Genomic DNA, 288,358 nt, shown 5'->3' on the forward strand with positions numbered 1-288,358 from the left:
TCTGTTCTGCAGTCAGACAGTCTGCTAAAACTACTCACTCCACTAAAGCATCCTCTTCAGTGGAGGAGAAGAGATCAGGGAGAGGGTCACTCTCTTCTTCCTGTCCTACATCTGTTGCCATGAGCAGGGTGAGATCAGCCCTGTCATAGTAGGGTTTTAGGCGGTTGACCTGAATCACCCTAAGGGGACTCCTGGCAGTGCCCAGGTCAACCAAGTAGGTGACCTCGCCCTTTTTTTCAACAATTAGATGGGGTCTACATTTGTCTTTGAGTGCTCTTGGGGCCACAGGCTACAATACCCACACTTTCTGTCCTGGTTGGTACTGGATCAGAACAGCCTTCTGGTCATGCCATTGCTTCTGGAGCTCTTGGCTGGCCTGAAGGTTTTTACTGGCCTTTTTCATGTTCTCAGCCATTCTGGATCTTAGGCCAAGTACATAGTCCACTATGTCCTGTTTGGGAGCTTTTAAAGGTTGTTCCCAACCCTCCTTCACAACTGTTAGTGGACCTCTTACAGGGTGTCCAAAGAGGAGTTCAAAGGGGCTGAAGCCCACTCCTTTCTGGGGTACCTCCCTGTAAGCAAAAAGGAGGCAAGGTAACAGGACATCCCATCTCCTCCTGAGTTTTTCAGTGAGTCCCATTATCATACCTTTGAGAGTTTTATTAAACCTCTCAACCAGTCCATTAGTCTGTGGATGATAAGGTGTGGTGAATTTGTAGGTTACACCACATTCCTTCCACATAGCTTTTAAGTATGCACACACAAAGTTGCTACCCCTGTCTGATACAACCTCTTTTGGGAAACCCACCCTGGAAAAAATTCCCAAGAGGGCTTTTGCCACTGCAGGTGCTGTAGTGGTCCTTAGAGGAATTGCTTCAGGATACCTTGTGGCATGGTCCACAACCACCAAGATAAGCCTATTGCCTGAAGCAGTAGGAGGGTCAAGGGGGCCAACTATGTCAACCCCTACCCTTTCAAAGGGAACCCCAACCACAGGTAGTGGAATAAGGGGAGCCTTTGGTGTGCCACCAGTCTTTCCACTGGCTTGGCAGGTCAAACAAGACTTACAAAAATCTTTTGTGTCCTCTGACATCCTAGGCCAGTGAAACAGGGGGACAAGCCTTTCCCATGTTTTGATCTGGCCCAAATGCCCAGCCAAAGGAATGTCATGTGCCAGAGTTAGGAGGAACTCTCTGTACTGCAGGGGAATGACCAATCTCCTGGCGGCTCCAGGTTTTGGGTCCCTTGCCTCTGTGTACAAGAGGTTGTCCTGCCAGTAAACTCTATGTGAGTCACTGACATCCCCATTTTGCTGCTTGACAGCTTGCTGTCTGAGACCCTCTAATGTGGGACAGGATTGCTGTGCCACACTCAGATCTTCCCTGGCAGGCCCCCCTCCACCCAAAAGCTCAGCAGTGTCTGCTGCCAGCTCATCTGGTGAAGGTTATGCACAGGGAGGAAATTCTTCTTCCTCAGAAGGACAATCATCTGCAGAGGGAGGGATAGTGGGTAGGGATTTACCCTCGCTACCCCTAGCTTTAGGGAGCACTTGGTTCATTGTTCCAGGATCCAAGTTACCCTGTCCTTTTTGCTTTTTGGCCTGAGCCCTTGTGTAAGGAAATGCCTCCTTGGCATGGTTACCCCCTGACTTTTTGCCTTTGCTGATGCTAAGTTTTGATTTGAAAGTGTGCTGAGGCCTGCTAACCAGGCCCCAGCACCAGTGTTCTTTCCCTAACCTGTACTTGTGTTTCCACAATTTGCACACCCTGGCATCCAGGTAAGTCCCTGGTAACTGGTACCCCTGGTACCAAGGGCCCTGATGCCAGGGAAGGTCTCTAAGGGATGCAGCATGTCTTATGCCACCCTGGGGACCCCTCACTCAGCACAGATACACTGCTTGCCAGCTTGTGTGTGCTAGTGAGGACAAAACGACTAAGTCGACATGGCACTCCCCTCAGGGTGCCATGCCAACCTCACACTGCCTCCAGGTATAGATAAGTCACCCCTCTAGCAGGCCTTACAGCCCTAAGGCAGGGTGCACTATACCATAGGTGAGGGCATAAGTGCCTGAGGACTGTGCCCCTACAGTGTTTAAGCAAAACCTTAGACATTGTAAGTGCAGGGTGGCCATAAGAGTAAATGGTCTGGGAGTCTGTCATGCACGAACTCCACAGCACCATAATGGCTACACTGAAAACTGTGAAGTTTGGTATCAAACTTCTCAGCACAATAAATGCACACTGATGCCAGTGTACATTTTATTGTAACATACACCCCAGAGGGCACCTTAGAGGTGCCCCCTGAAACCTTAACCGACTACCCGTGTAGGCTGACTGGTTTTAACAGCCTGCCACACACCAGACATGTTGCTGGCCACATGGGGAGAGTGCCTTTGTCACTCTGTGGCTAGTAACAAAGCCAGTACTGGGTGGAGGTGCTTCACACCTCCCCCTTGCAGGAACTCTAACACCTGGAGGTGAGCCTCAAAGGCTCACCCCCTTTGTTACAGCACCACAGGGCACTCCAGCTAGTGGAGTTGCCCGCCCCCTCCGGCCACGGCCCCACTTTTGCCAGCAAGGCCGGAGGAGATAATGAGAAAAACAAGGAGGAGTCACTGGCCAGTCAGGAGAGCCCCTAAGGTGTCCTGAGCTGAGGTGACTCTAACTTTTAGAAATCCTCCATCTTGCAGATGGAGGATTCCCCCAATAGGATTAGGGATGTGCCCCCCTCCCCTCAGGGAGGAGGCACAAAGAGGGTGTAGCCACCCTCAGGGCTAGTAGCCATTGGCTACTAACCCCCCAGACCTAAAACACACCCCTAAATTCAGTATTTAGGGGCTCCCCAGAACCTAGGAACTCAGGTTCCTGCAACCTAAGAAGAAGAGGACTGCTGAGCTGAAAAACCCTGCAGAGAAGACGGAGACACCAACTGCTTTGGCCCCAGCTTTACCAGCCTGTCTCCCCACTTCTAAAGACACTGCTCCAGCGACGCTGTCCACAGGGACCAGCGACCTCTGAAGCCTCAGAGGACTGCCCTGCATCTAGAAGGACCAAGAACTCCAGAGGACAGCGGCTCTGTTCACCCAAGACTGCGACTTTGCAACAAAGAAGCAACTTTGAAACAACTTGCGTTTCCCGCCGGAAGCGTGAGACTTGACACTCTGCACCCGACGCCCCCGGCTCGACTTGTGGAGAACAATCACTTCAGGGAGGACTCCCCGTCGACTACGAGACCGTGAGTAGCCAGAGTTGGCCCCCCTGAGCCCCCACAGCGACGCCTGCAGAGGGAATCCCGAGGCTCCCCCTGACCGCGACTGCCTGCTTCAAAGATCCGACGCCTGGTAAAGACTCTGCACCTGCAGCCCCCAGGGCCTGAAGGATCCGACCTCCAGTGCAGGAGTGACCCCCAGGTGGCCCTCTCCCTTGCCCAGGTGGTGGCTACCCCGAGGAGCACCCCCCCTTGCCTGCCTGCATCGCTGAAGAGACCCCTTGATCTCCCATTGATTCCTATTGAGAACCCGACACTTGTTTGCACACTGCACCCGGCCGCCCCCGTGCTGCTGAGGGTGTACTTTCTGTGTGGACTTGTGTCCCCCCCGGCGCCCTACAAAACCCCCCTGGTCTGCCCTCCGAAGACGCGGGTACTTACCTGCTGGCAGACTGGAACCGGGGCACCCCCTTCTCCATTGAAGCCTATGCGTTTTGGGCACCACTTTGACCTCTGCACCTGACCGGCCCTGAGCTGCTGGTGTGGTAACTTTGGGGTTGCTCTGAACCCCCAACGGTGGGCTTCAAACTCTTACTCCCCCCAGGAACTGTTGAAAATTGCACTGTCTAGTTTTAAAATAGCTATATGTGATTTATGTGAAAACTGTATATGCTATTTTGCTAATTCAAAGTTCCTAAAGTACCTACCTGCAATACCTTTCATTTGAAGTATTACATGTAAATCTTGAACCTATGTTTCTTAAAATAAACTAAGAAAATATATTTTTCTAAATAAAAACCTATTGGCCTGGAATTGTCTTTGAGTGTGTGTTTCTCATTTATTGCCTGTGTGTGTACAACAAATGCTTAACGCTACCCTCTGATAAGCCTACTGCTCGACCACACTACCACAAAATAGAGCATTAGAATTATCTCTTTTTGCCACTATCTTCCTCTAAGGGGAACCCTTGGACTCTGTGCATACTATTCCTTACTTTGAAATAGTGCATACAGAGCCAACTTCCTACACCTTGTCAAAGCAAAAATATGCCCAGGAATGCCCAGCATTGCTGCATGAGCCTCCAACTCCACTTCTGCCCAAGCTGATGCCTCTAAATCGTTCCCTAGTAGACAGTCTACAGGTAAATCTGAGGCAACCACAACTTTCTTTGGACCAGTAACCCCCCCCCCAGTTGAGATTCACAACAGCCATGGGGTGGCTAAGAGTGTTGTTATGAGCATCTGTCACTTGGTACCGTTCACGAAGTAGGTGTTGTTCAGGATGCACCAGTTTCTCTATTACCATGGTAACACTGGCACCTGTGTCCCTGTAGGCCTGAACCTCAACACCATTTATTAAGGGAAGTTGCTTGTACTTATCCATATTAAGGGGACAAGCAACCAAGGTGGCCAAATCAATGGCACCTTCAGAGACTAACACAGCCTCTGTGGTCTCCCTAACAAGACCAACCCCAACTAAATTACCAAAAGTGAGCCCAGCTACTCCCTTGGATTGGCTATTAGTAGGTTTGCTCCCACCACCAATGCTATTACTACGGGCACTAGAATTTGCAGTAGAGGTTGTGGTAGTGGGAGGTTTGATGTTTTTCTTTGGACAACTGGCATCAGTTGTCCAATGGCCTTTGACTTTACACAAATAACACCAAGGCTTTTTAACTTGATTTGAAGAGGATTTGGACCCACCACCCCCACCAGAGGTTTTTTGTCAGCCTGATGAAGACTCAGTTTTATTTTTGTCCCCACCCTTGTCAGAAGACTTACCATCCTTCTTCTTGCCATCCTTGTCACCCCCTGTATGAACTTTTCTGTTCACTCTTGTTCTGACCCATTTGTCTGCCTTCTTTCCCAATTCTTGGGGAGAGGTCAGATCTGAGTCCACTAGATATTGGTGTAACAAGTCAGACACACAGTTATTCAGAATATGCTCTCTCAGAATAAGATTATACAGGCTTTCATAGTCAGAAACTTTACTGCCATGTAATCACCCCTCCAAGGCCTTCAGTGAACAGTCAACAAAGTCTATCCAGTCTTGCGAGGACTCTTTTCTGGTATCTCTGAACTTAATCCTGTATTGTTCAGTGGTTAAGCCAAATCCATCCAAGAGTGCATCCTTCAAAACTGCAAAATTGTTAGCATCACTTTCTCTTACAGTAAGGAGCCTATCCCTACCCTTTCCATTGAAAGATAGCCACAGTATAGCAGCCCACTGCCTTTGAGGGACCCGCTGTACCATACAGGCCCTCTCAAGTGCAGCAAACCACTTGTTGATGTCATCCCCCTCCTTGTAAGGGGGGACTATCTTGTGCAGAATCCTGGAATCATGCTCTCAAACAGGATTATTATCAGGAATACTGCTGCTGCCACCATGGGGTCCTAACCCCAGTCTCTGTCTCTCCTTCTCCAGGCCTAGGGATTCCCTGTCTAGAGCCAGCTGTTGCTGTTTAAGCTTCAGTCTGGTCTCTTCCACTTTCAACATTTTGAGTTCCCTTTCTAACATTTTGTCTTCAGGGTGGGTGGGTTGGGAATGCTTGGACACAGAAGATAAATTGGAAACAACAGAGGGAGATCTGTCCCTAACTGACTGGACTCTAACAACCTGGCCTCCATGAATAAAAACACCCCTACTATGATGGGAGCTTCTATTACTACCAGCATTACTCGGTGGTCTGCTAGGGGGCAGATTTGGAACAGAACCCTCCCCACCTCCCTCAAGGTGATCCCCTGAGTCAGAATGGGAGCCATCTATTAACTTCTCATTTGAAGTGCCTGCTTGGGACTCATCATTCACAATAAGCATGTTATATAGAAACTCTTTTGTAGGGTTCTTTCCTATCACTAAACCTCTATCTAAGCAGAGACTCCTTAGGCTCTTGTAATTTAAATTGTGATAGGTAGTATTGACCATTTTAAGAGCAGACTCTACATCAGACATGATAGAAAAAGGTTTAGAGACAGTGAGAAGGAAGAAAAAGTATCAGAACTTTTTAAGGAACAGAGAAAAAATATTTTTCTAACTTTTAGAAACTTTTTGAAGTTTTAGAATACTTTTCAGCACTTAGTAGAAAGTATAAGAGGAAAAGCAAAACTTTTTGGTTAGGTGTACATACACTGAACTTGTTTTGTATATTATTCTCTTATGAATAGTACACAATGACAAAGTGGTAAGTAGTTACAAGTACTTATCCCACCGCTGCACAACCAATGTAGGAGGCTGGCCTGGCTTGCAGTGGGTACCAGAGGTACTTACACCTTGTGCCATGTCCAGTTATCCCTTATTAGTGTAGAAGAGGTGTTTCTAGCAGCTAAGGCTGATAGAAGGTAGCTATGGCAAAGCAGCTTAGGCTGAACTAGGAGACATGTAAAGCTCCTACTATACCACTGGTGTCATTTGCACAATATCATACGAAAACACAATACAGAGAAGTACTAAAAATAAAGGTACTTTATTTTGATGACAATATGCCAAAAGTATCTCAGTGAGTACCCTAAGTATGAGGATAAGATATATACACAAGATATATGTACACAAACCAAAATTATGCAGATAATAGCAAAAGGAAGTAATGCAAGCAATGTAAAGTTACAGTAGATTGCAATAGGAGCACATAGGTATAGGGGCAACACAAACCATATACTCCAAAAGTGGAATGCGAACAATGAATGGACCCCAAACCTATGTGAGCTTGTAGAGGGTCACTGGGACTGTAAGAAAACAGTGAGGGTTAGAAAAATAGCCCACCCCAAGACCCTTAAAGGTAGGTGTAAAGTGCACCTACTACCCCCAGAGAGCACAGAAGTCGTGATAGGGGGATTCTGCAGGAAGAACAAACACCAGCAATGCAACAACAGTGGATTTCTGGACCTGAGTACCTGTAAGACAAGGGGACCAAGTCCAATAGTCGCGGCAGTGTCAAGAGTGGGCCGGAGCCCAGGAAATGCCAGCTGAGGGTGCAAGGAAGCTGCCACCTGTTGGAAGAAGCTTAGAGTTCTGCAAGAAAGAAGAGGACTAGGAACTTCCCCTTTGAAGGATAGATTTCCCACGTCGCGATGAAGCTTGCAGAGGTGATCCCACGCAGAAAGACCGCAAACAAGCCTTGCTAGCTGCAAGGGTTGCGGTTAGGGTTTTTGGGAGCTGCTATGGCCCTGGAGGGACCAGGATATTGCTACTTGGAGGAGGAAACAGAGGGGGCGCCCAGCAACGTAGGGAGCCCTCACAGAAGCAGGCAGCACCTGCAGAAGTACCTGAACAGGCACTTAGAAGAAAAGTGAACTGGAGTCCACCCAAAGTCACAAAAGGGAGTCCCACGACGCCGGAGGACAACTCAGAAGGTTGTGCACTGCAGGAAGGAGTGTCAGGGACCCAGGCTTGGCTGTGCATGAAGGAAATCCTGGAAGAGTGCACAGGAGTTGGAGCAGCTGCAAATCATGCGGTACCCAGCAATGCAGTCTAGCATGGGGAGGCAAGGATTTACCTCCACCAAACTTGGACTGAAGAGTCACTGAACTGTGGGAGTCACTTGGCAGAGTTTTTGAGTTCCAGGGACCACGCTCGTCATGCTGAGAGGGGACCCAGAAGACCGGTGATACAGTCTTTTGTTGCCTGCGGTTGCAGGGGGAAGATGCCGTCGACCCACGGGAGATTTCTTCAGAGCTTCTGGTGCAGAGAGGAGGCAGGCTACCCCCAGAGCATGCACCACCTGGAAACAGTTGAGAAATCCGTCAGGATGAAGCGATACAAGGTTGCTAGTAGTCGTCTTGCTACTTTGTTGCAGTTTTGCAGGCGTCCTGAGCAGTCAGTGGTCGATCCTTTGGCAGAAGGTGAAGAGGGAGATGCAGAGGAACTCTGGTGAGCTCTTGCATTCGTTATTTGGTGAGATCCCCAAAGCAGAGACCCTAAATAGCCAGAAAAGGAGGTTTGGCTACCTAGGAAGGAGGATTGGCTACCAAGAGAGGTAAGAGCCTATCAAAAGGAGCCTCTGACGTCACCTGCTGGCACTGGCCACTCAGAGCAGTCCAGTGTGCCACAAACACCTCTGTTTCCAAGATGGCAGAGGTCGGGGACACACTGGAGGAGCTCTGGGCACCTCCCCTGGGAGGTGCAGGTCAGGGGAGTGGTCACTCCCCTTTCCTTTGTCCAGTTTCACGCCAGAGCAGGGCTGGGGGATCCCTGAACCGGTGTAGACTGGCTTATGCAGAGATGGGCACCATCTGTGCCCATCAAAGCATTTCCAGAGGCTGGGGGAGGCTACTCCTCCCCAGCCCTCACACCTATTTCCAAAGGGAGAGGGTGTTACACCCTCTCTCAGAGGAAGTCCTTTGTTCTGCCTTCCTGAGCCAGGGCTGCCTGGACCCCAGGAGGGCAGAAACCTGTCTGAGGGGTTGGCAGCAGCAGCAGCTGCAGTGGAGACCCCGGAAAGGCAGTTTGGCAGTACCTGGGTTCTGTGCTAGAGACCCAGGGGATCATGGAATTGTTCCCCCAATGCCAGAATGGCATTGGGGTGACAATTCCATGATCTTAGACATGTTGCATGGCCATGTTTGGAGTTACCATTGTGACGCTGTACATAGGTAGTGACCTATGTACAGTGCACGCGTGTAATGGTGTCCCCGCACTCACAAAGTCCGGGGAATTTGCCCTGAATGATGTGGGGGCACCTTGGCTAGTGTCAGGGTGCCCACACACTAAGTAACTTTGCACCCAACCTTCACCAGGTGAAGGTTAGACATATAGGTGACTTATAAGTTACTTAAGTGCAGTGGTAAATTGCTGTGAAGTAACATGGACAGTATTTCACTCAGGCTGCACTGGCATTAGTAAATTTAGTCACTAGCCTGTTAGTGACAAATTTGGAAACCAGAGAGAGCATAACCACTGAGGTTCTGGTTAGCAGAGCCTCAGTGAGACAGTTAGGCATCACACAGGGAACACATACAGGGCACATACTTATGAGCACTGGGGCCCTGCCTGGCAGGATCCCAGTGATGCATAGACTAAAACAACATATATACAGTGAAATATGGGGGTAACATGCCAGGCAAGATGGTACTTTCCTACAATATACACAAAGCTTCCCTACGTGTTGCGCATCTAAAGCTAATTTCCCTTGTGTTTTCATTTCCCTACAAGCAAAATCATTTCTATAAGTTCTCTTCTCTAAACCCTTTTCTAACTTCTCCTTCAATGCCTTTCTCCTGTTGTCTGTCTGATCTAAGAAGCTCTTTTCTAAAGGTGTAAGCGCGCATGTCAGATTGTTCTTGTGCACATAGGCTGTCCCAAAAGTTACTATAGGCTCAAAGAAACCCCTTACTAATGCTATGTCATTGTCCCTAGCTATTCTATTCAGACATCTAATTATGGGGACAAACAAAAACAAAACATCATGGTTTGAATAGAAATATTGAAAGTACTCCTGGTTATAGAATCTTGTTAGTGACAGACTACAACTTATCCTATACGTAAGGGGCAAACTATGATAGGTAACTCCTTCTTCGACTGTTGAAGGAATCTGCGTACACACGTAACAATTCCTCTCAGCCATCGTCTCAACATAATCACTCAATAAGCGATAGAAGACTTTAGAGGAAAGTTATCCTTGTGTGTTGTCTACGTGCAGATACTTCTCATCTAACCTAAACTTCCCTATCGCTGTTAATGCAGTAGTTGTCTCTAAAGCTGAAGTATGGTTGGCTTTACTCTTGTCAAAAACAGTCATCCCCACAATCAATATCACACACAATACCACACATACAATTGTCAAACTAATACTCATGTATTTACAGTACCTGTTCTTCCTATCCTGCTGGCTAATGTTACCTTTGATCTGTAAAGAATCAGAAAGCAGAAGAAAGCATTTTGAAAATTATGCAGCAAAATCAACAAAAAAAAAATCTTTCAGCAGTTATTTACAGCTCTCAGTCTCACCTCCAGGCCCTTTCCTCAAAATCGGTTTAGCAGCTTGTCAAATCTGGTTTTCAAAAGTCAAATCAGGTTATCAGTCTTTTCCAGGTTACTTTTCAACAGTTTCTGTTCTTTATACCTTTTCTCAATTTATCTCAACAGCTCAGTTCATCAACTTCTCTCAAGTGCCAACATATTGACCTGGAATGTCTTGATCAAAACAAAAAGACAAAAATTGTCTTTGGAATTCACTTGTTGTAGCATACGCTCATTTAGGACCTGATTACCGTCGACTTGCTATTCTCTTTCTTTTCAACTTTTGATCTTGATTCAATTCTCCTTCACTTAGGTCTTCTCTCCTTGTCGTATCTACTTCTTCCACGATTGTTGTCACAACAACTTCTTCCTTTCTCTTTGCTTGTGAGTCCGGCCATTTATCTCTTTTCAGAAGACCCTTGGTCAATGCTTTTTTCAGTGTTGAACTTGAAACTTCTTCTTGCTTTGCAGGATTTTTTCTTGATGGACCTGCAATTGAGTCAAGGGGGGGTCGGACCACATTGGCTTTGATCCTCCTCAACTCCTTCCCCCTTGGGGTCTGGTGTTTGCTCTATTTGTCTCTTGACTTCATCTGCTCTGACTAGGCTCTCCTGCTGCCTCAATCGATATTGGCTCACTGTCACTCTCCTGGAGGTCTTCTTAGTCGTCTCTCACAGGAGTGACTGAACCATTTTCAACTCGCTCAGATCCGGTCTCAGTTCCTCTTTCTTCTCTTTTCGGCTCTGAGGCTTGTCTGGTCGTTGTTGGTACTCTCAACAACTCCTCTTCATTGTCCAAAGGACATTCCACTTTTCTCCTGTGGCTGGTGTCGATCCAGTTCGGAACTCCAGTGCACTTTACAGCTGTGGTAGTGGTCAAAACTACCTGGAAAGGGCCTTTCCTCCGAGGTTCCAAACACGTCTTCCTCACATGTATTCGGACCACAATCCAGTTACCAGCTCTCAGGTTGTGTCCTTGATCTTGGGATGGTTGCAGTGTGGTGGCTCCCACCTGCTGAGAGAAAGAGCGAACCACATCAGCCAGACCTTTGCAGTAGTCTAACACCATATCATCTGCTATGGTCACAAGAACATTTGCAGGAACCGCTGGCAACCTCATTGCTCTGCCCATGAGGATCTTGTGTGGTGACAATCCTGTCTTCCTGTCGGGTGTGTTTCTCCTTCTAATCTGAACTAACGGCAGTGCGTCAGGTCATTTCAGATTCGTGGATGCACACATTTTCGCCATTCTTGATTTCAAGGTACCATTCATCTGTTCCACTAGTCCTGATGCTTCAGGGCTGTAACTACAATGCAACTTCTGTTCAATGTTTAAAGCTGCACAGAGTAATTTTACTACTTCATTGTTGAAGTGACTTCACCTATCTGATTCTAAAGAGATTGGAAACCCGATACATGTTATCAGTTCCCTAAGCAATAGCTTCCCTACTGAGAAGCTGTCATTTCTTCGTGTAGGTTATGCTTCGATCCAATGACTAAAGATGCAGACAATCACCAACGCATATCTCAAACCTCAACACATAAGCATCTGAATAAAATCCATTTGCATTCGGCTGAATGGACCTCCTGCTCTTCCAATGTGGCTCAAATAAAGCACGGTCCCTTTTCCCACATCCATTTGTTGACAAATGACGCTACAATGGCAAACTGCTTCAGCAACTTGTCTAAATCTCGGATTAAACCAATTCTGTTTAAACATGCAAATCATAGCATCCCACCCAACATGTGCTTGACCATGATAATACCTAGCCATTTGAGACAACAGACTGTTCGGCAAAACCAATTGACCCTCTTCTGAAACCCTCAATTCATCCTGTCGCTGTATACATTTCATTTTGCTCCATCATTGTTTGCCTCTCTGTCAACATTATTCTGCAGCGTTCTCAATTCTTCCAATGTATCTATCACATGTAATGCATAATTTGGACATGTTTCATTTTCTTCAGGTAACAATTCCCACTTATCCTTGAACAATATACAGTTCAATGCGCAAATCCTTGAGACTTGATCCGCATATCCATTTCTGATTGACACAAAATCTTGCGATTTCAGATGTGCACTGCATTTTTACCACGGAAATCCTTTCAGGCATCTGATTAGCTCACAACAAATCTCAAATTCTCTCACCATTTCTTACTGGTCAACCAGAAGAGGTCATGAAACCACTCTGAGACCACAACTGGCCAAAGTCATGGACTATTCCAAATCCATACTGGCTATCCCTATAGATGGTAACTTTAAGCCGTGCAGAAACATGACATGCTCTAGTAAGGGCTACCAGTTCCACTTCTTGTGCAGAATATACTCCTCGAAGCCAGGACGCTACCAGTATAACAGGAATTGTGCACACAGCATATCCTGCTCTCAGTACTCCTGTATTGTCTCTTAGAAAGGAACCATCAACAAAGATAATTTGGTCATTTTCTTCCAATCGGGTGTGTCTCTGATATCAGGTCTCAGTTTTGTGCACAGATCAGTTACTTCAAGACAATAATGGTCAGGCCCGTATTTATACTTTTTTTGCGCCGCATTTGCGTCGTTTTTTGACGCAAAAACGGCGCAAACTTGCAAAATACCATTGTATTTTGTAGGTTTGCACCGTTTTGCGTCAAAAAGCGGCGCAAATGCGGCGCTAAAAAAAGTATAAATACGGGCCTCAATGTCTTCCAACTTTTCAATTTTAATATTTTCATTTGGAAGCAATGTTGCCAGGTTAAGCACTGTACATCTTCTAAATGACACATTTGGTGACCATAAAATACTTGTCTCATAACGTGTCAATCTTGCACCTGTCAGGTACTGGGTTTTGGTTCGGGTAAGTAAAACTTCAACTGAGTGAGGGACCATTATGCTTAAAGGGTGTCCCATCACAATACCTTCACACTGTGTGAGGCTCTGTCCAACTTCTGCAACTTCACGCAAACAGCCTCGTAAAGCTGCTGCATCTGGGTCCAAAATAGCTGAAAAATATGCTTCTGGGAGGTTTACACCTCCATGGACCTGCGTCAGGACAGACAATGAACATGCATTACGTACATGAGAAAACAACATGAAGGACTTAGGGGGTTATTCTAACTTTGGAGGAGGTGTTAATCCGTCCCAAAAGTGACGGAAAAGTGACGGATTTACCACCAGCCGTATTACGAGTCCATTATATCCTATGGAACTCGTAATACGGCTGGTGGTATATCCGTGACTTTACCGTCACTTTTGGGACGGATTAACACTCCTCCAAAGTTAGAATAACCCCCTTAGTGTAGTCAGGAATACCCAAAGCCGGAGCTTTGCACAGACTTTCTCTCAAATCATCAAACGCTTTCATGCAAGCCTGATCTAACGCTCAGGATTGGTGACTTCTTTATGAGTCAGCTTCTGCAGTGGTTTGGAAATGACTGAAAAATTGGGGATCCATTGGTGACAGTAGCCTACCATCCTCCAAAACATCCTGACATGAGTGGTTGTGGGGACTCATCTGCAATATAACTGTGACCTTTTCTCTGGACGTTTTTCTTGATCCCTTCTCAATCTGGTGACCCAAGTATTTCACTTCTTTCTGACAGTATTGTAATTTAAGTGGAGACACTTCGTGACCATTCTCTCCTAAATGGTTCAGCAAGGCAATCGTGTCATACTTGCACTCTTCCCTCGTTTTGGATGCAGTCAACAAGTCATCAATGTACTGTATCAAGGTCGATTGGAAAGGAAATTCCAATGACTCCAAGATCGTTTTCAATATCTGATTGAATATGGAAGGTGACTCTGAAAACCCTTGAGTAATTCGACACCAACAGTAAACTTGGTTGAAAACTTTGAAACAAAAGAGAAATTGGCTATCCTCGTGAAAAGGCACAGAAAAGAAGGCTTGTGACAGGTCTATGACGGTGAACCATTTAGCATCATATGGAATCTGAAACAGAATCATAGCTTGATTTGGCACCACAGGGCAACATTTGATCACAACATAATTTATTTTTCTGAGGTCCTGGACAATTCAAACTTTCCCATAGGGCTTTTTCAATCCCATTATTGGTGAATTACATGGGCTGCTCAACACCTCTTTCAAAACCCCTTGGTTTACAAATTCTGCAATTATGTGAGCAACCTTCATAAGGATGTCTTGTGGCATGTGATACTGGGGAATCTGGGGAAAAATTGCGTTCGGCTTTACAGGAACTTTAACTGGCTCAACTCCCTTTATCAGGCCAATCTCTTTCCCTGACAGATCTCACACTTTCTCTTTAACCGTTCCCTGTAAATCAGAAGGAAGCTCCTTCACTGTGAATACTAGAAAGAAATTAATCAGGGGGTACTCCTCATTTATTGTCTCTGGAGCTAGGTCATCCTCACCATCACTATTCGTCTGTATCTCAATTCCATCATTTAAACAAGTAATTGAGCACCTAGTTTTACACAGCAAGGGTCAGATGTATGTACCATTTTTCTTGTCGCAAATGGCCCGATTTGCAGAATCAGGCCGTTTGTGACAAGAAAAAAGCATTTTGTTATGTACAGACCCTATTTTGCGATTCGCTAATCTATTTACCAAATTGCAAAATAGGTTTGTGAGTCGAAATTAAGAAGGGGTGTTCCCTTTCTAATTGCGAGTCACAGTGTGATGTAGGATTGTTTTGTGACCATGAATGCGGTCACAAAACAATCGCAGTTAGCACCAGTTTCATATCGGTGCTAACCCATTCGCAAACGGGAAGGGGTCCCCATGGGACCCTTTCCCCTTTGTGAATGGTAGCGAAAATATTTTTTCCAAGCAGGCAATGGTCTGACAAACCACTGCCTGCTCTTAAAAAAAATGAAAAGAAAACTTTTCATTTTTGTTTTTGAAATGCATCCCGTTTTCCTTTCAGGAAAACGGGCTGCATTTAAAAAAAAAAAAACTGCTTTATTTAAAAGCAGTCACAGACATGGCGGTCTGCTGTCCCCAGCAGGCCACCATCCCTGTGAGGGCGGCCATTCCCAATGGGGTCACAAATTGCAACCTTCCTCATGAATATTTATGAGGTAGGTCATTTGCAACCCCATTGGGAATCGCACAGTGTCATTGACACTGTAATACAACAGGTTTTGCAACTCGCAATTTGCGAGTCGCAAAACCTAATATTAGTACACGTGGCCCCAACTCTCATCCCAGTAGAGATACTGGACTTGACTCACAGTCTACGAATTTGTGTGGTCCTTTTAAGTTGCCAATTTTAACCTGAACTGGTTCTGTAATTGGGCTGGTCAAATACTGATTTGCTACTCCTACATTCTGGTTTGTCTTTCCTGAAAGGGGCAAGTTCGGAACTTCTGCAGTTCTTCCTGTAGAGCGTGTAGATCCTGTGTCCACCAAGAATGAAACTGTGTGACCCATTCCTTTTCCCTTCACAAATGGGCCTTTCTGATCTTTTAACGAAGCTGCAAGCACACATTCCTCTTCATCCGAACTCTTGCTCATCCAGTCATTGCTTATTCCATTCTCACTGTGTAACGGGAATTGGTGTACTGCGTTATTACTTTAGTTAGACCTCTGACCTGTAACCGGTTGACGAAGCATCACCTGCTGATGTTCCATTGGGGCTTCAGGTGTTTGAATTTGCTGTCTAGGTACCTTTTGAACCTGCTGTTGTAATGGCTGCAACTGTGGCATTTGTACATGTGGCATTTGTACCTGGTGCATGGGGTGAAAATTTGGATTCGATTCACATTGTTATAAAAATTTGGATTGTGACCTCTCATTCTTGGCCCTCTCATGTTTTGGAACAAGCTGATGTCACTTGTTTGCTGAACGACATCTTCCTGCACCATCATCGGACACTCCTGCTTCCAATGTCCGACTACTTCGCAAGCGTGACAAGGCAACAAACTCTTAATTTCCTGCACATCATTCTGGACCACTACAGTATTCAAGTATGGACTATGATTTCCATTACCAGTTGCTCTGCGACCTCTACCTCTCATCTGATTTTGATACAATACATTTCCCTGTTGCTACTGCTGTGGAAAATTTCCCTGCATTCCTATTTGTGCCGCTTTAATCTGCATCACCATCGCTTTTTCTTTCAACTTTCTCTGCTTCAACTCAATCTCGTCAGTTCAGTACTTGGCATACTGCAACACCTCATCAATCAGCTTTGCTTCCAGCAAATCAAATGACTTTTAATAATCTGGCTAATTTCAGTTCTCAATCCTTCCACACATTTAAACACAAAATGAATCATGCCTTTTAGCTGAATCGTTTCAGTACCACTGTAATGCTTAAAGGTCTGCAACAGTTTCTCATAATACGCATTTATTGACTTGTTGGCTTCCTGAGCTGTCCTGTCTATTCTCTGCCAGTCAATGTTTTGGGGCAAAATTCTCGTTTTCAAAAATTCAATCACTTTATAGTAATATTTCATTACTTCAAGAGATGGAGCCTCTGTAGTAGGGTCTCTCTGGTTCTTTTGTCAGCCAATCTACACTCCTCTTACACTCAATCCACAGATCAGCTTGAACTACTGTCTCTAATAGAGTGTTCAAGTCTTCCCACAGGCACCTCACAAGTTTCACAAACCTGTCTGTCTGCTATTACCATTCTACTGGCTTGTTTCTCAACCTGGGATAGTCATTTGTAAAGGACAGAATATCCCTTCTGCTCCAAGGGACATGTACAAAATTCCCTCCTGGAATCTCTCTCATTGGTAAGATTTTCACTGGCTCCTTGCCCTGCTGCACATTTGCAGTCAGCTCCGCAGAATCCCTCTTTCTTTTGTCTCTTTTCTTAGCCCATCTGCCTTCCCACTTGTCTAATGCTCCCCATGTTTGGACACTGTGGAGTAACTCCCTAAGATGTGCCTTCATTCCTGCATATCTCAAGTGCTCAAAGTATTTTGTGTCAAAATCTAACCTGTAACTCCTTTTCAAATGCTTTGTCTTCTCTTTTTCTATGCCGTGCTCCTCTGCCAGGCCTGCTAACCTTTGATGCACCTTGCTCACTTCCCTCATAATTGTTGGGCACAGATATCTCAGTTCTGCTTCTGTGTAGGACTCTGATCTGTTCACACCCATAGTTCCCTCAATGAGCTCACCTGCTTCCATTCCTAGTCTTGTATAGTTCAAGTACTCCTCTCCCCTAGGAGCACTCTGCAGGGTATTCAGCATGTCTAACCATTCAGTCAAATGTTGGGTAGTCAAACCTTGCAACAAAATATTGTTAGCCTGGGCATGTGGCACTTGTTGCACCACTGTATTCGGGGACTGCGGTGTCAGTAATTTCAAGGTCTGACTAACATTCGATCCCATGACAATATCTGGAGGAACTCCAAATGGACTAAGGTCCAGCAATGGTCTCGATCCGTCAAAGGCCTGTCCCATAGGAGAGACTATTCGGATATTCTCATTAAGTCCTCCCCTCATTGAATTCTGACTCAGGTCTCCCTGTCCATTTGCACTGTTATTCTCTTGTGCGAACAAAGGTACAACTGGACCAATAGTGACAGGTACAGAAACTGCATCTGGGCTTGGTCTAACACTCAAGTTCTGTGGATGCGTAGTTCCCCTATTCTGACTCATCAGCACGGACCTATCTGACTGCATCCCTATTATCGGTATGTATGTTAGCACGGCTTGTGACAGCACTTGAGGCAGTAAAAGTAGAGTTGGCTCTGTCTGAACAGACATCGGTTTCGGGAAAACCTGTCCTGTCGACACTATCAAGTTCGTGGCAGTTTCCAATATGGGAACATCAGGGTAAATTCTCCGGACATTCGACTGTGGCCCCTGATTTTGTGCTATCGGAGTAATAGGTGCCTTGAGACTGTTTGAGACTGCTCTGCATTGGGCTCTGCATCATGCTAGGATTAATCTGCACTGGACTCATTGTTACATTAAACTGTGTCGGTGCTGAAGTATGTACATTAGTGCTCGGACCACTCTTTTGCACTGCGTATGGTGGGGGATGATTTCTCAATGAATTCATCATCGTCTTCTTCAAGCGTAAAAGATCCTCTAGACTCCTTTAGTCTCTGCTCCCTACTCTCTGAAGGGCTTCTGTTGGTCTTTCTGGTAGCTTTCCTCCCTTCTCCTTCTCTGTCTTGAGTAATCGCTGGAAACAGTTTAATCCCCTGAAATGTCTCGGCTCTCCACAATTTCTGATCACTGTCGCATCTAGCCTCCGCTAGTGTCTTTTCGGCTTTTCTCATTCTCCTCTCAAATCTCTGTTGCTGTTGCTGTCTAGCTACTAACTGCCAGATTGCTAATGTCTCGAACTGTGCTGGTCTCGGAGGGGGCTCCAGGTCATAAACCACCCTCCTGAGGTTCTCTAAGCTTCTCAAATTAATGTTCCATGGGCAGTAAACGCTAAGCTCCCATTTTTCTCTGTCACTTTGCACCATTGTTTCAGCCAAAGACATGGCACAACACCCCGCTCTTCGATTACAATGTAAGCTGGTGTACCTTCTGGTGGTGCAATATCTCCTATTCTTGTTGCAATGTACGTATCTCCCCTGAAAGCACTCTTTAAAGCCTTTGAAAATTTTATTTTTTGCGACCTTTATGTTATTGTAAATCAAATCAATAAGTGGCTTTCAATCCCAGAATTCCCTTCACCACCTTCTCAACCAATTGCGCTTCACATACAGCTGCCAATCCATGCGCAACCCTTGTCACTAACCAACTTATCCCAGCACAGCTCCAATGACATCACACTCACACGCACTGCGGCTGACAAAGTCTTGCAGATTGCCCTCCTAAACTCATATTCACATGAAACTAATGCAAAATTATTGCGAACACTAAACAAAATTAAAACCCGATTTGTCCATTTACTACAGGTAAGATAACACAATCGCTTCAAAAAGATTATGGATTTTTCACTGCTGGCGTTTCGCTCTAACAGCTGCTCCTTCTTTCACAGTTTCCCTGACTCGCAAGAAAAATTCGATCCGCAAATTTCACTCTCAACTGATCAGTGGGGCTGTTCTGGTGCACATAGGACTCGCAAGATCTCAGTCGAAAATTCTATCACTCACTTTGAATCACACTTTGACTTGTCAACCCCGCCTCATCGACCTATGAAACCAGACAAATTACACAAAAACCAAGTGTCCCATCCACTTTTCAATATACTCCGGAGTCTTAGAACACGCATGGTCTGTATCCCAACAACCACGTAGACAATTTTTGAGCACAAAGCGTCACACACATGTGAAGTTCATAGACTTCCCTACTCTCATACTTTGGAGTGCGCACACTCCTTCTACAACTTCATTTGGAGAACGCAAACTCCCTAAACCCTCACAAACATCACAATTGACCTGTGATGTGCATAAGCTGTGCAAGGGCAAAACCTACTTCATTCACACTGTCACTATAGTGCCTGGTACATCCTCAAACAATCATTGGCAAGGTTCAAGATTTTAATAATGTCATTTTAGGTACTGAGGGGCACATTTTCTTTCCACTTTGTATCATCGAATTCCAGAAAAAAAACAAAATTTCACCAAGTCCACCCAATTTGTGAATTAGTTTGCTCCTTGTAGGATATTAACCCTTACCCTATTACCATCTCTGGGAACACCTGTTTTTCCTTGCTTACTATCTCTGGGGAGACAAACCATGTACTGGGCACCTATGATGGGCTCTTAAGGAGACAAACCATCCTCTGCTACCATCTCTGTTAGCGCATCAGATCTTATTAAGTAAACTTCAAGGGAGACGCGTATAGGCTGATGGACCTTTTACTGCGCTTCGAGTTGTTCCCACCATGTAACCTTGTATCAATACAAATCGATGGCAATAACAATCGATGACATCAATAATCAATAAGAGTCAGTAATTTCCAACCACCATAACCTTGCGGTCCTGAATAACCACACCTTTATGTAAAAGTTAGAATATTTATTTCCCAGTATTAACAATGCTAAGGTCACGCCACTGAATCTCAATATCAAATGATAAACATACAAAAACAATACAGGCTGTCCAAAGTCGTGAAAGAATCACAATCTAATCAAAGCTTGAGCTACCACACATTCTAAGGTTACAGTACAAATTAATTACACTCATAGCTGAGCAAACGAAATAGCCTACATTTAGATTCAGCAAAGAAAAGACTTCAACTGTTATTACATGTAGCAAACTTCATCAGTGTGAACCCTAACTAACATCAGTTTAGAATAGCATGTTTGGGCTTCATGCAAAACAATTTAGTCACACAAATTTGCAAAAACATCTAACTATGGCTCTGTCAAAATAGCGGTTGGTACCTCAAAACAAAAACGATTAGACATAACAATCAGTAACATCGTCTTACACCTGTCCTCAATATGGTTCAGTAAGCTGTGACAATCTTCATGAAGTTCATAAAAGGAATTGTAACTACACTCAAGACAGTTAAGAAGAATATTGTGGAATGGGCTCTCTCCTCCCGGTGCAGTCTGGCTAAGTTAGATTTCCTAAAACTATTTCTCATGTCCTTATTGGTCAAAGAATCGCATGTTTACATTTAGTCCAATGAAAATGAAACCCTAAATCTAAAGTTTTACTACTACATGGGTCACATGTCGTCAATTGGCTCCTCTTCTCATCGTTCGGCTTGTGAGGTATCAATATTTTTGCAACTTATACTCCAGTCAGCGCATCCATTGTCTTTTCCTGGGAAGGTAACTATTACACATAATACGATATACAATGTTTCTTTAGCTAGTACAGCATCTTCTAATAAGCAGTTTCTCATGAGAACGAACTTCAGCTATGAGCACATGGTCAGTACAGTGGAAAATCACAATTTAACTCTCTAAGCAATCATTTAATAAATCGCATAAGAAATGCAGCTTGACGTGAGGACGTACAACTAGGCCCAAGACCTCCCTAAAGCTAATACATGATACATAACCCTTAATATGACATATTACTACATTAATCAAACATAAGCTCAACATTTTATATTAATAAGTCATCAATACGTACACTTCATGAACATTGGCAGCCACTCAAGTGGGCGTGACAAAATGTGTGCACAGATTTTATCTAAGTTCATACATTTTCTATGCATATTCGACACTCAGAATACATGAATATTCATTAATAAAATTCAACGTTAACAAAGGCAGGAAGTGACCACAACTCCTGAAATAGTGCAGACAGTATAGACGGCTCGCAAACTTCCTCCATGGTCTCGTAAACACGACCCATCCACATATAGTGCAAAATCAGATTCAGGTAGTGGTTCATCTCGTATATCTGGTCTTAGTTCAGTGCATAGTTCAATGATATCGATACAGTCATGATCCACTTTACAGTCAGCATTTTCATTGTCTGGTATATGCAACAATGTAGCAGGATTTAGAACAGCACAGAGCTTGGCAGTCACATTCTCTGCCACGAGTATAACATGCTCATATTTAGTAAGGTGGCTACGTGTCAAATGCTGGGTTCTAATCCTTGTCAACAGTAAGTCCACGGAATGGGGAGCATAAACAGTCAATGGGTGACCCATAACAATGTTTTCACACCTCTCTATGTTGACACTGATGGCCGCAACCGCTTTACGGCAACCTGGCAACTCAGAAGCTACGGGATCAAGAGTAGCGTAGAAGGCCACATGCCTTCTGGGATTTATGGGTAACTGTGTAAGCACTGAGAGAGCACAGCTCTCCCTCTCACTGCAGAAACCTTTAATCAGGCACACCCAGTGTCAGGGAACGACTGATACTTTCTCTCAGCTCTAAGAAGACAATTAAGCAAGGTACTAGATCAGACATATCCTTATGTGTCAGCCTCTGTAAAGTCTTGACCACTAAGGAAAAGTTGGGTATCCACTGACAACTGTAGTCCACTGTTCCCAAAAAACATCCTGACTTCTCTCTCTATAGTTGACAGATTCATTTTCACAATTGCCGAAAGCCTCTCTTGTGACACTTTCCTTGCTCCTTGGCCGATGAGATGTCCAAAGTACTGATCCTCTTTCTGACTGTACTTCAGCTTGCCTGGCGACACTTTATTTCCATTCTCAGTGAAGTTGTTCAGTAACACAGAGGTATCTCATTTACAGGCTTCTTGAGTTTTTAATGCCACCAGTAGGTCATCAATATAATGGACCGAGATTGAGTTACAGGGCATAACCAAGGACTCCAGATTCTTCTTGAGAATCTGACTGAAAATGGAGGGGCTCTCAGTATACCCTTGTGGGACTCAGTACCATGCCAAAAAAGAAACTGAAATGCTAAAAGGAACTGACGGTCCTCCTGCAACGGTATCAGAAAGAAAGCCTGGCACAAGTCAATAACTGTGAACCACTGGGCCTCACATGGTATCTGAAACAAAATCACACCTGGATTTGGTACCACGGGACAACAGGGAACAACAATGTTGTTCACTTTTTTGCTCAGATCCTGGAAAATGCAATATTTCCTACTTGGCTTCCGTAAGTCCATAATGGGTTAACTAGCACAGACTTCTGAAGATCACATTCAAGATTCCTTGTTGGATAATGGACTTATTTACCGGTGTTGGGTAATTCAGCAAGGGTTCAGCACTTTTAATCAACCCGATGTCTTTTCCTGAAAAAATCCTAAGCTCACATCTGACTCCATCTTTAAGGTCTGGTGGTAAATCAACAAGGGTCAGCATGGTAAACAATGTAACATAAGAATCATCATTCAGCTCACAAGTCACCCATAACCACAATATCAAACAGAGTATTCAAATCAACCCACAGCACTTGTGAACTCTTCACAAATCTCTAAAATTGCTTGTACCATTCCGCTGGCTTTTCCCTCAGCTTTAGTAATTCCTTAGTGAATGACACAAGATCACTTCTACTACAAGGCACATTAACATACCCTCCACCAAGAACTTCTCTCAATGGGAAATTTGATGTGCTCAATGCTCCTTCTAAAAGAGGAGGTGATTATACTGTCTCTCTTTTTGGTTCTTTCTTTTTCTCCCTCCGGCTTTCACATTTACCTAGCTCATTCCATTTCCGTATGTTATGAATTAGTTCTTTAATTAGTACCTTCATCTATGACATTCTCATACAGGTTATAGCTTCTTCATTAAAGTGCACATGATACCTCCTTTGCAATGCTTTGTTTTTTTCAAATCCTTCTCATACTTTTGAGCCACCTCAGATACTTAGTCACTAACTTGTCCTGCATGCCTGGTAAAATCTTTGCACATTAATTCAAGCTCATTTTCATGATAAGTGTCTAAATGAGCCATTTCGAGAGCCTCCTAATTATCTCAACCAGCTCTAACTTCAGTTTAGCCACATCCACCAGGTTCTCTCTCATAGGTGGCTGAATCATTCCTTGACTCAACTCAGAACTCCCACTATCCCTCAAAGGAGTATCAGCATTAAATGTTCTTACCCCCTCATCCATAGCACTAAGAGTCCATGAAACTACAGAGACCTTAGATATTTTCCTACCTCAATGGGCACCAGCACTGGAATTTAAGGATGGTTCCCATAAGGGTCTACCAGAAGTCGCAATCTCTGTCATGTACCTATGGAACTGCACCCTGTAAGTTTCAAAGTCGAAACAGTACTCCCCACACATGTAGAGATTGTTTGTGTTGGGACTAGAGGAAAACATCCTTTGTATCTGGACTTATGACAGCAGTATCTCAAGTACCTGCTGCACCGGGGACACCCAAATTATAAGATGTCTTTCCTGGGATACCTGGTTTATACATAGAGATCACAGGACCAATAGTGAGTGGGACAGTAAGATCATCAACAGTGTTTGTGATAGAAGGGTCAATAGGAACACAAATTCCTGAACCTTCTCCTATTGGTTCGTGGGAAACCCCCGCTGGGCTAGGATTCCCATTTATTGGGACACTAGCTAAATCAATATTTCGACAACCAACTGTGACATTTCCACTCTCCACTTGAGTCTTATTGTACGAAGGTGGACGCTCTGACAATGATACATCTAGAAGACTATCTTCAGAGTCACTGTCACTGATCTCACTCATATCATCTGGCTCCTTTCACTTCCCCTCTTTAGGTTTCTTGTCCCTTTTCTTTTCCTTCTCTCTCTCAAATTCTTTTCTTCAACATCCCATCTAGCATCTGCATAGGTGTACTCTGCTCTTTGAGCTCTTCCTTTGGAATTTTTCTTTCTCTCTAGCATTAGCAGTACGTTCCCAATGCTCTACTTGATTATGAATGAACATGATTATATATAATTGTACCATAACACCATAATCAGAAATACATAAACAAACTACTGAAGTTAGACTTTTGATCTAGGTTCAGACTTTCAGTCTAAACCTAGACCAAAACTCTAAAGTTAGACCAAAAGACTAACTTCACTACGAGTAAAGTTATAATTTAGGTCTAAACGTAGACTTTTGATCTAAGTTTACCTTTGTGAATCAGGCCCTGAATTGATATTGCCATTGTTACGTATACGACACATACATATGACATACAATCATATGATCTACAGCATTGTACTCAAAACAACATCATGTCAGTGGGTTCTAAGCCAAAACCATGTTTGTATATTTGGCATGCTTCTATAGCATAGGTGCTTGCACAGGTCACCCGGTGACTGACCCATGAGGGTATTTAGGTTCTCTGGTTCACAGCTGCCTGATATGGCTGGAGCAGAGCACTTGTATTTAGAAGTCATAAGGAGGGATGTTGGAGTGTGTTGTAGTTTCTGCAGTGTTCGGAGCAGGTAGTGAGATCCCAAAGCCATTGGGGCTATCTAATGGAGGCCTGGGTGTTCCAGGTCATGCCTATTCTGCATTTCCCCAGCAGTAGAGTTAGAGCTACAAGTTTTTAGTAGGGTTTTGGAACATCTTTAATGCAACCAAGGAGTGCCACCACAGGTGTTATGTTTAAGTCTGAGGCAATCATTGTCTGCAGTTCGGTGGTAAGAGTTTGCCAGTAGGAGTTAATTCTGGGGTATGTCTAGCTCATGTGTCAGAAATTAACATCCATGGCTCCACACCACCAGCAGTTCATACACCCTGTGCAAGAATTTGAATTATATAAATCTAAACTTGCCATTGGAGGATACTTTTTGGGTCTGTTCACAACAGTATACCTATTGTACATCTCTCAAATCATACCCAAGTTTGTGTTCCTGGCTAGATTTGGTAGGTAGGGGTGTTGGTGAGGTCATGGATACAATTTTATCATACATCTGAATTATTCATTTAGTGGGTGTGGAGTTTGTGAAAGCATTTTTAACAACTGGTACTCTGGCAGTTCTTCGGGGAATGATGGGTGCAGTTCCCGCATGGAGCTGCAGAGTTGATGGCATGTCTGGTTATATAATGGAGTGCTTGCGGTGCCATGTAGGTAATCCACATAGGATATGTAACCTGTGTTTATCAGCAGAGCACGCACTGTATGTAATGCTTGTTCTTGTAGCTGTTATTCATGCTGCCTCCGTAGTGGGGATCAGTAGAGGGTTCTTATGTAGTAGGAGGTTTGAGGAATACCATTCCTCAACGCGTATGTCGCTGGCCAGCCTGGTCTATGCCCTTTACAGTCCCTTGACCGTGTGTATTTCATCTTGGAACACCGGACCTTCAGTGGTACTGCTTGGCACAGTGCAGTTGGCGGAATCAATCTTGCCACCATGTTCTGGAATGGAGGATGCCGCTTGTTGTGTATCCAGCAGTGCATGTATTGTGTCTGGGCAATTAGGTAGTTTTGAGCATGTAATTCTGGGGTGTTGACTTGCCAATACCAATCTTCACATTAAGGTTCTGAGTTGACTGAAGAATGCTTTGGTGTGTGGTATAGGTATATTTTGAAATAGGTAGAGCAATTTGGGGATGATCACCATTGTCACGAAGGCCACAGTTGCTGCTATTGATAGCAGAAGTGTGTTTCAACACTCTAACGTGTAAGTTATGCAGCATATGCATAGCAGATAGTTAGCCCAAATGAGGAGAGTAAGGTCAGCGTAATAGTGAATACCGAGATATCACACTGGGTCAGTTTGTCATTTGAGTGGGCATTTGAGCGTGGGCTTTTCAGTATTCAGTGTAAAAGTCCTTTAATATAGATTTCATTCAGTTTATTTGTAGGCCGGACTTTGTATCAAATTGTGTATATTTGTCTAGTATAGGTATTATATGTAAAGATGCTTGTTTCTCCATGAGTAGGATGTCATCAGCATAAATTGACAGTAATAGTGGTTACATTCATAATTGTATAGCCAGGTGATCATGGTACTATTAGAGGCTACAGGCTAGAGGTTTCATCGTCAGAGTGAAAATTATAGAAGAGAGGGAGCATCCCTCTCTGGAGTCTGGTCCCTCTGCCAAGAGGAATTGGTGTTAAATGTAGTGAGTTCACCCCGATCCTTGCCATTGGCTCTGTGTATAGTAATTTCATCCATTTCAAGAAATCTTTCCTGACTCATGTGCATTCAATCATGGTTAGCATATATTTCCATTCAAATTAGTCAAATGCTTTAGGTGCATCAAAGAATGCAGCAGCTACCAGCAGTGTCATGTCGATTCGGTGGGTAACCGAGAACAAAGTGCCAAAAATGTCCAAGGTAGATTGACCAGGGATAAAGCCTGATTAATCCGGCCAGACCATGTTGGGTAGAAGTGGGAGTAGATGATTAGCAAGTACTTTAGCCAACATTTTACTGTCAGCATTTATGAGGGAAAGGGACTGGTATAAATCATAACAATGTGGTGGGTTGCCTGGTTTCAGTAGAGTAGTGATTTCAGCTTTCTGAAATGTGGGTGGGAGTGAGCGTAGTGCAAAAGGCTTCGTTGAATACTTCAAGCAATGCACTTTTTCTATGTATCCTTAATAGAATTCTGTGGGGAGGCTGTCTCCACCGGGGGCAGAGCCATTCATCCTGGATCAGATTACTCTCTTGATTTCGTGAATGCTATTTGGTTGGGAGAGAGGTTGGCCTTATTTAGGTAGTCTGTAATGGATTGTGCAGAGTTGGTGGCCTGTGTTGCATAAAGCTGAGAGAAATGGCATTCAAAGAGGTCACATATGACTGGTGTGTTGTATTGTGGTGTGGCCTCATGTTAGTCTACCTTGATGATATATGAAGCAGCCAATGGGGTTGAAAAATGCTGACCAGCATTTTCCCAGGTTGGTCACCCTATTGTACAGGCAGGCTGTAGTGTATTTAGTGAGGATTTTCACCTCTCTTTCTACTTCTTCAAAGAACTTCAGATGTTTTAGGTTGTGCTCAGCCAATTTAGGAGGAGACAGGTCTGCCATTATCGTTCTGTTTGAGCTGATTCATTTCAATCTCTAATTTGTTAAGAGAGGCCCATATTGATTTAAGGATACAGGCCCTCATTATGACATTGGCGGTAAATCCCGCATACCACCGCAGCGACGGCCACCAACATACTGCCATGGAGGCGAACGTCCGTTTGCCAAATTATGACACACACACCAATCCGACAGAATGCTGCCAAATCCACAAATCCACCAGCCCAAAGGTCAGTGCTAAAGTGGTGGTACAAACACCCATACCGGCAGACATTCAATGGTGGTAAACCTTTGGCGATACACACCGGCGCGCACAGAATGTCCACCCATATGCTAAATTACACAACATTGACCAATACCAAAGCACACTCTTGACACTCCTACACACACCACTCCACCCAGCCACCCACCCACAGCACTATAAAACACACACCCACATCACCCACAATCCTTTATGAATACAATTATTGCCACCATACTGACACCAAGACCACTGTGACAACTAAACACACATACCACATACACCAACACATCTCTCATGCACCCCACTTCACACACCCAACCACAGTACCCAACACCCACACACTTACACACACCACACAACATCCATGTCCCCATATCGGCACCCTCGTTTCACAGATGAGGAGTTGCGGGTCATGGTGGAGGAAAAATTCAGGGTAGAGCCACAGCTGTTTGGAGCACAGGTACAGCAAATATCCATTGTCAGGAAGATGTAGCTATGGAGGAGAATCATGGACAGGGTGAACGCCGTGGGGCAGCATCCAAGAACAAGGGACGACATCAGGAAGAGATGGAACAACCTACAGGGGAAGTTATGTTCCATAGCAGCAAGGCACCAGCTCGCCATACAGAGGACTGGTGGTGGACCTCCACCTCCTCCCCCACAGCTCACAACATGGGAGGAGCAAGTCTTGGCATTACTGCATTCTGAGGGACTCACTGGAGTTGCCAGAGGACTGGACACTGATGAGTCAACATTTCCTATTTATCAACCCCACACCTGCACGCCATCTTACCCCTCACCCTCACTCCCATCACTCCACTCCACCCGACACACTGTACCTACACATATGACTAACCCCAATGCCAAGCCCTGCATGCTATACCAATGCATGGACAGCCCTCCGAGCCCGGCATGGACATCGATCACAAAAGTATGCACAGCATGGAGAACTAACAATCGCACAATACATCACCATACACAAGCAAGGGCAACAGCAACGATAGATGGGAAGATAGGGATGTACAATATGTCACAGATATGAAGCATAATACATCACTTACATCCTCACAGGTGCCCCAGCCAATCCCAGCGGAGAGGAGTTGCTATGACAAACCAGTCCCCCAAAAGAAGATGCCCCCAATGTGACAGTAACCCTGGACTTCAGGATCAGGATGAACTACCTGGCTCATCAGGGACCACTGGTCAGTCAGTCACCCCAGCCTACTCCCATTCTACCACATAGACTCCCCCATCAGTATCCAACACCACAACACCACCCAGAGTCCCCACACCTATGTCCCCAAGACATGTCAATCAGCAGTGTGACCATCGGTACAGGGACCCCAGTCCACACCTCGCCCCCAAGACAATCAGGGACCTGGGGTCAGTGGCAGTGGGCACACCGTTCAGGGGACAGAGGCACAGGGCTAAAGGGACACTGGGAGGACCGCTGTGCACCAGGGGGAGGACAGGCCCAGGGAACCGACTCTCCAGGAGGCACTCACTAATGTCATGAGGGCCTACCAACAATCCCAAGATCAATGGGCCAGATCCTTACCAACATGCAGGAGAAGAAGCGGCTGCAGGAGGAACACCATCAGGAGATCAAGGAGGACTTGCAGGCTCTCAACACCACCATCATCTCCATTGCAGGGGTGAGGGAATCGACAGCACACCAGTGGGCCCCTACCACTGGCCAGTCCATTGTCCAGCACTCTATTTCCACTGCAGCTAGTGGGCAGAAGGCCCCGCCACAGGACCCACAGGCCACCAGCAGCCCTCCCCCTGCAGAAGGTGAACCACCCTGCAAACATTCCCTGCGACCCAGACAGAAGCCAGAGACACTTGCCAAGACCAAGACCACCACCAGGAAATGAGACTCTACTGATTGTCCCCCTTGTGTCCCGCCCTGTTACCTTGTCCACTTTGAACTGCCTCTGCTCTCTTTCCTATGGCCCCTTAGACACTGGACCTGTGCTACAAACAAACTGGAACAAAACCCTGGACCTTCCTCTACTATCACCCCATTCCGTTGCACTTTTCAGTCAATTATTTGCACTACAATAAACACCCTTGAACACAACCTGAGTGACACCGGTTTATGTGTCAAAAATGAGCATTTATGGGAACAATCATATCTAGTGCAAATATCTGAACACTGTGATAGCATAAAAATAATGAACTGTAGCTGTCTGCAGTAAGCACACCGGGACACTTGTTATGTCACCAACATATGTAAAATGACAAGCCATAGGTAACAGTAAGTTGAGATGCAAAGGACGGGAATACCTTCATGATACAGCCACACAGAAAACATCAATAGTCAGAGTAATGGCAGTTCCACTGTCTCACCTGTGTGTCATTGGAAGTACTGTCATATAACTGATGTTCTGTTGTCCTCATCCTCATCCTCTGCCTCCTCATCCTCATGGCCTCAGGGTCCACTGCTGCCACAGGGTCATCTCCAGTCCCCTCCTCCTGCAGAAAAGGCACATGTCGTCTGAGGGCCAGGTTGTGCAATATGCAGCATGCCACTACTATCTGGCAGACACTCTTGGGTGAGTAGCACAGGGATCCACCTGTCAGATGCGGGCATCTGAACCTGGCTTTCAGGAGGCTAAATGTCCCCTCAATTATTCTCCTGGTTCGCCCATGTGCATCATTATAACGGTTCTCAGCCCTTGTCCTGGCATTCCTCACTGGGGTCAGGAGCCACAATAGGTTTGGGTAGCCAGAGTCACCTGCAAGTATTGAGGAACAAAATGTAGCCTTACACAATGCTATGGGGCTAACACCTGAAGGCATACACTGACATACAGTGGATGGGGAGTCAGGCTCATCTACTAGCCACCCCCTGTGGCTCTCTAGTTGGGCCATCACATTTGGGATGCTGCTATTCCTCAGAACAAAGGCGTCATGCACCGACCCTGGACACCTGGCAGTGATGTTAGAGATGTGCAGGTCCACCAAGCACACCATTTCCACATTCAGTGAGTGGAAACTCTTCCGATTCCTGAACACCTGTTCATTCTGGCTGGGGGGGGAACAGACCCAATATGTGTACTGTCAATCGCCCCACTAATATTGGGAATATGTCCCATTGCATAGAATCCCGCTTTCACAGTGGCCAAATCTTCCACCTGATGGAAAGAAATGTAGCTGCACACGTGTTTCACCAAGGCACTCAATACCCTTGTCAGGACAATTGAGAACATTGGCTGTGACATTCCTGCTGCCAAGCCCACTGTCACTTGGAAAGAACCAGTTACCAGAAAATGGAGCACTGATAGAACCTGCACAAGAGGGTGGATCCCAGTGGGATGACAGATAGTTGATATCAGGTCAGGCTCCATTGGGCACACAGATCTGTGATTGTGGCCCTGTCCATTCTATAGGTGAGTATTATGTGCCTGTCCTCCAGTGTAGCCACGTCCACAAGGGGTCTGTACACAGGGGTTTGTCTCCTCCTCCTATTCATCCGCAGAGGTAGGTATCTAAGGGACACAAGAGTGAGTAGGCTGTCACAATTTGAACAATGGAACCACCACCTCAGTGTGCATACAGCATTAATGTGATGGGATAGTGGGAATGGCAGTGTATGTGCAATTTTCAAAAATAACACAGTTATGGAAGATCGGTATGTAGTCCACCACCATGAAATGGCGACCGCCTCTCCTGTATCTAGGGACAGGTGGAAGTGAGGTCAACGTCAACTTTGGGTGTCGTGGTGGAAGGCGGTCTTGCACCACCGTGCAATTTCTCATTGGCTAATATGGGGCTCTATGGAGTACAATGGCCAATGGGGACCAGCGTTGGTGGTGACGGTGTACACCGCTGAGGACATGACCACCATTTCCTGTCTACAACCTCACTTGATTCCTAACTTTCCACATTGTGTGCTGCTGTGACCTGTGTCTGGAAACTACCATCACCTGTGTGACCAGGGAAAGGGCCCCTGCCTTCACTTCGATGGAGTTGGAGCGCTTGGTGGATGAGGTCCTGCCCTAGTATGGACAGCTGTATGGGCCTCCAGACCAACATGTGAGTACACCTTGGGCACGATATATGTGGGAGGGTTGCATGGAGCTGTGTGTACAGGCATCGTGTCAGATGTGGGGTGGTATGTCTGTTGGTAGTGTACATGGTGTGCGCCTGGCGATGTGTGTGCCAATGGATTTGGAATCAGATTTGGGAGCAGTATGTGTAATGCTGTCCTACTGTCTGTATTACCTCTGCCGGTCACCGCCCATCAAAAGAAGGGATTGTGGTGTGCCATCGCTAAGGACGTGCGGACCCTGGGGATCTACAGCAGGCACAGCACCCACTGCAGGAAATGGTGGGAGGACCTGAGACGCTGGGCTCGGAAGACTGCGGAGGCCCAGCAGGGGATGGCCTCCCAACGAGGAAGGGGTGCTCATCGGAACCTGATCCTCCTGATGGCACGCATACTGGTGGTGGCCTACCCAGAGCTGGCTGGGTGCTTGAGGGCATCACAGCAGCCACAAGGGGGTGAGTACAGAAGGCATTACTACGATCATTGGTAGATGGCATGAGATCCGGGTGGTGGTTGTGAGTTAGTGGGTGCCCTTTAATGCCAGGACAGACATTGCAGCGTGATCCAGCTCAAGGGTAATGGGTGTATGGCAAATGCAGGTAACCTAGCTCATTTGCATTCCTTGTCAGTCAGGGCTTTGTGGGTCCCAGGAGGTGTGCAGTTGGTGGTGTTTGGCCTTCATCATGCTTTGGTATCTAGCCAATTCAATGCCAGTGCAATGCATAGTGCTCAATCCTGATCCCTGTGTGTGGCAGTGCTGTGTATGTCAACTGTGGTGTTGGTGCTGTAATTGACCCTTTGCTCCCTTTCTATCCCTCCCCCTCCTTTCTCCTTCTGTCATATTGTCCATGTGTGCATTGCATCATCTGGCGGAGGAGCCGGGGCACCAGCGAGAGAGGGAGCTGCATCCCACAGGACCACAGAGGCAGAGTCCTCAGACGCGGTGGGTACCATTGGGATAGAGGGGAGCACCACGGCAGAGACAGGAGGTGACTACACTGACTCAGATACCTCCTCCCATGGAAGCTCCCTGGTGGTGGAGGACACCTCTGTGACCACCCCAGCTACAGGTACAGCTGCCACCCCTGTACCAGCACCGCCTTCCCAGTAGCCCCTTAGCGAGTTGTCTGTGCCCGCTCACCCAGGAGGGTGGGCATCTCCTTCGCTCCAGGCACCTGAGGTCCTGCCCCAGTGAGCCCTGCTGCCCTGAGTGAGGAGGCTATTGACCTCCTGAGATCCATCTCTGTAGGGTAGTCAGCCATTGTGAATGCCATCCAGAGGCTGGCATCCCAGATGCAGCAATGCAATGCATTCCTGGAGGGCATCCACGGCGGATTGATGGCACAATAGAGATCGATTCAGGCTCTGGCCTCCTCTTTCAAGGCAGCCATTGTACCTGTTCCTACACTTCTCCCTCCAACTACCACTTCCTAGTCCCAGTCTCCTCAACCCCAACCCATCCCATGCACACATACAGACGAGCATGCACACAAGACATCACACAAGAGTGGCACAGTCAAACACAGGTGCCACATTTCAGTCCACCAGCACTCACACAAACAACAGACAGTTGCAAACACATCCACATCCACTGCCTCCACTGTTTTCCCCCTCCTCCTCCTCCACCTCCCTCACAGTCACATCCACACTCACACCTGCCTGCACTGCTTTAACAGCCGCCACCAGCATCACCACACCAAGCAGCACGCACACCTCACTAGCAGACACCTCCACAACATCCATCCACACGTCCCATGTGTCCTCTCCCACCTTGCCTGTCCCCTCCTTCCTAAAGGACACAAACGCAAGCACTCAGACACCCAAAAGCCATCCACCTCACATCAGCACACTGCCCATGCTCCTGCACCCAAGTCCGTCAGACTTACTCCTCCAACAACCACTCCCTCAACCTCCACTCCCATCCCTCATCCCGCCCCACCATCCCTAATAAACGTTTCCTTGCCCAACTTGACCTTTTCCCTCCCCCTCCCCTGTCCTGCCCGTAAGAGCAGGGTCCCAATGACCCAACTCAGCACCTCAGTCAAACAGTCCACGGGGACAATGGAGGCACCTCCTAGTCGTGGAGGCAAGACAGTGAAGGATCCCACTCCACCAGCCAGGAAAGGTAAGGATCCCACTCCACCAGCCAGGAAAGGGAAGGATCCCACTCCACCAGCCAGGAGAGGTAAGGTTCCCACTCAACCACCAATGACAGAAGAGTTTCCCACTCAACCACCAATGGCAGAAAAGGTTCCCACTCAACCACCAATGACAGAAGAGGTTCCCACTCAACCACCAATGCCACTCCATCACCAATGTCGGAAAAGCCTCCCACTCAACCACCAATGTGAGAAAAGGTTCCCATTCAACCACCAATGACGGAAGAGGTTCCCACTCAACCACCAATGACAGAAGAGGTTCCCACTCAATCACCACATGACAGGAAAGAAGACCTCACTTCCAGCTGGGACACAGCAGCCCTCACCTCCAGAAGAGGCTGCCCAGGAGACACCTCTCCCAGCACAGACAATGAAGCCCTCACCTCCAGCAGAGGGCATGTAGGCTACCCTCCAGGGACTGTTGTACTAGGAGTCCCCTCCAATAGCAGTGGGCATGTTCCCCACCTCTGAGACTGTGTCCTTGTACTCCTCAGCATTGGGAAATGGGCATGGAACCCTCTCCACTAACAGTGAGTATGTTCCCCACCTCAGAGACTGTGACCTTGCACTCCCCAGCATTGGGAAATGGGCATGGAGCCCCCTCCAGTAGCAGTGGGTATTGTCCCCATCTCAGAGACTGTGACCTTGTACTCCCCAGCATTTGGAAATGGACATGGAGCAGTGGGCAAGTTCCTGACTTCAGCTGAGGTGCCCCCCAGCCCCTCTTGCCCCTGAGGTGCCTGTCCACTTCTGACAGTTTTGTGCAGAGTTAGTCAGGATCAAGTTGGGGCTTGGACTGTGCCCTGTGGCCGTGTGGGCCTTATGTACTTTGGACAGGGCATTGGCCCTTTCTCGACAATTGTTCATGTATCTTTGTTCTAAAATTGGTTCAGATGGTGGCCTTGCTTTTACAATTTCAGTACTGCTGACCTGTAGTCCTTGTATTATTATGCTGTGTGTCCTGTGCCATTGGTTTACATCTGCAACTGGTTGTGTGTATAGTGTGTGTGTGTCTGGTGTATATCGTGCATGTTTGTGTCACTCTCCTTTTCCTCCCTCCCTCCCTTGTGTGCTAGGAGGCTGTACTCACCGTCGTCATCTTCGTTGGCGTTGGTGTTCCAGGTGGAGCATGTCGTAGAAGCGCATCAGGAAGACTTGCAGTTCCGGTTCCATGGCGGCGTTGGTCTTCTCTGTGTCTCTGGTCTTCTGTGATGTGTTTCCGCCAGGCTTTTGATGGCATTTGTACCACCCCGGAAATCGTGACAGTTTGCAGTGTCAGTGGGAGGTACCTTGTCTTCCGCCTGGCTGTTGATGGCTACCGCCGTGGTCAGTAGTGTTAAGGCCCTGGCAGATGGTGTGGTACATTGGCTGTCTATTGAAGTTATCACCGCCATGGTCATAATTTGGCGGTAATTACCCTCAGCCTGTTGGCGGTATTACCGCCACTTTAGCAGTCACCGCCAATGTCATAATGACCACCACTGTGTGCCTTTGAGATGCATTCTCCACAGATCACCACCATAAAGTCTTCCCACAGAGGAGCCAAAGTGGAGACTGAGTTTTTGTTGAGTTTGAAGTATGAGAATATTGTAGTGCGGATTTCTGAGTCAAATACTGGATACCCCACAGTCAGTGTGGAAAAAGAGTCACAGGGATCATCAGTAATAATAGGGTCAGAAAGTGATCAGAAATAGTTCTAGGCAAGTATGTCAGCTAGCCCACAAATTCTCTGGTGCCAAACCAATAGTCTAGTCCAGAGCAAGAACCATGAAACATGGAATAAAAGAAAACATCTGTGGTGTCCAGACTGTATATGCGCTTTATAGGCCTGTGATTTGGAAATGGGAGAGAACATTTTTAAGTCTGTTATGTGTTGCCTTGTATCTGACCAGTGCATTGCCCAATAGACTAGATGTGGTTGTATTGTATGGCAACATTGAGGTCTCCTCCCCAAAGTATTGTGCATGAGTGGATTGGTGCAAGGTCTCATGCACCAGATGGGAAGCACTCAGGGTTATTCATGTTCAGCTTATAAGTTTACTAGTGTGGCTTGTATACTGTTCAGCTGGGCCTGCACTCTAATTCACTGGCCTGGTCATCTGCTATGTGGTTGAGGGATCTGAATTGTGTTCCCCTTTTTATTAGGATGGCTACACTACTAGAGTAAATGGAAAAGGAGGAGAAACATCTGTGTGCACTCCATTAGCTAGCAAAGTTGTTTCCATGGAACTTTCTCAAGTGTGTCTCTAGGATGAACCCAATACCAATGCATGTCATATTACCCATACCTATATGAGGCATGCTTTATGAGGGTTAGTGATTCCCCAAATGTTTCAGGAAATTAGTTTGATGGGTGTGTTTAGATTCCTGAAGGTGGCACAGGAGGAGCACGTGTAGTGTTAGAAACGTGAATAACACCAGTCATACTCAGTTGCTAAGCATTGCTTGCGATTGTCTTTGTGTCATGTGGTGAGTATATCCTCTGCCTGTTGTCCCACCCTTTCTCCCTCCTCTCATATCAATCCTGGACTTCTCAAATTCCTGGACCTCTCAAAATATCTATTGCCCCTTCAAACAGAACTGGTAAGTATAACACAGTAACATACTCACTCAGTCCAATGTAGAGTTGGTCACTGGTCAACACTCAAGTCTCTGATGTCGGCCAGAGGTATCTTTGACAAATAACTGGTCCCAAACATCAGGTAAGTAGAGATGCCCACCCCCTCACTGATGAAAAGGCCATCAGTACCATAGGTGCTTCCTGAAGTTTCACATCTGCCAGCCGCAGTTGTACTGGGCACTGCTGTGCCAGAAAGTGTCCAATTCAAGGTCATGTTGCCGCAGGCGGCAGATCTCCCTGCAGTTCCTCCACTGACTGCTGAATCCACTGGGGTGGTGGAGCAGGAGTATTGCCACCCAACAGCATCTTTTGTTATTGGATAGGGCATTCTTCATTCCACTTTGTCAAAAATGTTGCGTGAAAGGTTGACATGTTGCAAACTGGGCACATGGTGCTTTCCAGATAGCTGCTTAGCAAGTTTGTTCCTATCATCTGCAGAGTTCCAAATATGGGTTTTTCTATTTACAGTTATGCACAATCTGGATGGATGAGAAAGGCACAAAAGGGCATACTTACAAACCCCTAGAGCAACTGGAAAGTCTCTCTGTCATGCATCGGTGGGGCTGTGCACCGCGCTGTATTTAAAAGGTAGCATTAAGCCACTTTTTGTGGCTTAACGCCACCTGGTAAAAAGTGGCTTAACGCCACCTTGTAAATATGGCCCCTTCAAACGCAACACTTTGAGTGGCAGGGGCGTGCAATGGATGTTGCTGTGGGCGTTCCACAGCAACACCCATTGCATTTTGATGCTGCCCCAGATTTGAAAGAAATCGTAACTCTGTGGCAGCACTAAAATCTAACACCACTCCATGGGGGGCTTTAGCATGGTGCAACGAGGAGAAATGCTTTCATTTCTTCTCGTTTTTTGCTCTTTCTATGTGTGCTGCTTTTTGCAGCACGCATAGAATGAGCAAATTGCCAGTGAAGCTTGTTCTTGTGCAGGAAGGGCAGCTGTGAATCTGAGGCAGTGTGCTCTGTCTGGTCTCTGTGAGACTTGGCACCCAATGTCGCCACCCAGCTCAGAGGGCTCACTGGGGGCTTCCCAGCCATCTCTTCCTCTGCCACAATGTCTGGGCTTGAATGGGCTGCAACGGTTTTCTTGTCTAGGCCAAGCAACATTTTGTCATCTGACATATAGAATTGATAAGAACACATATGACATCGCAAATCACATAATTTGTGAGGACACAGTGCATAGTAAAGTGCTGAGTTATAGTTAATGTAGTGTTGCTACTGAGTTCACTACACTGCATTTGAAGGTCCACAAGCTATAATAACTTGAAGGTGGTGTGTCAATTAGCCTTTTAAGGTTTTTTAATGTTTGTATAATTACACATTTTTTTGTATAGAAAAGTTGTTAACCTTTGGTTTTCATTTAATTTTAATGGGTTTTAAATTTTGTTAAAAATGTTTTAAATCATATGTCTAGTAGGATCTTGTTAAGTGGAGTATTATAGAGTACAGTGGAGGATAGCGTTGTATAGGGAAGCGTTGTACAATAGGGAGTTGTAGAGTGGAGTAGAATGGAGTGGCATACAGAGAAGTGGCATAAAAAGGAAATGTGTATAGTGGAATAGAGTGGAGTGAAGCAGTATAGAGTGTAGTGGTGTACAGTAGAGTACCATAAAGTAGAGTAGTTTAGTGTTGAATACAGTAGAGTGGAGTGACATAAAGTGGAGCGGCATAAAGTTAAGCAATCTAGAGTGGAGTGGCATAGAGTGGAATGGTGTAAAGTGGAGTGGAGTACAGTGGAGTACAGTGAAATATTGTAGAGTGGAGTGGAGTAAAGTCAATTGGCAGAAAGTGGAATAGTGTACAGTGGAGTGGGGTACAGTAGAGTGGCATTAATTTGAGTGGTATAGAGTGGAGTGGCACAGGTTAGAATGACGTACAGAGGAATGGCATAAATTTGAGTGATGTTGAGTGGAATACTGTACATTGGAGTGACGTAGATTGGAATAGCGTAAAGTGCAGTGGAATGGAGCTGAGCTGGGTATAGTAGAGTGGCATAGAGTTAAGTGACATATAGAAGAGTAGCATAAAAATAAGTGAAGTACAGTAGAATAGCATAAAGTGGATTGGCATAATGTGGAGTAGAGTATAATGCAGTGTCGCACACTGGAGTGAGTACAGTAGAATAGCATGGAGTGGGGTACAGTGGAGTGAGATAGAGAAAAACAGAGCAAAGTGGAGTGACATAGAATGAAGAGGCGTACAAGGTAACATTAGACTGTAGTGTCATAGAGTGGAGTGGTGTAGAGTGAAATGGCATATAATGTAATAATGTAGAGTAGATTGACGTAGAGTGGAGTAGTATCGAGTAAAATACTGTGGATTACAGTGCTGTAGAGTATAGTGATGTACCATGAAATAGTGCACATTGGGCTGGCTCAGAGTGCCCTACAATTGAGTGGCTCATCATGCGCTGCTAATTTCCCCACATATTTCATCTGCCATGACATCTTATATGACATCATTGATAATATCACTGTAACATTTGCAATAAAGTAGTTGATGAGAAAACTGTGCATGGTGGGCTTGATTTATAGTTATCGTAGGGCATGAGTTATAGATTCTTGAAACAACTATAACTCTAACTGCTGAATTTTTTGTGGCCTAAGGTATCTATAATTTGCGCCCTCACCATGCACATTTTTTCTTCTATAATTTAATGTTTTATTGATATTTTATTGATGCTATAAAAGTTGTTATGAGTGCGGCCCCACTGCATGTATCCCTGAGAAGGTGGCAATCCCCAGGGTTAGGAGGGGTCCACAGGACCCCCCCTACTATAATTGAATGAAAGAGCCGAGGAGTGGTGGTGGCCCTCCGGTGTGGGGGGCTGCGCAGCCCCCTTACTATTGCAATTAAGCCCCAGGGAGGTGGCTGTCCCCAGGGCTGAGGGGAGGCCCCACATTAATTTCATGATTTCCCAAGGGAAGTGGTGGTCCCTTGGGCATAGAAATACTCTAGGAGGGGGGCACCATGCGTACCCTCCTTTATTTTGTATATGCCCTCAACTGGACCCCTTTCCTCATTTTTTATCTTTTTCTCTGGCCCTCGGTGACTCTAACATTAGAATTTGCCCTGGAAAGGTGGTGGATCTCGGGGGCCACAACAGACCTCAGAATCTTCTTCAAATTCAGCGCCAGGAGGTAACGGTCCCCGGGGCTGCGGGGGCCTGCATTCCATATTTGCCTTTGGGATGTGATGGTCCCTGGGCTGCGGGTGGGCTGTGCTGCCCCCCCACATTTCATTCAAAGATAGCCCGAGGGAGGTGGTAGTCCCCGGGGCTGCAGGGGGCTGCGTGTCTGTCCCTCCTGCATTTCATTGAATATTTGCCCCAGAAAGGTGGATGTCCCTGGGAATGTGGGAGGCTGCACGGTCCCCTCACACATTACTATATATTATAGACTCGGGGAGGTGGTGGTCACCGGGGCTAATCTAAGCCCTAGGAGGGTGGCCTCATGCATTCTTTTTTAATGCCCCCGGGACCGGGCCCACCGAGGGGCTTCATTAAAACCAGAACAGGAGGCTGTGGTTATTTTTTTTTAATTATCACCAGTTCCATGGATCCACCGCAACTCGCAGCAAAAATTTAAAAACAAAATGCTTTTTTGCTCTTGGAGGGGTCCCTCTGGGACCCCAGCACCAGAGCTAAGTGGTCAGGAGTTCCATACCCTGCCCCTTTTCTTATTTTTTACCTTTTTTCTGGGACTTGGCAGATGTCAAGTCTGAAGCTGGCTGCCAATACTTCCTTGTTGAAGAACTGGTAGCCAATCAGATCTCAGCACAAGATCGGAGGGACTGCAGGGCCTTCACAAATTAATATGGGGAAAACACATTTTGGGACTCCCGCTTTTTCTCAGCACCTTTTTGACGGATCACCTCAAACCTTTCTTGCTAGCAGATGACGTGAGCGTTTTGGGAAAATTTCTGGAAGTTTCATCAACCGGCCCCAAAGAAATACGCAAGTGAAAACATGTTTTTTCTATAGAAACTAGGTCCTAACTATAACTACCTAGTGGTGTGTGTGTATTTATCTATCTGTCTATCTATCTATCTAGCTATATATATATATATATATATATATATATATATATATATATATATATATATATATATATACCATAGAAATTTAGCTGTTATAGTTATAGCTATTTCAAGTAACTATAACTCATACCCTAAGGTAACTATAACTTGCACCCTCATCACGCTTTGCTAATTGCCCCAGACACTACATCACTCATTACATCTTCTATGACATCATGGATAATATTACTGTAACATTTGCAGTAAAATTTTGATGTGAAAACTGTGCATGGAGGGGATGCGAGATAGTTACCTTAGGTCACGAGTTATCGTTAATTGAAATAACTCTAAGTATAACAGCTGAATTTCTATGCTTTTGTACGGTTAGAATGTGAGCCTAACTATAACGTTACTTTAATCTTTTCTTTTCCAGTAGATATATATTTATATAACTAGTGGAAAAAGCAAAGATTAAAGTAACGTTATAGTTAGATGAAAGTTCCAGGTTATGGTACCAATGTAATGTTTTTAACAAAAAAACAGGCCTTTACCAGTTATAATTTTTGTTAAGTCAATGAACTATAAGCCATGCCTCAAGGTGACTATAACTTGTGCCCTCACCATGCGCAGTTTTCTCATCAATAAATTCATTGCTAATGTTGCAGAGATGTTGTCAATAATATCATAGAAAAAGTCTATAGTGATGTAATATGTGATGTAATTTTCAATCCCAGGCCCTGCTTCCTACCCAACCCCCCCATAGGCAGCTAACGCCACGGTCTGCACGGCCTTCGACAGGGAAGGGGGCTGTGCGACCTCCTTCCTCAAACATTCATAGGCCCTGGAGACCCCACCCCCCAGGTCTGCCTTAAATATAGATTGTGCCCTGGAACCCACCTGGGGCATTCACCAAGTACCACATTAAGGGCCGTGGAATAATCCGCTTGGCCCCTGTGGCTCTAGCCAACTCTCCTCAGAGTGTGCGAGCCGGCAATGCTCCCACCTGGAGGGAGAAGCTGTTTCCTGCATGCTCCCTCCGGGCGGGTCTTATACATGTTCTGTTTCCCTGCCTGCAGGAGTACAGGCAGGAAAATAGAAAAGAAGTCTGCTCCTAGCCAGCAGGAATATTTTTAGGTCTCCCACCGTCTGAGAGCAGACTACCATATTTGCCACCGTTTGGTGGGAAATTTTAAAATACTCCCACCAGGCGGGAGCAAACAAATGTTTCTCTGGCCATGCCCTGCAGCCATGGAAACTACTGTTTCCCAGGGGTGGGCTACTTTGGCCACAGTCACTGAGCCAGCACTGGGTAATTTGGTCCTCCCTATGGCCTTTGAAGGATCTGAGAGGGATTCTGCATGTCCCCACTCTCCGTTGATTTATATTTCAGCTCTGGGGATGTGGTTCTCTGGGCCTAACTGGGCTCAATAATGGAGCTGTGCGTCCCCCTCTATTTAATTCCTCTGCCCTGTGATATGGTGTCCGGGGGGCGTATTTAGAGTTGGAGAGAGGATCATGTGGGTCCCCTTGCCTCTTGAATGTATTTCGGCCATGAGGGATGGGGTTTCTTGGTCTAATTAGGCACTGGGAGGGGGGCTGTGAATCTCCTACCCTTTTTATTCACCTCTGCAGCAGAGGATGGGTTCTCCAGGGCCTCCTACAGGATCAGGGAGAGGAGCCATGCACCCCTTTCCCCAAAATTAAATCTTGCCCACCTTTGTTTTTTTAAATCTAAACAAGCACAGAGCCCACACTTTTTTGTCACAGATTTGAGGATTCTCAGCAAATTTGCAGCAACATTTAAAAAAATGTTTTGGGCCCCACCACCAGGCCTAGGGGGTCAGGGTATCCCTAACCTGCCCTCATCTTTTTTTTTTTTAGCTTTTATTGGGATTTGGGATTGAGTCCTGAGTCTTAAGATGGCTGCCACCACTTCTTGGTTGATGTGGTGGAAGCCAATCAGGTCTTTCAATGAGATCTTACAGCCCATGGATCCTTCTTGATCAGCAACTACTGAACACACAGAAAACAAATCACAAAAAGCACTCTTTATGGATCGAGATCTAGCTTTGTGGCAAATTTGGTGTAAATGTGTTCATTGGTTTGAGCTGTAGCTCTGTTTGAAGTTCCTATGGAAAACTTATTTTGGAACACCCCCTCCCCCTTTTCCTTGGCCCCTGCTTGATGGGTCACCTTGAAACTTTCCTTGTGCAAATGTGGCAAAAAGAAGCACTATTTTGGAAGGATTTATCGAGATTCACGAAACGATTCCAAAATTATTTGGAAAAGAAAAAAAGCATTTCCCCTGAAAACGCAATCCTAATAATAGCTACCCAGAATATATATGTTTGTGGTTTCTTAAAATTTGCAAGTGTGGTAGACGTCTGGTCAAGAGATACTACTGAGGCATGTCAGGGCTAGGAGTGGGCGAAAGTCACAGAACTTCTCTTGTTGAATTCCGTAGACTAACATAAAAACTCTGCTAGATTCTGCAGAGTTCCACCAACATGCATATCTCTCAGCTTGTGCTGTAATTTAGCACTAGTAGCCCAAGCAACACTGAGGAATCAGCGTGAACTTCTCCATGGGTTGCGCAAGATCGCTCTGCCACTCATGTTCATTTTGCTGCCGCTCGAGTAGAAAAAATACTCGAGCTGCAGCAAATCTACTCGAGAACCAGCCCTCTGACCACTGCCCTCAACCGCCCATGTTAAAAAGTGACACCTGGGGCACCAAATCTCCCTCGCATTTCTGGAGCCTCAGGGGAAAAAAATTAGCCCAATGGCGATTGGCAGAATTTGTACATAACTCAGTTTTACAAGAGTAACATAGAGTTTCCAAATTCTGCCAGTTCCACAGGTAGAATAAAACATTGGCCTAGATTTAAGAGGGCCTAGTACATCATTGCTCCACATTAGCTTAATTTTTTGTTTTTTACATTAGTGTGACCCAAAGAGGCCAAAATCGCCACGCCATATTTACAAAGTGGCACAATGCATGCATTGCACCACATTTCAACCCCTTGCACCACATTATGCCCACACCAGGCATAATGTATGCAAGGGGGGCATTCTCCCGTTCGGGGGTCCAAAAAAATGGCACAGAGAAATCTAAAAGATTTCTTTGCACCATTGTTGTGGCATTTTTAACGCCTGCACAGAGCAGGTGTTAAAGGGAGGCACACCATTATTTATAATGGGCCTCTATGTGCTTTGCAGGATTAACGTCAACATTTTTTATGCTAATCCTGCAAAGCAGCAAACTAGTGGCAAATGTTTTTGATGCTAGTTCCCTAACTACTACTATGGTGTGCCGTTTCTTATAATACGGCGCCCACATGGTGGCGTTAGGGGGGAGCTAAAGGTTGCAAGACAAGTGGACATTGGATGCAGCACCATTTTTCTCAAATCTGCCCCATTGTATCCACCCATAGTCAGGGCATGTCAGGAGGACTGGGTGTGACTGGCAAGTGAGTCATGCAGACCAGTATTGGGATCCTTCCTGTCTGCTCCACAATAAACCAGATGTGCATAGGGTTAGGCTGATGGACAGAAAGTTGGGACAGACAGGTCTCGAAGGTGCTCAGGTTCCTACGACTTTTCTATTTGCTGCACGGTCTCCATATCTGGCAGGTGCAGTACAAGATTGGTGAATTGAGCAGAGCTTTATTGTGACAATAAGAAAAATGTATGTAGCAGGGGGAGGAGCAATATCATTTGTAGATATTAATTTGTAGGAAAGGGAACTATTTTTAGGGAAAAGTTACAGGGTGGGTCGGATTGGTTACTCAAGTGGTAGATTTTTTGCCTGTTAACTAATATGTGTGCTTTAATATGAATCTAAAAACTACTACTAATAAGCATATTTTTTCCTTCTTCCATTCACGTCCACCAAAGAATAAGAGGAGCACCAACGCCAAAACGTCCTCCAGCAATGAGAGGTGAGTTGAAATCAGCAACCGCCACCACCTCTGAAGGCATTCTGTCTGCTGCTGTAAGTCATGTATATTTACACCTTCTTCGTACATTTAACAATTTACTCTCGCCCAATATGCAGCATGGCCTTCTGTATTTTACCTACATTTTTCCCAACACACCTCTTACAGTTTCCTTTTTGATTCAGCTCGGATTCCACAGCCTACATCCTGCCTCCTTTGTTTCTTCTTTCTTTTTCCCCTTTCATCTTACAGTGGTAGGAACTACTCCCTTACTCCTCTTTTATATTTCTTCTCTTTCATTTCCCCTTTCCTTCCTTAAATCATATCTCCTGCCTCTTACCCCATTATTACAACTTTATTTTATAGCGTCACATTTTTGATTCTTTAATTTGATTTAAGAAGTATACCTTTCAAAGTAAAACTTTGGCTAGTAGTAATTGCTTCTTAACTTGTGCAAATACAGTGGTTGGTGATGGTGATATTATTACTAAGTAAGTAGATTCTGTTTTTGTCTAGAAGTTCCTACCCAGGCCCACATCATGGAGCAGTGCAAGGTCCAGAACGGGCTTGACGAGTTGGCAGAAACAGGGGGATGTAGCGGCTGATGGAACAAGTGGTCATAAGTCTGCCTCCTTTCTCAATAGCCTGATCATTCAACAGACTGCAGTTATGTTTGGCTTGTATTCGCGGCTAATGTTAGCTGTCAGACAACACAGGGGAGCTAGTCTGATTGATGGAATAGGAACATGCTGGACTTCTGTACACCTGCTTATACGTATTTTCTTCGAAAAGGCACCAGGCCTGCATGCCAAGAGATGGTGAAACCCATTTGGGCTGTGATCTTCTGGTACTGAATGAAGGAAAAAAGAGGAATAAAAAAACTCAATCATCAAATCTACAGTCTGGATATTTCTCTCTTTTGTTGTATTTATTGGTTTGTTATGCAATTACTTAACTTGCCATCATATCCAAAATGGAAAAAAGTTTTTGGGGTGCAAGCACCCGCCTCTTATTCTTCATCCTTTCTCAATAACAATGCTGTAATTGTTAAGGTATTCCTTCTCTGCTTTCAAGCTCTGTACCCAATCGACTTTAAGGTATCCATCCTCCTATGTTTCTGTCTCTGCCTTGCTGCCATTTGCATTAATTGGTAAAGTACGTGTGTTGCGTATTACCCTGTGCCTAAGCCCACCCATACCTATCACAACTCCCACTCTGTTCCACCTCATCCCGGCACCTGCAAAATTTCTTCCACAACATCTTCGAAAGTTTATTTTTCTCTGAGGCAAATTCTTAGACTAGTCTGTCTTCTACCCTCCTTTAACTACATGGTACAAGACACATTAACCAAACTGTCCATACCCAAAAACTTGCATTTTTAGACCTTACCCCAATAATACATTGTATTATACTGAAATGCATGCCCTTTTTCCTTGCCTCAGACCATCCAGCTGTCTGTGCCGGAGGCCAGGCAGTGACTAATGGTAAAGGCTTGGACCATCAATGATGGAGGATAGCAGCTCAGCTGCACCTTTAAAAGATGGAGGCACTAGTGGTGGCCTTCCACTGACAAATAATTCTGGAAAAAGAGGAGGAGAATTCGGTGGCTGCTGCCTTCCGTGTCCAGCTGGTGGAACAAGGCCCAGACAACTGGGCCTGCTGCACCCCAGACCAGCATATTCCACTATCTCCTCCACTGGGGACTCCTCCGCCAAATTGTGTAAGACCTGTAGGAAGTAAAAAATAACCGGAGGAAGTTATTGAAATGACTTGACTATATAGGGCACATTTGTAGGAAGGAGTGGGTTTGGATAGTGAAGACAGGACAGATTGGGAGAGGGTAGGATTTTTAGGATAGTATTTGAGGAATTAGGGGTGTTATGGGCCAATTGAGGTTGGAATGGGTGGAATATTTATGTTAACGAAAATATTTTAGTTTTTTCCTACTTATTTTAAAGTATTTTTTATTTTATTGAAGCAAGAAGAACAAAAGTACAGGCATACAGTGCATTGACGGGGCATGCATCTACCGTCATACAACAGTAATATTGACGTAGTTATTCAAACTTTCAGGACAATATAGTTGGTAATTTCAGTCAATTTTACAACAAGATAAATTCTCAGCAAATTTTTAAAAGCTAACGTTATGATAATGATGTTAATGTGGCGGTGCCCTATTTGCCTGGGGGGAGGCTTCACAGGTTACAACCGGGTGTGAGGAGGGGGTCTGGTGATCAGAGGTTGCATTTGTGTTAATTTCTTCCTACTTACGGGTTTTCGGTTATTGAGGCTACTTATTTCTATGGTTAGTTTTTCCATCTTTCATGCTTTTTATTATAATATTTATAAAATACAATGCTTCCCCTACATGTCATCAAAGCAGACACTGAGCCCCATTCCTGGACCTTCAAAAATAAATTGTTCAATTGTCCTCCTCTTTGTCCTCTCTCTAGTCTACGTTTTCCTCCACTTGAGCTCTCTTACCACCAGGGCATCCCCAATGCATGCCTACAGGCCACCCTCATGCAATCAGTGCTGGAATACAAATGATGCCTTATCTTTGCCACATTCCTTCGTGGCCTGATGTTACCACCCACCTTCCCATCAGTCAGTAGTAGTAATATCAGTGTACAATCCTATCTGCCAAACCTAACTACCACCGAGGTGGAATATTTTTTGCAGTAGTCAGTGGAGTACAGGAAATGTGTTTGGATTATGCATACTGCAAAATCACATCAATCAAACTAGTCCCATAAATGTCTCTTACCGCTGCGGTGACGGCTGCAACATACCGCCGCAGTGGCGGATATCCGTTTGCCATATTATGACACACACACACCAATCCGACAGAATACTGGCACATACACAAATCTACCAGCCCAAAGGTTAGTGGTAAAGTGTCAGTACCAACACCCATACCATTACATCAACAAAACAACGCTCACCACATTATGACCCACGAATCACCACAGCGAACATTCAACGGCGGTAAACCATTGGCGGTACGCACCGGAGCGCTCAGAATGGACACCCAAATACAAAACAACACTACATTGGCCAAAACCAAAATCACACACCTGACACTCATACACACACCACACACACCCACACACACCACCATAAAACACACATCCACCTTACCCACAACCCTTTACAAACACCAATTATTGCCACCAGACTGAAACCAAAACCTCTTAGACAACTACACACACACACCACAAACACCCAGACATTCATCACGCACCCAGCATCCCACACACCACCACATTACTCAACACCCTCCCACCAACACACACCACACAACATCCATATCCCCACTAAGGCACCCCCATTTCACTGATGAGGAGTTGTGGGTCATGGTGGAGGAAATAGTCATGGTAGATCTACAGCTGTTTGGAGCACAGGTACAGCAAATATCCATTGCCAGGAAGATGGAGCTATGGCAGAGAATCGTGGATGGGGGAAAACCGTGGAACAGCATCCAAGAACAATGTACGACATAAGGAAGAGGTGGAATGACCTAAGGGGTTCCGTGGCAGCAAAGCACCAACTCGCCATCCAGAGGACTGGAGGTGGACCTCCACCTCCTCCCCCACAGCTCACAGCATGGGAGGAGCAAGTCTTGGCAATACTGCATCCTGGGGGACTCACTGGAGTTGCCGGAGGACTGGACACTGATGAGTCAAGATTTACTACTCATCACCCCCCCATAGCTGCATGCCATCACACCCGTCACCCTCACCCCTATCAATCCATTCCACATCCCACACACTGCACCTACACATATGACTAACGCCAATGCCTAGCCCTGCATGCTATACAAATACATGGACAGCCCTCCCTGCCCTGCATGGACACCCATCACAAAAGCATGCACAGCATGGACAAGTAACAAGCCCACAACACATCACCATACACAAACAAAGGCAGCAGAGCAACAGCAAGATAGAGGGGAAGCCAGGGATGTACAATTTGTCACAGACATGAGGCATAATACATCACTTTTATCCCCACAGGTGCACCAGCCAATCTCAGCGGAGAGGAGGTGCCACGTCTAACCAGTCCCCCAACAGAAGATACCCCCAGTGATGACAGCAACTCTGGACTTCAGGATCTGGATGAACTACCTGGCCCATCAGGGACCACTGGCCAGTCGGATACCACAGCCCACTCACAGTCCACCACAGAGCCTTCCCCATTAGTATCCAACACCAGAGCACCCACCCAACATCCCCACACCTCTTTCACCTGGGCACGTCAATCAGCAGTGTGACCACCGGTACAGGGACCCCAGTCCACACCTCACCCACAAGCCAATCATGGTCCTAGGGTCAGTGGCAGTAGGCACACCGTTCAGGGGACAGAGGCACAGGGCTACAGGGACACTGGGAGAACCGCTGTGCACCAGGGGGAGGACAGGCCCAGGGAACCGACTCTCCAGGAGGCACTCACTAATGTCATGAGGGCTTACCAACAATCCCAGGACAAGATGGGCCAGATCCTTACCAACATGCAGGAGAACAAGCAGCTGCAGGAGGTACACCATCAGGAGATCAGGGAGGATTTGCAGGCCTGCAACACCACCATGGTCTCCATAGTAGGGGTGCTGGCAGACATGGCCAACATCAATAGGGAATGGACAGCACACCAGCAGGCCCCTACCACTAGCCAGCCTACTGACCAGCCCTCCACTTCTGCTGCAGCTAATGGGCAGGAGGCCCTGCCACAGGACCCACAGGTCACCAGCACCCCTCCCCTGGCAGAATGTGAACCACCCCGCAAACGTTCCCTGTGACCCAGACAGAAGCCAGAGACACTTGCCAATACCAAGACCACCGCCAGGAAATAAGATCCTCCTGAATGTACTTGCAGATAAGGTACATGACATCTGAGGGCCAGGTTGTGCAACATGCAGCATGCCACTACTATCTGGCATACCTTCTCGGGTGAGTAGCACAGGGATCCACCTGTCAGATGCAGGTATCTGAACCTGGCCTTCAGGAAGGTCCTTCAGATAATTCTCCTGGTTCGCCCATGTGCATTCTCAGTTCCTGTCCTGGCATTCCTCACAGTGGTCAGGAGCCACGATAGAATTGGGTAGCCTGAGTCACCTGCAAGTATTGAGGGACAAACATTAGCCTCACACAATCGTTAACACCAAAAGGCATACACTGACATATATTGGCAGGGCACTCAGGCTCACCAATTAGCCACACTCTTTGCCTCTGTAGTTGTGCCATGAGCTGTGGGATGCTGCTATTCCTCAGAACAAGGGGTGTCATGCACTGACCCAGGATACTTGGCAGTGACGAGGGAGATGTACTGGTCCACCAGGCACACCATTTTCACATTGAGTGAGTGGAAACTCTTCCGATTCCTAAACACCTGCTCATTCGGGCAGGGGGGGGACAAAAGCAATGTGTGTTCCGTTGATCGCCCTAACAATATTTGGTTGCTGTCCTATTGCATAGAATCCTGCCTTCACAGTGGCCAAATCTTCAACCTGGGGGAAAGCGATGTAGCTGCACATATTTTTGACCAAGGCACACAGAACCCTTGCCAGCATGATTGAGAACATTGGTTGTGACATTCCTGGTGCCAAGCCCACTGTCACTTAGAAAGAACCAGTTGGCAGGAAATGGAGCACTGATAGGACTTGCACAAGAGGGGGGATCCCAGTGTGATGATGGATAGTTGATATCAGATCTCGCTCCAATTGAGCACACAGCTCTGTGATTGCGGCCCTGTCCAGTCTATAGGTGAGTGTTATGTGCCTCTCCTCCAGTGTAGCCAAGTCCACGAGGGGTCTGTACATGGGGGCTAGTTTCCTTCTCCTATTTATCCACAGTGGTAGGTATCTAAGGGAGACAAGAGTGAGTAGGCTGTCACAATTCGAACAATGGAACCACTACCACAGTGTTCAGAGAGCATTAATGTGATGGGACAGTGGAAATGGCAATGTAAATGCAATCATCGGCAATGATGCAGTTATGGACTATCTGAATGTTGTCCACCACCATTAAATGACGACCGCCTGTCCTGTATGTAGGGACCGGTGGAAGTGAGGTAACTCTGCCGACGTTGGGCGTTGTGGCGGAAGGTGGTCTTGCACCGCCATGCAATTCCTCATTGGCTAATATCGGGCTTTCTGGAGTACAGTGGCGAATTGGGATCAGTGATGGTGGTGACGGTGTACAATGTTGCGGATGTGACTGCCATTTTCTATCTAAATTCCTGACTTGATTCCTGACTTCCCATAGGACAACAACTACACTGCGTGTGCTGCTGTGACATGTGTCAAGGACCGTGTGCCCTGGGAAAGGGCCCCTGCCTTCACTTCGGAGGAGTTGGAGCGTTTGGTGGAAGGGATCTTACCCCAGTATGGACTTCTGTATGGGCCACCAGACCAACAGGTGAGTACACCTTGGGCATGATGTATGTCCCAAGGTTGCATGGAGATGTGTGTGCAAGCATCATGTAATTTGGGGGGGGTGGTATGTCTGTTGCCAGTGTACATGGTGGGCACCAGGTGATATGTGTGCCAATGGAGATGGAAAAGGGATTCGAGGGCCATATGAGTGATAGGCTAGATTGTATGTATAATGGTGTCCTTTCATCTGTAGTACCTCTACAGGTCAGCGCCCATCAGAAGAAGGGATTGTGGCGTGCCATCTCCAAGGACGTGCGGACTCTGGGGGTCTACAGGAGGCAAAGCACCCACTGTCGGAAAAGGTGGGAGGACCTGAGACGCTGGGCACGGAAAGCCGTGGAGGCCCAGCTGGGGATGGCCTCCCAACAAAGAAGGGGTGCCCATCGGAACCTGACCCCCCTGATGGCCCGCATACTGGCGGTGGCCTACCCAGATCTGGATGGACACTTGAGGGCATCACAGCAGCCACAAGGGGTGAGTACAGTGGGTGTAACTACAATCATTGGTAGGTGGCATGGGATCCGGGTGGTAGTTGTGAGTCAGTGGGTGCCCCTTAATGCCAGGTCACAAATTGCAGTGTGACACAGCTCAAGGGTAATGCAAATTCAGGAAACGTAGCTAGGTTGTATTCCATGTCAGACAGGGCTTAGGGTGACCCAGAAGGGCTGCAGTTGGCAGGGTTTGGCCCTCATCTTGCTGTGGCACCTAGCCAATTGATTTCCAGTATGGTGTACAGTGCTCAATCCTGAACCCTGTGTGTGATGGTAATGTGTATGCCAACTGTGGTGTTGGTGCTGTAATTGACCCAGTGTTCCCTTTCTCTCTCCCACCCCCTTTTTTCTTCTGTCATCCTATCCATGTGTGCATTAGCATCATCTGGTGGAGGAGGAGGGATACCGGTGACTGAGGGAACTGCATCCCACAGGACCCAGGAGGCAGAGTCCACCGACGCAGAGGGAACCAGTGGGACAGAGGGCGAGGGAAGCATAATGGCAGAGACAGCAGGTGACAACACTGACTCTGATTCCTCCTCCGTTGGGAGCTCCCTAGTGGTGGTGGACACCTCTAGAACCACCCCAGCTCCAGGTGCAGCCGCCACCCCCACACCAGCACTGCCCTCCCAGTAGCCCCTCACCGAGTTGCCCAAGATGGTGGGCATCTCCTTCACCCAGGCACCTCAGGCCCTGCCCCAGGGAGCCCTGCTGCCCTGATTGAGTAGGATATTGACCTCCTGAGAACCATCTCTGTAGGGCAGTCAACCATAGTGAATGCCATCCAGGGGCTGGCATCCCAGATGCAGCAATGCAGTGCTTTATTGGAGGGCATCCACGGTGGTTTGGCGGCCCAACAGAGATTGTTCCAGGCTCTGGCCTCCTCTCTGATAGCAGCCATTGTCCCTGTTCCTACCCTCCCCCCTCTAACTAACAACAGACAGTTGCACAGACAACAACCTCCACTGTCTCCACTGTCTCCCTTTCCTCCTCCTCCCTCACAGTCACATCTGCACTCACACCTGCATGCACTGCTTCAACAGCTAGCACCACCATCACCACACCAAGCAGCACACACACCTCACTAGCAGACACCTCCACAACATCCATCCACACGTCCCCTGTGTCCTCTTCCACCATGTCTGTCCCCTTCCTCCTAAGGGACACAGACGCAGGCACTCAGACACCCAACAGCCATCCACCTCACATCAGCACACTGCCCATGCACCTGCACCCAAGTCCAGCAGAAGTACTTCTCTAACAACCACTCCCTCAACCTCCTCTCCCATCCCTCCTCCCTCATGTGAAGGATCCCACTCTATCAGCCAGGAAAGGGAAGGATCGCACACCACCAGCCAGGAAAGGGAAGGATCCAACTCCATTCCACCAGCCAGGAAAATGAAGGATCCCACTCCACCAGCCAGGAAAGGGAAGGATCCCACTCCACCAGCACGAATGGGTAAGGTTCACACTTAACCACCAATGACAGCAGCAGTTCCCACTCAATCACCAATGACAGTAATGGTTCCCACTCAACAACCATTGAAAGGCAAGAAGCCCTTCCCTCCAGCTGAGACACAGCAGCCCTCACCTCCAGCAGAGGCTGCCCAGGAGACACCTCCCCCTGCAGAAACAATGCAACCCTCACCTCCAGCAGAGGCTGCACAGGAGACTACTCCCCGAGCAGAGACTATGCAGCCCTCACCTGCAGCAGAGGGAATGTAGGCCACCCTTCAGGGATTGTGGCACTAGGAGCCCTCTCCAGCAGCAGTGGGCAAGTTCCCCACTTCAGAGACTGTGACCTTGATCTCCCAGCATTTGGAAATGGGCATGGAGCCCCCTCCAGAAGCAGTGGTTGAGTTCCCCACCTCAGAGACTGTGACCTTGCACTCCCCAGCATTGGGAAATGGGCATGGAGCCGCCTCCAGAACTAGTGGGCAAGTTCCCCACTTCAGCTGAGGTGCCCCGGATCAAGTTGGGGTTTGGACACTGCCCTGTGGCCATGTGGGCCTTTTGTACTTTGGACTGGGCATTGGCCCTTTCTGGACAATGGTTCATGTATAATATTTGTCACTTCAGTACTAAGAGTGGTTGTTGTCATGCGGATACATTTTCAATTCTGCCTCACTGTTGTCTTTGCATTATTATGACGTGTGTCCTGTGACACTGTTTTTCGTCTGCAGCTGGTTTTGTGTATGGTGTGTTTGTGAATGGTGTGTGTTGTGCGTGTGTGTGTGTCACTCTCCTTTTCCTCCCTCCCCCCCTTGTGTGCTAGGTGGCTGTACTCACCATCGTCATTTTCATCGGCGTTGGTATTCCAGGTGGAGCATGGCGTAGAAAAGCATTGAGAAGACCTGCAGTTCCCGTTCCATGGCGGCGTTGATCTTCTCTGTGTCTCTAATAGTGAGTCTTTGGTCTTCTGTGATGTGTTTCCGCCAGGCTTTTGATGGCGTTAGTACCGCTGTGATGTGTCATAATATCGTGAGTGGTACCTTGTCTTCCTCCTGGCTGTTAATGGCTACTGCCGTGGTCAGTGGTGTTTACACCCTGGCGGTTGGTGTGGTACTTTGGCTGTCTATGGGAGTTATCACCGCCATGGTCATAATTTGGTGGTAATTGCCTCCAGCCAATGTATCACTCACCACCAACATCATAATGACCACCTATGTCTGTTCCAGACTGAGAGTAATAAGCAGCAGTCAGGAATTGGTCCCAGAGTTGGCCGTGTGTAATACACAAAATATGTCTGTCTATATGTATGGGGCAGAACCTACCAGTGAGGGTGCCTAGATTTCTCTAATAGAAATCAGGGTCCCACACCAGTGGCAACGGAGAAAGTCTTCCATGCTACATGGTTAGGGGTCACTGACAGCCTATTCCCTATCACCATGTGCTCCAGGGTTGTGGGTGACTGACAGCCCATTCCCTAGCAACAGAAGCAGAAATAGGTACCATAGACATTCTTCAACCTACCAGGAGGAGCTACCCCGGGCCTGCCTTGAGTGAAGTTGTAGACCAACTGCTGAGAAGGGGTGTTGGAGGTACCCCAGGATAAAGAAAACACCACCTAGAATAAAATGGCAAGGTGCTGAATGCATCCCACTGCAACCCAGGGAAGAAACTGCACTGCTAGACCTTGTATTAAGTCCCAGACACCCTGTAGCCCCTGTTGAAGACCAATACCAAGAAAATCAAGTTTGTTTCAGCTGGGCCCTCACGCATCATACATTCTGTGGTCTGATAATGAGAAAGGTGACTCTAATTGCATGAGGCATGAAGAATCAGGACCAGACTTTGACTGTAGCTTTAACAGAAACCAAGAGAGGTTTAGTACTGCACCAAACAGAATCCCTCAAGTTGCAGTTTTTACTAATTTTGGCTGGATCACCACTGAAACTTAGGCTAGCCTTTTCCCTTCATTTAATTAGTGCATTTGTGTTTGCATTGTAGGAAGAACCACCAATGAGGATTTTTGTGCTCCCTTAAATCACTGGCAGAGCATGTCTTTCTCTCCGTGCCTGTGCTATCCCACCTCCTTAGCTGCAGCACATGCCTGTGGACTGGAAACAAGACCAGAGACACCAACAGCATCAGCCATGCCAGGGCCGAGCCAGCACTCCTGTTCAAAGTGGACTGTGAGGGACACAAACTGCCTTTAGTTGTGAAATTCCTGCTCTCAGTTACCGAAGGAGACTGACCTACTGCAAACTGAACAGCAAGGAAGAGTAAAAGCTTATGATATTACCTATAGGGCTTGGAACTTTTGGAGACTAGTGCCCAGATTTAGCATTATGTGACGCAGCTCAAAGCAGCAAGACAACTTGCTGTGTTGTGTCAGATGGAGAGGGCTGGAATGCACCTTATCTGTCAAGATAAAACGCATTCTTGTTCTTGCCCTACACCGGTAAACTGTGTGCTGCCTAGCACCAATGCAGGCACCCTTGCTCCATGGTGTAAGGCCGCTTGCATTGCAGGCAGGATTGTTTTTGTGCAGGAAGAGACACCTGTCTGAAAAACATAATCCTTAGAGGTGTTTTCCTCTTTCTATGTGTGCTGTAGAATGCTGCATACTTAGAAAGGGGAAAAATGAGGCAAAATAAAGGTATTTCTCTTTGTTACACATCTATCGGAAAGGTGTACAATCTTGATTCATTTTTAGGTTAATCAGTCTGGGTAAATCTGGGACTGTGCCAAAAAGCAAGGATGGATGCGTGGGAACACTCATGCTCAATCAATGTAATGCCTTTTTGCCACCGAGGAATGCAAGGCAGTGGCGTGCTGCCTTGCATTACTCCAAATTTACAAAGCAACACAGGGTCATGCAAGGTGGCCTTGGTTGGCTTGGTGAATCTGACTTAAGGATTGTGTTGCCCTTGTGTTGTGTTGTGTGACATAAGGACAACGCATTCCTTCGGTAAATGTGGCCCCTTCTTTCTTTGCCACAAGAACATATTGAGCAGCAACTATGCAGAGGGGCATGTGGTAACCAATAAGACTCTTGGGATAGACAAACCATTCACAACTCATTAATCCCTTTAGTGAATTTGTTAGCCAATTGCCGAAACACGCACACCTTCCACTGTGCATCTGTCAGCCACTGGCCGACACCAGGGAGGGCTGAAAAGGATCCTCCGGTGCAAGCACTGGAGAATCCCTATTGCTTTTTAAAAAGGCTGGGGGAGACAATGAATCACTTCTGTGTCCCTCTATGCCTACCTGCTACGTCCGTCACAGTTTCCCATCAGTGACAGGTAAGACCTTTCTCCATCGTGAAGCGGCCACGATCCACAGACAGGAAACTCCACTAGGCCACTAGAGTTTTTATATGGGGCGTTGGCCTTCGTGGTATTGGGCTGACTCCCCAGGGGGGTAATTAAAAATAAAATTTAAAATAAGAAATTGATGAAATTATCAGGGGTTTGGCCCTCTTGACCACAGGCCGACCCCTTTTAGGCCCCATTTTTTTTTTTTTTTTAGAAATGGGTGGTTCCCTTTGGCGAGTTAGGGTCCAAAATCAACACCTAACCACATTGGAAGAAAAGGGTCAGTGTTGAGTGGAAAAATGTAATGCATCCATGTTGCATTTTTTGTCGCAGGAACTAGGCCTACCCACTTGTTGGGCTACTCACCTGGAGCACTTATTTACAGAGATGGATAATGGACTCCCACTCACTTCCAATGCAGCATCTGATCAAGGATGAGACCTAGCGTCAGGTATTGGCCCAGGAAGGAAGGGGGAATGGGACAAAATAATAAAAAGAGAGAGTGGCTTACGTTTCTCCTGTGGAGTCTGGTTCAGATTCACTAGACTTCCCGCCAGGGCTCAGGGATGTCCAATTGTAGGTGTGCTTCTTCTATGACACCTGATGGGTAACTAGGAATGAACAAACGCAGACATAGATTAATATAATTTTGCATGTTACATATCCAAAAGACTGTCTTTTGTATGCAACACACTTACTGCAATCTCTTCTCTCAATAAATCAGTTCAATTCACTGTTGTGTACAAGCACAGACTTTACATCACTTCAAAAATCTGTGAACACAAAATAACCAGTCACTACACATTAGTTTCATGTGTAGCGCGGCTGCTCTCAGCCAAGTTTGTGAAAGAGGAACTCCTTGTTTTCTTGTATAGATTGCCACAGTTTTTAAGTTTTAACTTTCTAATGCTGTTAGAAGTGTGCTTCTTGTAATTCCGACAATATTTGGGACAGCTGCCACAGAATCCTCATCAAGCATTTCTTTTGAGTCATAAGCATGAGTCATATTATTTCAGCAGCATAACTAAGCGTAAGTGTATGTTTATCAAAAACAAGGTAAAGCATTTCAGTTGACTCATAAGTTTGAGTCATTTACTACAGCAGCATGACTAAGCATAGTGCATGTTTATCGCTAGCACAACTGCATACAAGGTTCAATGTATTATAGTAAGCATACATGTGTACATAAACAGACATGTGACTGGGGAACAACACTCATCTTACAAAGCAGCCCAAGGGATGGGGATATGGTTGATGGTGTGCCACGCTGAAGCACATATGAGACGTGATTGTGCAGGAGCTTGTGGTCATGACACCACAAAAGAGACTTGGGGGAAAGTCAGGTGGATGGAAGCTTGCGGCTCCCCACAGATTCCAGAACTTTCCAGCACAGAAATGTGAGGAAAATGTGTTTGTTTAGCCAAAGTTTGAGGTTTGCAAGGGATTCTGGGTTAAAAAAAACCTGGTGAGACCCACACAAGTCATCCCACTTGGTATACACCTTGGTGTCTAGCTTTCAAAAATCTACAGATTGGCAAGGTTTCCCTCACTGCCGGCTGAAATAGGGTCCAAAATCTATAGCTATCCTCTTAGCAAAAAAGGGTCGCTTTTGAGTGGAAAAATGTGATGCACCTGTGTTGTGTTTTGAGCAGTTTCCTTTTACGAGCACTAGGTCTACCCACATAAGTAAGGTACCATTTTTACCAAGAGACTTGAGGGGCTGCCAGATGGAAAGAAGTTTGTGCCTCCCCTCAAATTCCAAAACTTTCCATCACAAAAATGTGAGGAAAATGCGTTTGTTTTTTTGTCAAAGTGTGAGAATTGCAAGGAATTCTGAGTTAAAAAACATGGTGAGAGCGACAAGAGTCACCCCACCCTGTATACTTATAGGTTTGCTAGGCTCCCTAGGTACTGGCTGATCTAGGCTCCAAACTATAGATCTACCCACATTGAAAAAAAGGGCCAGTTCTCAGTGGAAAAATGTGATGAGTTTATGTTGCATTTTGGGCCATTTCCTTTTTTTAATATTATTTTTATAAAGCTTCTGTTTATTTAGAATGGCAGTATACAATGCATCCAGTATTACCAGTGGACAAGAAAAAAACAAGAAAAAACGAAATCAACTTTCATATGTGCAGCATCAAATCATAAAAACACAATGCACTATAAGCTCCTATCCCCAATGCTTCAACCTTCCTCCATCAAACATAAACACAGTCAGGCAATAATTCAAAGACAAGTAAACGTAGCCTAAACCAGATCCCCTTAGTTGAATGAAGTGATCACACACACACAGAAAAACAGCTAAATGAAGCTATGAGCACTCCCCCGCAGGATCTAGTCTTAAGGATAAAGACTAGCTATCTTGTGCCTATATCCTTAAACTAGAGTTCAGAAATAACTAATTGTCTGCCCCCAAACCTCACCCCACGACCCCTAAGCAGGCCCCACACTATCCCATTTTTCCCAGCCAAATCCTCTGTCCCCTTTTTAGTGCTTCCACACCTTTACACGCATATAAACTCATTTCCAGAATATACACTGTTAAGAGACTAGATTTCCATTCTGAAAACATCGGGGTTCTGTACTAAGTCAGCCAGAAGCGAATCACATATGTGCAACTGCCAAAGCTATGAAAATAAAATATGCATCTTTCTTCACAACCTCCCCACCACCCCCAGCTTTAACAACTCCCAGTCGTATCATCACAGGGGTAATCTGTACCTGTTCTCCTATGATCCGACTAATAAACATGGCAACAGCTCCCAAAAATGGGACTAGAGTAGGATATAAGAAAAACATTTGGGCCCTCTCTGCCTGACTACCCCTGTAACAATGACAAGTGCTGTAGGACTCCTGTCCCATTTATAAAGCTTCAGTGGGGTATAAAATAGATCGAATATGGTTTTAAAATGTTGGCTCTCTTATCCTGCCGTCAACAAAGTTTTCCTCCCAATATCAAGCGACTGCTGTACTGATAAGAGGTACAAACCAATCAAAGATTGATTCTTGCATGAATTGATCATAAAATCCCTGATCTAGAGATACTTCTAAAAGTCAACCCTGGTTAACCTATGTCTTTCTTGACTCTCGCTAAAAGAGCACAGCGGATCTTCAAATAGATCCTCGAGCACTGTAATCTCATGCTGTGCCCATCTTCTGCTGACTGTGTCATGAAAAATAACAGGTAATGCCAGCGATCCCCATAAAAGTGTATAATAATTAAATGTAGCTGACTTTTTTCCACAAACGTTATTGCATTTTGACAGTAGCAGGTACATCTTATCACATATTGAAAATGTGGCACACAAGATACCACATCATAGAATACCAGGCTAAATGTAACTACCTTGACCACCCTCGTGATCTTACGCCACACCTTAAATGCTCCCCTTGCCATCTTGAATTTTTTCTTTTTTGTAATAGCCAGGCTCAATATTCCTCACCAGCCATCCCTTAGCATCAGTTCCTAACTCATAGATTGAGTGTGTTTCTGCTACCATTAACCGGGCTGTCCTATGGGTGATTAATATATCCACATGCTGTAATATTTAAGACTAGAAATAAAAAGTGAGGTTGGGGACTACCCAACCCCCTTGCATCCAGGAGAGCATCATATATTTTGACGCCCTCCTTGCCTTCTTAAACCCCCAAAGAAAACTGAAGCAAAAACTTTCAAATTTCCCCAACCAAAACTTGTTAACGTCCATGGGAATAGGCTGAAAAAGATGAAGTGATTTTGGCAGAATTTTCATTTTGAGTATGTTGCACCTCCCCACCAAAGATAGATGCAGATAGTTAAGTCTTCTCAATTCCCGACCCAAAGTATCCAACAGCAGGGCCATATTTAATTTGATGAGATTATCAAATCTAGACCCTTGGGTATCCTGTATAGCCTCTATCCACCTTTCAGCCTCCTTCTGCCTTCCCCGTGGAGCCAAAAGGCGCTCAGACTGTTCCCCAAACTCATAACAATCCAATTTATGGCTATAAAATTTAGCAGTGATTATCTTGTTGAAATGTTGTCATTTTCTGGCCTTTAAAACTGCCACCTTTGTGTGTATATCAGAGATCCGGTGGCACTGAGCTATTTCATGTCATATTGTTCCTCCAGTGCTGAAAGATCTTTATACATCACCTGGATCACATTGGATCTGACCTTTTGCTGATGTAGGACATAACGTAATGTTTCCCTTCTGATTCCAGCCTTCAAAGTATCCCATACCAATATTCCTGCAGCAATGCCCCTATTGAACTCCAGAAACCCAATCAGCCATTGATGCATATAAGCCACAAACTCTGAATACAGCAAAAGCTTCCAATTAGAGAGCGGATTCCCCAGTCCCGTGATCAGAACTTCTAGCACCAATGGATTGTGATCAAAGAGTGCATTTGAAAGGAAAAAAACAATCAAACTCTGCCAATTTATTATGTTGAGTAGAATCAAAAATGGCTACTTCCAAACTGGCAGGAGGGTGGTCCGATTGGGCCTCAGGCAGTGTTAGAAATGTGATTCCCGGTAGGCTAGGGTAGGCACCTCAACCCAGGTAGGGACCGCCCCTCTAGTCAGGGCAAGAGTGCTACACACCCAAGTTAACCACTTCTATCCCCCTTGGTAGCTTGGCACGAGCAGTCAGACTTATCCCAGAGGCAAAGTGTGAAGCATTTGCACAACACATACAACACTAGGAGCACAATAAATACACCACAAAAGAAACTCCACAAACACTTATATAAAAATAAACTGTATTGTATAAAAATCATTAGACCAAACACTGTAAATCAGTAATGCTTTTGCCAAACAGTCACCTGTCAGACGATCATAATGAGTGCAAGTATTTGAACCAGTAGCTTAAAGGGTTTCTAACGTCATAAAAACCAGTACTGTACACACTCTGTCAATCCTGAAAGGTTATTACCCTGGCAATGTCAGAACTAAAGTGACATACATCACAGCATTAGGCCAAGAAATGCAGCAGTAAGTTAAGAGGTAATCATGTGGAACATCATATTTTGTTATCAGCCATAATTACTTTGCAGGCAATGTCCTGGTTCCGAAGTAGCCCCTAAAATCTAAAACTAACCACAATATATAGGCCCGTATTTATACTTTTTTTGCGCCGTATTTGCTTCGTTTTTTGACGCAAAAACGGCGCAAACTTGCAAAATACCATTGTATTTTGTAGGTTTGCGCCGTTTTGCGTCAAAAAGCGGCGCAAATGCGGCGCTAAAAAAAGTATAAATACGGGCCATAGTATCCAAAGCCTCTGCACTCCTACTAGCAGTGTTACAGTAGATTTTGAGAACCTCTGTGAAACAAGGATAATTTGTCTGCCAAATCTCCGTGCAGCCTTCCTCCATTCCGGGAGGGCTGCTTCAAGTTCGCAGAGGGCCCTAAGCCCTCCAGGGCTTCTTGAACCACTGTCCTCACTTTCTTTGAGGTGGAGACAACAATGGGTGCCGGGGGGGACGGTCTGAAGCTGTTCCAAGACCCCAACGCGATCCGGTAATACAGAGGTAGATGCAGAGGTGGCGTCTGAGGCACCAGTGTGCTCCTCTATCAGAGGAACTATGGCCCGCCTACTGGCGACCCCAGACAGGATTCAACAAGCATTTGCAATGCAACGGGTCTCGCGTTTGCTCATGTTCGAGCTGATAGCGTTGTAAATTCCTAACCCGACTTTTCACCTATCGGCAAAAGTGCATTTATGTACGTAAGCCAAAAAAGTGCATTTAACTATGTAAAGCACTCGACTTCTGCCAAGCGAAATCGCGCTAGTAAATTAGAGAAAAAGTAGTCCACGAGCCAGACAGAAAACAGCGAGCCTCGCATGTTTTCTGTACTTGGCCGATGCGCTCGAGAAGGGCTAGCCACCGGAAAAGGCATGACGTATACATGCCTTCGACTAATGAAAGCAAGCAGATGTTAATAGGCAAGCCCACTAACCAATGAAAAACACTGACGTGACGTCGACAGGGCTCCGAGCCCTTTTCTAAACCATAAAGCGTCTCGCTGCGATACGCATGCGCGAGCGCATGCAACGCAGGCTCGACCCTAAAAAGCGGCCACTGCTTGTGAAAGTACAGCACAGTGGCTTTGAGGGCTTTGGCTCCTGTCTTCCTGGAGCGGCCCACGCTCTAGACACTGGACTCCTGCGGGGAGAGCTTTCCCGGTCCCCCACCGCCTCGGCTGCCAGGACTATAATGGACAAGCGGCTGCTCTGGCTCACAAACTCTCCCAGGGCTCATAGTGCAGCAGGCGTGACAGCTCTCTCGGTTCCTCCTTCGGCTGCAAAGTCAGCTGCAGCGCTGCGTCTCCGTGGTGGGGGACCCTTCCAGCTGGAGAAGGATCATGGCCCTTCTCAGGGAAGCACCTCACATGTCGGCAGAAGTCAAGACTGGGGGAGGAGTGATCAGCACTACTTCAAGGCAGTTCACAGTGAAGCACCTGACACATAAGGACAACCCCCAGGCCTACCAAGTACCGGCAGGCCGAGGGCAGTTTTTCACCACACGCCCACCTGATAAAATTGGGAGGATGTGATCAGCACTCCCCCACCTGAACCCATAAACACTCCTCATAAGGGCAGTGCGAAGGGGAGATAAGCTCACAAGCCCCTGGAGACCACTGGGGACATCAAGATAGAGTGCGGGCAGGCCAGCACAAAGGTCCCTGTGGCAGGCTAGTAGTCCTTTCCTCCACCTAGCAGGCAGCAGGACAACCATTCCAAGCAGTGAAAACCAGTAGTGGTTCCTTCCTGGCATACAGTCCCTTCCAACAGTATTTGGTGCTAGTCCACCCAGTGTCCAGGTGAACCAAAGTCAGGGAACAGCTGGCAGTAGGGCAACAAGCAAAAAAGCAATCCAGATGAGTCCTCTGTGACACCAAGCAGATACCACGCAGCAGGGAAACAAACAGTAATGCAGCTCAGATGATTCCTTTTGTGCAGTTCAGCAGTTCTTCTGACAGAGGTTCAGTCCCAGTTCCAAAAGCGCTCTCTCCATCAGGAGCAAGAGCCCTCTATTTATACTCATAAATGCCTTTGCTCAAGGTGAAACTTCCAAGGAGTCCTTTCAAATAAAGCACAACACCCTTTCAACCCATCGCTGTCTCTAAACATCAGTAGGGGGTAATCAGTCCATAGTGTGATGGCAGAACACATCCTATTCACATGTAAGGTGTGAACAACCCTCCCTCTCCCCAGCCTAGGAAGACTATCAATATGCAGATGTCTATTCTGTCACACCCAGTTTCTCCTGTGTGATGGCTGTCTGGAAAGTATGCACTAAGTGGAGCTGTCACTCTGCCCAAGGCATGGATTGGAGTCAGGCTGCAAAAACACTAGAGTTATAAGCACAGAGAAATGCCCACTTTCTAAAAGTACAATTTCTACAATAGTAAGAAACAATATACCTATGCAAATGAGACAGATTTCTCACTACCATTCCAAACATACTAAACATGCACATGTTATTCCTCGTAGATCAGAAGATACCAGGTAGACATATGTTAGGGCATTTCCAATGCTATCCTATGAGAGGAGAAGTGCTCAAAGCAGTGTGAAACTAAATAGGTTGTTTGTCACTACTAGGACATGTAGCACATTAAGACACAAGTCCTACCTTTTACATGCACAGGACCATACCCATAGGGTTATCTAAGGCCTACCTTAGGGGTGACCTCGGTGTAGTAAAAAAGAAGTTTAGGCCTAGGCAAGTAATTTGACTTCCCAAGTCAGTGTGGCATTAAACTGTGCATGCAGGCTCTGCAGTGGCAGGCCTGAGACAGGTTTGAAAGGCTACTTCTGTGGGTGGCGCAAACTGTGCTGCAGGCCCACTAGTAGCATTTAATTTACAGGCTCTGGGTATAGATAATCCACTGTAAAGGGAACTTATAGGTAAATTAAATGTGCCAATTGGGTGTAAGCCAATCATACCAATTTTAGAGGGGAGAGCACATACTGATCAGCAGTGATAAAGTGCTCAGAGTTCTGAAGCCAATAAAAAGATTTCAGAAAAATGGGAGGAGGAAGGCAAAGTGTTTGGGGATCACCAGCAAAAAGGGCTAGGTCCAACAGGCAGCAAGCCTATCTCCCTGAAAATGTCACCCGAGGTCTGGAATGAGCTCCAGTCAGGTCTTTTAAAAAATTCTGCTGTTGACACCCTTGTCACAGCTCCTGCAGTGGCAGCAGCGCCACTCAGCCCCGAGATCGCGGAAGCGGTCCAATCGCACTCCTGTTGCTGGGGGCCTGTTCTGCTGATACGGGCCCCACCCACCCCACACTTGTTTTGGTCCACTCCTGTCACAGGCTAACCCTACCCACAGAAGCTAGGTAACATTTTTTATCAGAAGACATGTAGGAGCATAGAATACTAGGACATTTGCTACATTTGTGTCTTTCAAATGTAACTAAGTGTATAAGAAAGAAGACATTTTCAAAAGCTAGTACTGGTACCCCCAAATTCAGAGGTGTACAAATAACCAATGTTACTAAGCTACAGATTTTATGAGCATTTCAGAAATACATAGGTTTCTTTGATACAAATGTTTCAGTACATAAATTGATCTATACTCAGTACTCAATGAAAAACCATTGCATGGTGCAGCTCAGTTGTTGGGTACCTTTGGTTCTTAGAGCACCTACAAACCTCATATAGCCCAAAAAACCAGAAGGGACTAGCTGACATAATGGTGTACTGTTTTTGCAAATTGGCCCTCTTGACAAAAAGTTACAAATGAAAATGTCATAACTGGCCATTTCTTCTTACTCATTTTCAAAATTTCTCTTTTTTTAACAGTTGTTTCCCTTGAGAAAACCTTGAGGGATCTACCCATATGACCCCTTGCTGAATTTGGACTTTTGTCTACTTTTCAGAAATCTTCAGCTTTCCTGGATCACCGATGGGTTTCACACCGGTTTCCACCACAAACTAAAAGTTGATTGACACACAAAAATAGGAAAAATGGGTTAACTCTTTGAAGAAGGACATTAGGTTTTTTAATTCAGCTCTGCATGTTCCTGAAAGCTGGAAAGATTGTGACTTTAGTGCAATTTTATCTGGAGCACTTTTCCCCTATTTGTTTTGAAAACTCTACATTTTGCTTTTGTTTTTTCCTATTTTCTTAGTCCCCTCCAATGGAATCCACAAACCTTGTGTACTTTTATAATCATAAGGATGTTGGAAGAAAAGGACACAAATATGGTGTAAATACCTTATGTGGGAAAACAAATATGGTGTAAATACCTTATGTGGGAAAAATGTTATATAGCCCTATGCAGGAAATACTCCAAATAGCTAAAAAAGGGATCAGCGCTTGGAGGAAGGTCCTGCAGCTAAGGGGTTAGGGCAGTCAAAACTATCTTGCAATGTTTATATTTTGCTTTTTCAAATCTGACCAATGGGGAGCAGTCTCCACTTCTACAGACTGGACCCTGCACACAGTGATAGTTTCTTTAACAACATATATCACATCTGCCCTTTGAAATTTATGTCTTCAGAGTTACGTTGTGCATTAGAAGTAAGTTACTTTTTTTAAGTGCTAAAGCACTGGATGAACATTATTAACCATTTTCACGTGTCACTCAATTTTATGCTTTTACTTTACATTGTTGCGTAGCCATTTTAGCTATAGTTTTATGCATTTTATTTTAGCAAACTAGGCCTGCCGCTGTGCACTTTAACCTAGATATATTTTATTATTATTTTAACATTAGCCACTTTTGCTGTCTTGTTTTATTTTTTCTGTCTAGCTGTTCTTTGCCTAGGCCAGCACTGTGTTATTAAACAAGACATTTCTTTCACTCTGTGCTTTTCCCAAGGCTGCAGTGAGATAGGTTGCCGGCAAAAGTGGTACGTTTTGTCTCCAGTGTTCACAGAAACATACATGCTCTTACGTGGGGATCCTTTCTTGGAACATCAGCTGTTTTATTATAAAAGCACTACTTTGACCCATGTACATTAGAGGGAGATTCCAGCCAGATAACCACGACTGTTTGCTGATTGCTGATTGCTTCGCTACAGCGGCTTATGTAGACTACAGGCCTCTTGTTCACGTACGAGGGGTGATGTCTCCCCAGGGGGAACCTGAAAGGCAGAATTAGAGCTGAACATGCTGTGCTCTAACATAGCTTAGGTGGGAACTCTCTATACAAACCTTAGTGACAGTATTGTAGCGTTATTCTTGTGTTTTACTCTCCTTGTCACAATTTTAATCATATTGTGCTCCATCGTCCTAGTTATTGCAATACATGCTTTATTATTTAAGATGTAGTTACTTCAATAAATCCTTACTGAACTATACTCTGCCTCTGATTGTCCTTGCATATGTGAGACTAATGTAACTGAGAGAAACGGATGAGATCTGAGTGACCACGATTCCCCTGAGGAGTCATGTATGTCATGCGCCCTGTTGCCTCAATCATCCCTGCTCTTGGGTGAAGATGTGGCACTGCTAGTTAGCGGGAACAAACCGATTGGGCCGACAGGTGCGGGATCAGACTCAGTCCCCCGCAGTACAGGTGATTCTGCCGCTAGAATCCAGTAGTCTCATTAGGATAACGAGAACCTATGCGACAACACCAATTTCATGAATAGGTTTGGACTGCTTGACTTTTCTGCCGCGAGGATCATGTGCTGAAGGGGTGTACTTTAATTCAATGGTACAGAAAAGCCCTGGGGCACTAGAGGTAAAATGTTCTGACCCCTGTCTGCTTTGGAAGTCCTGAAAAAGTTCCCACAGTTTAGAAGTACATTTAGGTTACTTCCCTCTTTTTCTTTTATGTTGGAAAATCTGACCAAAATTGGGTACAAATAGGCGTAGAATATGCCTCTAGTGTGGGTCCACATGCTCATCCTCATGATTCAAGCCTGAGAGAAGGTCATCCCTGGTTGAACATGTGAGTGTGTACAGTATGCCCATTTCACATAGTCACAAATGTCCTATTAAATGCTGAAGTTTAAGCTAGTGTGGGTCCACATGCTCATCCTCATGATTCAAGCCTGAGAGAAGGTCATCCCTGGTTGAACATGTGAGTGTGTATAGTATGCCATTTCACATAGTCACAAATGTCCTATTAAATGCTGAAGTTTAAGCTAGACTGAAGATGTTTTGACTTGGAAGAGGGGCGTCCAATGACTTCAGCCATCTTACCATCTCGGCAGAGACACTGACCCAGCTTACTGGGATGAGTCTTAGTTGAGTGTGACAAGGATGACCAATACTGCAACACCTAGTGCCCCTTCTACCTGAACTGAGAGCCTGCCTCACAGCTGGGTGATCCCACCAAAGAGGAGCCTTGGCTACTGTTAGTAGATCTACTACTTCAAATGGAGAAGAAGTAAGCAAGCAGGTAAAGTTAATGCCATGCCAGCATATGTTGTAGGCCCATGAGTTGGAAACCTTACTGCAGCCTTAAAGCATCTTGCATAGCTTATTGTACACATAACTGTGTTGACCACTGTTACTGTTGGGCTAATTGGTAGAGAAAAGTCTCCTCTGGGAACACTACGCAAGGATATTTTAGTGTGTGAAAATTAAAGGCCTGATTTATTTATTGGTAGTCGACACATTCTCCGCCAGCGCAGATGAGTAAATTACCCCGTCACCTTGATGGAGGTGGTGATTGCCAAATTTAGAAATGTTCGCCAGCCCCATGACAATTTCTAGCATTGACAGGAACTGTTGGCAGGGCAGTTCATGACAGTGCATTCTAATTGTGCCATACTGTTCGGTCAACAAGACAGTGCCATACAGCAAACGTTTTTTTTTTTTTTTTTTTTAAATAAATCCCAAAGCAGTTCCCATAGCAAGGGAGGCATCAAACTTTTTTCAGTACCCCTTGTTGTCAGTTTTTTCCTAGCGGTGACAGAGATTGAAAATGTCTATACGTCCACCCTTTTAAATTAGGTGAACTGACATATAGCCAAACCTCTGATGGCCCTTACTGAGTCAGGCCATCAGAGAAGTTTGACCACAGCACAGACTAAGTAGTCTCCTCCATCGTCAAAACTATGGTCTGTCCTTATTTAAATTGGGCGGGTGAACCATAGTCTGGACATGGAGGGAACGCTGCTTTCATTGTGACACATTTTCTTCTCCCCAAGATCTAGATTTGTGCCCTTAGTCTTGAAGAGGAATCACAAAAGTCCACACAACTGTTATTTACAGTGCAAATGTACCCAAGAGCCAAAAGAATGTGTCTTGGACACTTGCAGGGAAAATGTATCACACACAGTATAAAAATCTGGAAAGTGTAGGTGGAATGTAGTTTGATTTTAGAGGTCAGGAGTTTGGACCTTTAGAATTTGGACATTAATTCCTTTATATTATGCCTTTGCATAATAATTGTAATTCTTGCATAATGTGGACACACTTGGTGTTGTGATGAACACCCCTGGCATAATGGTAAAGCCATGTGATAGTAGTTCCTAACATGTGATGATGATACATGGTCATGCAAGTGAGAGAGCATAACTTGGCTGTGCCATTGCGTGTTCCAGAAGTGACACGGAAATGTAGCCAATGACATACAATGTGTAATCAAATGTGTATATGTTAATGTAGTTCATTGACAATCGTATTATTCAAGGTGCACTCATAAGTAGAAATGTAGAAAAGTTATATGCATGTTTTGTAAAGGCATTTATTGACTGGAAAATAATACATATATGCATTCCTATTCAATGTATTGGGATTATGGCACCATAGTTAATTGTTATCTCATTGAAGTTCTTATCACTTATTGTATTTATGAAGAGAATTGCACATATAGCTATGTATTCAAATGTGCATTGAATTCTCAATTAACTTAAGAAGGCCTGAAAGAAGGCCTGAAATATTTTTCCATGTTTATCCTTCAACATGGAGTTTTTCTTGCGTTGCATTTTCTATATTTGCTGGTGCATCTGCACAAGTCTACAGTTAATGAAAGGTCTGTTGTTGGTTTAAAATAAAGGAGCATGGGAGGGCATGTTGGCAAGAATAAGAAGCACTAATTAGAGGATATGAAGGCTAACTCTCCTCTGACCTCCTGGACATGGGAGGCATCCAAGGTCATCCTGATGTTCGGTTCGGGAGATGAGAGTCTATTGGGAGCTGCAGATTCCACACTGGGTGGAAGCTGAAAAGGTACTGGTGATGAGGACATCAACTCTCAAAAGTTCCTCAAGGTCTAAAGTGATGTTTAGTTAGTTAGGAAGGGCAGATTCCCTTTATCCTTTCACTAGACTGGATACTTAGACAGATATACATCTCTCTACTTTACTTTGGCTGAAGTGGCTTTATGCTATGCATATCTCTCTCTTGTAGAGCTTCTACTGAGGTTTCTCTTATGCTGACACTTTTGATTATAATCCTATTCCCTACCTTCCCAGAGAATCTTTAGGTTTTCCCTTAGCTTAATTAGCATATTTAGATTAAATTCATTTGAAATGATTCGGCAGGAGGATGTAATATGGACTCTGTTCATCAAGTACTTTTTCATATCTTTTGTTTGATGCACCTGAAATATTGGTCTGCCTTATGCTTTTACGATTCAACCTGATTAGACTCTTTAATTCTCCGTTGGTGATTCTGTACTTGTACAGTATGTTTCTGAGACTCATTGACATAAATCTGGCTTTGAACTTTCATTTCCGCCTCCGAGATTCAATGTGTGACCGGATGGGTTACTCTGTAATTTGTTTTGATGTATTATAGGTGTGTTTCTCCTTAACCTTTGGAACTCCTAAAAAGATTAATCAGAACTCGAAAAATTAGAAATTGGCCAGATGTGTTCTCACAAGGCAGCACCTCTCTGCATAAAGGTAGTAGTACAAGTGCACACTCAATTGGCAATGGCAAGACAATGCCTTGTGTCCAAACAAAAATATAAAATGATAAGCTGGTATTTTAGGACAGTTTTCTTTAATTACAAGTGCAAGTTTTGGTTTTGAGGGAAATAAGAATTTTGTATTTTGCAGCAAAAGATGTTTATTTTTGTAAACTGACAAGATCATTTATGGGAACACAATTGTTGCAGTTTGGAATATATGTTTGAAGCTGATGTTTGAGTGATACTTCTTGAGACTTTGAAATAAATGTTGATGTGGCTCAATGGTATTGGGGGCACTTGTTATTTCATCATGTTTATAGCTAAATCTTTTTGTTTATCGCTCCAGCTGTCTTAGACATAAGTGAGTAAGTTTGGTGTAATTGGTCACTATAATAACTTTTAAGGTCTCTGTAATCGAAGAGGGAGCAGTAGAACTGCTGTATGAGGTCTAGCTTTGAAGTCTATGAGCTCAGATTTCAAGACTTATTTATTTTTCCTCACTGCCCCTTTCAAGAAGATTCTCCATTTTAAAGTATGATTGAAAACTACTTTGGAGGGGCAGGATGGAAAAAGTTAAATGAAATATCAGGGGCATAGCTTTAGGGGGTGTTACATCCCCCCAATAAATGAATTATTAAATAAATATTTGGGTACAGGAGCTTTCAGTCGGTTATAGTAAGATGTCTGTTCGCTTTCACCTGGGATGTTTAAATACTCACTCAGATAAAAAATACACTCACTCTTGTCTCTCTTTTGAAGGTCTTCAAACATGGTTATTTTACAAAATACTGTGTTTTAAGTACTTCAGAATCTGCACTCTTTCCCCTGTCCAGCGGCTCTTAAGCACCCCACTTGCACTGCTTCCCATATAATGATTATGATCTGCTAGCGTGATTGTCAGAAAATCAGAATCTCACACTCCCCAAGTCTTACTGACCAAGCTATGCCCCTGTGCAGGAGCAGAAATTCCACAAAAAAATGATGCCATGTGAAATTCTACACCCAGGTTTCTTTTTATTGCATGCACGCTCACAAAGGTGTTTGCTACCAGTGTATTGTGACCCCAGGCAATCTGGGGCCAGGGCATGGAGAAAGGTGAATACTAAGCATCTTTAGGGATTGAAAACCTCTGTAGATATGTCCTATTTGAAAGTGGCCACCAGGTTTAAATACTGGACCTTTCATCCCAACTCTTCAGTACATTTCCTGACCTACATACCCTCCAGGAAGAACTGCTGTGCTGCTAAAAAGATGCCCACTCGGTTGGACTGCTGTCCGGAGGGACTACTATCCTGCTGCACTCTTTCTTGGGTGAGAAGGAATGGATCTGTGTCTCTAAACCCAGGACCCCAGGGTAACTCCCAGGGCTAGATGGCTCGCCCCCTTATCAGAAGCCTCAGGGAGAGAACAGGCCTCCAACAACCTTGAACCCAGCACCTGGACTCTGCCATTTGTGAGTCCTGCACTCTCAAGTGGTGTTATCAGTACTGGATCCTTGGAAATGAGTCTGAATGTGCTCTGCCAAGCCATCCGTGGAATCAGCAGAACCAACCCTCTGTTGCCTGGCATATTTCCCACAGCCCCAGGGCACTGCCTCTGCTGCTTGATGCATCGCTCTTTGAACCAATGAATTGCCTCTGCTGCCCAAACCTCCCAGAAGCAAGGACTCTGCATTGCCCATTGCAGCCCAGTGAATCCTCTTGTTATGCTGTGGGTGCCCTCACAGTCCGGTCCCAGGGCCGGGATGTGGTTGAAGGTCTGTTTTTCCGACCGCTGGGCCCACCACGGCCTATTTCTTCGGCCACATTGTGGGCAGTTGCCCGCGGTCAGGTTGGAGACCCTGCGCTGGACGTTGGGCCTCTCCACATTCAACATGTGGGAACGGACTGCAGTGTCATTCCCTTGTCAGCAGCACCATATCTACCGGACGGGGTCGCCCCTATCTTGGACAAACCATAACATACAAGAACTAAGGTCGCACTCCAACTTCATCTGACCAGGGCAGTAAGCGAAAGGCAGAACGTGACACCTCTGCTGTGAGAGTGCATTTCCAGTCAGGGACATCACCTCACCCAACGCAGTCAGTCAGCACCACTGTGGCATGTTGCATCTCCATGCAAGGACATTGCATCAGACTTCGCAGCTCTCTAGACCTTGCATCACCTTTGCTGGGTGACACGTCCTCAATGCAGGACTCCACAGCTCTTTGCAACCAGGATTAAGATAGTGCATACCTTAGTGAGTCCCTGTAGCCAGCCCACACTCCATCGTGGTCGCCTGAAATTGTGACTTTGTCCTGGTCCAGTGTGGCCAGATAACTACAGTTAGCACTTGGAACTTTTTGATGCTTTTGTGACTGTATTTGCACTAAAATCTTTAAACTTGCATAACTCTGGTTCTACTGATTGGATTTGAGTTGTTTCAGTCTTGATTTATTTAGTCAAATTAACCCAACTTTTCTAAATTGTTATGGGAATTTTCTTGTGTCATGTTTTAACTTTATTACTATTTGAAATGTTCCACAAGCACTTTACACATTGCCTCTAAGTTAAGCCAAACTCCTCTGTGCCGAGCTACCAGAGTGTTGAGCAAAGGTTAATCTTGGGTTTACCTGTGACTTCATCCTGGCAAATATTATGGTTGCTGCTTAGATAGGGTTTCACCTTTCTCAACCAGTAACCCAGTTTCTTACAGCCTTCTATCTTTCACACACACAAACACACACTTACACACACCCACTGGTTCCAGAAATGATGATTGTCACACATGGAGAATAAAATGGCCTCCTGTAACACATCCACACATATGGTCCATAAAATAGTGGTTGTCATCATGAAATAGCCAGGAAAGTAGGAAACATAAAGAACAAACACAACTGGGATGCCTCTAGAGGGCATGTATATATACACCTACACACTCACATGTAGACATACAGCCTCTAGGAAATGGTGGTGGCCCACATGGTCAGGAAAGGGGAAGGTATGGAAAACAAAAACAACATGTCTGCGCTACCCAGGGTGGAGCCGTTCCCTCAACCAATAAAAACTTGCAGCATTGTAGGGAAAGGATTCCACAAATAAATTACCAAAATTGTGCCTGGACCCACCCAAGGGACTGCCCTTTACTCACCGCCAATAACATGGCAAGTTCAGAAAAGAAAATAAGCTTGCAAAATTCCTAAATACAACCAGCACATGGTAACATGGTTACCCCTGCACAATACATTTAAAAGTTGCATTAAAAACACAATAATCAACCATTTCCCACATGTACAAACTCTCACACAAAATGATAGACAGGCGCATATTGAAGAAGACTTGATTAAAAAATGGCTACTATGGTCTGCACTATTTGACCCATTTGGATTCTAGCCACTAACAAGCACATGCGGGCAAAAAATTACCTACATTTGGCATGAATACAAGGCCTTCTACAAGTCCCTAAAATGATACAAAAATAGATGTAGCTAAGCTGCAGTGAGAACATGAAAATATGTTACAGAAAAATAGATTAAAAATACATGCAAGGAGTAGAACCACCGACTATGCCCCAAACAATAAACAACATCATGGTAAAATGGCAAATCTGAAAACAAATCATTATATATAATGGTGGTTGCCACTAGGTAGTTACAGTTAGGACCATGTTTCTATAGACTTGCCTATTTCTTTGGCATAGTTTGACTAATTTTCGCAAAATTGTCCAAATTAAGTGGCACAGTGGTTCTTGGTGTGCATGGAAAGTTTTGGGGTGATCTGTCATGTGGGGGCTGAGAAAAAGGCAGAGAAAAAGGGGGGCTCAAAAAACGTTACTTTTCCCAAGTTAATTCCCATAGGATCTGTCAACATGTCTACATCCCGAACCAACGGAATTACACTATATTTGGCAGAAATTTGTATATCTCTGACTGCAAAGTATTCATGAACAAAGACAAGCTCTTGCAGGAAAATGCACAGCTCTGATTGGCTGCAAACACTTCAAATCAGGAAGTGTTGGCAGCCATCTCGGGACCCGGCTTGAGTTGGGTCCCATAAAAAAAAAAAAAAAAAAAAGAAAAGGAGCAAGGGTGGAGACACCCTGACCCCTTAGCACTTGTAGAGGGGTCCAAGACAGACCACCCCCCCCCCCAGCAAAGAAACATTTTTTAAAAAAATTGCCACAAAATCACAATATCCATGAATTTGCGGCCAAAAAACAAGCGCGGGCTCCCGCCCTTGTTTTTTATAGCCCCTCGGGTGGACCAGGTTCTGGGGGCATTAAAAAAAAAGTATGTAGGTCAGGACCACCACTTCCCAGGAGCTTTCATTTTTTTAAATGCAGGTGCCCCACAACTCCCCCTGCTGCCCTGGGAACCACCACCTCTCCAGGGTTTGCATTTTTATATATGCGGTGGGCCGCAGCCCCCCCGCCAATGCCCCAGGTACCACGACCTCCCTGGGCCTTCACTTTTATATATATATACGGGGCCCATGGCCCCCGCTGCCCTAGGGACTGCCACCTCCCCAGGGCTGTCCTGATTATAGTATGCAGGGGGGGCCACGCATCCCCCTCCTGCTGTCCCTAAGACCACCACGTCTCAGGGACTTTTAAGTATTAATATGCGACCCAGGGACCACCAGCCCCTGGGGCAAAATGTAATTTATTTGGGGGGGCCCTGCAGCTGCAGCCAAGCCACAGCAAACACTTCAGGTTTTGACAGAGGGACCTGTAAAGCAGGTCTTGCCATCTCTGTCACCTCCACGTGTGCAGGGGGACAGAGAGGGAATGCTTCAGCAAGCATGGAGATGCTGTCAAAGCAGCTCTGTGCTTGCTGAAGCAATGGCACTGTTTCCCTCATGGTGCCAGGTAGCTCGTAAGGTCATTTTAATTTGTTTTGTTTTTAAAAAAGAAGAATAAATAGATACCTTTATAGGGACCACTCCTGGTCCTGGGTAGCCCAAAAAAGACTAAACAACATTTTTTTAAAGCCCGTTGCTCAGTGTGAAGGTAGCACACTTTGGGGGTTCAAGTCCAGCTGGACTCATTTCTATTTTTTTAATTCAAAAAATATTTTTAAAAAAACATGTTTTATTTTAAATTGGAGACAAATAACTCATTCTAAGTATATCAGAAATCAAAGTCTTAAAACAGTACCTTTCTCCCTCTCACTTTCTTTCTCTCTCTCTATCTCTCTTTCAATCACTTCTCCCACTCACACACCCACTCATTTACACACCCACTCACAGACCCACTCAGATACTCACGCACCCACACACAGACCCACTAAGGCACTCAGGCACCCACTCACAGTCCCTCTCAAATCCTCTTGCACCCACTCATACTCACCCAGACGGTTACACACCCACTCACACACCCATTCAGACAACACACACCCGCTCACAGACCCACTAACACCCTAATTCATCCACTCACAGACATGTGCAGATACTGACACACCCACTAAAACAGTGATGTACACACTCTTTCACCCAGGGAAACACTCTGACAGCCACTCTTACCCCCCAGATACAGCCTCTCACACCTATTCCCACACCCAGAGAGGTTGCAGTCAACTTCCGATTTGCATGCGCAAAGGGCCATGCGCAGAATTGGGTAGGGTGGTTAGGAAGGTTGCCAGCAGGGACTGGCTGCAGGCCAGCCCTTGCAGGCAACCCCTACTGCACAAGGTAGAAGGCCATGTATGGTGCAAGGTTGGCTGCTTATAGGGGGTTGGCCTCAGTGCCTGGCCGCAGCTAACTGCTGCCTCGACCGTGGTTCGATTGACGTATAGCAATGAAAATTACTATTCGTTAAAAAAACATAGAAATCACTGAAAAAAACAAAGGTGAGATGGACATTATAGTTAGCTTCCGCATGTACTTGTACAAAACCACACAAATTCAGCAGTTATAATTAGAGTTCTATCAAGTAACTAAAACTCGCACCCTAAGGTAACAAAACGTGCTCCTTTCGGTTCGAGAAAAAGTCTAAAAATCTGGAGCTATCATGCAGAAAAGGCAAATTTGCTGCAATTCTCAATTATATTCTAATTGAAGATCTACATGGACTTTCACATGAGAAAATAGATAGATTTGGAGATAGAATTTAAGGAGAGGCTTTAAATGCTTAAATGTTTTTTGAAAAATCATAAGAAAAACATTTTAAATTAATATTTATTTGGCCTTTCTCTAAAGTATATATCTTTCAGGAACTTTCTTAGAGAAGTGATGGTTTCAGTTGTTCTGCCTCGTCCCATATTCAAAAAACATTGTGCAGAGATGGTAAGGCTAAGATTCCATGTAGAGAAGGGTGCCAATTTGGTAGAGCTTGAACTATAATAGTGTCCCTTCTTACCTATCTGAAAAACCTATGACATTAATCCACTCATAGACAAACTATACTGTAAACCAATTCCGTAAGTGAAAAATCAGAATTTCAGGAGTAAGGGGAGGATTGCATATTTTGTACTCAGTGGGCGGGGGAGCCCATTTTCTCTTCTTGCATTAGGGTACTAGGCCATCTTGCTGCACCCCTGGCTCAAGTGCCATGCGAGAGGGACAGTGTCTATTTATATTTTGTTTAGGTAATTAGTGTATTACATATTTGTATGACTGAAGTGAAACTCAAAAAATCTAATTGCCAAGATGCTGACAAAGTAATATGTCTTTCCTTTCAGCTCAGTGATGTGACTTGTCACCTTACATATCCGTAGAGGCTGGTACCAACTATATGACGTCTTCATGCACATCTCCCATTCAGATTCGCTTTAGACAGAAGTATCACACCCATCAGGATCAGTCATGCTGTGCAAAGCTATTTGTGAAAAAGGAAGAACAGCTGGCAAAGAAAGCAAGTTAGTGCAGCTTTTCTGACAGCCATGAGCATTGGGAAAACACTCGGGGCATATTTATGAAAAATGACGGATAAGTGCGCTAGCTCAGTTGTGCGTCAACATTTTAAACAACTTTTCTTAGCTCCATGTGTGGGCCATATTTATAAAATGGCACATATGGCGTAAAGAAAAGGCTAGCGTAAAAAAATGAGGCTAACCTCTGCGACTGGTCATAAAGAAAAAGGACGCTAATGATAAGTCAACAGTGGGAGCGTGAAGAGGAGATGTTTAGAGTTTTTACGACACTAGCATTTCTACATAAAAACTCCTAAACTACAGACTAACCTACACTAATGTTACCTAAACTAACATCATAACTTATCCCTACTTAACTATTCTTACCTCAACCTGTATTATACATGTAATGCCACACAATAAACATCATCCCACCACCCTTAAGAGACATCAGTATGCAAGGACAACAATTACTCCAGCTAAACATTGATTAACTAAACATGTAACCTAAACAAATTTATATTTTTGTATTCTTCAAAATGTTTTATTTGTTAATGTATGTATTTATTAATTACTTAACACACATACCCAAAACCTAACCCACCCCTAAAAACACCCAACAATGGTTAAAACCCTAATCCCCACCCCCTAAGAATGAAAACTATGTCCTCAACACTACCCTACCCTAACTAAACTAAACTAACTAATACCCAGACCATCAAGCACCTTTTAAAACAAGGGGAAGGGAAGGTAACAAGAGCAAGGAGGGTCCAAAATCAGCTCCTTTTTACTATCCTTTTAATCTATCAGAGCATTTTGTACATTGTTTTAGTTTTTTCTTTCAATTTGTCCATCCTCAACTTAAAGTCTGCCATATCCTGGCTCATTTCCCGCTCAAATGATGGAGCTATGAGTGGAGGTCCTGGCTGGGGTCGTGATGGTGCTGGAGTCGGGCATCTTGAGGTAGAGGGTGTAGAACCTGCAGAGCCACCCCTGTCCCTTTTCATTGACTTTCCTGGTATGTGGGTGCTGGTTGCTGGCTGAATGGGGGGTCCTCCATGGGGAAATGCCCGCCAGGACCCAATGTTTTCTCACTGGTGTAAGGCCGGTCCATCCTCCGGTGTCCCTTTTCAACATCACAGATGGGGCGATACCTTTCCGCATGCTTCTCAAAAGCACGCTTCGGTTCTAGATTCATGGTGGCTGATGAAACATGAAGGAAACATGTCATCAAACTGTGCGTTGGGCAGAGGAAGAGCAGGCATGCAATAGAAACAGCATCTTCAGATCACACACTTTGGCAACCACAACTCAAAATACCATCTCAAGGCCAAGGTTAAAACACATCTGCATCACAACCATCTTCTACATATTGTTCATGTCCAAGGTGTCAAAGCTAACCAATGTTGCACACTACCAGTGCACAAGCTTGTAACACCTCCTCGTTACCAGGTAAACATTCCCCATGCTCATCCTGTACAGAAGTTATCTGACAATGGTTGGTCACACTCATCATGCTGCATAGCTCATGAATATCTCTCTGCGTATGTCATTTACCTGAGATCCGTTGACATGTATCACTCATCTGAACCAGGTCTGCAACTTAAATGTGGACTTAACAAACTATGGGGCTTCTGTACAAGCTGTTTGCCCCACCGGAGCGTCACTCTTTTCCATATAAAAAGTGATGCACCAGCCACCCAAGGGGCTTGTAAAGAAACCCCTATGTATCTGATATGGCAAGGACAGCTGCCTGCACACACTGGTACATTGAATCTACATGTGACATGTATTGTATGTGAGAATACAGGGTGGATTACTCACTCATGCGATACAGAGATGTATGAATCCACTCCAATATCCACTCAGCTCATTACATGATGGGCTGTGCCATGACAACATGCAGATCCCCCATGCAACTGAATGTGTCACATTATGCTGCCCAATGCATGTATATGTGTCAATAATTTCTGGTCATCGTGTGGCATAACAACACTCAGCACCGCCATCTCATATGGGTGCATGCATGCCCCACATCTTATCTGCACAGTGATCTAGCAACAGCACAGACTGATACTGTTCATTGTGCGGAGCTGTTTGCATAACATAATTGGACATTCTCAGGACCTGAGCTTTCTGAAAATGTAGTGAGTAAAGGCATATCATATGATAATGATGTATGGTCATCCCTCATGTCATATGCACATGTCAAGATCTATGAGAATGACATGAGTTGTCAATGTTGGCACATCCAACATGGAGTATGAGTATAAACAACACATGTGTGCAAATCAAATTCAGTGTTCACGTGTGGTATGATGAGCTTTGTCCTGACTATCTGAAGTGCTTATTTATGAGCCACTTTGCACAACCAGTGTGTCACTTTTCGTAGGACAAAAAGTGAAGCTCTGGGGGCACAAGAGGCTCTATGATATGCCCCTTAGTGACCTATTCACATGGCCCTTAATCCTAACATGCCCTGAGTTACTGTGTGCTACATGTGGCACCCAGAGCAGCAACATCTACAGTGACCACCATATTGCCACCCTCCATACATGTTTTCAACCCAGCACGTCTGGCATATGTCTTGACTTTCTTCAATGGGTTTGTCTACATATATACCTTTTCCAACAATCACAAGGCCTTTATAGCACACATTGCTACCAGTGCTTCACTTTGTTGTACTCCACATCCACGACATAACATCTAACATATTGTCAATATCCAAGGATGGATAATGGTGTCCAAATCGCCACAGATGCAATTTTTAGATGGCATCGAACACATCATACAACATCACACACGGCATGTGCACTACACATTAGACATACAGGATGACACTTGCTGATAGCACCGGAGTCCACAAACCTTGCCACCTCACCAATGGTGTAGAGGGCAGGTCCACCTGCAAGATATGACATGAGACATAGGCCCTCATTACAACCCTGGGGGTCGGTGATAAAGCGGCGGTAACACCGCCAAAAGGCCGGCGGGAAAAAAAACACATACAGCCACTTTAACACACCGACCGCCATGGCGGTAGCAACAAATAGCGCGTTTGTAACCGCCAACAGCCAGGCGGAAGACAATGTACCCCCTACAGCATTACAACAGGCCTATCCGGCAGCTTTCCCGTGACGGTACCAACGCCATCAAAAGCACGGCAGAAACAGAACACTGAAGGGAAACAACTCACTTCTTGACACTCAAGGAAGAACCACAACCCCATGAGCCGATGCTGCACTTTTTTCCAATGCTGGTGTACCTTCTCATACACCAGGAACATGAATGCCGGCGAAGCCGACCACGGTGAGTACTGCACCAAGCACACAAGGGAGGGGGGAGATAAAAGAGAGTGACACACACATGCAACACGCAACACCCCCACCTCCAACACCATACACACAAACAGATGCAACAAATTACATATACACCCCGTAACCCTTAGGAATAATGCAAGGACAAAAGGAGTGGAGTAAAATGAGTGTAATAGTACAGTTTTAGATATGTTCCTCCTTAAACAATAAACAGTATGTACAATATATACAAAAGGAGAGACAAAGCCCACTCCAAAATGTCCGTGGCCCACGGGGCCATAACACATAGGCCAAGGTCACACTTGACTCCTGCCTGAATACGGAGAGAACACTGCTGGGGAATCAGGTAAAAAAAACACAGGCACCTCAGGGGGACAGAGAATGGGGGGGGCACCTCAGCCGGAAGATGGTACAACGCCACTGGCCTGGAGGGGGCTCCATGCCCACTGCTTGGTCCTAGGGAGTGCAAAGCCACAGTCTCTCTAGCGGGTGGTTTGCCCACTGCCTGGCCTCTCAAGTGGGTAGTTTGCCCACTGCTTGGTCCTGGGTAGTGCAAAGCCACAGTCTCTCTAGTGGGTGGTTTGCCCACTGCTTGGTCCTGGGGAGTGCAAAGCCACAGTCTCTTTAGTGGGTGGTTTCCCCACTGCTTGGTCCTGGGGAGTGCAAAGCCACAGTCTTTCTAGTGGATGCCTTCTTCTGGAGGGGGCCTTGTGCCCAGTGTGCTTCATCCTGGCAAGGAGGGGCTAAGTGGATGCCTTCTTCCACTGGTTCTGGGGGGGCCTTGTGCCGAGTGTGCTTCATCCTGGCAAGGAGGGGCTGAGTGGATGCCTTCTTCCACTGGTTCTGGAGGGGGCCTTGTGCCCAGTGTGCTTCATCCTGGGAAGGAGGGGCTGAGTGGATGCCTTCTTCCACTGGGTCTGGAGGGGGCCCTGTGCCAAGTGTGCTGCATCGTGGCAAGGAAAGGCTGAGTGGATGCCTTCTTCTACTGGTTCTGGAGGGGGCCTTGTGCCCAGGATGCTTCATCCTGGATGGGGCAAGGTCACAGTCTCTCACCTGGGTGTCACACCCACAGGTGTTGCAGGGGCCAGGATGCACTGCAGTCCATGCAGTCACTACTGCACACTGCTCGCCGGCAGTGACAGATGCTCAGTGGATGCCAGTTGCGCTGCAGGTGGCAGTGCTGTCAGTGGTGGTGGTAGGCTCCAGTCCTTCAACTGCAGCCTCAGACGTCTGCCCACTGGGGCTGCTGCTGCTGGCAGTGGTGCAGCTTGCAGTGGGGCAGGTGGCGGTGCTGGCCGCGGAGCAGGTGGTGGTGCTGTCAGTGGTGGTGGCAGCCTCCAGGCCTTCACCTGCAGCCTCGGATGGCTGCCCACTGGGGCTGCTGATGCTGGCAGTGGTGCTGCTGGTGGTGAAGCAGATGGCAGTGCTGGCCACGGTGCAGGTGGCAGTGCTGGACGCGGTACAGGTAGCGGTGCTGTCAGTGGTGGTGGTAGCCTCCAGGCCTTCACCTTTAGCCTCGGACGGCTGCCCACTGGGGCTGCTGCTGCTGGCAGTGGTGCTGCTGGTGGTGTGGCAGGTGGCGGTGCTGGCTGCCGTGCAGGTGGTGGTACTGGCTGCGGTGCAGGTGGCGGTGCTGTCAGTGGGGGTGATAGCCCCCAGGTCTTCACCTGCAGCCTCGGACGGCTGAAGTGCCATGACTGGTGTTGTGTTCCCCTTCCTGCCCTTGGCAGATGGTGGTGCCTCCTTGCTTCTTCCAGCTGGTATCTTTTTCTTGCCCTTGCTGGCTGGTGGTGCCTCCTTCCCCTTGCTGGCTGGTGACCCCTTCTTGCCCTTGCTAGGCGGCGGACCCTTCTTGGCCTTGGCAGCTGGTGCTGGCACACTGGCTGGTCTGACGGGTGCCTCCTTGGAGCCTCTTACACCTGCAGTAGCTGCAGAAACCACAGTGGCCGTGGAATGGGTGTCACAACTTACACGTTGCTTGAGCCTGGAGTCCGCTGAACGAGGGATAAGGTTCTTGTATGTTCTTCCTTGGCCCAGATAGGGGCGACTCTTTCTGGTAGCCACGGTGCTGCAGGCGATAGGAACGCCAAGGGCAGTCTGTGTCCTTCAGAAGTAGTGCCAGAGGGAAAAAAAAACCTAAAACGGGGAAAAAAACTCAAAAAAGGAAAATCCTGAAATAAGAGCAAAAGATCAATACTTTTAGAATACAAGACCAAAAATGAACAGGAGAACACTGGAACAAAAAGCGGAACCAGTATCTGATGCAAGGGAGAAGGAGCGAAGACACCATCCAACAGGAAGTGTTGCAGCACAAGAAGGGAAAGACTCACAGCCCTTAAATACCTATAGAACAGTAAACAACCGGCAGGAAGTGCAAGGACACCATATTGGATAGGGAACAATACGTAGAAAGCAATGGACAAGGCACCATAGTGAGTAGGGAACCACAGTATGCTGGGAAGAGAGGGGAATAATGGGAAAAAGGAAAAACATAAAGGGGAGAAAAAATGAGGGCGACAGCAAGAGAAGGACACAATAGCAGGTGAGTGGGGGGAAATTCTATCCGTTAATGGAGGCGCACCGTGCCAGAAAGAAACGAGGCCCAATGCCCAATTTGGGGCCTTTAGTACTGCAGGAGAGGCTCGTGCCATGCGCCATGGAGCAACAGTAGGTCCCCCCCCCGGAGCCCCACGCTTGTGTGGAAACAAGCGGTAAAAGTGACGACTCAGAAGAGGGGCGTGAACAGAAGAAGCATCTTCCCAAGAGCATTCGCTAAGAGGGTAACCCTTCCAATGAATCAGATACTGAAGACGGTTTTGAAAGACACGAGAGTCACAAATTTCCTGTACCTCATATTTTGGTTCATCATTCACCAACAAGGGAGGAGGACAAGGGAACTGCCGGGAGAAAGGATCAGGCATATCGGGTTTTAGCTGAGAAACATGAAAGACCGGATGGATCTTCTAGGTACGAGGTAATTTGAGACAGACAGTGACAGGATTAATTAACTGAAGAATACGGAAAGGACCATAGTAACGAGGTGTAAACTTATTCTGAGAGAGCCGCGAGGGAAGAAATTTCGAAGAAAGCCAGAATTTATCCTGGATGTGATACACTGGAGTCTCACTGCGCTTCTTATCTGCCATTCTTTTCATGTATCTCTTTGTGTCCAGCAGATTAGATCGAATCATTCTATGAATCTTCCGAAGTCATTTGGAAAATGAGGTGATAGCAGGAAGAGAAGAGGTAGACCTAGGAGTAGTAGGAAAAGAGGTAGGATGATAGCCGTAGGAACAGAAAAAGGGGATGACCTTAGAGGCACTATGGACAGTGTTGTTGTAAGACAATTCTGCGATAGGAAGGTAAGTGTTCCAGTTACTCTGAGTAGAATTACAGAAGCAGCGAACATACTGCTCTAGTCCTTGGTTGAGACATTCAGTATGCCCATTGGTTTGGGGATGGAATCCAGATGACAATGCTACATTGATGTTCAAGGTCCTACAGAAATGTTTCCAAAACCGAGAGATGTACTGAGGTCCCCTGTCTAATACAATGCTGTGTGGGAGTCCATGTAGACGAAAAATATGGTGGATGAATATCTGACTTAGTTCTTGTAAGGTAGGTCATTTCTTCAGGGCAGTGAAGTGAGCCATCTTAGTAAAGGAATCTACTGTTACCATGATAACCCAATTTCCTGCTGATTGAGCTTGTGAACACATGAAATCGGTCAAAATTGTGTGCCAGGGAGCTGGTGGAACAGGTAACGTTTGCAGTAATCCCGCTTGCCTGGTACTGGGTATCTTTACTTGGGCACATATGGGACAGGCCTGTACATAACTTTCGACATCCGGTTTCAAAGTAGGCCACCAAAAGGATCGCAAGAGTAATTCCTGCGTGGTCTTGATACCTCTATGACAAGCAATTGGAGAATCATGGCACATCTGCAGCGCCCCCTTTCTTGTACTCTTTTTGTGGGGAGGAACAAAAGGTCCCTATAACAATAATATCCCTTCTGTTTGTGTATTTGGGGGTATAAGTCCTCAAGTTCTTGTTCAGAAAGGTTTGCATATTCTAGCTGTACCTCATCCAGGAATGATTGAGCTACACCAAGGATCTTGCTAGGATCAAGTAGATACTGTGATGGGGTAGGAGTACAATCAGGATAACAGCGAGACAGATCATTGGCCAGAATATTTTGGGATCCAGGAATGTAGGTGACATAGAAGTCGTACTGACTAAAGAAAAAGGCCCAACGAGCCTGACGACTGTTCTGGCATTGAAAGTTACATAAACATTGTAGATTCCGATGGTCCGTTCTCACCTCAAAAGGTTCTTTGGAACCCATAAGGAATTGTCTGCACTCTTGGCAGGCAGTCTTAAGGGCTAATAATTTCCTTTCCAACACTAAGTAATGTTGTTCAGACACAGAGAGTACATGGGACAGATAAAAAACTGGATGTTCTAAACCATCGTCATCTTGTTGTTGGAGTAAGACTGCTCCGATGGCTCTTTCGGATGCATCAGTAACAACAACAAATTGTTTGTTGGTGTCTGGATGGCTCAGTATCGGTGCTTGAGTGAAGGCCTTTTTTAGACTTTGAAAAGCTGCTTCAGCCTCCTTTGTCCAGATAAATACATTGTGCAGATTCTCCTTTTATTAATGTTTGGGTAATTTGACTGGTCTGTTCCGCAAAGTCTAAGATAAATTGACGATAGAAGTTGGCCAGTCCTAGAAAACATTGGGTTTCCTTGATGGATGAAGGGGAAGGCCAGTCTAGGATGGCTTGTACCTTTTCCGGATCCATTGCTATTCCAGTGGGACTGATGTGATAGCCCAGATATTTGACTTCGGTTTTATCTAACTCACATTTCTCTGGCTTACAGTAAAGTTGATGTTGCCTGAGTCTTTGGAGAACTTGTTTAACTTGTGTAGAATGAAGTTCAGGACGTCTAGAATATATAAGGATATCGTCTAAGTATATCACTACTGTATGGTTCAACAAATCAGAGATCACAGAGTCCATAAATGTTTGGAATATTGAGGGGGCATTAGTTAGGCCAAAAGGCATAACCCTGTATTCATAATGATCAAATGGGGTTCGAAAGGCAGGCTTCCACTCGTCTCCTTTCTTGATGCGCAAAAGGTGGTAGGCTCCACGAAGATCTAATTTGGTAAACCTTTGTGCCCCTCTGACTGCTTCCAGAATATCTTTGATAAGAGGTAAAGGATAACGATCCTTTATAGTGATTTTATTTAAACCACGAAAGTCCAAACAGGGACGAAGATCTTTAGTTTTCTTGGGTACAAAAAACAGGGAAGCCCCTGCCGGAGAGGAAGACAGTACAATAAGACCGCTGTGAAGATTTTCTTGGAGGTAATCTTTGAGAACTTCCCTTTCAGGTTCAGTGAGAGAATACATTCTCTCAAAGGGAACGATTGCCCCAGGTTCCAGGGGAATTGTACAATCATAATCTCGATGTGGGGTCAAAACAGGCCTGGATGGTATTTGGAATACATCTTGAAAGTCCAAATAGTGGTCGGGAACCCCTTGGACCGTATTGATGGAACAACCTGTAGTGGATTCAGAAGGTATCATTTTCTTGGGTGACCAGTAAGTGTCTGATGCATAACAATGTTCATGACAAAACTGAAAGGACAAAGAAATAGTCCGGGTTTCCAATTTACATAAGGATTATGTCTTATGAACCACGGAATCCCTAGAATTATAGAATGATTGGGAGATGATATTAAGTCAAAGTAGACGGGTTCTTGGTGGTTCCCAAATTGTAGACTTAGAATTGGGGTAGTAGTACCAACTGGACCAGAGGATTTTAAGGACCCATTTACAGTGTGTACTTGTTCCAGAACTTCTTTGGGTCGTGTTGGTATTCGTTGTGTTGTGGCCCAGGACATATCCATATAAATGCCACTAGCACCACAATCCAGTAAGGCCATTGTCCTCGCCTCACGACCGTCAGGTAACTGCAGGGTCACAGGTAACATGAACAAATTGGTGGCATTGTCCTTGAAAGAACTGATGGAAGGTATAGCAGATGATCCCGTCCCCTCCCTTCTTACAGAGGACGGGAAGTGTTGTTTCCCAATGGCTTTAGAAGACGAACAGGGCATGTACGGAGCATATGACCAGCAGTACCACAATACAGGCACAATCATTTTTTCCGTCTTTCTTCACGTTCACTGAATGAAAGTGGGCCACGAGTAGTATCCACCTGCATAGGTTCACCTTCAGTTTCTCTTAAGGGAGGGTGAGGTTGCTCCGGACGGTGCACAAAGACACGTGAGGTGCTTGACTGGGAAGATCCTCTATTCCTTCTTTTCTCCAAATGTCGTTCTTGGAGACGATATTCGATGGAAAGAGCTAAATCCATCATACCGCGAAGATCTTCTACTCGGGTGGAGTGCACTAATTCGTCTTTGATCTCCTCTCTTAGCCCTCTACGAAAAAGGGTAACCAGAGTACGCTCCACCCATGTTGTTTCAGCAGCGAGTTGTCGAAAGCGTGTTATGTATTGGAGGACATCTTGAGAGCCTCGTTGGATGCCACAGAGTGCTTCTTCAGCGGAGGCCTCTAATCCTGGATGACCAAACATCTGTTTGAAGCAATTCACAAAGGCTGGATAATCAGACAATACTTTGTCATTGGAGGCTACAATCGGAGTCGCCCAGGCCAAGGCAGGACCGGATAGGGCACTGATGAGGTAACCCACCTTTGTCTTGTCGTGAGAAAATTGTGTGGGTCTGAAGGCAAAGTAAACAGTCAACGCATCCAAAAACGTTCGCAGCTTCGTTGGTTCACTGGAAAAGCGAAGAGTTGAGGTGGAAACGGTAGGAACATCCGTACTGCGTAAGGCCAAAGCTTGTCGTAAGGCAGCATTCTCGTTTCGTATTTGTTGCAGTTGCTGAATGGTTGCCAGAAGGGACTGGTCAGGGTCTGCAGCAGCCACTACGGTATCATCCATTCTGCTAGACGAAGTCAGGTTTATTGGGCGCTGCAAACTGTCCCGACTTACACGTTGCTTGAGCCTGGAGTCCGCTGAACGAGGGATGAGGTTCTTGTTCTTGTATGTTCTGCCTTGGCCCAGATAGGGGCGACTCTTTCTGGTAGCCACGGTGCTGCAGGCGATAGGAACGCCAAGGGCAGTCCGTGTCCTTCTGAAGTAGTGCCAGAGGGAAAAAAAAAAACTAAAAAGGGGAAAAAACCTCAAAAAAGGAATATCCTGAAATAAGAGCAAAAGATCAATACTTTTAAAATACAAGACCAAAAATGAACAGGAGAACACTGGAACAAAAAGCGGAACCAGTATCTGACACAAGGGAGAAGGAGTGAAGACACCATCCAACAGGAAGTGTTGCAGCGCAAGTAGGAAAAGACTTACAGCCCTTAAATACCTATAGAACAAGAAACAACCGGCAGGAAGTGCAAGGACACCATATTGGATAAGGAACAATACATAGAAAGCAATGGACAATGTACCATAGTGAGTAGGGAATCAAGGTATGCTGGGATAGAGGGGAAAAAGGAAAAACATAAAGGGGAGAAAAAACGAGGGTGACAGCAAAAGAAGGACACAATAGCAGGTGAGTGGGGGGAAATGCTATCCGTTAATGGAGGCGAGCCGCGCCAGAAAGAAACGAGGCCCCATGCTCGATTTGGGGCCTCGAGTACTGCAGGAGAGGCTGGGGGTGAGGTGCGTCCTGAGCTGAGTGTTCGGCTTGTGCCGTGCGCTGTGGCGCGACAATGGGTGGCTGAGGGGCTGGGTTCTGGCAACCCTGTCCCGAAGTGAAGGACAGGGTGGGAAGGGTAGGGAATAGGTCGATTTTGGCGAGGAAAAGCTTCTTTGGGACACTGGGGCAGGAAGAGGGTGAAGGTTAGGGTGTTGAGGAAGAGGGAGTGGTTGTAGGAGGTGTCAGTCTGCTGTGTTTGGGTGCAGGTAAATGGGCTGGATGCTGTTGTGAGATCGATGGCTGTTGGGTGTCTGAGTGCTTGCGTTTGTGTACTTTGGGAGGAGGGTTCACAGTGGGAGAGGACACAGGGGACGTGAGCATGGATGTGGGGGCGGTCACTGCCAGTGAGGGGCGTGTAGTGATAGGCGTGCTGGTGATGGAGGTAGTGGATGAGGATGTAGTGCATGCAGGTGTGAGTGGAGATGCTACTGGGAGGGAGGTGGACGAGGATAAGGAGGAAGACACAGTGGAGGCAGTGGATGTAGGTGTGTCTGCATGTGGATAGTGCTTGTGTGAGTGCCTGTGAGATGAAGTGTGACGCTTGTGTTTGCCTGAGCCACTTCTCTGTGTTGATTTGGGTGATTGCTGGTCTGAAGGTGTGCTTGGGATAGGCTGGGGTTGAGGGGATTGGGACTGGGTAGAGGAAGTTGGAGGGGGGAGGCTGGAGACAGGGACAATGGCTACCAACAGTGAGTTGACCAGACCCTGGAATGCTCTCTGTTGGGCCGCCACGCCAGAATGAATGCCCTCCAGGGATGCATGTGTTTGTTGCAAATGCCCTGCTAGACCCTGGATGGAATTCAGTATGGTTGACTGCCCAACAGAGAGGGATCTCAGGAGGTCAATAGCCTTCTCACTGAGGGCATCAGGGCTGACTGGGGCAGGGCCTGAGGTGCCTGGGGCGAAGGAGATGCCCACCCTCCTGGGTGAGCGGGCACGGGAAACACTCTGAGGGGCTGCTGGGAGGGCGATGCTGGTACGGGGGTGGCGGCTGTACCTGTAGTTGGGGTGGGCACAGAGGTTCCATCGGAGGAGGTGCTGCTGTCAGTACTGTCCCCTCCTGTCTCCGTCGTTGAGCTCCCCTCTCCCTCTGTCCCACTGGTGCCCTCACCGTTGGTGGTTTCAGCCTCTAGGCCCATGTGGGATGCAGCTCCCTCCATCGCCGGTGCCTCTGCTCCTCCACCAGATGATGCCAATGCACACAAGGACAGGGTGACAAAACAAAAAGGGGGTGAAAGACAGAGGATACACTTGGTCAATGCCAGCAACAACACTACAGTTGGCGTACACAACTCACAGGGAACAGCCCTATGCACTAGGCCATGTACTACCAGTTACAATGCTAGTCACCAGGCCATGGGATACAATGCCTAACGCCATTAGCTGCATACCTGAAACCTACAGGACCCTACCCAGTAGTAGATGCCCACTAACATTATTGGGGTTGGAGTGCATCTGAGCTTGCCCATCATTGAACATACTCTGCCATGTTCGCCCTGGCCTAGGGGCACCCACAGCCCACATCTCCCACCCAGGGAATACCTTAATGCATGCAAAGTCATGATTCTGAATCTATACTCACCCCCTTGTGGCTGCTGTGATGCCTTCAAGCGCCCATCCAACTCTGGATAGGCCACTGCCAGGATGCCAAACATCAGGGGTGTCAGGGTACGACGGGCACCCCTTTCTCGATGGGAGGCCAGCCCCAGCAGGGCCTCCGCTGTCTTCCTTGCTCAGTGGTGCAGGTCCTCCACCTCTTTGTGGCAGTGGGTGATCTGCCTTTCAAAGACCTCCAGGGTGCACACCTCCTTGGCGATGGCACGCCAAATACCCTTTTTCTGATGGGCGCTGACCTGCAGAAAAAATACAGCAGAAAAGGTATTAGACATACCGACCGGACTGTTATACTCAAGGCCCACCATATCCCCTCATGCACTTATGCACATATATTGACCACCATACATGCAGCACTCTGGCCAGGACCGCTCAGACCCCCCAAACCTCACCCTACACAAGGCTTACACACACAGCAATCCATACATTCATGACCCATGCATCATGCTCACAGTGCTCTCACCTGTTTGTCTGGAGGACCATAGAGCATAGGGTACTGGGGTAGAACCCCATCTTCCAGTCTCTCCAACTCCTCCGAAGTGAAGGCAGGGGCCCTTTCCCCAGACACTTGAAGTGTAGGTTCTCTCCTGTTGGAGGTCAGGTAGCAAGTGAGTGAACAGATAGAAAATGGCGGTCACGTCCGCGGCGGTGCGTACCGTCACCGCTGGCGTACATCGCCATTGGCTCCTGGAACCCATAGGCCAGAGTGATAACCAATGCGGTGTTGCACAGCGGCCATCGACCGCCGACCGTAACGGCGCACAATGCTAGCAGAACTACCTCATTTCCACTTGCCCCTCCTCACAGGTCAGGCAGCCGCCATTTCATGGGGGTCAGAGGCCATGGCACTTAACTGCATCACAGCAGACATTGGCACATAAACTGACTTACGAGTTCACATACTGTTTCTGTAAAGCAAAAATTGCATTTTAATCTGAAAATATGTTTGTATATGACATTCTGCTCACAGTTTTTCACCCTAGAGTTCAACCACTGAGGATGAATAGGAGAAGGAGACAACCACCTGTGTACAGACCCCTGGTGGACCTGGCGACAATGGAGGACAGGCACATTATCCTAACCTACACACTTGATAGGGCCACAATCCAAGAACTGTGTGCCCAATTGGAGACATATCCCCAACATCATTGGTGCCATTGATGGTACACATCATGGTACACAGTTGCAGTGTTCAGAAATAGAAAAAGCTTTCACTCTCTGAATGTGCAGATGATGTGTTTGGCGGACAAGTACATCTCCCATGTCAATGCAAAGTATCCTGGCTCTGTGCATGATGCCTTTATCTTGAGGAATAGCAGCATCCCATATGTGATGTCTCAACTCCAGAGGCACAGGGTGTGGCTAAAAGGTGAGCCCATGGTCCCCAACCAGTTGATGTAGGTATATGGGTGTGGGTTTGGCCCTATTGGTGAGTGTGTGGCTAACAGGTATCCATCGATATTTGCAGGTGACTCTGGTTACCCCAACCTCTCATGGCTACTGACCCCAGTAAGGAATTCCGGAACAAGGGCAGAGGAATGTTACAATGAGGCACATGGGCAAACAAGGAGGATCAATGAGCGAACTTTTGGCCTCCTGAAGGCCAGATTCCGGGTGCCTTCATGTGGCAGGTAGATCCCTGTACTACTCACCCAAGAAGGTGTGCCGGATCGTCGTTGCATGTTGCATGTTGCACAACCTGGCTTTGAGACGCCAGGTGCCTTTTCTGCAGGAGAATGAGCCTGGGGATGGTCGTGTGGCAGTGGTAGAGCCTGTGGACAGTGAAGAAGAGGAGTCAGAGGAAGAGGATGTGGACAACAGAACTACACTAATTCAATAGTACTTCCAGTGACACACAGGTAAGACACTGTAACTTCACCCTCCATTGCAGTTTTGTGTTGGACATTGAACATGGCAGCCTGATTTCCCTATTTCTATGGCCACTTACTGTACCCTTTGGCATCTCTATTTTCAGATCTCTGTACCCCACTCTGGCTCCTGGTGTGTTTACTGCTTCCCAATACAGGTCATACGTATGTAAATATTACAGTACATTTGAATTACAATGTTTACAGTTTATTAAACTAATACATCTGTCAAACAATTGACAGACTCCATACTTGTAATAGTTCCAAGGGTGTTTATTTCAGTGCTGAAAAGGAAATGGGGATGTGCAATGGGCTGGGTTGATGATGGAGGAAAGTCCAGGAGCGAGTTCAGTCTATTTGTATCACAGGTGCATTGTCCAAGGGGGCATAGGAAGTGGAGCAATGGCGGTTCAAGGTGGACAGGGTGACAGAGTGGGACACATGGGTGACAATCAGGAGAGTCTTATTTCCTGGCGGGGGTCTTGGAAATAGTCTCTGGCTTCTGCCTGGATCGCAGGGACCGTTTGCAGTGTGGTTCTTCTTCTGCAGGGGGCGGGGTGCTGGTGGCCTGTTGTTCCTGTGGCGGGTTCTCGTGTCCACTAGTGTCAGTGGAGGTGGAGGGCTGCTCTTCAGTGTGGCTAGTGTGTGTCAGGGGCCCATTGGTGTGCCACTGCCTGCCTCATGGTGTTGGCCATGTCTGCCAGCTCCCCTGCAATGGTGACCATGGTGGTGTGGATGTCCCTCAGGTCCTCCCTGATCCCCAGGTACTGTCCCTCCTGCAGCCGCTGGGTCTCCTGTAGCTTGGCCAGGATCTGGCCTATCATCTCTTGGGAATGGTGGTATGATCCCAGGATATTGTTGAGTGCCTCATGGAGAGTCGGTTCCCTGGGCCTGTCCTCCCCGTCGCACAGCAGTACCCCAGCTTCCCTGTTGGCCTGTGCCTCTGCCCCCTGGACCGTGTGCCCACTGCCACTGACCCCAAGTCCCTGATCGTCCTGTGTTTGTGGGTTTGCCTGGGTTCCCTGTAGTGGTGGACACACTGCTGATTGACGTGTCCTGGGGACAGAGGGAAGGGCCTGCTGGGTGGGTGTTGTGGTGGTGTTTCCTGAGGGGGAGGCTCTGTGGTAGGAATGTGCCTGGGTAACCGACTGTCCAGAGGCACCTGATGGGCCAGGTTGGTCATCGTGATCCAGGCGTGCTGAGCTGCTGTCATGACTGTGGGCCTCTTCTGGGTGGGGGGCTGGATGTGGCTGGCACCTCCTCTCCGGTGACGTTGAGTGGTGGTCCTATGGGGATGTAAATGCAGTGTTATTGTTTCTGCGTGTGCCATCTTGCGCATGGGTATGTTTCCCTCTATGATTGTTATTAGCAAGGCAGCGTTGGCTTGTGTGAGTTGTGATTTGTTTGGCTAAGTGATTGTCACTAGTGTGCATACTGTGGTGATGGGTGTCCATGCAGGTCTGTGATGGGGGTCCATGCATTGGTGTTGCATGCAGGGCTTGGTATTGGGAAGGGTGGGTTGTGATGGTTTGATGGTGGGGTATATGTGAGGTAGTGGGGTGATGGGGGTGAGGTTAGGGGTAGGTGTTTGTGATGGCATGCAGGTAGGGTGGGGCATTAAGTAGTAAAGAGTTGACTTACCAGAGTCCAGTCCTCCTGCTACTCCTGCCAGGCCCTCAGGATGCATGATCGCCAAGACTTGCTCCTCCCATGTTGTTAGTTGTGGGGGAGGAGGTGAGGGTCCACCGCCAGTCCTCTGTACAGCTATCTGGTGTCTTGCAACCATGGAATGTATCTTCTCCGTAGGTCGTTCTACCTCTTCCTGATATCATCCCTTGTTCTGGGGTACTGTCCCACGCCGTTGAACCTGTCCACGACTCTCCGCCATAGCTCCATCTTCTTTGCAATAGATGTCTGCTGCACCTGTGATCTGAATAGCTGTGGCTCTACCCGGATGATTTCCTCCACCATGACCCTTAGCTCCTCCTCAGAGAACCTGGGGTGCCATGGGTGTACTGTGAGTGGTGTGTGTGAGGGTGTGTGGAGTGATATGTTGGGGTGTGTGCCGTGAGGTGCGTGGATGGTGTATGGGTGATGGTGTTTTGTGGCTCAGATTCAGTGGTTGCTCCTGGGTTGTCTCTCTTTCACTTGCCAAATTCTTTGGGTCATAAAGGGTTGTGGGTAGTGTGGGTGTGTGTTTTATATCGATGTGGGTGTGGTGTGTGTGTGTATTTTGAATTGTCCAATGTCCAATATTGAGCACGGCGGTCTGTACCGCCAATGGTTTACCACGGTTGAATGACAGCTGAGGTGATTCGTGGGTCATGATGCTCTGGGCGCAGTTCTGTTGGTGTAACAGTTTGGGTTTTGTTACCACCAGTTTATCACTGACCTTTGGGCTGGCGGACTTGTGCGTGTGTCTGTATAGTGGTGGATTTCTATGTGTGGGTCATAATACGGGTAGGGTTATACCGCAGCGGTCACGGTATGTTGGCGGCAGTCAGCATGGCGGTAAGCGGCACTTACCGCCAATGTCACAATGAGGGCCATCGTACTGTGAATGTTGAACAATGAACACCATGGGCAAATGCTACAGATTACACACTTGTGGATGAACATCGAAGAGCTAGTTTAGGGAATATTCAAGTAAGCCCTACAACATGTTTATTTGACAGCCATTGGTAGACCAGGCTAACATGTACAGATATGTGCTTGAACCATATTTACATGTCTCAGCTACATTGGTAACATTTTGCAGAAGACAGTCCACTGACATTTTTCACAAGCATAGCATATTGTTGTGTCACTCTGAACATACATGACTCATGGACAGACTCATCCATGGCTAACTATGGTCCTGCGCCATGTTTTTCATCACATGTACATGACCATGAAACATACCACATTAGCCAGGCCCTTGATGGACTTGGACAGTTGTGTCTGGTAACCATGTACCCTTGCACCATGACACATGTGTGTTGGCTTTGGTGCACTTCAAAATCTTCTGGCTAAACACAGGGAACAAAGACAGGAATAAGTCATTAATCTGACTGACAGTGCATTGCTGCCCTTCTCACGGATGCAGGTTGGTGCAGACACACTACTTGCAGTACTGGCCTTTGTCATGACATGATAAAGTAACCCCTAAGGTCTCCAGTCATGCAATTACAACTCAGGAATGAGCAACATAAACGATATACTTACCGACAGTTCCAACGACCTCCATTGCCAGGTGATCCAGGAGCTCCTGTTTGTGGAAAATCAGGTCTGCCCATTGGTGCTTCAACTGATGGTCTGTGTGCTTCACAGCAAAGATGCGTGTCAACTGGGATACCACCTTGCCCCACCGCAATTTCTGTGCCTCTGTCTTATACCCCAAAATGACACACCCACCCGTGGCCACCATATTGTGGAGGTAGTGGCAGACCAGCCAAATGAACCCTCCCTGCTCAACTGCAGTCATTCTCCTTGTCCTTTCCTTCCCTGACATGTTGCACCCAAACTCCAGTGCAAACAAAAACCCCAAACAAAATAACCCAAACTACCCCCAACGACCCAACCAATTTATCTACCCCAGAAAGAAACACCCAACAATACACAGTAAATTACAGCACAAAATGACAAAAAATACTACAAAAAAACTTTAGGGACACAACACAGACAGCACAAAAGAATCACAAAAGACCACTCCTCATATCAGCACCACACAACCTCGACCATGCACAGACAAATAGATTGTAAAAGAAAAGTGAAAGTAACTTCACTTTTCCATGTGTGCAGCAAGGAAGTCCAAATGCATCACTTCCTGGCCGTATGCATCACGTTTTGATGTTATGCATCATATTTTTTGATGCATGACAGTCACACTTGTTTTTTTGAAGGATGGCTGAGAAGGCATAATATTTACATTTTGACGCGCAGGTGAGATGCTTCGTTTTTTAATAAGCAATGGATGAAAATGCCTGCATGTGTGATTATTTTACGCAAATGGTGAAATGTGTTTTTTTAATGTATATTGATCTGTGGGTTGCTTGGGAGGAGTGATATTGAGTGCAAGTATGCATGTGTGCGATGAAACTTCCCACATGCATGTCTTCACATGTGTACAATGTGTGTACTGTGAGTGTACATATGTGAGGAAACTTGCATTGGTATTCTTATACAACACAGTTTTTAAATTTCCACTTTTTGTTTCACCACACTGCTTCTGAGAGCTGGCCCATGTGTGAGGCAGGTTAATTCACATGATACCCTTGACAACTGTACATGTATGCATTCTTGTGACTTGGCCTGGTATATGATCTGCTAACCCAGACCTATGTAACTGGATGTGTGTGACAACCTATGGTGTCAACCAGGGGCCTGACATCATGAGGCAATGCAACACTTGAAATGCTAATGAGTGGAATGTGTACTTCATGTGTAATCAGCAATGCCTACTCCATTGATGTGTTTAGGGATGTTCCTTCCTCAAACTTTGGGATCCTTCATGGGTATTTGCGCACCATCATAGCAAAACGCTTTGTTCATATCAGTGTTTTACATGTTACCCTATGTAGATACATGTGTACTGTATCTAAATGTTCGGAGATGTTTTTACTCAAATACCATGCCTTATGTTGCACCTGGGGGGGGGACTGTGTACAGAGTGAATGGATCCCCCTATGGAGACTTGGGGGTGTTGGGTTGGCATCCTCAAGTTTAATTTTGGCACTTATATGTTGGTTGTGTTGGACTTATCATTTACTAGGGATTGTGATGATTATGTTTTATTATTTGATATTTGTTCCGCTAATGCATTGCTAGGTCATTGGTAGTTAGTGGAACAGGGTCATGTCTGCAGATCCAAGGCACAGATAGTGTCATTTGCCACTTTCATCAGTCACACTTGTTTGTGCTGGCCAAACATACAGGTGTAGTTGATGCCAATGTGATTGTGAGATTTACTGTCCTACACAATGTGAGTGAATATGTGTCTGGACTTACATGGCTACATTGTTGTTTTGTGTATGGAGTATTTGACAATGTGTTATCATTCACACACATTGAAGCCAGATTATGTGATGTAGGCTCCTAGGTCCATGTTGCTGGCACAGATTCTGCAGATTTTCCTTGTTACTCAACTTCCTTATCCTCACTGTCCCGTCCTTCAAGCACGTAATAGTAATTCATACTTGTGAACTTTACTAATGGACATTGCTTCTTCTACAGAAATATTTCACATAGCATTTTCATTGTTTGCAAGCTGAGGTGACTGACCTCCATGCATTTTTCTACACCAGCCACAGCACTTGTGCAGTGTCTGAGTCACCTTCCCATAGTGGCTGGCATAGTTAACCCCTTGGGTGCCACGGACGAGGTGGTCTCGTCCTCGGCACCGGTACCACCTCGTCTGGCTATGGGCCCCCGGGGGAGCGCTAGCGCTCCCCCGATGGCCGAGCACCCACCTCCCCTGGGCAGAGATGTAAGGGGAACCGCTTCCCCTTCCACCCCCACCTCAGGTGACCCCACTGTGGCGTCTGATGACGTCAGCACAGTTTCGTGCGCTGACCTCTTCAGAGTCCTTCCCTCCGGGGCTCGAAGCTCAGCTTCCAGTGCCGATCGAAAGAGAAATGCAAAATTTCTCCTCCGATCAAGTGGAGGGGGCAGAGAGGCATGAAAGGAGAGGAAAGGCCTTTCCCCTCCTTTCATGTCTCTCTGAGCATTTCTGCTGCCAGATCGTGATGCGATTGGGCAGCAGAAAGGCCACTAGACACCAGGGATTTTTTTGTTTTCGATTTATTAAATAAGGGGAGTGGCCCTTTGGGCATGGGCCACTCCCCAGGGGGCCAAATTATTATTATGCCATTTCTGCCACCCCTGGGGCAGATCGGCCTACTATAATTATGCCGATCTGCCCCCAGGGGGGGCAGAAACCACTAGACACCAGGGATTTTGTTTTTGTACTTGCGCATAAGGGAGCGGCCCCTTTGGTAAGGGTCACTCCCGAGGGGGGGCAAAATATGTTTAGGCCTTTTCTGCCCCCCGAAGGCAGATCGGCATAATATATATAGGCCGATCTGCCCCTGGGGGGCAGAATCCTCTAGACACCAGGGATATATATATTTTTTTATTTACTTTATGTTTTTATGTATGGAGAACGACCCCTTAGACATGGGTCTCTCCGCTGGGGGTCAAATTGTATTAGGCCATTTCTGTCCCCCTTGGGGGCAGATAGGCCCATTTCTGGAAGGGAAAGCACACCAGAGACCAGGGAAGATTTTTTTTTTCAAAATAAGAGGTTGGGGGTATGGCCATACCCCCACCTCAAATAAATGGGGCCAAAGTTGTTCTGCCCACCAGTGGGCAGATTGGGCATTTACCCCCGATCCACACCCCGGGGGGACAGAAAGTCTACTAGATGCCAGGGAATAAAATCAATAAAAGAAAATAGTGGGGTGGCAACTACCAACCAGTATGGGCCTGGTTATGCCCCCACCCAAACTGAAGGGTCTAACAGTCATTCAGCTTTCCCCCGCACACTAAAACATCTTATCCCATGGCAAGCAAGAGGACATTTGATTACTTTTGGTTTTTGTTTTACATTTGGGCCATGAGAGCTTGGTAACTCTCAAAATCGTCCGACTTGGAATGGTGAGGGCTGCACTTTTTTTTTAACTTTGGGACGCTACCATGTAGAAAAATCCACAAGACCTAGACACATCTGAAAACTAAACATCTAGTTGATTTCAGGGTGGTGTGCTTCACATGCACCCCACACCATTTCTTTACCCACAATGTCCTGCAAACCTGCAACTTTGCTGGAAAGCACACATTTTTCCCACATTTTTGTGATGGAACCTTCCGGAATCTGCAGGAATCCACAAAATTCCTACCACCCAGCATTGTCTCATCTATACCGCTAAAATTTATGCAACACTTGTCATTCTAAAAATGTTTTTTTTCAAACTGCCCTTTTGGACCCACTTTGGTTCCCCCGCAATTTAGACGTGTTTTTGGCTCTTCCCTGTCACAAGCACTTGGCCCACCTACACAAGTGAGGTATCATTTTTACCGGGAGACTGAGGGGAACGTTGGGTGGTAGGAAATTTGTCCCGGTGCAGTGATCCCACACAGAAATGTGGAAAAAATGTGATTTTTTAGCTAAATTTGAGGTTTGCTGAGGATTCTGGGTAAGAAAACATTAGGGGATCCCTTGGGTGTGTAGTTTTAAGGAATGTCTGGGTTTGGAAGGTTTCCCTAGATGGCTGCTGAGCCCAGGACCAAAAACACAGGTGCCCCCGCAAAAACAGGTAGTTTTCTATTTGATAATTTTGAAACAGATAGTGTTTTGGAGCATTTCCTGTTGCGAGCACAAGGCCTACCCACACAAGTGAGGTACCATTTTTATCGGGAGACTTGGTGGAACGCTGGGTAGAACAAAATTTGTGGCTCCTCTCAGATTCCAGAGCTTTCTGTCACCGAAATATGAGGAAAAAGTGTTTTTTTAGCCACATTTTGAGGTTTGCAAAGGATTCTGGGTAACAGAACCTGGTGAGAGCCCCACAAGTCACCCCGTCTTGGATTCCCCTAGGTCTCTAGTTTTCAGAAATGCACAGGTTTGGTAGGTTTCCCTAGGTGGCGTCTGAGCTAGAGGCCAAAATCCACAGGTAGGCACTTTGCAAAAAAAAGCCTCTGTTTTCTTTGAGAAAATGTGATGTGTCCACTTTGTGTTTTGGGGCATTTCCTGCCGCGGGCACTAGGCATACCCACACAAGTGAGGTACCATTTTTATCGGGAGACTTAGGAGAACGCTGGGTGGAAGGAAATTGGTGGCTCCTCTCAGATTCCAGAACTTTCTGTCACCGAAATGTGAGGAAAAAGTGTTTTTTTAGTTACATTTTGAGGTTTGCAAAGGATTCTAGGTAACAGAACCTGGTGAGAGCCCCACAAGTCACCCCGTCTTGGATTCCCATAGGTCTATAGTTTTCAAAAATGCACAGGTTTGGTAGGTTTCTCTAGGTGGCGGCTTTGCTAGAGGCCAAAATCCTCAGGTAGGCACTTTGCAAAAAACACCTGTTTTCTTTGAGAAAATGTGATGTGTCCACTTTGTGTTTTGCGGCATTTCCTGTTGCAGGCACTAGGCCTACCCACACAAGTGAGGTCCAATTTTTATCGGGAGACTTGGGGGAATGCTGGTTGGAAGGAAATTTGTGGCTCCTCTCAGATTCCAGAACTTTCTGTCACCGAAATGTGAGGAAAAAGTGTTTTTTAGCCACATTTTGAGGTTTGCAAAGGATTCTGGGTAACAGAACCTGGTGAGACCCCCACAAGTCACCCCGTCTTGGATTCCCCTAGGTCTCTAGTTTTCACAAATGCACAGGTTTGGTAGGTTTCCCCAGGTGGCGGCTGAGCTATAGGGCAAAATCCACAGGTAGGCACTTTGCAAGAAACACCTCTGTTTTCTGTGGAAAAATGTGATGTGTCCACGTTGTGTTTTGGGGCATTTCCTGTCGCGGGCACTAGGCCTACCCACACAAGTGAGGTACCATTTTTATCAGGAGACTTGGGGGAACATAGAATAGCAAAACAAGTGTTATTGCCACTTGTCTTTCTCTACATTTTTTCCTTCCAAATATAAGACAGTGTGTAAAAAAGACGTCTATTTGAGAAATGCCCCGTAATTCACATGCTAGTATGGGCACCCCAGAATTCAGAGATGAGCAAATAACCACTGCTCCTCAACACCTTATCTTGTGCCCATTTTGGAAATACAAAGGTTTTCTTGATACCTATTTTGACTGTTTATATTTCAGCAAATGAATTGCTGTACCCGGTATAGAATGAAAACCCACTGCAAGGTGAAGCTCATTTATTGGCTCCGGGCACCTAGGGTTCTTGATAAACCTACCTGCCCTATATATCCCTGCACCCAGAAGAGTCCAGCAGACGTAACGGTATATTGCTTTAAAGAATCTGACATTGCAGGAAAAAGTTACAGACTAAAACGTAGAGAAAAATGGCTGTTTTTTTCACCTCAATTTCAATATTTATTTATTTCAGTTGTCATTTTCTGTAGGAAACCCTTGTAGGAGCTACACAAATTACCCATTGCTGAATTCAGAATTGTATTGACTTTTTAGAAATGTTTAGGTTTCTGGGATCCAGCATTGGTTTCACACCCTTTTCTGTCACTGACTGGAAGGAGGCTGAAAGCCTAATAAATCGTAAAAATAGGGTATGTCCCAGTAAAATGCCAAAATTGTGTTGAAAAATTGGGTTTTCTGATTCAAGTCTGCCTGTTCCTGACAGCTGGGAAGCTGGTGATTTTAGCGCTGCAAACCCTTTGTTGATGCCAATTTCAGGGAAAAAACCCCAAGCCTTCTTCTGCAGCCCTTTTTTCCAATGTTTAAAAAAATAACAAAATGTTCACTGTATTTTGCCTAATTTCTTGGTCTCCTTCAGGGGAACCCACAAAGTCTGGGTACCTATAGAATCCCTAGGATGTTGGAAAAAGGACGCAAATTTGGCATGGGTAGTTTTTGTGGACAAAAAGTTATGAGGGCCTAAGCGTGCCCTGACCCAAATACCCAAAAAAAGGCCTGGCACCTGAGGGGGAAAAGGCCTGGCAGAGAAGGGGTTAATCTCCTTGTGCCTACAAAAAATGAATGTGTCCTTGTGTAATATAACAGGTGATCATACAAAGCACTCCAATACCTATGGGTTGAGTTGCACTATATAAAAGTGCAAAGAAAAATTACTTTAAATTCTTCTTAAAGTTTTTTTTTTCTTTTTGTTTTTAAAGGGGAGAAGGGATCTGCAAAATGTATGTAGCATTATAGAGACACGTTTTTTCTGAAAACGAAATGAACCATCATGAGTACTTTTGCTGGACACACTAGTATAAAAGAAGCTATTTTTTATTCAAACATTTTATTACAGTATCAAAAATAGAAATGGAACACTGTTCATAAGTTAGGACTGACGACCACATCAAAGTTACCCACAGATTAATACGTGTCTAACTGAACTCCAGGGGCCAGATTTACAAGTCACTAGAGCTAATGGAGAGGCACTTTTTGCAACTCTCTGGTGGTGTTAAATGCTTCTCCATATTTGCAAGAAGGTGTAGCACCACTTTTTGTGGCTTTTCATCTCCTTGAATATAGGAGCCCCTCAGACGCAGTTTTCTGTGTCAGAGGGGCATGATATGGGTGTTGCAGTTGGCATTCCACCACAACATCCATTGCTTTTGACACTGCTCCAGATTTACAAAAAATGGTAAATCTGAGACAGCGCCAAAATCTAATGCCACCCCAAGGGTGGTGTTAGAATAGCACAACCAGAAGGAATACTTTCATTTCTCCTCTTTTTTTGCCATGGATGATTGTTTATGTGAAGGAAGGGGCACCTTCCTGCACATAAACCATCACAACCGTCAATGCAGACACCATTGCACTATGGTGCAAGGATGCCTGCGTTGTGCAGGCTGCTTAATTTATCACCAGCGTAGGGGGAAACACAGGGGTACACCGTATTCTTGTAAATACGATGCATCCCTGCGTTTCAAAACTGCTGTGGTGCTGCTAATTTTGGCACAGGCCCGTGTTGCACCAGTTTCTTGTAAACCTGGCCCCTCCTAAAGTTCTGAGAGGTGTCTGGCCCTTTTGAATAGATAGAGTTTGTTGATACTGGAAGACTTCTAATTATGAGTTACTGATAACCTCTAATTGGAGCCTCATGTTGACAACAAGACTTTCTTCTCTTCCTTTAAGCTGAGTGCCAGGAGGGTAGTGTCCACCTAGATGCTCTTCCCCACATAAGACAATATAAGGTAACTTTGCGGAACTCCAGAGCAGAATAAAAACTGCCTCCTAAAGTTTCCAGGGTGGGCACTTTCAGAAGGGGAGGGCATCACCTACTGTGAGGACTGCAGTCATACATCACAAATAACACGGGTTGACAAAGCCTCGAAGGGGCATATTTATACTTCGTTTGTGCCGAATTTGTGTCATTTTTTTACGCAAATTCATCAAAACTATCTCCATATTTATATTTTGATGCTAGACATGTCTAACGCCAAAATATAGGAGTTTGCACCAATTTTCAGATGCGTGAACCAAACTTGCATCAATGAGATGTAAGGTAGGTGTTTCCATCTAAAAAATGGTGCTAACCCCATAGCCCCATATTTACCCCCCCCCCGCTGAAATGACGCACGGGTGGGAAGAGGGGCAAAATAATGGTGCAAAGTTTGCTTTGACCATTATCTAACGCCTGGGTCAGACGAGGCATGAGGGGACATGTGGACCCATTTCCATGGTTGAACACCATGGAATGGGTCTGCAGGTGCCCTCCTCAAGCCCCAGGAACACTCCCACCCACACTAGAGGGCACAGGAAGAAGGGAGACCCCATCCCAGGTAAGTAGGGTAAGTATAGGTAAGTATTTTTTTATTTTTTATTAAAGTGCCATTGAGGGCCCAACTTGGAGCCCCCTGCATGACACAGACCCTTGTTCCATGTGCTGGCCATTTGGGTGGTGGGCATGACTCCTGTCTTTTTCAGACAGGAGTCATGTGGTATGGATTGTTTGCATCAGAAAATGATGCTAGGCTGGTAAGAGGATTTTTTTTTGTCTCTAACCAGCCTAATGTCATTTTTGGTGCAAAACCCCCTTCTCCCATACCGCCAACCCCACCCGGCTAACGGCATTTGTTTTTACGCTAGCCCACCCTTTGCGCCGGATTGCACCATTCCATAAATTTGACGCCCAGCTGGAGTCCTAGAAAGACGCAAGCCTGTGCTATTCTTTTTGACACAAAACTGCGCAGAGTTTTACATCAAAAACTATAAATATGTGCCAAAGTGCCTGCAGATCACTCTCCCCTCGTTTTTCTGTTCCACGAGAGAGACAGGGAAAGTATCCCCACATTACCCACATCTCACCAGGCTGAAAGAGATGAGAAGTCATTATGCTCTGATTAAATTAGGAAAGCATCTCCCGGAAACACTTAGCGGGCCGGCTGCTTGTTAATAAAATACCAATTGATTTTATTAAGCTCCTCAAGAGAAGGAGAGTGACAGAAATTCTGTTCTCGCCTTGGGTGATATTCTGAATGACGACTGGTTGCCTAGCACCTTTTGCAGTGCAGCGACGGATCCTTGCCTGAATCCCATCTGACACATTTCCTTCCAGATTTGTTAGATTTTTCTTGGCAGCCTTAATTTTTAATATTATTATAAGTCTTTTCCTAATTGCTGTCAACCAAACCAAGGAATCCCAAGGGCTTAAGGAAATGGATTTGAAAACAATTATTTAGTGACATAGTTTAGCAAAACATCTCCAAGCACGTTGGTAGCACATCAAGGGCCACGTTGCACTGGTGCTTGTCAGTTTTTTCACGAACTCTTTCAGCAACATTTCGACCGCCCAGTGTACAGTGTTGTTTATCTTTTCTCTGTCGCTGCAAATGCTATGTTCTTTCACATTTGTAATGTTAAGGCAATCTCTATAAATAAAAATTGCACCAGTGCAAGCTATGCAGCTAAGAAACGCCACTGAAACCTTATTTTGATACTCTTTTTAATCAGAAAAGTTTGTGCTTAATTGCCCGGAAAGTGGTTCAGTGCATGAAATCTAGCCACCAGTGTGGTAGGAGACAATTTGCAATGTGTTTCCCAATTACGAAAGGCTTTCATATGCAAAAAGCACGGGACCAGCAAAATGGTAGACTTTCCATGATTGAAAAATCAATTACCAATGTGTTAAACTGACAATGTGAGTCACAAATCTCTCCAAGTCACTTTAAGTATTGGAATTTCTTCTTAAATGCAAAAAAGGGAGGGACAATAGGGGGCATATTTATACCCCATTTATACCGAATTTGCACAATTTTTTTTACACGTATTAGGCGCAAAACTAACTCCATGTTTATATTTTGACGTTAGACACGTCTAACGTCAAAATTTTGGAGTTTGCACATTTTTTAGATGCGTGAACCTACCTTGCGCCAATGAGAGGCAGGGTAGGCATTCCCTTCTAAAAAATGGTGCTAATCCCATAGCCCCAAATGTATCCCCTCGTGCTAAAATGACGCACGGGTGGGAGGAGGGGCTTAATAATGGTGCAAAGCTTGCTTTGCACCATAATGTAATACCTGGGTCAGACCAGGCTCTAAGGTACCTGTGGTCCCACATCCATGATTAAATACCATAAAATGGGTCCACAGGTGCCCTCCTCAAGAACCAGAAACACCCCCACCCACACCAGAGGGACACCGGAGAATGGGGGACCCCATCCCAGGTAAGTAGGGTGAGTATAGCTAAGCATCTTTTTTTTATTAAAGTGCCATCGGGGGCGCAACATGGGACCCCCTGCATGGCACAGGGTGCAATGGCCATGTCCAGGGGACACTGGTCCCATGTGCTGTCCATTGGGGTGGTGGGAATGACTCCTGTCTTTTCTAAGACAAGAGTCATGTGGTATGGATGGTTTTGCATCAGAAAATGACGCCTTCTCCCATACCGCCAGCCTCACTCGGCTAACGTCATTTGTTTCGGCTAGCCCACTCTTTGCACCGACTTGCGCCATTCCATAAATATGACGCTAAGTAGGTGCTCAGGAATGGCGCAAGACGGTGCTAAACTTTTTGGTGGAAAACTGCGTTAGTGCAGTTTTGCACCAAAAAGTAAAAATATGCCCTTTGGTTTTTCAACTTTCCTTGCATTTTGCAAGTGAATGTATCAATGTGTGCATCAATTCCTACATTTGCAATAAAATTGAAAGTTTACCAACTGCCTTTGTTGGTATCTGAACACAAAGCAGAAGCTATCCATGTGACACAGCTTTCATTGTGCGTGTGGCAGCTTTGGGGCTTGTATTGGGCGGAAAGAAGCGCCCTGTACTGCACACCGATGTCCTTTCTAAATGAGATCCATATGTGGGAAAGAAGGACCATGGGGAAGCCAGATTGCCCTCCTACAATGGGAACCACCTCCCCTGCAGTGAGAAACAGGAAGTAGCCATGAGCAACAGAAAAGTGGAACACTTTCTGGGGTTGAGATCGATAGATTGCAAAGATGATCCCTTTGGTCCTTGCCGGTTCCTGCAATCCAGGATTTGAATTCTGAAAACACACAATTGTGACTTTCCTCCAGAGTTGGGTTGTACCACCCCCTCAGCCAGATACCACAACTGGCGTTGAAGGAAAAACTAACTCATGCACATGTGCATGGACGTCAATTGCCAGGGGATGCGGAAGTGACATCATACACGATTCGACCTTTACTTTCACTCGAAAACACATGCTTTCATGTACAAACCCATTCACATAATTTCTCTCACATAAACACACTGTCATCCACAAGCACACATACAACATGCATTTAAAAGCAGCAGCAGCTCCTCTGCAGTGGCGAAGGAGTGTCGCCCCCCCTTGATAAGAGCCAGCAGCTGAAAAATAAAATTATATTTTATTATTTTTTCATTTTTCAGCTGCTGGCTGAGCCAGCTTGATCAGGGGGGATGGGTCTAGGCCATAGGAGGGGGGGAGAAGGAGTGAAGTGGAGTGCACTTAGTGCACATGTTAGTTTGTCCAACCATCTTAGTTCAGCCAAACAGACATGCACACTCAGGTTTCTCCAACCGGGCTGTGTTGAACAGCCGAGTTGGAGAAACAGCACAGACCCCAATAGACTGCACTGTCTGAGTGGCAGACAATGCCACTCAAACCAATCCTGGCACTGCTCTCAGGCTTGGTATAACATGAGAGCAGTGCCAGGATTTCATGGGGAGCCTGTAGTGGTGTCCCAGGGACTGCTGGGACACTATTAGTAGTGAAGAGGAGCGAGGTGGCCGGCAGCAGGACATATACGTTTAAAAAAATATATATTTCTCCCATCCCCCTGCCCACATCCCCCTGCACATATCTTGAGATTTGCAGTGGCGACCACTGTTTAAAAGCATTTTGACTTACCTATATTGCAGATAATTGTACTCCTTTCTTACAGTAAAGTGGATAAAATTATTCACTATTTGTGCAAAAAAATGGCAGAAAACCAGGCAAGTGGAGACCCAACTGACGTCCATTAGGACGAGCCGCCCACATGTTCCAGGTGACTGATTTTGCTTCCACTGAGGCCAGGAGGAGCAAAGGCAGTGCCAGGGGTCACAAGGGACAAGCCACCCCAAAATAACGTCCATGTACATGTGGAGCGGAATGAGTGACAGAGACAGACCTCCAAAAGCAGTGAGTAGTGCCACCCCAGCATATGATTGAGAAATGCCTCATAAAAGAAGGAGGTCCAATTTTAGTGACCAGAGCTTTGAGCTGTGGCAGCCCGGAGCAAAGAAAAGCCACAGGACAAATGCATTCCCTTCTCCAGGTTGAGCACAGCAGTGACTTTAGGCCCTTATTTATACTTTTTGTTGCAAAACTGCAGTAACTCAGTTTTGCACCAAAACGTTTTGCACCGGCTTGCACCATTTTTTAGCACCAGCTGGCACCATATTAATGGAATGGTGCAAGCCAGTGCAAAGGGCAGGCTAGCGTTAAAAAAAATTACGTTAGGCAGGTTAGAGTCAAAATAAATGACTCTAACCAGATTAGCATCATTTTATTGACGCTAAGGGGCATATTTATACTCTGTTTGCACCAAATTAGCGTAATATTTTTTTACTCTAATTCAGTGCAAAACTAACTCCATATTTATACTTTAGTGCTAGAACCATCTAGCGCCAAATGTATGGAGTTAAAGTCATTTTTTGGAAGTGGAAACCTACCTTGCCTTAATGAGATGCAAGGTAGGCGTTCCCGTGCAAAAAAAGGACTCTATGGCCTTAACGCCATATTTGTACTCCCGTGCAAAAATGGTGCATGGGAGGGAGGAGGGGTCAAAAAATTATGCAAAGCTTGTTTTGCCCAGAAGTTTAACTACTGGGACAGGGCAGGTGTTAGGGGACCTGTGGGCCTATTTCCATGATGGAATACCATGGAATAAGCCCACAGGTGTCTTCCCCAGGCCCCAGGGGCACCCCCACCCACACCAGAGGAACTGCGGAGGGTGGGGGACCCCATCCCAGGTAAGTACAGATAAGTACAGGTAAGTATTGCATTTTAATTTTCAAAGTGCCACAGGGGGCCCTGAAATAGCCCCCCATACATGGCACAGGCTGCAATGGCCATGCCCAGGGGACCCTTGTCCCCTGTGATGGCCATTGGGGTGGTGGGCATGACTCCTGCCTTTTCTAAGGCAGGCGTCATGTGGCATGGTAGGTTTAGCACCATAAAATGATGCTAATCTAGTTAGAGTCATTTTTTTTTTACTCTAACCTGCCTAAAGTCATTTTTTGGTGCTAAACCCCCTTCTTCTATACTGCCAGCCCCACCCGACTAAAGTCAATTTTTTTACTCTAGCCTACCTTTTGCATCGGCTTGCACCATTCCATAAATATGGTGCCCAGCTGGTGCACAGAAATGGTGCAAGCCGGTGCTAAATGTTTTGGTGCAAAACTGAGTTAGTGCAGTTTTGCACCAAAAAGTATAAACAAGGGCCAATATTTTGTAAGTTTGCACCACTTTTGCGTAAAAAAATGACGTTAATGCGGCGCAAAAAAAGTATAAATCAGGTCCTTGGCACCAAAGTATAAATATGGAGTTAGTTTTGCACCGAATTAGAGTAAAAAAAAATGACGCTACTTCGGTGCAAACAGAGTATAAATATGCCCCAGAGTATAAATATGACCCTAAATATGACATTAAGGCCATAGAGTTATTTTTTGCACGGGACCGCCTACCTTGCATCTCATTAAGGCAAGGTAGCTCTCCACTTCCAAAAAATGACTTTAACTCCATAAATTTGGCGCTAGGCGGGTCTAGCACCAAAGTATAAATATGGAGCTAGTTTTGCACCGAATTAGAGTAAAAAAATGACGGTAATTCGGTGCAAACAGAGTATAAATATGCCCCTTAGTGTCTAACCGCCAAACAATGCCCAGCGACAAGATGTGCATAACAAGGCTGCAGCCAGTAGCACAGCTCCACTACAAGCAGCAACAAAGGGAACACACCACACCTCAAGAGAGGCCAATACGGCCATTTACAAGAGGTCTAATACCTGAAAAAACCTTGCAAGAATGTGCCTGTCAAAAAGCAGAGTTCATTTCTCAAAAAGATGGTAAGGTAGAAAAATACAATAAGCACAAAGAAAATACAAAAGTAGGGAGGATTGTTTTGAAGTTTTTAAGTCATGCGGGTGGGTTCAGCAGATAGCTAGCTCAAATTGTTTGAGTGGTAGTAAAGGGGTGGTTGTTCTGATCAAGAATCATGCCAATATTACTTTTCTGGAAGTCCCATAGATAGCTCAGGGAGGTAGGTGTTGGGGAAGCTGTCTGCTTTAATATGTCTTTACCTTGTTAGGATAATATGGTCCTAATAGGGATGATGTAGGGCCATTAAGGGAGCTTTCAGATCTTCTTCTGCAATATTTAGATCCAATAATATGGGCAGGAGATTTTAATGTTGTATTGAACTACGAATTAGATAGATCATCGGGTAGTAGTTCCAAAATAAATGAGAAAATACAGGGTCAGATTTGGGTAATGATCTCCCAACGAGGGTAGTATGATGTTTGGAGGGATTAGAGGGGGGCAGAGAGAGGTTATTCTTATAATAAGAAGAAGCATCGGCATCAGTCCAGAATCGATTACTTCCTTTTGGATAATGTTATGAGGGACTTTGTTGAGTCAGTAGTACATATTGGGGCCCATTTATCAGATCACTCGGCGGTCAGTTTAGATCTTAGGTTGCCAACGAAAAGGAGGGGAAAAAAGGTGGACTTTAGACAGAACTCTGCTTTTGGAAGATGAAGTGGTTACGGAATTGTGGGCAGATTCAGAGGAACTTTTTAGGATAAATTTGGGTTCAGCTCCCTGAAAGATAGTTTGGGATGCATTTAAGGCCTTTTGAGGATATGTCTGATTAGGATAGATGCACAAAGGAGGAAATTATATAACGAAGAAATAAGCAGGTTGGAGAGTCAAATACAACAATTCGAGCAGGGAATGTTAAGTAAGGAGCATGGTGAAGAATTTGACGAGTTATATAAGCAATGTCAGACAGCTAGTTTGGAGTTGCCAGCTCTTTTGGACCGCAGGATTAGATTGAGATGTGAAGCTACTAGGGTGATACATTTTGAGTATAGTGGGAACAGCAGTAAATTGTTGGCTTGGAAATTAAAATCAGATAGGGTTAGGAATCGGGTCACAGAAATTCGAGATGAAGACTCAGGTGAGATTAGAAAAGGTGGCGAGCAGGTAGAAGAAGGCTTTTTCAATTTATTTGAGGACTGATATACAGAAGATTTGAAGCCGCCTTTGAAGGTATTGAAGGGGTGGCTTGGGGAATTAGATTCACCTACTCTGAATGAAGGGGAGAGAAGTGCGGTTAATGATCCGTTTCAGCAGAGTGAGGTAGAACGGGTCATTTTAGCTGGCAAATTGGGGAAGGCATCAGGACCAGATGGGTTACCCGTGGAGGTTTATCGATTTCTGGGTAGTAATACTTCTAAAGTTCTTAAGCAATTATGTAATAATATTATCAGGGAGGGGGTGAGAATCTTCCTCCTTCTTGGAAAGAGGCGATTATTACGTTAATCTTAAAACCTGGTAAAGACCCCAGGAAGTGTGATTTATACCATCCAAAATCACTGTTAAATTGTGATTATAAAATCTGTGCTAAACTCCTAGCTGATAGATTAAGGATTGTTATGGGGAAACTCATACACACAGACCAGAAACGGTTTCTGAAGGGTAGGCATATGCATGAATTGACACAGGGATTGGTAGGGTCGATCGATTTAGCCACTTCTATGCATATGCCTTTGGCGGTGGTAATGGTGGATGCAACAAAAGCATTTGACAGGGTTAATTGGAGTTATTTGATTACGGTATGTGAATCATATAAAATTGGAGGCCAATTTATTAGAACATTACAACAAATCTATCATGACCCAAGTGCAAGAATTTTGGTTAATGGTATGCTCACTCCTCCGGTAAAAATAGAAAGAGGGACGAGACAGGGGTGCCCATTATCCCCATCATTATTTGACCTTTATATTGAACCATTAGCTAGTAGAATTAGGAGAGTTGAGAGAATACTTCCTTTCCGGTGTGGAGATCTGGTCAGGAAGGTTTCTTTATATGCGGATGATTTAATGATTTATACAGCAAATTTAAGTCAGGTCAAACCAGTTCTACAAGAGTTAATGGAGGATTTTGGGGGAACTTCTGGTTATGCTGTTAATAATCAAAAGACCAGAATTATCGCATGGAATTAGGAACTAAAGGAATTAGTGAATGTAAAGAAAGAAGTTAAAGATTTAGGGATCACTGTAAACACATGATATATGTAAAATGGCGGAAACAAATCTTGCTCGGGCATGAGGGAAGTGTACCTTTTACTGAGAAAATGGCTTAATCTTCCACTAATTATAATAGGTCTGATTAATGTTGTAAAAATGGTGATTGTTCCCAAATTAACTTTTATTTTCAATGCATTGCCATTAATGTTTAACACGGCTGCTTTAAAGAAATTGCAGGGGAAAATTTGCAGTTTTATTTGGGCATCTAAAGGTGTTCATATATCATTAAAAAAGCTCAGGAGAAAGAAAGAAAAAGGTGGTTTGGCGGCTCCTGATATGCAGTACTACGCATGGGCTTTTCTGCTTAAAAAGGTAAGACAGAGTTTTAATGCACTAGATCATTCAGAGCTGGGGCAGGTGTTAACTGCCATGATGGAAGGTCAGGAGGTCCAGAGACGTTTTTTGCATAAGTTTGGGGATCCTAAGTTCTTTAAAAATATTTGATTTAAGGTATTACATGACTTGTGGTATGAGGTGAGGAAGATCATGAGGCTGTCATATTATAGAGAGTATGCGCCGATCTAGGATTCTCCTGGCTCCCCGGAGTGGACTAAAGATGCCCTGGCCATTCCTCTGAAAGAGGCTGGTTTTGTACAATGGAGACATCTCTGTTATAATGGTGAACTTAGGGAGTTTGACAACCTTAATATGGAGGTAGGAGGAAGGCTGTCTACGTTTAAATATCCTCAGATGAAGACTTGGGTAGGGAATGTGACAGAGGAAGTGGGAAGTACTAACGGACTTGAGGACCAGATGCAGCTGGATACTACGCTGAAGAAAGAAGTGGCTAAATGGTATTGGCTGATGATGGACATTGTGGATGGTGAATTTAACCTCCCGGAAGAAATCTGGAGGGAGTGCTTGCTGGAGCCGCAGCTTAAAGACCTTTGGCAAGTATCCACTACACTTCTGTATAATACTGTTAAACCAGCTGCCTTAAGGAAAAATCATCTATTTTCTATTCATAGAGCTTTTTGGACTCCCACAAAATTGTCCAGACTGAGACAGGATAAAGTGGTGAGGTATAAGAAGTGTGGTTCTGCATCAGCTGACGATCTACATATGTTTATTGATTGTCCTCTACTCCGTAAGTTTTGGCAAGAGGTTGGTGATGCAATTAAGGAGATTCTTCCCACAAGTCAGAAGGTAAGACCTCTGATAGTGATGTTTGGCAGTTCATATGAGTTGCAGAAGATGGGTAGAGATGGAGCTAAACTGTTGTTTTATATGATGCTTGTGGCCAGAAGGGAGATATGTAGGAAAATGGATCAGCCCTGTTCTCCCTACTTTTGTCGAATGGAAAAACTCTTTAATTTACCATCTTAAGTTAGACTGTCATAAAGTTTGTAAGAGGATCAGATTTTAGAATCCGCAGAAGCAATGGTTGGGAAGTGGTGAGGTATGAATAGGTAGGATGTGATCCCATGATTATACTCTCTCCTCTGCTTTCCACACTGGAGCTTGGGTGGAATGTTTTTCCCAGACGGGGGCGACGAGGTCGGAGATGGGTGGTGAGCTGTTGTGTGAGAACTTTCGCTGCTCCCCCCCGGTCACGTGAGGGAAATTTGGAAGGTAAATGAGGATCAAAAAAAGAGGGGGAAAAAAAGTACATAAGCAAAGTGATTCCAGGTGAAGGAGAGTAGCCATTTTAGAAACAGGAACCCCCATGGAAACAAATAGAAGATGCCAGCATTATGTCAGGCAGCCAGGAAGAAACAAGTGAACTGCCAAAATAGTAAAGGCAATTGTAGGTGCAAATCAAATAAAAGAAATAGGATCATTAAAGAAAGGTGAAGAGAAGCAAGAGAGGGAAATAACATGCACATAGCAGAGAAATTAAGAAGTGCAAGGGTAGCCTAAGAGTTACACAAAGAAAGACACGTATGACTACTGCCAACAAGAAAGTATAAGGCTTGACCGCATACCTTTCTATTTCTGGAACCATTTGTAATAATGTCCAGCATTAATTTTGGACTCACATGAAACAAATGGATAGAAGAACTCGACAACTTCCTATATACAACAGGATAAATGGACAAAGTAAAAATGCAACTCACCATAAAAATCTAAAGGCAGGAGCATTTGCAAGATAATTAAGAACCTTCCCACAGCAAAAAGTAGCAAACAACAACATGTGAAAAGCACTGAATGCCAAACTTCTTTCAGATATTAATGTAGACTGTGAAAGACACAAGTTCGACCTTGCCTGTGAAGAAAGGGGACAGTCAGTGGATAAATACACCACAGACATCCTCAGACTATTCCATTACTGTGAGTGCAGAAAGTTCACCAAAGAAGATGCTATTCTTTTTCACAAAAGTTTAAGGATGCCTATCTGAATCCTTGTGATGCAAGCTACTGAGAATAACTATATGTTAGACCTGTCAGCCTAAGGTTGGTCTTCCCCCAAACTTTTTGCGTTCCTCCTCCATTTTTGCTGATCTTGTTTTGCTGGCCTTAACACTCCGCACACTTTACCACTGCTGACCAGTGCTAAAGTTCCTGTGCACACTTCTTAACACATAGTAGCATTGGCTTATACCCAATTGCCATATTAAGTTTACTCATAAACCTCTAGTAACATTGCACTACATGCACCTGTAAATTAAATGCTACTGGTGTGTCTGCTGCACTGATTGTTTTTCCCACTTAAGTAGCCCTTTGAACATGTCTCAGGCCAGGTCATTGCAGCCGGTAGGTGAAGTTTTAAACTTCCATTCGGATCTAGCAAAATAAACCTTTTGCCAGGATGAGGGTGCCATGTATTTAAAGGTAATACATATAGGGGGTCATTATGACCCCATTGATAAAAACCACCTACCGCCACGGCGACAGCCGCCAAAAGACTATCGCCGCGGCTACCAGCCATCCTCCAGATTATGACCACAGCCGAATTTCCACCAGAAGCATTGTGGAAATCCGGCTGTGGTCATACCGTCGTATGGCAGTAAGGTGGCGCTGTTGCCAGCAACAGCGCCACACCAGTAGACCGCCGCTGCCGTATTATGAGAATAATACAGCCTAGCGGTGTTCTGCTGGTGGGCGCTGCTGCTGGCAGCAGTGCCCCGTCTCCTGCCAGAGGACCCCCTGGCTACAGGTAAGTCGGGTGCTCCGACAGGGGAGGGGGTGGGAGGTGTTGTGTGTGTGTGTATATGGGGTGTTTGTGTATGTCTGTGTGTGTGAGTGTTTGATGCGTGTTGTGTGTGTGTTCATGTTTGGGGGTGTGAGTGCGTGTATGTTGAGTTGTGTGAATGTTGTCTACGTGTATGTATGTCAGTGTGTGTGGATGTGTGTGTGAATGGATGTATGCATGCGTGGATGAATGTTGGAATGGGTGTGTGTGTATGCGTGTGTGTGTGTGTGAAGGGAGGCGCATGTATGAAGGGGTGGTCTGGAGAGGAAGGAGGTGTGGGGGGAACCTGGGGAGGGGGGTGGGGAAGACTCATATCAGTGACAGGTAAGGGATTCCCTGTCGCTGATAGTGGCTACCGCCATGGTTTTCGTGGACGAGTGAAGTCTCCAGCCCAGGGGTCGTTACCGCTGTGGTGGTCGGTGTGGTACATTGGTGGTTTGGCTTCGGCCAAACCACCAATGTCTTAATATGGAGGAAAGTACCACCAGCCTGTTGGCATTACTTTCCTCCACATTAATGCCGACTGCCGGGGTCATTATGACCCCCATAGTTTTAGGTTTTTAATGCCCTGGTAAAGAAAAACTCTTACATTTGTTTATCACTACTGCAAGACCTACACCTCCAACCAGACAACATTGAAGTTACCTTATAACATTTAATAAGCTGAAACATCTAAATGCAGCAGGGAACCAGTTCATGTTTGGTGTTTTGAAACTATAATAAAGAATCCTCTTATGGTAAAGTCAGATTTTAAATTACAATTTTGAAAATGCCACTTTTAGAAAGTTAGCATTTTCCTGCCTTAGCCATTTAGTGCCTGTAGCCTGTCTCTGGGAAATATGACTTGTTGTAGTTGATAGCTGGGCTTTGTGTATTCCTCCTAGACAGCCACACATAATAGTGGGCTTAGGCATGCCGGGGGCCATCACTGATATGAAGGGAGAGCTGAGCCTAGCCCCACTTACACTTAAATAGGCTGTGTCCTGCCTCCATACAAAGAGATGCATACCCCCTGTAGGTAGTCTGTAGCCAGGACATAGAAGGCAGGGTGTCTGGGGGTTTTCTAGAAGCTTCTCTAACTTCCAGAGGAAGGGTACCAGGTATAACTATAGGATGTCAGACACCATATATTCAGTACACTTCTGGACCTGTGGATACCCTGCCAGGAAGAAGGACTGCTCTGCTGCTGGAAAACTACCACTCTCCTGGAGCTGCCCTGCTGGACTACAGCCTTGATGGATTGCTGCCTTGCTGTGCTAACCTGCTGCCCTCTTGTGTCTGTGAGAAGGACTGGACCCGCATCTGTTGAACCCAGGACTCCATAGTGATTCTAAGGGATAGTTGGTAGGCCTTCTGAAAAGAAGCCTTAGGGACATACCAGGCTTCCAACAACTTTCATTCCAGCACCTGTACTTTGCCATCTGTGAGTCCTGCTCTCCCAAGTGGTGCCACCCCAGTCGTAGACTGTTGGTAGTGCTCTGCCAAGCCCAGCTATGATCCCTATTGAAACCAACAAGAAGTGACACAAAGTCCTGCAAAGCATCGCCTCACAGATGCCAACCTCATCGGAATAAAGGCAAAGTGAAGAAAAGCCCCACAAAGACTCACTGCACAGCTACCAGCCTCTTTGGAACCAATGCATAAAGTCTCCGCACAGCTGCCAGCTTCTTTTGAAATGATGCAAAGCAATGCAAAGCCTCACCAAGTTATGCTGTACAGCTCACCGTAACCGATGCAACCGATTGTAAGCTCCACAATGCCTCACCACACAGCTTCATTGGAATCGATGCTGGGTGAGGTAAAGTCTCACAAAGTAATGCCATGCAGACTGCACACCAGGATTTCAGGTACTGTGTTCAGCAGACCAAAGTGAGTCCCTCTAGCCAGTCTGCACTCTATCACGGTCTGCTTGAACTTGTGAAATTGTCCCTGTCCGGCACGACCAGATATCCACAGCTGGCGCTCTGTGCTTTTTCACTTTTTTTCATTTCACTGAGATCTTTACATTTGGATGTCTCCAGTTCTACTGATTAGATTTTTGTCATTTTGGTCTGCTTTATTTATTAAAACTTACTCTATTTTTTTAATCTGGTGTTGTTCCTTTTGTGGCGTGATTTCACTGTGTTACTGTTTGAAGTGCTACACAAATACTTTACACATTGCCTCCAAGGTAAGCATGTCTGCTCTGTGCCAAGCTACGCAGGGATATGAACAGACTAATTTAGGGTTTGCTTATGGTTTTACCCTGAGAAAAATTGTGATTGTTGCGAGAGAAGGACATCACTCCCATCAACCACTAACCCAATTTCTTACATTATACATTAGAACAAATACAGAAAATGACTTGCATTCATGACAAAGGTGAACAACAAACAAGAAAATGGAGACAGGCACATCAGAAAACATGAGCAGGCCTTCCATTTACAAGAACAACAGTTAAGAAAAATATATAGAGGTTACAGAAGGTCGAGATCCTAAGAATGATAATTGAAGGAAGACAGATCAAAGGCAACATGCAAGAAAGATTACCACAAAAAATGCTACTGATGGGTACAATCTTATCGGCATGACGATAAATGCCCCACAATATGACACATGTCATCCATGCCTTTGGTGTGGCAAAGACAATCACTATCAAGAGCTGACAAACTGACAAAGAAGAACCCTCAAAGCACAAAAGCAAAGACTAAAAATGTCATTTTCAAAATGAAAGCTGCAGGGGAATGAAGTAGCAGCTCTTCCAGGTCTTGCACCACTTCTAGAGAGACCTCCATCTCAAGAAAATTCATGCTCAACATCACAAAGCTCATATAGAAGCACCGCAACAGCTTCAGACAGCAACAAGAATGTGCTTATGGTCTCCATACAGCATAAACATAAAGTAAAATGGCCATGATCACCATGAAAATTACCAATCACCATGTCACATTTGTGTTTGATAGTAGAGCATTCCAAAATTATATACACACTGCTGAATACTGGAAGGTGAAGCCATGGCATGGCTGCAATAAACCATGGTGAAAGGGTACATCTGTCAACACCAGGACAGTGCGCGCTCAACGGGCGACTAGAAAGCAAAAACCCAACACTCCCAAGATAATGTAATTTATGCATTGTGCTGTTATGTTATTGTTTAACCTTTTGCATTGCAGAATCCAATCCTGAAGACTCATTCTTAAGGTGCTTATAAATACTGTTCATTTGCAATGTTTTGCTGCAGGCTTTCAGAGTGAGTCAGGGAGTGGTCCCTTTACAGGGCCTTCTAGAAGCTTTCCCTGCAGCATGCCTGGGTGTGGTTGTGGGCTGGGCCAAGACTCTATAAAAGGGAGCCAGCCCAGCTCCACGTGCTCACTATTCAGAGGTCCCAGTTGCAGAGCAGCAGCAACATTCCTTGGCAGTTACATGGTGGCATTCGAATCGGCAAGACGCACGATTCCTTTCTCGTGTTTTATTCATGATATTCATTGTGCGCTACCATTCCTTGGCAGTTACATGGTGGCATTCGAATCGGTAAGATGCGCGATTCCTTCCTCGTGTTTTAATTCATGTTATTCATTGCGAGCTACCATTTTTTGGCAATTACGTGGTGGCATTCGAATCGGCAAGACGTGCAATTCTTTCCTCGTACTTAATTAATGTTATTAACTGTGCGCTACCATTCTAAGGCATTTACTTGGTAGTATTCAGGTTGACAAGTCGCATGATTTATTCCTAGAATCTACGTTGTGTTGTTCATGGTGCACAATCCTTCTATGGTGTTTAATACTTGTATGAAAAACCTGCAATGTGCGCAATTCACTTTTCAATGTTTTGAGAGAACACAAAAAGACCAGAGTTTTAAATGTAATGCTGTGTGTTCCTGATATGTATTCTTAAAATAAGATTCATATGATGGTTTAGAAATTACTCAGACTGTTTCCTGATTTTCATGATTAAAAATGTACTTGAATCTGAAACCTTTATCTAACCTTTCTTGCTTCCCCTACAGGTATTCAGTCATCTAAAAGCCTTGTCATTTTAAGACTATTCTTAGGTTGTTCATGTTTTAAGAATGACGATGCTTAGAGTCATAGCATAGTACAGATTTCATGAGACGTAATTTTGATGTTCTGTGTTTTAACCTTTTGCTTCCTACAGGTCTCCTTCCCAGCTGTTCCCTTCCTAATCCCCTTTTCCCCACTTGGACTCTCTTAGACTCTGTGACAAATCTAATCAGAGTATTGGAGCTGTCTTATGGTGGAAGTGTAGGGAACGTGCACAGACCCAGAGGATCTGGTGACTCTGACAGAATAGTGAGCCCACAAATTATTATCCTCCTGGTTTGTGTATGTTCTCAGCATGGCCACACTGGACGAGCTAGTCAAGGCTATCACCCAGCTCCGGTCAGAAGTGGTATCATCAAAAGATTTGACAAATAGCCTAGCTGAGAGAGTGAGTCAGTTACAGTATAAGGTAGAGAAAAAGGAACAAAGTCCCACTGGTGTGTCTTGGCCAGGTACTTCTTCTCAGACTTCTGGAGGTAATCCGACAAACATTTCCCTCAATGTTCCTTCAGCCATTCCTTTAGCTCCCCAGAACGTTTCTCAGGTGACCCCTTGAAAGCGCAATCTTTCCTGGTTCAAGTGGAACTACACTTCACCTGCAGACCACATACTTTTCCCGATGCCCAGTACAAAGTAGCTTTCTTGTTATCATATCTGTCTGGAGATGCAGGTACCTGGGCTATTCCTCTTGTGCGTAAAGATAGTCCCCTGTTGTACAACTGGAGAAACTTTGTTTATGAGTTTGAGCGAGTTTTTGATTGTAGAACTGTAACATTTTCAGCAGATCGTGAACTATTAGACTTACGCCAGGGGAATCAGGACTTAAGTGGTCATTACATCCATGGCGGACGGTGTTAAAGCGGCGGTAAGACCGCCAACAGGCCGGCGGTAAAATTTTTTCAATTACGACCATGGCGGAAACCGCCAACAAAGACAGCCACTTTAACACTCCGACCGCCATGGCAGTACAAACAAACAGCGCGGTGGTCACCGCCAACAGACAGGTGGGAGACAATGTACCGCCCACACTATTACAACCCACCAATCCGCCACCTTTTCTGGGGTGGATTCACCGCAGATAAAAACACGGCGGAAACAGGAATTCCGAAGGGAAAACGCTCACCTCAACACACCCCACGAGGAACGAGGACACCACGGACCCGGAACTCCAAATTCTACCTGCGATAGTCTTCCTGCTCCTCTACGAGGAGCACGAACGCCGGCAGCGAAGACTACGGTGAGTACTGCACCTACGACACAGGGGAGGGGGGAGGGAAAAAACAGGGACACACACATGCAACACCCCCACCCCATCCACACCCACTTCAACACACACACTAATGCATATTAATACATCACAGTTACACCCCCCACACCCCTCCCGGAAGAATGCAAAGATATTAGAAAATGAGTGTAACCATTGTAATATATTAAAATCAAGTAGGCAAAAATATATATATACACCATTTACAAAATATATACCAAGTATAGTAGTCCAGGTAGTGCTCCAATTAAGTCCGTGGAACACTGGGCGCACACGGTATGGGCGAGGCCCACACAAGATCCCCGACCATGACGGAGAGAACACTGCAGGGGCATCAGAGAGCAACTAAACAGGCACCTCAGGGGGAGGGAAAGGGGGGGCACCTCAGCTGGTTGAGTGCACAATGCGAAATCCACGATGGGGCCACATGCCCACTGTTCAATCCTGGGGAGTGCAAAGCCACAGTCTCTCAAGTCTCTACAGTGGGTGGCTTGCCCACTGTTCCATCCTGGGGAGTGGAAAGCCACAGTCTCTCAAGTCTCTACAGTGGGTGGGTTGCCCACTGTTCCATCCTGAGGAGTGCAAAGCCACAGTCTCTCAAGTGGATAACAGTCTCCACTGGTTCTGGAGGGGGCATGGTGCCCAGAGTGCTTCATCCTGCTAAGGACAGAGGTAGTGGATGGATCTCTACACTGGTTCTGGAGGGGGCATGGTGCCCAGAGTGCTTCATCCTGCTAAGGACAGAGGTAGTGGATGGATCTCTCCACTGGTTCTGGAGGGGGCATGGTGCCCAGAGTGCTTCATTCTGCCCATGACGGACTCAGTAGCGTCAGTGCCCTTGGCGCTCATGGGCCAGCGGTGCTTGAGACGGCGGTCTCCATTGCAGGGACTGCATGGCCCAGCGGGGTTTGTGTTGGAGGTCCTTCATGGCCCAGCGGGGCTTTTTGCTGGCGGTCCTTCATGGCCCAGCGGGGCTTTTGCTGGCGGTCCTTCATGGCCCAGCTGGGCTTGTGCTGGCGGTGGCCTCCTGGGCAGCTGGGATTGTGCTGGCGGTGGTCTCCTGGGCAGCTGGGCTTGTGCTGGCGGTGGCCTCCTGGGCAGCTGGGCTGGTGCTGGCGGTGGTCTCCTGGGCAGCTGGGCTGGTGCTGGCGGTGGCCATGGCCTCCTGGGCAGCTGGGCTGGTGCTGGTGATGGCCTCCTGGGCAGCTGGGCTGGTGCTGGCCTCCTGGGAAGCGGGGATCATGGCGGTCTTCTCCGCTGTGCTGCTCTTCCCAGACTTGCCAGGTTTCTTGTGGCCCTTCCCCACCTTGGAAGGTGTTACAGCTGACTCCACACTCCCACCGGGACCCCTTGGAGTGGCTTTGGTGGCTGGAGTCTTCCCCCTCTTCTGCCGGGCACTGGTCAACTTCTGATGCTTCACAGGTGGGGGACTGTCTGTGCTGTGGCTCTGTGCCACACTGGCTGCCCTGGTGGCTGGTGCACTCCAGATTCCGGTGACTACAGGCACCACTGGTCCCGGAGATGTTGTGGCTGAGGTGCTAGTTCGGGACCTATGAGACGGACGGGGTGGGGGAGGTGTGGGAAAGAGGTCAAGGTTGGACAGGAAAACTTTTTGGGACACCCTGGGACTGGTAGCTGGAGGGAGTTTGGGAGTGGAGGAAGAGGTTGTGGTTGTAGGAGGTGTTCGTTTGCTGACTTTGGGTGAAGGTGCATGCGCTGGAGGCTGTCGTGAGGTGGATGGCTGTTGGGTGGGTGTGTGCCTGCATTTGTGTATCTTCGGAGGGGGCGTCACAGACACACTGGGAGAGGACACAGGGGATGTGTGAATGGTAGTGGGGGTAGTGACTGCAAGTGAGCGGGGTGTGCTGGTGGGTGTGCTGGAGAGGGACGTAGTGGCTGTAGAGGTAGTGCATGCAGGTGTGAGTGTAGACGAGACAGGGAGGGAGGAGGGAGACGAGGAGGAGGGGGACACAGTGGAGGCAGTGGATGTTGGTGTGTCTGCATGTGTGTGATGCTTGTGTGAGTGCCTGTAGGATGTGTGTTGCTTATGTTTGCCTGAGCTTCCCTTGTGTGTTGACGTTTGTGCATGCTGGTCTGTTGGTGTGCTTGGGATAGGCTGAGGTACAGGGGATTGGGTTGGGGTGGAGGAAGTTGAAGAGGGGAGGCTAGACACAGGGACAATGGCTGCCACCAGTGCTGAGGCCAGAGTCTGAAAAGCTCGCTGAAGGGCCGCCTGACCAGAATGAATGCCCTCCAGGAGTGCATTGGTTTGTTGCAACTGCCTTTCTACACCCTGGATGGGATTCAAAATGGTAGACTGCCCAACAGTGAGGGACCTTAGGAGGTCAATGCCCTCCTCACTGAGGGCAGCAGGGGTGACTGAGGCAGGAGCAAAGCAAAACAAACGCTGTGGGATAGCGTAACTGGATGGACGGAATGCAGAACCAATCAAACATTCACCCCCAGTCACAGATCTGGGTTTAATCCATCCATTATTTTGCTCACCATGCCACCCCAGTTTGAACCCAGCCATATGCAAATCAGTTTTGACCCTGTTCCTCATGGGAACAGTCCAGCCCGAACTGCCAGGCCAGGTTCTCCCTGGACCGGAAACAAGCATCCTGGGACCGGTTTCGGGGTTTCACTCCTCATCAGCCAGGCTAGCTTGAATCCAGTGGCACAGTGAGCCCGGGACCCACGTCTGGGCATACCCGGCGCACTTAGGGCGGCAAAAGCAAAGCAAAACAAACGCTGTGGGATAGCGTAACTGGATGGACGGAATGCAGAAACAATCAAACATTCACTCCCAGTCACAGATCTGGGTTTAATCCATCCATTATTTTGCTCACCATGCCACCCCAGTTTGAACCCAGCCATATGCAAATCAGTCTTGACCCTGTTCCTCATGGGAACAGTCCAGCCCGAACTGCCAGGCCAGGTTCTCCCTGGACCGGAAACAAGCATCCTGGGACCGGTTTCGGGGTTTCACCCCTCATCAGCCAGGCTAGCTTGAATCCAGTGGCACAGTGAGCCCGGGACCCACGTCTGGGCATACCCGGCGCACTTAGGGCGGCAAAAGCAAAGCAAAACAAACGCTGTCGGATAGCGTAACTGGATGGACGGAATGCAGAACCAATCAAACATTCACCCCCAGTCACAGATCTGGGTTTAATCCATCCATTATTTTGCTCACCATGCCACCCCAGTTTGAACCCAGCCATATGCAAATCAGTTTTGACCCTGTTCCTCATGGGAACAGTCCAGCCCGAACTGCCAGGCCAGGTTCTCCCTGGACCGGAAACAAGCATCCTGGGACCGGTTTCGGGGTTTCACTCCTCATCAGCCAGGCTAGCTTGAATCCAGTGGCACAGTGAGCCCGGGACCCACGTCTGGGCATACCCGGCGCACTTAGGGCGGCAAAAGCAAAGCAAAACAAACGCTGTGGGATAGCGTAACTGGATGGATGGAATGCAGAACCAATCAAACATTCACTCCCAGTCACAGATCTGGGTTTAATCCATCCATTATTTTGCTCACCATGCCACCCCAGTTTGAACCCAGCCATATGCAAATCAGTCTTGACCCTGTTCCTCATGGGAACAGTCCAGCCCGAACTGCCAGGCCAGGTTCTCCCTGGACCGGAAACAAGCATCCTGGGACCGGTTTCGGGGTTTCACCCCTCATCAGCCAGGCTAGCTTGAATCCAGTGGCACAGTGAGCCTGGGACCAAGTCTGGGCATACCCGGCGCACTTAGGGCGGCAAAAGCAAAGCAAAACAAACGCTCTGGGATAGCGTAACTGGATGGACGGAATGCAGAACCAATCAAACATTCACTCCCAGTCACAGATCTGGGTTTAATCCATCCATTATTTTGCTCACCATGCCACGCCAGTTTGAACCCAGCCATATGCAAATCAGTCTTGACCCTGTTCCTCATGGGAACAGTCCAGCCCGAACTGCCAGGCCAGGTTCTCCCTGGACCGGAAACAAGCATCCTGGGACCGGTTTCGGGGTTTCACCCCTCATCAGCCAGGATAGCTTGAATCCAGTGGCACAGTGAGCCCGGGACCCACTTCTGGGCATACCTGGCGCACTTAGGGCGGCAAAAGCAAAGCAAAACAAACGCTGTGGGATAGCGTAACTGGATGGACGGAATGCAGAACCAATCAAACATTCACCCCCAGTCCCAGATCTGGGTTTAATCCATCCATTATTTTGCTCACCATGCCACCCCAGTTTGAACCCAGCCATATGCAAATCAGTCTTGACCCTGATCCTCATGGGAACAGTCCAGCCCGAACTGCCAGGCCAGGTTCTCCCTGGACCGGAAACAAGCATCAGGGCCTGAGATGCCTGGGGCGAAGGTGATGCCCACCCTCCCGGGTGAGCGGGCACGGGGCGAAGGCTGAGGGGCTGCTGGGAGGGCGGTGCTGGAAGGGGGGGTGGCGGCTGTACCTGTAGATGGGGGTGGCACAGATGTTGCCGCCACCACAAGGGAGCTCCCATCAGAGGACGAGTCCGTGTCACTGGTCTCAGCTCCTGTCCCAGCCGTGGAGCTCCCCTCGCCCTCCGTCCCACTGGTGAAGTCCGATTCCATAGTGTGGCCTCCATGGCCATGTGGGATGCAGCCCCCTGGTGCTCCGGTGCCACTGCTCCTCTGCCTGTTGATGCTAATGCACACAAGAACAGGGAGACCACAAAAAGGGGGGGGACGACAGAAGAAAGACATGTTGAGTGCATGCATTACCGCTACCGTTGGCGGACACGACAGAGACAGAAGCCCCCTGCAATACGCCCCGCTCTTGGGCTCCACTGTTCAATTCCTGGGAAATGGCCTACAAGGCTATGGACGACATCTGCACACATAGATGACACAGGGGCATGACTAGGTGTAGATGTCACTCTACAGAGGTGTGGTGGGGTGCCACATGGCCTGCCTTACGGAGGGACCTTGCCTACGGAACTCGCCTTGGCCTAGGGAAACCTACAGCCCACCTCCCCCACCCAGACCCCTCCACTGCGTGCAAAGTCAGCAGAATGCGAGTGTACTCACACCCTTGTGGCCCTCAAGTGCCCATCCAACTCCGGGTACGCCACCGCCAGGATCCTGAACATCAGGGGGGTCATGGTGCGACGGGCACCCCTCCCACGTTGGGAGGCCATCCCCAGCTGAGCCCCTGCCGTCTTCTTGCTCCAGCGGTGAATGTCCTCCCATCCTTTCCGGCAGTGGGTGCTCCGTCTGTGGTAGACCCCCAGGGTCAGGACTTCCTTGGCGATGGCACGCCAAATATGTTTTTTCTGGTGGGCGCTGACCTCCATGATTTGTACAGGGGGAAGAGAAAGTTATTACCAAGTGCACCGTCAAAGTGATTGGCCCCATCCCTACACTTGCCATGTGGCACATGCACTCACCGTTGTTTCATGCACGCCTCACTCTCCCCCTTCCTTCTGACATCCACCCCTCTCCACACAGGCATAGCCCATACATCATGCTCCCAGTGTACTTACCTGTTTGACTGGAGGACCGTAGAGTAGCGTGTACTGGGGGAGGACCCCGTCCACGAGTTTCTCCAACTCCTCCGATGTGAAGGCAGGGGCCCTTTCCCCAGACACTCGAGCCATTGTCTCTTCCAGACCGAGGTCACAGCAGCACTTGCAGTGTTGGTCCTCTCCTGTCGAAGATCAGGTATCGAGTGATTGAACAGATAGAAAATGGCGGTCATGTCCGCGGCGTACCGTCACCGCCGGCGTACATCGTCATTGGCTCCTGGGACCCATATGGTCCAATGATAACCAATGCAGCATTGCGCCGCGGTCTTCAACCGCCTACCGCGACGGTGTACAACGCCAGCGCAGTTACCTCACATCCCATTGTCCCACTTTAGAGGTCAGGCAGCCGCCATTTCACATACCTAGGCCTAGACTCAACACACATACAGGCCACTTTTGGAGTATGAATGTTGTTCTGTGTAAGCTGTGGGTACGTATCTCTGAGTTGTTTGAGTCTGTGCTCGCGGTTGTCCTTCATAGGCACCGTCCGCTGGGACATGTGAGGAGATGGCGGCATCCTCCGGTGTACCGACCATTGGTGGACCTGTAGACAATGGAGGAAAGACATGTGATAATCACATACAGGCTTGACCGTGCCACAATCCAGGAACTGTGTACCCAGTTGGAGCCAGACCTGATGCCAGCTATCCGCCATCCCACAGGAATCCCTCCTCAAGTGCAGGTGCTGTCAGTGCTCCATTTCCTTGCAAGTGGGTCATTTCAAACAACTGTGGCCATTGCATCAGGGATGTCCCAGCCTATGTTTTCCAACGTGTTGTCCAGAGTGTTGTCTGCCCTGCTGAAACACATGCGGAGCTACATCGTTTTCCCTCAGGTGGAGGATTTGCCTACAGTGAAAGGTGATTTCTATGCCCTGGGACATATCCCCAACATCATAGGTGCCATTGATGGGACCCATGTGCTTTGGTAACCCCCCACAGGAGTGAACAGGTGTATAGAAACTGGAAGAGTTATCATTCAATGAATGTACAGATGGTATGTTTGGCAGACCAGTACATCTCCCATGTGAATGCCACGTTCCCTAGCTCAGTGCATGATGCTTACATCCTGCGGAATAGCAGCATCCCTTATGTGATGGGTCCACTCCAGAGGCACCGTGTGTGGCTATTAGGTGAGCACCTGGAAGCTAGTCAGTGGGAATGGTTGTCTGGTTCTGGGAATATCCCTCCAGGTTAGTGTGTGTCTAACTGTTGTCCCTCGCCATTTGCAGGTGACTCTGGTTACCCCAACCTGTCATGGCTACTGACCTCAGTGAGGAATCCCAGGACAAGGGCAGAGGAACGCTACAATGAGGCCCACGGGCGAACTAGGAGGGTGATCAAGCGGACCTTCGGCCTCCTGAAGACCAGGTTCAGGTGCCTCCATATGACAGGTGGATCCCTATTCTACTCACCAAAGAAGGTGTCCCAGATCATCGTGGCCTGCTGTATGCTTCACAACTTGGCTTTGCGACGACAGGTGCCCTTTCTGCAGGAGGATGGTCCAGATGGCGGTGTTGTTGCAGCTGTGGAGCCTGTGGACAGTGAAGACGAGGAAGCAGAGGAAGAAGACGTGGACAACAGGGACTCAGTGATCCAGCAATATTTCCAGTGAGACACAGGTAAGAGTACAAACCTGCCTACTACATGTACTTAAACACTACTACCTCTCTACTGTCTGTCGTTTTCACCCAGTGTATGGTCACTGAGTTGTCACTTTCCCTTACGATTTCACAGATGTGGGTCCCACTGTGTGACATCTGCTTTGATTCCTCATGGACTAGAGCTGTGTGACATAAGTATGTTGCCATTACCAATGAAAAAGCTTTTTGCCACAGTTATTGCTAAAACAGTATTCCGAAATCACAGACAGACTCCAGATTTTTTTGTGCTTCAAGGGTGTTTATTTAAGTGCTCAATATTGGAGGGGGTTGTAAAATGGTGAGGGTGATAGCGGAGGAATGTCCATGGCAGAGTCCAGTCTATTAGTCTCACAGGTGCATTGCCCAAATGGGCATAGGAAGTGGAGCTAGGGCTGTTTGAGGATGGACAGGGTGACAAAGTATGACTGTAAGATGACTATCAGGGTGGTCTCATTTCTTTGTGGGGGTCTTGGCATCGTTCTCTGTCTTTGTCCTGGATCTCAGGGACGGTGTGCAAGGTGGCTCTCCATCTGCAGGGGGTGTGGTGCTGGCGTGGGGGTCCTGTGGCGGTGCCTCCTGTCCACTAGCGCCGGTAGAGGTGGTGGGCAGCTCATTGTCCAGGCTAGTGTCAGGGGCACCTTTTAGTGCCACAGTGTCCCTCCTGGTGTTGAGTACTTTCTTCAGCACCCCTACAATGGTACCCAGGGTGGAATTGATGGTTCTGAGTTCCTCCCTGAAGCCCATATACTGTTCCTCCTGCAGGCGCTGGGTCTCCTGAAACTTGGCCAGTACCGTTGCCATTGTCTCCTGGGAGTGGTGGTAGGCTCCCATGATGGAGGAGAAGGCCTCGTGGAGAATGGGTCCCCTTGGCCTGTCCTCCCTCTGTCGCACAGCAGCCCTCTCAGTTCCCCTGTGTTCCTGGGCCTCCGTCCCCTGGACCGTATGCCCACTACCACTGCCCCCAGGTCCCTGTTGTTGTTGGGGTGGTGGGTTAGCCTGGGTTCCCTGTATTGTTGGACACACTGCTGATTGATGTGTCCTGGGGACGGAGGTATGGGCCCGCTGGGTGGGTGCTGTGCTGGTGTTTCCAGAAGGGGGAAGCTCTGTACTGGCCGGTGAATGGGTGTGGGGAACCGACTGTCCCGAGGTCCCTGATGGGCCGGGCTGGTCATCTAGATCCAGTTGGACAGAGGTGCTGTCATCACTGTGGGCCTCTTCTGTTGGTGGTGTGGACATGTATGGACCCTCCTGTCCGGTGACGTTGGGTAGGAGTCCTGCAGGGGTATAAAAGCATGATTATTGCATCTGTGTGTGTCAAGGTGTGCAATGGGTGGCTGACCGTACACCCCAGTGCTAGCATTCCTATGTGGGACCTTGTGTGATGATGGTTTAGGGGGGTGTATGAGTATGTGCAGTGGGCATGCTTTAGTGATGGGTGTCCATGCTTTGGTGTTGCATGCAGGGCTTGGTGTTGGAATGGGTGGTTTGTGATAGTGGGACATTTGTGAGGAGTAGGAGTGATGGGGTGAGGGCGAGGGTAGGGGTATGTGCTGGCATGCAGGTAGGGTGGGGGATGTAATAGTAAAGCTTTGACTTACCAGAGTCCATTCTTCCACCTACTCCTGCGAGGCCCACAGGATGCAGAATCGCCAAGACCTGCTCCTCCCATGTTGTTAGTTGTGGGGGAGGAGGTGGGGGTCCGCCCCCAGTCCTCTGGACCGCCAGGTGGTGTCTGGAGACCACGGAACACACCTTCCCCCGTTGGTCGTTCCACCTCTTCCTGATGTCCTCCCGATTTCTTGGGCGTTTTCTCACTGCGTTGACCCTGTCCACTATTCTTCGCCATATCTCCATCTTCCTTGCAATGGAGGTGTGCTGCACCTGTGGTCCGAATAGCTGTGGCTCTACCCAGACGATTTCCTCCACCATGACCCTGAGCTCCTCCTCCGAGAACCTGGGTTGTCTTTGCCGTGCCATCGGGTGGTGTAGGTGATGTGTGGGGTGGGGTGTGGGGTGATAAGTGTGCTGATATGTAGTGGGGTGTTGTGTGAGGTGCGTGGGAGTTATGTGGGTGATAGTGTTGAGTGCCTGTGGATGCTAGTGTTATTGATGGTGGTGTCCCTCTCTGGCTTTCATTCGTGATTTGTTGTCGTAAGGGTTTGTGGGTGATGTGGGTGGGTGTTTTATATTGTATTGAGTGTGTGGGAGTGGTGTGTGTATGTGTAACAGGTGTGTGTATTTGGAATTGTCCAATGTGGTAGTGTTTTGTAAGAGTGTGTGTATTTAGATTGCGGCGGTGTGTACCGCCAATGGAATACCGCGGTTGAAAGACCGCCACGTGGATTCGTGGGTCGTGATAGTGTGGGTGTATTCTGTTGGCGTGACGGTGGAGGTTTTGTTTTTGCCAGTTTATCACTGACCTTTGGTGTGGCGGACTTGTATGGGTGTCTGAATTTTGGCAGATTCCGAACTGTGGGTCATAATAGATGTGGCGGAATTCAGCGGCCGCAGCGGTGTGGTGGCGGTCTTCTGCACGGCGGTAAGCGGCTTTTACCGCCAATGTCATAATGAGGGCCTTAGTGTCATATTTAGCCAACTTTAATCGGCTGCTCGCTGAGACATCCTGGCCAGAGGAAAAACAAGCGGCCTTGTTTTACAAGGGACTCAAAGAGGAGTTAAAAGATATCTTGGAGCAAATCGACCAACAACCTACAGTCAAGAATTAATAAATCTTGTCTTGAGGCTTGATCATCGTTTAACTGAATGAAAAGGAACACATAAAAAGACTGAAAAATATTCCTGGCGTGTTCATGATAACAGAGACTCAAGAACTCCGAAAGAAAGAACGCCTGAACCGATGGAGATTGGAACCATCAGGAGACCTTTGACCAAAGATGAAAAGAACCTACGCAGAAAAACTGACAATGTCTCTATAGTGGGCGGAAAGGTCATTTCGTCAAAGACTGTTCCATCAAACCAAAGAACAAGCGAGGTCCAGTTCAGAAGGTTGCAGCCAATGCTTCAGTCGAGTCGGAAAACTAAAACACCCAAGATGCAGAGAAGGGTTGCTCTTGGGTGTCACCGTGGACCCTTCACAATCTAGACATCTCAAACTGGGAAAAAGAGTTCAGGTTAAGGAAAATACCTATTTCAAGAAGGCTCTAGTCGATTCTGGGGCTACCGGGAACTTTGTTGACGCCCAATTGGTTTGTGCATGGGGGATCCCATGTATTGAAAAGAAGACCCCAGAAATCATCCAGGCAGTCGATGGAAAACTCTTGACTGGAGGTCCGGTAACTCTTCAGAGTGTCCCCTTGTTTGTGATTTGTGAAGATAAAAATCAAAGAAAGAAACATAAAGAGAAAATTATCCTTGACGTGATCCATGCTCCCCAGTATGGGATTATCCTTGGCTTGCCATGGTTAACTCATCACAATCCAGATATTAATTGGGCTGAACGAAAGGTAGTGTTCTCATCTGCACTATGTAAAGACGATGTCTCCAAAGGACTCAAGAATCTGAAGTTTGCAACTCTTACATAGCTACTGCCTCAGAGAAAGAAGTTCAGTTGCCTAAACAGTGTTCATCTTATGAAGATGTATTTCATGAAAAAGAAGCAGAGAACTTACCTCCTCATAGAACTTATGACTGTCAAATTGATCTAGTCTCAGGTGCGATACTTCCCAACTGTCATGTGTATGCCCTGTCAGAACATGAAAATCAACATTTGCGAAAATACTTGGATCAATTCTTAGAGAATGGTTTCATTCGCCCCTCTAAGTCTCCCGCAGCTTCTCCATTGTTTTTTGTTCCGAATATGAATGGAGAACTTCGACTTGTATCGACTATAGGGGTTTGAACAAAATCACCATGAAGAACAAATATCCTTTGCCCCTAATTCCGGTCTTACTGGAACAAGTAAAGAAAGCAAAAATCTGCACGAAGCTTGACCTTCGAGGTGCTTATCATTTGGTCAGAATGAGAGAGGGTGACGAATGGAAAACAGCGTTCAAAACAAGATATGGCCTTTTTTAATACACCGTCATGCCTTTCGACCTGTGCAATGCTCCAGCAGCATTTCAATTTTTCTTGAATGACGTTCTTAGAGAGTACCTCAATATATTTGCCATAGTCTACATTGATGACATTTTGATCTACTCAGACAATGAAAATGAACATGTCCAACATGTCAAGAAAATTCTGGCAGCCCTTCGTAAACACTATTTATATTGCAAACTAACCAATTATGAGTTTCATGTTACCACAGTTGAGTTTTCAGGGGTTATCCTTACCTCTCAAGGTATGGTGATGGGAGAAAAGAAAGTAAAAGCTGTATCTGATTGGCCCACCCCAAAGACTGTTCGTGATGTACAATGTTTCCTGGGGTTTGCAAATTTTTACCGGAGGTTCATAAATCATTTCTCCCAGACAGTGGCTCCAATTACTAAGCTATTAAGAAAGAAAGAAAAATGTGTATGGTCCCCAGAAGCCGATCAAGCCTTTTCAACTTTGAAAGAAGCTTTCTCCACTGCCCCAGTCTTGACTCATCCAGATGCGGATCGACCTTTCATAGTGGAAGCTGATGCTTCAGATGTGGCGATAGGAGCAATCTTGTCACAACGAAACAAAGACACTGGTCAACTTCTTTCTGTAGCTTACATGTCTCAGAAGTTGAACAAAGCTGAACAGAACTATGTCATTGCTGAAAAAGAGCTTCTGGCGATTCGTGACGCCTTTAAATAATGGAGACATCATTTGTTGGGTGCCAAATATACTGTCACAGTATGTACTGATCATCGCTATCTTCAATTCATGAGTTCCGCCAGACTTTTGACTCCTCGGCAATTACGCTGGATGCTGTTTTTTGCTCAGTTTGATTTTGTGGTAACCTTCCGGCCTGGTAAAGATAATCGCAAAGCTGACGCCTTGTCCCTCCAAGAGTCTACCTCGTTGCCTGCAGTTCAAACCTCCAGAGCTATCATTGCTCCTGACAACGCCCTATGTATCATAAAAACAGAAGATTTCTTTGAAGACATCCACAATTCATTCACTGTTGAAAAGTGGCAGACGTGGGCCCAAGCAGATCCCAAAAGGTCAATCAAGCAAGGACTACCCTTTCATGACGCTCGTTTGTTCGTGCCGACTACCAAACTTCGCAAGATGGTGTTTCATTGGTTGCATGTTATACCTACGGCAGGTCACCTAGGTACTCCTAAAACTCTTGAATTAATCCAACGCTATTTTTGGTGGCCTACCTTAACAACAGATGTAAAAACAATGGTAAACAACTGCGAAATCTGTGGTCGCACTAAAACAAGTCATTCAAAACCGAAAGGGTTGCTACACCCACTCCCAACCCCAAGTCGTCTGTGGGAGCACATTTCTTTAGACTTTATTACTGGTCTGCCAGTGGTTCAACAGCATTCAGTAATTCTGGTGGTAGTAGATAGTCTCACGAAATATGAACATTTCATTGCCTGTAAAAAATTGCCCACCTCTAGTGAACTGGCAACTATCTTACTGAATAGAGTGGTTCGTTATCATTGACTGCCAAAAGTGATCCTCTCCGATCGGGGGTCGCAATTTGCCTCCAACTTCCGGAAGACATGGTGGAAAACACTCCAAGTGACATCTACACTATCCTCAAACAGATGGTCAAACGGAGAGACTAAATCAGACTTTGAAGCAATACCTACGTGCTTACACTGAAAAAAGCACTTCATTCTTGGACATCAATGCTCTGGTTAGCTGAGTTAGCCTACAACAACTCATTCCACACTTCTACTGACGTTACACCCTTCTTTGGTTTGTTTGGCTATCATCCTGACACCTTGCACATCACAATTCCTCAAGAAAGTTCTCTTACTCCAGCTGTGTCAGAAACCATTCAACATTTGAATCAAACCCAGAAATTGATTCAACAGCATTTAGAAAAAGCCAAACAAAAATACAAAAAGCATTATGACAAGAAACATTGTGAGGGTCCGCAGTATCAACCAGGTGACAAAGTGTGGCTTTCCACAAAACATATAGACTTCAAGAAGAAGCACATGTTCAACCCCAAATTCATAGGTCTCTACACTGTCCTTCAGCAAATCAGTCCTGTGACCTATAAACTGCAATTGCCAAGATCATTACGGATTCATCCAGTGTTCCATATTTCCCTCTTAAAAAAGGCAGTCCAAAAGGTCCGCCCTCATCCAGCTCCTGTTCTAGTACAGGGGGAAGAAGAATACGAAGTCAAGAAAGTGTTGGATTCTAAATTGAGAGGGCGTAACCTATGGTACTTAATCTCATGGAAAGGTTATGGCCCTGAAAGTAACTCATGGGTTTCCGCATCTGATATTCATGCTCCAGTACTTGTGGGACGCTTTCATCGTCTCAATCCAGACAAACCAGGCCCTACAGCGCGTCTGGGAGAGGGGAGTACTGTCAACACCAGGACAGTGCGCGCTCTATGGGCGACTAGAGTGCAAAAACCCAACACTCCCAAGATAATGTAATTTATGCATTGTGCTGTTATGTTATTGTTTAACCTTTTGCATTGCAGAATTCAATCCTGAAGACTCATTCTTAAGGTGCTTATAAATACTGTTCATTTGCAATGTATTGCTGCAGGCTTTCAGAGTGAGTCAGGGAGTGGTCCCTTTCCAGGGCCTTCTAGAAGCTTTCCCTGCAGCATGCCTGGGTGTGGTTGTGGGCTGGGCCAAGACTCTATAAAAGGGAGCCAGCCCAGCTCCAGGTGCTCACTATTCAGAGGTCCCGGGGCAGAGCAGCAGCAACTTCCTGAGCTCCTGTTCCAGTGGCCTACCTTGATCTTCCAGGCCTCTGCCCTTCACATTACAGTGGTGATCCTTAGTCAGGGCGGTAGGACGGAGGTTGTGCTGGACCCCCGACCCCGTAATCCAGGACGCTAAAAATTCTTGGGCCTAATTCTTCATGCTAAACATTTTGCTCTTGCGCGTGTGAATATGCGTTTGGACTTTTCATGGCATTTTCATGCTGGCATTCGAATCGGCAAGACACGCGATTCTTTCCTTGTGCTAAATTCATGATATTCATTGTGCGCTACCATTCCTTGGCAGTTACATGAGGGCCTTCGAATCGGCAAAACGCGTGATTCGTTTCCTAGTGATTTAACCCTTGATGTTCATTGTACGCTACCATTTCCTTGGCAGTTTCATGGTGGCATTCGAATCGACAAGACGCGCGATTCTTTCCTTGTGCTTAATTCATGATATTCATTGTATGCTACCATTTCCTTGGCAGTTTCATGGTGGCATTCGAATCGGCAAGACACGCAATTCTTTCCTTGTGCGTAATTCATGATATTCATTGTTCGCTACCATTTCCTTGGCAGTTTCATGGTGGCATTCGAAGCGGCAAGACGCACAATTCTTTCCTTGTGCTTAATTCCTGATATTCATTGTGCGCTACCATTTCCTTGGCAGTTTCATGGTGGCGTTCGAATCGGCAAGATGCGCGATTCGCTTCCTAGTGACTTAACCTTTGATGTTCATTGTGCGCTACCATTCCTTGGCAGTTACATGGTGGCATTCGAATCGGCAAGACGCGCGATTCCTTTCTCGTGTTTAATTCATGATATTCATTGTGCGTCACCATTCCTTGGCAGTTACATGATACCATTCGAATCGGCAAGACGCGCAATTCCTTCCTCGTGTTTTAATTCATGTTATTCATTGTGCGCTACCATTTTTTGGCAATTACGTGGTGGCATTCGAATCGGCAAGACGCGCACTTCTTTCCTCGTACTTAATTAATGTTATTAACTGTGCGCTACCATTCTAAGGCATTTACTTGGTAGTATTCGGGTTGACAAGTGGCGTGATTTATTCCTAGAATCTACGTTGTGTTATTCATGGTGCACAATCCTTCTATGGTTTTTAATACTTATATGAAAAACCTGCAATGTGCGCAATTCACTTTTCAATGTTTTGAGAGAACACAAAAAGACCAGAGTTTTAAATGTAATGCTGTGTGTTCCTGATATGTATTTTTAAAATAAGATTCATATGATGGTTTAGAAATAACTCAGATTGTTTCCTGATTTTCATGATTAAGAAAGTACTTGAATCTGAAACCTTTATCTAACCTCTCTTGCTTCCCCCACAGGGATTCATTCATCTAAAAGCCTAGTCATTTTAAGACTATTCTTAGGTTGTTCATGTTTTAAGAATGACGATGCTTAGAGTCATAACATAGTACAGATTTCATGAGATGTAATTTTGATGTTGTGTGTTTTAACCTTTTGCTTCCTACAGGTCTCCTTCCCAGCTGTTCCCTTCCTAATCCCCTTTTCCCCACTTGGACTCTCTTAGACTCTGTGACAAATCTAAACAGAGTTTTGGAGATGTCTTATGGTGGAAGTGTTGGGAACGTGCACAGACCCCGAGGATCTGGTGACTGTGAAAACATCAGGACAGCTCAAGAACCATTGCTGTGTGTAGGAAACTGTTCAAAATGATACCAAGTTAAAACAACAAAATATTAGAAGCCGACATACATGTCATGAATGAACCACCTCCCAACAGAATGCCTACTCATCTTCTGGCTAAAGTTAGTTGCCGTCCCATATATAATTTTACTTTACCCACAACTTGCTCATTAATATCATAGACGAGTGGTTCTTAACCGTTTGACTGCTGCAAACCCCCACTTAATCATTACTAGAATCTGATGAACCCTACTGAATCATTATTAGAATCCAGGGACCAACACAGAGGGGGTCATTCTGACCTCGGCGGTAAAAGGCCCTTACCGCCGGTCAGAAGTCCGCCATTCTACCGCCGCGGCCGCGGTAGACCGCCACGGTCATTCTGACCACCAACTGTGAAACCGCCAAAAATCCGACATCCAAGGAAGGCCGCCACATCAGCGGGCCGCTGAAAACTGGAGATGAACATACCTCCAACGTCACGCCAACACAAACACGCCCATGCCATTCTGACCCATGAATCCACGCGGCGGTCTTTCAACCGCGGTATTCCATTGGCGGTACACACCGCCGCAGTCAAAATACACACCCAGCTCCAAAACACTGCCGTATTGGACATTTTGAAATACGCACACCTGAGACACATACAAACAACGCTCCCACACATCCAATCAACTATAAAACACACACCCACATCACCCACAAACCCCCACTAGTTGGAAATCGGAGCGAAGGCGAGAGCGAGAGAGATAGAGATAGCGAGCACAGCAATAGAAAACCCCAAAACACACAGGAACCCAACTTCATCACCCACACCACATCTACGCACACATCACCACATATCACCACGCACATCACCACAAACACCACCCCACAACTCATCCACACCACCCCATGGCACCCCAAAGACACCCAAGGTTTTCGGATCAAGAACTCCGGGTCATGGTGGAGGAAATCATGAGGGTTGAGCCCCAGCTCTTCGGCACACAGGTGCAGCACACCACCATAGCAAGGAAGGGTGAGCTATGGCAAAGGATCGTAGACAGGGTCAATGCTGTGGGACAGCATCCCAGAAATCGGGAAGATATCAGAAAGCGATGGAACGACCTACGGGGGAAGGTGCGCTCGATGATCTCCAGGCACAACATCGCTGTGCAGAAGACTGGCGGCGGACCCCCACCCACCCCACCCCAATTCACAGCATGGGAGCAAGAGGTTGTAAACATTCTGCATCCTGATGGCCTCGCTGGAGTACACGGAGGAATGGACTCTGGTAAGTCGAATCTCAACTACTTCACCCCCCCCAACCACCAGCATGCCAACCCCCCCTCCCTCACCACCAATATCACCCCCCAGCACATAACCTCCCTGCCAATGTCTCACCACCACAACCCACCCTAAACAACACCAACCCCTGAATGCCAACACAAACCATAGACAGCCACCACCAAAGCATGACCATTGCACATACCCATACACCACCCCCAAACCCTCACAACACCTCCCACAAGGGAATGCCAGCACTGGGGGACAAGGGCACTCAAAATGCACGCCATGGCACACACAGAAACAATAACCATACTCCTTCACCCCTGCAGGGCCCGAACGCCAACACACCGCCACGGAGGGTCCAGAGATGTCCATCCCACCCCCAGAACAGGCCCCCAGCGAGGACAGCAGCTCTGTCGACCTAGAACCTGACGACCAGCCCGGACCATCGGGGACCTCTGGACAGTCGGTTCCCCACACACAGACACAGGCCACAGCAGACCCAAACCCCTCTGGGAACACCAGCACAGCTCCCACCCAGCGGGCCCATGCCTCTGTCTCGCGGACGCGTCAATCAGCGGTGTGTCCGCCACTACAGGGCACCCAGGCTGACCCAACACCCCAACAACAACAGGGACCTGGGGGCAGTGGTAGTGGGCACACCGTCCAGGGGACAGAGGCCCGGGGAAACAGGGCAACTGGGAGGGCTGCTGTGCGACAGGGGGGGGAGGACAGGCCCAGGGAACCGACTCTCTAAGAGGCCCTCACCACCATCATGGGAGCATACCATCACTCCCAGGAGATGATGGCGACGGTACTGGCCAGGTTCACCGAGATCCAGGCACAGCAGGAGGAACGGTACATGGGGTTCAGCAATGAACTCCGGGACATCGCTACCGCTATGGGGACCATAGTCCAGGCCCTCAACCGGATAGAAACCACATTGCGGGACCATGTGGCACCGCAAAGGGCCCCTGTCACTAGCCAGGAACTGCCTACCACCTCCGCCGGCGCTAGTGGTCAGGAGGCCCCCACACAACGACGGGCCCCCAGAACCCTACCTCCTGCTGAAGAACAACCACCCCGCAAGAGGAACCTGAGATCTCACAGGAAGACAGAGTAGGATGCCAAGACCCCGCCAGCCTAATATCCCCCCGGATGTCATTCCACTGTCCCACAGTGTCACCCTGTCCAACCTTGAACTGCCCCTGCTCCATCCTTCCACAGCCATATGAACAATGCACCTGTGCGACCGAGAACTGGACTCTGCCATGGACATAACTCCACCCTCACCCTTCACCGTTTTAATATCATGTACCAATATATAGCACTAAAAATAAATCACTCATTGCACATAAATCATTCTGGAGTCAGCCTGTATTAATTACAAATGTATAACACATTACTTATCAATAATGTTCTGTAATTTATGTGTGGACAACATACCGATGTCTATAAGCATTAGTCCATGGGCCAACCAAGCTGAAGTCACGCAGTGGGTCATACAGCACTGAAAAGGGAAGGGAAAAGTAAACTTCAGTTTAAAAGAACTGGGGGGAAATACACAAAGTAAAGATGCAGGGGGCATTCAGTAAAAGTTAAATGGCGTGGGTGATTCCTACCTGTGTGCTACTGAAAATACTGTTGGATAACTCTGTCCCTGTTGTCTGGGTCGTCCTCTTCGTCTTCCTCCTCTTCACTCTCCGCAGGCTCCACAGCTGCTTCAACCCCACCATCTGGACCATCCTCCTGCAGGAAGGGCACCTGAAGTCGCAATGCCAGATTGTGAAGCATACAGCAGGCCACGATGATCTGGCACACCTTCTTTGGTGAGTACATCAGGGAATCCCCTGTCATATGTAGGCACCTAAACCTGGCCTTCAGAAGGCCAAAGGTTCTTTCAATGATCCTCCTAGTTCGCCCATGGGCCTCATTGTACCGTTCCTCTGCCCTGGTCCGGGGATTCCTCACTGGGGTCAATAGCCAAGGCAGGTTGGGGTAACCAGAGTCACCAATTAGCCACACACGTTGTCTCTGTAGCTGTTCCATCACATAAGGGATGCTGCTATTTCGCATCACATACACGTCATGCACTGACCCAGGGAACATGGCATTCACATGGGAGATGTACTGGTCAGCCAAACAGACCACCTGAACGTTCATCGAATGGTAACTTTTCCTGTTTCTGTACACCTGCTCATCGTCTTTTGGGGGTACTAAAGCCACATGGGTCTCATCAATGGCACCAATTATGTTGGGGATATGTCCAAGGGCATAAAAATCACCCTTCACAGTGGCCAAATCTACCTCCTCAGGGAATACAGTGTAGCGCCGCATGTGTTTCGTCAGGGCAGACAACACTCTAGACAAGATTTTTGAAAACATAGGCTGAGACATTCCAGATGACATGGCCACTGTTGTCTGGAATGAGCCACTTGTCAGAAAATGGAGGACTGACAGAACCTGCACTAGAGGGGGAATTCCAGTGGGTTGGCAGATGGGGGACATCAGGGCTGGCTCCAGCTGGGCACACAGTTCATGTATAGTGGCTCGGTCAAGTCGGTATCGTAGTATGATGTGGCGTTCCATTGTCGACAGGTCCACCAGCGGTCGGTACACGCGAGGATTCATCCTTCTCCTCACAAGTCCCAGCGGACGGTGCCTAGGAACGACAATATGGAGCACAGAGTCAAGCAAGTCACAGGTACGTTCACCACTGCATGCATAGCAGACGATTATCTATGTATTGAAAGGCGTGTATGTGTGGCAATGCAAGGCCTAGGCCTGTGTGACGCAGTACAAATTATGCCATGTGGGCCCTTGAAATGGCGGCTGCCTGACCTGTGAAGTGGGACAATGGGATGTGAGGTCAATGCGCTGGCGTGGCACACCGTGGCGGTAGGAGGTCGAAGACCGCTATACGAAGCCGCATTGGCTAACATTGAAGCCTATGGGTTTCAGGAGCCAATAATGAGGTGCGCCGGCGGTCGCGGTACGCACCGCCGCGGTACGCACCCCCGCGGGCGTGACCGCCATTTTCTATCTGCTTAATCACTCGAGACCTGATCTTCCACAGGAGAGGACCTATACTGCAAGTGCTGCTGTGACCTCGGTCTGGAAGTGACAATGGCTGCTGCGACTGGGGAAAGGGCCCCCGCCTTCAGTTCCGAAGAGTTGGAGAAGCTCGTGGACGGGGTCCTCCCCCAGTATGCGTTACTCTACGGTCCTCCAGACCAACAGGTAAGTCCACTGGGTGCACATTGAATGGGCTATGCCTGTGTGGAGTGGGGTGGATGCTAAGTTGGTGGGGTGGGGGGCGAATGAGGAGTGCAACGCACGACAGATGAGAGCATGTGCCATATGGCAAGGTCGGGGAGGGGGGGCCAATCGCATCTAACATGCAGGAATATGATGATTTCTCCTTCCCACACTGTACATGTCAAATAGGTCAGCGCCCATCAGAAAGTGGACATATGGCGTGCCATCGCCAAGGAAGTCCGGGCCCTGGGGGTCCACGTCAGACGGGGCACCCACTGCCGCAAGAGGTGGGAGGACATCCGCCGCGGGACCAGGAAGACCGCCGAGTCACTGCTGAGGATGGCCACCCAACCTAGGAGGGGTGCCAGTCGTACCCTGACCCCCCCTGATGTCCCGGATCCTGACGGTGGCCTACCCTGATTTGGATGGGCGCTTGAGGACATCACAGCAGACACAAGGGGGTGAGTATCAGCACATTCTGCTATCTCTCTGCGCAGTGGAGGCGTCTGGGTGGGGGAGGAGGGTTGGGGGTGACATTAGGCCAGGGCGCTTTCTGTAGTGTAGTCCTCTCCTTTAGGCATGGCCCTGTGCTCCCGGCCCCCACCTCTGTAGGGTGACAAGTACAACTATCGATGGTCCAGCACCACACATGTGCGCCTTTGTCGTCTCTAGACCTGTTGTCCTAGTCAGAAGTACTGAGTAGTGTACCCCGAATGCGCGGCTTAGTGCATGAGGCTCCTGTGTCTGTCCTCTCCGCCAACGGTGTTGACATTGCATGCACTCAACCTGGTCTTCGTTTTTCTCCCCCCACCCTTCTTCTTCGTCTTCTTGTGCATGTGTGCATTAACATCATCAGGCGGAGGAGAATTGGCATCGGAGCACGAGGGAGCTGCAAGTCACAAGGCCCCGGTGGGACCAGGAACAGACACCGAGGGCACCAGTGATCCGGAGGGCGAGGGGAGCACCACAACGGGGACCGGTGGTGACACCAGCGACAGCGACACGTCCTCGGATGGGAGCTCCCTAGCGGTGGCGGCAACATCCGGGCCCCCCGCCTCTACAGGTACAGCCGCCACCCAGCACACCAGCCCCGCCCTCCCAGCAGCCCCTCAGCCTACGATCCGTGCCCGCTCGCCCAGGAAGGCGGGAGTCTCCTTCGCCCCAGGCACCTCAGCCCCTGCCCCTGTTACCCCTGCTGCCCTCAGTGAGGAGGTCATTGATCTCCTCAGGACACTCATTGTTGGGCAGACTACCCTTTTGAATGCCATCCAGGGGGTAGAAAGGGAGGTGCATCGGAGCAATGCCTACCTGGAGGGCATTCATTCGGGTCAGGCTGCCCATCAACGATCGTTCAATGCTCTGGCCTCAGCACTGACGGCAGCCATTGTCCCTGTTTCCAGCCTCCCTCTTCTGACTGCCTCCAGCCTGTCTCTGTCTCCTGTTCCTCAGCCTATCCCATCCACACCATCAGACCAGCCTGCACACACCTCAACACCCAAGGGCAGCTCATCCAGACACAAGCACCACAGAACCCACAAGCATTCACGCAAGCAACACCCAGATGCAGACATTGCAACAGTCACTACCACCTCTGTGTCCCCCTCCTCCTCGTCTCCCTCCTCCCTCCCTGTGACGTCTACACTCACACTTGCATGCACACCACCATCAGCCAGTGCTTCCATCACCAGCACACCCTCCAGTCCAGTCCGCACACGTGCAGTCACCACCCCCACTGCCATTTACACGTCCCCTGTGTCCTCTCCCACTGTATCTGTCACCCCCTCTTCCAAGACATACAAACGCAGGCAGACACCCACCCAACAGCCATCCACCTCACGACAGCCTCCAGCACATGCACCTGCACCCAAAGACAGCACACCTGACTCTCCTACAACCACATCCTCTTCCTCCACTTCCATCTCCACTTCTCCTACCTTTTACCTTGGTCCTAAAAAACTTTTCCTTGCTAATCTTGACCTCTTTCCCTCCACTGACCCACCCCCTCCATCTGCAAAGAGTCCCAAGAGCACCTCAGCCACCACCAGCCCAGCTTCGAGTGTCACTGTGGTGCACGGGTTCTGGAGCCCACCCTTTGCCAGCAGTGACACCTCAATCAGCAGCAAGGGGACAGCCAGCCCCCCACCAGGCAAGAAGACCAGGAAGCTGAAGGGCCGCCGTGAGAGGACTGACACGGCTGCCCCCAATGAGCCAAGTTCGCCCACTTCACCAGCCACAACAGCTAGGGGAGGCAAGGGCCCGAGAGCCCCATCTAAGGAGCGAAAGGGCAGCAGGGCGGAAGAGTCAGCCAGCAGGAGCGCGGAGCAGGAGGGGCCCACAAGCCCCATCCCGGGTGTTAGGAAGGACACCAAAGGGCCCAGGACTCCGTCACCGAAGGGTCCAGCAACAGCACGGTCGGAGGGCGAGTGAGCAGGGAGTCCAGGCCAGGTCTGGCTCCCTTGACCTACTGGACGAGCACCGCTGAAGAGGGCCCCGCCGTGCAGAAGAGCACCGCTGAACAGGGCCCGCCGTGCAGAAGAGCACCGCTGAAGAGGGCCCTGCCGTGCAGAAGAGCACTGCTGAAGAGGGCCCGGCCGTGCAGAAGAGCTACGCTGAAGAGGGCCCCGCCGTGCAGAAGAGCACCGCTGAAGAGGGCCCCGCCGTGCAGAAGAGCACTGCTGAACAGGGCCCCGCCGTGCAGAAGAGCACCGCTGAACAGGGCACCGCCATCTCAAGCACCGCTCCGCTGGGCACCGCCATCTCAAGCACCGCTCCGCTGGGCCCTCCATCCCATGCACCGCTCCGCTGGGCCCAGCCGTCGCAAGCACCGCTCCGCTGGGCCCCGCCGTCTCAAGCACCACTCCGCTGGGCCCTTCATCCCAAGCACCGCTCCGCTGGGCCCTTCATCTCAAGCACCGCTCCGCTGGGCCCTTCATCCCAAGCACCACTCCGCTGGGCCCCGCCGTCTCAAGCACCGCTCCGCTGGGCCCTTCATCTCAAGCACCGCTCCGCTGGGCCCTTCATCCCAAGCACCGCTCCGCTGGGCCCTTCATCCCAAGCACCGCTCTGCTGGGCCCTTCATCTCAAGCACCGCTCCGCTGGGCCCTTCATCCCAAGCACCGCTCCGCTGGGCCCTTCATCTCAAGCACCGCTCCGCTGGGCCCTTCATCCCAAGCACTGCTCCGCTGGGCCCTTCATCTCAAGCACCGCTCCGCTGGGCCCTTCATCCCAAGCACCGCTCCGCTGGGCCCTCCATCCCAAGCACCGCTCCGCTGGGCCCCGCCGTCTCAAGCACCGCTCCGCTGGGCCCTTCATCTCAAGCACCGCCCCGCTGGGCCCCGCCGTCTCAAGCACCGCTCCGCTGGGCCCTTCATCTCAAGCACCGCTCCGCTGGGCCCTTCATCTCAAGCACCGCTCCGCTGGGCCCTTCATCTCAAGCACCGCTCCGCTGGGCCCTTCATCCCAAGCACCGCTCCGCTGGGCCCTCCATCCCAAGCACCGCTCCGCTGGGCCCCACCGTCTCAAGCACCGCTCCGCTGGGCCCTTCATCCCAAGCACCGCTCCGCTGGACCCCGCCGTCTCAAGCACCGCTCCGCTGGGCCCTTCATCCCAAGCACCGCTCCGCTGGGCCCTTCATCCCAAGCACCGCTCCGCTGGACCCCGCCGTCTCAAGCACCGCTCCGCTGGGCCCTTCATCCCAAGCACCGCTCCGCTGGGCCCTTCATCTCAAGCACCGCTCTGCTGGGCCCTTCATCCCAAGCACCGCTCCGCTGGGCCCTTCATCTCAAGCACCGCTCCGCTGGGCCCTTCATCCCAAGCACCGCTCCGCTGGGCCCTCCATCCCAAGCACCGCTCCGCTGGGCCCCGCCGTCTCAAGCACCGCTCCGCTGGGCCCTTCATCTCAAGCACCGCTCCGCTGGGCCCCGCCGTCTCAAGCACCGCTCCGCTGGGCCCTTCATCTCAAGCACCGCTCCGCTGGGCCCTTCATCTCAAGCACCGCTCCGCTGGGCCCTTCATCTCAAGCACCGCTCCGCTGGGGCCTTCATCCCAAGCACCGCTCCGCTGGGCCCTGCATCCCAAGCACCGCTCCGCTGGGCCCCGCCGTCTCAAGCACCGCTCCGCTGGGCCCTTCATCCCAAGCACCGCTCCGCTGGGCCCCGCCGTCTCAAGCACCGCTCCGCTGGGCCCTTCATCCCAAGCACCGCTCCGCTGGGCCCTTCATCCCAAGCACCGCTCCGCTGGGCCCTCCATCCCAAGCACCGCTCCGCTGGGCCCTTCATCTCAAGCACCGCTCCGCTGGGCCCTTCATCCCAAGCACCGCTCCGCTGGGCCCCGCCGTCTCAAGCACCGCTCGGCTGGGCCCTTCATCTCAAGCACCGCTCTGCTGGGCCCTTCATCTCAAGCACCGCTCCGCTGGGCCCTTCATCCGAAGCACCGCTCCGCTGGGCCCTTCATCTCAAGCACCGCTCCGCTGGGCCCTTCATCTCAAGCACCGCTCCGCTGGGCCCTTCATCCCAAGCACCGCTCCGCTGGGCCCTCCATACCAAGCACCACTCCGCTGGGCCCCGCCGTCTCAAGCACCGCTCTGCTGGGCCCTTCATCCCAAGCACCGCTCCGCTGGGCACCACCGTCTCAAGCACCGCTCCGCTGGGCCCTTCATCCCAAGCACCGCTCCGCTGGGCCCTTCATCCCATGCACCGCTCCGCTGGGCCCTTCATCCCAAGCACCGCTCCGCTGGGCCCTCCATCCCAAGCACCGCTCCGCTGGGCCCTCCGTCCCAAGCACCGCTCCGCTGGGCCCCGCCGTCTCAAGCTCCGCTCCGCTGTGCCCTTTATCCCAAGCACCGCTCCGCTGGGCCCTGCCGTCTCAAGCACCGCTCAGCTGGGCCCTTCATCCCAAGCACCGCTCCGCTGGGCCCTTCATCCCAAGCACCGCTCCGCTGGGCCCTTCATCCCAAGCACCGCTCCGCTGGGCCCTCCATCCCAAGCACCGCTCCGCTGGGCCCCGCCGGCTCAAGCACCGCTCCGCTGGGCCCTTCATCCCAAGCACCGCTCCGCTGGACCCCGCCGTCTCAAGCACCGCTCCGCTGGGCCCTTCATCCCAAGCACCGCTCCGCTGGGCCCTTCATCCCAAACACCGCTCCACTGGGCCCTTCATCCCAAGCACCGCTCCGCTGGACCCCGCCGTCTCAAGCACCGCTCTGCTGGGCCCTTCATCCCAAGCACCGCTCCGCTGGGCCCTTCATCTCAAGCACCGCTCCGCTGGGCCCTTCATCCCAAGCACCGCTTCGCTGGGCCCTTCATCTCAAGCACCGCTCCGCTGGGCCCTTCATCCCAAGCACCGCTCCGCTGGGCCCTCCATCCCAAGCACCGCTCCGCTGGGCCCCGCCGTCTCAAGCACCACTCCGCTGGGCCCTTCATCTCAAGCACCGCTCCGCTGGGCCCCGCCGTCTCAAGCACCGCTCCGCTGGGCCCTTCATCTCAAGCACCGCTCCGCTGGGCCCTTCATCTCAAGCACCGCTCCGTTGGGCCCTTCATCCCAAGCACCGCTCCGCTGGGCCCTCCATCCCAAGCACCGCTCCGCTGGGCCCCGCCGTCTCAAGCACCGCTCCGCTGGGCCCTTCATCCCAAGCACCGCTCCGCTGGGCCCCGCTGTCTCAAGCACCGCTCCGCTGGGCCCTTCATCACAAGCACCGCTCCGCTGGGCCCTTCATCCCAAGCACCGCTCCGCTGGGCCCTCCATCCCAAGCACCGCTCCGCTGGGCCATTCATCTCAAGCACCGCTCCGCTGGGCCCTTCATCCCAAGCACCGCTCCGCTGGGCCCCGCCGTCTCAAGCACCGCTCCGCTGGGCCCTTCATCTCAAGCACCGCTCCGCTGGGCCCTTCATCTCAAACACCGCTCCGCTGGGCCCTTCATCCCAAGCACCGCTCCACTGGGCCCTTCATCCCAAGCACCGCTCCGCTGGACCCCGCCGTCTCAAGCACCGCTCCGCTGGGCCCTTCATCCCAAGCACCGCTCCGCTGGGCCCTTCATCTAAAGCACCGCTCCGCTGGGCCCTTCATCCCAAGCACCGCTCCGCTGGGCCCTTCATCTCAAGCACCGCTCCGCTGGGCCCTTCATCCCAAGCACCGCTCCGCTGGGCCCTCCATCCCAAGCACCGCTCCGCTGGGCCCCGCCGTCTCAAGCACCACTCCGCTGGGCCCTTCATCTCAAGCACCGCTCCGCTGGGCCCCGCCGTCTCACGCACCGCTCCGCTGGGCCCTTCATCTCAAGCACCGCTCCGCTGGGCCCTTCATCCCAAGCACCGCTCCGCTGGGCCCTCCATCCCAAGCACCGCTCCGCTGGGCCCCGCCGTCTCAAGCACCGCTCCGCTGGGCCCTTCATCCCAAGCACCGCTCCGCTGGGCCCCGCTGTCTCAAGCACCGCTCCGCTGGGCCCTTCATCCCAAGCACCGCTCCGCTGGGCCCTTCATCCCAAGCACCGCTCCGCTGGGCCCTCCATCCCAAGCACCGCTCCGCTGGGCCCTTCATCTCAAGCACCGCTCCGCTGGGCCCCGCCGTCTCAAGCACCGCTCCGCTGGGCCCTTCATCTCAAGCACCGCTCCGCTGGGCCCTTCATCTCAAGCACCGCTCCGTTGGGCCCTTCATCCCAAGCACCGCTCCGCTGGGCCCTCCATCCCAAGCACCGCTCCGCTGGGCCCCGCCGTCTCAAGCACCGCTCCGCTGGGCCCTTCATCCCAAGCACCGCTCCGCTGGGCCCCGCTGTCTCAAGCACCGCTCCGCTGGGCCCTTCATCACAAGCACCGCTCCGCTGGGCCCTTCATCCCAAGCACCGCTCCGCTGGGCCCTCCATCCCAAGCACCGCTCCGCTGGGCCATTCATCTCAAGCACCGCTCCGCTGGGCCCTTCATCCCAAGCACCGCTCCGCTGGGCCCCGCCGTCTCAAGCACCGCTCCGCTGGGCCCTTCATCTCAAGCACCGCTCCGCTGGGCCCTTCATCTCAAACACCGCTCCGCTGGGCCCTTCATCCCAAGCACCGCTCCACTGGGCCCTTCATCCCAAGCACCGCTCCGCTGGACCCCGCCGTCTCAAGCACCGCTCCGCTGGGCCCTTCATCCCAAGCACCGCTCCGCTGGGCCCTTCATCTAAAGCACCGCTCCGCTGGGCCCTTCATCCCAAGCACCGCTCCGCTGGGCCCTTCATCTCAAGCACCGCTCCGCTGGGCCCTTCATCCCAAGCACCGCTCCGCTGGGCCCTCCATCCCAAGCACCGCTCCGCTGGGCCCCGCCGTCTCAAGCACCACTCCGCTGGGCCCGTTCATCTCAAGCACCGCTCCGCTGGGCCCCGCCGTCTCAAGCACCGCTCCGCTGGGCCCTTCATCTCAAGCACCGCTCCACTGGGCCCTTCATCTCAAGCACCGCTCCGCTGGGCCCTTCATCCCAAGCACCGCTCCGCTGGGCCCTCCATCCCAAGCACCGCTCCGCTGGGCCCCGCCGTCTCAAGCACCGCTCCGCTGGGCCCTTCATCCCAAGCACCGCTCCGCTGGGCCCCGCTGTCTCAAGCACCGCTCCGCTGGGCCCTTCATCCCAAGCACCGCTCCGCTGGGCCCTTCATCCCAAGCACCGCTCCGCTGGGCCCTCCATCCCAAGCACCGCTCCGCTGGGCCCTTCATCTCAAGCACCGCTCCGCTGGGCCCTTCATCCCAAGCACCGCTCCGCTGGGCCCCGCCGTCTCAAGCACCGCTCCGCTGGGCCCTTCATCTCAAGCACCGCTCCGCTGGGCCCTTCATCTCAAGCACCGCTCCGCTGGGCCCTTCATCCGAAGCACCGCTCCGCTGGGCCCTTCATCTCAAGCACCGCTCCGCTGGGCCCTTCATCCCAAGCACCGCTCCGCTGGGCCCTCCATCCCAAGCACCGCTCCGCTGGGCCCCGCCGTCTCAAGCACCGCTCCGCTGGGCCCTTCATCCCAAGCACTGCTCCGCTGGGCCCCACCGTCTCAAGCACCGCTCCGCTGGGCCCTTCATCCCAAGCACCGCTCCGCTGGGCCCTTCATCCCAAGCACCGCTCCGCTGGGCCCTTCATCCCAAGCACCGCTCCGCTGGGCCCTCCATCCCAAGCACCGCTCCGCTGGGCCCTCCATCCCAAGCACCGCTCCGCTGGGCCCTCCATCCCAAGCACCGCTCCGCTGGGCCCCGCCGTCTCAAGCTCCGCTCCGCTGGGCCTTTTATCCCAAGCACCGCTCCGCTGGGCCCCGCCGTCTCAAGCACCGCTCCGCTGGGCCCTTCATCCCAAGCACCGCTCCGCTGGGCCCTTCATCCCAAGCACCGCTCCGCTGGGCCCTGCATCTCAAGCACCGCTCCGCTGGGCCCTTCATCCCAAGCACCGTTCCGCTGGGCCCTTCATCCCAAGCACCGCTCCGCTGGGCCCTCCATCCCAAGCACCGCTCCACTGGGACCCTCCGTCTCAAGCACCGCTCCGCTGGGCCCTTCATCTCAAGCACCGCTCCGCTGGGCCCCGCCGTCTCAAGCACCGCTCCGCTGGGCCTTCATCTCAAGCACCGCTCCGCTGGGCCCTTCATCTCAAGCACCGCTCCGCTGGGCCCTTCATCCCAAGCACCGCTCCGCTGGGCCCTTCATCTCAAGCACCGCTCCGCTGGGCCCTTCATCTCAAGCACCGCTCCGCTGGGCCCTTCATCCCAAGCACCGCTCCGCTGGGCCCTCCATCCCAAGCACCGCTCCGCTGGGCCCCGCCGTCTCAAGCACCGCTCCGCTGGGCCCCGCCGTCTCAAGCACCGCTCCGCTGGGCCCTTCATCCCAAGCACCGCTCCGCTGGGCCCTTCATCTCAAGCACCGCTCCGCTGGGCCCTTCCTGTCAAGCACTGTTAACGGTTCACTGTGCCCACCATGCCTCCTCCTTGACCAGTGGAGACTGTAATCCACCTGATGGACTGTGGCTTTGCACTCCCCAGGATTGATCAGTGGGCAAGCCAGCCACTGTAGAGACTTGAGAGACTGTGGCTTTGCACTCCCCAGGATGGCCGAGTGGGCAAGCCACCCACTGTAGAGACTTGTGAGACTGTGGCTTTGCACTCCCCAGGATTGATCAGTGGGCAAGCCACCCACTGTAGAGACTTGAGAGACTGTGGCTTTGCACTCCCCAGGATGGCCGAGTGGGCAAGCCACCCACTGTAGAGACTTGTGAGACTGTGGCTTTGCACTCCCCAGGATTGATCAGTGGGCAAGCCACCCACTGTAGAGACTTGAGAGACTGTGGCTTTGCACTCCCCAGGATGACCGAGTGGGCATGGTGGCCCCTTCGTGGATCTGGCGTCGTGGACTCATGTGGCTGTGGTGCCCCCCCCCTTCCCTTCCCCCTGAGGTGCCTGTAGTTATTTCATTAGATGCCCCTGCAGTGTTCTCTCCAAAGGACTCAGGTCTCCTGTGTGGGCTTTGCCCTTGTGTTGCTACACTTTGGCCCACGGACACTTTGAATCTCGTTAGTTGTGCAGGACTTATTGCCTCGGTTTTTCGTATGCACTGGATATTGAATTTGGATTTTTGAGTTGTTATTGCTATTTGACCGTGACTTATCAGTGTTTTTTTTTTCCCATAAATTTCGAGTCACTATTTAATTATGTCCTTGTTTTCTTTACGGGGGTTTGGGTGGTTTCACTGTGACTTGTTGCTCTGCATTGGTGTGTACATGGTTTGGGGGGGTGGGTGTATCGCGTATGTGTGTGCACGTGACCTTTCGTCCTCCCCCCTCCCCTGTGTCGTAGGTGCAGTACTCACCGTTGTTGTCTGCGCCGGCGTTCGTACTCGTGGTAGATGAGCAGGTAGACGAGAGCAGGTAGGATGTTTAATTCGGGTTCCATGCTGTCCTCCTTCCTCGTGGAGTGCGTAGAGGTGCGCGTTTTCCCGTTCGTAGTCTGTTTCCGCCGTGTTTTTATCGGCGGTGCTCCCGCCCCGGAAAAGGTGGCGGATTGGCCGGTCATGATAGTGTGGGCGGAACATTGTCTGCCGCCTGGCTGTTGGCGGTGACCGCCGCGCTGTTTGTCGGTCCCGCCGTGGCGGTCGGAGTGTTAATGTGGCGGGCTGTGTTGGCGGTTCCCGCCAGGGTCAGAATTCCATTTTTTGGACCACCGGCCTGTTGGCGGGTTGGCCGCCGCTTTATCACCGACCGCCAGGGTTAGAATCACCCCCAGAGTCATTATTGGGATCCTGGGACCATGTTTGAGCAACTGTGATGATTTGAACCCAAAAACATGAACAAAATTAAGGAAACGTCATTCATCAAACACACAACCACAGCTTAAGCATTCCACAAATGTATAGAAACAAGCATTTATCAAAGATGAAAAAGTTTTCTATTTCACAAACAAATATAAAAAAATAAAAAAAATGTCAATTGTGATGGAATGGTTGAAGCTTTTCTCAATTAAACTGAGTCTATCGTCCATAACACATTCTGTTTGATGCACTTGCACTCTTCTTAAGAAGAAATCTGAGGATACTAACTTAATTTTTAGACTCTAGTTTCAAATTCCTTCACATATACAGGATGCTTTACCGTTTACTATTTTACGTTTTGATTCTTTATTTGTATATGCTTTATTAGCCTGTTAATACTGTTCCATTATCTAAGCATTAGCGGACCCGGTTGGCATCGTGGACCCTAAGGTTCCCCAGCCACAGGTTAAGATTTTGTGTCATAGACTTTTCACAAGACTGGAGAAAATGAAGAGCTATAATGTGAGGCTGCACAAAAATGAAAATATTAGGTCAGTCACTTTGCATCACTGCAAAATGTCCTTACATCCACAAGAGGAGATTGAAGAAAACTTCAATATTATCCTAAAACTGGCATAATCGAAGAATTGAAAGGACCATCCTAGCTATTAGTATTTTTTTGAATGTTTTTCTTAAAGTATTTCAACACATCCCAGCAATTAAATAAAGAAGAAAACATAAAAGCCGACAGACCTAGCACAGACACAAAATAGCAGTAGGCAAATAACATAGCATAGGTACAGTTTGTAGCGATGGTAACCGTGCCCATCAAAGGAAGGGCAGCATCATAGTTAAAAGACAATGGAGCCCACACAAATGAGATATACATGTCAAAGAAACACTTGAGCAACACTGCCCTCCCAATGCATCACCCATGCAGGGAACCCTGGTTTCTCCATTCATAACAAGTGGGGACAAGTAAAGGAATGAAACTGAGAGAGGAAAAGGCTATGAAGCAGAGACAGCTGGGGTAGGGATCTGTGTTCCAGCATCAAAGGCTGGTGCAGGGCTACCAGTCGGAATCAAGGCTAAAAACCTATCAGTAGCCTTAATAGCTGTCGAACACTCATGAAGGCCTAGCAAGCACAAAGAGGGGCTCAGAAGAAATTCTCTGTCTGTGGCCCCACAAACCACCTGGATGACCATTATCCAATAGGGTAGAAAGATCCGGAAACAACAGACCATGTGGAAAAAACCTGCATCCTCGACATTGCAATGGGGACCATCCGAGGCCCCAGTAGAAAACACAGCATGTATACTAAATCAGATAGGCCCTATGTAGATAAAAGAACTGAATGAGGTTGAGCATGGAATTCTTGATATTTTAAAACTGGATTCCAAGACCCTACTCCATAAGGAATGTGAGAGAGGAGACCCTAGATCTGCCTCCTAGCGTGATTGGAGAAAAGCAAGAGATGGACGTGACCCCTCAAATAAAGTCTTATAGAGTAATGTGACCACTTTAATTTGACCCATAATAAGGAAGACATGGTGCAGGCAGTCATGTTTGGGAGTTTCTGAAATGCCTGCAACTCACCATTCTCATATCTTCCGCGCAGAAGCACCATGGAGGACAAAATGGCCCACTGGTATATTATTGGAATCCTGTAAGTCTGAAAAAGGACACAGCCCTCCCCCTACAAAACCTTCACCCAGGACATCAATCCTGGCTGCCGGGCACTCATGGAGACCCAACGAACCTCCTGGATGACCCTACCATTGAGATACCACAAAAGGAAGCTCACAGGAGTGTGGGGTTGGTGTATTAGTCCGCCGCACTCCACGAGTCCAAACATACTGTGCAGTTCAAACCATGATATTCAATGTCCGCACTTTGGAAGCAGGAGTAGGCTTCAGAAGAAAATCCAACAGGCAGTCCCTACAACAGTCACACACAGCAGTCTCCACGCCTTCCCATAAAAAGGCCCACCTAGGCACCACTGATTGAAACTGCGCCGCTGGGTGATACAATTCCAAGTGGGGTGCCACGAGCACCTTCTCGGTCATTGGCAACTTCAACTTCCAGAGGGCTACAAAATGACGTGAAGTGCTCCAATAAAGAGAAAGCAACAGACTATCAAACTCCTGAAAGATATGCAGGGATAACTCCAGTGGAAGTGCTGCAAACAAGTAAAGAAGGAGTGGTAGTACAATCATTTTGGAAACAGCCAAGCGACCACCGACTGACAGAGGCTAGTTCAGAAGGAAACAGAGTGACTCAGTCAGCACATACCCAAAATTCCTTTTATACAGCAAATTCAGGATCAGTAAACAGCCACAACAAGGTACCTTATCAAGTCTCTCTCCCATCTCAAACTCGATTCTGGGAGAATGGCACTGCAGTCATGAGCATCCCCCTTTATGGGACAGACACATGACTTGCCACAATAGACCTCAAGGCCGGAGTGAGTACCGAAGTCTGAGAGTGCTTTCACAGCTGCTAGTAGATTGATGTCTCTCCTCCTAAGATATAACAACATGTCATCAGTGTATAAAGAAAGGAAAATAGAGTTAGAAGCAATGCTCAGGCCCTGATAATGTAGTACCCGGCGAACCATGCAGCCAAAGGGCTCCATAGCCAAGGCAAATATTAAAGGTGACAGGGTGCAACCCTGTTTCACCGCAAAGGCTTCCAGCACCAAGGGACTGGTGCATATCCTGACCAGGGGGCCAGATACAAGGGGCTTTGTCCATTTGATGAAGGATACTCCCAAGCTCATGCTAAGCATCGTAGCATATATGAAGTCCCAGGGAAGTGCCTTGCTCAGGTCACCTGAAATAACCAGAGCTTCCGGTCGGAAGTGCTATTCACGGTCCAAGGCCAGAAGCAACTGCCGGATATTAGGCAGAGTGCTGTGCATGGGGATAAATCTGATTTGATGTGTGTGGACCAGGAAGCACATATGGGGGAGTTACAGCCTCGCTAGTAGATTACTTATAATTTTATAATCTGCATTAACCATAGAAAAGGGGTAGAAGAAGGGGGCCCTTATCTTTTTATTGATACTATGACTGCTTCCCTCAATGAGGGTGGGAGCTGGCTTTGCTGCTGAGAGTCACTGAAAAACGCCACTATTCTAGGGGTGAGGACAGATTCAAAGGCTATGTAATATTCTATTGGAAACCCATTAAGATCAGGTACTTTACCTCTTACCATCTTCTTATTTGCCACAGTACCTCCTGTTTGGCAAAATCCACACCCAGTTGAGCTGGCACTGCCAGCCACTAGAGAAGCATCTGTGGTGTAGTCTAGCACCACCGCGAGGAGTACAGCTTGCAATAGTGGTGCAGGAAACCGCATTGCTCTCCTCCTACGTGAAAACATCACACCCTGAGGACCACATACCTGAAGTGTAGAATGACCACTCACAACGTCCTGCATCAGCCAAGCCAGAATCCAGCCTGATTTATCCTGCTCTGCATGTGCTCGAGAAGTGTATGCCTCATAATCAAGGCAGCCCATGAGCTCAAACAGCCTTGTGTTCTTCCAGCAAGTGCCCCCTACCTTCCGGACTACTCTGTGCCCACCCAGAAGGTCATCCAACACAGCCTCCTGGCGTCGAATGTCAGAAAGGAACAAACCCCCACTTTTCTAGGAATACAATATATCCAAATCACCACCTTCAGAGCCTCCCACTCCACTACCACTGAACCAGTGTTATCAGTCCAGTATTAGAGATGCACTCTCCCAGTGAAACCCAGAAGGCCTGATCATCCAAAAGAGCCAGATCAAAGCTCCAGACAGGCACACTAGACCTAGAGGAGGACTGTTTCAATATTCCCAGCATGGGAGCATGGTCAGAATACTTTTTTGCCAGATATTAATTTCCTACCACTCACCCATAATGTGCCCTACATGTATAAAGCACGTCCAGGCGAATCTCAAGATCATGTCGGCCAGACAGGTACAAACAATCTTCCAGGTGACGAACATTAAATCAATCAACCAGATCCCAGTGCCCAGACCACAAATGGGCCACTGCTGCAAGCCTTCTCTCAGGAATGCCACATAAGGGCAGATGTGAGCATTCCAGGCATATGTCCTCAACACAGTTCAAATCCCCCCACCACACTCCACTAGGGGACCAAAATAAAAAACAATAGAGCCAAGCTGGAAAGGAATGTTGATCCACATTCGGCACATAAATATTTAAGAAGGAAACATCTATGCCATTGAGATGCCCCAAAATCAGGACATAACGACTTTCTGGGTCTGTAACCACCCTGTGCATGCGGATGCGGACACCAAGTCTGATCCAAATAGGAGCACCCTGAGAAAAGGCAGAGTAAGGATTGTCATAGAGCTGGCCCTGCCAGTGACCCTGAACAGTGTAACCCTCGGCTTCTATAAGGTTGGTCTCTTGAAGAAATGTAACATGGACCCCTCGCCGTTTCAAATAAGACGACACATTATAAGTCTTAAAGAGAGAAGAGAGGACCCGCAAATTCCATGTAAGTAACTTAATTTGTGTAGCCATGCATAACAAACCAAAAAGGAAAAGAACCACTCATAGTACCCACTTGACAGAAAAACTCACAGTAGCATACATGCCACTCTGCATTCAACACCATAGCCTCATAATTACCACCACTAACAAACAAACACATAAAAAGCAAAACGTGAAATAAATACCCCAGCAGATCCCCCAACCCCACCCAAGGACTAAGGCATGCAACCATCCTGTCCAAACAACCCCACACACAGGTACCAAAAAGAAAAGAAAAAAAAACTAAAGACCAGACGGCCAACAAGATTCTTGATGGATGAGTGAACTGGGAGGGGGGCTGCCAGCAAGTAGTGGAAACAGGCAATAAAACATGGCTCGCAAGCCCCCACCCACCCAGACCCCCCAAACTCCTGAGATAAGAGAAGTAAAAGACATATTAATACACAGCCAGGAAACCATCCCACCACAGAAACACTGTGGATAAACAAGGCAAGACACTCAAGGCTGGTCCAAAGGAGTATATCAAATCAATTTGCTATGGAACTAGGAGTGACCCCAGGTAAAGGGTTCTCAAGAACAGGAGTGGTGGAATCTTCAGAATCCGAAGTGGAATAGCGGCTCACCAATGATGCAGGCCACCCCAGGTCCCCACTATAAAAGAATAGCAGCAGTCTCAACCACTCTCGACTATTCTAACACCACCTGCATTTTAGAAAGATGTACTGCCCCTTGTTACCAAGAACATTGGTGCTTGTGACGTGGAGTCTGGATAGGTCCATCTGTGGGCTGGGATCGGATTGTAGAGTTCGATCCAATCCCAGGCCACAGACGTTTGCATGAAAAAATGCACCTCATTCTCAGACTGGACCCACAGCTGAGCAGGGAAAAGCAAAGAGTACAACAGGCCCATGTTGTGTAGCTTCTTTCTGACTGCTATAAAGGAGGCTTGCTGTGTCTGGACCTGGAGAGAGAAGTCAGGGTATAGAGTCACTTTAACATTGTCCACCACAAATGGGCCATGTGCATGGGCCTGCTGCAGGAGGTGATTCCGGGCTTAAAAATGCAGGAGGCAGCCAATCCCTGGGCACAGCGGGGCTCCAGGATAAGGTTTCTGTGCATGCACCTGATGTGTGCTTTATAATTCATAAAAGGTGGAAAACCCTTAGGGGGCCATTACCTACTGGAGCCAGGTCTCAAAGCAAGCCAGCAGGGAGACCCCGTCAGCACATTCAGGCAGCCCCAGAATGAAGATGTTATTATGCCTAGCCTGACCCTCCTGGTCATCAAGGCAATCTGTCAAGCGCTTAGACAAGGAGCCACTAATTGAGCCACTGGGGCTAGGGTCTGCACTAAGGTCTCCAGAGCAGCAACCCATTCGGAAATCTTCTGCAAATCCTGGCGGATGAGACCCAGTTCGACAGAGAGGGAGTTGATTTTACTCTCCCAGAGCCTCTGAGAGGTGTTGATGGTGGGCTGAAGTTTATCAAACGTGTCGTCCACATATGCCGTGCCCCCGCTGATAGCACCCTGCTTGATCCCATTAAGGGGGGTGCTGTCAGTCGGGTCATCCTTAGATCATTGAATGCGCCTCAGGTTAGCACGAAGATATGGCACCAACCTCCAGACAGTGCAGCAGGCAGAAACTCAGGGAGAGTAAGCAATTTCCCCATCGGTATAGAGGGGGTCAAATCAAAAAAGGTTTAGGGCATTGGAAAGGAGGGCAGGGCAAGCCCGATTCCATCAAGTGAGGCAGGTGCTCTGCAATAAAGTATGTTGATAACCCACCTCGAGGCAGAATACCAGTAATAGCAAAGGAACATCTCCAGACGCCTGCAGTGTTCTCTATAACATACACCATAACATGCTCTGGCCCCAGATACAGAGCACAACTTACGGCCTCGTCGCCCCTAGTCCAGCACTCCACCAACAGCTTAGAGTGGAGAGAGCAACAGCCAGGTACTGGAGCTCAGGGGCTCCTGTGGCGGCAAGGTGTAAAAAAAGTATAACTCTTGGGATACAGGAGGTTCCCCCCAAAATATACTGCAATGTGTACAGGGTTCAGTTTAAAAGTATAAGGCTCCATTGCCTCCAATGCAACCCTCCACAGGCCTATGGGGAGGGTCCAGCAGCTAAGCACCAGTTTTCCTGGGGGCCCTGGAGCAGTCAGGCATGGGAGTTAGTGATAAAGGGACTTTCTCCAACAAGAAGAGTGTAGGGGCACTAGACTTGCAATGAAAAAACTCACTGTGCTGCCCCAGGTAGTTTCAAAAGTGGTTCAGATGAGCTGAGCATGACCAAAGGTCCACATCTGTGTGCTGGCTACTGAAATCAGCAGAACAAGGTTGCAGGGTGAGGGGCTCCAAGGCCCACAGGCTCCCATGGAGTGTCCAGCTGGGAGGGATAGCTCCCCGCAGGAGTTTACCACCATGCCGTGGACACTAATAGAGTGGCCTCCACAAGCAAAGTGGGGCACCCATTTTACAGAAAGACATCAGCACTGTGGTCAGGGAATTGTGTCAGCCCCATAGCCCAAATTTATTGCACTGGGGCACCACAACCAGGCATTCAAGGTCTGCGACGCATCAGAGAGCCTTCCTCATGGAAGCGAGACAGAGTGGCCGCTGTGTAAGACTGGGAAGATTATGACCCACAGGGAGCTCCATCGCTCACGTCCTGAGGGCATGTTTGCTAGCTCTGCCCCCTCATTCCTGCTATTAGTCATACCCTAGTAGAACTTTGAGGGCAAAGTGAGACTGCATGTACATGAGACAACACTACAATTCAGAGAGAAAGATATCCCGGCTCATACTTTAATTACATGATCACACTGCTCATAGGTCTGAGATATTCTTTGAACAAAGGCTACCATCAATTTGAGATTCATAAGGACTCTTCAACATAACCACTTTCAGCATGCATCTTGGACTATTTTGACACAAAAGACTCAGCTTTTAAGTACTGTCATCTGGATGGATTTTTCAGGATGTTATTTGATGGGTCAGACACATTGTCGAATGCTCAGTTATAATGATGGCATTCTAAACTTCCCAGAGACCAGGGACAAACTTGGAAAGATGCTTCTCTTTCTTGCTCTGCAGAAGGCTAATCTAACATCCAATACAGACAAGTGCAAGATCCAGAATTTACGTTTATGGGCACATATTCTATGGAAAGGCCATAAGCATGAGACTTGAGCCAGACAAGATAAAGGCATATCAGCACCACATGATTTTAGCAAGCTTGATTTTTTTCAGGCATTCAAGCAGAATATGACTCTGTAATGTCAAACGCGTACGGCCCCACCCTCCTCACCATTGCCCATGTTTACTCCAGGGAGGCATTTCACACCAATGCACACCTATTCAAATGCTAATCACTAGCTGGCAGAAGAGGGAGAACAAAAGCAAATGGCCTCCAGATGTTTTAGACAGGGAAAAGGTTGATTATTAAAAGTACTGTTTTCTTAATATTTATCAAAAGGTCCCATATTATCACCATATTGGATATTTAATAACTATTTCATACAGTTGTTGAATACTTTCTCCAGCTGTTTCTTAAGGAAGATTAGCATTAATAAATGTAATAATGGAACACTGGAACAGCCAACCTTACTACATTGAAAATAGTTTTTGGCCCGTGTGCACTGTAAAAACATATTTAACTTTAAGAGTGAAATACAAAAGCCATTGGAAATAATAGGATTTATATTTTGGTGGTCGGGATCTCCGTCACTGTTGTGATGGAGTAACATGTTCTCTGAAAGCGAACTCATACACTAAAACCTTCATCTTCTATTGTTAAATAACATACATTCTGCCTTATGGGCAGCAAGACCTACATAGAGATGACTTATACATTTTTAATAGGAAGGTTTGACCTGTCAAAAGATGTGGATTTACAGGTTAAAACTGCAACGGCCAGGCTATAAAGGTTGGCCTGCAGTCATGTTTGCATGGAACTGTGGTGGGTGGAATAATGGGTGTTGCAGTCCATTGCTGACATTTAACTTACAGACCCTTGGTACACTTCATACCATATACTAGAGACCTAGAGATGTGGTAAATATGCCAATTGTGATATGCCAATTTTCACCATGTTGAAAAAGGGAGCCGAGGCCCTTGATCACTGGTTAGGAAAGATAAAGTTCTACAGCCAGCAAAAATATAGAGTCTATCAAAAGGTGAAAAATTCAGGGTGACCCTGCACAAAATGCAAATTTGCTACACTTTACTTGTAGAAGAATGCCTCTAGTGGCCCACCAAATATTCTCATTGAAGCAACATGAACTGGTCTCATGTTAAATGTGGTAATATGGAGAAAAAAATGACACAAGTGATGGCAAACAAAGGATCAAATGTGGTGAGAAATGGACCTAAAAAATGTAGCAGCACTCAAACAATTCAAGAACTATTGATGACGAGCTGCAGGATTCGGTTAAGGGAAGAATATTCATCTGGAAGAGACAGTGCCTGCTGGTTGTTGATCTAGCACATGAATTTCACTTAGGACTCATGTCTACCAAAAGAGCATTAAGAAAATTAGGCCCAGATTTAAGAAAAGTGCCGCTTCATGTAATGCAGCATCACTTTTCTTGCAGCCCATTATGCCCCCCCAACACCCAATTTAACATACGGTTCACCATGGTGCAGGTTAGGGACTATAGAGTCATAATGTTTGATGCTGTTGTTGTATTTTGCAGGATTGGCACCAAATATGTTGGTGCTAATCCTGCAATTTACAGAAGCCCATTAAAAAGAATGGTGTACCTCTTTTTAACGCCTGCTCAGTGCAGATGTTAAAAATTCCGCTAAAAATGGTGTTGTGGAATCTCATAGATTACCCTGCACCATTTTTGATGGCCCCCATTTCTTGCACTGTCAAGACACACAACAGACCTCCATTCAATGGACTGGAATTTGCAGAGTTTGCAGCACACCTAGACTTCAGTCACTGGAAGATCTTTTTATTGTGGCCTCAGACAAATGGAAAAGTGACAGTGGTAAAGAATATTGTGCAACAAGCAGAGTTTGACATGACACCCTTTCAGCAAGTTCTTGTCTGCATTCATTCTAGAATGTGACGTATGATACAGAGTTGGACCACTAACTGAGTGAAGGAGAAAGGAGAGGGTACCAAAAAAGACCAAAGTGTTTCTGGAATACTCTGCTAAGATCAGTGCAAAAAAAACAAGATGAAGGGATGTGCTATACAAAGGTAAAGACTCAAAGAATCAAATCTTACTGAAGGAGATTGGGTATGTAAGAACAAAAGAGAACATAGGACACAAAGGGGCAGATTTAAAAGGCCCTAGCCCCAAATTAGTGCCCCCATTGCATTATTTTTTTTATGGTAAGGCAATGCTGAAGTGGAATTTTCCCCCAGCATATTTACAAAAGTGGCGCAATGCATGCACTTTGTAAACCCTTGCACCACATTATGCCTGCGCCAGGCATAATGTATGCAAGGGGGGGCATTCCCCCATTGGGGGGATGAACAAATGTCACAAGGAAATCTAACAGATTTCCTTGCTCCATTTAGTTTGGAACTTTTAACGCCTGCTCATAGCAGGCTTTTAAAAGGGGCTTCCATAATTTATAATGGGCCCCTGGGTACTCTGCAGGAGTAGTGCCAAAATGTTGCTGCTACTCCTGCAGAGTACATCAATAGCATCAAAAAAATAACGTTATTGCCCCTACCCTGTGCCATGGTGCACCATATTTTATATACGACGCACACATGGTGGAGGTAGGGTGCGCTAATGACCGCAAGGAAAGTGGCGCTGCACTAGGTGCAGCACCACTTTTCTTAAATCTGCTCCCAAATACCAGAGTCAACTCTTTCAAGTAATCAGGAAAAATTTAACCAAGATCACTTCTAGTGATAGAGAGCTTCAAATAACCAAAACATATACCACTTCAAGATGTATCAGTGGACAAGGAAACCCACCTGCCAAACATCAACAGACTGAAATGAATTCACATTATCTTAAGAGGAAGGCACTAGATCAATCAATAAGTGCCTAGTTACCTTGGGTGTGGAAAACAAGGAGTTAGTTTGACAATCAACAAGAACCAGAAGGAAGCCTGTGAAGCACAGCAAGCAAGCTTAAAAATATCTACAGTGGTCATAGGACTGCACAAGGTCATCTGCATGAAGGAGATGTTGTGTCCAGGCAACAATGCACACGTGGAGCAGCAGGACTCTGGGGACAACAGATTGACCATCCTATACTGGTCACCTCACTGCCTCCGATGGGGCAGGCAGAAGCAGAAGGAAGTGGGCATGGACAACAAGAAAGGGGAACACTTTGAGGGGCCAAGATCAAGAGGCACTAAAGATGATCTCCTGGTCCAAGTCACTTCATTCAATCCCGTACTCAATTCTGAATAAATACAACTGTGATAAAGCTTCAGCATCCCAAGTTTTCATTGCAGTGTAATGTGAACCTCAACTCCTGACCAGAGCCCCTTGCTCTATAAAGGCTGTGGGCCACAGCACAGACAATCTTTGAATAGATAAATGGGCTGGAGGTTTGGTGTCCCTCTAGAGCCTCCTTAATCACAAAGCAAAAACATGGTCTTTAATCTGGCTGGTAGTCCTTATCCAATTACTTAATCAGACCATCTACTTCTCGAATATCTCTAAATACATTCATTTTGTTGTTTGCCATCACCTTCAGGGCTGCAGGGAATTTCAACTGGGCCGTGGCCCCCAATCGTTTCAGAACTGCAATTCTCTTCCCTATCTCCCATTGCCTATTCAGAGTCGTAGTAGATAAATCTGATCTGATATCAAAATCAGTACCCTCTGCAGATACAGTCTTATTCTTCAGTGCCATAGATAAAAGTTGTTCTTTGATAGCATAAGTGTGGAAGCATACCAGAATATTTCTAGGTTTATCCCTATTAGTTGTTTTTCTAAAGGGGTCTCTATGCACATGCTGAATATCCTTTAATAAGACTTCCTCCTCTTCTTCAATCTGGGTACCCTGCTTAATCAAGCGGACTACCAAGCCCTTCAGGTCCCCTTTTTCCAGTTTCTCCAGGACTTTCAGCAGTCTCAAATTGTTTCTCCTCATTCTGTTCTCCATTGTTTCCAGCTTCACTTGCAGACTTTCTTCCCCCTGTTTCACCTGATGAATTGCCTCCCTATTTTCTTCAGTTGCTCTCCTCAAATCAGAAACCCCGCATTCCAGAGCAGCCGTCCGCTCAGCTAAGTCGGCCAATTTTTGCCCGGGAGTTTCACACAAACCTCTAATCTCTTTTTGATTAGTATTTAAAGTCTCAAAACCTCCTCTCACCTCCCCTGCAAAGTCCTGTATCATCCCTGCAATAGAATTGCTGAGAGGTTCATCTCTTAGGGACCGGGTGGGAGCTACCTCATCGTGGTGCTGAACCACATCCTCATCTTGCCTCTCTATCGGTCTCCCATCTTGCCACCTCATGGGACCTTCAACAGAGAATCTAAGACCTATCTCTTGATTTGAGACCCTACCACTCTCGTTTCTCTGGTGCAAATTATGAGATTCAAACAACTGAAACCTATTAGGTGAGAGTTCAAAGTGCAAAACCAGACTGCCCCCCACCGCACCTACTGGGCTATCATCAGGGGGCCCTATACCTGCTTCCTCCATCCCCTTTTCTTTCTCCTGCGTGCCCGGGAGGACCTTAAAATGTGTCCTGAGTGACGGGGTAATTTTTGTTTTTCTAGAGTCCAGGACTGAGGGTCTAGGATTCGGGCGAGCCCCTCCTAGTTGACTAGAGCTACTGGTCTTCCCCAGTGACTGCTCCCCAGCCACCACCGACTCGCTAGTTCTCCAGCCACATACAGGGGGCAGAGATACAACCTGAGGTACTGAGCTTATCTTTCGGCTTGAGTTTTTATTATTACTTCTCAGGGAATAGCCCAAATCACTTCTCTTATTTCCACCTCCACCTCCTCCTCTCCTTCTACCTAGGATCACCCCTTTTGTATTTTGCATCCTACAATTAGTAGGGAGACCCGCTCCATACCGGGGGAATAAAAGCTGCAGGGGTTTAAAGCATATAGGTGACCCCCCCCTGCAAAAGCCCAGTACCTCTATCCTCTGTGAAAGCTGGATACAAGGGCAGAATCTTTCCTGAGCTCCAGTTGTCCTTATTTGGCGTCCTCATGGTATCCTCAGACCAAAAAACGGGAGTGTAGCTTGTGCTGACACTGCCACTTTCTCCCCGAAGGTGAATCTTTGTTACAACGCGTCTTCCGCGTTGTAGTTCCTGGGCGGCCCGCGGCCAAATCACGGGCCGCAACAACAAAGGAGCCGTCCCTCTGTCACTCCTTGCCTCCACTGTGGCAGCCACCCCCAAGAAACTGGGCGAGGGGTGGAGCGCGCTCTGCATGCACGCCTCCAGACCGGCTCAGGGCTCCTCCGCGGCACGCGTCAGCCGGCCGCCATGTTCCCTCCAGAAACTCAAGAAGAATATTAATATTGTTAATAATAATAGTCATCATGATCATAAATATAAAATCTTTAATCAGAAGGGTGCCGTTATGGAGAAAGAGAATCATCATAGTCAATAATACATGAAGCCATAGCACTTAATACAGAGGTCATACTGTAACTCAGCACGCTTGCAATCAAGTGTTCTGCGTTTGTCTAGTTTGTTACTTGTACACTAATGAATATTGGTGTCTTATCAGAGGTAAGACAGTCTATGCAGACCCAACTATAAGACAAATACATTACAACACTGTCTTGTGCTTTTTCTAAAGAGCATCACTGTAAGCCAAGAATTACCTTCAGCATGCCAGCGGCAACTGCTTATTAGTAAGCACAACACAACATTCTCGCTTATATTCCCTCATTTACACTCACTCATGCTCACTTATACACCCTCATTCATACACATTCTCACTCCTCACTCACTCTTACGTTTCTCTCACACATTTGTCCTTGCTTTCTTTCACATACTCTCATTCATTTGCATCCACACTTAATTCCACTCACTCTTACCCTCAGCGAGAGAGAGTCTAAAAGGTGATGTTTATTCAAACCTGTCTATTAAAAACACCACAAATACAATCATCTAAAAATACATACATTAATCACAGCCATCACAAATATATACGATACACTTAAGAATAAAATACAACAGCAGAAGAAAAAAAAGAAGATAAAAGAAGAAAAAAAACAGTCTTCTAAACATAAAATTCACATCCTATGCAGCGTTGTTGTTTTTCTAATTAATAACAACATATTTTAAAGCATCTTTAACTGCAGTTAAAATCTCCTGTTTGCACAAGTAATATCCAGAAACCTCATATCCATAAATAAATTAAGTGCTTGTTTCTATTGATAATTTCATACTTTAAGAAAATTGGTTTTAAAATTGCTTTGCTCACATTTAAAAATCATTAACGGGGGCGTGGTCTGGCCACGAGACGAGATGGGCGCCTGAGGGCTGAGCTCCATGTAGTGGTGGGCCTCGGACCAGGGGCGGCGGCGCTGGGCATGCGCCAAGTGCCCCACCTCGATCGCTGGATGGGTGCTGGGTGCCGCTGAAGCCTGGGGACCCCTTGAGCGGTCGCAGGAGGCTCCCAATCCCATCAGAGGAGATCGCGGTACATACGGCGGCCTGGTGGCCTACAACTAGACGATGACCTGGAGGCCCGGCTCAGAGTGTGCGGCTTCCAGAGGGTGCAAACAGGTGCGGCAAACTCGACGGGCAAGCGAGGGCTTAGACTGTGGCCGCACCCTCACCCATTCGAGTGTCCTCAACCCGCCCTGCCCTCCTACCCCACCTTCTTTCCTCCTTGCTATGGCGCGGGTGGTGCCTGGGGCAGCGTCTGGAGCCCCAATCTCAGTGCGCCTGCCATCTAGACCCGATGAGGGATAAGGGGACAGCGGTCTGGCCTGCCCCCGCATAACCTCCGACCCTCCCCTGCCCGGCCTGCTTCCCGGGAGTACACACCGACACATCGGCACATTGCATCGGCGCATGGGAATGGTCACTACGGGCATCAAGAGCACGGCGGAGAGGCGCTGCTGAGGGCGACCCCTGGCTGGTGGCAGTGGAGGGGGGCCACGCGACAGGCAGGAGAAGCCGAGTTTCATGAGGGGAGGAGAGGCATATAGCGGGGCAGAACCTGGCGGGTCCATGCAGTGGGCCTATGTACTTTTAGGAATGGCAAGATACTTTATCCTACGCCCTGTAGGCAACATGGGGGGACCCTAATTAGACTGCCAGGAGGGGACCGCTCGCGACATTGCTTGTTGCGGTGGTGGGCCCCCGTACTGCCCCGTATCACCCTGGACCATCGAGTTGGTGTGCCAGAGGTATTGGACTAGTCTTCCTGGCGCTGGTCCAATGGAGGACTCTCTGATCTGCCATTTCTCTTCCTGGTGGGCCATAAGCGACTGGGTACAGCATCTTCCACCCAGCTTTTGACTTTTGACCTTTGGCCCTTGGTTACTAACGTCCCAGTGGATGCTCTCTGGTCTTTGCCGGGATCTGACCTCAGCACGGGAGACGACCCATCTCCCCCTCCTTCTTCTTCTTTTGCATCACCCGCCTGCCCTCCCACACCTGCCGCACCGTGGGTCGGTACCCTTCCGATCCCTATCTATACTGGGGAGCTTCCGATGCCCGGTGGGAGGACGGCAAGCAAACAATCGGGTAAGCCGTCCTGGCAACTACTCTTCTCTGAAGCTTTGCACCACCAGAGAGCCCCGCCTGCAGAGGAGCACCCACTCATCCCACCCAGTAGTATGGCGGAAACAACGCAGGGTGCGACCATGGACCGCATCTTGCAGGAGATCTCGGCGGTGGGCCGCAAGCTGGAAGGTATGGACAGTGCCATGGCTTCGCTGACGGTGGAGACACATAGCGGGGCAGAACCTGGCGGGTCCATGCAGTGGGCCTATGTACTTTTAGGAACGGCAAGATACTTTATCCTACGCCCTGTAGGCAACATGGGGGGACCCTAATTAGACTGCCAGGAGGGGACCGCTCGCGACGTTGCTTGTTGCGGTGGTGGGCCCCCGTACTGCCCCGTATCACCCTGGACCATCGAGTTGGTGTGCCAGCAGTATTGGACTAGTCTTCCTGGCGCTGGTCCAATGGAGGACTCTCTGATCTGCCATTTCTCTTCCTGGTGGGCCATAAGCGACTGGGTACAGCATCTTCCACCCAGCTTTTGACTTTTGACCTTTGGCCCTTGGTTACTAACGTCCCAGTGGATGCTCTCTGGTCTTTGCCGGGATCTGACCTCAGCACGGGAGACGACCCATCTCCCCCTCCTTCTTCTTCTTTTGCATCACCCGCCTGCCCTCCCACACCTGCCGCACCGTGGGTCGGTACCCTTCTGATCCCTATCTATACTGGGGAGCTTCCGATGCCCGGTGGGAGGACGGCAAGCAAACAATCGGGTAAGCCGTCCTGGCAACTACTCTTCTCTGAAGCTTTGCACCACCAGAGAGCCCCGCCTGCAGAGGAGCACCCACTCATCCCACCCAGTAGTATGGCGGAAACAACGCAGGGTGCGACCATGGACCGCATCTTGCAGGAGATCTCGGTGGTGGGCCGCAAGCTGGAAGGCATGGACAGTGCCATGGCTTCGCTGACGGTGGAGACAACATCCATGCGCTTAGATAACGTGGCTTTCAGTCACAAGTTACGGGTCTAGACCAGCGGGTAACATTGGTGGAAACACACATTGCCTCCTGGGTGGACAGAGACCAAGAACTTTTATACCTCCGTACCAACTGATTATCTTGGAGGATAGGAGCCGCAGAGATAATGTTCGCTTTCTTGGGTTCCCGGAAAACATCGGAGGCGCGGACATACACTTTTATTTACGGGAGACTCAACCCAAGCTGACTGGCATAACTTTCGACCCTCCCCTGGAATTTCAAAGGGTGCACAGACTGGGTCCCAAACAGCGAGATGATGCCAACCACCCCCACCCAATCATAGCATGCCTGCTGCGTCATGTGCAGAACTGTCAACTATTGCAGGCAGCCCGAGCGCACTGCCCATTCCGGTCGGATGATCTGGAGGTCAGACTAACGGCCGACTTTTCCAAAGAGACCAGTGAACGCAGGAGGGCATTCTTGGCCCTCCGACCCCGTCTCCATCAGCTGGATGTGAAATACGTCTTGTTCGAGCCGGCAAGATGTGGATCACTAAAAATGGGGTGTCAAGAGACTTCTATGACCCCAAAGACCTGCAAGTGTTTCTGGAGGGGCTCCAGAACCAGACCCAGTCCATGGACACAGCGACCCCGATCCGGACTCAGGACCTGCTAGGACCTCTCCCGAGTGTCGCCCTTTCAACTCCTGCTCCTGAGGACGTGGGACGGACCACCGCAGGCTCCCACACTAGGGGGAGAGACTTGCAGAGGCTCACGAAGAGCCATGAAGATAGGGGTCAGGTGCTGCAAGCGGTGGTGATGCATATGCAGATCGCTGGCAGGGACAAAGGCCCGCTCCCCTCTGAAACCCACTCTGACCCCCACATGAGGACAAGGAAACGCAGTATCCCAAAGGAGTACCGCAAGAAATTGGAAAGGCCCTCCCACTGGGACGACGGAGAGATGAGTACCTGCCTTTATAGCATCACAGACGCTTTGTTTATTGATGACCAGTATTTTCACAGGTCCTACGGCAACCTTATTTAGTTGTCTAGCCCTTATTTGATTTGTTCGAATGCACTTTGTAATGCTTAAAAGTCCTTTTTGATCCCGTTTATCAGCAATATGCCTTAAGTTTGACTGCTTTTAAATGATAGATGTTCGCTGTCTTACGCTCTCACAACTACTTGGTACAACATGATAGAGGCTCATTCTTTATCTCTCCCCGACCCACCCTCTCCTCTCCGTACGTCCACCCCTCCCCACCCCCTTATTTGCACTCAGACACTTCCCCCTCCCAGGCCGGACTGCTCCCCCCTCTACACAGTCAGGTCAGCCCAAACATAGATGTGCAGCCGCACTTTTTACTGCTCATGCCTTGGTGTTGGGTGCTCTGCCACATGTTTATTATCTGGGGGTCGCTTCTTCCTTTTCTCTCCCTCTCCCATCCCTCTCCCCCCTTCATTATTTACGGACATCCTATACTCGTGCCGCTTTCGTGGTTTCATCTCCCTTGTTGCAATCATGACTTGATATCCTTCTTGCTGAACCATGTGGCAGTTCTCCCCCCACATGCCCTCCTCCCCGAATCCCCCCCGACCTGCGGTGCAGCACCGTTCTGGCTCCTGCTGTGTGCGCTTGTGCTGCCCCCCCTCCTCTGGTGTTCGTGCCTTGGTGGGAGCAATGGGATTGTGGGACTGGAATGTATCGCGCGCTTTGCCTTCCCCGGTCGGGAGCTCGCTGTCCGGGCGATTGAGCTCTATAGGCTTAGGTTTAGACCCACAGGTTACAGGTCGGGATCGTCGGGACTTTTTGTTCCGACCTCTTTTTTCTTTTTTCTTTTTCCTTTTTTTTCTCTTTTATCTCCTTCTCTCTCTCTCTTCCTCTCTCTTTCTTTCTTTCCTCTCTTTCCTCTCTCATCTTCTTCACTCTCCTTCTCTCTTTTTTCCTTTTCATCTCTTTTTTCCCTTTCTCTTCCCCCTTCTCTGCTTCTGAGGACAGCACCAAGCTCTCTCTACCCTCTTGGCCCATTCCTTGTGTCTCCACCCCTTCCTTTTCTTGCTCCTAGTTTACCTCCCCTCTCCCCCCTCCCCCCCCCCTTCTATCCTTTCCACTGGGCTCTATGATGGCAGGCCCTCGCCCATCCCCTCCGGAATCATTGCAGATTGTATCTTGGAATGTAAATGGTCTTGCCCATTTTATAAAACGAAAAAAGTTTCTGTCCTACCTTAATTCCAAGCAGGCTGATATAGCTTTACTTCAGGAGACACATTTAGACAGAGAAGAGTCTAACAAACTGCACAGGGACTGGGTGGGGACTGCACTGTTCAGCTGCAGCCCTACCTCACCCGATACAGGAGGCAGCGCCCCCCGGAAATGTGGTGTTGCACTATTGCTGCGCTAAACCCTCCCCCTCACAGTTATTAAGTCATGGACTGATCCAGAGCGATGCTATGTGTTTGCCAAGTTAAAGATAGGTAACTCCTCAATGTGGGTGGGCTTTGTGTACGCACCAATCAGCCCAAAGCGCCTGTTCTTCCTGAAAATCAACCGCCTCCTGACGGAGATAGGGGTGACCCGCTATGTAATAGGGGGTGATTGGAATCTGGCCAGGGATGCAGTATTGGATTGAACGAGACCCCTGGACGTTAGCAATAACGCCGAAAGAGCCTTACAGTCCGATATATTGTTGGACAACAGCCTGGTGGATCATTGGAGGCTGATACATCCAGCTGACAGAGAGTACACCTTTTTGTCACCGGTGCACAGCACCCAATCTCGCCTCAATTACTTCCTTATGTCACATAACCTAGTGGCCCATGCCCAGGACGCCTGCATACTCAATGTGGTTTCTCAGACCACTCTCCAATCCTTGTTGCTGTCCAAATGGGCCTGGTATCGCCAGGCCGTAAACAATGGAGATTTGCCGTTCACCGTTACCATTCCCCGCAGGGCAAGGCGCAGCTGAGAGCACATGCGTCCACCTTTGGTCAAGAAAACCTGGGCACTGTTGAAAACAGGCGAACCATGTGGGTTGCAGCCAAGGCAACAATACGGGGGCAGCTCATGCGGGACGCGGCATTAGCAAATAAAGAGAGAAAAGCGCGACAAGCGGCACTGGAACTTGACATCCGTCGTCTCACATGCCAATACACTGACCACCCCTCTCTCCCAGTGCGTCGCTGTCTGGAACGCGCCAGTATGGCCCTTAATGAGTTATACACCTCCCAGGCCGAATACACCCTACAGTGTCTGCAGGGGAGGCACTATGAGCAAGGCGAGAAAGCTGGTTGATTGCTAGCAGTTCAGCTTCGTCAGAGGACGGCTGCACCCGCTATTCTGGCCATTCGTGCTCATTCAGGAGATGTGCTCATGCACCCGCAGGCGATAGTCAACGAGTTTGTGTCCTTCTACCGGCATCTTTACACACCGGAGACAATATCAAGCCCTGTTCAAATTGAGGCTTTTCTTGCTGAGCCAACGACGGGTGCAGCCTCCTGGATGGAGAAATTAGCAGACTGGAAATAGAGAGAGTCATCTCCGACCTCGCCTACCCCAAATCACCCGGGGAGGATGGATAAATGGGCAGGGGAAGGGGTGATTGATATTTAGCATGAGGCTTTGAGCGAAGCCTGGAGGATGAAGGCTTTGGGAGCAATCTCCAACAATGCCACAATAGCGATTATACAAAAACATGGGAGGGACCCCCTGCTATGCAGCAGTTATCGGCCCATCTCTCTCCTGAAAAGCAATATCAAATTCTTAGCCAGTATCTTAGCAAATCGGCTGCGTAAAGTCATACCGTCCCTGATCCACCATACTCAGGTGGGGTTTGTACCGGGCCGAACCTCCCGAAATCACCTGCGTACTCTGTGCTACACCCTATGGTCCTCCAGGGAACTGCCGGAGGCTGCGCTGGCCTTGTTTCTGGATGCTGAGAAGGCGTTTGATCGCATAGAGTGGCCCTATCTGTTTGCGACGCTGAAAAGGTTTGGTCTGGGAGACCGATTTATCTCTATGATACGACTGCTGTATGATCAACCCACGGCACAAGTTAACTGTGGAGGTTTCCTCTCGGACCCTTTTCCCATCCGCAGAGGGACCGGGCAGGGATGCCCCCTCTTGCCCCTTTTGTTCCTATTAGCAATGGAACCACTTGCTGCACCCATCCACTCCTCCCCTCAATAAAGGGCCTCACTTTGTCGAATGGCATCTCCAAAATATACCTGTACGCCGAAAATGTTCTTTGAACCATAACGGACCTAGAGAGCTCTCTGTCAGCCTTACTGGAGATCATCGATGGGTTGGCGCCCCTCTCTGGCTATCGTAGTAACTGGGACAAGAGCGAGGTGCTTCCTCTTTCGTGTGAGACCACAAAAGCCACGCTTCTCGGCTTCCCATTTCGATGGACACCGAGACGTCTCAAATATTTGGGGGTGTTGGTCAATCAAGGCCAGGTGCATATGGTGGTGGACAATCTGGATCCCCTTGTCGCACAAATGAAACTTGATTTTGAAAAGCGAAACCATCTGGGGCTCTTCATGTGGGGTAGGGTACAGGCGGTTAGGATGGCCACAGTGCCTTGTTTTACCTATGTCTTGGGGCTCTTACCCTTGCAAGTGCCTCTCTCTACTCTGTGGAACATCAACACTCTTATCAGAGCCTTTGTGTTGGGTTCCACGCGGCCACGCTTGGCACCAGCTAAGCTGCTAGCACACCGCTCCCATGGGGGAATGGGACTCCTCTTGGTGGAACATTATGCACTTGCACTACATTTATCACAATTGGCCCGCACACTGCCTGGAGTGCCGGACCCGCCACATTGCGCAGCATTGGAGAGGGTGTTGCTTTCCACTGATGGGGGACTAGGAGGGCTCTATTGTGACGACCTCTCGTCTCCTGGTACGGCTAACCCGATCCTGTGGGCGACCCGGGCGGCCTGGCGTAGGGCCCACTGCCTGTTTGGGGTCCACCCTCTCTTACACGCCCAGGGCCCCTTATGGAACAACAATGGTTTACGGATAGGCGGTGAGGTGCTCAGCTGGCCGCAAAGGAGCAGGGTCGGTATCCTTGATCTTGCTCAGGTTCTAGAGGGTGGTGCCCCATCAATCCTTCACCAAGCTGCAGGAGACAGTTAACCTTCATTCGCAGCAGGAATGGCGATACTTACAACTTAAACATTGCTTGCAACAGGGCGCTGACACCATCCGATGGGAACTCCAGACCTCACCTGTGGTAACCTACCTGAAGACGTGTGGACAGCACAAGGGCGTCATGGCAGGCCTCTATGAGACCATCACCTGGCAGTTATACTCACAACCTCTTTTGGACAAACTATGCTTACAATGGCAGAACCGCCTGCAGCGGACATTTGATACGGAGGACTGGGTACACATCCTGGAGGCCTTGGACAAGGGCACCCAGGAGGCCCGACTAAATTTCCGTCTATTCAAGGTGCTTCATGACTGGTATTGGTCCCCAGCGAAGCTGCACAGGACAGAACTCCTCCTGCATGCAAAGTGTTTGCATTGTACAGAGGCACGCTGTGATGTGCTACATATTTTAATTGATTACCCGACGGTCCAGCCTCTGTAGGCAGCTGTGGGCTCCACTCTGGCTGAGTCTATACTGCTTCCATCACCGCTACCCCCTTCTCTTATCATATTGCATGATATGACCTCTCTCCCGGCCCTGCTCAGACCGCATATACGACTGTTACACACAGGGTTAGCAACTGCAAAAATCTGCATTCTCCGCCATTGGCGATCGACGACCTCCCCAACCCCGGAGGAATGGATTGTGTCTATGACCCGCATAGCCACGCATGAGAGAGTCATCTACAACCTGCAGGAACAGGCTCAGATATTTAATCAGGTGTGGACCCTCTTCCTTACTGCAGGGCTGTCGTAGGTTGCCCAACACCACCCATACTCGGTGCAGGCCGCCCCTCGTCTCTCACTTCCGTCCCTAACAGCTTCTCACTGAGATTACAACTATAAGCAGAACCAGGCCTACGACCAAAGTCAAAGCCTTAGCTATTACATTTCTATTCCTTCAGAGCCTTTAGCTTTAAGCCCCCACCTCTCCCTCCTATAAAAAAGCTTCACCCTGACATGCCCATCCTCCCCTTCCCCCTCCCCCCCTTGTATGACCGCCTTTCCTCTCCTTACCCCTCCTCCCTATACACTTATGGTACCTTACTCAGTCCTCTTCTCTCTACAGAACTCGTTGACACTTGGGGCGCATCCTCATCTTGTTCAATATCTCCACCCACCTCCCCCTCTTTCCCTGCCCTCCCCCCTTTTTTCTTTTTCTTTCTTTTTTTTCATTTTCTTCTTTCTCTCCTTCAATACGCTGTCCTCCTGCCATTACTACCCTTTTCCCCCTTCTCTCTTTCTCTTTTTCCTTTTCCTTTTTCTCTTTCCCTTTTTCCCCTCCCTTTTTTTCCTTTTCTCCTTCTCTCCTTTTCTATTTCTTTTTCTCTCTTTCTTATCACCTTTTCTCCTCCTCCTATAGCATCCTTTTCTACCAAAGCTGGGCTGTCGTGCAGTGTAGCCTGTGCAGGCCTTCGTGGGCCTTACAAACGTTCTTAGTTTAAGAGATTTGAGCTTGGCCTTCTATTGCCTTCCTTGTACGATCCCCGCATAGTTGCATCTTACTGAGTCACAGCTGTTGTAGAAGGCACCAATCACTACCCACGACGGGTGAATGCCTAGGTGCAAGCGGCCCCAGTTATTTTGATATTTTGATATTTTGATATTCTGATATTCTGATATTCTGACATTCTGATCTTTGACATGAAGGAATACGAGTCATATTGGTGTCTTAATGTAAACAGACGATACAGTATGATTCAGACCGGCGCCCCACTCCAGTGAGAGTTGACATTTCAGACATTGCGTCATTAGGCTGCTATGTACCAACCTTGTCCTATCGCTTCCTCTCTTCACCCCTTTCTCCCTCTTTGAGTTCCCTCTCTTTTTTTCTCTTAATTTCGAGACTTTGATTTCGCTCTCTCCTTCTGTTTTATTGTACTTGTCCCTTTATTACGATCAGAAGTATGGTTGACTGTGTTTCACTCGATTTACTTTCTATGTGATCCATTATGTGTCATTTCTTGATCATGCAGGAACCTCGGTCCCTCTTTGATTCTGTATTATCTTGCAGTGTTAATAAAGAATTTCAAAACTAAAAATCATTGACAATCTAATAAAAATGTGTACCCCATTCCAATGTGTGTTCATATCACATGTAGCCCCCTGAGATCATCACTAATTGCTGATTTTACCCCCCTATCTTTATAGTAGGGGGTTATCATCGCTCTAAATTTCAGAACTGCATTTCTTAGCTTGGGATTGGCTAGTGCCTCGATATATGGGAAACTGTCATCATCAATCCAGGTCTTTATTAGGAACTACATGGAAATGTTTGCACCTAAATACTGCAGGTCCTGTTCTCTGGCACACTTTTATATGAGTGCCCCCAGCTCTAGTTCGGAGATCTTTATCCCCAACTTCTTCTTTTCCAACTTTATAATTAATCTGCTAAAAATGGCATCTCATTCAATTCAGTACCTTCAACATCATCTTTGCATAGAGAGAAGATTTTTAGGCTACCTTCCTTAACTAGCCCCGACCAGAACCTTATTGTGGCTGCATACAATAGGTAGCTCCATGCCATAAGCCAGGTTTCCCTTCTTACAGCCTGAATTATAGATGACGGTGGCATCGTTAATAGCCTTTTCACACATTTGCCTTCCTCATAATTCCAGTCCAGTTTACCACATAAACTTAATAATTTTACACCATACTAGAATTGAGGGTGGACCATAGTGTTATAGGCTGACAGAATTGAGCGTAAAAAAAAGATCATCATATTTCATGTTATATTGTTTTAGGCCCCATACTGAGGACAAAGCATCTTTCCAATTTAAATTTGCTTTGAACCACATTCCTAAATATTTATACTTTCCCACTACCTATAGCTTGTTGCCTCCAAGGGGCCAGTTATACTTTGTGTTCCCTTTCTCCAACTCCATAATCTTCATCTCACTGTAAGCTTCTTCCTTAAACAGTATTAATGGAAGACATTCATTTTCTTTATAAACCTACTTCAGTCAAGTCCATTATCACCAGGTCATCAGTATATAACAGACACGGGAGGTGCAAACCATTCACTTTAGGAAATAACCCTTTTGCTTCTTTTAATGTGTTTGGCAGGTCAGGTAAAAATAAGGAGAATAACAAAGGGGCAGGGCACAGCCCTGATGCAGGAAGTTCTTAATTCATGTTTTCCTTGTTAACGTACCTTCTGTACCTGTCATCACCCCAGCCCAATTCTGACTATGTTACTCCTAGAGGACCAGAAAGAGCTCCTTATGAATTCCAAGGCTTAATTAAGTTTCCCACAATAAGTGTCAGTTCAGTTCACCAAAACAAAAGTGGCATGAAAATCGACAAAACAACAAAACAGTTTTCAACTAAGGTTTCATTGATTTCCTTTCCACTAGCCACAGACTGAAGCAGTGATGTAAAGTTGAATAGTCTTCTTTAAACTCACCTTGTTCAACTGGGATAGTATAATTTCCATCCGCCCAGTATTTTAACAAATACAACATTTTTTAGAAAGCTTTCTCCCTCACATCCAGTAGACTAATCAGAAGGTAGGTCCTGGGAGCCTAAACATTATTCTTTTTCTCAATAGGTCTTATAATTGCTCTTTTTGAGCTGTCAGGGAATTGGCCAGAAACCAGGACTTTTTGAAATATGAAATAAAAGTTTGCCCACCAGTCATTATTACTTGTTATTATAACTGCAAGGGGATTGTCTGGGCCTGCTGCCTTTGTTAGCTTTAAGAACTGGATTGTTTCCTTTATCTTTTAAACTGAGAACTGCGACTGAATATCTTTGCCCACTACAAACTCTACCATCTGTGGCACCTCATTTTTGTCATTACCATTACTATACACCTTTCCTGATAATTAACCCAATAATCTTCTCCTACCAGGAATCACATTTTCCCTGCCCCAATCTCACTTCCTTTTCATACTAACTGTCAAAATCTCCCTACATTCTTTGCATCTTTTCCACCCTTTGCTGATATACTCATTTTACCCTCTTTAACCTGTTCTAATATTTGTTTTTTGCCTTTCCGTGGTTGCTCCCTAACTCCAGATAGTACTTTTTCCTAAGCGATCTTTCTCAGTTGCTTATTTTTTTGTTTTAATTTTCCACATTCTGTGTCAAATCAACCATTTCTCTTCATCTGCATGACCTACCCTCTTCTCTCCTTCTGGTACTTTGTTGTGGAATTTCACCCTTAAACAGTTAACAACCTGCTTCAGTGCATCGTCATGCCAAGTTAGAAAATCACCAGGAACCTCCTTCCCATTAGACAGCTCATGCTCCTGTATATAGTCATTAAAGACCTTCAAATGTTCATCCTAGAATCGTGTGGTAAGATGTCTGGGATAATCCACATGTTTCTGGATAACCTTTTCTCTTTGATCCCAAACTAAGAATTCAGCTCTAGGTGCAGGGGTCAATGATCACTTCCCTATGTATGCATGGCCCTAAACCTCTCCACAGAGAAGAAATAGCTTCCATTAGTGAAAACATAGTCAATATGGCACCCCTGATTCCCATACCGAAAGGTTTACTTGGCTGGGCAGCCTGTAATTACCTGACCATTTACACAAAACATCAATATATAAAACTTCACCAATGCTTCATCGTGCTCTGAACAGCGTGCTGTTGGGCAACTTGCTGTAGGCACATGGGATGGATATAATATAGCTTTGTAACTTAGATCACCAAACATTGGGTTCGATATATGGTTAAAAGCCACTAAAAGCGTTTCCATCTAGGTTGGATATTTTATACTTATTTTTTCTAAATCTTCTTCTAGGAACCGTAGCTGAATTCCATATTTGGTGACTGGATATATACATTGATTATTATTATACATGCCGTTTTAATGTCATTACAGTCTAACTCTATTTGACCCGCCAAAATCCATCTACTTTTTACCTTTAGAACAGTCACTTTACTTGTCAATTTAGTCGAAATTAGAGTAATTAGCCACCCCCATGGGCAGCCAGATCTCTGTTGTTTATCTAGTTTCACAATCTATCTTCTTTTCTTTGCAATTGACACTGGGGACCAACCCTTTGTTTTGTCTGTTATTTAATTAACATCAGATGTACCAGTATAAAAGGTTTTGAATCTGATCCACTTATATTCTATACAATAATTCACTCTCTGGGAATCATGTCTATCCTTTCAGGGGCATTTAAGACTGTAACATCTTTTGAGACTACTCCACCTGTATTATTTTAAGAGCTATTTGCATCATTGCTGATGGAGCCTCACATTTCTGTATGTTACAGTGCCTGAATTCATTCGAAGGAACTGGGAAGAAAAAACTCATCATTATTGTCATTTGGAAATTTTAAGGAGGTATTGTTTACCCAACCCTCGTATGAGTGACTTATCCCCTCTGTACCTGAATTTGAATTCATCTATCAACGGTATTATTTGCCAGGCCACATTTGTGTCCAGCCTGTAAAAAGATTCCAATATTTGTACACACCCCCTACCTGAAGTATGTCAGATTTCAGGAATAGTAGGGAAAAAAAGAAACAATAAACTTAATGAAGTATTTAGAGACACTAGCACTGGTATCAACCAACCTAATTCTTTCTCTTCATAGAGCACCTTTCAAGCTTTGAAAAAAAGCAATACAAATCGAAACTTCAAAATGGTGGGAGGCTACATCTCTCAAAAAGTACTTGGATGCGGACCGATTCCAAGAGGCCTTAGGATCTTAATCTTTCCTCCAATGGAAGAAACATCACTTGATAAAAACAAAAAAAAATGGGAAAATAGTTCATGTGCTGCTTCTAAAAACATGATTAGACAACTTAAAAATATCGCACAAAAAGAATTGGAGAAATATAGAGATGAGGTAGACTCCATCACCAAAAGGATTGAGGAAGCTAATTGGGGTGAAAGAATGAAAAAGAACTATGAGATTCTTAATAAAGTCATAGATGGTTATGACAAAGACATTATCAAGAGCAAGAATAGGAAATTCAGATAGGATCAAGGTGATTATCAACTCAGAAGAGTCTACACTTTTGCTAAAAATATGATAATATTAAAAACAGGATGCTCCTCACAAGAGACAGCAAACATCTCAGAAGCATCCATGACATCAGACTTGGAATCCCTGAGCGAGAATCTTTTAGAACCCACAAAAAGAGCTGGGGTACAAAAGAGTTGGGGTACACTTTTATGAGAAGGTACAGAGACACCGAATTGGAAATGCAAATAATCAGGCTTCCAGAGCAAGACCACCAAATATAAAAATGGACGAACTCTCATCCTCAGGAGTACAGACATGAGCCAAAAGCAAAGAACAATTGAAGGAACAGACAGCACTGAACAGCTAGTAGTGAAACTTCCATCCATTCCTGTCACATAAAAACTAAAGAAGACACCTATCAAAGGCATATCTTTCTGTCCTACAGCCAATCCAGCACACACATCTCTATGTCTCTGGTACGGGACACTCTTGCCCTTCCACAAGGGGTCTGAGTATACTGCTCTGCTTTTCATTTTTGAGTATTGGCTCCCATTTTCCATATTCCGCATGCCACTCAGAGCACTCTCATCTCATCCTTGCTATACTTAGTTTCCCCTAAGTTATAAACCCTTTGGGACTCTACTCCCTTTTTTCCTTTAAAACATTCTCCCCACAATCCTTTTTTTTCAAGTCATCCTGTTTGCTTTGTGCAACCTTCTTGTGCATGGGATGAAAGCATTTTTGTCCCTATGCGAAGACCATTTTTTTATCAACATAGGCTGTTTTGAGAAATATACTGACGGTGGTGATTGCCTTTATGGAGATCTGCTGCCCTATCCTCGGTGGGTTCACATACCAACTGCTCCTTGTCTCCTCCTACAGGTCTAACTAGGATGAACACACAAGTATTCCTTTATTTTAGTGCCACTGCAATCACTTGTAATTGACTTTTTTGGGCCTTAGCCAAATCAGTGTTTGCTGCTAAGCTTCTAAAATTCCTTGTAGGGGCCTTTGCATTCAGAAAAACACATCTGGCATGAGGTCCCTGAGCAGTTACCGGTGAGTTCTTTCTCCCCTGGTACTGTCAAGTTTACATTCGCTTCAGGAGTACCTATTATACTTCTCTTGGCGAGTCCCCACCAAGCTTTTTCACACTCTAGTCGCCTTTTCACAGATTCACCTCCCTGCCCCTTCCTTTGTGTTTGTACACTAGGAGGCATCCCATCACACCATCTCACGTCAGCCTGAATTGTCTTCTATAGATCGGTTCGGTGCTTATACCAATTTCTATTTATTATCTATTTAATTCCCCAGACCGGTTAACCATACAACAGAGCATCAACGCCCTTGTGTCGTTGGACCCAATTACTGACTACTGGGCTAGGTTTTAACAAAACGTTCCTACAATAAACTCTACAACCAACTCCCAGGCACTCACCTCCCTTCAGCCAGCACACACCACTCTCGCTGCACTTCACACAACTGCCACTGCTGCCACCGCCGTCCATTCAATGTAAAGTTCACAAACGTTTTTGATAGCTACCAGCTGTGATCATTTACGGTAATCTTAAGGTGACTCTCCACCTCCATCAGGCTCGTCTTTTCACGCCTTGCCTGTGCTTTGCACCCCTCAGTTACCAGGAGAAGGCGGGCGCAGCCTCTCAAGGGTCTCCTGTGCTGTCACCCAAAGCCCGTCACTCAGTGGCGCCAGGCACGCTGTACTACTCTCCTCACCGTCCTCTTAGGTTTTGCTCCTGTCCCAGCCGGCCCCAACAGTCCTCCACCCCGTTCCAGTCTCACCAATCTCCGCAGTACGGACTCGACACAATTACTCCAAAGTAAGCAGTGCAGGAGGTAAAACTACATTTCCAAAAATGGTCACAATGTGCCTTACTTCCTTGCTCCAGAGGTTACTGCTGGGCACGAGTACAGGTGCGGGGATCGCAGAACTCACCGGAGTGTAAGCGGCGTCATGTAGCGGAAGGGAGGACTCACATCTGCTGGGTGGAGTCTGCTTGTGCTATATAAAACAATAAATAATTTCAGGCAGCTATCTGGTCAATCTCCAATACTCCCACCATGTTCCCAGGTCCATGTATTGTGGGATCTGCTGCATGAATTTATGATGTACGAAACAAGACTACAGGTGCTGGTCACCCATAGTGGTGGGAAAACTGATAGAGCTCAGTCTAACACCCATTGGAGTCTGCTCGAAGGCTCTTTCCCCACTCTCACTCATTCATTCTCACTCAGCTTCATTCATTTACATTCACTTACTCTCACACTTGCACTCACATTTACTCTCAATCCTTCTCAATCACATTCACTTCAGCTCACTTTCACTCACTCATTCTCACTCAGTCTTACGTATTTCCATTCACTCTGACGCACTCATGATCACTACCAGTGACATATACTATCATTCATTTTCAGTCATATTCATTCTCATATTCCACACACTCATTCCAACTCATTCAATCTCACTCAGTCTCGTATTCACCTAACCTTACTATCACTTATTCTCACTCAAATATACTCACTCTTACCTTACTCCTTCACTTACACTCACTCTTACTCACTCATTCTCAATCACTTTCATTTTTATTCACTCCTACTCTCAGTCCCTTACTCATTCTCACTCACTCTTACTCGTTGTAATCACTCGTACTCTGAGGCACTCATTCCAATCACTATGACTTGCACTCACTCTTACTCTTTCTCATTAATTCTCACTCTCACTCACTTCCCCTCACTCTTACTAGTTCTCACTCTCTCACACTTGCACCCAGTCTATCTCACTCATTCTTACCATTAATTCACTTGCACGCAATCTGTCACTCAATCATTCTCACTCACTCATGCTCACCGTTTGTCACTCATTCCACATCTTACTCTCTCACTTTCACTCACACAGACACGTTTTATCTCGAAGACACGTTTTATCTCCGAGACACACACCCTCACGCAAATATACATACACAACATTTAAAATACTTTTTTTAATTACCTAGCTGCCTATGGATGTTCCATTCGGGCTCGACCCGACTCCTCCCCTCTTCAACTAGCGCTAGAGCATGCAACTGAAACCTTTAATCTGTGCAGGCGCAGAAGCCAAGTTTCAGTCTCTGCTATTTCCCACCACTCTTTCCTAATTCTGTTGCAAGCTAGGAAAGGGTGGGGTGACAGGCTGTGGCTCCAGGGATTGCAGATAATAAGCCTACCTTTAGCTGTGATGCTTCAGCATGCCATAGATGGGGAAGAACTGAGTTGTGACAGGCCCTTGAGTCCAGAGCTGGGACTTCACCAGCTCGGGACAATCTGTCTGATGGCTGGTGTAGACTCCTTCATGTGCTTGCAGCACCATTAGAGAATGCCACTTTATAGTGCTGAACCCAAAGGTCAGCATTTTTATTTTAGTTATGTCAGTTATGCCCACAGTGAACAATCATTCACTGTTGGAATAGTAATAATGGCAAAGTAAATAAGGAGGGCATGACCATGAAGCTATAAGTGCGAGATGCCACTTTGGAAAAAAACACAAATTACAAGTAGAAACTATATTCTGATTTATCATCCACCCATGTCCCACAGGATGATAAATAGGGGTGGAAAAGTGAATGTATGTGGTCCAAGCTTGGCCCACCATTTAAAATCAAATTTGTACCACAGGAGTTTACTTTTCTTTGCCTATTTGTCATCCGCCTACGTCCCTATGGGACTTGGGCGGATGATAAACAGGGGAGAAAAAGTGAATCCCTGTGCTAAGTTCACAGACGTACTCTAAAGCTTCACTTTTCAGGCCCCAAACCATGTTGCCTTAATATCCTGTCTACAATGAAACATTGTGAGGAGCTTGCTAAGTTCTCCAATAGGAAGGTTAATCTCATTTATTACTCCCTTGGATAGAACTCCGTCCAGCATGTGGCTCTGACAGGTGGTCCACCAGAAAGTCATGCTACTCCTGTTTTATAAGCTGTTCCCCAGATATTCTGTAATGCCATCAGGGAAGTAGCTAATACTAATAAATCTGCATCTCCTGTAGAATGATCTAGCTTCTGCTGACATTTTGTTGAAAGGAGGAAATGCCATCTTACCAGTTCTGACCACCCTGTATAATTTGTCGTTCGAAAAGGGGAAACTTCCAGACCACTGGAAGCATACGATCATCAGCCCATTATTGAAAAAACCTCCCCTAGACCCTGATAAAGCAAACAAGTATAGACCCATATTCCTGCTTCCAGGGATCAACAAGACTATTGAGAAACTGCTCAATAGGCATTTATCTAACTTCCTGGAAACTCATAACCTACACCAGACCCACACTGGCTTCCATCCTGGACATTGTATAGAGACGGCTCTCTTCCTGGCCACAGAAGATCTTAGGAAAAGGTTAGATCTCAGTGGCCCATCCGCACTCATCCTCCTTTATCTGTGTGCAGTTTTCAATACTGTCTATATCCTTGAGCACAGGCAACAAGCACTTGGAATAACGGGTAATGCATAAGACTGGTTGACCTCCTTTCTGGATAACAGAAGTTTCTAGGTCAGAGAAGGTCCCTGCATGTCAGAGATTCATCAGTTCAAATGCTGAGTACCTCAGGGCTTATCTTTGAGCTCTCCTCTTTTCAATGTGTATGTCTGCCTTTCAGCAGGTATCATCCACTCTGCTGGTTTCTCTGTGGTATCATATGCAGACTACACCCAGATTGTCGTATCTTTGGCCCTCAATAACAGCTCTGCTTTACACTAATTTGTCCACCTGCTTGGGGCAAGTGCACAGTTGCAAGACTACCAGCTGCCTCAAACTAAATGTGTCACATCTGCACGTCTCTTACCTGCATAGGCTGCATTACTTAGAGATTCTGAATTGGCAAAGATAAGGGCAACCCCTTCTAGTAGCAACGGTGCTGATGACTGGAGAAAACGCCAAGGCAGACCGTACCCTCCAGAAGGAGTCCCAGAGGAAAAACCCAAGTAATGGGAAAAACCTCTATCACAGGAATGCCTGAAAAAGAGGGGAAAAAACAATGAAAAAAGGCAAAAAATAGAAGTCAATTCTGCAAGGAAGAAGCAGGAGCGAGTAGAAAACTGGAAACAGGAGCAAGGATCACCACCAAGAGGGAAGTGTTTGCAACACAAGGAAGGAGGGAACTGCAGTGCTTATATACCTTGAAACAGGAAGTGACCAAACAGGAAGAATGTACGACACCACATTGGATTGGGAAAGACCACATAGAAATGAATGAGAAAAAAGACCAAGTAGAAAAGGTAAAGGAAATAAGGCATGCTGGGATGACAAACATCAACGAAGAAGACAGTATGGAAGACCAAGAAGAAAGAAGAGATGAAGACAAGAAAAAGGAGAAAAAAAGAGAAAGGACCCAAGTAGGTAAGCAGGAAGAGAAAGTCAGGGAGGCTGCCAGGGGCTGTGGCACGACCCGGTGCACGAAATGTGCCTCCTGGTCCGCACTCCAGCAAAAACCGCCAAATAAGCACACACAAAAAAACAGGCCACAGCGGGCTCGGCGTCCCAAAGTGCAGACTGCCGGCCCGACGTGGTCGGAAAAAGGGACACCGCAGTAATCCTTGGCATCACAAAATGGTGTTGAGACAGAGGTGATAGTGGTGGGGAATAGCCCCACCTTAGCTGGCCCATATGTCTGGGAGACCATTCTATTCTGAAAGAGGAGGCTAAGAGCTTAGGAGTTCTCCTAGATAAGGACATAATCATGACATCCCAGGCAGAGCAAGTAGCAGAGACCTTCTTTGCCCTTTTATGAGCCCTCAGGGTGACCATCAGATGGGTCCCTGCAGAAACTCAGAGAACAGGTCTTGTCACGGTTTAACTATGACAATTCACTTTATCTTGGCAGCCCTGGCTATGTTATCAGAAGGCTGCAGATTATTCAAAATTCCGCAGCCAGAGTTTTGCTGCAAATTCCTAAATCTCAGTCTGCATGTTTGGCCTTTGTCAACCTTCACTGACTACCAGTAAAGAAAAGGATATCGTTTAACACACTTTACACTTTACAAGATGTACAAGGCCCTAGTGCCACCAGAGTGTCTGTTTTAGTGATGCTCCGGTGGCGCTGTGGCACGGGCTGCTTAATTTAGCTTAATTTAGTGCCCGTACGGGGGGAAATGCAGGGCTGCGCCTTATTCTTGTTAATACAACACCTCTCTGCATTTCAAAACTGTCACAGCGTAGTGCTGGGTAGTGCTGCTAATTTTGGTGCAGAAGCATGCTATACCAGTTTCTTGTAGATCTGGGCCTATGTATTGTAGATAAAATAAAACATGCTCAAAGACCACATCTCCTTAGGCACCTTATCATCCTGTACAGCAACGCACAGGATCTATTTTATCTGGCCACCCTAGAATCAACAGGGCCAATATTTTGCCTATCTTTCAGTTAAGCTCTGAGTTCCCTCCCAGTTCAACTAAGAACCAACAGTCACTTGCTTGTTTTTCAGAAGACAGCTGAAGTCCCATCTGCTCGCATAAGCATTGTATTTTCCCTCAAGTCACCTGTTAGAGCTCCGAAGCCCTCTTGGTTAGCCACGTGCTCTAAAACATACTACTACTACATCTACTAACATAACATAACTAGTTGAACCACTAAGACAGGACAGCAGGCTTTTACTATTTGCAGTTTTTATGTTTTCATTGGATTTAATTCACAGTCACTCACTGAAAAAAAATACTCCAAACATATTTTTTAAAGGGTCCTCAATTCTTCCCTCAATTTTGTTTTTTCTAATGAAGACCACTGCTGAATATGAAATGTCCATGCTTCAGAATCATCATGAAACATCTGGGCTATCCTCTTTTAAAAACGGACCAATTTGGTGCCTGCAACAGTAAATCTATTTCTCCTTCTGATGCGTCCAATAGTCTAGGCATGAAAAATAGATCCATCCCCAAAGATAAGATGGTTTATATTTTCAATTTTGGTCAAGCAAAATCTGCTGTAGTCTCTAACAGTGGCAACCGATAATATACCAGAGCGTTTGAGCGGGCCACATGCGAACACATACACATACTCACACCCATCAACAACACACTCACCATTTACAAGTGTACACTCGCACACCCACCATTCACAAGCACACACACACATACATACACACATGCACCCAAAATTAAAAAAGGGCAAACTTACCAGCCATGGCGGTGACGTCAAGTGGCTGGAGGGAAACCCCTGTGGCTCCTGAAGGCTTCATACAAGGGACTACCAGCTTCACTTCATTTCACTGATTGACCTTGTCATGGATCAGCCAATGAGAGAAGGGCCTTCCGTTCTTCATCAAAGAGTGAGGAGGGGTCTTGGAGACCTGCTGACCCAATAACACTGTGGAATGAGGCACTACTGATAGACAGTCTACCCTGGGCACTTTGGTGTCTATTGAGGACACGCCTCCTCATCATGAGATGAAAGACCTCACAGTGCTCTGTCCCGCTGAGGAGTTTATGCCCTCAAGGCTGTGAAATCTTCATTAGGGCAAAGTTCGGCTCAGGCAGCCAGGCGCCTGCACATTTAGAGTATGTACATTGTCTGACTACCTGACCCTAACATCAATAGAGTCAGTCAGGTTAACCTTTCCTAAGCCTGACAGACACTTATCATTCTTTGAAAACAGGTGGGGAAGGGGGTCCTTTGATATTAACAATGGACCACATCTGGTCTCCTATGTGTGAAGAAAATTCTCACTTCCCCCAGAAACTGAGTCGAAATCCTGGGCAAGGGCTACTTAAATGTTGCTAGATAAATAATTCAGTTAATTCTGACATTGCTCTGTCTAGGTTTACTGTGTTATTTGGGGATTTAAAAGGCATGTTCTTAGTTTCCCTCAAACCATAATGCATTGATATACGTTATCAATGTTTGCAGATAGACCTCAAAGAGCTACAGTTGAACTGTACGATTGTGTCTGCAGAAGCACAAGGGATGTATTCTGTGGTCACTAGTAGGCAAACTGCGGAAAGTAAGGTACAATCCACTCTTCCTTAAGTGGGATGCACTGTAACATATTATAAAGCCTTCAGTCAATGAGAATTGTTTCTTGCACAAACAAGGACTGGTGATCAATCAGATCTAAACAGAAGCAGACATCTCAGAATGAGAACCCAAGAGCTACCTGTTCGGAGAAAGACAACACATAATTATCATAGGGAATAAAATGAGGCCCTGATTTTAAGTTTGATCAGTGGCCTGGTAGGCCACTAAAGACTCTCTTATCCATTCTACTAGGTATCCATGCCTGCTTGTGGGGTGTCATCATTCAAAATGTTTCCATATGCACAGCGGGAGCACTTTCCACATAATTGTAATATGGGCTGGCTACTATGTGTTGGTGAAAGGTATACATTTTGTTTCGTATTTCTGAAATAATGCCCAAAACTAGGGCTTTCTTTCTGAAGTACAAAACATGAACCATATGCAGCAAGTTGTCTCCTAAAGCGTTAGGATATTGACCATTTTTCTTGCCTGAGTACACCGTAATTCACATGCCAGCTGATGCGCCACTGTCAGAAGTCTAATTTTTACAGACCTTTAAATCAGGAGGGGCACAATAGGTTACCATTTTATGATTGGTTCCCGTGACACCCTAAATGAGGCCCTAACTTTACTTTCATGCTGTCATTTTCATTCTGAAAATAGATGTGTTCTGAAAGCTACAAAGTCAGAGATTCATTGTTCAAACTACACTAGAAGGTGTTGCAGAGACAAGCAACTGACTGATTTACAAAACACAAGAAATTAACAAAAACCTGAGCTCGATTTCTGGCATCTTAGCTTAGGATAACTCTCTGTTGCTCTACTTTAATAGATTTGCAGTTCAGTGGAAGATGTAGTAAACTAATTTGCAATGAAGAAATATACCCATAATCTTGAAGCAAGTAATATGTTGTCTCTCTTTTTTATTTTTAGTGAACTGGGCCTGTCCAATTGGATGCCCCAGTCTTCAGACAAGCTACATTTGCATTGAGCCATGGGGCTACCTGAAGCCACTCAGCCTGAGCTATAAAGCTGAACATGAAGCAGTGTATAAATGTTATCAATTGTGCTATCTCCGTCTTGTAGTCCATTTCTCACCCTTTGACTGCCAGAGCCTCTCTTTTCATTTACAGAGTGTGCATGAGAAGGTTAATTCTGTAGGGTGAAGGCTATAGAGCTGTAACTTTCCTCAGACAGTGCATAGAACTCTTGCAGATGATGAGAAGGCTGCCACTTCATTACTCTGCAATAATTCATCCAACCTGTTGGGTGCTCAAGATTTTGAATCAGTTGCTTTTCACATGTCTTCTATTAATGACTCACTATGGCTCTTTTGATCATTTAAAAATAGGGCAAGGTTGCCTCAAAGCAGGAACCATAATCAACCCTTGGATACAGGACCTAGGGACACAGTTCTGTCTCTTGATACTTTTGCATCCTAACAAAAAAGAGATAAGCCCCCTCTGGCAAAACCTTGTTCTTTTCAATGAACACATTTTTGATTTTGGAGTTTATGACCTAGGCCATTTGTTTATTTAATTGCATTAATTATCTCTTCAGAAGTAGAAATGACTATTTTAATGGGGACCACAGAGTCACTATATCCAAGTTTTACATGGAAGCACACAAAAATACTGTCATGTCCTAAACTTTGAGCCTCGAAAAGGCTTGAGTAAGATTCTAAAAGCTAAGTCCATTTTTTAAGACATTAGGAAATACAAGCACACCACTAATGTGAAGATTAGCTGGTAAAACATACTCACCTCTGCTTTCTCTTTCCAAACGTTCATACTCTGCCATTAATACGCCAATCCTGGAATTATTAACTAAACATGTTTGTCTTTTTTATTAACCCTAGTAATTTCTTGAGTTCATTAGTTAATTTATACACCCCATTCAACAAATGAACTTTCATCTTTCAGATGGTCCACATGTTTAGGTTTATAATCTCTTCTTTTGGGGCTAGGAATCCATTATCAGTTGGTGTTTCTAGATAGCTGATGGTCTGGTAGAGATGCAGTTTTGATTAGGTGCATAATCCTCCCCTCAGAGTAATGATATGGAGACCTGACACACTCCCCAGTGTTCAGTTTTAGTTCAAAGGGTTGTATGACACAACCACACATGCTAAAACAATGCATGCCTTCACAAGGCAGTCGGAACCACGATCGCATCATTACCACGCATGCCTTTACCACGCATGCCTTTACAGCGTATTTTGCTGTAAAAGCATATTTAGTAAAGTCATATGTGGAAACGGCATGTGTGGTTGTGTCATATAACCCTAACTAAAGTACACTGTTCCATGAAGGAAGAAAAATACAAAGGTACACAGGGCTAATGACAGTCAGAAAAAATAGGAGAGCCCTCAAACACCCAATAGGATGTCAAGCTTCATCACTCGGCAACCTCCTCATCAGACCGGCGTTGCAATGCCTGACTGGCCACACCTTTGTGGAAGTGATGGTACTTAGCCCTAGATCTTCTACCAAATTTGGTCAGATCTATGATGAATTCTGACAATCACTGTATGCAGGAGAGAAGAAAAGATGAAAGTTTAAAATTGTTTCAGAACCATAGCCATCATATTTAATAGTTCAGAATTAGGTTAAGGCCAAGATTAAAGGAAAAATGGGGAGTGCTAATAGAGATAATGCTCAGCCGTGCTCCAATAGAGGAAACTAGGTAGTGTCCCAGATCCTCTGAATACTAGGTCAACATGTTTCGCGTCTAAGTGGTCACTAATGATCCAATGATGCTTCTTCAGGACCGCTTCTACTACTTCTCCTAAACTTATACAAAAACAAAGGAAAATAAGTGCTGTGTACCTTTGTATTTTTCTTCCTTTATGGAACAGTGTACTTTAGTTAGTTTTATTAGCTTTATTGGGGAGAGCATACACTGGACCAAGAAACTCCCTGTCCCCCCCTTGATTGCAAGCATGTGTCATATAACCCCACTCTAAACCTAAAAAACTACCCCAACACCCTCTCACCCGCCCTGAGGCCCAAAAATACCCCAATCCCTAAACACCCCCCCCCAAAAAAACCATGGCCCTTGTTTACATAAAAAACAACCCAACCCCCCCACCGCCTGAGTCCTAAAACCTTCCCACCCCTAAAAACTAAACTACAATGACAGCCCCACCTACCCTGAGCTCTAAAATCTTCCCCCACCACTAACAAATAAGCTACCTCACCCACCCTAAGCTCTACAAAATAAGCTACTCTGACCACCCCATCCTGCCCCTAAAAACGAAACTATCCTAACACCCCCCACCTGGTCTGAGCCCTAAAATCTTCCCCATATCTAATAATTAAACTACTCCAACCACCGCACCCACCCTAAGCCCTAACAAAAAACTACCCAACCACCCCTGCCCCTCACAAAAAACCTACCTGGACACCCTCCACTCACCCTGAGCCCTAAAACCTTCCCTCACCACTAATAAATAAACTACCCGAAACCCCCAACCCACGCTAAGCCCTAAATAATAAACTACCCCAACATCCCCACCCCGCCCCAAAGAAATAAAGTACCCCAACCCCTCCACATACCCTAAGCCCTAAATCCACCCCACCGCATAACACTACCCCCGAACCATGCTCAAGCCCCACTTACCTCACTGCATCCTCTCCCGATCCTCCTCTCCTCTGCTCTCCACCTTTCTTCCGCCCTTCTTTAAACTTTCCCCGCTCCTAAAAAATAAACTACCCCACCACACCCCTAAAAATAAACTACCCACCCTGCCACTGAAAAATAAACTGCCCCAATCCCCTACACACCCTAATCCCTAAACAAATTAACTTCCCCAACCACCCACCCCACCCCTAAAAAATAAACTATCTCACACCCCCCACCCACCCTAAGCCCTAAATCCACCCCACCCCAAAAACTTACCCCATACCCTGCCCCAGACCCACTTACCTCACTGTGTCCTCTCCCAATCCACTAGACAGTGCTCTATCTTTTCTCTGCATTAACCTAGAAAAAGGCAGTCGTTGTTTAGGCAAGCACTGTTCCGCTTGTGTGGAAAACGTTTGCGTTTTTTAGTACGCGTTGTTTATGACGTTTCCAAGTTCAAAGTACTATTAGTCACTATTAGTGATAAAAAAAACATGTTTTAGTCAGTCTGAAGTTCATAACGACAAAGTACATCTGAGAACCCTAAGCCAAAATTCAATGTAAATTGTCAAATAAATTGTCAAAGTTGGGGGTGAGATGTGCAGGTAAATGGGAAAATATCAGATTTTCAGACTTGTTGCTCAGTTCATGGTCATACACCCAGTGAAGTCCAATCCTTTGTTATCCCATTGGTGTGTACCTGCAAGTGAAAATTTTAAGGAGCTTACAAAGAATTATTTTAGTTAATATCTTGGAAACATTTATTTTTTGTCACACAGAATACATGCTTCCTTTTTCAAGTTCTATTAGCATCTTATAGTTATATATAATATATTTTTATTAGCAGTCTCATTTCACAACAGTACCTTCTGGTTCAACACAAGACAAAACCTTTTTCCCCAACATTCAGCATACGTGATTGTCCTTGTACAGAAACACTATTTGACCCACATGAGAGCCCTTCACTGAGCTCATTCCTAAAGTAAATACAAATATGGCTCAACTTTGAGCGGAAACCAACCTAGAAGAAGTTTAACCTAGGGCTAAAATAATGAATTAGTAAATTGATGTTAACATTAGTGTACTATAACTCTCTTGAGGGCAAATTATTATAGCGTTCTAATTTAAAAAATTGAACACTTGGTTTTGCTTACACCCTATTGCATATTGTGAGAACCAATATATATATATATTTAAGGCAGAGATAATCAAAGATGTCTTTACATTTTGTATTTATCTTGTCACATTTGCTATGTTTCAAAGTCAGAGGTCAAATGTTAAGCTGGGTTTTCTGACCAATTGCTACTTATTTTTTTAATATGGGGATTGGTGTTTACTTTTTCTTTCTCTGCAAAATGTGAGGAGTTTTTAAAGTGAACTATGTGACAATAGAGAGTGTAAAAAAGTCTACAAGATCTAATTTTTGTAACACACAACAATATTTAAATACCCATTGTTAGAAATAGGGTTTCTAGTTGACAAAGGTATGCACCCTGACCAAGTAGGGACCAAAATCCTAATCGGGGTAAGACAGCTGCACACCATCCATAACTTAACCTGTTCTCATTCTCTGGTAGCTTGGCACAGAGAAAGTGTGCTCAACTTAGAAGTCAATGTGTAAAGTATTTGTGCAACACTTAAAAGAGTAAACATTGAAAATACCATACAAAAAGAATGCACACAGGTTAGAAAAATTGATTAATTTAATGAACAGAACAAGACCAAAATGACAAAAATCCAAAAAGTAGAAGTTGAGATGTGCATTTTCAATGAAAGTCAATATAGTGCTTAAAAGCATTAAGCACCAACCTGGACTATCTGAGTATGCTAGACAGGGTGAAATCTAAAAGTCAGGCTGATTGCGATGGGGCCCAGGTCAGATACAGGGACTAAACTTGTCCCAAGCGAAAAAGTACCTTGTTGTGCCATTGATGGATCTCAATGCATGAAGCAGAGGAGGCAATGCATCAGCAGTGATCCTGCTGGATGTAGGTGATAGGTCAGTTCGGAGTCGCACAATCCGAGATGCGCTGGTGGTGATTTCTTAGCAATGTAGGTGATGCATCATCTTTGAGCAGCTCAGCAGGTAATGAGGTGTCTTTAACCTCAGCAGCAGCAGCGGTGTCAGCCTCGAAGGGACATGCATTATTGCTGACCAGCACATCGGCATCGATGCATGGATTTTGCAGCTGAAGCACTTTATACCCACTTCCAAGAGCACAGGACTGGATTGGTGCTATTTGCAGGACATGACATGCAGCAAGCAAAGTCTAGGTGCTGTTGCATGATGAAGTGAAGTCTTTGATGTCCCTGGGACCTCAGAACAAGAGGCATGCCAGCAAGCCCTTGGAATCACTGTGGTTCTGGGTATGTAGAGATGAGAAGGTCTTGTCCTTGTCACACTCCGGCAGTAAAACAGGACTCCATCAAAGTCTATTAAATGTGACAGTCCCCTCAGTAGTACAGCTGTCATTGTTCCCGGGTGTGATGCTATTAATTGTATTTGACCAATGACTTTGTGTTTCACCACTGCGCATATTAGTTGCTCAATGTTCACCGTTAGCACATTATTCAGTTTAGCTGCCTATTGGCTTTAACATGACATCAGACATTACATTTGGTGTTTAGGTTAGCTGCCTATTGGCTTTAAGATGGAGTTAGCCATTACATTCTGTATTCAGTTTAGCTGCCTATTGGCTTTAACATGGCATTAGACATTACATTTGGTATTTAGGTTAGCTGCCGATTGGCTTTAACGTGGAGTTAGATATTGCAGTTGAGAAATTACAGAGGAGCTGTGTTTTTGCAAGCTGTGTTTTTCTACATGATAGACCAAGCTGTGTTTTTCACACCAGACCCTAGCTGATAAGAGCGCGTAGATTTTGTGTTTACCTCTCAATCCAGTCTGAGAGTGAATGAATTCTGGAGAATTGGCCACTCTCCAAGTTTATTCAGTTCTCACACTGAGTTTGCTTTTAAGGATGGCTCTGGACAACAGCGTGGGAGGGATATATCTTCTTGACTTCAGACAGGATTGGACATCAGTTGCCTGTCCCCGTTTGGGTAGAAAATCTCTTTCTCGCAGTTGAACCGGAGTCATCAACTTGAAGCCCCAGAAAGATGAAGCTGAGTATAGGCCCTACAGCCCTACGGTGATGCAATTTTGACTTTTATGCTTTGCTTTGAAGTTATGCTATAATATAATCACATGTATTTAGTGTGCATTGCAACTGAGATGTACTTTGATTTATTTTGCTCTCATTGCTGCGACTACTTTTGAACATCTGCTTCCAATCTACTAATTTCGTCTCCCAGGAACCTCGTGGTGAAGTAATAATAACAATAAATGTCTTCTTTAAACTCAGAAGTGCATTCCAGAGAGGTTTTGTAAGCTCAGCCATAAGATAAGAGAAGGAAAGCAGAACATTTTGTCGTTCGTCGGCAGTCTTGAGAGTCGGAGTTGGAGATTGGAAGTGCACTATTTAAAAGTGTAATTGTTTTTTGTTGTTTAGAGAATTAAAGAAGCACGGCAGACCATGTTTGAAAATGCATGTGAAGTTAAACTGCCTTATGGTGCTGTGAGAAACATGTTTTTTTGTTTATCAGGACTGTGAGTCTTGGGACGAGTGCTGTGGTAAAGCATATTTAGAAAATATACCTTTTGAAAGAAATAATGTTCCTTTTGTTCTTGACAGAAGGGTTTGGATACTTTTGTCTGCTTACAGAAAAATGCAGGAGAGATGTAGGCAGTTAGACCATGAAAATAAGAATTTACGTGAGCAAATTAGCCAGAACACATTATTGCAAGATAATGCTGAAATCTATGAAACAACAGTTTTAGAAGAATCTGGCTTTTCCCATTCCAGTAATGAGAAGGTTAAAAAAATGAGCCTCTTGAGCAGAGCACAGATTTGCAGAATACCCCACAGTTTTTGGCAGTTGAAGTGCATTCCTTAACAGATAACACTGAGAACAGAGTTAGGAATGTGATATACAGACCGTTTTTGCAAAGTAAAATTAATTTAGACAAGGCAGAATTACTGTCGCAAAATGTGCAGTTACTGGGAATTCAGTGGAACCCAGAAAATAGACAGATGTTGTCACAAGTAAAACAAAAGATTTTAGAGTTTTTTACTATTTGCACTAAGCAAGAGACACCGGGTTTCATGAGCTTGTTTGATTTTTGGAAACAGTATAGCCCTCATCTGAGTGAAATCTTAACACTTTGGTACAAAGTAACTAGGAAAAAACATGAGCAGCTGCACGCTTTTGATTTGGCAAATGAAATAATTCAGACTTTAGGTTTCTGCGCAGTGCAAGAGAGAAACACTGATTTACATGTAAATCAGGAACAGGGGAAGCCAAGAGTGCCCCTGGAACTTTGGAGCAAGCTTTTGACTTGTGATTGGGCTCTAGTGAATACTGAGCAAATTACATTAAATGATCATTTCATTCTGAAACCTGAAATATCAAGCATGCAGTGGGTGATGAGTTCACCGAACTCTCACAGTATAGGACAGGCACAGGAGGCTAATATCATACACTGGATCTGGTACATGCAAGACAGGGCTAGAGTCACTGCAGCCCTACATGAACAGGTGTCACAAGCCCCTTTTCAGGCTGAGGAGAGGGTGCAGGGAGTACCAAAGGTAAAGAGTCACCAATGAAATTGTGTGCACCATTTGAATTTGTGTCCCCTGAGGATAAAAAGCATGTTTGTTTGACTATTGATTCAGATTTGTACAATGTATGTCAGACTTTAAAACAAGAGCTGCTTCAGATGTGTCATTTTTACACTGATACTTGGTTCACTGCCGATGGTTTAGCCGTTTGGTTTTCCACATGGCTTGTACATTACTGGTTCAATTCCCTTGCAGATGTTAAAGAGAAAAATTCAGAGTCTGAAGTGTCCACCCAGAATTCTGACTTAGTGGGGATGGCTAAGTGGGTGCACCAGAAATGTGGACAGCTGGGAGAAAAAGCCACTTACAGGTGGGCAGAGATTAGAGAGATACGCATTCCCCTAGATTTGATAAGAACTGTGATTTTGCAATGTCCTATTTGTCAGCACGCACAGTTGGGGAGAGGAAAGTTACCAGGACAGATATGGCAAATTGATCAGGTTTTAGGGGGAGTGATTGCTGCAGATTACCAAGGAGAAATCAAAATTATGCTGATAACTAGAAAATATTCAGATTCATTCATACAGATTGGAGACAAAATGGCCCAACTTGTCAAAAATGCAGTCAATGGAGGTTTGGTAAAGAAGGAGTCTGCCCCAGCCCTTCTGATAGTGCAAGGAAAGGGAAGCTGTGGTGCAGCAGATAAAAACCTCAGTGCTAAGGTGTGGGTTGAAGCCCCAAATGACCCTCCAGAACCTGCAGAAATTATAAGAAAGGGCCCCAAGATTATAAAACAGGGAAAGGAAGAAGAAGGGCACATTTCAGATGACAAATGTTATTTGCAAGAAAAGTCATACTTTTTTCTTTTGCAGATCCTACCACGACTCGCCACTGACCATGAGTGTGCTTTGTGGTCTCCCTTCGGGTGTGTGCATGTGGGGTCGGGGGAGGGACCGAACCCCCAACCTGAACCTGATTGATTAAAGTACAAACCCTATGGATCCATTTTGCGCAACTGGTTCCGTCAGATCAAGTTCAACTTGTTTGATTACATTCTTCCACTGGAAATAAGCAACCTTACCAGTTAACCGTCTGTGTTTTTTGTGTGGAACTCTGACTTTTGCTTACATTCCAGCAAACCTTTCAGGTGGACCGTGTACCTTTACATGAGTAGAACTCATGCTACATCCACTCGCTGTTTTAGAGACACTGTTCAATCAGTTATTATCCCAATCAGAGTATATAAGTTTCAGTCTTTTCATTGTTGATGTATCTGATGTGAAAGGTTATGAGATCAATATGTTAATCCACTTCCATTGCTTTACAGTGATTGCTTTTATCATTCAAATCTGATTTTCTTATAATTTTTTTGTGTTAATGTTTTTGTTTTTTGTTTTTGTTTCAAATAAGAGTTATGTAAACAAAAATTAATTGGTCATAGGGTGGAGTGTGATGCTATTAATTGTATTTGACCAATGACTTTGTGTTTCACCACTGCGCATATTAGTTGCTCAATGTTCACCAGTAGCACATTATTCAGTTTAGCTGCCTATTGGCTTTAACATGACCTTAGACATTACATTTGGTATTTAGGTTAGCTGCCTATTGGCTTTAAGATGGAGTTAGCCATTACATTCTGTATTCAGTTTAGCTGCCTATTGGCTTTAACATGGCATTAGACATTACATTTGTTATTTAGGTTAGCTGCCGATTGGCTTTAACGTGGAGTTAGACATTGCAGTTGAAACATTGCAGATGAGCTGTGTTTTTCCAAGCTGTGTTTTTCTACATGATCGACCAACCTGTGTTTTTCACACCACGTAGATTTTGTGTTTACCTCTGAATCTAGTCTGAGAGCAAGTGAATTCTGGAGAATTGGTCACTCTCCAAGTTTATTCAGTTCTCACACTGAGTTTGCTTTTAAGGATGGCTCTGGACAACAGCGAGAGAGGGATATATCTTCTTGACTTCAGACAGGAACGGACGTCAGTTGCCTGTCCCCGTTTGGGTAGAAAATCTCTTTCTCGCAGTTGTAAGCTCAATCATAAGATAAGAGAAGGAAAGAAGAACACCAGGAGAATGTCCTCAGGTCCAGAGGTGTGCTGATTTGCTGGGGTCAGAATTCCAGTTCTTATAAGCACTGGTGCCTTGGAAGTGGAGGAGCCTTCAAACAGAGGCCTTTGTAGTACACAGAGTGCCTGCCCTTTCTGACCTAGCTCGAGATTCACAACAGGGATCATGACACAGCCCATTTAGGAGTGTCAGCTCCTCCCTTCCATCCTGCCCAGAATGGGTCATCAGGATGTTAGTGGTCCATCATTCACACCTAAGCTCCCTTTGTGTGTGGCTGTCTGGAAGGAATGCACACAAGCCCAGCTGTACCCACCCAGATGTGAATTTAGAGACAGGCAGAAGGCACTAGATGATTTAAGGTAAGAAAATGACAACTTTCTAAGAGTGGCATTTTCCGAATTACAATTTAAAATCTAACTTCACCCCATCAGTTGTGATTTTAAATTGTGATCCTAGAGACACAAAACTTGGGTGTTTCATCTTTTCCCAATTGGGAATTACACTTATAAAATATAATAAGGTGGTTTCACTGTTAACCTGTGGGAGAAATTGGCCTTGCTGTAGTGACAAACACATTTGAGAGTTTTTCCCTACCCGAGCATATACAACTAAAAGGTACATGTAAAACGTTTTAAATAAATTTCATCCTACCCTTGGGGTTCTCCAGCCCTACCTTAATTTATATGTATTAAAAAGGAAGGTTTTGGCTTGGCAAGAGGCTTAACTTGCTTGGTCAACATGCAGTTTGAAACTGCAAACACAGACTCTGCAATAACAGGCCTGGGCCCTCTAGGCTTTTCACTTTATTTACAGGCCCTAGCCACAAGTAGTGCACTTTACTAGAAATGTATAAGTAAATAAAATATGCCAATTGTGAATAAGCCAATGTCACCATGTTTTAAGCAGAAAGTGCCCACACTTTAGCACTGATCAGCAGTGGTAAAGTGCCCAGAGTCCTAAAGCCACCCATAGTCCTAAAGCCGCTAAAACCTAAAGGCCCGATTTAGATGTTGGTGGTAACGGGTATGCCACCACTTTTCGATGAAAACCCTGTCCATCAGCTAGGTGGTTCGTCTACTCAATTTAGACGTTGGCGGTCCCATAAACGATAACCCACCCGAGTCCCATCGACTCTGCTAAGGATTCCCATCCACCACCATGGTGCCATTGGAAAGAGTGGCTGGCAGCAGGACTCCAACCGCACCTATCGCCGTACAGATTTGGATGAGCCTTACCACCAGGAAAAATGTGGCCGTCCGACCTCCAATTCTGACTTGGTGGATTTGGGGGAAAATGAGAGAAAATTCAAATTTTTTCCTACTTCCACTTCTGTTTCCGGCTGCACACAACTGGACAAAACCCTCCGTCGCTGCTGCCATGGAACGACAGAAAATACCCGACCGCCCTGTTGCTGGAATTGAAGGTAGGGAACGCACATTGGCTGTGTATAAGTGGGGGTCACTGCACATGAGCTTGGGGCCACTGCGACATAATACAAGTCACATTATTGTTTTTAGATTACTGTGACATGCACATGTCAGGGACACAAGTGGGTCAGACACAGATGCGGACACACTGTACACAACACATATCGCAGACATACACAAATGTCATTTTGGTGTCAGTATGTATTGGCAAATGAATGATGTTACCACAATAACGGTACAATAAAACCTTTCAACTGTGTCCATGTGTGTACATTGCAAGGGGACCTGCATCTGTCATATTGTGCTTCGAGTTGTGTGTGTGAGTCAGTACGTGTATGTGTATGTGTGATGCAATTTGTTGGATTCGGTGGCAGGAACTGGAGTGGGTGTATATTTTGTGTCTCTGTGTGCAACATTCAGGTGAATGTTGCTGTGTGGTAATCATTGTTATGTGTTCAGTTGTGATATTGTGTGAGTGTGTTTGTGTAGATGAATAGGTAGTTGTATTGGTTGTTGTGGTTGTGTTGTGTGGGGGTAGTGTCAATAATGTGTGTGTGTTGTGTCATGGATGTATGGCAATGTGTGTTTGCGGCATGTACATTTTGTGTTGTGGTGGAATGGCAAAGGATAATAATGTGGAGTGTTGTGTTGTGTTGTGTTGTGCGTGAGGCAGGAGGACACATAAGGAAAAGGTACACTGTGCGTGTATGACTTGCCCGTATTCTACAGCCACTGCATTGTCTGCTGTCCATTGTGTCCTGCAAAGTCCTCCCACAGTCAGCAAACCACCACCAGTACACCACCTGCAGGACTGTATCATCTAAATACAGAGGGTGGAACACCATCAACTTGATGGTCTTCTCATGTCTCCTGCTGTGGTGGTTTGGGTAATACCACCAAGATCTAAATCAGGCCTTATGTCAGCAAAACAGGAGGGGAAAATGTTGGGGAAATCCACACTAAGGATGTAACGTCTAACCCATAATACCTGTAAATGAACTGTAGACTTTTTTCAGAGTATGTCAGCAGTGTTGAAAGCAAAAATGAAGCACATTTGTTGTTGCTTACACTTGTGAACTCTTTTGGTGGCAACAAGGGAAGCATGTGTCCTATAGAGGATGTATAGGCTGCCACAGCATCCAGGAGTGCCATATCTGGTTTGCCTGAGGGCAGGGAAGATTTGGCTACATTGCACCCGACTCCCCTCTTTCCCTCCCTGTCAGCAATCTACAAGCTGCTACAAGCACACAGGGTAGAATATTGGAAGACTCAATGTCCTTGAAGGCTGCACATTCTAAGACACAGTTAGCATGGTGCAAAATGTTCAGATACAGGGACACCCTCCATGGGAAATTAAACCACATGGAGAGCAGACCCACTCAACACTGTTGCAGGATTCAGTACAGTGGACACAGGCTCAGGTTGAAAGATGGAAATATAGACTGCCAGTGCAGCATGAGCATCAATTTCCATTCCATAACCCTTCTAAGGCTTCGAAATATCCACAAGTAACTTTGATCTATGTGGTCAATTACATTTTTCTCTGGCAGTTGCAACAGATCACCTTCTTGTGCAATCCTTTGTAATCTTGAGGGGTAGAGCTTTTTGTTTGGTCAGATTTCTGCCATGGAAAACTGATGACAGCAGTGGAAACTGATTCAAGCCTTTGTTAAGCTTGGGGCTAGTGTCTCCCTCTCTGAGCTGACAAGCTTGAGAGTCCCCTACCAGGGTCGAACTTTTTTTGTCAGAATTTGTCTGAAACTCAGGCACTTCTGGACTCATTGAAGCATAAATGATGACATAATAATGCATGTTATAGTTTGACTTGGTTTTTCTTTGCAGACTTTTTGGTATTAAAGTGTGCAAAATGTTTTTGTAGGTCTCTTTTGATTCCTACTCTGACCTGTTTTTGCAGTATTTCTATCGGGAATTTGGCGGGGAGTGCAGGGGACTTCCTCAGAATGGGCACCGATTAGCAACTATTCTAAGTCTAAAACTGGTGTTGTTGTTCTGGATGTTTATGGGATGGAAGAACCTTTTTTCCTTTGGGAAACATGGCTAGGTGAAGGTGTTGGGGTAGGGTTTGGGGTGGAAGATGGTGTGTGGTGGCAGGTGCAATGTAAGTGGTGGGTTGGATTATCTTATCTTGTTTTTTGGGGTCGTTATGTTGGCAGGAGAAAAGGGAAAGTATCAAATGGATGGCTTAGTTGCATTCTCAATCAGATCGTAGGCTTCCTGACACCTAAGTATGGCCAATAATATTGGTCATGGTAGCTGGTTGGAATGTTAATGACCTAAGAACAGCTGCAAAGAGCTGATATGTAAAGGAGGAACTCAAGAGTTTTAATCCTCACTTGCTTTGCATTCAAAAGTCCCACTAATCTTTGCCAGAGATAAAACATCTGGATATTTCATTCTATATCATATCTACATCATTCTGACTGCATCTGTTGGAGGGGGTTCTCAGTGGGTGTTAGACATGTTGGTGAGGGATCAAGGGTGGAAGGTTTGTGCAGTTAAAAGTACCATTCGGGTAGGTGGGCCACTGCAGATATAGGAAAGGACAATTTGCAATTGATGGTTTGTGTGCTGTTTGCATCAAAAAAGGGTGATCCCTTGTGATTTACATTTTTACTATCTGAATTGTGTCAACAGTATCACCCTTATTTTATCTGTGGGGACTTTAACTTGCCACTGCTATCACGACTTGACACTACTTCAGGCTTGATGTTAACCAAGTTGCATATGAAAAAGTCTTGCTCTGCTCAAGATATCACTCTCTTGTTGGCGTACACTCTTTGCTTAAATCAGGAAAATGGGGAAGGGAGGCCCTTTTGTGACCAGGTTATGACTTTACAGGAGGACTGCTAAGGAAGTTCTTTCAGTTTTCCCACGTTTTGAACACTCGTGGCCAGGGTTTGTTTGCTTAGATCGTTTTCTAATTTCATTTCTTCATCACTTTCAAGATATACACCACCAACCCTTGTCCTTAAGAAACCCTGGAATTATTAAGGGTCGAAATGTACTGACAACCCCCTAAAGGGGCAATTGGGGACAGTTTTAAATGCCCATTGTAAGGAAAAATGAATACAGACTACCTAAAATGATGCCTTTCGTTTAGGACATTCCTTCTCGCTTTTTGTTGGTTAAGGAAGGAGTGTAAAAATAAAGACACTGCCAAAAATACGGCGGTACACCTGCAACACAATAAAAGTAGACTGATACCTAGATGGACTATTTATAAAATGGTGTATATTTTCCCTTTAATATGGTTTTCACAAACTAAGCAAACACTCATTCTTGGTTATGGAAAATCACTGTTTGCATGACACGCCCATGAATAAATGTGCTTTTTTACGTATGTGTTAGTATGATTATTCTGATTTCTGTATAAGTAATTTTGTGTCTATGTTTGTTGTAAATGTCACTGCTCCTGTATATTGTAAAGAACTAGCATATAAGTAATTACTTGCACAGATTAATAAGTAATGATTTCAGAAGATTGAATTTTAATGTGGCCAACTGAGTTCAAGGTTTGATCTTCATTAAATAATAGTTTTTGAACAGTACTCCCTAGGGGAATGTCTTATTGTTGATTTGATGATTTGTGGTCAATTTCATGTAGAGCAAAGATCCATACCCATCGCAGCTTGAGATTTAGGTTTGCCAGTAGCAGAGCTGCTTGGCATTAGGAAGGGGTTTTCCCCCATCTAATGAGTTTTCCATATACTTTACTTTATTTGTCTATAATTAGCAATAGCAAGGGGGAAATGTCCTTAACAATGCGTCCTTAAGGATGTGGACATCTCCCATGCAAGGGTAACCATGCTTTCCGGAACAATGCATAGCTTTTTCTGTGCCTTAACCACGCATGTGCTGAACTACGAATAGGCATGCTTAAGGCACAGAAAAAGCCATGCGTTATTCGGGAGAGGACGTGGAGGACGCGAAGAGGTAAGTGGGGCTGGGGTAGGAGTGGGGGGTGGATTAAGGGATTGGGGTGGGTGGGGGGTCGTCTATTTTTTTTAAAGGGTCGGGCTGGGGGTTTTTGGTATTTTTGTTAAGGGTGGGGGTGGAGCTATTTTTGTTTTTTTTTAGGGGAGGGAGTAGGGTGTTTGGGTATCTTTTTTAGTTGGGGCTTAGGGCCGGGTGTGGTAGTATACTTTTAAAGTTGTGAGGGAAGGTTAAGGAAGGGCAGGAGGAGGGAGGCAAGAAGAGGATAAATGATAGGGAGAGAGTGAAGTGAGTGGGGGTTGGGGCAGGGTTCGTGGGTATTTTTTAGCTGTGGGGTGGATTTAGGGTTTAGGGGGTTGGGGTACTTTAGTTTTTAGGGGCAGAGGTATTTTTGTTTAGGGCTCAGGGCTGGTGTGGGAGTCAGGGTAATTTAGTTTTTAGGGGTGGGGTGGGGGGTCGAGATAGTTTTTTTAGGGCTTAGAGTCGGTTGGGGTAGTTTACCTATTAGGGGTGAAGGTTTTAGGGCTCCGAGTGAGTGGAGGTGTTTGGGCAGTTTTATTTTTAGGGGCAGGGGTGAAGGGTTTGGATAGGTTTCTTCGGTGTTTAGCGCGGGTGGGGGGTCGGGGTACTTTAGTTTATAGGGGCAGGGCTTAGGGGGTTGGAATAGTTTTGTTTAGGGCACTGGGCAGGTGGAGGAGTCAGGGTAGCTTAGGTATTAAGGGTGGGTTAGCTGTGGGCCTCAGCGTGGGTGGATTGCATGACAGAACCATGCACCCTGTTTCACATGCGTGTACACACATGCCTTTCCTAGGCATGCTTTCGCAACAAAATTCGTTGTAAAGGCATGCGTGGTAACCGCCAGCGTGGAAACAACACAGTTGTGGTTCCGACTGCATCATTAAGGCATTCGTTGTTACAGCATGTGTGGTTGCATCATACAACCATAGGAGGGACCCTATTGGCACGCTACCTCTAAAATGTCAGAACAATATAATTTATAATGTATAGAAGAACATATCATAAAGTTGTTGGCCACCCCTCCTTAGTCACTGCCATAAAGCCATCATCCACAGCAAAACAAAAACAAAGTGAAGCAGGTAGACTACCTAGATTAAAGAAAAATCACATCAGAACTCAATTACATGGGCACAATCTACTAAAACATTTGAAGACAAGAACAATACCTTGGAGCTTACAGGTACGCAACATCCATGTTATCTTCATTAAAGACCCAATTTACTGGACAGACTAAGGCTGCAAAGGTACCAAATGCAGCCATGATTGGATGGTGCTCTCAATTAAGACAGCACATGAGTTATGTAAGAAAGAACTTGAAGAAATACTAAAATTGAAAAAAGATATCAGGTATAATGAGATATTAGATGAAAGCAAGGAGTCACTTAAAAAATTGAGATGGAAATAGTGGATTTCAAATCATTTACTCAAAATCAGTAAAATGGATAAAGACAAAAGAAACATCAAACTGTATCTAGTATATCCCTATCCAAATGACAATTATTATTCGAAATCAGAGGACCAACAAGCATTTCCAGAATACCAGGGATGCTCTAAGCTATGGTTCATCACTTTCTCAGAGACTTCATCCTCAGAATCAAAAGAAGATACTCATGGAGGTGAAGGATCTTCCACTTAAAAACTACAATAGAAGGCAATACCAACAGCCATTTTAGGAGAGGCCAAGAAAGAGGAAGAGACAGGTTCAAATAAAACAATCAGCCATGGAAAATGTGCATAACACCAGTGCTACAAAAACCCATAGAATCCAACATTGAAAACCTTTCCAACTATGAACTATCCATGGCTCAACCAAATGTCCTGGCAAAAGGCCTCTCATTTGTGTCTATAGCCAATGCAGATTTAATCAAACTATGCAGGGAAAAAATGAAGCTTTAAAAAAAAGTTGACTCAAAGTTCTTCTTTCACACACAGGAGAAAACACCTAAAAGAGTGAACAGGCCCCATGAATAAGTCTACATTCTGTCCTCCTACAATGGAAATGTTATCTGAAGTACTGATGTCTGAAACAAGGAATTAGAAAAAAGGAAATAATGCATAAATCTGAGTCTTTATAACTCTCAAAGAAAAGCCTTGAAGGAATTTGAAAAAAAAATGGTGAGAAAATCTGTAGACAAGGGTAGAGCAATCGTTACCCTAAGTCAAGACCTGTACCTTCATGTGGGACAGCAACAAGTTCAAGACAACAAAAAAACTGAAAATCGATCCCACTATCCAATTAAACTAGAAACTCTTCCAGATTATTGCCAATTGTTTTGAGGAAGGATGGATTGTCCCCATAGAACAACCATTTTTTAAAAAACAATGTCCACGGAGCCCGGTCTTCTACCTACTACTAAAAATGTGTGAAGAACTGCCAGGCCAATTGTGTCCAGTTGCAAATCACTGCTTTAGTCAATAACTAAGTATGTTGACACATGTCTTTCTCCATTTATCCCCGGAATCTAAAATCCTATATTCCTATACATTTTACATTCAAGACTCTAAAGAGTTTATTAACAAAATTAATTTTCAAATGAATCCTAGCTACATTAGATCTAGACACTGTACACTCATCTACTCTCCGGATGAGGCATTGTCCGTACTTGAACCCTACCTGGAGAAATTACCTAAAACCATTAGATACCTACCAAATTGATCAGTACTTTGGCTAGCTTTGGAGTAAAAAATTTTTATTTGAGGCTGAACTATATTTGCAGGTGAAAGGAACTGTGATGGGCAGTCTTAGAATCAGTCATTCTCTACATGGCTGAATACAATGAGAAACCCATACGCAACAATATTTCTTTTTTCCACAACATCAGCAAATGTCCATGATTGCATTGACTTGTTCTGCATCTGGTAGGGCATAGAAAAATAATTCATCTCCTTTGTTTAATGTGACAGTACAACGGACATCAAATTCATCATGGCTCATAGTAATCCAAGATCATCTTTTTGGATATATGGGTTCAAGATACAGACATACCATTAGCAACAACACTGCACAAGAAACCAATGGAAAAGAATACCACTTTGTGCTAAGAAAGCTATCATCCTAGAAGGCTACAAGACAATCTTCCCTGTGGGCAATTTTTAGAGATACGGAGAAACTGCACACATAAGAGGGGTTATTTTGAGCCGGCAAATCCACTCATGAAAAAGATTACATAACAAGGGTTCCCTTAAAAACTTCTTTAAAATTCTCCCAAAAGAGCCAGGTATATGCCAAGACACAACGTATGGGAAAAGAAGAACACAAAAGAAACAAAGAGGATCATCTGTATCTCTGTCTTTTGCCCAGCAGCAATTAAATTCAAACAAATTGTTACCTTAAGTAACACATTATCTCCAACCTAAAATGTAATCTACAGAAACCATCATCGCACTTAGAAATCTGTGAGAGAGCTATAGAGTTTGTCACCTATGGACGGACATCATAGTTGTTGCGACTGCACTTTCTGTTCACACGTATTGAAGGAAGTTCCATCTCATATAGCAAAAACAATGGATTCATCTTATTTTCTGAAACTGCAAAACCAATGTAATCTACGGCATACTTTACACTGAGCTAAATTCTGCATTGGCAAGACCAAACAGGAGATGAGCAAATGCTTTAGACACCACAAATCTAGAATTGGTTGCAAGGTTCTAACAGATCCTCTTGTCAAACATTTTCTCTCGAGCACCCACGCGAAAAAAACAACTTGAAATTGACGATGATTGCTGGGATCATGAGAGGTGTTGGTATAGAATTTCACCTCACAAAAAAGGGAGAAGCCTGATATTGCCCTTCAACACTGTAACTGTGGGGCTCAACAAGATCTCTGAAATCCAGAACTTTAGATGACGCTGGCAACTTTTACAGAAGCTTGCAACTTTTATATGCACAGTGTATTGAATATCACGTGGTTATGTAGCATGTCCAATGGTCTAGTTCTCAGACAAGTCCGTAGCTATCTTGTGTGACCCACAAGATTACGCCAATATCACTATTTTGTACCCACCACCGACAGCAATCTACTTCTCGAATAATAGTACAAACAGGAATGGCACTCTGAGTCTACAGTTTCCCTGAACATCAAAATGTGCTCTGTTTGTACAGTCAAACACATCCAGCACATCTCCTTGAAAATGAAGTTTTATACACAGTACTGTTTCCGCCTCTGTCAAGACTCCATTTCCCAGAAGCACGCTAGTAGATTAAGAAAGGATCATTTAAGTTGGGCATTGAAACACAAATCCCATGAATATGCGTAATGTTCCTTTTCACCCACATGATTGCAAGCCTTTTCCAAATAGATCTGGCCTCCATTATCCCCTTTCCGCTTAGACCCCGAAACTATAAATCCCTGAGCACAAGTGATGTTGCCATGTACCCACGTAATTGTGAGCCCTTTTTTCAAACAAATTAGCAGGGACGGCTCCTTTGCAACGCCAAGGAGCGTCAACCCCTTTGGCTAAGGGCCAGCATCCAAAAAATGAAACAATATTATACTATTGTTTTACTTTTCAGCTGCTGGCTCAACCAGCAGATGCAGCGAAGGACAGGATGGTCCATGGGAGTGGGGAGGAGAGGAAGTTGAGTCAGTTCACTAAGTGCCCATGTCAGTTTGGCATATAATGAAAGCAGTGTCAGGATTGTGTGGGGATCCTGTGCTGGTGTCCCAGGGACTGCTGGGACACCAGGAGAGAAGAGAAGCAACATGGCAGGCAGCGGCCTCAGAAAGGTATGTTTTTTTATATTATTATTTTTTTATTTCTGCTGTCCGCCCCCCAACTCCTACCCCTCCCGTTGAGATTTGCGACATTTACCACTGCAAATTAGGCCGTTGTGAGCTGGCACCTTCTATGAGTATTACGTCACGCCCGATCGGGACTCCATTGACCATTAACTCAAATCAACCAAAGGATAACCTGCTGGCCCGTGGTGCAAATCTACAAAGAAGATTTACTGATATGAGACTAGGGAAAGGAGTCCAGGAGCACTCATCACACTTAAACATTAATAAGCATTTGGCTCAGACCCTCCTTATGTAAGCAGTTGTTAAAGGATCTATGATGGTACTCAATCTCCTATTGTCTTTCCTCCGTTCCACTGCCCACGGGTAATGACTTTAGTGAAGGACTGCTAACATATTATTTTTAGTTTCCTCATGCTTTGAGCATTTTGGTGGACACAATTAGTTTGCTTGCATCAGTGTCTAATTTAATTTTTTAATCACCTTCCGGATATACATTACCTGTTTCTGTCCTCAGTATACCCTGGAATTATAAAGGGTCAAAACGCAACCACACACCCCTAAAGAGGCACACATATGAAATAGTAATGTGTTTTTTTCAATTTTGTATTAGTGTGATTATTTTGATTTCTGTATAAGTATTTTTGTGTCTATGTGTGTTGTAAATGTTACTGCTCCTGTATGTGCAAAAGAACCAGCATATAAGTAATAGGTATTGATATCAGAGGATTGTGTTTTAATGTGGTCAATCGATGTGTTGCTTCCGATCTTCATTGGAAAAGCATTTTTGAACAATGCTGTTGGACCTGGCCCTGTTTGCATGGTCATCCCCCTTTTGCTGTAAACCCTCCTGTTTTCTGGACCAGTTTTTTGTTGGCTTTTAGGACTCTGTGCACTTACCACTGGTGATCTGTTTTAAAGTGCCTATGTTCTCTCCTTATAACATGGTGAAATTGGCTTACACTCAATTTGTATATTTAATTAAGTTGTAAGTCTCTACTAAAGGGGTGCTATATACACCCAATAGCCTATAAATTAATTACTACTAGTAGGCTGAAGCACTGGTTGTGCCAGTCAGTGAAGTAGCCATTTAAACATGCCTCAGGCCTGCTATTGATTACTGTATGTGCAGTTTAAACTGTAATTTCAACCTGGCAAAAACAACCCTGTTGCCAGGCCAGAACCTTCCCTTTTTAATACATATAAGTCACCCCTGAGGTAGGCCCTAAACAACCTATAGGACAGGGTACAGTTTATTTAAAAATGTGGACATGTACTTTAAACTTTTACATGGCCTGGTAGTGAAAAAGTATTAAATTATGTTTCCACTACTGCAAGACCTACCTCAACCACGGGATGAATTAAATTACCTTATTACATTTAATAAGTGATAACTTTCAATGATGAGCAATTTCAAATGTAGAGTTTGGTGTCCAAAGAATTGTAATTTAAAATATTATTTTATAGTACAGTCTGCTTTCTCTGACTTGATGAGGTGGTGGAGATATATCCTACCACACTTGGACAGCACAAAGACTCTACCTCAGTACACTAACAAAGGGATTGACACTAGTCTTTTGTGCCCCCAAACACATGTAGGCATGAGCAGGGAGGCACGAAATAAAAAAAATCTGTAGTGGGAAGCCTCTAGATGTTTCTCCCACTTCAATGTGGACCCTCAGACACATCTCTGCAGTACACATCTGGACGCATGAAATATTCAAAAGACATTCTGTTGTGCTGATCTGCTGCCAGGTCTGCTAATCCACTGCTCGTCTGCTCTGCTGCCCTGATGTCCTGCTGCCCTTCTGCCCTGCTGCCTGAATTAAAAGGACTGGAATTGCATCTTGAACACAGGACCACCAGAGTGACTTCACGGACTGGTTGGCAGGCCTCCTGATCAAAGTCTGCGGGACTTAAAAGGCTTTAACCACCATGAAACCCACAACTGGACTCTGCTGTCTATGAGTCTTGTCCACCAAGTTGTGCCACCCAAGTCCTTGACTCTTCAGAGGTGGTCTGTCAGGCTTTCTGTGGTTCTTTGAGCAGAACGGAAGCAACGTGGCACACTGCCTCGCAGCTCTGCATCGAAGCTGCCGCTGTCCCGATGAAGTACCCCACAGCGCAACTGCCACTGCGTGATGACTTCTCAACACATGAATTTACATCACAGTCCACAGTTCATCAGACCCAAAGCTGCGCGATACATCTTCAACAAAGTATCTTCCTAATGATCCGCAACCAGGATTTAAGGTACTTTGTTCTGTGGGCCAAACCTGGTCCTTATATCCAGCTCACACTCCATCGTGGTCAGTCTGAACTTGTGACTTTGACCGGGTCCAGCGCAACCGGGTAACTACAGTTGGCACTTTGTAATTTTAAGCACTATCTTTACCTAAACCATCATTAACATTGCATATCTCCAGTTCTTGTAATTGTATTTTTGTCTTTTTAGTATCAAAAGATTTATTAGACTTTACTCTTTCACTAAATTGTGTGGAATTTGTCTTGTGTTTTACTTTATTACTGTTTGTGTGCTGCATAACTACTTAACACACTGCCTCTAAGTTAAGCTGACTGTTTTGGTGCCAAGCTACCAGAGGGTTAAGCACATGTTAATTTGAAGTTTGCTTGTGTTTCACCCTGACAGGAATGTAGGTGCTGCTTGAGTATGGTTTCACCACTGACAACCAATAATCCAAGTTCCTAAAGATTCTCTTTGGGAGATGTCTTATTGTTGATTTCTATGATTTGTGGCCCAACCTCAAGGACAGCAAGGGCCCACCTCCACCCCAGATTGAGATTTTGGTCTACTATTCAGAATCTCTTGACCACTGTTGATGCCCACATGCTCTCTCACTATATACTCTGATGTCCGTACACTCTCTAAGGGAATGTTAGCCATATTCCCTCTAAAAATAATTATTCTCAAAACACACAAATGCACTCAAGGCAGTACATACCTAAACTGTTTTTTGTTCTTTTACTTTGCCCACTTTCGGTGACTACATCATACATAGTGTTGTTGTTTGGTAGACATGTGTCCTCCTCTTCAGAGTTTAGGTGGTAACTGAAGCATAAAGTAACAGGGTGAGTGAGAAACACCACAAACTGAAGAGTACAAATGTGAGACAAATGATAATGCATTGCGGGGGTGGAGCCCTTGACTGCATCCTTAGGCAGTTTCCCTATGTATTCTATTTAGTTTTGGTTGTGTCATGGTATGTATGAGAGTGAGAAAGGGGGTTGACAGTGCCCTGATCCCACCAGAAAAATTACAACAGAAGAGAGGTGCACAATATTACAAGAGTGATTGAATAAAGTGCCTTTACTGTGATGAGTGCAATGTGTGACCCTATATTCCTGCAACAATGATTGCTTGTAACCACATTATTGAGGAAAGTGCTACCTTGTGACTTGGACATACTGTCAGGTGATAATGGCGTATGTGGATGGTCATGAAGCAGGTGCCCTGGATTGGTCATGCTATGGGTTAAGGTTAAGTTTGTGTAAAGATCATAATGACCTCTTCATAGTGTTGTCAATCCAAATCAGAGAGATAATATTTCAGAGCTTGTGAACCACTTCTATCCAGAGGTGACAAGAGCAGTCAGGGTGTGTGAGTGTATCACCTTTGTCTGGATTGCTCACTTTGCACAGCAAGCCTTACTCCTCATCAAATGGTGGGTTCTCACATGACCTCACAGGACCAACTCATTTGGGTCAGTGAAAGTGCACTTCAGGAGGGGACCTATTGAGGTAGTAGAAATGTACTTTAAATTATCCTGGGATGGAAGGAAGCTGAACTATTGTAGGTCTGGCTAATATTTTCTATATGCTTGCGTAGCTTCTGATAATTTCAGCAAATTTGCATAATGCTTATTGCGCACAATTCCTGAAATTGTGCCATTGTGCCACGTGGTAAACCACATTTTTGCATGGGAGCACAGGAACAAAGTGAACAACTAGAAAGCGAGTGGCTGTTGTTCATAGCACTTGTATTTGTAGAACTATTTGTCCTGGCTGAAACAGTCCCTCCTCAACAAAATGATACTTTTTAAGACAACGCATTCTAGGTCCTCTATCTTCACCTGATGACTACTGATCTTAAGTAGATAGGTGGCCCAAAAGCCACACAATTAGGGGAAAGTGACTTTGGGTTGAACCTTCACAGATGACTGCTAGTGCTATTGCTGCAACCAGATGGCTCACATTTCTAAGACTAGCAGAACACAAACTGAGTCACTTCAAGTTCAGTTATGGAACATCTACATGAATAAAACTCCTAGTACAGTTATACTGTGATATCTTTCAATGCTGTCATGATATACAGTGCTCCTACTTGGAACTCTAATACTCTGGGGTTCCAGAAGGAGCTAGGGGAGCTGGGATTTGGGAGATGAAGTATCAGTTAAACTAGCTGAGTTGTTTGAAATAAACCTCTTTCTTTGACGTAACTTGCCTGCATGTCCTTCTGGGGAGCAGCCTTCATGCATACACTAGCAACGACTGTAGGATCTTGGTCTACCCTCTAGACACATAAACAACATGGAGTAATAAGTACTATAGAAGTGGAAGGTGGAAACATTAATCCATGCCTGGAAGGTTCAAGAATATATCTGCTGGTAGATTACAGTTCGTGGGGGGGTTTCAAGATTGTAGGTGTTAGTTTTGTATTGTCAGTGTTTGGTTGTTAATGTTTACCAGTAAGCCTATAAGTACTGAAGTACTGACAGCAACAAGTGGTACTTTCACAGGCAGTAGTAAACAAGTACCCCAAGTTTAGAGAGTGGAGTGGTGTATCTATATTAGTGGCCAGCAACTATCCAGATGTGCACCTCGCAGAAACAAAGCATACGTCCAGTTAAAGAGCACGTGTTGACTTAAAACATGTAATGGCAAAAAGAAACAGTTGCACCCATTCTCAAGCGAATTGAGCCAGCAGAAGGTCTGCTATTAGCGAGGGATGCATGTGTTTTCTAGGAGTGTATGTCAGCAGTGAGAGTACACACACTCTGTTCTTGTTTAATGATGTGGAAATTGTGAAACTGACTATACGGTACTTGTCATTATATAATTATCACTACTCATCGAGCTTTGGTAGTTGAATGACATGCTGTTCACGCATCTGACACGCTGGTTGTGTTCTGTTTGAGATTCCCCATTGCACTGTATAGCAGACAATGGACTTAGGCCCATATTTATACTAGGTTTGAGCTGAATTAGCGTAATTCTTTTGTACTAATTCAGCACAAACCTAACTCCGTATTTATACTTTGCACTAGACACGTCTAGCGCCTAAGTGATGGAGTTAACGTCGTTTTCTGGGCGTGAAAATCAATGAGATGCAAGGTAAGCGTTCCTATCCAGAAAAGGACGATATCGCCTTTGTGTCATATTTATCCCCTCGTGCAAAAACCCTGCATGGAGGGATGGGGGCCCTAAATAAAGGCGCTAAGCTTGCTTAGCTCCATTATTGAACGCCTAGGTATGGGCAGGCGTAAGGGGACCTGTAGACATATTTCCGTGGTCAGAGACCATGGAAAGTGCCCACAGGTGCCCTTCCCTGGCCCCAGGGACACCCCCACCCACTCCCACCCACACCAGAGGGACACCACAGGATGGGGGACCCAGACCAGGTATGACCTGGTAAGTATTTATTTTTCCCTGCTCGGGGGCCCTGACTTGGAGCCCCCTGCGTGGCGCTGGCCACAGTGACCATGCCCAGGGGACATTAGTCCCCTGGGCATTGGCCTTTGGGGTGGTGGGCATGGCTCCTGTCTTTAATAAGACAGGAACCATGTCCGTGGGGGTTGTGCACCAGAAAATGGCGCTACACTGCTTAGAGGCATTTTTCTGCCTCTAAACAGTGCAGCGTCATAATTCCGCACACCACAAGCTCCGATTTCCCCTACGCCTCCCTCACCCTGTTAGCGTCAAACATGTCATTGGCGCCGGCTAGTGCCATTCCATAAATATGGCACCCGGCCGGCGTCTCGGAATGGCGCTAGCCGATGCTATACTTTTTCACACAAAACTGCGCCAACGCAGATTTGTGTGAAAAGTATAAATATGGCCCTTAGTTCACTATATGTGGCTAGCTAGTCTTCACAGCAGCACTAGTGGTTAGGAGAGCAATTTGCATTTTTTTCTTAATAGAAGTGTTATGGAACACCTTTGGATCTTACAGTACGGTTGAGACACAAGGAAAATTAGTGATTCCCAAGCTATTTGGAAGGGTTCACTAGCTAGTTTATATTACATCAGTGATTTAAACACTTTCATATCTCATTTGGAATAATCTTGAAAATTCACATCCTGAGGAAAATACAACTTTTCAGAGATTCAAACTCTTTTTGAAGTTTATACAGTAGCATATATGAGTGATAGGCACACTTTTCCACCTTCATAGAGAGGAGTGTTATAGTAGCTTGATAAGGACTGTTAAATTATTTTTTCAATACTGATAGAGTTGGTTATGTTAAACATTATTAATTGTTTTTCACTCGTCAAAATATTATTTGTTTTCTCTCAATTTTTGGTAGTGGTAGCAGTTACAAATGCAGAATGTTCTACTACCACTAAATTTCTTATCATGTCCATGAGAACCACCTTTAATATGGCATGAGTGCAAAAAAGGTTTACATGATTATTTAGTGCTGTGGGGACCAAATTTTAGACTAGAAAAGAAGCCTGCATTTGCACTGCATTGTCTAAGTGGCAAAGGACAGGAGATGTTGGAACATTTACCACACTTGAGACACGAGAAGTCAAGGGCTTGAATGCTGATGACATTTGCATCAATAAACTTCACATTCAATTCTTACCACAAATTAGCTTCATAAAGGAGAGGTATAATTGTTTTTAAACATACGCAGTAGGTTGGGGAGACAGTAAAGGAGTTTATCACAGAAAAGTTCGGGTGTTTTGTAATGAACATATAGGGGATCAGCATCTTCTTACCTGTAACATTTTGGTGTGAAGTACTAATCATAGCTCAACAGATAGAACATATGATGGTATGTGTAAAGGAAATAAAGAAAGAGGCTGGAAGTGAAGAGGAGGTACATTTGGTAAAAGTAGAGAACAATGAGCCAGATTTACAAGGTCCTTGTGCCACCAGAGCGTCACTTTTTGTGACGCTCCAGTGGCGCTGTACAGTGCGCCACATTTCCAAGGCTGCGCTAAGCCAGTTTTTGTGGCTTAATACCACATTGTAAATACGGGCCCCTCTGACACAGTTTTCTGCATCAGAGGGGCTTGAAATTGGTGTTGCTGTGTGCGTTCCACCGCAACACACATTGATTTTGATGCTGCACCAGATTTACAAGTAGTCGCAAATCTGTGGCAGCGCCCAAAACTAACACCACCCCAGAGATGGCGTTTAGCATGGCACAATGAGGAAAAATACTTTTATTCCTCCTTTTTTTTGCTTTTTTCATGCATGCTGCATTCTGCAGCACACATTGAAAGGGCAAAAGGCTATTAATGATTGTTTTTGTGTAGGAAGGCGCCCTTTCCTGAACATATACAATCAGTCAAAAATAATGATTTGCTACTACTGCAACACACATAAAAATGTATTCTGCAGCACACATAGAAGTGCCAAATCACAATTGTAGATTGTTTATCTGCAGGAAGGGACACCTTCCTGCACATAAACAATCGTTCCCTTCAATGCAGACACTGTTGCACTATGATGCAAGGATGACTGCTTCAGCGCTGGCAGCTATATTTAGCACTAGCGCTAGAGGAAACATAGGGGTGTGCTGTATTTCAGTAAATACAGCGCATCCCTGTGTTTCTAAAGTGACGCAGCCTGTGCTGCAAATGTTGGTGCAGCACTGTACTGCGCCACTTTGTAGTAAATCTGGTCCAATGTTTTACAGGTGTTAAAGGGAAAGATGATGTGGAATGAGAAGGGGAGTAAGACTACCTTCAAGGGACAATGTTTTAAATGTGGTCAGGTGGGTCCAATGGCTAACTTAAAGGAGTGTCCTGCTGCAAAAACAGTGTGGGAAAGATGTGGAATTAAAAGGACACTTCATGGTGTGTTGTATAAATGGAAGAGTGAGAAGACAAAACAACAACAACTAGAAGGTAGCTGAAGTGTGTCATGAGATTGTTTTGCAGATGTCTGATATAGAGTCATGAAATCCTGAAGACTAAGTGAAAATAGAGTGTGTAGACAGGGGAACTATGTCTAAATAGTGTTCTAAATTAACTAGAAAATCAGACTTTGTATTTCCACAGTTCTTCAAGGATAAGGTACAACTAAAATAAACTGATATACATACAGAAGGGCATGAGGGGTAACCCATAATGACAAAAGAGTATTTTCTGGATAAAGTTGAATATAGAGATAGATTCTCTGTATCTAAGATCTGTGTCTCAATAAGAGTAGATACAATTTTAGGCTGTCCTGTACAGAAAAGCTAGGTGATCATCTTAATCATAATGAGTACTCATAAATTCAGGTTCAAGCTACTGAACAAGTTGCTGAAAAAACAGTCTGCATTGAGGAGGAATTTTCAGAGTTATTCCATGACAAATTAAGATATCTCAAAATGTACATCCATAAGATAAAAATGAAAAAATGGCAGTTCCTGTGTTACCAAAAGTAAACAGTCTTCCCATTAGTATACAAAGTGCAGTAAGGGGTTCTGGAGAGGTTGTGTAAAATGGGGGTAATTGTACCATTAGAAGCCACAGAATGGTTGACACCAATTGTGGTAGCCAGGAAGGCTGATGTGAATATTCTTTTGTGTGATGACCTTATGGCACATTTCCTATGTCAAACATAAAAGAGATGCTGACAGTAGTTGTTTGTAGGAGCTAAGTTTTTTCAACCCTTTACTTTACATTGGCAGATCAAGTGCCTTTGCATGCTAAATCACAAGAACTTGCATTGTTTTTTACACCTATGGGGACTTAAAAGTTTAATCTCATGGTGTTTGAGCTATTGTTTGGGTTTTTGCAGGTGTTTGGGGTGCAGTTTACTTTTAAGAAGATGTGTTGGTTTATGGAAATTTGTAGATACATCATAAAGAGAGAGTGAGATATGTCTTAAAAATAAAGGATTTTGGAATGACTATAAAGAGAGAAAAAAGTGTAGGTTTGGCAGCGAAGAAATCAATTGTTTAGGACATAAAAAAACATGTAAGGTGTACAACCCAAAAAGCAGTTCGTCGAAACCATCTTGAAGTTAGTAGCTTCAAAAAATGAAGATGAATTGCATTGTTTTCTAGGAATGCTTGAATTTCATAGTAGGTTCTTTGGTAATCTAGCTAGTTTAACTTACCATATGAGAATGTTAATGAAGAATAATGTGAGTTTTACATGGCACAAAGTGTAATGAAGTGTATGTGTAACCAAGAGCTTGAAGATGTGAAAGAATGTTTAACAATTGCCCTCAATTTGAAGGTATTCACTCCTAGAAGGAAAGTGATAATTTTAACGGTTGGCAGTTCTAGGGGTCTGGGAGCTCTGCTTCTTCAAGAGAATGTTACTGTCGAAGACATTGGAGCATTCACTCTCAGGGCTTTAAGACAAGATGTGTATAATTACTCTATACTAAAAAGTTCTGAAAAACAAGGTGTGGCTTTATTTTGCACACTTAACACGTTTAAATTTTAATTTGAGGTGACACCACAAGTTTCCTAAATATTTGTTTACAACTCTATAACACAAAGGATTGAAAGCTATATCTAGCAGGATAAGGGGATAAGTTATGACCCTTCAAGAGTTCATTTTTGAAGTTGAGCACATTCCTAGTAGGAGAAACAATTTAACAGATTGCCTTTCAGGACTGGTGGATAACAATGTTGGGTTAAAAGCTGATACAATTGATGGTTGGCCAAGAGAAGATATCTGTGTGATCACTGAAGGGATAATTTCAGAAAAAACTGGAAGAGTTGGAGTCTGGAGTTTTAAACAAAGTGAGGAGATGCTGGTAAAAGGTGGCGAGACAAAGAAGGCAAATGGGAACAGATAAGACCATATTGTATGATTAGAGGGGAGCTGGCCGAGTTGATTGTGCCTAATCGTTAGCAATTAAAGCTTGTTGACATGGCTCAAGAGGGTCAAGTAGGAGTTTCTAAAGCAAGAGCGAGATTGGTACTGGATGTTTGGTAGCTTAGCATGGATGTTTTTATAGAAAGAACCAACAGGGAGTGTACACATGGTTGCACAAGTGACAATGTTTGAAATAGGTTTAAATCAAGGAATCTCTTCAGGAAGAAAACAGAAATGCATAGGTTGCTTCCTATGCAATTCTTTTCCCTTCCTGAAGGGCTGTAGATGGATGAGGTTATTGATATAGTGCGTCCCTGATTCAGATAGACACATTCTCCATCCATATTGGTGTTGGTTGATCTGTTCTCCTGATGGCTAGAAATTAAGGGCCTGATTTATAGTGTGGCAGAAAGGTTACTCCATCACAAATGTGACAGATATCCTGTTGCCGTATTACAAGTTCTGTAGGATATAATGGAACAGGCTATCCGTCATGTTTGTGACAGAGTAACTTCCTTCACCAAACTCTAAATCTGGCCCTAAGTTTGTTTCTGACATTAGTAACAGTACCACTGAAAATTGTTTGGTGAACATTTTCAGAAGAGAGGGTCTTCCCAAAACCATTCTAACAAGAAACAGTATTCCGTTTTGTTCAAAAGAGAGAGGAGCATTTTTAGAATATAATGGGATTGAGCACTGACTTTGTGTACTCTTCAACATAAAACTAATGGGGCTTGTTGGACCTGGCCCTTTTTGCAGAGCCATCCCCAAACGTTTTGCCTCCTTCCTCCTAATTTTCCTGACCTGTTTTTGTTGGCTTTAGAACTCTGAGCACTTTACCACTGCTAACCAGTGCTAAAGTGCAGATGTTCTCTGTGTAAATTGTACTATTGATTGGTTTATCCATGATAGGCATATTTGATTTACTAGTAAGTCCCTAGTAAAGTGCATTAGAGGTGCCCAGGTCCTGTAAATCAAATGCTACTAGTGGGTCTGCAGCACTAGTTGTGCCACCCACCTAAGCAGCCCTGTAATCATGCCTCAGATATGGCACTGCAGTGTCTGTGTGTGCAGTTTCTAAACTGTAACTTCGACTTGGCAAGTCTCTCCACTTTCCAGGCATAACCCTTCCCTTTTCCTACATATCAGACACCCCTAAGGTAGGCCCTAGGTAGAACCAGGGGCAGGGTGCAGTGTATGGTTAAGGTGGGAAATATACTAATGTGTTTTATATGTCCTGACAGTGAAATACTGCCAAATTCGTTTTTCACTGTTGCAAAGCCTAACTCTCTCATAGGTTAACCTGGGGGCTGCCTTTAAACATGATTAAAGTGTAGATTCCCCACAGGAGCAGATAGACGTATGGAGTTTGGGACCTATGAACTCACAATTTAAAAATAAATCTTTTAGTAAAGTTGGTTTTAAGATTGTGTGTTTAAAAATGCCACTATTAGAAAGTGGGCATTTTCTTGCTTGAACCATTTTTGTGACTCTGCCTGTTTGTGGATTCCCTGTCTGGGTTAGTTTGACAGTTGGGCTGTTTGCACCTCTCGACAGACAGTGACACAAAGGGGGCTGGGGTGTAGCCTGCATATCCCGATGAGCCATCTGTGCTAAGAGGGAGGGGGGAGTGGTCACTCGCACTTGAAAGGGCTGTGCCTGCCCTCACACAATGCAGTCTCCAAACCCCCTGGTGTGTGTCTGAGGCCTTGCCTGGGCAAGGCAGGATTTCACAAACAAGTGAAACTTTCCTTTGAAGTAAGCCTTATGTTGTATCCATTGGAAGAATCAGGCTCAACCAGCATACTTCGATATCAAAGAAAGATTTATTCTGAAAGATACGGCTGCGTGGGGCTTCCCTTCACCAGCCAGTCAGAGCAACTGCCAGGAAAGGGGACCCTGCTCACACCGACACTCCAAATTCCAAGTTCACTGAATCAAAACATTACAACACATCTTTCCCGTTTACACAACAAAAAACACAATACCCTCCCAAAAAAACACAAGAGAAGAAAGAAAGAACAAAAACAGATAGAATGAAAATATGATAAGGATATCAAGATAACATTCAACAATGCAACATGTTAATTGAGAACAACTCCATATATAGAGAAATATTATCTTACATAGTCCCCCAAGTAGACCGGAGTACTGTGATTCCGTTGAGTTCTTTGTAAAAACGTATATTTTTCATCATCTCTCTCTCCTTAACGACAAGCACACCCGCCTTCAACTCCTTCATCCACTTTATTATGAATCAACGAACCATCATCCATTAGCATGTAACTACTACAGCCCTATTCCTCACTACTGCTCTGAACATTTGCAAAACAATCTTTCTCACACACCTGTAAAGGATTTGCATCACTATATTTAGCCACTTTCCTCAAGTTCCACTTCTTACCATTCTCCAACACTACAAAGAAACGATGCACCTCCTTCCCCTTGAACTGGCCACAAAACTTCTGCCACATACCTGCTTTGACTCTAATTTTCACCCAATCACCTTTGCGGATTCTGCTAGGATTTCTCACCCCGCGCAACCATTGTTGTTTTTGTTATACTTTCTTCTCACATCCCCATTCTTAACATCATCTTTTCCAGCTAATACACAATTGTCCAACAAAGTCCTCACCCACGCCGGAAACTCTCTTGTCCCAGCCTTTCTTCCTCTCATTAATTCAAAAGGGACCTCACCCGTCACACTGTTTCTCGTCGTACGATAAGCCCAAACCATGTCCGATACCATTGATTCAACACTATTATCGCTAGCCAAAGCCATTTGAATTGCCCCCTTTACAAAAAGATTTGGCCTCTCCACAGTGCCATTGGCACGGGGATTGTGCAAACGTGTGCAAGAGTGTTTGATTCCTGCCTTCAATAAAAAATCTTTTATCTCGGTAGAAACCAATTGGGTACCGTTATCCGTGATAATCTTGTAAGGATAGCCCTCATCCCTAAAGATTGTTTCCAAGACTTTGATAGTAGATCTTGTGGTAATTTCCTTCATAAATTTCACCACCAACCACTTGGAATGGACATCTACCAACACCATTGCAAACCTTCACGGACCGCTCATTTGTGCTAAAGGTCCTATAAAATCAACACACACACTATGCCACGCCATACCAGGATTCTCTATAACACCACCAAAGGATTGACTGGCCAGCTTCAATCTTTTTTCACTGTCCTTCCACACCCTGCACTTCTCAACCCAATTCTCAACATCACCATCCATGCCTGGCTACCAAAAATGTTCTCTCAACCTTTTTTTGTTAAAGTCTGACCCAAATGTCCTTCGTGTGTTAACTTGAATATGTCCAAGCGCAGACACAACGGAGGAATACATTTCTCACCTCTCATTAATACCTCACCACACAGAGCTAGTTCATCCAACACCTTCAAATAAGGTCGTGCAGATGTGCTTACACAACTCTCCCTTTTTACACCACACTTTGCCAAATCTACTACTTCACCCAAAACTACATCATCCTTCAAACTTCTCAACCACTTATCCTTCAAAAGGGACCCTCGCATGCTCTCAACAACATATTCAACCTCGCGACAACAACATCTACTCCAACGCTCTCTACATCAGCACCACTCAAATCCTGAACCGGAAACCGAGACAAGCAATCGACTTGCACATTGCGCCAACCAGAAATGTGTTCCACCACATACATGTACTCTTGAAATCTTGAGGCCAATCTAGTTAACCTAGCAGACCCTTTTCCCGCACCACCAGATGCTAACACCTTCACTAGAGGTTTATGATCTGTGCGTAGAACAATTGTTGTTCCCCATATAGAGGTGCGGAAGTACTCCAGCGCCCAAGCAGCTGCCAAAGCCTCTCTCTCAATGATTGAATAATTTATTTCACTCGGAGATAGAGTTCTGGAAGCAAACGCTACTGTCTTTTCACCTCCAGCATGATGTTGGGATAGTACTGCACCCAAACCTACAGCACTTGCATCCACTGTGATAATAGATCTTCGAGTAACATCAAAAGGCACCAGGACACCAGCAGTGTACAATTCATTTTTGATAGAATTGAAACACCTAGATTGTTCATCACCCCAACAGAAACTTATGTATTTCTTCAGTAACTTTCTCAAAACATCAGTTTTATCTGCACAGTTCTGAACGAATTTCAAATAGTACTCTATAAGGCTCATGAACGACCTCAACTGATCCTTGTTGTTTGGTGGAGGAGCATCCCTGAAGGACCTTAACAAGTCTTTCTTTGGTTTCACAACTTCCTTTGAGAGAGTATGTCCCAAATATTCAACCTCGTCCACCAAAAACTTACACTTCTCTTTCTTGAGAGTTAGTCCCACAGATTTAAGTTTATCTAATACACATTTCAATGCAACATTATGGTCATGTATGGTGTCTCCAAAAACAAGAATATCATCTTGAAAGAATACAACATTTTTCACTCCTTTAAAGACAACTGACATCATCCTCTGGAACACACTCGCAGCCGACGACAATCCAAAAGGCATCCTGTTGAATTGGAAAGTCCCCTCCGAAGTTATGAAGGCTGTGAGTTTTTTTGACTCAGGATGCTGCTTGATCAGGTGATATGCACTCTTGAGGTCAAGTTTGCTAAAAAAAATCCCCCTTCAACAGCAACAACATCTCAATGATGTTCGGTAGAGGAAAGGTATTTGCTACGATATTGTGGTTGACACTGCGTAAGTCCACACAGAATCTCAGACTTCCATCTGGTTTCTTCGTATTGACCACCGGAGAGATCCACTCAGAGCTTTCTATCGGCTCAATAATACCTTTAGAAATCATGTCATCAATCAATTACTTTACTTCCCCTCTAACCGTTATGGGGATCTTCCTTAATGCATGTTGCACCGGGACTGCATTCTCCTTCAACACAATTTTATGCATGTAACCTTTCAGAGTTCCAATGTTTTCAGAAAAAACTTCACTTGCCCCCTCAATGATATCGTGAATGGACATGTCCTCAATCACCATAACTTGAGATGGGGTTCTCGGATTGATCACTATGCTAAGGTCATACTGGTGTTGCCACCCCAAGATGAGTGGCCCGACTCAGCCACATAGACTTTGCCTTCAACTTATATGTCTTGAAACATTATGTCCACTAGCATATAGCCCATGATGTCAATTTGCTCTCCTTGGTACCCCCCAGGGTTTATGTCCTTAGGCAGTAATGTCACACCCGGCCATTCCTGATCTACCATACTCTTGGGTACGATGGTATACAACAATCCTGAATCCCCCATAAGCTGTACCATCTTACCCTTAATCAAGATATTTTATCTTGGGTCAATAACATCTCCCCACACCAGTGCTCTGTACGCACAAAATCTGGTCTTCCTCAGATTCTTCATGGGTGTCCTGATTTAATTGATCCTGCACCATTGCCAGTTTGCTCGGTGATGCTCTACATACTTTAGCAAAATGGCCTTTCTTTCCACACTTCCTGCACTCCCTTCCCCAAGACAAACAACCCTTGAAGTCAGCACTGAGCGCAGTGCTCCCACACCTGAAGTACATCTTAGAGTTGGACTTGTGAGTGCGCACTAATTTGTCACGACTCCTCGGGTATCCTCCCTCAAATGATTTTTTTCTGTTTTTGATAACGGTGACATCACAGTTACTCACATCCTTCTTCACCATCTCTTTCATATAATACTCAGATTGCGCGACTACCTTATCTATCTCAATTGCGTCTCTAAGGGAAGGATTCTTCGTTGCCCATTAGCGTTCCTGTATTTCCTTGCTTTTGCACTGGACGATAAGTTGATCTCTAATCATCTCGTCTGTCATACTTTCAAACTGACATTTAGTGGAGAGTTGTCTCAAACGTGAAACAAAATCATCAATGGACTCATCCATTCTCTGAGGTTGAGTATAAAATGTATACCTACACATCACCACACTAGTTTCCTTTGAAAACCTTTTTTTAAACCTAAGTTTAGCTTCAAGAAACACATCCTCGATGTGTGCCCCATCTTCATTTAGAAATTCGGGTAAGTACTTAAACACATGTTGGCCTTCTTTACCTAATACACTAATTAGAATAGCTTTCTTTCTCGTAGGTCTAAATTCTTGGCCATCCAAGTAATTCTCGAACATATCAATCAACTCTTCCCATTCGATGCCAGGTGAGCCCACCTCCTGTAAGAAAATTGGTGGCACTATATTGGCTGAATTGTTCATTTTGTAAAACAGTGTATGGGTACCAATTTGTACTGGTAGAGAAAGAAAACAAAAAAAACCAACAACAAAAAAACACAGTAATCCTTATATATCAATAAATATCCTCCTATACCTGCCAAGGCACAATAGTCCACTTTCTATGTTGCTGGCAAAAGAAGCATAAAGAAAACCTAGTCCTTCTTCACTTTAGGTGTTCCACAGCATGTGGTCCTATTTCTATTTCCAGAGAATCCCAGTCCCTTCAAAAATCTGTTGGCAGCACAGCAATCGGAAGCAGAGAATATCCACAAACAGCAGGTAATGGTTCACACACTGATCACAGGCACAAGAGAGCTCCACGCGTCTTCTTAATTCCATCTGCTTGGATTGCCAATAGAGCGCGCGTCACCTAGCACCATGGCAACTTGCTTGGAAAAAGCACCCTGAACGCGTAACGGAGGAAACCCCCAACACGCGTCTAAAAATGTATGTAAATGTGTTAAGTCAACAACACGAACCTTTACGTTTGCCGAAGGGACATGAATTCAGGCTCGTCTCCAGTCCGCCACCAAATGAGGAAAAGTTCTGCTCCAATGCTCCACACACGTGTAGTTCGATGGCACGAGCCGTACCTCAAAGCTGGTGCCTCGTCGCCAAATTTATGTTATATCCGTTGGAAGAATCATGCTCAACCAGCATACTTCGATATCAAAGAAAGATTTATTCCGAGAGATATGGCAGCGTACAGCTTCTCTTCACCAGCCAGTCGGAACAACTGCCAGGAAAGGGAACCCTATGCACACTGACACTCCAAATTCCAAGTTCACTGAATCAAAACATTACAACACCTACTCCAAAGTCCAAAATGGGTTTAAGAAGAGCACCCAAACCCACAGACTTGAGACACTTCTTGGGGTAGACGCTGTACCTCACAGACATTTCTGTACAAGAAACCTGCTGGTAAAGAATCCCTGAACTAGACCTGCCAAGAGGAACTGCCCGGCTTCCCAAAGGGCTCACTGAGACTGCTTTTCTGAGAAGGACTGCTGCCTTGCTGTTGCCCTGCTGCCTTGCTGCTCTCTGGCTGTGCTCAGAAGTGCTCTCCAAGGGCTTGGATAGAGCTTCCCTCCTGTTCCCTGAAGTCTCAGGACCAAAAAGACTTCATTTGTGCAACTAGACTCCTTGTGTGGCAAAAATTTGACGCACAGCCTGCTAAAAACTATGCACAGCCTGCCCAGTGGTGAGAAATTCAATGCACGCTAAACCGGAACGATGCAGCCAAACTTCGCAAGGAGAAGAACGACGCAACACCTGCGTTGCGACCAGAACTTCAACGCACTGCCCACCGGATCGACACATAGCTGACCCGGGACGACACAGCCCGACCCCCAGAGAGGAATCGACGCAGCGTCTGCCGTGCGGGAGAAATTTCCACGCAACGCCCACTGGATCAACACAGCGCTTGTGACAAGCCCAGGTTTCCATGCACCGTCCCTGGGGTGCCAGAAAACCCCACAACCCGAAGAGGAACCAAGTCCACATGCCAGAAATTGATGCAAAGCCTTCCCCTGCATGGAAAATAACAACGCAAGTCAGTGTGCAAAGGTGCGAAACCGACGCACAACTCCCCGTTTTCCACACATCGCCTCCTCTGCGGTCCCTTGCGGAGATTTTGAATGCAAACCAGGTACTTTGTGCTTGCAAGAGACATTTATTGTTTTTAAGAGACATTTATTTGTTTTTCAAAGACTGAAAGAACTAAAAAACTTAAGACACTTTATATCACTTTGACAGTGATGTCTCAATTTTTACTTATTGCATTTTAATCGTTTAAACGTGCATCTTATCAGATAAATATTATATATTTTTCTAAACACTATGTGTTGTATTTTTGTGGTGCTATACTGTGTTATTGCATGATTTATTGCACAAATACTTTACACATTGTCTTCTACGTTAAGCCTGACTGCTCAGTGCCAAGCTCCCAGGGGGTGGGCACAGGATAATTTGGATTGTGTGTGACTTACCTTGACTAGAGTGAGGGTCCTTGCTCCTACAGGGGGTAACCTGACTGCCAACCAAAGACCCCATTTCTAACAGGGCTGTTGAAAGATGTAATAGGACATTGAAAGATGGTATTCAATAGGCAAAGTACATTGAAAGAGGGTATACAGTTGCCAAAGTTTAATGGGTTATGGTGGAGGGAAGAAGTGATGATATATTTGGCGGCTTATTAATTATCTCCTCACAATCTACAGACAAAACTCCTTTTGAGCTGTTAAAAGGTAGAAAACCACATTCTAAATTTTCACAGGTTGGATGAATGGCTCATAGGTTGGTTGAAAGTCTATAATAGTCAGCCGTGGAGACACAGAGAACTGTATTTGCAGCTGACAACGAAAACAAGATATGATCAATTGCATAAAAACAAATAGATGGATTTTAAGGTGGGGTAATGAGTAGCAATAAAACATCTAATGGGTAGTTGTAAGTGGTCGGAAATGGGCCTACAAAGGTTGTAAAGGTGTTTTGCAGTGCTTTAAAAATTCAAGATGGAAGAATCTGGATATTGGTAGGGTTGCAAGGAACATATGCCTGCACAAAGGAAGTTTAAATTGAAGCCAAATGATGATCTGTCAAAAAATAATTTTCCAGATAACAAAGAGAATGATCTTGTTGTTCATGACTGTAAAGTGGGAAATAGTGCCACTGATAGTGGTTCAAGCAAAGTGAGCGGACATGTTACTTGTCCCCCTAGTTACTTAAAAGATTTAATCATCAAGTAATTAGGTGAAAATATTTCAATGTTTCCCAGTTATGTTAATCTGTTCCCCAGGTAGTCACCATGTATATGTAATAGGGTTGTTTCCTGTGTACCCAACTGATCTATTTAATAGGATTGTTCTGTGTTTTGAATCACCAGTTATTTAGGTATGTAACAATTTTACATACTGCATGGAATGTTTGTTTGGTTTTCAAAAAAAGGAAGATGTGTGAGATCTTTCATTATGGTTATGAAGGACAATGCTCCTACTTGGAACTCTGAGACTGGTTTTCCAGAAGGAAGTAGGTGAGCTGGAAGAAGGGAGATGAAGTGGCATTCGATGTAACTGTGGGTGAGGTGTAATAAAGTTTTATCTTTAGAGTATCGAAAAAACAACAGTGGAGGGGCAGGAAAATGGGATATTCGGAGACTAACTCCTGGTCCCGTGTGTAAAGATCCCACTAGACAGTCATTTAAAAAAAGATTACACACGGTTCCATATAGAGGGAGAAGGGTTTCTTTCAAATAGAACACTTGGTCCGTAGATGAGAACCAGAGCTGTTCGAAGCAAGGGCCCTCACTCACCGTCCGGTGACATGCTTCATCATAGGGCCAGCTCCTCGTCAGGCCGGCGCTGCAATGCCTGACGGGCCCCACAAGGGGGCTCTTTGCCGGAGATCTTTTGTGAAACAAGTATAGCCGGTCAAAAACAGATAAATGAAGGATTGGCAAATAAAGAGATTAAAAATGCCTAGAGGTAACTACTAATAATTTTAATATTTGTGTTCATACCTCTGACAAGATTAAAAACCAGAAAACGGGGAATTAGTGGGATAATGACCACGAACCCCATAAAAATACGCATCGGTATAGTGCAAATACTGTCTCTTTGAAAGCAATGGCATATAAGAGACGGAGCACACGGGGTCCCCTGTGTTACTCTATGTAATGGGTCAACATGTTTCTCGCTAATGTCTGGAAAATTAACTTTTGCGATTCATCAGGACCTAGTAACGTACCTAATCCTTATGGATGGTGGAAATTTCCACAAATATAGATCAAAACCTAGAAAAAAAATTTTAAAGTGGAAAGAAAGAAACCATCATTACTAAAACGTAGTTCATATACAAAAAAGAGAATTTACACTGGACTACATTGTGCAAACCCAGAATGAAGTGCAAAATCACTCAAGTGCCAAGCGGTAAAAAAATATATTACCCAAGTAACAACGAGTGCGAGGCCAATTAGGCAAACCACATTGCTTACCCTCCAAAAATTAATGGTAGGGCCACATCGGGGGAGTCCGGGCTAAAAAATCAACTCTGATCTAAATATATACAAACGGAAGGAACACAAAGAGAATTGTCATTACGAAAAATAGATACTCCACTCAACAGGATAAGAAACGTATTAACATATTGTTAATGGAGTTACGGGCACATTAATACATTCCTGTACCTAACACAAGGTTAATATTAATTCATTAAACATAAGCAGGAGGTAGGAGCAACATGCAGAAAATGAATTATCATCTGTAAAGTGTGGAAACATGCTCTAAGCAGGGAGGCAGATAGTTACAGCCGCATGGTGATGTTAAAAATGAGCATCAAGATATACGGGAGGCAAATGTAGTTACAAAAGTGTATCCCATTGTTGAAATGCAGAAATGGAAGAGCGCGGGGTCAGATACGAGCGCGTGACTTCAAAAAGCAGGGCAACGCTATGAAAACATAGCGTGCACACTGCAGAGACGTGTGAATTGACAAAAAGCCGGCGTGCCGGTGAAAACGCCGTGTCTCCGAACTAGTACGGAGGGAGAAGGCGGCGTGACCGAGGTGCCGATAAATGGAGGCACATTTCAAAGAAACCACTTACTTGGAGTTAGACGGTCACTGCCGATGAACCTGTGCCAAGACGCTCACCCGGTATTGAGATACACAATGATCCCAAGGGAGTTTTAAAGAAATGGAAAAATAGAGGAAGGACTCGTCACCAAGAAAAAGGTGTCGGCCATTTTAGAGATTGTATCTAGAGGAAAATACAAAAGTCTCTGCCATCTTGGACAGTCAGGAAGTGTAGAGTATCAACACAGTCCAAAGTCAATAGACGCTTATCAAACACTATTATGATATGTAAAATTATGAATCAGTATGAAAACAGAAATACAAAAATACAAAAAATATATATACCCAAAGTGGGCCATAAAAGACTCTCAAAGAGGACTGGATATCAGTGTTAGTGCATAAAGCTAGTCCATTGAATATCATCATTCAGACCAAGTACATGAGTCTGGAGTCTAAAGACCCACTGTTGTTCCTTTTCGAAGAGCTTTTTGGTACTGTCAGTGTTGTCTCTCATGGATTCTATGACCAACCATTTCATATCATTAGGTCCATGCTGCTTCTCGACAAAGTGATTAGTCAGTTTCGTAGAGGATCTTTTACATCTAATGGTGCTGCGATGTTCATTAATACGAATTTTTACCATCCTGGTCGTCATACCAATATATCTCAAGTTGCACGGGCAGGTAATCATGTAAATACAATTCTTAGTCCGACAGTTGGTATGGGATCTGAGTTGCCAGGTCTTTTGTTCTCCTATATCTACCTCTCGAATATTGTCAGTGAAGGGGCAGATATTGCAGGAACCACAAGGGTAATGACCCTTTACTTTAAGCCATTGGCCAGTGCCCAAATTATTAATGGGCTGTTTCATTGACGGTCTTGTGTGGACTACCAGGTCTTTAATGTTGGGCGTTCTTTTGAATGCAAAAAGAGGACGCTCTAGAGTTGCGCCCGCACTCGTGAGAATGGGCCAAAGTCTGCAGATCGTACCTTTTATTTGGTTACTAAGAGGGATGAAAGTAGTGACACACGTCAATCTCGTCTGTTTGGGACGGGTATTATTAGTCAGTAATATATCTCGGGGGATATTGCCCGCCCTCTTTTTTGCTTGCCGAATTTGAGATAGGGGGTAGTTGCGCTCACGAAGTTTGCAGCATAGGGCGTTAGCTTGTGTATGGTAATCTTTTTTGTCTGAGCAATTACGTCGTATCCTGAGGAATTGACCAAAGGGTAGGTTGTCTCGTAGGGCTTTGGGATGGTAGCTGTTGTAAAGTAAAAGACTGTTGCGATCCGTCGGTTTATGGTAAACAGATGAATTGAGGACACCATCCTTCAGTGAGATTCGTAAATCCAAAAAGGAGACTTCTTTGTCAGAGATGGTAGAACTGAAACGGAGGTGGGTGTCCAAAGTGTTAACCCATTGGGTGAAGGCTATCGCACGGTCCATGTCCCCTCTCCAAATTACCAAAATATCATCTATGTAACGGCGCCACAGTATGATATTGGAAAAAAATGGTTGATCAGGGGTCAGAATATGGCGTTGTTCAAATGAAAACATGTAGAGGCATGCCAGACTCGGCGCGAACGTGCTACCCATAGAGGTGCCCTGTATCTGGTGAAATAGGCTTTTCTCAAATTGAAAGAAGTTCTCTTGAAGGGCCACACTAGCACATTGCATAATAAAACTCACCGGAGTGTTGTAAGTCCATGTATCAGCCAAGAGTATTTCCTCTACAGCAGTGAGCGTGGCTTCTTGTGGGATATTGGTATAGAGCGCCTCTACGTCTAGACAGATCAGAATGTCAGTAGTGCCAGACTCATTTATGTCATTCAGTAGAACTAGAGTGTCTTTTGTGTCCTTCAAAAAGGTGGATGTTTTCTGTACGATGGGTTGCAGGAAGAAGTCACATTGCTTTTAAAGAGACAGTATTTGCACTATACCGATGCGTATTTTTATGGGGTTCGTGGTCATTATCCCACTAATTCCCCGTTTTCTGGTTTTTAATCTTGTCAGAGGTATGAACACAAATATTAAAATTATTAGTAGTTACCTCTAGGCATTTTTAATCTCTTTATTTGCCAATCCTTCATTTATCTGTTTTTGACCGGCTATACTTGTTTCACAAAAGATCTCCGGCAAAGAGCCCCCTTGTGGGGCCCATCAGGCATTGCAGCGCCGGCCTGATGAGGAGCTGGCCCTATGATGAAGCATGTCACCGGACGGTGAGTGAGGGCCCTTGCTTCGAACAGCTCTGGTTCTCATCTACGGACCAAGTGTTCTATTTGAAAGAAACCCTTCTCTCTATATGGAACCGTGTGGAATCTTTTTTTGAATGACTGTCTAGTGGGATCTTTACACACGGGACCAGGAGTTAGTCTCCGAATATCCCATTTTCCTGCCCCTCCACTGTTGTTTTTTCGATGATTTAGTGTAGCCTTTGGCTACGGGGCGTATTTCTTTTCTTCTTTTCTTTATTTTCCTTTTACGCTCCGATAAACTATATTCAGGGGTGTAAGATGTCGGACCTACAGGGTCTTAGTTTTGATGATAACATGGTGCAAGCCATTCTACAAACTCCCTCTATCCTAGAGGAAGATAACAGTGGCCCCTCTACTGGCACCAGAGAGGACTGGACTAAATTATCAACTCTCAAGAAGGAACTGATCAAGACCGTTTTACACAGTACTATCATGACTGAGTATCTCAGGGCCAATATATCTCCAAATGGCCTTATTGTCACCAATGTGCCCAGGATCTTCCTCCAAGACCTTCAATTTCGCTTGGATTGGTCGCAGATATCGTGGAAATGCACATGTGATTGGTTAATCCTCATTATTAACACCTCGAAACGTTTGGCAGACTCTATTACCATCCAGATTTCCATCACCGAAGCAGCTATGAAAACCACGGTCCAACTTGCACAGTTTAAGTCTCGCCTAGCCGAGATCAATACAGAACTTAGTGAAACCAAAGAGTATCTAACACGCCAGAAAATTAATAAATTACAGAAAGACATTAAACGCTTCAGCAGAGAAAAAGTATATCCCTACACTAAAGATGACTATCAATGCGAGGGCTCTTCTGAGACTTCAGAAGACTCTGATACCTCGCAACGGAGACCCCGTTTTCCACGGAACAGCTCTTCGGATGACTGGAGTGGAGACGAGGGACAGAGATCGAATCGGAACCGCTACGTTCCACCAACCCATTTCAACCCACCTTTTCCTTACCAATCAATACCACATTGGCAACCAATGCCTCTGCCGTATTTCCAACCACAGCCCCAATATAATTTCAATCCTTTTTTAGGAAGAGGCCGGGGCAGAGGCAGAGGCAGAAACAGAAGGAGGGGAAGGAACGTCCATTGGGCACAGGAAGAGCCGCAGATGATCACCAGAAGTCGCAGTGTGACAAGCCAAAGGAGACCCTAGTGGTCAACCTTTCAAGCACTACCTTGACTCAACCAGAGCTAACTGTTCTGGAGAAAGGTTTAGGCTTTGTCCCTACACCAAGGGATGACCAATTTAGATTACATTGTGAGATCGCCACCTTGTTCCGTAAAGTGAGGCTACATTTCTTCTTTAAAGACCATGTAAGTGTGGAGACAAAGGGAGATACTAACTTAAGAAACCCTTCTACTTTAATGCCCCCGAGTCATGCGGTTCCACTGGAAGTTCTCACTTTTGAAAAGGCGGTACGACATGAAATTCAACATCTTAACCCTCCTAAAGCATTCCAGAACATCTCTAAATTAGAACGGGTGGCTATTAACTCTTTATCCTCCAACCCTGATATCACGCTTAAACCAGCAGATAAAGGCGGCGCCATTGTGGTTATGGATACCACTTATTACTGTGAGAAAACAGGGCTGATTGCAGAGGCCCCATAACTTTTTGCCCCCATTTTCCTCTTTTTGCTGGTGTTTTCCTGACTTTGATGATGCCCTGGGTACTGCTAACCAGTCCCAGGGCCTGTGCTCTGAAAATGGATATGCAAATTAGGCTAATTATAATTGGCTAAGTTAACCTACCTATAAGTCCCTAGTATATGGTAGGGCATGTAGGTTTAGGGACCACATCATAGGTGGTGCACACCTAGGTGCACTGCTGAGGTGCCCAGTGTCATTTTAAAGGCAGGCCTGCTTTGCTGGCTGCTTTTAAATTAAAGTTATATGCAAATTCGACTTTGGAATTAAAGGTACTTCCAAAGTCTTAAACTACCTTATTTTTACATATAAGTCACCCCTAAGGTGTGCCCTATGTGCCCCTAGGGCTGGGTGCCATGTAACTATAAGCGGGGACTTTATAAAAATAGATATATAAGCCCTGGTGAGGTAAAAACAGCCAAATTCGTTTTTCCCTCATTGAAGTAAATGGCCTTCATAGGCTAGAATGGGCAGACTTTATTTTAAATTTTAAAGTCTCCTTAAATGTTACATACCAAGAATTTGGTATCAAATTGATTGTTGTAATAAATCCCACAACTTCCAGTTGTGGGATTTAATATAACTTGTCCAGGTAAAAAGTTTAGACTTTACCTAAAAAGTTGCCAATTTCAGCTCTGCATTGTTTTTGCTGCTGTGCTCTGATTGGCCAGCCTGCAGCAGCTTCTGCCAGGCTGCCTTGATGAGGTGTGAAGTGGCCTAGCTTCACACAAAGGAATGTGCTTGGGGGAGAGAATCTCCCCTCAGCAGATGGTGAGGCAGGAAGGGGGAGGGCTGCCAAACTGGTCTTCAAAGGCAGAGAAGGACATTTGGAGCACCCAGCAACACCCCCACATCCTGCAACCCCAGACAATTAGGTGCCCCCTTGATTAGATTAGGAGAGGGCAGGAGAGGGGTGTGTTTATGATTTTTAGCCACACCAGTGGGTGGGCTCAGCCAGATGTAACCTCCAAAAATCAGATTCATCCATGTTGGATTTTTAGAGACTGTTGCCTTCTGGGATGGATTTTTGCCACACTTCCCAGGAAGTGGTCATCACAGGGGGACGACCCTGTCCCTGATTGGAGAACCAGGGCCCCCCTGCTTTTCACCCAGGAGCAAGGATAAAACTGGCAGACCTGCACCCACGCCTCAGATACCCTCCAGAATTCAACAAGAAAGGAACTAAAGAAGAAGAAGGACTGCCCTGCTGGACCCCTGGCCTGCACCTGGACCCTGCACTCAGAAGGACTGCACCAGCTGCACACTTGGGCTTCACCACAAGAAGGACTTTGCCTGGCTTCAACTGGTTCAAGGAGGGACTCCCTGTTTGCTACAGGTGAAAAATTGCTAAACCAGAGTCCCCTGCACCAACTCCTGAAGAAAGCGACCAGCTGACCACTGTCCAGTGGCCAAAAAGGAGTTTGCGCCAGGTGCATTCTGGGAGTTGAAGTCCGCACCCTCCAAGGACCATCACAGAACTTCTGGACCCTTGGGGTGAGCTGTGGACCCCAAAAGAACCTTAAAAGAACATCTGGGTGAAGCCCCAGAAGTTTGGAAAAGATTGGAGAATTTTTGAAAAAAAGCTCCATAAAGTGACCGACCCGACGCGGAAATTCTAGCCGGCTTGCCTCAACCGCGACCCGGCCTGACTTCGTGGTTCGTCCCGGTAAAGAAAAACATCCAAAAAAGAGACTTAGGCCCATATTTATACTTTTTGACGCAAAACTGCGCTATCGCAGTTTTGCGTCAAAAAAATTTGCGCCGTCTAACGCCATTTGGATGCGCCATTCGGGCGTCAAATTTATACTTTGACGTACGGCGGCGCAACCAACAGGTGGGAGTCATTATTTCGTGACGCAAACAGCGTCAGTCTGTCGTAAGGGAAACCCACGTAAAAGGGACGCAAATCACTGTGGGTCGATTTACGACAGCGCAATCGTGAAAATGCCGTTTTTTTTCACGCTATTGCGTGACATTTTAGCGCGAAAACTGCACTTGCAGGAGAGGAGACCCAAAATGGATCCCAGATGCCCCAACAGACCCCAGGAGGATGAGAGCAGACCAGGACCCAGCCAGGAGGAAGCATACAGGAACCAGGACATGTTAAAGAAAAAAAGAAAGTGTTGCTTCAGTGCAGAGGAGCAGGAAATCCTGGTGAAAGAGGTGACGGAACACCAGCACCAACTTTTCATATCCTCAAAATTGCCACTCAGTAGGAGAGAGGCCATCTGGAAAGAAATTGTGGACAAGATAAACAGTGTGGCTGAAGAACGCCGGACAGTCACCGAGTGTAAGAAACGCTGGCATGACTGTAAACGTAGGACCAAAGAGAAAATGGCCAGGAACAGGAAGGCAGCAATGCAGACTGGAGGGGGGAGTCCAGCACAACAGGAGGCTCTGGACCACATGGAGGAGATGGTCGCAGCCGTCATCCCGGAGGAGATCGTCACAGGGATACAAGGACTGGACAGCGCAGACTACCACGACACAACGCACATGCAGGGTAAGTCGCATGGGGAATTACAATGCAATAATGGGGACTGTAAGCAGGGGGGGGATACCTACTACACAATGCATGTAACTTAGCACATATATGAAGTGGCATGGGGAAAGGGGCACGGCAGGGGGGAATGCCCAGTACTGACCATAGCCGGGGCACGACAAAATACTGCCACCACTACAGTCCCATGGGGACATCCTGTAATTACAACAAGAGAGCCAAGGGAAACCAGTGACAGGTGGGAAGGACACTACCCTGAATCCACATCCAGGCACTTGTTTTGCACAAACTATTCCCCATCAACTAGGTCCCTACCTGTAATGCAGTAGCAAATACAACAACTGCAGCTTAACTGCCACCACAGTTGACAATAACACCTCTCATCTCTGGGCAGCTATAGTACCAAATGGCAGGAACCCCACCCTGGAACATACATTCCTAAATTAGGGGGTGAGGATGACATCTGCAACTACTCCTAGAAATAAGACAAAGGTACCAGTACACTTAAATGCCGAATGTCCATAACTGACACATACATAAGCCTAAGTAAACAGCAATAGGAGCCACACAGCACTAACGACACACACATGCTGCATACGTCAGGGTCCCTCACGTGCCTGCCTAACAATGCTACATCACAAATGTCATACTGCTCAGACAACAACATTGACGAGGGGACACAGGCAACTGGTCAATGAAACACATCTGCACAGTCTAACCAAAAAATAGGACATTCATACGATAAACAGGCCAATCCAGTAAGACACACATGAGACCCCATCAGATACAAACATCAACAATGTTTACATCCATACCACATCCTAACATTGACATACATAGGTCATGCCCCCTAACATGTACAGATCATGCAATGTGAATAAAAAGTGTATGGTGCAGGGCCTGTGAGGCAAGTGTGCTGGCAGGGCAGTCACAACACCCACAGTCAGTCAAAGTGTAGCGTGGCAAGTGAAACGTATACTTTGCGCAATAGCCTCAGGCTGGAGGCCTTTGTGCATCTTACCCTGAATGTACTTATACTCATTTGCTCACATCTAAGTGCCTCAGAGCACTTTGCACTAAATGAATCTCATTGCCCTTCCTATCAGTTAATGTAGCAAATAGTCAGTCCTAAGGTGTTGGCAATTAGTCAAATCACCCTGTTTTGCCTACTTCTGCACTGGAGTTTGCCAGAACATATTCACTCTGTGCCCCAGTCAAGGATACCGTCTGGTTCGTTGATGATAGATGTGGTAGGGGTTAAGGTTTGCCATTCCTGCGTAGGGAAACTTTGTCATCACAATGACATATGTCTTTTAAATTCACTTCCTCGTCCCAAGACACGCATGGGGGAGTTTACAAACAGAAAATCACATGTAGATGCTGCCTGCCTTGCTGCTGATGCACAACCAGATCCCAGCCCATTCCTCTGATATGAGGGATGATGTCTCCCCTGTGATTCAGACAGCCAAGCTCCAAACTTAACATGCTGTGCTATATATAGAACAAGAGAGGGAGAGTAGAAACTGTTAGGCACCATGATAGCTGTGTACCAATGTATTACTCTCCTGCGGACTATTTCAGTTCTAACTGTGTGTATTGTTTTGGTTATTGGGGCTCACACCTAAATTCCTACAAGTCAGTTGTACAATGAAACCTCATATCAAACAAATACTGTCTGTGTCATTTGTGTATGGGAACATACCGGAAAAGATAGAAATGTGTAGGACCTGAGTGACCACCACTTCCCTGAGAAGTTCCAAAGATGTCATGGGCTTGGACTTCTAAACATTCCTCTGTTGTGGGAGACTAGAGGCACTGCTAGTCTGTCTGAGCTAAATTGAATATCTGGGTGACCGAGTTATTTACAAGTGGGTCAAACTTAGTCCCCCACACCATTAGCTATCCTGCTGCCTAGAAAGCCAAGAATCACATGTAGGATAATGAGAGCCCACCCAAACAAATGTCCCTCCCTAACAATAGTAAAACACCGAGGGAGGAGTAGGACAAAAAAATGCATATTCCGAAATAATTACAAATCAACACCTAGAGATGACCTGGCAGGCATGTCTGATAGCTCCATATCATTTATGTGACACACAGGTGGGCCATAGGCCTACAACAATGCCCTATGACAGACAGCAGATACCAAGACAAAATCAGAGTACAAAGTTAAGGCATCCAAAGGCTTGTATCTTAGTGCTAAATGATCTCAACACAGACACACTAATTGTACCCTGTTTCTTTGCAGAGGAACACATATCTCCTGCCGATATGCCTGTCCATGAGTTCCCTGATGACATGGATGACGAGAACATCAACCTCACACAAGAGACCATTGACATGGTCCTCGAAAGCCTCCAAACCCCCCCTTCAGTAACAAGGAGGAGCCAAGAAGAAGCAGCCACCACAGTAGAACCACCCGCCACCCCAATTGTAAGACCTGCCAGCTCCAACACAGCTGAGGACTCTGACGACACTGGCACCAGCTTCGAAAGAACAGTCGTTGGGGTCCAGCGGGAGCTGGCCAAGGAGGTGCGGGTGGGGATGCAAACTATGGCAGCCAGCCTTGAGGGGGTGCGTTCGTGCATGCTGTCAACTGCTGATCAGGCAGCTGCAATGCAAGCCAGAACATCGCTGTTGGAGGAACTTTTAGTAACACAGAAGGCAATCTGCACAGCTGTCATCCAGCTGACCAAACAACTCCAACAGCAAGCCAGTCAGCGTGTGCACGAATGCAACATCGAACCCCTCAGGGCAGACCTGGCTGCCTACCATCGGGATGTGGCTGCCATTCTGAAAAACCAGCACGCTCTCCTTGCTGCAGTACTGCCCTTCATAACTGGACAGGGATCAGCCCCCGGGATGTCTGCCTCCATGTCTTCTGACACTGAGGTGTGTGTTGCCCCTTCAAAACCAACAACAACAAGGACACACCAGGCAACACACACATCAGAAGAAGAAGACATGGAACAGATAACATTCACTCGCAAGAGTACCCGGAAGCCCTAGTCCCTGCACCATGCCCCACTCTGACCAAGGTCCTACGTTTTGACACATGCCAGCCTCACTCCAACTACCCTCAATGACTGTTCGGCAATCTACTGTTTAACTTGTCCACATTGGCTGTAAATGTTTCTCTCCTACCATTTGGCAATTCCTGTTCCTCTGCACCGTCTGTGACATCATCCCAGCATGTCAGGAGCATCATCCACACCCTGTAAATAGGATCACCATTTAAGAATGCACCAGAACGGACTCACCTAACATTGTCAATTGACTTTTTGCACTACTCCACCTAAAAATAAATATCACTTGCACACCTATTGTGTCTCTGTGTCATTTCACACTTCAACTGTGCAGTACATAACTCCAAAGTGGCTGTGTGGCAACCATGTTGATTCTCTATACTACTGTCCTGATTTCATGTATACTGAAACATCTGTGCAGTGGCCATGATTGCATCATAGCTTTACTAGACTGAGGAAAATAACTGATGTAGGGACTAAGCACACACAATCATGCTGTGTTGGACAGAATGAGGCCCCATCCATAGCCATTCGAGACAACTAATGGTGGATGAGAAATGTAGGCACCTTGCGATACTAAAACAATACATTATGCTGTAAAATGAAAGGAATGATAACCAAATTACACTGCATCAATCACCCTTACAGCGTATACTACCATGAAGGAAAGTCATGCTCAAGCAGTACACACATGATGTAGGTCAGCAATGACAGCAACAAGACAAGAGTGTGAACAAATACTCATCTACAAAGCTCTCCCTGAACTTCACAATGCTGTCCGACCTATCTATTTACCTACAAAATCAACTCTGGAAGCACTCTTTGTGAAGTAGGATACATACCAACCCCAAATCTTGATGATCTATGCACACTACCAATGGTGGCTCTCCCACACGGTGGATACTTACCAAGTTAGCACACGGGTAGCTGGCATGTTAAACCTCAATAGCCTGGGGATAGCGAGCATAGGACACAAATGTCATACTAAAACTTTCTGCTACACTGATGTCAAGGCCATGAAAAGGTAGCACCTAACGCATCAGGTAAAGGGTTAACAATTTTTTTATTTACAATAAGTAAGAAAAGAGGCAACTAAGGGAAAGATAAACCTACACTAATCTAACCTGACTACTACTAACCCACAACTGTCCCTAACTAACCTAAGCTAAACTTACTCTACACATGTAACGAAACGATCTAAACATCAACCCCCCACCCACCATTATGAGACAAGACACATGCAGGACAACACTTACTAACCTACACACATACTACACTATCCTAAACAAACATATATTTTTTTGTATTTTTTTTGTTTTTATACTTTTTTTTTTATTTTTATTTTTTTAAACAGGAATCCCAACATTGCCCCCCACCCACCCACCCACACAAAAAGATAAGATATAAAGAAGAAGGACCCCCCACCCTCTTACCTAACACTAACTAAGCTAATTACCTACACTTATCCTATAACTAACCCCCCCAAACCCAACTAACAGTATGAAATAGGAAAGAGGTGAGAGGGGAGGGGTAAAAGTTCTGGAGGGCAAAATGTCTACGGATTTTGCCTCCGTACTGTTCGCCGGATGGAGCGCACCTTCTTTTTCACCTCAGCCATGTCCTCCGTCAGGGTGTCAACTTTTGCTATCAACCTGTCCAATTTCCTGGACAATGCGTGGAAGTCCGCTGGGTTGATCGGCGGGTCAGTGCAGGTCTGGGTGCCGGTGGAGGTGGATTGTGTTGGTGGAGTGGTGTGGGCACGGGACTGCCCTGCTCCCACCACACGGCTGGGTCCAGGTCTGGATGAGGATGCCTGGTCCGTTGCTGAGTCCACTTGGCCAGACCTGGTGGATGTAGTGGCGGGGGTTGTTGGGGGCACCGTTGGGGGAGCCTGTGGTGTGGCATACCACGCCCCGGAGGCCCGTTCCGAATTGTACCTGCGGGCCATCCTCCGATACCCACACTGCACCTCCAGGATGTGTCTGTACCTCATTGCCCGGCGCTCAAACTGGTTGCGAGCTGCGGCACTCAGGTTTGCAGCTGTGAAGGGAAAAGGCAAATATTGAGCATAGAATTTACAGTGGGTTGAATACCACAATGGGTAATTTGTCCATTACTAGCAAGGTATTGGTTGCAGCAATTGTTACAACATAGTTCACGGGAAGGCTCAGAGGAAGTACATGTGAATCATGCATACTGAAGGGCATATCACATATAGCATATCCATGTCTCTACATGATGGATCACATCACCCTAAACTACTCCTACAATTCATACCTAAGCCATTATACATTATGGCACCAGCTCGTCCGCATACTGACTTCACTACATATGTCATTCTATGTGATAAGAATCACACTCCTCACTCAATGGCATTTCGAAAGAGTTGTGTGCTAAGATTGAACCCCTGGCCATGCATCATATGTCGACACTATGGGCCAGATGTAGGAATTGATGGGAAATCAACTAGCAAATTGCAAAGCTGAACGGTGTCTCTGACACCGTCTGCGAGTCACTATGGGGTCCCTAAATCCCACCTCATGAACATCAATGATGTGGGTTCCAACTTGCACCACCTTAGCAACTATGGGCACTCACGGGGATGGAGGCCTGCTGGGAACAGCAGAACTCCATAGACGTGACTGCTTTTAAATGAAGCAAGTTATTTTTCACCAAGTGTAGGCCCTTTATCTGAAAGGAAAATGAGCTGCGATTTGTTTAAATTCACAACAATTGATTGTTCGTAATTTACACAATAATTATTGCTCCCCTAGACCACTGGCTGTTTTGTGCAGGAGTATTTTGGTCCACTCACAAAGGTGAAGGTTCACAATGAGGACCCCTTCCAGTCAGCAAGTTGGTTAGCAGCCACTTTAAGTGGATGATAACAGCTACTCACTTTGCAACCACGTACTCGTTAGCAAATGGGATTGCCTAACACTGTGATTTGCAAGTAGGGCTGGTAAACTCCTTTATTTTTTTACTTTAGAAAACCATTTTGCGAATATGTACATGACCACCAAAAACATTTTGGATTAGGAAACAGACGTTTGCAACTCACTAACATCAAATTATGCTATTTGCAATGTGGCGACATTTTGCTACATCTGGACCTAGGTACAAACTCAAGTCACAAAAGGTGTTAAGTACGTGTAACATACTGTTTGCTACAGTCCTAGGTACCCTGTTTCACAGTAACATCCCAGTCTTTGTGGGTGGTGTGGGAAGAACAAACAACAATCCCATGATCAATGCACAACCAGGAGTGTACAGAAAGTTCAACAAGCATGTGCCTTCACACACAACACCTATGAAGGGCTAGCAACACGTTGGAGTCAGCCCAACCTTGTCACATCCCAGGTCCACACATGTCAAAATGATATGACTTAGCCCAACATAACATACTATTAGTGAGGCATGTTTTACAACACACACAGAGGAGGTAGAACACCCATTCACATGATTCAACAGAACACCTAGGCCATTGCACTCAAGTCACACACACTTCGAGGTCACCTTGTGGAAGTACATGCCCCCGGAAGATCCGACCTACAGTGTACACAGTCCATCCTCAACTAGGAAGAAGCACTTGTCATCGAAGCCATGTGCCTAAGCTATCTGGGAGACTGTCAGTCTGATATGCTGACTCAGTTAATGGCAAGTTCCTGAGCAAGTCTAACATTGACCAGTGTATTCAAAATGAGTCATGCTATTCCCAATTGTCGCACTAATTGAATGACCTACTGCCCCTCAATCTGAGAGATGACTAGGTATTGCTTTACCGAAACATTATTCCAATTTGATATCACACCAAAACAACAAAGCCAATGAACGGCCAGCACATCATATCATGAATTGTCCTGAACACACAGTAATCCATCATGCTTCATTTCCAAACAATGTAAATAGCACTTAGGCAACACTCACTGTAGGTATCGGGGTCGTCAAAATGGGTTACCTCACCAACGGTGTACGGGGCTGGGCCACCTGTAAAGCATGAAAGGAAGATTATTCTCAGACTGGGTGAACAGACAAATAATTTCTGTTACAATGACAGTGTGTGAATATTACATGGTAATGATACACTTTCACACATGCTCATCCTGCCTGGCTGACTTTGTATTCTAGATTATCATTGGATGAGTCTCCTGCTCCAGTGACACACCCTACTACACTCATGCAGTGGCCAGGACAGTCATGTGTCGTCCAAGTTACTCCTCCATTAGTAGGCCCGAACAATCATGTGATCCATACATCTCAGCATGTGCATCCCAGAGAGAAACATTCCACAACTGGTTCCCTGAGGACTGCATGACCACTCACAATCAAACAGGCTATGTGGACAGGTTCAACACACAGCAACCAGACACACATGTGACATATGTGTGGACAACATGACTAACTTCATGTGACGTGAAGGCAACACACAGGTGTTGCATCATCATGTGTTAGCAATTTTCGGTCTAGCTATGGCGTCTACATATGTAGGTATGTTGTTTCTACATGACGTACTCACTGGCCATTATGACCAGTAGAGTACAAATAGAGCAGTTCACGTGTTGCTTTTCAGACACAAATGCAACACTACATTCCATGCAGCTACAGCCATCTGGTATGTGTTGCAAAAATGAGGCATCGGCCTGGTAGCATAGGTCTTCATACACACCCGGCAACAAATACACATTTGGACACATATGTATACCTTTGTAGCGCAGCATTTGCATCATTTTGTGACGCAGAGAGGGGGCTACTTAGCAAAATACAAATAGATGTTGCATTTTACTGCTGTTATTGGGTGAACATGTGTAGCAAAAATGGGGATTTACGTGTATGCCCATGGGCCTAGGTTTCCCAAGTATAACACGCAGTCAGCCACTTATTTTGCAGATTGGCTACCAATCATCACATGTTCACGCACACATTCCTATTATTCCCATGTAATTGATTATTACTCACCAACATAGCCACCAATCCGGAGTCCCAGGTGGTCCAGCAGGTCCTGTTCCCTGCTGATCAGATCTGCCCAGCGGTGCTTGAGTTGATGGATATTCCTCAGACTCCCGTAGACCCGGACCAGGTGATGGCGCACCTTCTCCCAACGGATTTTCCTCGCCTCCGTGTGATACCCCTGTATCACACGGCCCCCAGCCTCCAGCATCAGTGGGAGGAAATGGCTTACGAGCCATATGAAGCCCCTCAATTCGTCCTCACCCATCCTGGACAGGCGAGGCCTACCTGACATGATGCGAGGTGTAAAAAAAGTACCAAAGAAAAATGAAAGAAAAAGTGGGAAATGGGGAAAGGTAGAGGTGTGAAAGAAAAAGAAGAAGGAGAAAAATAGCCCAACTAACCCCCCAAACTATGCTACACACAACAGACTCCCACAGACAATACAAACTCTCACAGGTATAGACAAAACAACACTAAACAGACTGAGACAATGTTTGACAACAATAAAAGATTGACACAAAGACAAAATACAAGGCACACAGGACACTAAAGCAGTAAAACACAGGACAACACCTTTCACACAACCACACAGTTTAGATAACTCTGAGACTGCAAAGTGAAAGTGAAAGTCAACTCCCAGTACAGATTTGGTAAACAGGATATCCTATTACATCACTTCCTGCATAAAATGGCCGCCGTTTTTATTTTCGCGTAATGCGTCATATTTTCACGCATACACAGATGTGCGTCATATTTTTTTGACGCATTACAGTGCACATGATGCGGAGTGTAAAAATATGCTATGAATATTAATATTTCAAATTGTACATGAGATGACCAACATATTGTGCATGTAGCGTCAATTTCACCACGCATACATCATGGGCGTCGTTTTTTTTACACGTACAGTGGTGCACATGATGCGGAGTGAAAAAAAATGGTATGAATATTAATAATTAATACTGTACATGAAATGAGCAATATATTGTGCATATAGCGTCATTTTGACCACGCATACATCATGGGCGTCGTTTTTTTTACACGTACAGTGGTGCACATGATGCGGAGTGAAAAAAAATGGTATGAATATTAATAATTAATACTGTACATGAAATGAGCAATATATTGTGCATATAGCGTCATTTTGACCACGCATACATCATGGGCGTCATTTTTTTTACACGTACAGTGGTGCACATGATGCGGAGTGAAAAAAAATGGTATGAATATTAATAATTAATACTGTACATGAAATGAGCAATATATTGTGCATATAGCGTCATTTTGACCACGCATACATCATGGGCGTCGTTTTTTTTACACGTACAGTGGTGCACATGATGCGGAGTGAAAAAAAATGGTATGAATATTAATAATTAATACTGTACATGAAATGAGCAATATATTGTGCATATAGCGTCATTTTGACCACGCATACATCATGGGCGTCGTTTTTATTACACGTACAGTAGTGCACATGATGCAGAGTCAAAAATATTGTGGATGTAAATAATAATTTGAAGGTGAAATATCAAGACACTTTTGGATACATTTGTATCTGACTCTGCATTGTGTGCACTCATGTACATGAACAAATTATGACGGCCATGCTGTATGCGTCGAATATGGAGCAAATTTATCCAAATGTCTTCATGTGTTTAGCTTTGGAAAGGTGATTTGTCATGGTAAAACGGTGCGATGTGAGACACATTTGTGTTTGTATATGACAAATGTCCCTACTTTTAGGTATAGACGGCCTTCACACTGTGATGTTTGGGATACGTTAACTAATGTATTGACCATATTTGACAACATATTTGGTGTAATTGCTGATGGCTATTTTGAAATGAGGTTTTTGATACCATTATGTATTCCGTCTCCAAAATGTCCCCACCTTTATGATGGGGATGCTTTTATCTGTAGTCCTAACAGGGAGTGGGAGAGTCACTTTCAGTTTTTAGGGGGCTGACCATGTCCCATTATGATTTTGTGTTTCATATTTGTGTAGGACTTGTGACATGGAGGCCACATATGTGCCTTATGCATGTGTTTAGTTCACAAGTACATGTTTGCTGTATGTTTTGGGGGTGGTAGAGGTGGAGTTAGGCCCCCAGCACCCTAGGATTTGACCATCCAGAATAGCTACTGTATCCATGGAGTATTTTTATCATATCCTGGCAAACCTGCAGCAGCGGGTGAATGTAAGGCCATATGGTATGAATGACTGTTGACCATTCATTCATCTCATTAGCCCATTTGACGTTTGCAGTATTGATGATTTGGAGCTAAGTTGCATACCATTGTCATATGACTAAGGGGGTCATTCTGACCGCGTCGGGTGGCGGTCGCCGCCTGCCAAGCGGTTCCCGCCGAAAGACCGCGGTGGTCATTCTGGCTTTCCCACTGGGCTGGCGGGCAACCGCCAAAAGTCCGCCCGCCAGCCCAGCGGGAAACACCCTTCCCACGAGGACGCCGGCTCAGAATGGAGCCGGCGGAGTGGGAAGGTGCGACGGGTGCAGTTGCACCCGTCGCAAATTTATGTGTCTGCAAAGCAGACACTGAAATTCTTTGTGGGTCCCTCTTACGGGGGCCCCTGCAGTGCCCATGCCATTGGTATGGGCACTGCAGGGGCCCCCAGGGGCCCCGCGGCACCCCCTACCGCCATCCTGTTCCTGGCGGAAGACCCGCCAGGAACAGGATGGCGGTAGGGGGTGTCAGAATCCCCATGGCAGCGGAGCGCGCTCCGCCGCCATGGCGGATTCTCAAGGGCAGCGGGAAGTCCGTTTCTGGCCGCGGCTGAACCGCCGCGGTCAGGATGCCCATCGGTGCACCGCCAGCCTGTTGGTGGTGCTACCGCCGACCTCCGCCATGGCGGGAATTACCGCCAGGGTCAGAATGACCCCCTAAGTTTGCAAGACTCTCAGCGTTCACAATGTGATAATGCGAAGATTGTTTTGCTTGTCTGTGTCCCTTTCTGCATAAACTGGTTTAGTGTCATGTTACAATCTTCCTGCTCGGTTCAAACTGGGACACAACTGTGATGGTCTACTTTCAAATATTAGGTTGGTTGTATGACATATGTGTACATGTGTGTGGGAATGTGGATCCAGTATGACCTGTCTGTGTGTATGTTGTCACTGTAACTTCAAGGTCTCCTCCTGAGTTAGTGTCAGCTGATGTTGTTCCAATTGTGTATTGCTCACATCATACACTTGAGAGAAGCCATTGATGACATGTTCACGTACACATGGATGGTCCCACCCTGTCTCTGAACACGTGTGATGTGACTTTCAAATGATCTCCAATTTTGGGCTGGATGAAAGACTGTTTCAGTTGTTTGGATCCGGCATGTCTAATTGTCACATTTGTACTCTTGTTGGGCTCTGTGTATGGTAATGTAACATGTCACATCCTACCCTCTGTGCATACAGTTGTGATGTTTATTTTTGGTGTGATGAATTTTAATGGCATTCTTGATCAATGAGACGACATTCATCTTCAGCTATTTCAAACTAAAGGTGGTCAGAAATGAATAGGCCAAAGCATGATGTGGTGTTTGTGATCTGTGTTTATTTACAAGTGTGGAATACAAGTGATTATAATGACTTAAGTAAAAAAATTGTTCACAAGCTGTTGGCGCCTACGCACTCCTGCTGCGGTGTTAGGTTGTTCCCCCTCCTGTTGCAGGCCAGCATCCTCCTCATCATCATCCTCAGGCATGTCTGGGTCCGGTTCAAGGAGGGGAATGTTCCTTTGTACACAAATATTGTGTAATATGGCACAAGTGAGTATGATTTTGCATACCATCTCTGGGGAGTATAGTAGGCTTCCGCCAGTGATGTCAAGGCAGCGGAACCTTGACTTTAGGATCCCAAAGGTCCTCTCCACAATGCTGCGTGTCCTCTTGTGGGCGTCATTGTATGCCCGCTCAGCAGCAGTATTTGGGTTCCCATATGGTGTCATTAGCCAAGGCTGGATGCCATACCCCTGATCAGCTGAAAGAGAAACACAGAATGGTATCAATTAGACGTAGGAGGCACTGTTGTACGTATCTTTGATGGCAGTAGTTGTGTTGTGTTGTCTGTGACTATTTTGTGTACTAATGTGACAACCTATGGTTGTTGGTGGAAACTTTGGCATTGTTTTTTTTCCTTGGCTGAGCAAGTGTTTGTTGGCTAACTGTTTGTCAGCAGGATGTATTGGTTTCTCAAGTACAGTGTGCCCTCCCTTGCATTGTGACTTGTGACACAGGTGTCCGTGTGTCCTCACTGGGGGTGTGATGATAGTTCCATGCAGAGTTGAAACATGAAAGGGTATTAGAAACGTTCATATGAACATAGCCAGGCCATCCCATCCCTTAAAAGTTATGCATTGTATTAGTGTACAGGTTATTGTGAGACTTCCAATTTGCAAGGTGACATTTAGGCAACCACAGTCATGAATGTCTTCACACTAAGCTGTGGAGTAAATTCAAATGTGTGAGAGGTTCAATGGTGACTTGTGACACATGGCTAGTGATGTGAGTACCTCAGTGTGTCCCTGTCTAGGTGTTGCTATTGTGGTGTATGTGTTGTTTATCCTAGAGGGTTTCTGTGCAGTGAGTATATAAGTAGATTTTACTCCTTACCAACAAGTAGTCCATTGCCATACCGTCCATCCTGGAAGTGTTGGTTGATGGTGCAGTGACGGAAGATGAATGCGTCATGTACACTCCCAGGATATTTGGCCACAATGTTGCTGATCAGTCCTTGGTGATCGACTATGGCCTGCACGTTGATGGAATGTGTGTGCTTCCTGTTGCGGTAGAGGTGTTCACTCGCAGCAGGTGGCACAAGGCGTACGTGTGTGCAGTCGATTGCACCAAGGACGTGCGGAAAGCCATTGATGGCGTAGAACCCCTGTTTTGTTTCCTGCTGCTTCTGCAGTGTGTTAGGGAAGCAGATGTGGCGGGGTGTCAGTCCAATGATGGCATCCAGTACTTTAGGCAGGAATGCGGAGAAAGATGGTTGTGAGATTCCACCAACCAGGGCACCAGTTGTCTGAAAGGAGCCACTTGCCAGCATGTGAAGTACGGCAAGCAGCTTTGTTTCTGTTGGGATAGTGCGTGGAGTCACTAAAGTGGGGGCCAATTGCTGTTCAATATTTGTCAGCAGCTGCTGAATGGCCTGCCAGTTCAACCGGTACCTCTGGATGATGTCTCGTTCCCTGAGGCCATGCAGGGTTGTTCTTGGGCGGAATATCCTCTCCTGCCTTCTGCGCTGTCTTTGGGGTCCCTGCTGTTGTTGTTGTGGCTGCTGTTATTGCTGCAGGGCTCTGCGTCTACGTGCACGTTGAAGAAAAAGCACCTCCATGTCTCCCTGTTGCTGCTCTGCTGCTCTGCTGCTCTGTTGTTTGTTCTGTGTGTTCTGATTAAGTACAGGTGTGTTTGCCCCATTATAACGCCTGCCCTGACCCAGGCGTTAAAATTTCACGCTATTCGTGCTTTGCGCCATTTTTTTGCGCCGCCTGCCGCGCAGGAGTGATTTTTGCCCTGGAGCATAAATACCACGCACCGCTATGTGCGTCTGTTTTTAGACGGGAACGCCTTCCTTGCATCTCATTAACGCAAGGAAGGCGTTCACGCTAAAAAATGACGCAATTTGCCCATACTTTGGCGCTAGACGCGTCTAAAGCCAAAGTATAAATATGGCGTTAGTTTTGCGCCGAATTTGCGTCGAAAAAAACGACGCAAATTCGGCGCAAACAAAGTATAAATACGGGCCTTAGTCCGAACGTAAAAAGTTGACCGGGACCTCCCAGCCATCGTATCCGAGAAGGGCTCCACGGACGTCGGATCAAGATCCAGGTTTACCCCGGTCGAAGGATTTTCATCTCGAAAAAACGACTAAGTCCGAAGGTAAAAATCACCACCGAGGAAACCGACTTCGCGTATCCGGACAAGGGCTCCAGGAGGTCGGATTCAACTGGCAGGTTCGTCCCGGGGAAGAAAAACATCAAAAAAGAGACTAAGGTGGTCATTCTGACCTCGGCGGTAAAAGGCGCCTACCGCCGGTCAGAAATCCTCCATAATCCCGCCGCGGTCGCGGAAACCCGCCACGGTCATTCTGACCCGCAGAAGGCAAACCTCCGAAAATCCGACCGCCACAACAGACCGCCAGACCAGCGGTCGGCGGAAAGGTGGAGGTGACAAAACCTCCACCGCCACGCCAACAGAAATACGCCCTTCCCATTACGACCCACGAATCCACGCGGCGGTCATTCAAACGCGGTATTCCATTGGCGGGACACACCGGCGCGGTCAGAATACCCACCAACGAACAAAACTCACCCACATTGGACGATTTGAATCCCACACACCTGATACACATACACACACCACTCCCACACACACAATACAATATAAAACACCCACCCACATCACCCACAAACCCCTACGCTTACAAAATCGTAAAGAAGGCAAGAGAGAGACACCAGGATCCAAAACATAACAGCCACAGCCACTCAACACCATCACCCACACACTATCCACACACAAAACAACACACACCACCACACTCAACTCACTTAAATACACATACTCCACCCCACACATCATACACACCACCCCATGGCACCCCAAAGACAACCCCGCTTCACAGACGAAGAACTCAGGGTTATGGTGGAGGAAATCGTTCGTGTAGAGCCCCAGCTGTTCGGCACACAGGTCCAATACACCAGCATTGCCCGGAGGACGGAGCTATGGCAGAGGATTGTCGACAGGGTGAACGCAGTGGGACAGCACCCCAGAAATCGGGAAGACATCAGGAAGCGATGGAACGACCTACGGGGGAAGGTGCGTTCCATGGTATCCAGGCACAACATCGCCGTGCAGAAGACTGGCGGAGGACCCCCACCTCAACCCCCACAATTCACATCATGGGAGGAGGAAGTCTTGAACATCCTGCATCCTGACGGCCTCGCAGGAGTCGGCGGAGGAATGGATACTGGTAAGTTGAAGCTTCAATACTGCTTCCCCCCCACCTGCATGCCAAATCAGACCCCAACCCTCACCCCCATCCTCGAACCCCACCCTCACCCCCACCCCCATCCTCACCCCCACCCTCACCCCCACCACCATCCTCACCCCCACCACCATCCTCACCCCCACCCCCAGCACACCTATTCCCCGCCAATGTCTCACCATCACAACCCACACATCCCAAAACCTAGGCCTGCATGCGTCCACTAAGCATGGACACCCATCACCAAAGCATGCCCAATGCATATACACATCCCCCCCACAAGCCACCCTCACCAAAGCCCCCACACACGAATGCCAGCACTTGGGGACACGGGAACCCACAGATACACCCATATGCCACACATTGAAACTATAACCATACCTCTATACCCCTGAAGGACCCGACCGTCAACACACCGCGGCGGAGGGGCCAGAATTATCCACACCCCCCACCCAAGAGGCCGTCAGCGATGACAGCAGCTCTGTCGATCTGGACACCGATGACCAGCCCGGACCATCGGGGACCTCTGGACAGTCGGTTCCCCTCACACAGGCACAGGCCACTATAGACCCTAACCCCTCTGGGAACACCAGCACAGCTCCCACCCAGCGGGCCCATGCCTCTGTCTCCAGGGCGCGTCAATCTGCGGTGTGTCTACCACTACAGGGCACCCAGGATAACCCACCACCCCAACAACAACAGGGACCTGGGGGCAGTGGTAGTGGGCACACCGGCCAGGGGGCAGAGGCCCAGGGAAACAGGCCAACTCGGCGGGCAGCTGTGCGACAGGGGGGGGAGGAGAGGCCCAGGGAACCCACTCTCCACGAGGTCCTCACCACCATCATGGGAGCATACAACCGCTCCCAGGAGACGATGGCGACGGTACTGGCCCGGTTCCAGGAGATCCAGGTGCTGCAGGAGGAACACTATCGGGGGTACAGGGAGGACATCCGAGCCATCAACACCACCCTGGTTACCATGGTAGGGCTGCTGCAGGACCTCGTAAACAGCAGGGCGGACACTGAACAACACCCAAGGGCCCCTGCCACTAGCCGGGACCAAGAACAGCCATCCACCTCCGCCGGCGCTAGTGGACAGGAGGCCCCCGCACAGCAGCAGCCCACCAGACCCCCACCTCCTGCAGGAGAAGAACCACCCCGCAAGAGGGCCCTGAGATCTCGCAAGACAGAGTAGGATGTCAAGACCCCCGCCAGCAATGGATACCACCTGATGTCATCCCACTGTCCCACATTGTCACCCTGTCCATCCTCGAACTGCCCATGCTCCATCTCTCCACAGGCCTCTGGACAATGCACCTGTGTGACTGTTACTCTGGACTCTGCCATGGACATTCCTTCACCATAGCCCCCACCCACTTGAAACCACCCATCCCATTTTGAGCACTTCAATAAACACCTATTTTGCACCAAAATATCAGGACTCTGGCTGTGATTTCAATAGATTGTAATTGACATGACAGTGCAAATATGTCCTTGTACATGGTGAAGTCAACAAACAGCTGCCACAAAGCTGTAGTCCATGGGGAAACGAAGCACAGGACTCGTAGTGGGGACCCCAGATCTGAAATAGGGAGGGAAAAGCCAAAACTCAGTCATCATACACTGGGGCAAATAGACAGGCAGCAGAGATGCTGCAGAGTAGTTAACTTTTACTAAATTATCTTTGAAATGTTACCTGTGTCCTATTGGAAGTACTGTTCAATGATTCTGTCCCTGTTGTCTGTTTCAGCCCCGTCGTCTTCCTCCTCGTCACTCTCCTCAGGTTCCACCGCTGCCACAACACCACCGTCTCGACCATCCTCCTGCAGGAAAGGCACCTGGCGGCGCAAAGCCAGGTTGTGAAGCATGCAGCAGGCCACGATGATGTGACACACCTTCTTAGGTGAGTACATTAGGGATCCCCCGGTCATATGCAGGCAGCGAAACCTGGCCTTTAGGAGGCCAAAGGTGCGTTCGATCACCCTCCTAGTACGCCCATGGGCCTCATTGTACCGTTCCTCTGCCCTGGTCCGGGGATTCCTTACTGGGGTCAGTAGCCACGACAGGTTGGGGTACCCAGAGTCCCCCACTAGCCATACACGGTGTCTCTGTAGCTGTTCCATCACGTAAGGGATGCTGCTATTCCGCATGATGTAGGCGTCATGCACTGACCCTGGGAATTTGGCATTTACATGCGAGATGTACTGGTCAGCCAAACACACCACCTGGATGTTCATTGAATGGTAACTTTTTCTGTTCCTGTACACCTGCTCCCTGTCTCTTGGGGGAACCAAAGCCACATGGGTCCCATCAATGGCACCAATTACGTTGGGAATATGTCCAAGGGCGTAGAAATCACCCTTCACTGTAGCCAGTTCGCCCACCTCAGGGAAAATGATGTAGTTCCTCACGGATTTCATCAGGGCAGACAACACTCTGGATAACACCTTTGAAAACATGGGCTGAGACATCCCAGAAGCAATTCCCACTGTTGTCTGAAATGACCCACTTGCCAAGAAATGGAGTACTGACATGACCTGCACCAGAGGGGGAATCCCTGTGGGTTGGCGGATGGGGGACATCAGGTCGGGCTCCAGCCGGGCACACAGTTCATGGATAGTGGCACGGTTAAGACGGTAGGTCAGGATAATGTGGCGTTCTTCCATTGTCGACAGGTCCACCAGCGGTCGGTACACGGGAGGATTCATCCGTCTCCTCGCCCAACCCAGCGGACGGTGCCTAGGAAGGACAACATGGAGCACACAGTCAGGCAACCCACAGGTACGTACTCACAGCTAGCACAGTATACGATTCTCTATGCAGTGAATGGCGTGTATGAGTGGCTATGCAAGGCCTAGGCCTGTGTGACGCAGTTGAAATTGAGCCATGTGGGCCCTGGAAATGGCGGCTGCCTGACCTGTGAAGTGTGACAATGGGATGTGAGGTCAATGCGCTGGCGTGGCACACCGCGGCGGGCGGCGGGCCAAGACCGCGGCGCGAAGCCGCATTGGTTAACATTGAAGCCTATGGGTTTCAGGAGCCAATGGCGAAGGGCGCCGGCGGTGGCGGGACGCACCGCCGCGGTACGCACCGCCGCGGACGTGACCGCCATTTTCTATCTACTTATCCACTTGCGACTTGAACTTTCACAGGAGAGGACCTATACTGCAAGTGTTGCTGTGACCTCGGTCTGGAAGGGACAATGGCTGCTGCGACTGGGGAAAGGGCCCCTGCCTTCACTGGCGAGGAGTTGGAGAAACTTGTGGATGGGGTCCTCCCCCAGTATGCGCTACTCTACGGTCCTCCAGACCAACAAGTGAGTGTAATTCTATCTGGATTTGGGGCCACTGGCTGGCTTGGGGGCCTGGCGGGGATGGGGTGCATGTTGGGCCTGGCGGGGGCCTGGCGGGGATGGGGTGCAAGTTGGGCATGGCGGGGGGCCTGGCGGGGATGGGGGGCATGTTGGGGCTGGCGGGGGGCCTGGCGGGGATGGGGGGCATGTTGGGCATGGCGGGGGGCCTGGCGGGGGGCCTGGCGGGGATGGGGGGCATGTTGGGCATGGCGGGGGCCTGGCGGGGGCCTGGCGGGGATGGGGGGCATGTTGGGCATGGCGGGGGGCCTGGCGGGGGGCCTGGCGGGGATGGGGGGCATGTTGGGCATGGCGGGGGGCCTGGCGGGGATGGGGGGCATGTTGGGCATGGCGGGGGGCCTGGCGGGGGGCCTGGCGGGGATGGGGTGCATGTTGGGCATGGCGGGGGGCCTGGCGGGGGGCCTGGCGGGGATGGGGGGCATGTTGGGCATGGCGGGGGGCCTGGCGGGGGGCCTGGCGGGGATGGGGTGCAAGTTGGGCATGGCGGGGGGCCTGGCGGGGATGGGGGGCATGTTGGGGCTGGCGGGGGGCCTGGCGGGGATGGGGGGCATGTTGGGCATGGCGGGGGGCCTGGCGGGGGGCCTGGCGGGGATGGGGGGCATGTTGGGCATGGCGGGGGGCCTGGCGGGGGCCTGGCGGGGATGGGGGGCATGTTGGGCATGGCGGGGGGCCTGGCGGGGGGCCTGGCGGGGATGGGGGGCATGTTGGGCATGGCGGGGGGCCTGGCGGGGATGGGGTGCATGTTGGGCCTGGCGGGGGGCCTGGCGGGGATGGGGGGCGTTGGGCCACTGGAAAGGAAAATGCTGAGTAACTTGAACGTGGTATTTCTCCCTCCCTGTACGTGTCACATAGGTCCGCGCCCATGAGAAGATTGGGATTTGGCGTGCCATCGCCAAGGAAGTCCGGGGCCTGGGGGTCCACCATCGACGGGGCACCCACTGCCGCAAGAGGTGGGAGGACATCCGCCGCGGGACAAAGAAGACCGCCGAGTCTCTGCTGGGGATGGCCTCCCAACGTAGGCGGGGTGCCTGCCGTCAACTGAGCCCCCTGATGTTCCGGATCCTGGCGGTGGCCTACCCTGATTTGGATGGGCGCGTGAGGGCAGCACAGCAGACACAAGGGGGTGAGTACAAGCATCATCTACTCTGTTGTCGTGCAGTGCAGGTGTCTGGGTGGGGGAGGAGGGCTGTGGGTCCCCCTAGGCCAGGGCGATATCTGTAGGCTGGGCACCCCCGTAAGCCCCTGTGTCCCCAGCCACCACCCTCAGTAGTGTGTCAGTACAGCCATCCCTGGGCCGTGTCATCCATGGGTGCAGTTGACAACTCTAGGCGTGTAGGGCATGTTCCACGGAATGCGTAGCGGACCACAAGTGCGCAACTTAGTGCAGGGGGCATCTGTGTCTGTCATGTCCGCTAACTGTACCGGAGATCCATGTACTCAATATCCCTTTATTTCTCTCTCCCCCCCCCTTTTTGTTTGTCTTTCTGTGCTTGTGTGCATCAGCATCATCAGGCGGAGGAGAAGTGGCATCGGGGCAGGAGGGAGCTGCATCTCACATGGCCCAGGAGGGCCATGCCACAGAGTCAGACTGGACCAGTGAGACGGAGGGCGAGGGGAGCTCCACGACGGGGACGACTGGAGCCTGCAGCGACACGGACACGTCCTCGGAAGGGGGCTCCCTTGCGGGGGTGGCACCATCCGTGCCCCCCGCCATTACAGGTACAGCCGCCACCCAGCGCACCATCTCCGCCCTCCCAGCAGCCCCTCCGCGTTCGCCCCGTGCCCGCTCTGCCAGGAAGCCGGGCATCTCCTTCGCCCCAGGCACCTCAGGCCCTGCCCCTGTTACCCCCGCTGCCCTCAGTGAGGAGGTCATTGACCTCCTCCGAACGCTCATTGTTGGGCAGACTACCCTTTTGAATGCCATCCAGGGGGTGGAGAGGGAGGTTCATCGCAGCAATGCGTACCTGGAGGGCATTCATTCGGGTCAGGCTGCCCATCAGCGATCGTTCCAGGCTCTGGCCTCAGCACTGACGGCAGCCATTGTCCCTGTCTCCTGCCTGCCTCTACTAACTCCCTCCTCCCAGTCTCCTGTTCCTCTGCCTGTCCCACCCACACCATCAGACCAGCCTGCACACACCTCAACACCCAAGAGAAGCTCATCCAAACATAAGCACCACAGATCACCCAGACATTCACACACGCAACATTCCGATGCAGACATGCCAACAGTCACTACCACCTCTGTGACCCCCACCTCCTCGTCTCCCTCCTCCCTCCCTGTGACGTCTACACTCACACCTCCATACACCTCACCATCAGCCAGTGTTTCCATCACCAGCACACCCTCCACTCCAGTCCGCACACGTGCAGTCACCACCCCACTGCCATTTACACGTCCCCTGTGTCCTCTCCCACTGTGTCTGTCACCCCCTCTTCCACACCACACAAACGCAGCCACCCACCCACCCAACAGCCATCCACCTCACGACAGCCTATCCCTCCTGCACCTGCACCCAAAGACAGCAAACGTGACTCACCTACAACCACATCCTCTCCCTCCACTCCCATTCCCACTGTACCTACCACTCTCCATTGTCCCAAGAAGCTCTTCCTCGCCACTACTAACTTCTTTCCTGACCCTGAGCCCCCCCCTCCTTCTCGTCGGGGTAAGAAGAGCACCTCAGCCACCACCAGCCCTGCAGCCCCCTTGACAAGGGTGCAGGGGTATTGGAGCCCGCCAGCCCGCATGTCTGGATCTTCACCCAGCAGCAAGGGGACAGCCAGCCCACCCCCTGGGAAGAGGAGCAGAAGGCGGAAGGGGCGCCGCAGGAGCCCGCCTTCTACATCCCCCCCGGACACCACCCAGAGACAGTCACCAGCCACAGCTCCAAAGGGAGGCAAGGGCCACAGGCCGACGACTAAGGAGGGCAAGGGCAGCAAGTTGGAGAGGTCAGGCAGCAGGCCTGCTGCCCAGGAGGAGCCCACAACCCCCATAGCCGCTGCCCCGGGAGAGCCCACCACCCCCATAGCCGCTGCCCAGGGAGGACCCAGCCCAGCTGGCCAGGAGGGCCCCACCACCCACAGCCCAGGTGGGCAGTGAAGGAGCACCATCCCCGCTGCCCAGGAGGGCACCACCATGCAATTAGCAGTTGGCCATAGACCGTCCGCCGTCTCAAGAACCGCTGAACTGGGCCCCGCCGTCTCAAGAACCGCTGACCTGGGCCCTTCAAGGCAAGAACCGCTGAACTGGGCCCTTCAAGGCAAGAACCGCTGAACTGGGCCCCGCCGTCTCAAGAACCGCTGACCTGGGCCCTTCAAGGCAAGAACCGCTGAACTGGGCCCCGCCGTCTCAAGAACCGCTGACCTGGGCCCTTCAAGGCAAGAACCGCTGACCTGGGCCCTTCAAGGCAAGAACCGCTGAACTGGGCCCTTCAAGGCAAGAACCGCTGAACTGGGCCCCGCCGTCTCAAGAACCGCTGAACTGGGCCCTTCAAGGCAAGAACCGCTGAACTGGGCCCCGCCGTCTCAAGAACCGCTGACCTGGGCCCTTCAAGGCAAGAACCGCTGAACTGGGCCCTTCAAGGCAAGAACCGCTGACCTGGGCCCTTCAAGGCAAGAACCGCTGAACTGGGCCCTTCAAGGCAAGAACCGCTGAACTGGGCCCCGCCGTCTCAAGAACCGCTGAACTGGGCCCTTCAAGGCAAGAACCGCTGAACTGGGCCCCGCCGTCTCAAGAACCGCTGACCTGGGCCCTTCAAGGCAAGAACCGCTGAACTGGGCCCTTCAAGGCAAGAACCGCTGAACTGGGCCCCGCCGTCTCAAGAACCGCTGAACTGGGCCCTTCAAGGCAAGAACCGCTGAACTGGGCCCCGCCGTCTCAAGAACCGCTGACCTGGGCCCTTCAAGGCAAGAACCGCTGAACTGGGCCCCGCCGTCTCAAGAACCGCTGACCTGGGCCCTTCAAGGCAAGAACCGCTGACCTGGGCCCTTCAAGGCAAGAACCGCTGAACTGGGCCCCGCCGTCTCAAGAACCGCTGACCTGGGCCCTTCAAGGCAAGAACCGCTGAACTGGGCCCTTCAAGGCAAGAACCGCTGAACTGGGCCCCGCCGTCTCAAGAACCGCTGACCTGGGCCCTTCAAGGCAAGAACCGCTGAACTGGGCCCCGCCGTCTCAAGAACCGCTGACCTGGGCCCTTCAAGGCAAGAACCGCTGACCTGGGCCCTTCAAGGCAAGAACCGCTGAACTGGGCCCTTCAAGGCAAGAACCGCTGAACTGGGCCCCGCCGTCTCAAGAACCGCTGAACTGGGCCCTTCAAGGCAAGAACCGCTGAACTGGGCCCCGCCGTCTCAAGAACCGCTGACCTGGGCCCTTCAAGGCAAGAACCGCTGAACTGGGCCCTTCAAGGCAAGAACCGCTGACCTGGGCCCTTCAAGGCAAGAACCGCTGAACTGGGCCCTTCAAGGCAAGAACCGCTGAACTGGGCCCCGCCGTCTCAAGAACCGCTGAACTGGGCCCTTCAAGGCAAGAACCGCTGAACTGGGCCCCGCCGTCTCAAGAACCGCTGACCTGGGCCCTTCAAGGCAAGAACCGCTGAACTGGGCCCTTCAAGGCAAGAACCGCTGAACTGGGCCCCGCCGTCTCAAGAACCGCTGAACTGGGCCCTTCAAGGCAAGAACCGCTGAACTGGGCCCCGCCGTCTCAAGAACCGCTGAACTGGGCCCTTCAAGGCAAGAACCGCTGAACTGGGCCCCGCCGTCTCAAGAACCGCTGACCTGGGCCCTTCAAGGCAAGAACCGCTGAACTGGGCCCTTCAAGGCAAGAACCGCTGAACTGGGCCCCGTCGTCTCAAGAACCGCTGAACTGGGCCCTTCAAGGCAAGAACCGCTGAACTGGGCCCCGCCGTCTCAAGAACCGCTGGACTGGGCCCTTCAAGGCAAGAACCGCTGGCCCTTTGGCAGACGTGGCAGGGCAGGATCTATCTTGCGCAGGGCTGCAGGATGTCCTCTGGCCAACTTGCCTCCTCCAGTGGCAGTGGGGTCTGTTATGGACTGTTTGGACTGTGGCTTTGCTCTCCCCAGGATGGCCCAGTGGGCAGGCCACCCACTGTATGGACTGTATGGACTGTGGCTTTGCTCTCCCCAGGATGGCCCAGTGGGCAGGCCACCCACTGTATGGACTGTATGGACTGTGGCTTTGCTCTCCCCAGGATGGCCCAGTGGGCAGGCCACCCACTGTATGGACTGTTTGGACTGTGGCTTTGCTCTCCCCAGGATGGCCCAGTGGGCAGGCCACCCACTGTATGGACTGTATGGACTGTGGCTTTGCTCTCCCCAGGATGGCCCAGTGGGCAGGCCACCCACTGTATGGACTGTTTGGACTGTGGCTTTGCTCTCCCCAGGATGGCCCAGTGGGCAGGCCACCCACTGTATGGACTGTTTGGACTGTGGCTTTGCTCTCCCCAGGATGGCCCAGTGGGCAGGCCACCCACTGTATGGACTGTATGGACTGTGGCTTTGCTCTCCCCAGGATGGCCCAGTGGGCAGGCCACCCACTGTATGGACTGTTTGGACTGTGGCTTTGCTCTCCCCAGGATGGCCCAGTGGGCAGGCCACCCACTGTATGGACTGTATGGACTGTGGCTTTGCTCTCCCCAGGATGGCCCAGTGGGCAGGCCACCCACTGTATGGACTGTATGGACTGTGGCTTTGCTCTCCCCAGGATGGCCCAGTGGGCAGGCCACCCACTGTATGGACTGTTTGGACTGTGGCTTTGCTCTCCCCAGGATGGCCCAGTGGGCAGGCCACCCACTGTATGGACAGTATGGACTGTGGCTTTGCTCTCCCCAGGATGGCCCAGTGGGCAGGCCACCCACTGTATGGACTGTTTGGACTGTGGCTTTGCTCTCCACAGGATGGCCCAGTGGGCAGGCCACCCACTGTATGGACTGTATGGACTGTGGCTTTGCTCTCCCCAGGATGGCCCAGTGGTCATGGAGTCCCCTCGTGGATCTGGCGTCGTGTACTCAAGTGGCTGAGGTGCCCCCCCTTCCCTTCCCCCTGAGGTGCCTGTCCTATTTTCTTTCTGATGCCCCTGCAGTGTTCTCTCCGTGGAGTTCTTGTCGTGGGACTGGGCCTTGCCCCTTTGCACACGACCCCTGTGATCCACGGACAGTGGTTGGACTACATTTAGTAGCTGTATATATTTTGTACATAGTTTATTTCAATATATCTGCCCGTTTCTGATCTCTTCTTTTGGTCTTTGCATTATTTCGGAGGGGGGTGGTTTGTGGGTTGTGACAGTGATCTGTGGGAATGCATTGATGTGTGTGTTGTAGTGGGTGTGGGTGGGTGGGTGTGTGCCGGTAATCTTTTCCCTCCCCTGTGTCGTAGGTGCAGTACTCACCGATGTCTTCCGCGCCGCCGGGCGTGCTCCTGGTATATGAGGAGGAATAGGAGTGCGGGGATGACCTGCAACTCTGGCTCCATACTGCCGGAATCTCCCGTGGAGTGCGTAGAGGTGAGCGTTTTCCCGTTCGTAGTCTGTTTCCGCCGTGTTCTTATCGGCGGTGCTCCCGCCCCGGAAAAGGTGGCAGATTGGTGGGTCATAATAGGGTGGGCGGTACTTTGTCTGCCGCCGGGCTGTTGGCGGGAACCGCCGCGCTGTTTGTTTGTACCGCTGTGGCGGTCGGAGTGTTAAGTTGGCGGGCTGTGTTGGCGGTTCCCGCCAGGGTCAGAATGCCATTTTTAATACCGCCGGTCTGTTCGCGGTCCGACCGCCGCCTCTCCGCCGACCGCCAGGGTCAGAATGAGGGCCTAAGTCAGAAGGTAACTTTTTAACCGAGGCCTCCCGCGACTTGTAGCCGAGCAGGGCGCCATCGCGGTCGGCCTGAAAGTTTGACTTTGCCCCGGTCCTGGTGCAACCAGATGACCCGATTGGCGCTTTTTGTTTCTAAGCGCTAGAAAATAATAATACTTTAAAAATTCATATCTCCGGTTCCCCTGAACCGATTTTAATCGTTTTTGTGTCATTTTAAAGATAAAAATATAAGCTATTTTTATAAATTGGTTTTGGATTTTTAAACTGTTTCCTGTGTTTTATTTAATTACTGTTTTGTGATATTTGAATGCTTTACACTTTGTCTCCTAAGTTAAGCCTTGACGCTCGATGCAAAGCTACCAAGGGTAGAGCTGGGATTAATTTACTGAGACCTAACTGTACCTATGTGGAGGTTAGTGGCTTGTTGCTAGGTGTAGGTACCTACCTGCCCTACCAATAACCCATTTTCCAACATAATTGGAAGCAGCGACGGGATCCTGTACTTGTGTTCAATATCACGTTACAGTTTTAGGTAAAACAAATTAAAAATCCTTTAAATTGTCCTAGTGCAAAAATTGTTTTTAATTTTTAATTTGGATTAATTTCAATTATTGAATTTTTGTAATTTTTCTAAATTCTTGTTTCCAATTTTTGCAAAAAGTTTTTGTTGACACAAAACTAGGGAACCATGGAGCTTGATCTGGCTAGCCTACCCACACTGACAGTAGTCCAGCTTAGGGGGTTGTGTATTGAAAGAGGGTTGCCTGCAACCACTGATCTCAGGAAGCAAATCCTGATCACATCCCTGACAGCATGGGCTGAGGCCCAAGAGGTAGAGTCAGAAGAAGCTCCAGAGGAGGGAGAAAGTAGGGAGGATGCAAGCTCTAACCACTCAGGGGAGGGAAGGCATCTGAGCCTAAGTGAGGATGAGGAAGAACGGTCCTCAGTAGATACAGTCACTAGGGGCAGACCCAAAGCTAGTGGTGGGAAGGGGGTCCTTTCAGGAGGAGAGAACCCATCCATCGGAGAAAGAGAGCTGGAGGCCCAGCTAGCATACATAGCTTTGGAAGCAGAGAAGCTGGCCCTAGAAAAGATAAAGTGGGCATACAAAGAGAAAAGAGATGGAAGCAGCGATAAAGAAGCTGAGGTGTCCATGGGTGGGGGAGTTTGCCCCAGATTACCCAAGGGGGTAGTTCCTGCTTATGTAGAGGGGGATGACATAGATAAGTGGCTGGGGGCCTTTGAGAGGGCACTCCAAATGAGAAGGGTTAGGCCTCAATACTGGGGTTCCCTTTTGTGGGAGTTGGTCCCCAACTCATGGAGGGATAGGCTTCTGACCTTAAGGGGGGAGGAGGCAGATTCATACCCTAGTATGAAGAGGTGCTTAGCCAAGAAGTTTGGTCTGACCCCAGAGCAATATAGAATGAAGTTCAGGGACACCCAGAAGGTCAGTACCCAGTCTTGGGTTGACTTTGTGGACATTTCACTAAAGGCACTAGAGGGCTGGATTATTGGTAACAAAGTAGATACTTATGAGGGGTTATACAATCTGATCATGAGAGAGCACATCTTGACCAATTGTATCCAAGAAAGGTTACGCCAGCATCTAGTGGACTCTAAGCAGACCAACCCTAGAGAGCTAGGGGAGGCAGCTGATGAGTGGTTGAGAACCAGGGTGGTTGTCAAGTCCCAGGGGGGAGACTCCAAGAAGGGGGGGACAGGTCCCCAAAAACCTAAGGAGGGAGGTGGTAAGCCCACCACAGAGACTCCCTCTGTACCCCAGAACCTTAAGAAGGAGGAGAGTAAATCCCACTCCCACTCTGACAAGCAGAGACAGGGAGACCCAGGGTTAAAAAATCTCTTGGACAGTAGGGCTTGCTTTGACTGTCAGCAGACAGGTCACTTCAGAGGAGATGCAGCCTGTCCAAAGAAGGTGGTTAGCACTGGGCTGTCCAGTGTAGCCATAGAGGAGGATTCCTCAGATGATGAAGTCCTCCTAGCATTGAGCTGGGAGACAGGACCAGATGGTAAGCTGGTGATCCCTAAGGGTGGGAGTAGGTACTTCCACCACATTCAAGTGAATGGGATCCCTACCACTGGCCTGAGAGACACCTGTGCCAGTCACACTATAGTGAGTGACCGGTTAGTGACCCCAGACATGTATGTCCCAGGAAAGACAAAGAAAGTCAGGATAGCCACAGGGGAGGTCACCTCCAGACCTGTAGCCATAGTGCTCCTAGAGAGGGAGGGTATCCTTGACTGGATTAGGGTGGTAGTCAGTGCTGACCTTCCCCTAGATTGTATCCTGGGCAATGACCTCCCAGAGGTGAGTCTGGACACAGATGGGGTGGTCGCCCAGGGCGCCCCCCCAACCCAAAGTCCTGGTGACTCAGTCCCTACAGTTAGGAGACAGGGGTCCCCAAGAAAAGGAAAGAAGAAAAGGAAGGGTAGGCCACTCTTAAAGAGAGTTCCAGGGAGCCAAGGGCCCTCTGCCCCAGTAGGGGGGGAGCCCAGAGTTGGCACTGGTGAGGCCTCACCTGACCCCAAGGAAGTCCTGAGTAGTCAGGCAGCTGTCCAGATGCAAGGTGTTGCCCCTGCACTGACAGAAGGGAGAGTGGAAGGAGGGTGTCTGCCACAGGAGGTGGTAGCCCCCCACTCTAGACAGCAAGAGGGGTGCCAGGACCCCAAAGATGCCCCTAAAGCAGCTCAGCCACCTGTCAGTGGAGAGCTTAGGGTGTGGTTCTGGGTACTGACAGCTGTCAGTAGCCTCTGCTGGGTGCTAGCCTTCCTGGCAGCACTGTACTTGGCCTGGGAGGCAGACCCCAGGGCCAATAGCAAACTAGGCCCCCTGACCCTATTGGTCATGGTGGGGTTGCTCAAGTGTTGGGTGACCTCTTTGGGTAAGCTAGGTGTTGCCCTAGCAAAGTTTGGAGTAGGGGAGGTGGGCACCTCACTACCCAAGTTGGCAGAGAGAAAGGAGGAAGACCCCCTTAGAGGAAAGTTTGAGTTGGGTCCTTTTACTGTTGGGATGGCTTCACTACCCATAGGGAGTGACCCTGACAGGCGGATATAAGGCAGAGTAGGCCCTGCAAAGGGACAGCCAGTTTTCTTCACTGTCTTCCTCGACTAACAAGCCAGGAAGACTCTCCCAGGGTTGGGCTGAGTCTCCTGGGCGTGTGGGCTGGGGGGGGGTTGTGTGAGAAAACAGGGCTGATTGCAGAGGCCCCATAACTTTTTGCCCCCATTTTCCTCTTTTTGCTGGTGTTTTCCTGACTTTGATGGTGCCCTGGGTACTGCTAACCAGTCCCAGGGCCTGTGCTCTGAGTAAAATGGATATGCAAATTAGGCTAATTATAATTGGCTAAGTTAACCTACCTATAAGTCCCTAGTATATGGTAGGGCATGTAGGTTTAGGGACCACAGCATAGGTGGTGCACACCTAGGTGCACTGCTGAGGTGCCCAGTGTCATTTTAAAGGCAGGCCTGCTTTGCTGGCTGCTTTTAAATTAAAGTTATATGCAAATTCGACTTTGAAATTAAAGGTACTTCCAAAGTCTTAAACTACCTTATTTTTACATATAAGTCACCCCTAAGGTGTGCCCTATGTGCCCCTAGGGCTGGGTGCCATGTAACTATAAGCAGGGACTTTATAAAAATAGATTTATAAGCCCTGGTGAGGTAAAAACAGCCAAATTCGTTTTTCCCTCATTGAAGTAAATGGCCTTCATAGGCTAGAATGGGCAGACTTTATTTTAAATTTTAAAGTCTCCTTAAATGTTACATACCAAGAATTTGGTATCAAATTGATTGTTGTAATAAATCCCACAACTTCCAGTTGTGGGATTTAATATAACTTGTCCAGGTAAAAAGTTTAGACTTTACCTAAAAAGTTGCCAATTTCAGCTCTGCATTGTTTTTGCTGCTGTGCTCTGATTGGCCAGCCTGCAGCAGCTTCTGCCAGGCTGCCTTGATGAGGTGTGAAGTGGCCTAGCTTCACACAAAGGAATGTGCTTGGGGGAGAGAATCTCCCCTCAGCAGATGGTGAGGCAGGAAGGGGGAGGGCTGCCAAACTGGTCTTCAAAGGCAGAGAAGGACATTTGGAGCACCCAGCAACACCCCCACATCCTGCAACCCCAGACAATTAGGTGCCCCCTTGATTAGATTAGGAGAGGGCAGGAGAGGGGTGTGTTTATGATTTTTAGCCACACCAGTGGGTGGGCTCAGCCAGATGTAACCTCCAAAAATCAGATTCATCCATGTTGGATTTTTAGAGACTGTTGCCTTCTGGGATGGATTTTTGCCACACTTCCCAGGAAGTGGTCATCACAGGGGGATGACCCTGTCCCTGATTGGAGAACCAGGGCCCCCCTGCTTTTCACCCAGGAGCAAGGATAAAACTGGCAGACCTGCACCCACGCCTCAGATACCCTCCAGAATTCAACAAGAAAGGAACTAAAGAAGAAGAAGGACTGCCCTGCTGGACCCCTGGCCTGCACCTGGACCCTGCACTCAGAAGGACTGCACCAGCTGCACACTTGGGCTTCACCACAAGAAGGACTTTGCCTGGCTTCAACTGGTTCAAGGAGGGACTCCCTGTTTGCTACAGGTGAAAAATTGCTAAACCAGAGTCCCCTGCACCAACTCCTGAAGAAAGCGACCAGCTGACCACTGTCCAGTGGCCAAAAAGGAGTTTGCACCAGGTGCATTCTGGGAGTTGAAGTCCGCACCCCCCAAGGACCATCACAGAACTTCTGGACCCTTGGGGTGAGCTGTGGACCCCAAAAGAACCTTAAAAGAACATCTGGGTGAAGCCCCAGAAGTTTGGAAAAGATTGGAGAATTTTTGAAAAAAAGCTCCATAAAGTGACCGACCCGACACGGAAATTCTAGCCGGCTTGCCTCAACCGCGACCCGGCCTGACTTCGTGGTTCGTCCCAGTAAAGAAAAACATCCCAAAAAGAGACTAAGTCCGAACGTAAAAAGTTGACCGGGACCTCCCAGCCATCGTATCCGAGAAGGGCTCCACGGACGTCGGATCAAGATCCAGGTTTACCCCGGTCGAAGGATTTTCATCTCGAAAAAACGACTAAGTCCGAAGGTAAAAATCACCACCGAGGAAACCGACTTCGCGTATCCGGACAAGGGCTCCAGGAGGTCGGATTCAACTGGCAGGTTCGTCCCGGGGAAGAAAAACATCAAAAAAGAGACTAAGTCAGAAGGTAACTTTTTAACCGAGGCCTCCCGCGACTTGTAGCCGAGCAGGGCTCCATCGCGGTCGGCCTGAAAGTTTGACTTTGCCCCGGTCCTGGTGCAACCAGATGACCCGATTGGCGCTTTTTGTTTCTAAGCGCTAGAAAATAATAATACTTTAAAAATTCATATCTCCGGTTCCCCTGAACCGATTTTAATCGTTTTTGTGTCATTTTAAAGATAAAAATATAAGCTATTTTTATAAATTGGTTTTGGATTTTTAAACTGTTTCCTGTGTTTTATTTAATTACTGTTTTGTGATATTTGATTGCTTTACACTTTGTCTCCTAAGTTAAGCCTTGACGCTCGATGCCAAGCTACCAAGGGTAGAGCTGGGATTAATTTACTGAGACCTAACTGTACCTATGTGGAGGTTAGCGGCTTGTTGCTAGGTGTAGGTACCTACCTGCCCTACCAATAACCCATTTTCCAACAATTACCAACAGGAATGTAGGAGACTACTTAGTGACACTTCGTACTACCGCCCTATCTCCTCTGATCCGACTCCACGTCTACAGCGCAAAATTCGTGGCATGATCTCAGAAGCAGAGGCAGAAGGTTGGATCACTCGACAAGAAGCTGAATTCCTTGATACAAAATATCCCAAAATCCCATACTTTTACTTCCTTCCGAAAATCCACAAAGGCCTCCCCCCTCAAGGTCGCCCTATTGTGTCTGGTATTGGCTCTCTATTAGAGCCCCTATCTAAATTTTGTGACTTCTTCCTGCAACCCATCGTACAGAAAACATCCACCTTTTTGAAGGACACAAAAGACACTCTAGTTCTACTGAATGACATAAATGTGTCTGCCACTACTGACATTCTGATCTGTCTAGACGTAGAGGCGCTCTATACCAATATCCCACAAGAAGCCACGCTCACTGCTGTAGAGGAAATACTCTTGGCTGATACATGGACTTACAACACTCCGGTGAGTTTTATTATGCAATGTGCTAGTGTGGCCCTTCAAGAGAACTTCTTTCAATTTGAGAAAAGCCTATTTCACCAGATACAGGGCACCTCTATGGGTAGCACGTTCGCGCCGAGTCTGGCATGCCTCTACATGTTTTCATTTGAACAACGCCATATTCTGACCCCTGATCAACCATTTTTTTCCAATATCATACTGTGGCGCCGTTACATAGATGATATTTTGGTAATTTGGAGAGGGGACATGGACCGTGCGATAGCCTTCACCCAATGGGTTAACACTTTGGACACCCACCTCCGTTTCAGTTCTACCATCTCTGACAAAGAAGTCTCCTTTTTGGATTTACGAATCTCACTGAAGGATGGTGTCCTCAATTCATCTGTTTACCATAAACCGACGGATCGCAACAGTCTTTTACTTTACAACAGCTACCATCCCAAAGCCCTACGAGACAACCTACCCTTTGGTCAATTCCTCAGGATACGACGTAATTGCTCAGACATAAAAGATTACCATACACAAGCTAACGCCCTATGCTGCAAACTTCGTGAGCGCAACTACCCCCTACCTCAAATTCGGCAAGCAAAAAAGAGGGCGGGCAATATCCCCCGAGATATATTACTGACTAATAATACCCGTCCCAAACAGACGAGATTGACGTGTGTCACTACTTTCACCCCTCTTAGTAACCAAATAAAAGGTACGATCTGCAGACTTTGGCCCATTCTCACGAGTGCGGGCGCAACTCTAGAGCGTCCTCTTTTTGCATTCAAAAGAACGCCCAACATTAAAGACCTGGTAGTCCACACAAGACCGTCAATGAAACAGCCCATTAATAATTTGGGCACTGGCCAATGGCTTAAAGTAAAGGGTCATTACCCTTGTGGTTCCTGCAATATCTGCCCCTTCACTGACAATATTCGAGAGGTAGATATAGGTGAACAAAAGACCTGGCAACTCAGATCCCATACCAACTGTCGGACTAAGAATTGTATTTACATGATTACCTGCCCGTGCAACTTGAGATATATTGGTATGACGACCAGGATGGTAAAAATTCGTATTAATGAACATCGCAGCACCATTAGATGTAAAAGATCCTCTACGAAACTGACTAATCACTTTGTCGAGAAGCAGCATGGACCTAATGATATGAAATGGTTGGTCATAGAATCCATGAGAGACAACACTGACAGTACCAAAAAGCTCTTCGAAAAGGAACAACGGTGGGTCTTTAGACTCCAGACTCATGTACTTGGTCTGAATGATGATATTCAATGGACTAGCTTTATGCACTAACACTGATATCCAGTCCTCTTTGAGAGTCTTTTATGGCCCACTTTGGGTATATATATTTTTTGTATTTTTGTATTTCTGTTTTCATACTGATTCATAATTTTACATATCATAATAGTGTTTGATAAGCGTCTATTGACTTTGGACTGTGTTGATACCCTACACTACCTGACTGTCCAAGATGGCCGAGACGTTTGTATTTTCCTCTAGATACAATCTCTAAAATGGCCGACACCTTTTTCTTGGTGACGAGTCCTTCCTCTATTTTTCCATTTCTTTAAAACCCCCTTGGGATCATTGTGTATCTCAATACCGGGTGAGCGTCTTGGTACAGGTTCATCGGCAGTGACCGTCTGACTCCAAGTAAGTGGTTTCTTTGAAATGTGCCTCCATTTATCGGCACCTCGGTCACGCCGCCTTCTCCCTCCGTACTAGTTCGGAGACACTGCGTTTTCACCGGCACGCCGGCTTTTTGTCAATTCACATGTCTCTGCAGTGTGCACGCTATGTTTTCATAGCGTTGCCCTGCTTTTTGAAGTCACGCGCTCGTATCTGACCCCGCGCTCTTCCATTTCTGCATTTCAACAATGGGATGCACTTTTGTAACTACATTTGCCTCCCGTATATCTTGATGCTCATTTTTAACATCACCATGCGGCTGTAACTATCTGCCTCCCTGCTTAGAGCATGTTTCCGCGCTTTAGAGATGATAATTCATTTTCTGCATGTTGCTCCTACCTCCTGCTTATGTTTAATGAATTAATATTAACCTTGTGTTAGGTACAGGAATGTATTAATGTGCCCGTAACTCCATTACCAATATGTTAATACGTTTCTTATCCTGTTGAGTGGAGTATCTATTTTTCGTAATGACAATTCTCTTTGTGTTCCTTCCGTTTGTATATATTTAGATCAGAGTTGATTTTTTAGCCCGGACTCCCCCGATGTGGCCCTACCATTAATTTTTGGAGGGTAAGCAATGTGGTTTGCCTAATTGGCCTCGCACTCGTTGTTACTTGGGTAATATATTTTTTTACCACTTGGCACTTGAGTGATTTTGCACTTCATTCTGGGTTTGCACAATGTAGTCCAGTGTAAATTCTCTTTTTTCATATGAACTACGTTTTAGTAATGATGGTTTCTTTCTTTCCTCTTGAAAACTTTTTTTCTAGGTTTTGATCTATATTTGTGGAAATTTCCACCATCCATAAGGATTAGGTACGTTACTAGGTCCTGATGAATCGCAAAAGTTAATTTTCCAGACATTAGCGAGAAACATGTTGACCCATTACATAGAGTAACACAGGGGACCCTGTGTGCTCCGTCTCTTATATGCCATTGCTTTCAAAGAGACAGTATTTGCACTATACCGATGCGTATTTTTATGGGGTTCGTGGTCATTATCCCACTTATTCCCCGTTTTCTGGTTTTTAATCTTGTCAGAGGTATGAACACAAATATTAAAATTATTAGTAGTTACCTCTAGGCATTTTTAATCTCTTTATTTGCCAATCCTTCATTTATCTGTTTTTGACCGGCTATACTTGTTTCACAAAAGATCTCCGGCAAAGAGCCCCCTTATCTTTAGAGTAACCTGCCTGTGTGAACTTCTGGGGAGCAGCCAACAAGTTTACACCTACATATCAACAATATGATCAATGACCATAGACTTTCTGCATCCAGTCTGGCAATGCTGCACTATATGTGCATATTGGGCAAAGAGTATATTCACAATATCAGAAATCAGTGGGAATGCACTACAAGAGTTCTTAAAAAATAGCATTCTTGGGCAACATAGCTGTCATACCCATGGGTGTTAGAAGACTCATTGCGCTGTTCTTGCTGGAGGCCAAGCAGTGCGTTGCCATGACATGAATGAAAGGTATTGCTCCATAAATGAAAGGGTGGTTATGTTATGTTGCTCTTTGCAATAGCAATGCTTAAATACATGTCAAAGTATCACCAGCAACCACCAGAACTATGGATATATGGGATACATGTGATCTGATCTTACTGACAAAGTGGACAGCATGGGGTGACAAATATGTCACCTCATCCACACAATAAGAAACCTCAGCCACACAATGAGAAAATGTACACTGCCTAATCATGTGTCCTGATGTTTATGAACGTGGGTAATGCTGGATTTCATTTGCAATGGGGTATGGGACTCATTCTATGGGTACATTTGGATGTTGCATTTGGAGGTGGTGCTGCACCCTCTGCTAGTCTTGATGCAGTCCTAAATCTCTTTATGAGGAAATGTTCTGTAAATAATTTTAGACTAATAATGCCTGATATTTAAGGATTTAGATTGCTGTTTGTTGTTTTTTTTTTTAAATGATTAAAGACAATTAAAAACATAGACGTGACTGGCACAGTGCTTCTTTTTGCCTTGCCAACTGGTGAGGTATGAGTGGCAGTCACCAAATTGGGGTAGGTTTTGGACACATATGGAGGGGTCTTAAAAGCAGTGCTTCTGAAAGCCTACAGCAAATCCCAAGAAACTTTAAGCAAAAAGTTCAATCAGCAAGTACATGTAAAGTGCAACTCCTATAAAAATCTCCACTGGGAGCAAAACATAACTCACATACTCAATTTTTAAGTGCAAGTTCACGCAACCACTTTTGGGGATGTTTATGTAATGCTGGCATTACCTCTGTGCTCAGGACAACAGGAAGGCTGACCACTGCAAGAAGTATGTCCTGTGAATGAGACAGCTGAATGAGGTTGCTGAGTAGGACTGGTCTGCTATGACTAATGCTCATCTGACTTTGCCCCAATTCAGGCCTTAAAATATTTCAAGACCCCTCTAAGAAGCAGTAGATATACTACAAAGTTGCACGTACTGAGAGGCTCCCGATCCATGATGTAGAGGGATACCAGGTCCCAGGAAGGGACAGCCACCTGTCTGGTGAAGGTCGTCACCTGATAGAGGTGGATCAGAGTCCCTTGATAATGTTCTGTGTAGGTCCTATCAGTGGTATCATTGGTCAAGTGTAAGGACTGCCTCCATCACAGAGACAAAGTTAGCTGCACATTATTCACCACTTCTTTTGAGGTCAAGGGCTACTCCAACAAATACTGTAGATTTTTAGGACAAAGAATTACCTAACCAAGCATTGCTGCACAGCATGTGGCAGTGATAGTCAATGCTACATTCATTTGAGGACTGCCAATTGGATGCATCATCACAATATTGGAGGGCTTTAGAGTTTTCAGGAGGGCGAAATGACTGGAATGGGTGTTCATGTAAGAAGGAACACATTTATTTCTACAGATAATTCCACAGTCACTATGAAGCTTGAGTGTAAAAAAGAGGGCATACAGTGATCCTTCCAATGGGTGGGTGTTTGTAAGAATTTTACTGTGAACCTCATGTTTGGTTCAACTATATGCAAATGAGTGGCGTGCTATAGCCATTCAGAGCTAAGCCAAATAAAGGACTTCTTAAACCCTTCATATATATATATATATATATATATACAGTGCACTCTCCACTCACATTTCCGTACTCCAACAAGGACAAATATCTGAGCTCCAGCCAAATATGAATGGGAACCCCTTGTAGGAAAGTACCATCTTGGCTGACATGTTACCCCCATATTTCACTGTATAAATGTTGTTTTAGTGTATGTGTCACTGGGACCCTGCCAGCCAGGGCCCCAGTGCTCATAAGTGTGCCCTGTATGTGTTCCCTGTGTGATGACTAAGTGTCTCACTGAGGCTCTGCTAACCAGAACCTCAGTGGTTATGCTCTCTCTGCTTTCCAAATTGTCACTAACAGGCTAGTGACCAATTTCACCAATTCACATTGGCATACTGGAACACCCTTATAATTCCCTAGTATATGGTACTGAGGTACCCAGGGTATTGGGGTTCCAGGAGATCCCTATGGGCTGCAGTATTTCTTTTGCCACCCATAGGGAGCTCTGACAATTCTTACACATGCCTGCCACTGCAGCCTGGGTGAAATAACGTCCACGTTATTTCACAGCCATTTACCACTGCACTTAAGTAACTTACAAGTCACCTATATGTCTAACCTTCACCTGGTGAAGGTTGGGTGCAAAGTTACTTAGTGTGTGGGCACCCTGGCACTAGCCAAGGTGCCCCCACATCGTTCGGGGCAAATTCCCCGGACTTTGTGAGTGCGGGGACACCATTTCACGCGTGCACTATACATAGGTCACTACCTATGTATAGTGTCACAATGGTAACTCTGAACATGGCCATGTAACATGTCTAAGATCATGGAATTGTCACCCCAATGCCATTCTGGCATTGGGGAGACAATTCCATGATCCCCCGAGTCTCTAGCACAGACCCGGGTACTGCCAAACTGCCTTTCCCGGGGTTTCACTGCAGCTGCTGCTGCTGCCAACCCCTCAGACAGATTTCTGCCCTCCTGGGGTCCAGCCAGGCCTGGCCCAGGAAGGCAGAACAAAGGACTTCCTCAGAGAGAGGGTGTTACACCCTCTCCCTTTGGAAAAAGGTGTCAGGGCTGGGGAGGAGTAGCCTCCCCCAGCCTCTGGAAATGCTTTGATGGGCACAGATGGTGCCCATCTCTGCATAAGCCAGTCTACACCGGTTCAGGGATCCCCCAGCCCTGCTCTGGCGCGAAACTAGACAAAGGAAAGGGGAGTGACCTCCAGCGTGCCTCAGACCTCTGCCATCTTGGATTTAGAGGTGTGCTGGCACACAGGACTGCTCTGAGTGACCAGGGCCAGCAGGTGACGTCAGAGACTCCTTCTGATAGGCTCTTACCTGTCTTACTAGCCTATGCTCCTTCCTAGGTAGCCAAACCTCCTTTTCTGGCTATTTAGGGTCTCTGCTTTGGGGAATGCTTCAGATACCGAATGCAAGAGCTCACCAGAGTTCCTCTGCATCTCCCTCTTCACCTTCAGCCAAAGGATCGACTGCTGACTGCTCAGGACGCCTGCAAAACCGCAACAAAGTAGCAAAGACGACTACTGCAACCTTGTATCGCTTCATCCTGCCGGCTTTCTCACCTGTTTCCTGGTCGTGCATGCTTTGGGGGTAGCCTGCCGCCTTCTTGCACCAGGAGCTCTGAAGAAATCTCCCGTGGGTCGACGGAATCTTCCCCCTACAACCGCAGGCAACAAAAGACTGCATCACCGGTCCTCTGGGTCCCCTCTCAGCACGACGAGCGTGGTCCCTGGAACTCAGCAACTCTGTCCAAGTGACTCCCACAGTCCAGTGACTCTTCAGTCCAAGTTTGGTGGAGGTAAGCCCTTGCTTCCCCCACGCTAGACTGCATTGCTGGGTACCGCGTGATTTTCAGCTGCTCCGGCTCCTGTGCACTCTTCCAGGATTTCCTTCATGCACAGCCAAGCCTGGGTCCCTGACACTCTAACCTGCAGTGCACAACCTTCTGAGTTGTCCTCCGGTGTCGTGGGACTCCCTTTTCTGACTTCGGGTGGACTCCGGTTCACTCCTCTTCTAAGTGCCTGTTCCGGTACTTCTGCGGGTGATGCCTGCTTCTGTGAGGGCTCCCTGACTTGCTGGGTGCCCCCTCTGTCTCCTTATCCAAGTGGTGACATCCTGGTCCCTCCTGGGCCACAGCAGCATCCAAAAACCCTAACCGTGACCCTTGCAGCTAGCAAGGCTTGTTTGCGGTCTTTCTGCGTGGGAACACCTCTGAAAGCTTCTTCACGACGTGTGACATCCATCCTCCAAAGGGGAAGTTCCTAGTCCTCTTCGTTCTTGCAGAACACAAAGCTTCTTCCATCCGGTGGCAGCTTCTTTGCACCCTCAGCTGGCATTTCCTGGGCATCTGCCCACTCTCGACACTATCGCGACTCTTGGACTTGGTCCCCCTGTCCTACAGGTACTCAGGCCTGGAAATCCACTGTTGTTGCTTTGCTGGTGTTGGTTTTCCTTGCAGAATCCCCCTATCACGACTTCTGTGCTCTCTGGGGGTTGTAGGTGCACTTTACACTTACCTTATAGGGTCTTGGGGTGGGCTATTTTTCTAACCCTCACTGTTTTCTTAGAGTCCCAGCGACCCTCTACAAGCTCACATAGGTTTGGGGTCCATTCGTGGTTCGCATTCCACTTTTGGAGTATATGGTTTGTGTTGCCCCTATACCTATGTGCTCCTATTGCAATCTACTGTAACTTTACACTGCTTGCATTACTTCCTTTTGCTATTACTGCATATTTTTGGTATTGTGTACATATATCTTGTGTATATTTGGCATCCTCATACTGAGGGTACTCACTGAGATACTTTTGGCATATTGTCATAAAAATAAAGTACCTTTATTTTTAGTATATCTGTGTATTGTGTTTTCTTATGATATTGTGCATATGACACCAGTGGTATAGTAGGAGCTTTGCATGTCTCCTAGTTCAGCCTAAGCTGCTCTGCTATAGCTACCTTCTATCAGCCTAAGCTGCTAGAAATACCTCTTCTACACTAATAAGGGATAGCTGGACCTGGTACAGAGTGTAAGTACCCCTTGGTACCCACTACAAGCCAGGCCAGCCTCCTACATCCCTGACTTCTAATGAACTTCCAGGTTCTCTTTGAGAAAAATCATCAGAATGTCCACATAATCTAGTATTGCTGACTCGAGAAGGCCCTTTTAGAAGACAACTTCTTGTGTCAGCTGTGATCAGAATCCAGAAACATAACTAAAATAAATCTTTGACTTATGAATAACTCCCAAGCACTACATACATGGGAAGGGGAACTCTTTATAGTGAGTCTTTTGCATGGTCATCGGTTGGGTACCACGGCCCACTGGCAATCCCATGTATCTACAAGAATTTGATTGTGAAGAGGTCACACGAAATGCCCTCTGTTAGTGACCTGGATATGACTAATGCAAGAGTCTATTTTAAACAGCTTGGTATGGCCAATGATCATGGCTAGCAGTGAAATATGCATCAGGCATGCCAACTTACTAAGAACACACAAGGTTTACACTATGTACTATGTAAATGTAGTGTATAAATCAGTCTTCAATCTTCAGTCTTCTGAGGATTCCTCGCTCACACTTCTGCTCTGCTAACTGTTTATTAGACAATGCTGCTGGCCATGTATAGTTCACATAGGCTGACTACCTGCCCTTTCCGCACTTATCCTTGTGATCACTTGTCCCAACAGTCTGAAACACTCAGACTAAAACATCATGCTTTTATGGATATCTTCATAGTGGCCACACTAGAAATAGCATGTGCAAACAATACACCAGAACCCCTAAAACACCATGTCAGAATGAGGTTTTGTTTACCACCTATTAAGGGGAAGAATGTTGAAGAATCATGATGAAGAATTCTGTGGTTGACCTTTTTGGGAGAAAGGGGTTAAGAGTAAACAAGAACTTATCAGGAACAAATGTTGTACTACAGTACGATGAGGGTAATATGTTAAATTCAAGCATTGAGAAAACCACAAAGTGAATAGAAGTCCTGCTGAAGCTAACATTTCCTATAGTTCTGGGGCTGAAAACATATGAGAGATCTTTTGAATGTGAACAAGGTTATTTAATTTAAACATGGATTCGCTTAGAAAGCCGTTGGAAGGAAAAACTTCTCTGTCCAGGAAATTCTTCAGCACAGATTATCAGCTTTTTGATAACCATCCAGAGCAGCAACAGACATGGAGCATTTAGTGGGAGAAGGAGGTTTTGTTTTACACACATTTTACCTGTCGACCTTAAGCCCTCTAATATAAAGGCATGATAGATCACATGGATTTACTTATTTTTGGGGAATTGGATACATATACCTTACTCCTAAATACGATTTTACAAATTTTGCGGTTTATTAAAACAAATAATATAATGTTCTCTGGATAAATTACACAGAGTTAGATGAGATCATCACCATCAAAGCCTATTGGAGTATGCTATTTGATTTCTCAACACGTCTATTCAGTTGTGAGTTGATCAACTGAGAATTGGTATTCTTCCCTCAAAGCAGTGAGTGCCTCTACTATTATGAAACATTTCCATTGATCTGAATGAAAGATATGAACCTTACTATTGCTCTTAAACACAATAGGTCTTTAGTGACTGCACATCAGCTGCTTGGTGGTTTGGCAGACCCACATGAACAGACTGTATGAACCAAAAACTACCAATGCGTGTTTATGATTTATTGTTTGAATGAACTTATATGCTCACCATAAACTATCTTCAAATGGACCACTGATTTTGTGATTGGCACTGGTAAAGTCCTCACAACCAGAGGTGGCTTGCTTAGTTGGAAAATACATTTTACACTTTATTACATATGTTAGTGCTGATTCGGTATTAATTGCCACCAGCAGTGTTCATGATTCATGACTGATATACAGAGTGACTTAGACTGCAGTATGAGCTTGACTACACTGTTATGAGATTCTTTCATTAAGTGAATTCATGCTGATTTGTTTACAACATCACAGTCTTCTAATCTCTATATTGTGGCATTTAGGGATCCCATATGATCCCAAGAAATAAGCATAATCTACTGCTATTAAGCTTGAAGTTGGGGTTGTAATAATGTGTAATACTGGAATGGCTGAAATTAGCTTCAGGACAATTTTATTTTGTGGCTTAGTTAGTGCTGTTATTGTATGTACCTGAACCTTAGACTTTGATGTCTAGTCAGCAGCAGAATTGTTTTTAGAGTGGACTCCCTCACACTGGAGTGTGACCATCTGCTGCAACCCTCCACTGTGAGTTAACTTTTAAAGACAACTATCCTTACTCAAAGTGCATTTATTTAATCATTTTCCTTCTTGAGTCTTTATAATCATTGGACTCCCAATGTTGTAAATCTATGTAGTAATCTTGCACACTGAATGAGAAAGTGGAAGCAAACAGTGTGGAAACTTAAGAGTTGGTTGTTTGGAAGGCTGGAAGTATTTTGTTTATTTACACTATCTGTGCAATTGAATCTCTTAGAGGTATTAAATGAGGTAATTAGTTATAAATCCCCTACTATCAACTGCTTCTTTCACTGCTGCATAAGATGGTGAATGGCCATGTTTTGTGCTGGCTGCCTGTTTTGACAGTGTAATTATAAAACGCTGTATGGGATATATATGGAGGTGTTACATGTTGTGAATATGGAACAGCCTGTTCATTTTTAAGAAACTGCGTGTCCTGAATATTCAATCATACTCAAAATGTACATCTGAGGTTACCTGAGTTGCAGTCCTTTGCACTCAAATAATGTACATGAATTTAGATATGTTATCTTTTCTGGCATTTTCCAGTGTTAGTATTGGTGACACAAGATTAACCCTTTTGCTCTGTGTTGTTGATCTTTCTTTGATTAGTAGTGCTTTTACCCAAGGGAGATTTTTCTCAACTAGACCAAAGAGCTGTTCTGACCACTGCAAACAAGAGTGACTTATGCACTATGAGTGTTGTATTACCCTCATTGTACACTGTGTTTATGAGACAGTCTGACTTCAAACTACCTGTGAGAGATTGTTGCTTTTTGCGTGGTACCCTCACTTTTTTCAGTATTTCCTTGTTAGTTTTAAGACACTGCACACTTGGGAACTGCTTTCGAGTGCCCAGTGTATGTGATCTGACTCCTAAAACATGTAGAAATTGATCAATCTCTGGTAGGTGTATTTAACTTTCCTTTATGACCACAGTATATGGTGTTCAAACTGCCCTCATGGCATGAAAAATTAAATGTGCCCTGTGGACTGCAGCACTTAGGGCCAGATTTATACTTTTTGCAGCAAACCTTGCGAAGGTGTGCGGCAAAAAGTATAGCGTCCGCTAGCGCCATTTCTAGACGTCGGCCAGGTTCCATATTTAAGGAATGGCGCTAGCTGGTGCTAAGGCCCTGTTAGCGTCCTTTAAAAGGACGCACACAGTGCCTGGGAGGAGGAGGGAGAAATGAGGCTTGTGCACCAAATTATGGTGCTACACTGTTTAGAGGCAAAATAATTGCCTCTAAGCAGTGTAGCACCATTTTCTGGTGCACATGCCCAATGGACATGACTCCTGTCTTCGTAAAGACAGGAGCCATGCCCACCACCCCAAAGGCCATGCCCAGGGAACAGGTGTCCCCTGGGCATGGCCATTGGTGCCAGTGCTGTGCAGGGGGCCCCAAGTCAGGACCTCCGAGCGGCATTGGACCAAAAAACAAAAATACTCACCCAGACTTACCTGGGGATGTGTCCCCCATCTGTGGGTGACCTCCTGGTGTGGGTAGGGGTGGGTGGGGGTCACCCAAGGGACAACGAAGGGAACCTGTGGGCAATTCCCATGTTCTCTGACCATGGAAAGTTTCTCACATGTCCCCGTATGTCTGCCCAGACCGAGGCGTTAAAGAATGTCGCTAAACAGGCTTAGCGCCATTACTTAAGGCCCTCTGCTCCCATGCATGATTTTTGCCCTGGCGGATAAATAAGGCGCTTAGGCCTTAGAGTCATTTTTTGCTGGGGTACCCCTACCTTGCATCTCAGTGATGCAAGGTAGGTTCCCGCAGGCAAAAGATGTTGTTAACTCATGTCTAGCGTCGAAATATAAATGTGGAGTTAAGTTTGCGCAGGATTTGCGTAAAAACAAATAATGCAAATCCAGCGCAAACAGAGTATAAATATGGGCCTTATTGTGTCATAGATTAGTGTAACAAGGAAAACACAGCTTCACGCCTAACTTTATAGCCTAAGTATTGCAGTTTAAACAGATTTTGACAGGTAAAACTTTCATTTAAAATATGAGTATGCCACCTACATGTAGGCTTTGTAGCCCATAAAGTAGGAGACCTGAAATGTAAATGTTGGGCATGTATAAAATTAATGTAAGCAAGGCCCTAAGACCAATTTTTGCTGTGGAAGGCTTAGCTGGCAGATGCAGAAAGGCGGAGTACAGATTAAAATACTATTACTGTATCTTGGAACTTGGATCATCTAGAAAAGAATTAAACAACTATGTTAATAGATATTAAAATTCCAATTCAATGATGAAATCAGATTTTTAAAATTATATATTAAGGAAAGGTAACTTTGACATAGTTGTCTTTCCCTGCCTGGAGATTCTGGAAGCTAATCTGCATTCATTCTCAAGCTTCTCTCAACTTGTAGTTGGCCTGAACAAGTTGTGAATAAGATGCAAATTCATTCCAGAAGTTACACAGTAGGTCGCAGGGATGGACAGGTCAACCTGAAATGGGCAGGGATAACTTCTTGAAGCTCTGCAGACAGGTGGGGGCTAAACCCCTCTTGATGACACTAAGGTGTTACATCCTGCATGACAGGTCTGTCTGGGACATATGTAAAACTTCTGCACCCTTCAAAGGGAGCAGAAAGGCTTCAAAAGACAATTCTTGTGTCTCATTTTTAAAGGACCTGTGTTTGTCCTTTAAGACATCTTTCTCCTTGTTTGTTTTCGGTACAGGGCCTACTTCAAATAAAATGTTAGTGTTAGTTGTGGTTGGACACTGGTGATTTCCATAGAGCACTCCCCTGTGCACCCCCCAGTATTCAGGGACCAAGTGTAGCACAGTTAAGCAATGAGAAACTACTGAAAAAGAGGGTAGAGTGCCCTCTCTGAACATTTACCCCATTGGTGAGGGAGTGCCCAGGAGTCGCCCCCCCCAAACTAGCTAGTTCCAGGAATAAACACCCCAAGGTGTTTTCTTAGAACACTGACGGCTTGCAAAAGGATACCGGACAGCCTGAACCTGCTGCCTTTGGCATTTGTGATCTGTGAGCTGAATATGACATTCCTGCAAAGAATCCCAAATGACCAGTGGAAACTGGACCTGGACTGGAATTTGTTGTTGCTCTCTGATTACACCCTGAGTACCTCTGACTGCTTCCAATGATGTCCTTGGGACCTTTGAAGAAGTGAACTCCTGTGGTTGTTTAGTCACTAAAAAGAGTTTGGAAGCCTTCACAAACATTTGCTCCAGGGCTTCAAAGGGACTGATCATGACAAGTGTCCAGCCTGTAGTTCCACAATGTTGGGTATCATTTTAGTTTTGACCCATGTGGAAAAGAGTGTTTCCTCAGAAAAATGACAAAGTCCATTTTCAGATAGGGAATTATAATATTTTTTGACTGTCCTTGCGTCTGGGCCCTAGGGAGGTCTATTAACTTGTTGCATCCTACCCGCGCTACATTGCGAGTACATCTGTGGCGAGTTAATACACAATTTATAAACCCTCACACCGCACTTGTACTTCTCCTGGGTGCATGCAAATATGTATACCCAGTAATTACATCAATTAGAACTTGTAGCCTTCGGTATAAAATGCAAGAGGCTGAACAACTGAAGAAAAACTATCACACATGACCATGTAAACTCTGTTTTAAAAAAGCGCTAATGAGACATGGAACTGCCTGAAGCGTCAATCACCTATCTAGTCAAAGTCCCCATGAATATATAAATAAAATCAATGTAAATACATATCAATTTGTATGTATCAAGCCAAAGTAAATCAATGAAAACTTCTGAAATAACTTTGTGGGAGACAGACAGTCTGGAAAATTAGTATTGTTCCTTTGCTGTTCTTCTTAATTGAAATGACCCTAGATATTCATTTGGTCCAAACTGGGGGCTTGCAGAATCAGTTTAAATGAACCTTCGTACTTGCTCTAGGGTGTTTTGATCCTTCAGAGCCCCTTTTGCCAATTGAACAGTCACTGGTGGGTTTTGACTCCTTTTACAGTTCCCAGGGTATTCTCAAGGCTTAGACTGTCTCCCTAATTGACCTTTTGCAGGACACATTATAAATGAATAATCATACTTAGACTGCTTATACTAGTAGAGGTGAAAGAAGCATGACTAAACCCAGGGTCACTCATTGTGACCATTAGCATGTAAGTGATGAAGAGTTTTCTGATAAAAATATATCCTGTTGTCAAAAAACACAACTGTTTATTTCGTTACATAAGGATATTTTGACCGAAAGGTGGAAGGCAATGTAAAATAAATGTCACAGAATGAAACTCAAAGACATTACTCAGGTCATACCTGAAGACAACCACTGGCATTGGCTTTTTAATATATTGTTTTACTCTTGCATACTCCCAAGAGAGAAGCATCCGCAAGATTCCAGAGGGAGTTCAGGAGCCCTGCTGGCTCCCACAGGACATGCACAGGATCTCAAACCCTCCCTTTTTCTTCACATTTGGATGTGAGGGAGGTGTGGGGTCCAGGGGTTAGGGTACCCGTACCCTGCCCTCTTATAGTTTATTTTCTTAATTTTTTTGGACATGGGGACTGAGTCCCCAGGTCCTGAAAATACGGCTGCAACATTTCCCCTCGTGTTGTGGTCAGTCAATCTGGGCACGACCTCCTGCCGGACTCACAGGAGCCTTTTGCTCCATGGGAGTGTGTTGGCTGATAGGGATAATGCCCCCTCAACCAACCAGATGGCTCAATTTCTGTGACCTCAAGACTCTCAAGAACCCAATAGCCCAGATATTCAAATACTTTTTAACCTTAATTTCTCAAAAACTACTGAATAGATGCCAATCTAATTTTCAGCCAAAGTTGATTCTGCTTCTCTCAGCCATTTTCACTGTAGCACTTTAAAAAAAAACGTCTATTGAAATTGCATGGGGAAATTTGGTTTTTGGACCCCTGCCCCCTTTTTTCTCACACCCTGCTTCACAAATCACCCCAAATATTTCCAGGGCAGTGCTGATGTAGATGAACAATTTTTGGAATGTTTCATGGCGATTTGTAAAATGTTGGCAAAGTTATTAGCAATTGCTCTTCCTATGGAAACTCACACCTAACTATAACTACCCACACTACCCATACAATTAATGGTAAGATTAAATTGAGTTTTTATGGGATGAGGGCAATTTTTGGGTCCATTTAACAAAATACAGTGCTGACTAGCGCAGTCCGAGAATTTGCAACCCCCTTAGCGTTGAGATATTTTACTAAAGTCCTAAAGCTATGCATTTAAAGCAAGATGTAAGTGCACATTCTGTTTCCATGCGGATCTTTTTCACAGTTATGTAGTTTCATTTGCAAGAACTAAGGCCCATATTTATACTTTATTAGCACCGCATTTGCGTCATTTTTTGACCCAAAAGCGGTGCAAACTTACAAAATACAATGGTATTTTGTAAGTTTGCCCCACTTTTGCGTCAAAAAGCGGCGCAAATGCAGCGCTGAAAAAGTATAAATATGGGCCTAAATGACAAGTAGGGATGTCATGGAAAATAAAACTGCTGTGCTGTGCTGTAGGTATGCATGAACAGATTTTTACAAACTGACAATCATCAGATTCATAAACCTTATATCATTATTCTGAATTTTATCAGCCATGTTTGAAGACGTTTTTTTACTTTTTAACCGTATGCTACCTTAAACGTTTTGGAAAGTGAAAATATTCTACAGTATCCTGGTTTGACAGAGCCTTGCTTCCTGCAGAAAGAGCACTTTGTTAGACTGGAGGATGGATGGCAGCTTCACAATGACTTCATAAAATTATTTTTAATTTAGGCATTTACTGCATTTACTGCTGAGTGATAAGATCTCATTTAGGTTGCCTCTGTGAGCTATAAAGATTTGCCTTGTTTTTCTAAAAACACTATCTCCCCCCAAATAAGACTTAAACTTCGATATGCATGAAACAATTTGAAGGCTTGTTTATCAGGAGTAGAGGAACAAAGGTAGAAAAAGGAAAATATGTAGGTTGATTCATATGACATCCAGAAACTATCTGTGTAAGTGATACAGACGGCCTACTAAAACAAATCTTTACTGCTGTCCTGGACCTTGGATAAATAAAGTCAGTTGCCTTTTCAGGCTCGAGGGCAATGCGCGCCATCCCTGGTGTAATCTTTCAGTGGACTTTTAACCATGTTCATGTCAAACCCATCCATTTGGTTGGTTCGTGGGCTTGCCTTTTAAAATTAGCTTGATTTAATTAGTGAAAGACATCCATATGTCATGCCTTTTCCAGTGTTTAGCCCCCCTCGAGCGCACCGCCAACTACTGGAAACATACAAGGCTCCATGTTTTCTGTATGATTTCTGCACTATCTTTTCTCTTTATTTCCCACGCAGCACTATCTCTCTAGGCAGAAGTCGAACGCTTTGCATGACATCAACCCTGTTACATGGATAATTGCCATTTGTGGTTACATGGATAATTGCACTTTTACCTGTTACATGGATAATTGCACTTTTGCCCATTAGTTTCACTGCGAGCAGACTTCTGTTTCCTTTTGTGTGTTTGCCTTGCACCTATGGTGGCTGTTGGCTCGCTTATATGAAACTTTTATTTTTCAATTTATGTGGCAAGGAAAGTCTGGTTAGGAATTTACAATGCAAATAGCTTTACCTCGAGTAAACGTGAGACCCATTGCATTGCAAATGCTTCTTAAATAGATTCTATCTGAGTCCCATTGTTTTATAAGGCCCTAGTCTGCTGAGTAAAAGGTAAACCAATGAAGATATTTACCTTTAGATGAGGATGGTGCCCCTCAGGAAGGTGTTGTGCTGTACTCAGTTCAGAGGTCCTTTTTCACGCTGAGGAGGAAGTGGTTTAAAACATGTTCTTCAGGGAAGCAAGTTACAAACATGTGTTTGAGCATTATTCACATGCAAATGCAATGAACAATTCAGTCCGGGGACCCAGCTGGAAGGGTTGTATATCACCACCTAAAATACAACGGAGTCCATATACCGCTACATACAATATACTACATTGAAATGGGCCCCTCTAAGATTACCACTGTAGGGATTACCACTCCTGAGGTTACCCCTACTGTGAATACTACCTCTGAGTTTACCACTACTGTGATTACTACCTTTGAGATTACACCTGCAGGGGTTACCACTGCTGAGGCTAACACTACTGTGATTACTACCTCCAAGATTACCACTGCTGATATTACCATTACTGTCATTACTACCCCTGAGATTACCCTTCTGGGGGAGATAAGGCTGGGCACCGAGGGAGTATGTGAGAGTGCGTGAGGCAGTGCGAGAGGAGAGGAGGTGGAGAGGGTGGTCAACGCAGCGATGTGCAGTGTGGTGTGCGGGGTCAGGTGAAGTGTCTGGGGCAGGGTCAGGCTGGTTGGGCCACGCTGTCACTGTGGACGCGGGGGCTTGTGGCTTGCAGTTGCAGGGCTAGCGGGACCGGCTAGGTGGAGGCTTCACCCGCTTGCCTCCATCTCCTGTCTTGCTGCCTGCCGCCATCGGCATCTGCACCCCTCTCTGATCATCCCACCCCCTAGTTCCTCCCCCCCACTGGCTTCCACCTCCTGGCTCTGCCCTCTCCTGCCCCTCCCGTCACCCCATCACCATATTGCAGTTGGGGCCCACCCCTGCTCCGGGAACCTGCCTTGCGCTGTGCTGCCTGTGCCCCCTTGGGCCCTAGAGCCCTCATCTCCTGAGTACCTCACCTCCCGATCCTTCTCCCGAGGCCCCTCCCATCCTGGTCAGGCCCCTGGTGGCGCAGATAAGCAGGCAGGGCCGGATATAGGCAGCAAGTGGAAGTGAAAGTAGTAGTGTGGAGGAATTAAAGGTCAGCTGTTGAACTGTCACTCATGAGGGCACTGGGCTCTGCTGAGGTAGACCCAGGTTGGTGCGACTTGCGGCGGCCGGTGAGCCCCACTTGCCTAGCCAGCCCACCAGCATCAAGATCTCCATACTCCTCACCCTACATCTGAGTCCTCACGAGTGACATTTAAACAGTTGACCGTCAATTCCTCCACACCACTACTTCCACTACTGCAATCACCACCACAATCACCCCATCAGCAGAAACCTGCGGCTCCACAGCAGGGGAAAAAAAGGGAAGGAAGTGTTGGAAGGAAACCATATGACCATGCTGTCAGAAAAAGCAAGAAAGACGCCCCCCAACAAAATCGCAATGGGAAAAAGGAAGAGGAGACCTCAAGCTCCCGATTGCCAGCATGAGGCACAGATTGCCTCACTCCTCATTGAAATTGAGTCAAAGCCACTCAAGGGAGGATCGGATGAGCCACCCATCTCCAGATCTCATGCTGGGAACAGTCTGGAACCGAGAAACAGCCTGGAACAATTAAAAAAACGCCGCACCTCCAACTCCCAACTGAAAATCTACACCATGTTCTTCTTTTTTTTTAAACGATATACCCGTCCTCCTTTCCAATACCAATGACACACTGGTGTTATATTAACCACTAATCCCGTCAATCCTCACATATACAGCAGAGAGCCTTCCATCAAGAAACAACTCTGTGACAACGGGTCTTCTTCAAGCCCAACACCTGCTCAGCCTTCCGCAGCAAGCACAATCTTGACGCCTTTGGGGCACTCTGCAAAATTCCTCAGGGCAGAGGTGCAGGAGGAGCCCAGATGGACTCCAGTGAATTCATGGTGGACATCCCCTCAACAGAGTGCTGCCCACCAAATTCAACTAGCGCTCCGTGGACTGAGGGCGGCGCAGCCTGACTTTGTCAACAAGGTGGGACAGCTACCCACAGATGCTCTGGCCCCACCTTCAATGGCCCCTGATGATGCTCGTCTGGAAAGCGCAACAAATGATGGACTTCCAGCCACCTCCCCTTCATCCCCTTCAGCAAATATGAAAACAGAGTACCTCAACACAGGGGCAGATGTTGAAACTCCATCCTACCTAAACATCCAAAAGTGGGAAGATATGCTTGTTGCATACTCTCAAGACTCCCCTTCTGCCATTCGACTCACCTCAGAGTCCAGCCAGCAGTCTCCAAATGACAAAGCAAGGAACAACGTGGCCACTCCATTTCTCAGTTAACCATCTCCTAATGACAGTGCAAGGACCAGAAACAAGCTCGGACACAAGCGCCACATCAACAACTGGACAGGACCTTGCCTTAAACCATCTCAATCCGCATACGGATGGCGCCTGGGCTTCCCTGCTTAACACCATGCAGCTCCTAGTTGAACCACTCCACTATCAGTCAGACAAAAGGAATGTACAGCTAACCCTGCTCAACAACTTGGCAGTATTCGTAGTAGGCATTGATGAGAAATTAGGTGACCTCAAATCCTTGTACGTGCACTCACATGAAAATTCCATGAGCCTTCCCACAAGCTGCTCATGTGGCCCCAAAATAGACAAACTAGCCATACTACCTTTGATGATAACCAACCTCTGACCATCTCTGAAGATGGGAGCCTCCAGCCAGCACCCACAATTGCATCCCTCATCTGGCCTTTCCACACAAGTCCTGGGAAAAATTCACTTGGATCCAATCTAGACAACAACCATCAGCCAGGGGAAAAAAAATGATGACAGACAAACGGCCCCACCCAGGAGACTTCAGCGATAGCAAACTCTTTCAATCTGACCCCAATAGTAACCATACCCATACCTCCAAGGTATATACCCTCAACTGGCAGTCTTGGGGACGCAACGCTATGGTGAAACTCAATGCCAAGCAGAGACATACTCAGCGGAGGAAAGGCTGCAACAAGCAACTCGCGGGGAATGGAGCAATCCCAGAAGCAGCCCCCAAAATAACAATAAGTGACATCTGGGTCACCAACAAAGCTATGTCTCCCGGGCCACCTGCCCCAACAACAATCGCTGAGGTTCCATCCTCGAGTTTGGCCACCAAGCAGATGATCGCTGCCAAAAGCGACCAACCCTGGTCTGTTGAAGGAACAGGCGTCAAATGGGGAACTCCAATCTTCATCTTCTGGAAGTCACGGACAATCTACACAAGTAACTTCCCTCAGTCCCTCCCCGGCCCAGCTAACGGCCCCTCCTCTGCAAGCCCTCGGAGGAACTATTATACCTCCTAGACCCACATATCAAGCACAAGTGGGAAACTCTAAAACTAGCAGGTCCAACATTTGCTGGAATCATGGAGGGTACTCCCCCCCAAGGAAACCTCCGCCGCAGAAATCCAAAACTCGACGAGATTCCTCAAACACTAACTCACTCCTTTTCATCCTCACTACAAATCCCAGGGATCAGGTGCTATCTTAAACAGGGGCAATATTCTTAGGCAACTTTCACAAATTCCCTCCACAAGTGGCCTCAACTCAATGGATCTCCTAGCAGAAGAATTTCTCCACCCAACTAACACAACTGCTCCCGAATCTACTAAAGCCACATGGAAGACAAGCCTAATTGCCCAAACAATCCAAGGAGAAAGCACAACGTTCGAACACTGGGGTATCAGTATCACCACACACGGTGAGGTTGGATACCCAACTCCTCTGCTACCACCGGATCCTGCCCTTGATTTGGGCCCCCAGTGCAGGGAAACGTGCTACATATTTAGGAGCGCTTGTGGCTGCTCTCTAATGCTTTCAAGCTCCTCCACGACTGCAAGGGGCGAATCTCGGCCCCAAAAATCCATCTCCTCACCCAACCTTTTTTCAAACAACAATGATTTAAGGTGTTTTTCAAAAACAATCAACAACTGCAATAGGCAAGGGTGACAAACCTAAGACAAAAAGATGTGTTCTATATTGACACAGGAGACCCTCCACATGTGCTCATGGAACGTAAACGGACTCCTCTCCAAAGCTCTGGACTCCGACTTCATCCAATACATCAGCACTTTTGACATTATATTAATGCAGGTAACCTTGCTTGAAGAACCATATCACTTGCAGGGCTATATGTGCTTCATCACTCCAGTAACCAGGAAGGCGACGTATGGACACCCACAAAGCAGCCTGGCCATTTATGTCTCTTTAGTACTCTCTGCCAGAGTCACCCCTTTGCACCCCACCTCCTCCTCCATCAATATTGTGTCAATCGCCGCCACGAGAAGTGCACCCACAGCAGAGATAGTCCTCATAAACAGATACCTTCACCCCAAACTCAAACTCAGTGACGCCAATAATCTAGTTGCTCTACTCGAGGACTTCATAAGCAGCGGTTTCATAGCTGATGCAGCTGACATCATCATCTCAGGTGACTTCAATTTGCATCTACTAGGATCCTCCACAGATAAAACCACAACTGGCCGTTTATGCACGTGGGAACTTCTCCAATAAAAACGTCTGTCCCACAAAGATCAGCAGGACTTTGCTAAATCGCTTAGAATTATTACAGCTATGAGCCCTGAATGGCAGATTTACTGAGGACTCGCCTCCGGCAGCATCATATTTTTCAACAGCAGCCTCTACCACAATTGATTACATGTTCGTTTCCCTTCCACTATTCAAGCAAGTAGGCTCTTTCCAGCTAGGCAACAGGAGTGATAGCGATCACTGCACACAGGAACCATCCATCATCCTGGGGATAATCAAAATGGAGAAAACTAATATAGCACACATTACCACTTTCACCACAGAGTGTAAACGTGTCAAATATTGGCAATCAAACATTGATCAAGTCATTGAAGCAGCAATGGACCTCGTACTCGAACTAGAAACAAATGATGACAGCGAAGTGCAAAAAATTAGTGCAACTCAAACCAGGATTAGTGTAATTTTTGTGGAACCAATCACCAACAGGCGAATGCCACCTCCTGCAGCCGTAACTCACCTGGCACAAGCGCACAGGACAGCACTATGAGGTGCCAAGAGAAAAATCAATTCCAGTATAAGGTGACTTTGTGGCAGCCCGGGCAACCCAGACCTTCTGACAACCCTAAAGCACCACAAACAGGCACTGAAGAAGCTAAAATGGGCTATCAATAGGAGCTGCAATGAAGACTTGTGGGCCAGGCTACACTTGGATGCAAGGAGTAACAACAGAGCTCGCTTCTCCTGTACAATATGCAACCTCACACATCCACATAATGGTGCCATTACATCACGTATACCAGAAGCCGTCTGGGCCAAACATCATCCATTTCAATGGACCGATATCACTTAGTATGGTCACACAAAGCACGATCTCGCCTGGAAGTCTTCCCCCACATAGGCCCTGACTAAAAACTACGCTCACACTACTCACTGACTCGGCCACTATAAAAAAATCAGATAGCCGAGGGCCGGAGAGAAGGTGCCCGGGTCAAAATGGCCTCCCACCCACAGTCTTCAAGCACAAAAGTCCCTTCTGGGAAAAGACTCTCAGACCCCTTTACCTGGAAATAAGTCAGGCAGGAATGATTCCGCAGTCCTGGAAGGGGTCCATAATCTCCCCCATCTTTAAAACGGGGGAAAGGTCGCTCCCCGATAGCTATCATCTGATTGCCCTAATTGACAATGACACAAAATACTTTGCAGGCCTGCTATTGGATCATCTGTTTGCATGGTCTACTGAAAAGGGAATAATCCCTACGACTCAAACAGGATTCTCCAAATATACCGGCACTATCACGAACATCATGGCCATTGCTCTTTTAACTGACAAAGCTGTAACACTGAAATGTCAGCTCCATCTATGCCTTGTCGACTTCAAAGCCGCATTTGACCATGTGGACAGGAATTTGCTGTAGAAGAAGCTTGAAACCTGGGGGCTTCCACTTCCATTCCTACACCTGATAATAGCCCTTCACACGGACACATGGGACCAGATAAAATTGGGTGCAGGCACTCATCTCTCAAGGCGGATCCCTACTACCAAAGACCTAAAACAGGGCTGTGTTCTGGCCCCCACACTGTTTAATCTATATCTAGCAGACTTAGTGGGTGCACTCACCCTCACTTACTCGCAGCCTCCAAAAATTGGGGACCTTGAACTACCATGCCTCATGTACGCCGACAATCTCGTAGTGATCAGCCGCATGGAAATAGGCCTACAGAGACTACTAAATGCCACTCAGCACTACTCAGTCACTAATGCCGTGACAGCAAACTTTAGCAAAACACACACACTGTCAATTAGACCAGAGGCACACTCGAGAGCCTGATATTGGGGTGAGACACAACTTGTTCAGACAGACAAGTATGAATATCTTGGAGTCGTTGTTGAGAAATCGGGGAACTTCGCTCACTAAAGTAAAAGCCTAATGGGAAAAAGCCTAGCTAGAGGTATCTCTAAAAAGACTAAAAACAATCCTGAATGGGCTCTCGTTCACCCACTCTTAAAAGTGCTAAAAGCAGAGCTCCTCCTCACAATAACATACGGGAGTGAAGTACAAAGAGGCAGGGACACTGACATCTTAAGCCATGCAGTGAGCAAAGTTTACAGGGCGATCTTTAAAATCCCCAAATACACCTCACCTGCCCAACTGAGACTGGGGTTTGGTCTGCTGAACCAATCCCTGGCTCAATGCGTTGCCTACATAAACTTCTGGAGCAAAGCCCGTGGTCCATCCCTGGGCACTCTTAAACACCATATGTGGCAAGAGCTTGAACGCAAGAACACCTCCCCGTTCAGAATACATTTAGATGATTCACTTAAGAAGACCAGGCTCATCGACTTGTGGAGGACCCCAATCCCGCACAACACCTTCAAGAAAGCAGCTGGGAAATCACTTAGGCTTCAGTCATTACTAGAGGATAAAGCAGCCTTTTCACGGAGGTCTCATGCATCTATGACTTTGCACACCTACATGTCCTTAACACCACAGTCATACCTACACCAGGGCTTCTGGAGATGAACAAAAGACGCATTCTTAAGGTATCGACTAGGTCTCCTACCACTTGCTGTAAATGCAACCCCCTGGCTTAGGGACGTGACCAACTCTATCTGCCACCTGTGTTGTGAGGACACGGAAGACCTCCTCCATGTCCTCTGCTCATGCAACCACCTTGCACCAGTACAAAAAGCCCTACTAAAGATCAAAAGTAATGAAAAAGGTATAGGGACACGAAGACAAGCAGTAATGGGGTGCTTTGCACCTGGGGACCTGCAGTTGAACTGTGCTTTGGTGAAGTTTCGAATGCAGGTGTCACAAAAGAAAGATTTAATTAACCAGCACCGCCCCCCTGTGATCCACAGAAGGTTAGCTCACATCTCAATGCCTGACAATGGACTATAATGGCATCAAGCAATGCTCAACTCACACTGGAGCAAGCAAAATCTTAAGTAGCAACACTCTGTTAAGCTTTAAAACGAGCTCCCAAGGAGCTCAAATTGAAACGACTGTACAATGTGAATAATCCCTCGCACGACAGGGATTACCACCTCTGAGGTCACCTCTACTGTGATTACTACCTCTGAAATTACCAGTTCAAAGATACCCTCTGCTGAGAATAACGATTTTGAAATTACCACTGCAGCAAATACCACTGCTGACATTAGCACTACTGTGATAACTATCTCTCAGATTACCTCTGCAGGGATTACCACTGCAGAATTACCACTATTTTGATTACTACTTCTGAGAGTACAACTGCAGGAATCACCACTGCTGAATTACCACTCCTGTGATTACTACCTCTGCCATTACCCATGCAGGGATTACCACTGCTGAGATTACCTCTACTGTGAGTAATACCTGTGAGGTTACCA

This window comes from Pleurodeles waltl, chromosome 3_1 (genome assembly GCF_031143425.1).
Source record: "Pleurodeles waltl isolate 20211129_DDA chromosome 3_1, aPleWal1.hap1.20221129, whole genome shotgun sequence".
In the NCBI taxonomy this organism is placed as follows: domain Eukaryota; kingdom Metazoa; phylum Chordata; class Amphibia; order Caudata; family Salamandridae; genus Pleurodeles; species Pleurodeles waltl.